This window comes from Gymnogyps californianus, chromosome 2 (assembly GCF_018139145.2).
Source record: "Gymnogyps californianus isolate 813 chromosome 2, ASM1813914v2, whole genome shotgun sequence".
Lineage (NCBI taxonomy): Eukaryota > Metazoa > Chordata > Aves > Accipitriformes > Cathartidae > Gymnogyps > Gymnogyps californianus.
The window spans coordinates 140,987,756-141,276,113 of NC_059472.1; the positions used below are offsets into that span (position 1 = coordinate 140,987,756).

The 288,358-nt window shown below is 41.0% G+C and overlaps 4 protein-coding genes across 6 annotated transcripts; 2 read left to right on the plus strand and 2 right to left on the minus strand.

Annotated features, from left to right (window-relative positions):
• The first annotated feature begins 43,593 nt into the window (after nucleotides 1-43,593).
• On the plus strand, nucleotides 43,594-52,170 carry BET1 (Bet1 golgi vesicular membrane trafficking protein). Its single transcript, XM_050891387.1, has 4 exons — nucleotides 43,594-43,710; nucleotides 46,888-47,003; nucleotides 50,115-50,171; nucleotides 50,733-52,170. Exons 1-4 carry the CDS (start codon nucleotides 43,692-43,694, stop codon nucleotides 50,886-50,888), a joined length of 348 nt encoding a protein of 115 aa, XP_050747344.1. The 5' UTR covers nucleotides 43,594-43,691; the 3' UTR covers nucleotides 50,889-52,170.
• A 1,748-nt stretch (nucleotides 52,171-53,918) lies between these two features.
• Nucleotides 53,919-142,280, minus strand: LOC127012927 (probable acyl-CoA dehydrogenase 6). The gene is made up of 9 exons (XM_050891385.1): nucleotides 142,149-142,280; nucleotides 125,020-125,140; nucleotides 84,690-84,819; nucleotides 80,632-80,738; nucleotides 74,489-74,656; nucleotides 68,737-68,910; nucleotides 62,471-62,632; nucleotides 62,162-62,312; nucleotides 53,919-54,776 (listed from the first exon to the last, which is right to left on the minus strand). Exons 1-9 carry the CDS (start codon nucleotides 142,278-142,280, stop codon nucleotides 54,686-54,688), a joined length of 1,236 nt encoding a protein of 411 aa, XP_050747342.1. The 3' UTR covers nucleotides 53,919-54,685.
• A 352-nt stretch (nucleotides 142,281-142,632) lies between these two features.
• LOC127012931 (guanine nucleotide-binding protein G(I)/G(S)/G(O) subunit gamma-11) lies at nucleotides 142,633-146,785 on the minus strand. Of its 3 annotated transcripts, none has more exons than XM_050891391.1 (3): nucleotides 146,596-146,785; nucleotides 146,037-146,140; nucleotides 142,633-142,927 (listed from the first exon to the last, which is right to left on the minus strand). In XM_050891391.1, the coding sequence occupies exons 2-3, from the start codon at nucleotides 146,130-146,132 to the stop codon at nucleotides 142,802-142,804; spliced, it is 222 nt and encodes a 73-aa protein (XP_050747348.1). In that variant the 5' UTR covers nucleotides 146,133-146,140; nucleotides 146,596-146,785; the 3' UTR covers nucleotides 142,633-142,801. The 3 variants fall into 3 exon arrangements, with proteins under 3 accessions (XP_050747348.1, XP_050747345.1, XP_050747346.1); XM_050891388.1 differs by lacking the exon at nucleotides 146,596-146,785 and adding an exon at nucleotides 146,284-146,345; XM_050891389.1 differs by lacking the exon at nucleotides 146,596-146,785 and adding an exon at nucleotides 146,284-146,329 and having other exon boundaries at nucleotides 146,037-146,135.
• Nucleotides 146,786-149,942: 3,157 nt separating this feature from the next.
• On the plus strand, nucleotides 149,943-155,938 carry TFPI2 (tissue factor pathway inhibitor 2). The gene is made up of 5 exons (XM_050891386.1): nucleotides 149,943-150,073; nucleotides 150,177-150,356; nucleotides 150,836-151,015; nucleotides 152,304-152,477; nucleotides 154,840-155,938. The coding sequence occupies exons 1-5, from the start codon at nucleotides 149,992-149,994 to the stop codon at nucleotides 154,941-154,943; spliced, it is 720 nt and encodes a 239-aa protein (XP_050747343.1). The 5' UTR covers nucleotides 149,943-149,991; the 3' UTR covers nucleotides 154,944-155,938.
• Nucleotides 155,939-288,358: the final 132,420 nt, after the last annotated feature.

Below are 288,358 nucleotides of genomic sequence, written 5' to 3' on the forward strand. Positions count from 1 at the left end.
GTTATGGAAGAAATGAACTATTTATTCTCGAAAAGGAGAAATATGTTTGGGCATGTCCAGTGAAAATCGAAGTTACATAGTTTGTTACAATGCAGAAGTTAGACTGCCTTCAGGCATCAGTGTAACATGACCAGTAGATATACAGCCAACGTGCTGATAAGACTATCTGTCAGGTATGCAGAAGCTGAAGAGAGAGTACAGACCATATTTACTTCTGTTTTATTTTACGGTAGCCAGCTAAAAGCCAGAATCTTAATATTCTGTAGCATCTTTTTAAAAAATAGATAAAAATTTTGTTGAGCTTGTTGGCCAGTTTTAATCAGAAGGGTAGAGGTCTCAATGATAAATAAGTGCCTACAAAATTTATGAAAGGGAGCAGAGGAAAGGTCATTGTGCGAATATTTGCAAATTCACTCCACCACCTTTTAGGTATTAACACTGTTGTTCTGCTGGCCAGTCTCTTGTGACTGCAGCAGCCTGTGCTCTAGGGGAAGATGCCACCGAATACAGGGCACAACCAAGAGTCTCTGATCAATGTTCCCACCGGATTTTACATCAAGGGACAAGCCACAGCCAGGCTTCACCAGGCTTCTGGTGCTTGTGGAGCTAGTTGTTTCCAGACACATTTCTTCTTACTTCAGAGCTCTAGGAGCAAGAAAGGGCTGTAAGTGAACTTTGACAAAAAGGTCCAGCTACGGGATAAAGGGTCCCCATAGCTGCTGGCTATTGCCTTGCCCTCACTGTCCCACAGAGATGGGGCAAGGACTTTGGACTACCTCAAAATGTATTTTATCTGACATGATTATCCTATTTATCCCTGAAGTGCCCTTTCCTAACGACTGCTTTCCATGACCCTACAGATCATTTCCTACTTGGATAGTATGGACCTCTTATTAACAAGGTTTTAGTACTTTGCATAGACTTGAAACATTTGGTAAACCAATCTTGCAAATAATGGGCCACTGTAGAGTTACTAAAGGTCTTCTATTAAAAATATTTAAATAAGTAGGAAGAATGAAAAAGATATTTGTAAATGTTTGCTATCTTCAAGTGAAAATAAAATGTAGTTATTATTATTGCATCTATGAAAAGACAGCCCTTCCTAGAAGCAGGACAGACTCCTTGACTAACTTATAGTGAGACAGCACTGTGTCATTTTTTATCTTAAATACATATTTTGAATTATTATCCTTGCCTATTCTCTTCTCTGGGCTTAATTTTCCCCCTCCTCCCACCACTCCCCCATTTTTGTAATTCCTTAACTATTTGGATACTTCTGTCATTGAGTGAATAAGGAAGTGCAGCTTGCTAAGATAAACTGGTACTTGCTTGAAATCATAGATGCAAAACGAATGGCATTTTTGGCAGTTAATAGAACTTCAATATTTCCAGAACACCTGAGGTTTTAGTGTCCTCCTCAAAGTTTACTGAATTCATGGAGATAGCTGTGATCTCTTCAGACAGTATCTGCAACAGATATAAAAGTTTAATGATGTTCATAAAACTGCATAAAGAACAAGGAAGAAAAATCTGATGACTGCACAACAATTCTTTTTTTTTGGAAAGGGTTTCAGCTGGTCCTAGAATTACCCTGTCATACTTTTTTCCTTGTTTTTTTAAAGGGAAAAAAAAGTTGATTTATCAAAGAATAAAGTCTTTCCATGGAAAGACAGATATCAGTTTTGACTGATATTCATCTTTGCATAACTAACACAAGAGATTATAAGAAACTGAGTGGGAAGACAATCTACCTCTCCCTCACACCCTAGTTTTAGGAGGAGGGAGAAAAGCTTTTCTAGGGACACTGCTTTAGCTTAGTGGTACAGTGAAATACTGTTCATTTAAAGGAAAAAATTAAAACAACATCATAGCAGGATCAAGAGATTCTATAATGTATGGTTATCAATCGTGACGTCTGAGCAAAATAAAACCCACACAAAATAAGAGCTTGATTAAACACTTAAAAAATTTGAATATTAACAAATCTATCATAATTGATTTTGGTTAGAAATCTTTTATTTAAGATTGACCAATGAACCATATTGCTCTTGCATCATGATTACCTCTTGCAACCTGTTTGGCATTATCTCACTAGGATAAATGATTGATGGGCTTCTTTGATGTCTCTCTATACAGTTACAGCTTAATAGTTCTGTCTCACCTACTGAAACATTTTTGGGTCTGTTTCCTTCTGCCAGTCTGAGCACCTCAGAGGAAGCTGAGGAGAAATGGATCACTGAGAAGAGAAACAGAATTCTCGGTAACAGGAATTCCCTACGGAGAACTCGGGACAGAGTCTGCAGCCCTGCCACTTGCCTCACAGACAGCTTGATAGACATCAAAATGATAAAACTCATTTGAAGGATGGCTGTAGTCAGCCACCCACAGATAAAACAGAGTACAAAAACCAGCCAAAAACAAGCCCAAAACTGTGTATGTAGGTAGGTCCTTCACATGGCATCTTAATACATTACGTGTCTTTGTATGAAAAATAGACTTGCTTCTTGCATTTTAACTAAGAACCAAGGAAAGTATCATTCTTTCTCAAGGTATTAAGAGTAGGGCCTAATTATTTATTAGCTATGGATATTTTATACACTCATTTTTGGTCCTTTTCCCTTTGATGGATAGATCCAGATTTTTCCCAACCTGTAACAGGTCTCCGAATGGTATATGCAGGCAATTTAAACCACTGGGTGGCTCCTGAACCTCACCCACCTATTATTTCTATGAGCATTGCATAGTTTTTCCTCTGACAGAATGATAAACTTTAATAAGCTGGAGGATAGCTATTGCCTATATGGGAATATAAAGGATTTTCTACAGTCTGTTTATGACTTATCAGATGAAAATCCAAACTTCATCAAATTTCTAGGACAGGTTTTCTTTTTTAAAATCTGAATGTTCATGCACATTTATGCATAAATTATTTGTCCTTATGAATAGTACAGAAGCAAACTGAGCTTAGGGCAAGACTATCATCAAATTTCTCTCTGTTCTATCATCTAATCTGCTCTAGAGAACAGCAATAAAAAATCACTGGGCTCAAGGAGAAACAGAAAATAACATTCCTCCATGCTAAGGAACCCAAATGTTCTACATAGGTGATGTAAAGGGCTTTCCTAAGGATAAAAGAAGTCTTTACAAGATAATCTGAGAATTCTATAAGGTACTTCATGTACGTTTTTTACCTTCCTTTTGGGAACCGTTATACAATTAGCCATTTTTAAAAATTCATCACTTTTACATCTAAATTTTATTTTTCACCTACGTCTAAAATTTATTTAGTGAATAAATGCTAGACAATGAATCATCACACAGAGACAAAGATTAGTGATGACAACCTGTGCAAATAGCACTATGAACCTTCTGTAATGAGAGGCTGATGAATGATAACATCATAGAAAAAAGAAACTGGTTAATTTATTCCTTACATTAAGGTAACACCTCTGAGCTGTAAAATCACGGCCCCACTGTGTTCAGCAAGTAGTAAAGCCTACCATCTCTGTCGTAGAGTGCTTTGTCTTAGTGAGATCTTATAAGGGCTATGATGCTGTCAATAAATCTGGCTTGCGTGACCCCAGGTGCGTTACTGGAAAGGACGCCTGCTAAGGAGACCTGTCTCTCCTTCCCAGGCTAGTACCACTGTGGGTGATACTCTCCCCCAGTCAGAACAGCACTGCATCTGCCCATGGACTCATCTGCAGAGAAGCAAGCAGTATAACATGTACACAATGAGCACCTATCTGCTGTATGTTGTTTACCTTAGGATGGACAGACTTGTTATATGCAGTGAAAAGAGGATGCCTAGTTGTACCTTCGACGTGACCCAGTGCAGTGATCCTGTACCATATGGGTGCTCTGTGCCACTGCACTGTGGGCCAGGGAAGCTTGTGAGCAGGGAAAGGGAAGGGGTCTAGTCCCACCACCCACTCCCTTTCTACGGCCCCACAGACTGTCATGGTCAGAGGCACAGCAGAGCCGTCCCTGTTTTTTGTGCCCAGCAGCCAGGGTGCACGGAGAGACACCTTCCCACAGGTGCTTCCCTCCCTCATCTGGCCACTACTTGTTCTCTCATCTTTTTCTTTAGCAACCATGCTGAAAGGGTTCAGTAATAGGTATCAGGTATCAATAATGCCCTAAGTATTACCTATATTTATATTACCTACAATATATGTAAATTACCTATAATGAGTATTATAGGTATGAATAACACCCTAAAGAACAAGCATGTGACACGCGTCCTCGCTCCATTAGTAATTTGCCATTAAAATGCAACATAACGGAATGCATACAATATACAAACATCCTCATGTATGTAACATCCCTTCTGGATTCTGCCATTGCAGGGAACTGTAGCGTTGTGGACTAAGATGGACATTTACAATTGAGCTCTGAAGAGACAGCAAAAGCCCATTAGCTCTGACACCATGACACCCCACAGGGGAAGAAAAAAAAAAAAGCAGAGCACTGTGTTAATGAAGAATGGCTCTCAAATTAAAAAGTAAATACTGATTCTCAAAATCTCACCTAAGAGGCTGTTTTAGCTTGCTCTGAACAGCAGCCCCTCAGCCCAAATGGAGACAAACAGGAAGGGTACTGGGAAATATAAAATTAACTGGCCTGAAGCAGGCACTAGGGACCAGCTGCTATTTATTATTTGAGGAACAATCTGACATTCAGAATTCTTGTAGTAAGAAGTAAAGTTACTGACCTGCAAGACTTAACCACTGTGCCTGAAGCTATCCGTGGAGAAGTGAGGGAATGAGAAGCAGACAGCTAGAGAGCTGCAGTCACAGCCAGAGCACAAAGGGGAATTCAGCTTAAAATCAGATGTCAGAAAAAATAAAGCAAGGAGTACAACTTCAGAATGGAAAGACTTCCTAGAAAAGCTGAAAGAGAAAATCCAGCCTGGCATTAACAGGATACTGCAAAATTGCTAAAGTTGAGCTGTCTGCAAGAGACACTTCACACGTTCAAGTGATGCAGTCAGTGTGAAATGCAATGTGTTATGTCACCATTTCTCACCTCTTGGGCTCCATCATAACGCTAGCAGCCTGATGGAGAAATTCCATCATTTTCAAGATAAGGTTTAACTATTAAAGGAAGTGAAAGAAATTACCTAGAGGGACACTGATTTTTTTTTTAATTTATTTTTTCCCATAATAACAAATGAATAGGTGGAGCAGCAGTCAGGAAAGCACAAATCTGCTACAGCTGGGAAAATCCCCATTTAGAGTTCTTATATAGTATCAACTCTAGAAGATAAGGTTATTTTCAGGTCACTCAAGACACAAATCCAAATCTCAGGCAATCAAGAGAATACTAGTGATAAGCTATTTAAAAATTCCCAGCAGAAGATGAAAGCAACAAGAAGGAAAATCCAAGGGAAAAGACTACTCAACGCATTGGCAAGGGGAGAATTGCAAAGACTAGAAATGAATGTGGGTTTATTTGAGAAAAGCATACTATTCAAGGTGGAATACATGAGACTTTTTTTTTTTCTCTAGAGAAACAGAAGAACAATAAGGAGGAGACAAACGTCAGGGCTAACAGTGATGGAAATAAATGGAAGAGAAAACTGTAAGTTCTTCCCAAGGCAACCCCAGTTACCAGAACTGTCCATGAGGGGAAGAATCAGATCTCCAAGATGGAGAATATACTTGTCTTGGACTGCAATATAATCAGCCCAAGCACTGACAGTGACAAATGTATACAAAAAAATGTGCTATGGGAATTACAAAGAGAAATCAAACTACATTCAGTTGTGAATATGACACAATAGGAACCAAAAGGCATTTGGCACTGCAGTCAAACCAACCTGCTTCCAGACTGCCAAGGCCCTTCATGACTTGCAACTCTTTGATTAAACTTAAAAGTTATCATCTATGACTTTTGCCTTCAAAGTAGAGTTTACAGAACTAAAGGTGTGGTTCTCTCCCGCAGAGTGAACGGTTGGTAATCTGAGGACACATAGCACTTGCTTCCCTATTTACTTTGTCTTTCAATTCAAATCTTTGCATTAAGTCTGCCCACAGTTTTTCTCAACGGAAGTTTTTCTGCCCAGCAAGCACTGACACATACAATAGAAATTCTGAAAATACGTCCTGCTTTTGACTGAAGCACACCTTAAACTCACTGTTATCAATAACCCAGAAACTGTACTCTCTAAAGATGAGAAGTGAGTTAGGCTACTAATCTGATAAAGTATGGCAGGTACTTCTCTTAGCTTATTCCTAAATGGATGCTTAAAAAGTATCTTGAAACCATTTTTTAAAGAGCTGTCATCTGCACATCCTTTAAGTTCTTTGACATAAGGTAACCAGAGTGGCATTGTCTTCCCATCCTTCCTTAATCCTTAGAGAGGTTTTCTCTTTCAAGTAACAAAATTTAGCCCCTGACAAACAAAAATATTACTTCTTTTACCTTCCATATAGGTTCTTATGCACTCATATCAATATGTCTTAACATCCTGCAGTACTTAAATCAGCCTATATCAGGTGTTTGCCTTTTCCTTCTCTTCTCAGAGGGACAAGCATTCATTTTTCTTTTTTCTTCTTAACTAATTATTCATGTTTTTATTTTGATAGAGAAGGGAATGAAAAGTTTGTAATGGTCCCAAGTTGCCTGGAAACATCATTCAATCTTAAATGAGATCAATTCTGTCGTTTTTCCAGCAGATGTGCTAGTATAATAAGGAGTTAATGCTGATTAGTCCTATGACTGACATTACACAGAAGGTTGCAGTGTTCTGCTGTGATCTTATAATAAAACAAAATTTTAAAGTGACATACCAAGATTGCCAGACAAAATAAAGACCATCATGCACCTCATTATGTTCTATTCCAAGTTTTCTTCATCGTCTCATCGAATGACCAACACTTGTATATTTAAAATGAGCAAAAACTCTCCTCCTAATGAAAAGCAGATGAAGTAGAACTTTTTATCAGATATAGGTGATGACAAAGGAGCCACAACAATACACCAAGAACAGCTATGTAATAAAGAAAGGCCTTAATAGGCAGCAAAGTAAAATAAAACTGAATTAAATAATAATCAACATGTGTCAAAGCTGCCTAAGATGTCTCAGGGAAGGTGGAAGAGAGCATTTCAGAGCTTCAACATTTCAGTCAAGGGCACAGAAGTACACTTACAGTATGCATTTGACTGTTGTCAGAGCCTTCATCCTTGGTCCAATGAACCTCCTGACATCCTGTTGACATGCTCAGACTATGACCTGCACATATGTCTCAGAACGCTGGCAGAGGGCTATTTGTGTGTGGCTCATCAGTCTCACAGCAAACACCAGGGAGATCCAGGCTGTCTATCTATATCTCCCTCATCACCCCTCTCGCAGCAGGGTAGGCTCTTTGCTGATATCCTGTCCTCAAGACATCAGGTTTTTCAGGCATAGTCTTACAGGACTGCAGAGGGTACCAGCCTGAGACAGGAGAGTCAGCTATTTCAATGACTCATTAATTAGGGCTTTAATTTGGACATGAGGACGGGCCTAACTGTACTTGGTGGCACAAATGAGGCTGTAATTCATCGGACTACATGCATCTGAGCCAAACAGCCAACAGACATCAGGAAGCGGAGTACAGAGTGCAACTTCCTCACTAGAGTGGAAGGTTCAACTTTTCTCATCTCACAGTAGGTGCCAAAAGAGTTCAGCTGAAACATGGCCCGGTTGTGCCTAACTGTATTCCTTGACTATAAACTGAGCTTAGCACGATTAGCTTAAATAGCAAGTGCTATATCTGAAGTTAAGCAAGACAAAAGCCACTGCTAGTTTCAGAGCTCGAGGAGCTTGGTGGCTGATCCTATGCTGAAGACAATACTGTTTGATTCAAGCCCATGTGCCTTCCTCTTCTCTACAGCCGTGCACAGTTACATTATTTACTGAGAAGAGATCCTCAGATCTACCTGAGTTCTCATAAACCTGTAAACTAACTTCCTGGGAGGTATCCAAACTACTCTGGTTACCTTTCATAATAAAAAACAACCAAAGACAACACAGGGTGGAAATTCTGATCTCAGTGGCTCAAGAAGTGGAAAAAAACCCTTTAATAGTTCCAACAGCTATTAGAAATGTTAAAAGCAAAATAGATAAGGAGGTACTTTCAGTTGTAAGAACAAACCCATGACTTTGCAGTTCTGCACATTGCACAAATAAAAGAAAGTATCAAAGACCCTGCAGCCTGATAAAGGAATGTCTTCCAAACATCTAACCTGAATAAACTGTTATTCAAAAAAATTCCCTCCTGAACACTTGTCAGTGAATAAACTGCAATTTACCTTGTTACATTGTGTAAGTGTCTCTTTGCATAAGCTTCCATTTAAGATGACTGAGAATGTCATTCTGGCAATTTACTACTCCTTCCTCTTATGTATCTTGCTCTTTAACAGCCAATCATATTTTTTTAAGTTCATCTCACCTTTAAATCATCAGTTTAATGCTCATATATTCCTCTAGCAATGCTGCAGTCATTACTGCAAAGTATGTTTTAATAAGAAAACCTGTTCACTAAATGCATGATGATATACTCCACCACCTTTTAAATGATTTATACTACTAAGCATGCTTTGCCGTCATGATTTCTTTTATTCACCATGCTTTGCTTCCACTGCAACTTCTTGAGCAGTTTCCAGAGCTTTGTGGAAACCTGAAACAAAAGTGTATTCCATATCCCTACTGGTGGAGGACTTCCAACATTTTGTGCCATGTAATACTCAAAGCAGAAAGTTCTGCCAGTGTTTCCTTTTCCATGTCTGGTTTTTGGAGAATTGGACTATGACTTTCTCTTACAGTACAAACAGTATGAAGAGGTTAGGAATTCCTTTGTTCATTCCAAACTCACTCCACGCACCACTTTTCATCTTGATCCAATTAATCTAACTGCTTAAAATTCAGCATATATTTAAGCATGATTGCTACACTGGGATGATTTTGACTATTGCCTCTATACTTCTGCATCATACCTCCCACACTTGTGAAGTCTTTTCAATTTTTTTGCAAATCTTTTCTCAGCTACAAGACAGTAAAAGTTTTCTTATGATGGCATACAAGTCTTTAAAGAAAAGACAGTGAAAAAGAGGATTCAGTCACAAACATTTTGGTTCCTAAGTTATAAAAGAATTAAAGAAAATGTTGCCTGTTTTAAAGACTATTCAAGCAACTGCTCTTTCCAAAAGTAGCATTTTTTTTGAAAATAATGATTTCCAAGTACTGACTTTAGCTCAGCCGTATAGCATGCAATATATTCATGAGCCTACCTTATCATTTCAGCAGTAGGTTATGCTTCCATAGCTAGTTTTAAAAGCAGCAGTTCTCAAAGTCATAATTCTTTCTTATTCTGTATTTATTTTGAATTGATGTCTATAAATAGAGCTTGCTGCTCTGGTTCTTTATAATTATTGGAGCTGCTCCCAGACACCTGAAAATACTGAGCTATAACTTTGGCTTGCTGTAGGTCTTAAATAAAAGTATGACGACTAGTATTTTTAAACTGACACATTAGTGAGATGCTGATGTTGAAAAATATGAATATAAAGCATAATTAAAGTAAGTCCAAGCACAGTGGCTTTCAAATGCATGAATGTTCCTTGCTTGTAGTAGAAATTAGTGGGTTTATAGGTCATAATTAGTACTAATGCTATTAGTTACAGCAGAGTAGCACAACATGCTCTGAGAGTTGATGTAAGGTCATAAGTGACCCTATTGAAGCTGAAGAAAGCAAGGATTACACGATATCTCTTTGAAGAAGGAGCACAGTATGATTCCATACACACAGACTCTGGAGTTCTAAAAAAATTGCATTTTTAGTCACCTATTAGCAAATTGAAAGTCCCCATTCCTACAATAAAGCCCAGTAGAAAAGAGTAAGTGGTTTGCTAGTCCAAAGGCAATTCAGTTCAAGAACCATTACTGACTAATCTTATCCATTTATTAAAAGAAGGTTTCTAAGCACACCATGGAAGAGAGGTAGCCTTTAAAAAATGAGAGTGTCAGGGGTTGTATTCTTATCATAACAGAGAGCAATGATAACATGCTGGTCTTTATTGCTGGCTATATCCTATGTTTCCCAGGAGATTTTGGAAAAGCTAAAGACATTGGTAATGCCTCCACTCCTCTGTGTACGAGGAGAGGAGAAGGGTAGGCTGGAATAAACAAGTCTGAAATTCCGGAAGAAGAAAAGAAGAGTTGTTCTTCATCAGAAAGACTGCTGCAATCTGTCATCACAGAATGAGAATTGCAAAAGATTTATTTCACCCTTTCAAAATGACAGTGATCTCTCTTTCCTGGAGACTCTGCCTTCAGGTTTCCTTCCATGCAGCCAAGAACACTTGCAGCCTTGGCAGTCCTGTTCAAGTCCTCTTGGGCTGCCATTTATGACTTTCTGCTTTGGAGAAGGGCTATGTCTTGAATGCTCAAGGCTGGCTCTACACCATGTGGCAGCCTTCTCCCTCAAGGCTCCCTGGGCTCCTGGGGTAAAATAAGAGGAAACATTGTAATGCTGCAGAGTATACATAATCCAATAGAAAATAATTTAATTGAAACATTTTTAATCAGCTTTAATTACAATAAATCCCTAGTGCACATCACAGCAAGACCATAGAGCTAATTTTATGAAACTCTCTGGTATTTCTGGGTGAAATGTGCTATTACAGGGTTATACTAATTGAAACTTGGGCAAAAGGTCCTGGTACTGCTACAGAAATGTCCAGAGGAACATGTAATTCTTCTGCACGAGAGAGATTTTAACCAGACTCTTGCCTAATCCCTTGTTGGCTTTTACTACTGAACCAAACCCACCTGCAAAAATAGAGGACAGTGACATGTGAGACATATTAGGAAGCCAGGTTCCCCCCAAAGCAGAGGGAATTCAGCCCTCCTCTGAGCATCTGGCCCAGCAAGAACAGAGGATCTATATTCTCCCTTCACCTCCAGTCACACCCCCAGTTAGTCTTCACACCTCTCATGCTTGTAGAGGCTCCATGTTTTTGAGGAAATGCTAATTTGTTCACTCTTGATAATTGCTTTTTTCCTGAGGAGCTTCATTCACAGTGATCCCCTTCTCCTGCAACATGCCCAGCAGTGAAACCTGAAGACATACTTTGCCATTCAGGACTCTTTTGTTGTAGGCGGTGTGTGTGGAGGCAGTAAAAATAGGCAAATAGGAGCTGGTGCTGCTCTAAAAAAGCAGATATGGAAGGAGAGATGGGTGCAAATTTCCACGGCATCAGATTCTGCCAGTTTTGCTCCTCGCACTGTTTTCCCTTGTCTTCAGCTCAAACCAGTTGCTCTCTGCCCTTTTCACCCTACCTGTAGGCAATCAGCAATACTTCTTTTGCTGAAAGAGGCATCTCCCGCCTTCTGTGAAAAGTATCCTAGGAAACAGCAGTATAGCCCCCAGGGCATGGAAACTACCTCTTCTTGTATGGGAAATGGAGCCACAGCAATGGTGGTAAACATAGAAGCTCATTGGCAATGGCAGAATTCCACTTGTGCTAGAGAATGGAAAGAAAACTGATAAATTGGACACTTCTAGTAAGCATTGTTAGGAAACTAACAATTACAGCACATCAATGTGGAAATGAGGCTTAAATGAACACCCACATGCTCTGCGGAGGTGCTCAGTACCATGCATGTCTCCTGCAGATGTTTCAAATAAAACTAAGGTCTTCAGTTAAAATAATTATTTGAATGGAGAAAGACCAGGCAGGAAGAAGTGGTGCAAAGGAAGGTAAACCAGCAAAACCAGGCACCAGACCAGGTTATTAGCTGTACAGAGAGAAAGAATCATTCCTTCATATTAAACTGGGTTGGTTACCTGCTGCTGGGTTAGGGGGTCATGCAGTACTATGGAGAGATGGGGAACTAAACAGTAGATGCAATGTATGTTTTAAGCCTGGTTCTTCCAGACCTACCTGAAAACACAGGGTCTGAGAATAGCCCTCTGTATTGATTTTGAGTCTTTGGCTGCAGGCTTATTTAGCCTCTGGCAAAACAAAGAGATTGCATTAAATATAATTAAATGAAGCATAGCAGGGAGAGTACTGCAGTGAGGTCCTGATCCAGAGCTAATGATAAACTAATTAAATTAAACCAATTAAGGTTGGAAACAATACTCATAATCTGATTATTGCATTTTAAACCTGAAAGGGAAGACTGCATCATGGGAAAGGGAGTGTAGCACCAGTACTGAATGCAATAAGATTCAAGACAAACCCACAATCTAGCCACATTACATCCAAATCTACCACCTGAGAGGCCATGGTACCTGCTAAATCGTTGTATCTCAGATAACTCCGTACACAACACCCATATTTTCAATACTATCACAAGGCACTATTTGACAAGATAGGCCAAGATGCAAGGGGCAGTGTTTGCAGGCAGCCTGAACACATGGAGAAAGCATACACAGCCATTTTACTATAAGAGAAAGAAGAAAAAGAGCAGGGTGATCTTCTCCTTGCACCATGTATGAGCATGGGCTACCTCCTCTCTGGACTTGATGGCATCTCAGCCTACAGCCTTGAGAATGACAAAGCTGGGATTTTTCCCTATCCCCAGTGCTTTGTTGGTGAGATTCTCTATTTAGCCACTTTTAGCTGCAACAGGCATATGCTGCTGATCAGCTGTGCACTGAACCCAGTTAGTCCACGTTATTGACCTTGACTTTACTTTACTTTGCAGCTGATTTACATGTGTTTTGTTTCAGTGTTGAAGGGGTGGTGGTGTTTGTGAGGGGAGCAGTTAACTCACTGAGAGACCTGTCTGGTGGGGTCTGGTTTCATTCCGCTCTTCATATGGCTGATTAGACTGGGGTAGGGGCTTAATTCAACGCTGATTGAGTTTCCATGAGTATACCCTAGAAACTATTCTTAAAACATGCATTTATAAGCTATGTAAAGGACAAGCTGATCGATGTTGTATGACCAGATTCAAAGCTGATGGACTTGGGTCTAGCTATTTATTAATTTTGAGTCATAATCTCCTGGGTCAGCAGTTACAGTAAGAAGTTGCTTTCTCTCACTCAGACTGACAGTAGCAGGCAACTCTTTCTACGCTCAAGTGCCTGAGAGCAGATCAGAGAAAGCCAGGTTGATGGCAAGATGGTGACTCTCTTGCTGGGAAAACAGTAGCAGAACTTATATTCCTAGCTGGGTCCCAGCTGGTGAAAAAGTAAGTGGAGAGCTGGTAATTGCTGTGTACAACATTGCATCACATCTAACAAGGTGTCACCACAGCATGTTGGCATTTAATAACAATTAGGTAATAGATTGCTGTTGTAGCAGCTAGTATTCCAATTTTTGTTACAGAAAGATTTTTGCAATGTCATTTGCCTAGTTTAACAAAGCTCTGAGATTAAACAGATGACTTGAACATGAAAGCATCATCTGCCAGCTACTGGAAAAGTCAAAACTTTACTATATAAAGACTAGACTAACACAGTTTGTGGTGCTATTAACAGCAAAGAAAAATCAGATGCTACTTTCAGTTTTCACTAGGAAGTAGATTGTTCTCCTCAGTTAAACTTTAAATAAAAGCTGATGTCACTAGTCACACTTTGCAAAGGCCTAAGTGGGAGGTTTTGTTTGCAGTCAAGGTTATCAGCAGTAGAATCCTATTTCAAATGAAACAGAGTACTCAAACGAAACTGAGTACCAGAGGAAAAAGAAGATAAAAAAATTCAGAAAACCAGCACAGTTATTTACTGTACATTTTATCACATAGTGCAAGTTTCGATGTTGAGGAAAACAAATAATTAAATTCCAGTGTAGACAAATTCCTAAACTCAACTGTGTTCAAATTATATCAGTGGCAGATGTATCCCTGGCCAAAATATTGGAAGATAGATTTCAGTCTGCCTCTTCCCATTCTCCAGCTAATTCCTTCTTTAATAAAATGAAAGAAGGAATGTAGCAAGGTAGAAGGAAGTTATATTGGGGCACGGAAGTTGTTACTGGTTTGTTTGGGATTGTTCAACTCAATGAACACCCAAGGAAATTAAGTAAGAGTCTAATATTGAAGATATATTTTACTATTGTTACAACAAACTTATTTTAATGCAATATTTGTAAATATTTCTTAAACTACCAAACTGAATTCTTTTGAAAGGTGCTGATGTGACATATCAAAATGGTTTTTTGTTTTCTGTCAAAACAGTGGTAACAGTGGCTCATTTCAAGGCTTTCTCTGCCCACATAAACCCCCTTTTTCCCCCTATGTGGTAAGCACTATCAATTTTTTCTCGTGCTGCTTAGAGGTAAGGAGTCAAGAAAATGAAATCAAGCACAGGAACAATTCATTTTACTAGGATGCAAAAAATGAAGTGCCAGTCTCCGGTATTTAAGTAGCATTAATGTGGTGCATTAAAGCTAACTGTTTGAGAGAGAGAGGGGTTCTAGTCTCCCATTATTTACTTTGTCTCAAGTGCTTACACATTTGCAAGCAGAAAACTCAGAGAACAGCCTCCAGGTTTCTGGTATGCCTAGATCACACTGGATGCAAAGTGGGCTGCTGAGAAGCCAGCAACAGCCTCCTGGCTTGCTCTTCCACCTCCGTACGTTTCAGCATATGGCAGTGACGCTCACATGCCAGCTGTGCACTGATTCTAGGCCTGCTATAATGATTTAGGATTTGATCTTGAATTGTTATAAGCAAATGTTTTCCACTGGATTGTGGCTTTCATCTGGCAATAATGAAACATTAACATAAAGGTTAAAAATGATTCTTAGAATTTTTTGTGCTGTTAACTTCATTGGAGGCTGAATAAACTTCACTGGCAAATGCAAACATCACTTAGGAAACATGTTTAAAATAAGCCACAGTAACAAATCCAGTGCAGCGTCAAAAATATGGACAAGTTCAATTCAGATATTTTTCTCCATTAAATCCATGTTATTTCATCTCCTCAGTTTGTCACTTTTATATCTTGGCATCGTAGAAAGGCCAACATTTTTGTATTCCCTAGAGTTGCATAGAATCTGGCTGGGTAAAGCAGAAGCTCTACAGTTCAAAACGACAAACTGATGCTTCCTAAGATGAATAGTATGAGACCTCTGCGGGACCATAAGCATTCATTTCTCTGAGATTTATTGCAAGGCAAAGAAAACTTTCACTTACTCCAAGTCTTTATGTAAATAACTGCTACCAAGATCTAGTAGTCGTTTTCTTATCATTGTGAATGGACAAAAATTGCATTTCAGGGATCCCAACATTTTAGAATCATTAGGTAAATTAGGCAAAGGAAGAATCCATCCTGTGAAAGGCAGGTAGGTATCTGGAAGTTATTCTGCTTCAGAGCAAACAGGAGCTCCTTTCAGAGTGTTCCTCCTCTCCCCCATGCAAAGTGAAATCAAATATTCCTCAGCCTCAGGCCCCCAAAACAACCTTTCCATGTACCTCCTAAATAGCCCAGAAATGGGGTCACTTACCTAGGACTGATTCAAGTCACCAAGGCCCTTCAGATATGGACTTAAACCTGGATCTCCTCCACACCCACGAATGCCAAGCTGTTGGCTGTTACAGGAAATAGTTTTTCAATCAAGCCTGTCAGAGGCTAGGTAGCATCTTATATAAAGGGAAAAAAACTGTCATTTAATGATTACTACACTTATTTTGAAACATGAAGTTAAGAGATGCCTAATTAAAATGTAGCTGGCAATTGCGTTTGTAGGCATTACATAATTAATCACTCAATGTAGCCGTTCTTTCGGATAAATACTCCTAAAAATATTCCTGAGAACATAAAAGATATAACTGCTCCAGTTAAACATGTACAACGTGTACCACCATGAGGTTTTCCTGGATAGCTAAAATGATAGACGTATTCTTTATTCGGAGGCTGTTCATTCTGCTGGCTGTACTATGAAGCACCTGGGAAGATAAAACATTGCAACAGAAGCAGGTGCATGGGCCTCGGTTACCTTTCTCTGCAGACCACTGCTGGAAGGAAGTGGTTCCTGCAGTGGGAGCAGCTGTCCCCTACCTGGAGAAGCACACCTTGAAACACCAGAGAAGCCAGCCTCCCACATTTCTTCATACTAATTAGTTTCCCTCCACATTCAGTTTCCTTAGAACAATGCAGTGGGAGGAAGAGGCCAGAGCACTCTCATACAGCTAAGGTCCTATTTTATATTTCATTGCATTGCAACACAGCTTGATGTACTGGCACCAAGCCACAGTCAACATTCAAATTAAAGAGGATGCCTCTGCAAGACAGAAGAACTCCTTTTATGCAGAGTCATTTCCTTCAGTTCAACTTCTACAGAAACATTGTGACTCAAGACAGATGTGGAAACATTAATACTGCAGTATAATTTTTGAATAAAAGATCTTACACACATGTTTTATAATGCTGCCTTCCTAGAAGTTACGCGGAACCACGGGAAGTGTTGTGAGAACATAGCAATACATGACCAAAAGGCACACTGGATTCAGAGCTTTCCTAGAAAGCTTACAAGCACAGGATTTAACAAAGAATTCCAAAAATAACACATCAAGAAAGGTGCTAATACCACTAAGACAAGAGAAAGAGGCAGGGGAGGGAGGGGGGGAGAGAGAGACAGCTCTATACAGGTAAAAACCAAGATAGACTACTGAAGTCTCAGGACCTACCTGGCTTGTTTGTGTCTGAAGTTAGACCCTTCATTAATTTGTAATAGTTTGAGGTGAGATGCAGTTTTCAAACTAAAGCAGACTTTCCCCTAAGGATGGAAGAGTCCATTACCCATTACAGTACAACTACATTAGAACTCGGTTAATTCTACTCTTTGAATGAAGGTTATGGATTTGGCCCATTATGAAAGAAGAGGTTTAAAAGGGTGGAAATTAGTACCTACTGCTCACCACCAGATGTTCCTTTACTGCACAGCAGAGTCATCACCATACCCGCCCACTCCTCACTTTTCTCCTGCTCCGTATGTGTTATTACATATTCGAAGGCTTGTAACTTGACTTTATTTCATTTGAAACTATATGTGTTGAGAAACATTAAAATTAACATTCTTAATTTAAAGTTTTTTCTTCAAATGAGAAAATTGCAGTACAGATCAACTTTTGATCTGTTTCATGACTAAGAGCCTGCATTTTATTGTGTGTAAGAGATATACTGCATGGACTAGTATTTCCAGAGCAACTAGGCAGTCCATGTGTAATGTCATGCTAGAGCAAGAGCTCTTGAAGCAGAATATACATTGAAGTTCTCCTTGCCCAGAAACAATAGGTAGGCTGGAGAAGGGTATTTAATAAAGCACTAATACAATGTAGACGCAGACCTGCGAGGGTAGTGCTGTTCTGAGTGGAGACAGTAGGTCCTTACAGAGAGCCCTGACTCCTCAGTGGAGGACCTGCACCTCCGAGTCTTCCTTCTCCATTTTCTCTAGTTCCTAATAAAACTGGAAATTAGCCTCTTGAAAAAACTGCTACAGAAAGTATTAAAAACAGGAACTTCATTATCTAATTCATAAAATGCTGTTGAAAATTTAGTCTTTCAAGAATAAGCAAATTCAATCAAATGGGTAAAAGCTGCAGAGGGCACCGAGCACCCAATGACATGAGCTGAATTAACCTTCTTTCATGAGCTGAGAGAAGAAAAAGGCCCGAGGCAGAGGTTACACAAATATGTTCCTACACAAAAAGCACTTACGCATGCAAGATACATGATTTGGTAGAGAAGAACAAGACATTACCATATATAATTATCACTTGTATGCTCAAGTGCCTATTTGTTTAGGCAGTCATTACATGCATGGAAATCATTTGCTTACATGCAACTGAAATCCTGTAATCTCTGCTCTTATTTGTGGAGCATTTCAGTTATTTATTCACTTAAATTTCTGTGAAGAATCTTTAAACAAACATTCATTATTTTGTAAGAAGTGGAAGATTAAAATACCAATTTTCTTTTGAACGGATGATTTCCCTTAAGACACTGAATTTTCTTTTTTGGCTTATAATTTCTAAGACGCCTCAGTGGGTATATGTCAGAAAGCATCAAACAAGATCACAAAAATCCACCATCCTGACACCTGTAGCACATAACTGAAGAGCTGAATGAGCAAGACTTTATGATTAACCTATCAGTCAAGAAACAACTTCTCCAGGATGTGACTGTAACAGAGTAGACGGGATCTTGGACTACAGCTGTCTATTTAATGTGTTCCATTGAGTTTACAAATACGATAGTGCTCCAGTATAAACAAACTACTTTAGTTAGTCCTTAAAGTTGGCATCACACCTATTTCATTGTTTCACAGTGCAGCTAGGAAGAAAGCAGCTGTTCAAATTCAAGAAAGAGTTGAACCAGTAAAGCAAAGTGGGACTTAGACGTGTATTTAGCCACTAGCAGAGTGACACTGGATATCCTTCTAGCTCCTGATGAGGACAAAGCTCCCACCCACCCACAAGAGAACTCACTGCATTTATATAAGGTCCACAGCCCATGCTGCTCTTGGTCACATGACAGTGGGAATTGGTGTGTATTTATGTCTATAGCAGCTACAGAAAAAGACTGCTCTTTTTAAATGGCCTCTGCTAGCCTCGCTTACCTTGCTAAAATCCATATAAAGCAATTGTAGAATTAGGAAGAAATATTGTAATGACTTTTGTGGATGGTGAACACATACAGTTAAAGAATTTGGTGAGAAAACTGAGCACTGCTTTTGTACACACAGGTCTGCAGTATAAATCCTCTTTATGGGGTATTTCTCTTGCTGCATGACTGCACTGATCTTCCCTGTTGCCCACCTCCTTTTCATCTTTTGATTGATTTACTAGACTTGGAGTTTTTTAAACTTTTTTGAAGAATCAAGTTTTGTGACTACCAAGACCACCTCTTCAAGTCCCATACTTTGCAACCACAATAGAACACATTTACATCTAGTTAATGTTTACTGAAAAAAGTCATTTCACTATAAAATTGTGTTTGGTGACTCAAAATAAGCCGTTAATGATTCTGTACACTTTTGATGGGCCTGACTTGCCAAGATGCTGAGCACCCAGCTCTTTTAGTTATGCTTTCAGTGCTTTGCATTAAAAAAAAAAAAAATCAGCCCAGGTGTTTGTACTCTAAGTAGACACTAACAGCTTTGTCAGCCAGCAAAGAATCTCAAGGGTGCTTTAACCTGATGTTATTGGATTTTCCTCAATTGGCAGTAAAGTTGAAGGCTTTCTGGCATCTGAAATAGAGACTTGGGCAATTGTTTTCAAAGCTCATTAAAACAGACAGCCATAAAGGACTGTTTCCCAGAGACATTCAAATTGCTTATCTGGTACAGTATGGAGGAAACTATTAACCTCAGTAGCTTTTTTACACTGGTGGCCACAGTGTGGTCATGAACTCTGCAAATAATCAGTTTTAATTGCCTTTCAAAAATATGTTTTGACATTTGAACTACTTCATTGCTTGAACTTCTCTCTTCTTTATCTCACAGCTGCTACAATCAACCCGAGAGTGATCTCTGGGAAAGTGCAGTTCAGATGAAACAGCTGCTGAGAGCACAATCAACCCAATGCTTTTGGTCGAGGATTACACGTATTACGGAATAGTAAGCACAATGAAAAATGTTTCCTTCATGTAGGTTTCAAGCAAGGCACCTTTAGAAAGCTAGAAAACCCTGATGATGACTTACAGCAATCCATGCTTCAGAATAGAAGGGGGAAGGGTAGGAAAAAACAGATTACATCACAACCCGTGCTGATAACCAAGCAAGAAGTTATTTGCCCAAGTAGAGGGTTATCTCCACTAGAGGTAATAAAGAGTAGGTAAGTACAAATGATGAAGCTCTGCTCTCACATGAGCCTGTGGGAAGTCTTGAATTAGGATTTGTAGTTTGTTTTTTGATCTGTCCAACTTACGTTCAGAAAAAACCACTAACTTCTGTGCCTGAAAAGCATGCCTTCTAGCAGCAAACTAGTGCTGTTACTTCCCCATTGTTTTGAGCTGGTACTGTGTCCTGGTTTCGCCTGGGAGAGAGTTAATTTTTTTCCTAGTAGCTGGTATAATGTTGTGTTTTGGATTTAGTATGAGAATAATGTTGATAACACACTGATGTTTTCAGTTGTTGCTAAGTAGTGTTTATACTAAGTCAAGGATTTTCCAGCTTCTCATGCCCAGCCAGCAAGAAGGCTGGAGGGGCACAAGAAGTTGGGAGGGGACATGGCCAGAGCAGCTAACCCAAAGTGGCCAAAGGAATATTCCACACCATATGACATCATGTCCAATATATAAACTGGGGGGAGTTGGCTGGGAGGGGCGGATCGCTGCTCGGGGACTGGCTGAGCATCGGTTGGTGAGTGGTGAGCAATTGCATTGTGCATCACTTGTCTTTCTTGGGTTATATTTCACTCTCTTTTTGTTCTCTTCCTTTTCATTACAATTATTATTACTATATTTTAATTTTTATTTCAATTATTAAACTGTTCTTATCTCAACCCACAAGTTTTACTTGTTTTCAATTCTCCTCCCCATCCCACCGTGGCGGGGTGGGGAGGAGCAAGTGAGCGGCTGCGTGGTGGTTAGTTGCTGGCTGGGGTTAAAACACGACATACTGCATCTGAAAGAAGCCCTCCTGCCTGTTGCTGAGCAATCATTTCTGGCCCAGTACAAGTTTTCGGCGTGAGGCACTTTGAAGCAGGCTAGTTAAAAGACAATGGCTAAAATCAAAAGGAAGATGGTTTTAACTTGGATCCATTTGCCTGCCAGGTTCATTGCAGAGCCAACACGAAGGTATGTATTACCACTAAGAAAGCAATAACAGGCTGAGAGTCAGCACGACTACTTTGAAATAGTGGGGAGGGGGAAGCAATAATGATGGCTTAACAGTCATGAATCTATGCTGGTAATTTCATTTAAGTAAAGGTAACTTGGACAAATGTAGAAAAGTAGATGGACCTTTAAGAGAGACATAGATGAGCTCTAGAGACTGTACACCAAATCCAAACAAGATTAGACTGGAAATAATGCACGACTAGCAGTGCCAAAAATACACTGAAATGACTTACAGACATGAGGACTCTCCATTACTTACAGATGTTAAATACAAATAGGTTCACTTTCTAGAAGATAGGCTCTAGTTCAAAAAAAGAAGCCATAGACTTAACACGTGTATATTCCTGAAGTGTGTTCCACAAACTACACCAACCCAGGTCACCAAACCAGTCCCTGGCAGGGTGGCTAAGTTAGAGCTTTGCTTGTGAAGAGACATCAGAGCTCACCCTGAAAGGGCCATGCCTACACAGTTCATGCTGCAATTGCATGTAGCTTCCAGAACTTCATAGCAAAAAAGCCTTCTTACCCTTGAAGATAAAGACGTTCCTCTTCAGTTTGATTCTAGTGCAAGGAAAACATTTCTTTACACTGAGCAGTTTGTATCCTCATTAATATAGCATTGAAATTGAGATCTAAATATGTTATTATTTATCTGATAATGGCTGGACTGAATTGTAAATTGCAGATGTAACTGTCTTAATTGTAGAAGTTGTCATGGTGAGACATTTCCATTTTTGACAGAACACCAAATATTATGAAAATTAATACCTTTTGCAGTAGGAAGTCTTAAATTATAATTTTCAGTTGATGCTTGCTGAGAAGAAATTACAACAGAAGAAACAGCAAAATCTTTTGCATTTACAATTGAGATAAATACTACTAAAGACTGACTACGGAGATGCAGAAAATTACTTCCTTTATATGAGCACAGTAGGCTAGTACATATAATTCTTCAGTCAAATAAAAACATTCCAGTTACCAGCTCTGCGAGGCCATCGACAGCCCATATTGTCCAATACTGGTACACAAACCAGCTTTGTACCTACAAAAAATTATAGTGAGGATCCTAAAACACAGTTAATTTTCAGCAGAGTACATAAGTCAGCTGATCTAAATACATGCTGATTTCAAGTAGTGTGATTTGAACATTAGCATCCGTATACCTCCTCTTGATTTAAAAATAACATATCTGTGTTTTGCTGTTATCTCTATAGCAAAAAAAGACACATGGTCCTTCACACATGGAACATGCTCTGACATACTTAGAGATCTTTAAAAAAAAAAGTCTCTATTTATTTCTAATTTCAAGCATTTTTATAGTGGAAAATGTATCCATCAAAGCTGATGCACTTCGCAGAAAGCATTTGATTCCCAACTCATTTTTTTCCTGCCTCTCAGTTCTGGAAAGCCTTATTATGCATCTCTGCCCCCAAAATGAGAAAAGGGATAAAAAAATGTCCCTCTTAATGATGAACTCTGTTCTGCTTCCTTAAATGTCACTGTGGGAATGCTTATCCTACACTGGTCTGTATTCAAGGACAGTTTAAGAACCATTTTCTGCCCAGAGCAGTGGTTCTGCTCCCCTAACCCATCCCTTCCTCATCCAGGCTCCCAGTCAAAACAAGCTTCTACCGCACCTGCTGGACTTCCCCTAGCCTTAAGTTACCTTTGATTTGGTTCCTTCTGCCTTGCCAAAGCATCCAATACATTATAATTGCTCTCTGCTTTAACAAGAGTCAGAGCCTATGCGTTTTCTAGCTCACAGCTGGCTGGCAGGGTAAGCACAGAGCAGGTGTTGAAGGAGACGACGATAGAGATCAGTGAAAAACCTGCAGTCTACCAGGCACACCAAATCAAAGTAAGACCACATTTATTGCTCTGTCTTGACTAATGACAGAGGAAATCACTTTCCCCTTGAGTTCTCTCCAGAATAATTCATCAGCTTCTTGCTTTGCTAATGGGTTTACAGATATTACATAAAGCTGGGTCAGCCATGGTCCCACTGCTGATCTTGAGGATTACTCATGGTTTTTGAGATCAGCAACAGCAGCTTCTCGTACATATCACTAACTTTTCCTTAACACATTAGCAACTAACAGTCACCCAGCTAGGCCCCAAACCACAGGGGATTCACAGCTGTTGTTGATCAGAGCAAATGAAATCAGATCTCTTCCAGAGTAACTCCTTGCCTGCTGAAGGCACGTCTGGCTGCAGGCACACCTCTGCACACTTGGAATTTTGGGGGGTGTATATTTCTAAGCTACATTTTATTTTTTATTAATATCTAGTCAAGGATATTAAAGGATGATTCTCAGCTAAGTGGTAAAAAGAACAGAGGAAGACTTTGGGAAAAGCCAGGTAACAGAATACCCTCAGTTAAGTCTCATTAGCAAGCTTTCAGTTGAATTCCTCACCCTATATTCAGTATTCACGTTTACTGTTTTTACTGAAATCTTAAGATATGAAGGCACACACAATTGACTTCTTTCAGTTTAATTAAAGACAGCACACATGATGTTCAAGCAATCCAGAAAAAATGTGTCTGTTTTGAGGGTCCTCTTTCTTCCCTAATCACAGACAATTCAGTTTATTTGATGAAAGACGGGACTTAGTATTTCTGGATTTGATTCTGTTTTTCCCTGTGACATTTTAAATGGGCCTGAACAAGTAATTTGAACATTATGTGCCTCAGCTTACTGCATCCATAGAACACATACCAGATACTGCCAATAATATTCCACCAACACACTACTTGGACATACTGTAGACATTAATCAGGTTATGAAGCCATAAACCAACCCTTCAGTTCAGGCTACAACAGAACTTTGTGAGCACTAAAAATGTGGGTCCAGATTTTGTATGATTTTTGTTTACAACGGACTCCAGAGCCAAACCTGACAACAGCTAGTATTCAGCTGAATCTAGTCCAGACTGCAAGTTATGAAATTTCGCAAGAACTCATTTGTCTTATACTGTTTTCTGCTAGGACAGAGGGAAGCAGTACTCCCAGGGAAAAAAAAAAGAAGGAAGAAAAAAATAAAAGGGGGGGAAGAGGAAAAAAAAAAAAGGCTGTGTATGGCTTTCCCCTCAACCCTGAAAACCCCCACCTACAACCAGCTGTATCAGTCCTAGACACTAGGAAATTGTCTGGAGACTAACCACTTAACTTTGCACATATTCCTGTTGCAAAAGAAATGCAATCATAGCACAGTCACCAGGTAATCACAATCTATGATACATCGCTATTCAGAGCTGTTGAGGAAGCCAAACAGAAGTTTGGCAACAGAGCAAACTTAGTACTTCCAGCATTACACAAAATTACTTCTTGTCAGTGCTTCTTCAAGCCTTGCACCTTTCCCTGCAGAGCTACTGTTCTAAGCAAATGAGGAACCATGTGGCTCTTTACAGCTATTTAATTTACTTGCTGCTAGCTCATAATGACTTGCTAATAGCCCCCACCTTGGAAGTGACTAGCACATTGATTAGAAAGTAAATAAGCTCAGGAATCATAAACATGGACCATAATACTCAAAGGAAAAGCACAGGCTATTTTATAGATTCATAAAACAAACACAGACACAAAAATCCCGAACTCCCAACAGCTAGAATATATTTTAATGGCTTCTTATTTGAATTACATGAAAAAACATATTTTCCTTTAAAGATAAAAATCAGCTCCTATTCCCACCTGATATTTCTACAACATTTTAGATCTACAGGAGCACATTTCTATAATAGTATCATTCATTTAGAGTCAGTCATCTGACAGAAAACAAAAGCACTGTCTCTACAAGGTTTTCTAATACCTTTTCTTCTCTGTTTCTGAAAGCTTAAAGACATATGTTCTGAAAATGAAGGCTACCCATATGGTAGCCTAAACAGCAGATATTATTAACATATAGCTACTGTAAATAGCCATGAATAATGATTTTTAGTGGCTATTTTCCCTATTTTTTCTTCACAAATGTCATACCTTCAGAACTTCTCTTACCCAGAGATACAAATATTTATGAAAGAAAAACACCTTCTGAGCCAGACTTGACTTAAAATTTATTATCTGCCAACAAATTTTTGGAGCGTGTTCAAGATCATAATATAGAAAGCTGTCAAATTTGAAATAAATTTTTGGTTAGAAGGAAGTGGAAAGAGCCGGAAAAAGGGGAGATTCAGCCAAATTAGTGAAACATTACTCTCCTTCAGTGTCTGACAGAAATATGTATTAATTTTGTGGAGTATAATATTTCTGACTTTGTGAGAAGATATATTGTCCTTGATTCTAATTAGGATTTTTTTCATTAAAACTTTGGGGTATCATTATGTATACACTTCATAGCATCTATTTTTTTAAAAAATGAGCTCTCAAGCCCTTAGACATTCAAGACAGAAAGCCCAATTTTTTATCACAGTAAGTTATTGGTATATACCCCAAACTGGAATGAGGTCTATATATGAGGGGACTTCTACATCTAGGGGACTTCTTCAGTGTGGCTAAGATTTCACCCTTCTAGCAACTCAGTTATTCATCACTGAAATCTGCTGTCTCCATAACGATTGCTCCAGATTTTTTATTCAGCTTATTGAAAGTCAGAATACCAAAAATGATGCCTATAGTCCACCAGCAAAAACTTTGTACATATTAGCAAGAATTGCTTAAAACAAAGTGGGAGGAAGGAATCTTTTCACAAGCTCATGTATTAGCTAAAATTTTCAAACTACTGCAGAAACAGTGATATTTTAGTCAAGAAAACACTGTTACCAGTAAACACCTCCAGAAATCACTCCAAAGCAAAAAAATCACAAAGGAGGAAGAAAAATCAGTAATTAAATTAGATTTGCTATAAAAGGTATGAGTGATATAAAATATGAGATTAAGTATTCCATACAGCAATCAACAGAACTAGCCAGGTCAGGGTATTGGCTGCTAGTCACCAGCATAAATAGGAAAACAAGTATGAAACATTAAAAAAAAAAAATCCCATTGTGGAACGACAGTAACAAGAGACTACCAAATAATTGAGCTCACTCTGCTGCTTCACTGAAGGAAGGAAGAATCAAATTAATTATTCAGTGTCCGTTCCATCTTTCAGAAGTCTGGCTTTTGCAGGCCTTAGTATGCATCAGTCATCAAAGCACACATACACGTGCTAACTCACGTACAGCTCCTGCATACAAATCTCACAGCCCGTAACCGGACGTGCTTTTTTTCTCCATTTTTTTCATGGCTGTTGACCAATGGAGAATAAATGATGGTGAGGCACAAGAAGTTCAGTTGCATTTGAGTTAACCTCCTGAAGCTTGAAAAAGTATCGGAAAACTTATTGATGCTGGCCACAGCAGTGCTGATTTGTCCAAAGTGGATTTGGAAAGAAGAGTCCAGAACTGTGAAGCCAGGCCACTGAAATTTATACCAGACATATTATCCCAGCCACATTTTTCTCTGCTTTTATTTGACAAGAGCTCTTACTTGTTGGATCTTATTAAAAAAAAAAAACCCAAACAAACCAACACTTATTTATAAGAAAGAAGCACTACTTCTGCATTGGTCTACAGCCTTTGTGCACAGCCCAGGCAGGGCTGTGTATCTGCGTGCACCAAAAGTCTTACGTATCTGATCTCTAAATTGAAAGATGCTGAGCAGGTCAGCCTTGTCCAAGCTGAAATGCTTCTGGGTATGTGTAGGAGGATTTAAGAGTCTGGAGGACTGAGGGGCTTATGAGTTTAGGTGTGTGCATTTTGAGACATCAGCTGCAGAGAGGTTCTTAGGATTGCAGTTTGGGATTTGAAGGCTAAATGTTGCCTAAAGCCCTCTTTCAGAGATACACATACTTTCTTTTCAAATGCCCCTAATTAAACTTTAAGTTTTTTATTTTCCACCCACAAAGCAGAGATACTAGTGTTTCTTGCATCACTCAGACACTGTGAATGAAAACATTACGGACTGCAAGATGATCCAGACACAGCTGCAACCTGGCCTATGCAAGTACTGAAGATGAACCAATTCACCCCATAGCAGCTCCAGCCTTCCAAGCATCTGAAGACTTGGACACTCACTTATTGTGTGATAATATATAAGCAATCCTGTGCGGAGTAAACTTGATGATCACTCTGAACAGACATTTAACACTTTACAAAATATTTGAACAAGGCCTCAGAAGTGGTGAACCCTAGAGAAATAAGATATAATTTACATTTTCTGTTGAGAAAAGCAGTAGCCTTTCTGACAAAATAATTCCTAAACACTTATTTAGATATTTGAATATATATGAAATACATATTTTCTTCTAGATTGTCTCAGATTGTCTAGCCCTTGCATGTGGAAGACTGACACTAAGAAGCATAATGCAATGGTTCTGTAAACTACAGGAGAGGGATTTGCAGCCTGGGCCCTAAGCAGAAACAAGTAATAAACCAGCTACAATTCCTGAATCTACTGGACAGACACTGAATGGACATTTAAAAGCCAGATAACAGAAATGAACACAGAAAACCAATATTTAGCCAACTCTAATAACACATCTATTCATATCTCTGATATGTACAATAGTAAGATATTAAATATTAACAGAGAAAATAGTATCTTTGCTTTTTGATCAAGTAGCATTAAAAAAATCTTTATTCAACCTAGAGAGATTAACTTTTTCTTTCCTCTGTCTACACTACTTCTTCCATCTAGGTTTCTAATTATGTCTGTCTGAAGCTTTTTAACACTCTGTAGTAATTTTGTAGGTCCACATCCTTTCAACTGTCCAGTTTGGATTTGTCTCCATAGGCAAATATATCTTCTTTGAGGTGCTCATTTTCATAAACACAATTATTATGGCCTTGTTCTTATGGAATACTGCCCTCAAAGAGACTTTTCATAGTTTTTGTTAATTCTCTCTTAATCATTTATAGAACTACAGCAGAATATTAGTAATAGAATCTAATTACTACTTATGCAAATACCAGTTTGGTTTTTTTCCCTCTCTTTAAATATAATTGCAAAACTAAATTATATCCATTAGTTTGTTGCGAGTGACCTGACAATAGCCTCAGAAATACTTCCAAATTGCTGGACATAAAGCCATGCACATGCCAGCTTGCATACTGCTGAATGTATAGGCACAGGCATGGGAATATAAGCAGCCCTGTTATTCTGTGCACAGAAACTGCTCCCAGAGCCTCCTTTGCGGTAACTGTGACGTTGTTGTTGCACTCCCATTGCTGATGCTGGGTCCAGTATTGCTATCATCTTCTACTTTCTGTAAGTCAGACTGCAGCACTTAGCTATCAATTTCTAATTGTGTGTGATAGTATAAGGGAACACAGCATTATACTTGTGCAAATTCAAAGACCTGCATACTCATAACTTACTGAGAACGTAGCCCTTACGGAATGTGATTAGATGGTCAGTGCCAACACAACCACTGGATACTCCACCTCATCCCTTGATCTTTGGTCTGGGGTAGTGCCTCAGTTCTGCCAGTTTATTTAATAGGAGGCACATGAAAAAATGTGTTTGTCAGTTTTCAGCATGTTTTTCACTCTTAACACTTCCACTGACCACATGGATCTTTGTAGTTAGGAAATGGCAATTAAACAATTGTTTACGTGAGGTATAAAAAGACACATCCCTGCTAGGATACTATACTCACAGTATAAAAGGTCCAAATCTGTCAACTGAAAGAAAAGGTGCTCTAATTTTGTGCTGTATAAGAAATGAACAGCCTAACAGTCTGATTTTCCCTATTAATGTACCATTATTCAACTATAAACCCAACTGACATTAGTTTAATAAAAGCATAAAATTAACTATATACGATAGAATTTTATATTAAGGGTTATTTATTTATTCATTTCAAAGAAATCCTCTGCCCTAAAATCAGTGTTATTTCCTGATGCTGTAAGGAATTGCTGCTAAATAAGTTTTCGATTTGCAGATTTGTCTGGTGTAACAGATGAGTGCAAGCTTTTTATTTGTCACCATATTGACTAATATATACTCAGTACTAAGAAAGCTGCTTGGTATTTCAGATTAAGCTTTTTGTAAAAGACAGCAGAAACCAAAAGAAAGCATCCAGCAGAAATCAGGTGATAAGTGGAGTGTTTGAAATGAAGCAGTCAATGCTGTCAGAAAACTGTTGTGTGTTTGATAAAGAGGCTGGACTGGAACTATAATTTGAAAACTCATTAAAACCTATAACTGCTCATGAAACTCCTCAGCAGATTTCTCCCAGTGACACAAATGAAACACAATAGGAGGCAAATATTAAACTTAAGACATAACTGGACCATTCCAGTGTGTTCAGGAAAACACAAATCTCAACCCAGACTCTCAGGTAACCCCTTTGTATGGTGAGCGGTGTAATCATTGCGTATTTCACAGCTCTGAGGTAGTCAAAATTGTCTTGGGGCTTTCTCAAAAACGCTAAGCCTGCTTCAGAATATTTTTAAGAAACAATGAGAGACACAAGGTAATGGATTCACAACCTCCATCCTTGGAGATATTCAAAAGCTGTCTGGACATTGTCCTGGGCAGCCTGCTGGTGGTGACTCAGCAAATGGTCATCACACTGAAGCTATGGAAGCTATTTCATTAAGGCCCTAACTTCTATATAAACTGTCAAGTAAAGCCATCTAATTCTGACTTTCAAGTCTCAATGAACTTAATCCATGCTGCTAAGTAAGTTGTGGTATTGAATGTCCTTTCCACTAACAGTTGTACCTCGTCTAGTTTACATAGGCATAGCTTCAGTTTCCAATCTGCTATTTGCCACATCTGCTAAAGGCCTACCAATCTCTAAAATTTTTTCCCAGAAAGTAAATGTAGACCACAGTCTGAAACACAGCTGGCACATCCCTTACTACAGTGGAATGATTTCACCGTAGTTGAAATCACTAGTTGTTTCTGGTCTCCAGCAATGTAGAAAAGGATAGCCATTGCTATAAAGCATGAAACACAAATAAAAATGTTACTTTTTCTGTTGTCTCAATTCTGCTCAGGATTGTGGCTTGTGTACCAACTGGACTTTTTAAACCTTATGTCATTAACTTTGAGTCTTAGACCACTCAGAAAGGCTCTCTGATTTTGTGGTATCAGTAGAAAATAAAATACGATGATCTCATCTTCAGAAATTTAACAGATGGTTTTGTATGTTAAAACAAAAATCAGAAATATTTCAGTATAATGTGGAGACTGAAATTTTTCCAGACTCCTAGAAATAAAAGTCAATAGTTCAGAGATGGCCTGATTTCCAGGGGAAGAAAAAATTATTCTGGGAAGGAAGAGTGCGTTTGAGCAGAAACTGAGATATCTGATAAAGCTAGATGCCAAAGGATTAAAAAAAAAAAAAAAAAAAAAAGGACTGTTCCTTTCTCCTCTGTTTCCTAAATGCCATCTTTCCTCGTAGCTGTACACCATGCACTGTGTTAGCACTTTGCCTCCACAAGTCACCCTCTCCCGTTACTCCACTCTGAACAGCACACTCATCCTAAGCAGTACAGTCTCTTGCATGGGCTACTTGTGTATGGTACGTGGTGACTGAGACGACAGGGGACTTTGTAGGCATCATCGGAAACAGTACCTTTAATTATGACCAACCCTGGGTATGGAAAACAGCTATCTTAGAAGCCTCTAGTAATTATTATAGTTGTGTTATGCTCTGTCAGACCCAGATGTATAAATATTATCCACTGTCTTATTATCAGTCTTCTAGTTTAGCTGCTTTGCTGGTCCCTCCTGCTGTTTTATCCTTGTTGATTTTTTTTAACTGAGAGACAAGGCAACAAGATGAAGATTAAAGAAAATAAAATCCCCATGCTTATCACAGTACATGTATTCCTATAACAGACTATAAATAGCAACTCTGCTTCACACAGCTGTTAGAAGTCAAGGTTCACATCACAGAGTGGCGCGTATCACACTATATCACCCCCACAAACCTTAATCTACAAGCCTTGTAGATTAATTGTGAAGTTGATTTCTTCTGTGAAGCTGTCAGTCTTTATTTTTACTTTATCAGTAAGTGGTCTGTATTTTAGTTGCACAGATTATCTTTCAAGCCCCTTCACCTGGAGACTTTTTAATCAATTGTTCATATAGATTTTTGATACTTAGGGAAATTTTAACACTACAAATAAATTGTGGTACTTGGTGCAATATCTGAGTTTATCTGAGAGTTTTCAAGGTTGGAGATAAAGAATGCATCAACACGACATATATTTGTAACAGTGAACTGGCAATTTCATTAAAATGCAAAGAATAAAGTTAGAAGAGAAACATATTTGTACAAATAATAATAGCTTATTAAGTGGCACTGGCCTTACATTTTTTTGGGAAAACCACTATAATTGCCAACTTCTAAAATCACTGTGATTTGCTATCTTCATTTATCTTGACAGAAACTGTAATTCATTTAACAAAAGGTTATCAGCATTTTTGAATCAATAAATTTAAAAGAATCAGTAAAACCCTCAAGAAAGCATCTAGGACAGGGTTGCTATTTTTTACAGAAGAAAAATATGGCTGTTAGAATTGAGGAAGGTGTATTTTTTAATCTGTACTATTACGTATGTACAAGCTAAAACCTAACACCTGAATCTGTTTCACATCAGACAGCTTTCTGGTCCTCTTTCAGCTATTCATTCTGATTTCAGGATTGAAATTCTGCCTTCTTTAAGGTCAATACTGACATTTCCCTTAACACCTCTTGGGTCAGAAATTCCACCTGAGTTGTATGAACACAGGTAAAATGAAGACTGTCCAAGGAGCAGCAATTGCAGATTTTACTGAGTTAAACCTACTAAAGACATTGAGTAATAATGTCTCACATGACAGTATGTGAGACATTAATAATCAATGACTAAAGCAAATTCAGAGCAGGAGCTCATGAAGAGTCTTTCATATAATGGATAAAATACCAAATACTAGCAAATGTTCGGGAATTGTGAAGGAAGGAAAAAGATTTATATTTCTTTTTGTCAGGCTGCCAGCTCTCAAATAATTCAAAGTGAACGGTTTCAAGGATTCTTATATTTCTTTCCAAGCCTTTTTAAGAGCCAGTGACCAGTAAGGAGTGTGAAACATTAATCTCTTAATTTTAAATCTATTTCCATTTGTAGTAGGGTTTTTCCAGGTGGTCAGCATATATTGGAAATTATGCTTCTTTTTACATGAGAAGAAACACTCTGAGAATGAAATAATACTTTTACAAGGGAAAAGGGTGAGCAGGAGAGATGTCCTCCACTTACCCTCGCACTTCTGAAAATGCTAGCTAGGTCTCCTTTCCCCCCTCTGGTGGAACTCAGCTGATTCTCCAAGTGATGCTTTTCCATTCAGGTGGAGTCCCATGATGCTTCCCAACACCACTGAGTTAATTCCATCATTTCTTATACTTCTCATCTTGCACACTGTGGTTCAGGTTAATTTGCATAAACCATTTCCATTTTCAGGACACATTTATAAAGTCATTTACATAGCTGACAACTGCATTTCAGTGAAAGATTCATAGCGTGGCTTCTGGTCTCCTGCTAATTGAGGTTAGAAAGGCATTACTGATGTAAAAATAATAATGATATCCTGCAACTCAGTACAAACCTACTAATAATTCAGCTCTGGAAAGAAAACAATCTTTTCATATTCTCTTCTTAAATGTCATTTAAAATCCTCATTAGTATTCCATGAAATAAAATCTCAACTGTCTGTGTTACGGTCTCCCAGTAAGAGTTTCAATTGTTTTGCTGATCGTTCACAGTATATGCAAACAATTTTATTTGACTTTATATTTTCCAGAGTTTTAGGAAAAATGAACTCTTAAAAGATTGAAGATGAACAGTTGGACTATTTTTAAGATCTTGGCTAGAATTTATTGCTATCAAAGTCCATATGGGATATTCCTGAGAACCAGTTTTATACAATACAGTTCACTGAAGAACCTCAAAGTTAAGCTGTAACAACTCATCTAATTAACCTCTTAGCTAATAGGCAGCAAAAGTGAACCACAAAGGATCATATTTTTGTTTTCAGGTGCCTACGACATTCACATCCCTTACGACACGTATGAGCATCCAGCAAGGATTCAGCATCTTTTGAGAATTCTGCCAGGTAGGGATGGTTGACTATCTCAGCTCCCTTAGGACATCTCCTACACAGCATAACCTCCTTGCTTTTGTAATTGTACTGACCATACACAAGGCTTTAAGTTATTTCTGCCTCCCCACGTATTTCGTTCCAGCCTAAGGAGGTCTCTCTCCCCTTTTTTGCCCTCACTTCCCCAGTAAAGGAGTCTTGCCCAGCTGTTGGGAGGATACCTGTCTCCCAGTCAGACTGCCTTCAGTCCCCTGAATCCATTTGAACACAAGCACTAGCTAATTGCTATTGAATTTGAGAAGGGTTACAGCCTTAAAGATGTTAAATTCCCACAAGTATCCTGAAAATACCTGACTAGTAAAAAAACCCCTAATAACATGCCAGTGGAGGAAAAACTGTTCTGCAAGTTCTTAAGCTTTTTCGGCAACAGAGAAAAACCAGAGGAGAAAGATTTCATTACCTTCATTGCTCACGGTAAAGCCTGGAGCTGACTACACCCCAGGCAGCTCTCAAGGTCCCTCCCTTGCCTCTTTGTTCCCTCTCTGCTCCTGGTTTCTGTCGGGACCAGCACCAAGGCTGCTGTCTGATCTGGCCAACAGAGAGGGCAGTGGGTGCGCTCATCTCGGGCACCGCGCTTTACCCTGGGCACCTGAGGAGCAGCAGGCGTGAACTGCCCAGGCTGATGCTGGAGAAGTTCAGCCTGAGACAGCACTGAAAGGTGCCTCTCTTCTGCCTTCAATTCTCCACCCGCAGAAATCCCTGCACCCCGGGGTGCAGGGGTCCTTCTGAATGTTACCAGCTGCTTCACTCCCTGCTGGAAGTCCAGCCATTCAGGGCCATAGGGGAGAGAGGAATTTCCCCTTTCTGACACTGTGTTTGGGGGATGCAGGGAAGGTCAGGAGAAAGCTTTGACGAAACCAATTGGTAGAATACAATACAGCACATCTGCCTATTTTTAACCCAAACTGTCTTTGTCTAAATTTTAAAAGGTTCTTATTATTAATCTGTTAAAGGGTGATAGGTATTGAATATTTCTTGATAATTCTTAAAATGGACTTTTGCTCCATAAATTCTGTGATTCCTAGAATAGATTCTCATTACCAGCAGTGTAAGTGCGTACACAGAACTTGTATTTAGCCCATAATAAATCGTGACCTTGAACAGCCTCACATGAAAGCTCTTTATATATAGCTGTTTGGTGATACAGGTGAACGTGATTTTGCAAACTTGTCTGCACATTCTGTATTTTTTTCATAAAACTGGAAAATCCAGTGCAGCACCATCAAAACATATAGCTTCTTTTACCAAGATGTACATTATTTCTAACAAAAAGTTTTTCCACATTATTCTAAAAATTTACATCTATTATTTTATATATTATATTAATATATTTTTATTAAGTTTGTGTTCCTATTTATTTTTCCTTCAAATGGCTTCTTCATTGCTAAAATGTAGCAGAAAATGTAATACAACAACGTAATAGGTACTACAGGAGTCACAAGGGTTATAAGGTATCTGGGAGCCGTGTCATGCCTTTGTATAGAAATTACAAGATGGACCATATCATCTGACTCTATTGTAATGCAAAAAATGATCATTCCTCTCCCACTGACTCTGAGGGAGGAATCATGTCTTCCTATATAATCTACATGATGGATTGGGTCATTTGATTCTACTGTAATGCAAATAGTGGACATTCTTCTTCCACTGAATTTGAATAATACTTTTCTTTCCTAAGCCACATTTCAAGGCGTTAGAGCATATTAGCAAAAATGATTAAATAAGCCTCTTAACATCCTTGGCAAGAAATTAATGTTTTAGTGACAGGGAAACAAAGGAACAGAGATGTTAAAGATTTGGCTCCATCCCAGAATTTAGTTTGCAAGTTTAGAATCCAACTATCCTCACTCTCCATCCTGTGTATCACTTTCTAGCCACACTTTCTGAGCCAGCATCTGCACTGTGTGCTGCAGGAGATAAGAGGAAACACTGCCCTTTCTCCAGGCAGTAGCATGTGAGCCTACATTGAATCTCACCTCTCGTGCCACCATGTCAGGAGGCACAAATCTAGAATTAGAGCTAGACCTGCTCTCCTGGCAGGTCACCACGATTTTTCTCTGGGACTATTATTAATTTCTTCAGAACTGTAATCTCTGGAAAAAGCCTGAAGCAATATGCAGTCAGGCATATTGTACTTGGTCGTGATTTGTCCAGATACAGAAAACTGCATTTCCTAAAACAGAATCATGTGGCCAGAATCATCCCTACCTTTACTGTGGTCAGTGCTGATCCATGAAGGAGGAATGTGGTCTAAAATTTATACCGCTGACTCTACTGTTGGTCTACACTGTTCAGCAGGAAGCCATCAGAGGAACTCTTGAAATCAGATCTATGACCATGAACCCTGTCAGGAAATAGGGATGCTGACGGGGGCACTAGGAGAATACTTCATTTAGTAATTACTAAAGCATAGCCTTTAAATATATATGGAATACATAACTTAAAAGACAGTCTTATTGAATAACAGTTTTTATTTTTAATAAATGAGGCTGAGTACTCTCATTTAAAGAAAAATGATCTTTATAAACAAAGATTAATGAATATGAAATTCAGATATGCTAACTGTCTACATTTCCTTTTACATCAGTGGGGTATATGGACACTCAGCATTGCTGTAGTAAACTAGCATTTGCATTTTAACTTTATGAGTTTCCAACTAAAGTATAATTAATTAGAATGATCATGTAGCATATGGATTCAACTCAGGAGCACCATTCTGAGTAGAGTTTGCTTCCGTATAGTGTCTTCTCCATCCTTCCTGAACCCTTCTGGGGAAAGTTACTCTCTAGAAACCATCAACCTGGCCCTTTCCCCTCATTCAGGATCTCAGGAAAGAGATTTGGATAAGAGGGTTCAGTTGAATAATTGGATTTCCTGGGTAAAAGGATTAAAAAATACCAACCCATTTTTACTCGGCTATGTAGAACTAAAGATGGCAATTATTCAAGGAGACGGTGGTCATTTGAGCAGCAGGGACATAAAAGGGTGTTTTCTAGGATGGATAAGCTGAATAAGGCCCCCTTAGCAAAGCATAAAAGGGAAGGAAAATGTGTTGGATAAGATAGCTGCTTGATTTGTCACAAGTCAAACAGCGGGGTATAGCGTTCCAGCAGGCCAAGGCCAGCACTCAGATATAAAAGACATAACAGCAGTCTGGCAGACTTTGAGGTGTAAGCCAGGATCCAATCCACAACAAAGCACTAGCTGGTGGACCGTGAACCAAAGAGTAACCCACCACTGGACACGGGCTGGTGGACCTCAAGACATCCACAACAGGATGCAGGTTTGGTGGACTTGAACTGGGGTTAAATGAGGTAGAAACCTTTTTATCCTGTAGGCAGTTCTCCAGACATTTTGCCTAACATGATCCCTAAAGGGACAGAGGATTCTGGTTATTGTCCAGTTATGGGTTTACGAGTATGGCTTGTATCCATACAGTAGATGTTTGTGGCACAAATGTGTAGACTGCCATTTAATTCTAACTCATATATCATGTCCTTTTTGACCGTACAAGTGACAATGGCTTTTCATGTTATTTTCAAGCAAAGATTACTTCTGTTGCTGAATGGGCTGTGGGAGATTAAATCTTTCTTCATGGTATACCATGAAACATAACTTAAGTTTTCTTTTATCTACATTTACAGAAAACCATGAAAAGAACCTACGGGTTTTAATTCTGAAATATAATGATCCTTTCCACACTATAATTACTTCAGTCTTTGATCCCATGCCATGAAAATTGATGAAATTTTGTTACTGACTTCATTAAAAGCTAGATAAAGTGCTCAGATTTTCAGTAAGGTAAAAGTGCTTTTTCTTGAAGTGCATTGATGCATCTTTATGAGGAACAATGTTACACTTTCTTCCCAGTTGCTACACTGCATCTGGCAAATAATACAAATACAGAAGTTAAATATATATTCTTGTAGCATAATGTAGTGCTGTGCAGAAACACACAAGCAAACTCTGAATGAGCCACGACAGTACAGGAAGCCACGTTGTCCCATTAGCACCATGCTCCATCCAGTACAGGTAATTAGCCCTGCTGCTGCAGTCCATGCAACAGCCTAAGAAAATGATCTTTATAAAGGTGCTTTGAATGGGTAATTTATTTGTAATGGTCTTTCTGGAAAACAAGGGACTTGCAAGAGCTTTTGCAGATTTATGTTCAGGCATTAGCTTCTCTAATTAGTCATCAAACAAATTGTTTTGTGCATCATTTGTTGACCTATGAGAAAACACTGAGAATTAAAGAAGTACATGATGTTTTTACTTTTTTTTTAAGTAACTCTCCAGTGGCCAAGCACAAAGTTAGCACAAAGCTAGCTCCAGCATCCAGGAATCTTGATTCACATTCTCAATTTTGCCTTGCTGGACAAGGAAACAAGGATGATGACTGCTCCATTTGTCTTGAGAAATGTGCTGTAGGAAAATGGTCTGCCTAGATACAGGTCTGCAAAATAGCTCTCCCCTCACTAAAATTCAGTGTGCTTAAAGTCTCTGTTTTTATTGAATTCTCTATTTTGACTGGTGAAAGCCTTTCCCACATGTCTGAAAGGCCAAAACAAACAGAACGCCAATCATCAAACTACTGTTTAATTGCATCTTATGAAGCATTGGAACTGTATGCTCCATTCATCCTATACATCTGTTTTACTGAAATGACAAATTACTTTGACTTCCCCTTTTTATTTTAAATGTATTAGTCCTCCTCTTTAGACATTACAGTTATTAATGCTCAGGCTGCTGCAATGGCTCTGAATTCTTATCACTCATTCAGCTGATATTATTACCCAGTCAAAGCTGACATCAGAAATGGTACTTTAATGTTAGAGAAAGAAATAATGACTGGAATTATTCAAAGATTACACAGCATACACTACTTGGAAGACAAAGTATCAGCAAAGCCGTTTTTTTAATAAAAACTTATAGCCTGATCCAAAGTCAATATAAAAATTCTCCATGACTTCAGTAAATTTTGATTCTAGACCTACGTAATGAAATTTAGGAGGGAGACCAGCAGTTGTGTCCATAGCCTTCCTCCTTTATTTTGATGTAATTTAACAGCACTGACAAGAAATCTATAAAAATACAGCAGAGATTTCTGCATGTGTTCCCTGCAGAATCAAAGGAACAGCTTATGCTACTAAAAAGTAACTAAAGGAAAGAATAAGCAGAATCAACAGTATTTAGCAGCAACAATTAAGAAAATAATAATTATATTTAAATTATATTATCCATGAGCTAATATAAAGCTCAATACTTCCCAAACATAGCTTATATCAAAGTGAGGAGAAAGATGCCTTCACTGTTAATAAATTTTTAAAAATGTTGTAAAGGTGAAAAAGACTATACTTTCTTACTAGATACTTTCTGCTGATGCAAACATACATATTGCTTCCCCTTCCCTCAGCTGGTCCTTCACTGCTGACGTGTGTCTGACCAACCAAGCTTTCTGAGGCCTCCCTCAGGACAACATTTACTATGACTGGAAAAACTGAGATGATACTGAAATCAGGAACAAGAAAATATTTTTTTTTCTTTATACACAACTTTATATAAATACACACTGTAAATTTTGTTCTAAGCATATTTACTGAGTTGTAAAATCTTATTACCAATTTACACGATTTTTCAACCTGTAATCATATACACATGCAAAGCTATGAGATAGGAAGTCTTTATAGGTACAAAGTGTTAATGATCCTTTGAACCTGTGTATGGAAAGGCCTAGGATGACGAGGCATGGATGAGCACAATTGCATATGTTCAAGTAAGCTCCCCTGATTCCCAGCAACACAGTTTTATCAAAGATAACAGGAGTTCCCAGAATCTTGTTCAAGTATTTTCTTGGTTATCTTCTCAAAACAATAAAAGGCTATTTTGGCAGATACTTGGTGAGGGTTTTATTAAAATAACATTATAAAAAAATGAACGTAGTTTGAATACACCATGAGACAAAATGACTCCAAACCTTACCCCAGAAAGAAGTTGCCAACTATGATGGAAGTCCATTAAGATCAGAAACAGCCATAGTTCTCTTTGACAGTATTTAATAAAGTTTTGAATCATTGTGATGGGTGAAACTGATAGGTTTGTCGGTACTTGCAGTGATTTGCATACGTTCTCATCATTAAAGAACTTGAATAACAACCGCACATACTATTCCACTTGTGACTTGTGTGATTAATTCTTTGCTTGACAGCCTAGGTGGCAACGAGCAGCAGCTGTGATCAGCCCCCTTCAGCCATTTAAAGTCTTACGGAAGGTGTGGTTTTACATGGCATCTTCTGTTTTTCATGATGGCACTATTTGGAGAATACAACCAGGAAGAACAAGGCTGATGACACCCTAAGCCCAGTGTCAGTTTTGTCAGCTTTCAGAATATGGGAGGAAACACCTGAGTGACCTGAGTTTGTTCGAACAGAAGCACGTTGAGGGCTCTCATTTGCTAAATAGCATTAGAATAAACCAGGATATTAAGTGACAAGGATACTAATGAAAGATGCTGACATTACTCCTTTTTGAAGATACCGAATCCTAATTAAAAATATTCTGTGATCTAGCTCTGCTTCTACGTGGTTAATGTATTAGTTTTATTTAGAAATGTCTCATCAGCTGTTACTTAATTGCACAATGGATCAAGATTTAACTAACAAATATTTTTTTAATAATTGAAGCTTACTGCTTAACAAAACAGCAATTGAGATATTTGATACTAACGTAATATCATGCAATATCAGCTTTTCAACTCTCTAATGATGCCTGTGACTTGTTAGGCTGTTTTCACAGCCTGTAATTGTTGAAAGTAGCAAGTTAATCATGATGACTGTGAAAACCTGTTTATCAAACATGTAAGTACACTGACATTCTTGTTACTTATTTAATAATTCGATGATAATCATGTCATTATTATTATAATGTTAATAAGATTCCTGGGCTTTCAGTTATGTATTGGAAGTTTGATTATACAGGATCTTTTCAGACAGCTTCCCTGGTTTGTTTTTTTTTCCTTTTTATTGCTTTTGTGATGGAGTCACGGAGTAATCTACTAATAAAATATATGGGCTGTTTGCTATGTAAATGTATTCATCTAGTTTAATTGGCAACAGCAAAGAGAACCAAAAAATGGTAGCAGTGGTAGGACAGTTGGTAGGACATGTGGAACACTCCTTTTATAAAAGAACTCTTTTTTTTTTTTTTTTTTAAAGAAAGGGTAATTGTTCATTAATATTTTGGGGAAAGGAGGCTGACATACACATAGCCTAAGCAGGGTGTCTGACAACGACACACCTGTGTAGGCTACTATTAAAAGATTATAAAAACACGGTCAATACAGATAAGCTTGCAGACTGCATACATCTTTATTTTTTTTTTTTTTGCATGCTTTTTCTTCCTATATGTTGTCACTGATAAACAAACCATTGATGAGTCACTCATCTCAAAACCACTTGCTGACTGCTCGTGTAGGCTTCCTGGCAGGAAGAACTGCAGATGCTAAGGAGCAGCTGCAGCCACACCTGCTCACCATGCACAGCCGGTGTACAAAGCCGGGCGGTCTAGGGCATGGCCTCCGTGTGGGAGAGCTGCCAGGGAACGGGCCAGAAAGCCAACAGGAGTACAATTAATCACGTCAACAGAAAAATGGTATTTATTTCACAGACTCATTCTGTGAAATGATTAATATCAATAAAACCGATCAATGGAAATACAACAGAAACATAGGGAATATCAATGATAGCCAGCTGACCTCTATATCCAGCCTCTGTTGTGAGATGCAATCGCCATTTCGTTATTGTAATGTCAGGAGAACTATACAATTAACTTTTCTATAAGGCACTTTCAGTGTATGAAAAAAACATAAATTCAATATAAGAATGGATTTGAAACACGAATCATGTAAGTATCATTTCCGTGCCCTGCTGTAAGAAACTGTGAAGAATTAAATGTGCTGTTTATAAATTGCATATAGACTCAATATGTTATTTCAAAACATCATAAGCAGATTATAAACACTATGAGTTGTAAACACCTTACACGTGGCTAATTGGGATTTTATTTTACAGAAAATTTAAGTAAAAATGAAAAATGAGCCCCTTAACAGTGAATTATAACTACAATCCTAGTGGGGAGATGTACTTCTTTTACCTAGTTATGTATAAATCCATATTTATTGAAAAATGGAAGAAGAGTCATGGGGGGAAAAAAAGAAGGGTGACATAGAATATGCAAATACTGTAAACAAAAATATTTTCATATAGCAATACCACCAAATGTAATCATTTTCTCGGATGGTGTATGAAGAAAAAAAATGTAAATAAAATTATACATAACAATGAGAGACTCAGCCCAGCTGTTACTAAAAGACATTTTCCTACTGCCTTCTGGAGCCTCAATGTTACTCTCTGCTTATTTAGTTACTGCATAGACTGTCACCCTAACCCTCCTTCAAAAATTGTGTTTGATGAGGATATTGCTCCTAACAGAGCCCTGGTTCAAATCTGAAGCACTCATGAAGGTTTTCTCAGAATCTGTTCATTTTCTGTAAATTTTACAATGTCTAAATTTTGCTGGTTTAAGCATGTAATCCATTAAGAGACCTCTTTGTCCTGGCAAGGTAAGAAATGGGCCCATCTGTGAACTTCAGATGGTTTTAGCATGAACAGCATCTTTATGCTGGTGATAGTACTTTTCCCTTCTTTGCAACAACTGATGTATTTTCCTGAACTGATGTAAATCAAGTTTCAAGTCATCAGTGACGGCAGCTTGCAAACTCCTGTAAGAATTGCTGAGTTCCAGACAAAATCCCATGGAGGTTAGTTTCACACAGCGCAGTATGGGTGACAGTTCTGCAGTTCATTTCTTCTCCTTGGCCTTCTCTTCCGTTTTGTGTGTGCAACTAATGCCTTAGTTGAAATTTTGGATAAACTACTTAAATTAGCAAATATTAAATAAACTAAAGAGCCAGTTTCTACATTATACTCATTTTACTCTTTATAATGCTGTTTGAGATGTAGGCATCCAGATGTGACCGAGAAGTAAATAAATGAACAACAGCTGCTCAATGTCTGTCCTAAAGTTGGGCTGATACAAGACTAACGTCTCAATTGAATTTTGACAAGTGGAGAGAAAAGAAATGCTGCAATTATTTGTGTTTTTATGCCCTGCAAAAAGATACATGGTGTGTCTTACAGCAATTACACAAGATGTCAGTAGGAGGGCATAGGCCTTCTTATTAACAAGAGTTGTTTTATTCTTCCTTCTACAACTTCACCTGCGTAGATGAAGACTCCTGTTATACTGCAAGCTCATTGAAGTAGGAGCTTTGGTCTGTGTTTATATAGCTTGTACAATACAAGTGGGTCTTGGTCCAATACTGGGTGTCTTAGTTCCTACCAGAACACAAATACCAAAGCAATTAATGGTATGGCAGCATGTTGTAATTGGAAAAGCCAATGCAGCTTCTTTAGTCCAGTGGATACCACACCTGAAATGGCAAACTCTGAATGGACTCCATGATGATTTTTGCTTTACACTGGAGTGCTAATAAATCATTCTGGTATCATCCTGGGAAATAAATTCAATGCCCTGGTATACAGAGTGAGTCACATCTCTAATAAAAGCAGATAAAACCCATTTCTGATGAAGCATTGCAAGGGCTTAAAGAATGAAGGAGAAATTATCTTTGCAAATTAAATTTAAATCATTTAGAGAACTGAAAATTCAATCATAATGAAATCTACAGGTTTCCAATTTGAGTTGCTGTATGCTGCAATAGCATGCCTGTTACTTCCCCATTAAATAGTGGGGAAAAAAAGGCGGTAAAGCTCCACTCACCACTGAATTTTAATTTTTTGACTGCCTGTTACAAGACAACCACTGAGAATCTTCCTTTTTCAAACAACAGAATGGTAATGTACTGATGCCCTCCTGAAATGAAGGCCGAGCCTTTTTTTGCCTTTCACGATCAATTCTTAAAAGTTTAATGCAAGCTGAAATAGGTAATGTATTGAGTAAATTCACGACTGGTTATGCTTAATAGAATTCGCTCTTCTCCTCAAGCCGCGGGGAAGTGACCGCGCCAGGACGAATCGGCTCTGCCAGCACCTGCCCCAGCCGCCAGCCAGGCTCCCCCGCGGTGCTACCCTGCCACCTTCTTCTGTCCCCCGCAACCCCTGCCTCACAGTCCAGCTCCCTGAAATGTACGCTTTTAGCACATCACGCCATTTTCAGGGCCTGTTGGGCACACGGACAGCGCCCGAACGGTCTGTCACGCCGTCGCCTGAGAAACGCCATGCTGGTTCAATGCCTTGGGGTGCTGCGCGGAGGCCCTGCAGACACCGTGCTCCAGCCTGGCAGAACCGTACCCCCTGGGACTGCAGGAGCCTGAGGCTTTGGGCGGGACCGCCTCTGTCAGGGATCCGTCCCCAGCCCGCCCGCCGCGCACCGGCGCCGGGATCGGGATCGGGATCGGGATCGGGATCGAGCCGAGGCGAGCCTCAGCGGCAGGGCCGCCGCCGCCCCGCCTTTGGCGCGGAACTACAGCACCCATCAGCCCCCGCGCGGGCCGCGCAGCCCTGCCCTGCCCTACCGGAACCCGCGGTACCCAGCGGGCCGCGCGGCGCGGAGCGCTGTCGTGGCGCTCGCCGGGTGAATGAGCCGGGCGGCCGGGCGGGAGCTGGGCCGCGGCCGCCCCGCCGAGCCCCGCTTCCCTCAGGCGCTGTGGGCGCGGGAGCCGCTCCCGTCCTCCTCCTCCTCCTCCCTCGGCAGCTCCGGGCACAGCGATGAGGCGCGCAGGGCTGGGTAAGCGCGGCGGTCCTGGGCGGCAGGGCCTGCAGCCGCCCTGCGGGCCGGGCCGCGACACCCGCCCGGCCTGGCGGGGCGTGGGCGGTGGGCAGTGGCTGCGTGGCCCCCGTCGCCTGGTGCTGGAGGGTTAAACGGAGAGGCAGAGGGGGTGAAAAGCTCGGCGGGGCGGGCCGGGGCAGCCTGTGCTGTTGTGTGGGCCGCGCTGTGCCCGGGCCTGTGGGAGCTGCTGCCGGAGCCGGCTGGGCAGGGCCCGACCCGTCCCCGGGTAGGGGCTTCGAGGGGGGGATCTCTGCGGGAGAGAGGCTGTGCCGATGGGTGTAGGCTTGCAGCAGAGCTCGGGAGCTTTGGGTGGGAAAAGCCGTTACCCGTGCTTCTGTCTCTCTTCTTTCTAGCTCAGCTGGATTTACAGAGCACCACTGAGATTTGTATTTAATTGTGTTCGTGAATGGTTCTAACGCAGTGTTAGTTTGAGCCATGTTTCCATGGATGGACAGATTGTCACTTTTCAGTCAACTCCTTTCCAAATTCTGAGTTGTTTTTTAATTTTAGTCCTTCTGTATGTTTTCCTGATATGTTTGGGGGGAAAAAAACCCAACTATTGTCAATTTATTAGAAATATAATCTGGTGCAAATGCAGAAATCTCTGCAGAGTTCCTGCTGAGTGTTTTGAGAAGCTTAGGCCTCATTTTTCAACCAGCAGTCACACTGATGACTGTAAAGAAACTTTGAACTCCCATGTCATGTTCTAGAACCACGTAGGTGCTGTGATCTTGCTGTAAAGCTTAGGTAATGTTTATGCCTCAGAAGTTTATGACTGAGTTCTGGTACTTCCTAGAAAGTGAGCATTTAGGGGATGATAAATGCCATGTGGCTAAACCAGGTGTGTCTGTAACACCACCCTAGATTTACTTCTACACTTCTGATTTGTGTTGTGCAATAGTATTTTCACAAGATAAAACAAGTCTTGGATACGCTTCTTACTAGATCAAGAGAGGTGTTGGGATGTTTGTCATAAAAAGGTAGGCATTTGGTAATGCTTAGGTCTTCAGTCCTTTTCTTTGTCAGACTAACAGCTTGCTCTTGGGTATGAACGGAGAGGGGTTAGGCTGAAGGCCATCTAGCTCAGTATGCTGTTTCTGCAAAAGTAAACTGATGGATGTTTATGGAAGGAGCACAAGGGAAAGAGCATGCCTTCTTTTAGCATGTCTCTCTTAGCATGTCAGAACATCCTGAAACTATTTCTTAAAAATTCTGCTGGAAGGTCAAGCAGAAGACTTAAACGTCTGTTATCAGCTGCAGTAAAATTTGCTGCTTTGTCTTGACATTTCAACTGTCAGTCCAAAATTACTTTTTATTTAGTAGGCTGGAAATAGAAGCTGGGCACCAGTACTTCTGCTGTTGTCACCAGCTACCTGATACCTCTTTTTTAGCCTGAAATTATGTTATGGTCATGTCCATATTACATGTCAGTGAGCGGTGTTGCAAGACAGCCCATAGAACTGCCATGCTGAAGTTTCTGTCCTTCCTGTAAATAGCTGTAGCCAGGCTTCTTCATTGTGCTTTCTATCACATACATAGAAGTAGCTGTGCCTGTTTAAAAGCTTTGGGGCAGTTGTTCATATCTGCTATGTCACAGTCTATGTAAGAATCATAGTTACAGTATTTTGGCCTGAAGCTACACGCTATATTAACTTATAAACATATTCAAAGTTGTGCGTCACTTGGTAGGAAATACTGTAGTTAGATGCATTTGTAAAACAAGACACAGTGAGAACAACCCTGACGCTCTAAATGATGTCATGTTAGTCAACTTTCTGTATTTGGCATTGGTACTTTTGATTTAGGTGGGGGGAAAAACTCCTTGACTCTCACTGTGATGAAATGGAAACATACATTTTACCCAGTCTTTTTGAGAATTTGTCATTCGCTTAACTTATAGGATAACATTAAAACAATTTACAAGTACAAACTAAAAAATTGCCATTACTTAAAGAATGGCTTTATGGGTTAATATAAAATGATACATATTGTCAAAGTAGCATTGTAATTCTCTTTTTTAAAATCTTAATAATATGTATGCCAAGCACACAGTGAAACTGAGATGGAGCTTTATCTGTGAATGTGGTTGGCGTCTCTCTTCTCTCCCTTTTTCCTGAAAAAGAAAAAAGGCACCCAAACACAAAAATCTTTAAAGTGCATTGAAGAGGAATTAACCAAAGGCATTCAGACAATTTTAGTGTGGCATTCTCACTAGCCATAGAAATATTGATTAATGTTATAACTGGATTGTTAGTTGAATTAATCTAGTAGGATCTTTATGATAAAGCTTATAATAGCTCTTTTCTGTTTGCCTTTCTCAGTCTTGGTCTCTCTTCTTTGGTTTCAAATCTTAGATTTGAGGTTCAAGACTGATTTTTGTCTAGACTGGACATGGCTTTAATTCTCCTGTGCCCATGCTGCTGTCTAACTGCTGTCTGTAGGAGATCTTTATTAGAGGTTGGAGGAGGTAAATGTGTGGAGCTGAGGAGCTTTCATTCCCTTCTGCCCCACGTACTCTGCTGAGTCAGTTGTCTGGATAACAGTCCTGAAGCTCCATCACCCAAAAAGCAAAGGTGGGAGTGGGAATAGAACTGCAGAATGGTGACAGAAATGGCAGTGTTCTGCTCAGAGGCCTGGCTTCTGATCTGAGGTCTTGTTTGTAGAGAAACACGTGTAAGGATCCGAGTATGCTCTCTCCTTTAAATGCATGTGATCTCTCCTTTAAATGTATGATCAAGTGGTATTTGTCTTTGTTAGAGAATGATCTCAACTTTCCTATTTTCAGTTAGGTTTACTGCTCTGTGTAGTGGCCTCAATGCTTCCTTCACATCTCCATGTAATGCCTAGGTTGATTTCCATAGTAGTCATCTGAAAACACTATCTGCGGAAAAATTTGACAGTATTAAATGACAGCCATTCCTTGGTTTTCCTTCTTTGATTTGCATATTGAAAAATAACTTACAAGTTTGAAAAAGGTTGAATCTCCGTCTCAGGAACATCCGGTGCCTCTTCCTGATTGCCAAGGATGACATTAAGGAAAGGCATTTTTAAATGGAAAGAGTGCTTTTCCACATGTGAAGAGCACTTGCTCCAATGGTGTTTTCTGTCTGTAACTACTGACTATTGTGTTTATAGGCGATGGAGCACCTGCTGGTAACTATGGCTATACCAATAGTGGATACAGCGTTTATGAAGAAGAAAATGAAAGGTTAACAGAAAGTCTGCGTACAAAAGTCAGTGCCATTAAATCAGTAAGTATTTAATTATAGTGGTATTATCACGTTTATTGAATTAAATTATATGGACCAGTGAAGCAGACGACTTAGTTTAAAACATAAATTTAATACTGTGGTGGGTTGACCCTTGCTGGACGTCAGGTGCCCACCAAAGCCACTCTATCACTCCCCTTCCTCAGCTGGACAGGGGGAGAAGAAATACGACGAAAGGCTTGTGGGTCAAGATAAGGACAGGGAGATCACTCACCAGTTACCATCACAAGCAAAACAGACTCGACTCGGGGAAATGAATTTAATTTATTACCAATCAAATCAGAGTAGGATAATGAGAAATAAAACAAAATCTTAAGAACACCTTCCCCCCCACCTCTCCCTTCTTCCTGGGCTTAACTTCACTCCCAATTTTCTCTACCTCCTCCCCCCGAGTGGCGCAGGGGGATGGGGAATGGGGGTTGCGGTCAGTTTATCACACGTTGTCTCTGCCACTCCTTCCTCCTCTACCTGTGCTCCAGTGTGGGGTCCCTCCCACAGGAGACAGTCCTCCATGAACTTCTCCAATGTGAGTCCTTCCCATGGGCTACAGTTCTTCACGAACTGCTCCATCATGGGTCCCTTCCATGGGGTGCAGTCCTTCAGGAACAGACTGCTCCAGGGTGGGTCCCCCACAGGGTCACAAGTCCTGCCAGCAAACCTGCTCCAGTGTGGGCTCCTCTCTCCATGGGTCCACAGGTCCTGCCAGGAGCCTGCTCCAGCACGGGCTTCCCCCGGCATCACAGCCTCCTTTGGGCACATCCACCTGCTCCGGCGTGGGGTCCTCCATGGGCTGCAGGTGGATATCTGCTCCACTGTGGACCTCCATGGGCTGCAGGGGGACAGCCTGCCTCACCGTGGTCTTCCCCACAGGCTGCAGGGGAATCCCTGCTCCAGCACCTGGAGCACCTTGTCCCCCTCCTTCTTCACTGGCCTTGGTGTCTGCAGAGTTGTTTCTCTCACATGTTCTCACTCTTCTCTCTGGCTGCAGTTGCGCAGCAGTTCTTTCCCCTTCTTAAATATGTTATCGCAGAGCTGCTGCCACTGTCGCTGATGGGCTCAGCTTTGGCCAGCAGCAGGTCCATCTTGGAGCCGGCTGGCATTGGCTCTGTCGGACACAGGGGAAGCTTCTAGCAGCTTCTCACAGAAGCCACCGCTGTACCCACCCCCCGCTACCAAAACCTTGCCACGCAAACCCAATACAAATACAAGAAAGAATTATTGTCAGCCAAAATGCACGATCATTCATTTGTATAACTGATTCTTCCTTTAATTAGATTTTATGCTAGAGGTGTCCTTTTTTGCTAATCTTGAGGACAGCCGTGGTGTTACTTCTGGCGTACTGTCCTACAGAATGAATTACTGTCCCTGCAGAAACTAGAAACTGAGTTTAGATCAGTAAACTGTCTCTGTTTCATTTAAGAAAAGGGAGTACTTCTTTTTGGTGTTATCATTGTGGCTCATCAGTTTCTGCTGTATCTGCTGATAAATCTGTAATGTGAAAACAGCTCTTAGAAACAGCACGCTAATATCCTCTGAAAGAGAAGTTTGTTGTTTTAATGATTCTGATTCCTTCCAGAGATTGAGGACTTCTTTCAAGCAAGTATAACTGAAAGACAGCTCTGTGATTAAAAGTGTGGGGTTTTTTTTTCTCAACAACTTAAGATTTTGTAAAATACATCCTTAGCAATAGGTGCTGTTTCTATATATGTAGTACAAGCCAATGAATTCTTAGGCCTAAATTCATTCGAAGTCCTATAGCTAATACTGCTGCTTAAAAGTAATTTGTTAAGTCTCAAACAGAAACTAAAACCTTAGGTTTAGAATAATGATTTAGAATAAGTTAAGGGGGTAAAAAGAAAAGCTTTGACCTTTGTTATAGAATTTCATTTCTCATCTCCTTCTCTGGTATGTTACATTTCAAAATCAGTGTATGTCGACAGTGCAGTTGATAGTGCCCCATGGAGTAGCATGTATGCTCTTTCTGCAGTTGCATCTTTTAGTGCAATGTAATAATCTTGGAATACGGGGTAGTCTTCAGATAATCTTCCTAGAAGCGTCCTGTAAAATCAGTTTCACTCTTGACTTGATTATAGATTGCAGTGAAATGCAGTAGTAAGAAATAATGAGATTTAGGTTGCGTCACAAAAAACATATGGGTTTTGGCTAATCCAAAGCATGGGGGCTTGGAGCATATTTCCCTCCCTTCTAGGAGCTGAGCTGATTGTTCAAGGCCAGTGTGCTGATAAGAACTGTTACGGAGGAAGAGCTGCTAAGAAGCCTCAGTGTGGGTTCTCCCCTATTTCACTTAAGAGCTGCTTTTAAGCCAAGGCTCTCCTGGCTGGCCCCTGCCTTTGCTGCGTTGCAGCTGTGTTGCAGCTCTGTCTGCGCCTGGTCTCATACCTCCCTGATTCCGACCCTAACCTGACTTGACTTTCTGGCTTGACCTTGGACCTGTCTCATAGCTGGGGATGTGCTGGGGGATCACCAGGCTGTTGCTGACCCTGGTTACTGTCTCTGGACTGACTCTCACTTGCATATGCGGCTTGCCTCCTTGTCCTGCTGCGCCCTTGCTGTTTCATGACACAAAGCAGAGAAGGGATAGACAAGTTCACAAAAGAAAATCCCATGTATAGCATAGCAGCAGCTTGTCAGAAGAGATGTGTTAGCAGGTTACAGGTGTCAACTCCAGCAACACTGAGTCAAAAAGAGTGCTCATGGTCCTCTGTGCTGTGTGCCAGTAGTTTTAAGAGTTGTTCCAGGAAATAGATAATTGCTACTTAGACTTGACTAGATCTTGAATTTTGTAAAGTCCATGCAATAATTCGAATAAGGAATTCTCTGGAAAAGGGGAGGAGGAGCATTGAGTACCTTCTGTGACTCTTTAGACTCATCTAGTCAGATGACAAACACTTACTTTCCTAATGGTTATTGACAGAATACTGTGCGTGTTATTTTGTTTTTTGAAAATACCAGGTACTGTTTTCACGTTTTACCTGGGGAAATGCTAGTCATGTCATGTATTTTAGACTGGTTTCTCTAATCTATGTATAACTGATGACTCATATGTAATACTTTTCGGGTTTTTTTTAATAGCTTTCCATTGAAATTGGAACAGAAGTTAAAAACCAAAATAAAATGTTATCAGAAATGGTAAGTATTTAGTCGCTAACTTTCTTTAAATATGGGGCAGGATTAAGAAGTTAGTAATGTAAAGCATTCCTTCTTTTAATATGAACATTTGTATTAAAATGTTGACAGCTTATTGTTGACTGTGAAATGCGACTAATTCAGCAGCAATATTTCTGTTCAAAAAGATAGATGTGCAAAGGCATTACTTCCAAGGCACAACCAAGGTCTTTATACTTCAGATATGACTATTTTCAATTAGCAAATGTATAGTATTATTAAAAAGGCAGTTCTATATCTAATTGTATTTAACAATAGAAGAGGGAAGCAAAAAATGAGGAAGCTAGAAATGTCTTTTTTGCTTACATTTTGCTTTGGCTTGGGGAAAAAATATCTCTGGATAAATGGGCGAAAGTTTTTCCTGGTTAATTTTCAGAAACTGCCTCTGAAATAATTTTAGTTTTGGAAAACTTGAAAAAACAGGAAAAACTACACTTAGCAAGCTTTAAGGGTAATCTTTTTTTTTTTCTCAGACTAACATGTTTTTTGTTGTTTTGTTTGCTTGTTTGGTTTTTTTAAATGTAGGATAATGATTTTGACTCTGCGGGTGGACTTCTAGGTGCAACTATGGGCAGACTGAGAACACTCTCCAGAGGAAGCCAGACAAAGCTATTATGCTACATGATGCTTTTTGCACTGTTTGTTTTTTTTGTAATATACTGGATTATTAAACTGAGGTGATGCATGTTATCTTCGGTTTAAATTGTGTAATTTCAACTATAAAGCAGTCTTAATTAATGAAGACATTGATCTAAAGTGGCATATTCTGTTGATAAAACACAGTGAAATTGTTGTAAATTGCATTAACTATTAATGCAATGTTATATATAGTTTTCTTAATGTATCAGAATTTTTCCCATCATCCCCTGTTTTGGGGGGATTATTTGTAAATACGCAGAAAGTGCTAGCATAGTAGGTTGCTTTTTTAGGGGAAAATAGTTTTTAGAATTCATTTAAAAAAACCAGAAAACAACAGTTGTTCGGATATGAAGTAATTGCAGAATTACAAGGCTTTCTCTTTCATTCTGCTTTTCATTCTGGGCCATGCTCTAAATTAGAGCTCCAGTTTCAGGCATATAGTAATTTCTAGGTTGCGAAAGCACGAAGAATACTTGGATCTTTCTAAATTGGTTTTATCTGTGGATTTCTAAAAGGCTGGCCTGAAGCTAACAAATGTAATAGTGGTACCCCCAAAAGTTATTTTTGTGGATAGGTCTGATAGTGTACACGTTTAAGTAGCTTAAACTGTGTGTTTTGGGGAGAAGTTACTTAAAACTGGATTTTTTTAATTTAAATATGACAAATCATGCTTACACATCTACTCTTTTAAGCAAATGCCTTTGATTATTGAGATCAACCAATATGGACACAGTACAAATGTTTTCTTTATATTTAAAGTACCTAAAACTTAATGATTCCTTTGAATCACTAGAACTTTTACCATTAATATGTTTACTTTTCAGTCTGTGATGATCCCTAAATCTACACTGCATGGTCTGAAATATGAGGTCACATATTTTGGATTTTATATTAAAGTCTATTATGATGCACCTGTTTGAGGTGCTGTCATATTAACAGTTTTTATTTTGAAGACTTAGCTTTGACTCACCAGATAGTTTCTAATAGTTGAAGCTATTACATTGCTGAGTTTAACATTAAAAAAATTGTCTCCTAAATACTGAAATTGTATCTACAATTTTTGAAAAACTTTTCTAGAAATACTGTATAATGTGTTGTCATTAATACAAATTATGAACTGACAAATAAAGTGTCCTGTAGTATTGTAGCTAGTGTTGTTTATATACATTCTTTTCTGCTGTAGAATACCAGTGTATTTTTTGGAAATGGTGCTGCATTTAAAGGGCTATACTTGTGTGGGGGAGCACTATTAAAATAAGAAATGGGGTGCATGCTACATGTTAGATTTCTTATATAATGGAAGTATGACATGTAAGTCACTTATCTAATACAAAACACACAGAATATGTAAAAGTAATTAAAGCTCAAATATTTCTAGCTGATTTAATCTTTGACTGTTAAAAGGTCTACAATACTTCTACAAATAACAGAACATCTAAGTACTAACACCAGGATAATGCATCGTCTTTATATGAGAATTGCTAGGCTTGTTAAACAAGTACAGCGTTCCCAAAGCTAGTCAATAGGATATAGTTTGCCATCCAAAATTGATGCACTTGTATAATTTTAAAGAGACAGTGGAGTGCAAGGTACCTACCAAGTGAGATGATAATTACTGACATACCTGTTTGACAACCACACTCCCCTGATAGTTGATCATTGTCTAGAAATATATTTCTGGCTCTTAAACATGGTGTCTGAACAATTTGTAGACTTTTTTATTTTAGCAATCAATCTGCCATACCAATAAATGGAAGAAGTTTTTAACTACCTAATATAAAGTAGAAAAATGGGTGGATGTAGCTAGTTACATGGCCGATACAGTTCCTGTCTTTGTTCTGAAGAATATGCTAGAGTGTCCCTTAAGTCCTGACAGAGCACATATTGGTAAAAATCTTTTACCAGTCCTTCAGATCACATATAAAACCAACAGGATTTTTGTTTTAAACGTCAAACCAAATTAAAAGGTAATTCATGCAGAATAGGAACTAGGTCTTCTTCCTTTCCCCCCATCACCCTGTTCTTCAGGGGTGCAGAGGAGTGAGGGGAAATGAATTGGGGGGGGGGAATATCTTAAGCCTAGGTCTTCCTTTTTGTGTTTCTTCATTTAAGGAGGGTTGTCAATTTTTCTGTTGTTGTCTAGATAGGGTGGGAAATGGGGAGAAAGCTTAAGCACAAGGAATATATGAAGCCTCCAAACAACTTTCTGTATCTATGTTTATTAGAAAACACACAAGGGCTTTTTTAATTATGTGCTGAAACAGAGCTCCATTAGGCTCTTTTAATATGAACATTGTGAACTGAAATGTAACTGAAAGTTACATAGTCAAAACTGACATATTTCTGTATGTTTTTATGTTATTTTACAGGATGTAGCACATTTCCCTTCAATTCCAGTAAAAGGTCAATTTTCAGTTTAGAATCTGGAATGCTGCAAGTTTGCTTAGAATGGTTAAGGTGACTTTATGTAAAGGTGAAACTGCTTTGAGAATATTTCACTCAGGGAAGGAGAATGGCAATTGGTGAGAACCATGCATTGCAGCCTTAGAATTTTCCTCAGCATCTGCACTTGCTTTACTGGTCATTTTCTGGTAGGAAAGTATTACTCTGACAGGACTTAAAATTCACAAATAGTTAGCACATGCTAGTATGACCTTGTAGAATAAAATACACTATAGAGTGGATACGACAGAAAAATACTAGTAGCGTTAATTGTACTTTTACAAAGTTGCAGTTAATAGCAGCTACATAATACAGCAGTTATGATTATTCTTGGTTTTGAAATCTTTTGTACATAATTTTTACACAATATTTATATACTGTGTTTCTCAGTTTAATGTAACTTAGACTATCTAGCAACCATACAGATTATTTCCAGGTGGAAGGAAATATCACCTTTTAACTATCAACCTTACAGTATCATGGAGATTCCTTAGGAAACGCTTAATCAACACATCCATTTGACTACAAGGCCAATTCCACTGTAGCTTTTTTTTTGCAATAATACAGGCTGTCTCTTCTGGCTTAAATGGCTGTTTTAGGAAGAGTTTAAGTAATTACACACAATTTTCATATTAACGTGTATTTTTAATATTTTTCTTTAATAATTACACACAAAACATGATACCTTACTGCTGAAGTTCGGACCTCCAAAAGCTTCAGATACACACACAATTAAACAGTTGTTGCTAGAAGTCTACAAATAAAAATCAGCCCCCACTCCCATCACCAAACATCCATGACAGAGTGTAGTACAAGTCGATGTCAACTTGGCAAAGATGGCAGAGCTCGTTTTGATGATTACTGGCTAAAAGTGGAAGATAGGGAAGGTAATTGTAATTGAGACCAAAATCACTGTTCCAGTATTTGAATATGGCAGGGAATAATTTGTGCCTTAATTATTGATCTTGAAAGCAAAGCTACACTGAAATTAGATTAAGCTACTAGTGAAATCATAGCTGTATCCGTATGGAAGTTCTGTTCCTTAATCGGTGGCTTAGATGCTCTACAATGTAGATACACCTTGATAAAAGAAGAGATTTTTTCTGGGTGCTTAGTGTAGATCACTAGCCTCCCCAAAGCAGTAACCCACTGAAGAAATGGAAAAAAATCTTGCAGGAGGCCACGTGCTTTCAGACTGCTTCGTATCAACAGAAATTTGACACTGGAGAACACATAGAATGATAATGGTCAAAGACCTTGACGAGCATTTCAATGGCAAAATTACTGTTACGTTTTCTACTTATTTTACCCTTGAAACATGTACTGGCTGATACTTTGAGTGTGCAGTACAAGCCATGCTCTTGATTTCTTAATTTTCAAGGAAGAGTGGAGATGCGTCACTTGCTTGGAAGTGTTCCCATGTATTTGCATATGATGGAAAGCATGGTTTCATCTGTACCACCTCCTATTGACATTAATCTCAAGTCTCTGTAGAAATATAAAGAGTAGATTTAGACATTTGCATGCTATACTGATGGAACAAGTACAGAAATGTACCTAGCCATTTATTCTATGCATTTATTATGGAGCTGCTTTTATTATATTGAAACCCCTTGTTTACAGAAGTACATACATGGTGTGGACAAATGTGTTGTCAGCACCATAAATACCCTTTTGTGTACTGGGATGTTGCTAATTCAAAATCAAAAGGCTTAAGATATAATTTGGCACGTCCAATTTTCCGATTCTTTCAAAAATAACCTTGACTTGGCGTAACACTGTATATTCATCTTGAAATAAGTTAAAACCTCTCCTAGCATACAACTGCCCCTGCTTAAGGCCAGCCAGAGCTCCTGCAGCTGAACTCCATACAGATTTCTGTTTAGGTCTTACCGCTTTGGACCGGCATATAAAGCATCACAGGCTCTTCCCAAGGTTTTCTGCTGGACTGCCTGCTCAAATTACTTACACATGACATACTAATGCCAGCTGTCTGCAGAACACCTCATCCACTGCCTCCTCCTGGTGAGATGGTCTGCAGTACTTCCAGCAACATCCCCGCTGTTCTTTTGCCAAAGCTGTAGGTGCCTAAGCCTGCAGCTGAATTTTGAGAGGGGAGGGAGCTTTTGGAGGGCCAGTAGCAAAAAGTGTTGCAGCATTTAACTTTGCTTAACTGTGTGGTAAAAAGAGTATTAGTCAATCAGTACATGAGGTATTGGAGAATTGTGCGGACAAGGTACAATTTTCATTCAAGTTTTTTAACCAACAAGCATTCAGGTCTCCCTAATAGCTATGTGAGATCTGGCATAATCTGTATTAGTATTATATAGTATTACAGTATAGTATTATATAGTATTACAGCATAGTATTATATAGTATATAAAGCTTCTCTGCTTTAAAAATGAATGGCTGCTCCAAGCTTATGTACTTTTGATTTGATATTTCTAATCACACTCATTTAAAAACTGACGTTAATATCACTGAGTCATCCCTAACAGCATTGCCTAAGTTCCCTGTGCTAGCGAGATTGCAACCTACTGCAACCTTAAGCAATTTTCTTCACAAATTTCTTTGCTCCTTTGGGGAGAAGAAAAAAAATCCAAAACACTGAAACAGTTCTGCTAGACTACCTCTACTTAATTCAATAACCTGAAGATTCCCCACCTTCCTATGGGCCTTGTTGAAGGCAGCAGAGCTGGAACAATGGTAGGTTACTTGTTCATGCTGCGGTGCTGTTTGCTTTTTCAAGCTGCAGAAAGCCCCTGCCAATGCTTAGCATCTTGCATCTTCACAGCACTGTAGCAACAGCAAGTAATTAATCCTCAGAACTCCTCTGTGATGCCGATAAAAATCCTCCATTTGCAGCAGGAATCTTGGACACATGCGGCTTGTTTATATGAAGTTAGAAATAGGCAGTGGTTTGGTGCTGTGTGACAGACATGTCAGGTTATCACATATAAATATGTTTTAAAAAACCAAAACACCTTTCACATACGGGTTTGTATGTGTGTGTGTGTATGTGTATATATATGTGTGTGTGTGTCTTTACAAAATTGCTGGTGATTATATTTTTGTCTCTGTGGGTGAGATAAGGAATATTTCCTACAGAATCTACAGGCAGGCAACTAATGCTCATCTCTCCCCCAGGGAGACAGGACAGAAGGTTTCACTTAGTTTAAGAGGACTGAGATGACAAAGGACTCGAACGATTTTAATCTAGCAGCCCTCTTCTGGGAAACAGACTTGCTTTCAGCCCAAGAAAACAAAACCACGGGACTAACTATCCTGTCGGGAACTCTGTGAGGAAGCTGGGGAAGATGACATAGTAAAGTAAGCTTGTATATCAGCTATTTAGTGTAAGTTTATGGTTTGATAGTTTATATTATATCAATAATGCATTATTAATAAGGCATATAAATATTTTAATATATATAAATATCAGAATTTTATTGCTTTAGGTAGGCTACCCCTGGAATGCTTTTGATTTGGCACAGCAACACTTCGCTTTCTGATTTCTCCATTGCCTTGTCGCTGCCCCCATGACAGAGCAGCACGTCCTGCGCTACCTGCAGCCCTGCTGAGGTGAGCACTGACCTGTGATGGCTTCACCCTGAACAAGGACAGTGAGGAACCAGCCTGCAACGCACCATACAGGTAGGTAAAGGTGTCTTTTTGAGGGACCGAACCTCTAGCTGCTTGCTGAATGCTGTTTTCCTTAGAGAGTGGGAGTCTGCCTGAGGAAAGAGATAAATCCTGACCATTGTGTTCTGCCCCCCTAAAATACTCCCTGCAAAAAGTTTCCTCTCATTCAGGAAATCTCATGCCCCTGAAACATCCACTGTAGATTATAAGACTTACTCTACTCAACCAAATCAAGAGATGTAAATGTTAAAAAGCAATCCACTTCTTGATGGATTAAAAAAAATATAAATAATTTCTTCAATGCTGAGTTAAAAAACTGCACTTATGAGGGAGGGTGAGGAGCCCTTCCGGCCCACCAAACTCAATCCAGGTTATCAAAAATTTCTAGTTAGGCAGCAAAAGGAACAAAAAGGACCCTCCATGTCGTCAAATCAAGTTTCCCATCTCCATAGGTACCATGTCATATACCCTCCTTCAAAAATGTATCAAGCACTGCTTTAAGGAGGAAAAACAAGCTCCCTTTAATCTTAGACTATCCTAATTTGAAGGCTGTCACATAAAGTTGTTCTAATGATTAGGAACCCTCTAATTTACAGCCTGAATGTGTTCCTGAGTAGTATAATCCAGTATAGTCCTTCAGTTTAACGTTCCTCTTTTGGCTGGCGTTGACCCCTCTGCATCCAGAGCGCCATTCAGCCCTTGCTTTGCGCAAGCCAAGCTGTGTCCATCACCCTGCCTGTAAACCTTTTGGTCCCAGTTATCCTGAAAATCGGGGCTGGTCCTTGGTCCAGCCTGAGCTCCGCTGTGTGTGATTTCACTAGCCATGAAGTAGGGACAGGTACCTATCTCACAGCGCGAGGAAAGCTTTTGACCTTGTAACGTGCTATATAGGTGCTAAGGCCGCAGCTAATGGCACACCAAATCTGTCTCTAGCCTCAAGCTGATAAAACATGATGGCGTTTGCAGCTGTGCATCCCACTACCATTTCCTACCTGCAGCCGAGAAGCCGTGCCTGCTCAGGGAGCCGCTCTATGCTACATTTTCCTCTTGAAAGCCATATGGCGTTGGGATCTAAAAAGCCCTTTCTGTTCACAAACACCCTGAGAGGAGCCAGCTGCACTATCTATTTTCGATGCAGATGTCTTCACATAACTTTAAAGTCCTGAGAAAATAAACTAAAAGTCATTTTGTTTCCCTTTTCCAGCAGTGATCAGTGCCAGTCAGATGTGGGGAAGAAAGCGAGTTTTGGTGACTCCAGTTCTGGTTTTCCCTAGCAGCCTGGCTTCATGGCAGCGGTCCCTCAGAGATGCTGCTCCCTGCTTCCCTGGTTAGGAGGCCATTGGTAAATCCTTCCCAAGGTTTATGTGGCTCAGAGTATCACTGCTTCCCAGAAGGCCGTTTACACACTGCTTCCTTTCAGCACAAATTGCACTTGATTACAAAACGTTTACCCTTTTTTCTCACAGTTATTATTTTAAAGTTGTATTACTGGCAAGATTTTTCTCCACAAAATATACTGATGTACCCTCAAGTTTAATATTTTGTGTCTTCTTCCACCTTCAGACTCAGCTAGATTGCTTATAGGCTGTCCAAATTAAGCAGCATCTAAAGGAGACTTTGATCCAGAGGGAGAAGTTTGAGCTGATACCACCAGCGCGGCAGGCCTCTGGCCAGGCTGGCACAGCCCAGCCGGCGGCGGCCGTGCCTGCCAGCTCGCATGGCCCTGCCTGTTTCTCCTAAAGGGCGTTCTGAAAGGACAGCTGAGCAGGAGTGGGCATCACCTTGGCCTGCTCTGGAGCATAGCTCCGCTTTAAAGTCATCACTGTACAGTTACCTACTTTGATCTGCCATATTAGAGCTAGACGTCATGTGCTTCATATCCTAAATTCCCTCTCAAGGTACTCATAAAAGTCAACCAAAGTGGTAGACAGGCATCTGTCTCAAAACTTCTGCAGAAAAAGGTTGAAGCTACAGATTTGTTTTCACAGATGACTGAGGAATCATTATTAAGTCTTGTCCCAACAGTTAGCTACTGACTTCAAACCAAATTGGTTTTGTCAGCAGAAATTGCTAAGTTTTGTTTTGTTTGGTACAACCACAAATTGTGATAATGACAAAGACTAATTAAAAAAACCACAATTGTCTAGACTCATTCTAGTTTAGACATGCTTTGTAAAGAATATAAAAAATGAAATAAAGAATGAAACTGAATAAAATATTTCAACTGACTTTTCAAGTGTGAGGAATACAAAAAATAATTTAGAAGGAAATGCATTACTTATTCAAAAAAATTGCACTTAAAACTATATAGAAGTTTGATTTTTAATGATCCCGAATTACAAGTAAAACTTCACATTGCAATACCTAGGTGACAGTTGAGGGGAAAAAAAATCTGTTTTTCTTCTGCAGCTATGTGCATTTGCAATGCTATTTACACTTTATCTATTTCACATGAGTAGTCAAATCAATATTTTTCACTACTGCTTTCTCGACTCTTTCACAATGCAGCAAGTAAAGAAACGATAGCATTCTCCCCATCACACCCCACAAGAGTAAAACTTGTAAGAACTGGCAGCAGTTAGACACAGTGTTTAGTACTTAGAAACAATCTTAATTTAAAAAAAAAAACCAAACTTTTTTAAGAAGGCCAGACAAGTTCTTCCTATAACAACTGAAGTGTACATAATTACTATTAAAATATGTAGATCACTACCTGAAATTTTTTTAAACTCATGTTATGAAGTCTGAAAAATTGCAATATACTTGCTACAAAAAGTTTTCCTCCCTCTGATCTCTCACAACCTGGGGCTTTCATATAGATTGTAGGTTTGTTCAAGTATTGATTTTTCCTAAGTCATGATGTCTTTGAGGCATTTCATACAGGGGAGAGAAAAATAAACAAACCAACTCCAGTCTGGCACTCTCCGCCGGAATCCTGCTAGTAGGGTAAAGTCTGGAAAATCTACTCTTATTGTTTTTTATATTGGCTTGTATTTTTCTATTAAACCCTTTGATATTTGGGCTCAAAACTTTTTTTCAAACCCATTCTCCTTCTCAGAATCCCTACAACAGAAAATGAGACATTTATGTATATAAAATCAGCCCAGTATAGGCACCTACATGGTGAAACAGCTCTCTTTATGCCTTCTACAGAATACTGCACTTTTTGTTCTACAAAGTTTAAAAGACTAATTATTCAAATGACAGATGTGAACAAAGTCATTTGGCAGGCAGTTTTGTGCTGGGTCTGTTTATTGTCTCCCCACCAACACTAATAACTAAAATTCAAAGACTTCATGCACTAACCATGCATTATGCTGTGTGCTCTTTGAGGAGTAACAGCCCGACATGTGTCAAAGACTAACATTTCCTTGGAAGCTTGGTAAGGATTATGCTACAAAAATCTTTGTACGTTATGACCAGATGTCATGCTGTGCAGTTACGCTGCTTGCTACTTGACAAATATCACAGTGACATGAATGGTTACTCAGACTGCGGTACAAAAAAGAACGGCTTTAGGAAAGTTGCTGCTTTTCTAATCGTTACAGATTAACAAGATTCTGACTTGAACCTGTAATTTTTATTTAGGTAATACTCTACTTCTCCCTTCCTGGAGCTTACGGTTACTCAATGATGGAATTTTTTTGATTCACAGAAAATTTTAGAGTATAGATATCACACCACCTTTAGCCTCATTTGTAACAGTGTTTGTTTTAGAGGCAGAAAGATATGTTTCTTTAGCCAGCTGACACAGTTTATACCAATAGGAAATACTCTGGATTTCTCAGGAAAAATGCGACTGTGCTGGTGCACTTAGAAACCACTCTGGAATTCACACAGAAAAGCCCTGCCCACAGTTAGCAATAATATACTGGGCTAGGAAATCTAAAGACAAATCAAAGCTATATAAAAGCACATACACATTAATCTGTACACATTATTACATTAACAGTAAGCGCTTCAAGACAAGGATTAATTTTATTCAGAGTGCCTGCTGCAGTAGCTTTTAACATCTGCATCACCAGGGACCATTAGCTGCTAATAAAGAGTCTGTGAAAAAAAATAACTAAGAAAAACGGTCATATTGACAGCTGGCTTAAAACCACCACCATACAGCAGTCTGTACCTTCACCAGAATATTTCAGGAATCCACAAGTCAAAAAAGGTTGAGGATCTCTCTGACTTACCACAATGGCATTCTTGTTCATAAAATGCTATTAAAAATAGAAAAAGTAACTCAACCTACTAAAAAGAAACAAGCTTTTTACAGATTTTTTTTTTTGAAGTGTTCTGCTCTCACTTTACACAGATACATTTACCAAAACTTTCAACTAACTGAACCACTAACAAATCTTGCTAACCTTTGATTAGGTATCGTATATAAAAGGGCTGAACTGATATCTGTTACTGCAAGAAAATGCAAGTTCCATTTTGGTCCTTCTACAGAATATAAGACACCGAGGCCAGAATTTTCCTAACAGCTGCCAAGAAAACTGTTTGCTTAGAGAGAATTTTGCTCTAAGGAGATATATGGTAAAATCTGAAGGGACTTTAATTAATTTGCAAAAAGGCCTCTGTACCATTTTAATGATCTAACAACTTGCTGGAAGCAGCTACATCTCTCATACGTCTCACACGGTATCTGGTGTGACGAATCAGGTGGAGACTGCTATCAGAAAAGACTACTGCAGGAGCCTAATGGTGAACTCCAGTTTCACACATATATTTGGGGAAAAAGATAAAGCTGATTTTCATTGGTTTTGGAAGAAAGCTTCTGTTTTGTTTTAGTTCTGTTCTTGTAATCAAGACTACAAGCAAATAGCAAAGAGAAAAAAAATCACTTGTTGGTAGGCTTCCCCTTTTTTCCCTTGTCCTACTGTCTGGCAGGTACCAGAGGACCATCAGGGAAAACATAAAGTTTACTTCTTTCACCTGACATTCAAGCTAACCTGTGAGTAGTTCAAACTACACAGTTGTAATGCAAAGCCAAGATCTGGCAAAGGAATAGCCAGCCTATGTCCTGACACTCACACATGTCACCCCAAAGTCAATGGGACTGTGGATGCCCTTGCATCCACAACGTACATCAGTGACATGCCATTCAGGGGAACAATACCATTCACACTGGCTAGGAGCTGGTGCCCTTTTCAAGTGGGTGATCTTTTAGTGGGACATTTAAGAGGCCAAATTTCAGTAAAGCCATTCCCTATTTTCTCCACTCACTTGCTTACCTGTAAAACCTGCTCACCACAGCCTCGCTGGTGAATCCCATTCCTCCCCAAAACTGGAGACAGCTATCAGTCACTTCACGGGCCAGACGACCTGCCTTTAGCTTAGCCATGGAAGCAAATTTTGTCACATCGTTGCCTTCCACATAGAGAGCTAAAAAAAAAAAAGAAATAAAAAAGCACAGTTATACCCACACAGTCACTGATCACAGTCTGCCTCTCTGGCAATCACCTCCCCATGTTCCTTCAGCCTGACAACGTTCTTCTTGCACGAAGACAAGCACATCTGGGAAGGCAGATGTGGGAGCTCACCAACAGTGCGGTACAGCAGCGAGCGTAGGAGCTCCACTTCGGTTGCCAGCTCAGCCAGGCGGAAGTGCACAGCTTGGTTGTGCAGGACGGACTGGTCAAACACTTTCCGCTGGCAAGTGTAGTCAATAGTTTCTTGTATTATAGTTTCCAGCGGTGTTAGGACTTGAAGAAGCAAAGCACAGAACAAGACATCATTTTAGCCAGATCTGTTGTTTTTCCTCTTGTTGAAAAAGATGGGGTTTTTCACATTGTACAAAAAATACATTAGGTTTTCTAAAGTAAATTATTCCATATGCTCAGTTTGGGGTGCAGTTTCAATTCTGGAAAAAGTCTGGTATTTCCTTGTACCTTGAATACCTCTTTATCCCTATTTCACCTGAGCCCCAAACTGGCAAAACTCGGAGGAGAGTGAAAGGGGGTGGGGAGGAGGGAAGGAAAGTCATGGAGAGCAGTACGTAATGATGAGTATGTAAACTTTATCCTTAACGCCTCATTTGGGGCCCTAGCAAAAGCTTGTGGCAACTCCTGCTTTCCACGCTACCTGTGTCCTGAAGGTCTGTTACAATCCCAAAAGAAAATCTGAAGGCAGACAGTGTGCTCCCTGAGGAATGCTGTAGAAACGTAAATTCAAGGAAGCTTTCAAGGAGAAGGCAGAAACCTATTCAGAGATCAAGGAACATGAACAGACTGCTTATTATGTCTGCATTCTGTGATCAGATCCCAGTATAGAAAGGAAGGGAAAAACATTAAGATTCACAGCCACTTTTAGTAAATGCTAAACAGTGCTTCTAATGGAAACAATCAAAACAGGATACTGCTGGAAGACAGGTGAGAGAGACGGCAGACACTGCTCTAAAGCAAGAGAACTAGTTTGCTGCTACTTTTTGAGCAAACTTAGAGATACCCTGTTTTAAACAAGAAGAAAAGGGAACAGTTTCTTTTCCAAGGCAAACCAGCCTTGAAGTGAAGGGCTAGGCTATCAGTCTCTTGCAGCTTAGCTAGGCTAACAGCAGGTGCTGAATTTGTGGAGAATTTTGTTTGGCAAATGTGGACCCACGTCACTATGGCAAGCAGTAGGGAGAGGGAGAGTTCACAAATCCCTCTGTATGAGAAGGGTCACATTTTCTCTTTTCAAAATATGCATATCCACATTCATTCACATTTAGAATCTAAACCACAAAACTCTGAATCTGAAATGCAAAATACAACCGAGCCTGGGACTACTACAAAATCCCTTTTCCCACTTGCCAGTTACTCACATGACAGTTCCTTACAGGAGCTGGTGTGCTTCCGTATTTTTTTTTGCATCGCTTTCAAAATCACCTCTATTTAAACTTCAACCCTATACTGCTCTCACATGCAGACTCTGCATCCCACCAATTGCCCCCTGCCATGATCATTCACCAGCTCTTCCACAGAGCGCTATTTTTCACATGCTGTCCCCACATTCCGTAACGTGATCAACTTTTCTCATTCCTTAAATATTTTCCCCTCCTTTCTCAAACAACTAGCCTCAATGCTTATTTTTCAAAAGAGCTTATACAAGAATGTCCTCATTTCTTCTGTGTTAATACACTATGCTGCCACCCTAATGCTGGTTTTCTGGACAGGAAAATAAATTGCTGTCTTCAGGGACATCTCTCATACAGAGGAACATCCCTGTTCTTCCAAAGGACCATGTAACACAACACTGCAGCATGTAGAACACTGACAGCTTTTTCACTTGTATGTCTACTGTCTCCAGCTTGAAAGACGCTAAAGAAATTGCAAGAAGTGTCTAGGCACCTCTTGTCCCTTGCCCCCGAACTGATACCTGGGAAGCATCAGCCGAGTCTGAGCTGCTGGGAGGGAAACTAAACAGTACATGCCAGTGCTAGGAGAGCAGAAGGGAGGTGGGAGGGATAAGGAAAAGGGATTAGTCTTGTGTTGGGTCTGTCAGAGCAAGGTGCTCCAGCATGGCTTGCGTGGTTCCCAGCATCCAGCACCAGGGAAAGAAGAGACGGGAAATCGCAAAGAGGAGGCAGGAGCAGGATCGGGTGGGAAGGAAGAGAACAGCACCTATATAGGTCCTGCTTGCAAGAGGGCTGAAGATCATGAAGCGGTTTTGGCCCATCTCTGCTCAGGCTGTCACCACGCATCAGGGCTGCGAGTGGGGGGCCTGAGAATACTGCCCGCAGAGTGTCTGCCTCCTCGCTTCACTGCCTCCTTCCTGCCCCAGCTGACCCATCCTCCTGTTTCCTTAGCTGCCATCACCACCCTTCTGCTTATTCCTGGAACTGCCATTTGCACACAGGAAAAAACAGAGGAAATCTTCTAAGGACAGTCCTGTGCTGCATCAAAAGAAGAATGGCCACCAGGTCAAGGGAGGTGATTCTCCCCGTCTACTCCGCTCTCATGAAACCCCACGTGGAGTACTACGTCCAGCTCTGGAGCCCACAGTACAAAAAAGACATGGACCTGTTGGAGAGGGTCCAGAGGAGGGCCACAAAAATGGTCAGAGGGCTGGAACACTTCTCCTATGAAGAAAGGCTGAAAGAGTTGGGGTTGTTCAGCCTGGAGAAGAGAAGGCTCCAGGGAGACCTCATTGTGGCCTTTCAATATATAAAGGGGGCTTACAAGAAACACAGAGAGAGACTTTTTACCAGAGCCTGTAGTGACAGGACAAGGGGCACTGGTTTTACATGGAAAGAGGGTAGGTTTAGGTTGAACATAAGGAAGAATGTTTTGGGGTTGGAACTAGATGATCTTTAAGGTCCCTTCCAACCCAAACCATTCCACGATTCTGTGATTCTAAGAAACTCTTTATGATGAGGGTGCTCAGACACTGGAACAGGTTGCCCAGAGAAGTTGTGGATGCCCCATCATGGGAAGTGTTTGAGGTCAGGTTGGATGGGGCTTTGAGCAACCTGATCCAGTGAAAGATGTCCCTGCCCATGGCAGGAGGATTGGACGTGATGATCTTTAAAGGTCCCTTCCAACCCAAACCATTCCATGATGCTATGACTACAGGTATTTAGAGCTAGGAGCATAGTTCTAACATGGCAAAGCTTAGCTGTGCAGCAAACAGCAACGAAACGCAGCACGTCATGAATACCGTGACTGCCAACAGCCTTGTACAATGTAACAGCACACAATACTTTGCCAGTCATATAAGTACAGAGAAATGCCATTCTTAACAGTGAAACACATTTTCTCTCTGAACTTCTTTTTTTTCCCTCTGTATATTTGTTTCCTCTTTTGTCATACAATGTTCTCCACATCCTCAGACAAACTTGGCCCCCCGAGTTTCAACTGACAGCACATGCAGGAAATGTCACTCTAGAGCAGCCTAAGGAACGGTCTACCACACAGCTGAGAATTGTGAAAGCACTTGAAGTTGCCAGATACAGAATAATCTTTTCCTTGTACCTCCATCCAACTGATATTTTTCCACTTGAAACTTCTGCTCACTGTAAACACACTTTGCCTTGCTACGTCTCCTCTGAAAACAAAAGAAAATTAATATATTTTTCTTAGGCTGTGGCTGATCACTGTCTAGTGAGAGGTACAGTGAGCTCCAAGCTGAGCAATCTGTCTCTTAAGGACGTGCATTGCCCATGCAAAAGGATCTGTCATCTTGCTTACTGGCCATGACTCAGTGGTGCTCATAAAACGGAGACTACAGGAGCAGATAGAAGTAATTAGAAAAGTGCCATTCTGCTCTCTCACACACACTGAACTCCCTCTTTGCCTCCAAGTTAAGTAATTCACAAAAAACCTGTTTGCTTTCTTGCCATAGCAACATTCTTTTCCTGTGATCAGTGCAACAGGTCCACAAATGGACGGTGTTTAGCGAGTGTCACAACATGGGAGAGATACGTGACAGCTCTTCTCTTTCAATGAAGGAAGAAACACAGTGACTTTTACCAATGCCTTTGATAACGTGTCACTCAGAAGAAAAGACCACACCTGTGGCCAAATTTTGCAATTCCAGGAAATTAGTTTTCCATTTATATTTTAAATCTGTTTGACTGAAAACTCATTTTAAAAGGAAAAAAAAAATGTGACGAAGGAAGAAAACTCCCCACGTGTTCTGAAATCTGGCCACAAAGATGATAAACAAAGAGAAGGTTGGAGCACATGATACTTAATACTAAAAATACATAAAAACGAAAAACAAAACAAAAACCCCCAAACACAATGAAACAACGCACAAAAAGGAAAGAAAGAAAAGAATGGCAGTCAACTGCCTCTTCCGAGTTTTAGGAAGCAGTGAAAGCGAGGATGCCAGGACTGGTCCCTGAAGTGTGTAAAAGCAGACTGATGATTTTCAGTGTCACATGAATAGTCATGAACTGGGAAGGAACAGAAATGTCCTTCTGAGGGCCAGAAGTGAGGACTAGGATTACACATGCAGACCTAATCACAAAACTACTGAAGGCATGTTGTCCTGGTTTCGGACATAGTTTTGCACATCCGAGCCTTCAGCAAAACACTTGTGGTTGAACATATGTAAAATCATTTGCAGGACTGGAAGTTAACAGCTAGATGTCCTGGTGTAACAAACCGCATCCATCAAGCACCTGGCTCCCTTCTGAACATCGGTTACTCTTTTTTCTTCTTTACCACAACCGGTTACCTCTGAAGTTTGCAACTTGGCCCAAACCATGGGTCTTGTCCCTGCTCCCAGTGCTTTCACGCATTTTATATCAAATAGCGGATAAAAGCAAAACCAGGGGGCCCAGCAAAGTATAACACACTGGCCACTGCGCTGCAGGAGGCAGCTCCCTCTCCCTCGGCGAGCTCCAAGGCTCTTCCTCCTGAGGGCCCCTGCCTTGCCACGGTGGGGCGAGCAAAGATGCCCTTCCCAGACTGCTCACCCAGGGCAAGGGTTCGACTGCTCCTGCTGTGTTGTTCTGGGCAAAAAGAAGAATTGAAACCTGGTGTCCTGCTTCCTGGCAGAGCACGGTGACTGCCAGGCAGTTGTGCAAGGCTGGACAGCACCAAGCTGCCAGTGGTTTTAACAGGAGTGATCTAACCTGTCAGGCTTTGTGTTTTGATGCTGTCAGTGCGCGTCACTTTTGCCTGGGGCATGACTAACGCTGCGGGCTACTCTGCTGCCTGGGGAGTATCACTGCAACCCAGAGTTTCTGATTGTTTTGTTTAACTTAGACTTCGAACTGAGCATAAAAATGCACAATGGACATCCCTGCAGTCTGTGTACGCCTCGATTAGAGCAGGACCAGCAGTAGGACCATGTCTCCTCCTTGCCTGAGTCTGCAGTGGCATCCCTTACAAGTCTAACCTCCTGTTCTTTGCTAAAACTACTCTCACATTTACTATTTATCTCAGGCTGAACTAAGAATTTTGGCCCAAACCAAAGATTTTTTAAAGCATTTGAACTCTAAAATACTTGGTCTGGGATCAACCCACAACAGGCAGTGATTTTTTATTTGGTCACTGAATCAGAAAATCACTTCTTAAGAGTTCCCGATTCCCCAGCCGCACACAGACAGTAACAGACAGGGTATGCACAGGAGCATGAATATGATGAGATTATGTATACAACCCTGAAATTTAAAGAGGACCAATCTTCTTACAGTGAACCACATTATATTTAAGTTGAAGAAGCAAACACTGTGGGGTGAGGGGGAAGGTTGGGAGGCTGAAAACAGACAATCCAGACTTGGATCTGGTTACCGGGAATATCCAGAATCCATGTAACTCAAATATGCGGATTCGAGTATGGCCTGAGTTCAGAGTAGCAGGAACTCTGTGACAGCATAACTTCAGGGAAAAGAATTTGGTGCTGTACCACTTATGTCCAAAGTGTACAGAGGTAAAACAGATCCACAAAACAAAGCTCTTACATCCTGTAAGAGCCACTTCTTTACACAGTCACTAAGTTAATTTTCTAAAATCCAGGATAAACATCATAGCTTACTGTACTACAAGAAAAGTCACTGTCCTTCTATTTCATGCCAGTATTTTGATAGCCTTTGTCCTATATTTGTAGCAGACATAACATGATGCCATGTTTTCTTATCAGCAGAAAAGCACCAAGAAAAAGAAACAAGGCAAAAACAGCCTCTGTGATGCCTCACAAAATATTTGCTATTTCAAGTTTTCTTACAGAAAGGGAAGGTTGTCTGTATCCAGACTATGACAGATTTCAAAAACAGATCATAAGAGGTCATTACAATTTACAATAAAAGGAAAGTGCTGTTAGTCATGCGAAGGGTGACCCGTGTCCCTGCCCAGCCCCAGAAGCACAAATGATGACTTACCAGTGGCTACTCCCCACAGCCGCTCTTCTTGGAATTGCAACATCTGATATGTAAAACCCTTTCCTTCCTCACCGATGAGGTTTTTGCTGGGGACCCTGACGTCTTCAAAAAAGATCTGAGCTGTGTCCGATGACCTCATGCCCAGTTTGTCTATCTTTTTAGCAACATGAATGCCTGAAGAAAAAGGGGTATTAGAAAGGCCACAAAAAATAGAAGCACTATGTACAAGTACAGCATTTTAAGAAAGTGAAGTTTGCAGATGTGAAGGTATGTGCCAAGACTACAGTGAAACCTACCTTCAGGAAAAACATAACAGTATTGTGGAATTTAAGAGTAAAATGGCCCACATGCAGTTTTTAAGAGTTTTTCCATTTTATTTAACTAGCAAATCAGAAACTGCAATTGTAAAGGTCCCACTTTTCATTATGTCCCCAAATAATAATTGTTTATGAGTAGTACTAATCTTACTTCATGCACATCTTGAAACAATGCAATATTTATTTGCTTATGTTTGATTTTAGTGCACTATAATAAAACGCTGGAATTTAATTTAGCAGTATTTGCTGAGTGCCTCCACTGCTGTGAAACAGTAGAGAAATATTTAATAATGACAAAAACAGAGCTATGTTTTAAGCTGCAACTAGAGAATTTCTTTTCCTGGAAATCCTCTTCCTTCCCTCTCCCACATTTATCCTCCCCTTTCTAGCCTATCCTGATTTTTTTTGGCACCTGTAGAAGAGAGAGTTTATAGTCACACCACACCGCTTTTTCCTAATAATAAAAAGTTAGACTCAAATTCATTACTGCTACAAACATCCACCAATTCCATATGAACTCCAAATTTTGTTAAAACTATGTATTTTATGATGGCCTACAAAATACTGTTTAGTTCATGTAAGTAGTCATAGAAGGGTTCATAATGATCACAATTCATTCCTCTGAGTTTTCATGTGGACATGCTTGTGAAGAGGGTTTGCTTCCCCACAGACCTCCCCACACAGCACTGACTCTGACCCCACGTGCAATGGTCTGTTGGAGATGAACCCGGTTCCTTCAGGTTTGGCCATGTAAGACTTCAGCTACCTAGTCACACCAGGTAGGACTCCTTCCTGTTTGTTTTTTCCTAGCTACAAGTTCTTTCTTGCTATTGTTCAGATGCAAGCATGGCTTACCACTGTGCCATGAGAGTTTAACAGGCATCCACTGACTTTTTGTGGCAATTCCCTTGTCTTCAGTTTTCACCTCCTTGTTGCTCTGGGCCTAATGCGAATATTTGGGATGGAAGTCAAGAATGTTTCAGAGGTAAACTGAGGTCAACAACCAGGTATGAGGATTTGTGCAAAACATGCGGATTACATCTGCCAAGTCAATATATGTAGAAAAACAGTCCTCCAAATCAGCATATATGTCTTTGCAGAAAACCAAACGTTTTACTACCCACTTACATGGTATTCTAACCAGTTTTGTGATGAGGAGGTATTATGGTAATATTTTCTCTTTATTCTATTTTTTTTCAATCCCCTACTAGTCTCTAACGTGGCTTAGTAGGAGTTGGTCACCACACAGATTGTTGTGGTCCTTCTCTGTACTTGTTTGTACCTTGCTATCCTTCATGGCTTTCAGTGAACATCTCTTTCTGAACTAATATAGACATCTCAACTTCTACTGACAGGAGGCCTTCAGCCGTCTGAAAATTACTTTGGTTTTGCAGGCAGAAGAAGTTGTCAGTCATTCCCTTCAAATTCACTTTCTCTGGCTGCATTGAATAAGGTTATGGAAAGTTTCATCTCTCTGCAGAGATGAAATACTGACACTATTTCCAAATGCCAAGACTGCTCTCAGAATAAGGTCCACATAGACTTCCACTCAAGATTTTTCTCCAGCAGCCAATCTACAAACAGATTATGTGTTAGGAGTACTTGCTTTGATATGTGTTCAACGCAGGAAGAAAATCAGGACAGCTGTATAAAAATTTTTGACTCTTGGACTGAAAATTATCCAGCAATTTGCACCCAGTCATGCCAAAAAAGCATTTGTGGTTTGTTTCTGTATTAAAATCAGAGCTAAACAAACACACATTGAACCATTTACAGGCCCAAATGATTTCTGGAACATCTTTTCCCATTGGCATATTACTGCTTGGTTTCTTTGAGAGTCTCAGAGATCGTCTTCAGTCTACTTCCAGCTGGTTTTATGCAATCACTGCTCCTCACCCATATGAAGATGCACTTACTGCTCTTGTTAGTGGGTGGTTTACTAAGGACTCTGCTGGAAAAAGTACAACTGCTGCCAGTTCTTTATATTGCTAAATCAATCCTGTTGTGTACTTCCCCAGATCCACATACAAAAACAACTACTGAAGACAGCTCTTACAGGTTTGGTTAGAGGAGCTAAATGTGTTAATGATTTCTATCCATACTTCTTCCAGATCGGGTTGTGTGTTCAAGTTTCCTGAATCCAGCAGCATTCCTCCTTTGTTGTGCCTTACCAGTTTCACTTGCTCTTAAATTAATTCATGTTTCTCATTCAGGAGGAGACCAAACTGCATCAGCCTCATGTAATGCCCCCTCTATTGCCAGCACATGCTTTACATTTTCTCTTTTTTGAAAACAATGGTACATAATCATCTCTTTGGCTACAATATGGGCATCGAAATCTTCCTTTACTTAGTTTAATTATCTTCATTGCCTTCATAACGGGTACTATATATTAAAAATTACCAGCAGCAGTAGAAATCACCTGCCCAGATAACTCCCGGAGTTTGTCTGTATTAAATAAATCACAAGCCATCCAACAAGACACAAATCTCAATCTAGCAAGGCCAAATGCCTGACTTACTAAAATCACTCTAACAGTGCCATTTGTGCTACTTGCACAAGTATCACTGAGATGGATTGCTATATCTTTTCCTGGGCAGTTCTTCCCCAGGCATCTTTGATTTTTCATTTTCTCCCACTCCTCCAGCCTTCTGACAATCTCTTTTATTTCCTATATTCTACCTTGAGAGAAAGGCAGTCACTCTCTCCTGGCACCATTTAGTGCCATTACAAATGGAAAGAGGCACATTTTAAATTGCAACCTGAGACACATGCTCTTTCCCCTTTCCTGGATGCTCTCCTCTTTATTATCTCCTCCTTGCAATCTACCCTAGTGCTACCTGAGGACTCAGAGGACAAATCAGTGCACAAATAGTTACCAGATTAGGGCTGCAAGCCATTTGTCTATATGTCTTACACACAGACATTTTAGGACTTGTTAGATTCTCTTTCATCATATGAGAAATTCAGCTTTTTTTTAAGACATTGTTAGTATGAGGAGTAGTCACCTAATTTGGATATCTACTGTGAATCCACGCTGCCATTATCCAAATTCCCTTTATGAGAAATGTAATCAGCAGCATCTGTCAAATCTAGACCATGATTTGCTTCACCCCAGAAGAGACACTGTACACACCTAAAATTAGAAGAAGCAAATCCTACTTGGTATCTCCAATAAACTACCAGTTGCTGAAGTTAATAATTTGCTTTCAGACTTGGAACTTTTTTTTCTTTTTTTAATCACCATATTATACAACTATGAAACAATTATTTTTGCGAAAAATGCTGGACTAGTCTCCCATGTCCTTCCAGCTGCTAGCAAGGAATGAGTTCCTGCTGTGCCATGGATCCCTTCCTTACCCTGCTATATAGGCTGGTGACTGCAGCGGTTAGTCAGACGTAACACATTCATTCTCCATTGCACTCGTTCTTGAGCTTTGACACACATACATCTACAGGCGCTTGATAGTGCATCATTCGGTGATGTCCTCTAGACACTTCCTGTACAGTCTTGGTCTGCTGCCCTCCAAGAAGCACAATCTTTGGCGGACAGACATCCTTAGGAGGTATCAAAACAGCTGGAGCTTCCTCCTCACATCTGTGTCAAATGGCAGCCTTTTACATACTTTTCCTCTTTGCCTTCCTGAAAAATCTCACTTCTGATATGACCCACCCACTGAGCACAATCAACTGTCTTAATATTTCATTTCAAAAGGTCACCAATCTTGGTACAGTGACCCTTTTGGAGGTCAGTATCCGTATCACACAGAAGAATGAAAGCATATACACTTAGAGGAGTGCAATTTTTGTTTCTAGAAAGACTTCTACACTTCTGCAGATCAGCTTCAGGTGACTCAGGCAATTTTTCTACTCAAAATCTATTTACCGCAGGTAAAGGAGGTCTGTGTATAGGCTGTGTGACCTAACACCACCCCCCTCCCAAAGGTACAATGACTTACGTGTCTTTTTGGAATAAGCAAAGCAGCTGAAAACCACCAAGTCAATTTCTGTATATTTGATCTGCCTCTAACAGTGGGTTGGCTGCTTTGTTGTTTTTGGAAAACTGAAATCAGAGAATGTACTCAGAGAAGTAGTATTGCATTTGCACTCTGACCCTTTCATGAAAAATCACAAGGAGGACTTCATGCAGATGGCTGATAAGTGAATTTACCTGGAAATTCAGGGAGATTCTGGCTCTGAGTTACATGTTCACTCATCTCTTATCAATCAAAGTCAACAACTAGTGAAGCAGCTCAGGTCCATCTTCTGTGAGCTCCCATTCAAAGCCTGTCTTGCATGAGCAGAGGTTGTAGTAACTCACAACCCACTCAGAACTTGCTTAATTCCCAAGACAACTCACTTACTTGCTTGACTTACTCCATACTGAAATTCACTTACAAGACATTCCCTCAAGTAGCTCTCATCACCCTCTTTTGCAACATTGGAGACCTGGGTTTTGTTCTCAGTGTGATCCATTAAGTGGACATATGGACCTTCACTTCACTGCCATGGTGGTGTCCCTATATGTGAAATGCTGAGAATTACATATATTTTGTATGTAAAATACTCTGAGTTGAATGAACAAAAATATTTTATATTAATATAGAAATACATTAATATACATTATTATCTATTAAATAGATATTACATATTTAAAATACGCATTAAAATATATTCTATATTATATATTAAATAAATATATTACATAATTTTTTAAATATTAAAATGAGTGAAAACCAAAAAGGTTTAAAAACTTTTGAACAGGTGTTAAAACTGCAAAAGGTCCCCGCCAACATAACCTTAACTGTATCCCCTCTGAATGATGTCCTTTATGCATACAGCACATTATTGCTGCAAGGCCTGCAGACTACTCAGGAACAGACACTGTGTGGACTGTACCACTGAAACCTATACCCTTAGATCAGGATGTATCTCTTCAGTGTCTTCACCCAAATTACTAGTCTTGTTCAAAACCAAATCCCTACTTCCAAGATCTTTGAAGCTTTCACTCCAGCCCACATTTAACTCACAGACTATTTTTGTCATTTAAACTGATAATGATAGTAGCGCCCTGGCAAAAAGATCCCTTTGCAGACCACAGCCATGAAGCACCCTGGGTATGCCTGCACTTCTCTTCAGCAAGCCCACCAGGTTGGGTGGTGGAGGACAGTTACCAGTGGAAGATCAGGACCATCCACACAATACAAACACAGCACAGCATTGCATCCTTCTAGTACTCAATACAGCTAGTCAGTAAGCCCACCCTAACGGAGTCAGATATTGCCCATGGGCTCCTGGGAGGCAGGTGTTGGCATGTGGGATAAGATTGGTTTGGGAGGTATTTCCCATGTATTTCCCAAGTTTGAAATATACATGGGCATACACAAAACCACCAATAAAATCAAATTAGAAGAGAAAGAGTTCTGTGTTATTACCAGGTAGATTCATTGGCAGACATATGAGAGATTTATTTTGATGGCAAGGTCCTTCACTAGTGTTTGCCAGCAGGCACATCCAGTCCGCTTGGCACCCGGACGTAATCCACATCTTACCACCGTTTATGACATATTCATCGCCTTTTCTCACAGCTGTCGTCTTGATATCTATTTCAAAACACAGGAAATGAAAGGTTATTCTTGTGAAGGAGGGATAAGCTGGTCCCTGTACAACTGGCAGAGTCACTCCCTTGCTCTCAGACAGATAACTGATATTTGGTTCTGCCTTCATACCCCCCCAAGTCCTCTAACCTTTCCAGGCTGCACAAGGCAGACCCATCTGGACAACTCTTGGAAGGCAAGCCAGGGAAACCAGACCACTTCTCTCACCCTCTTTATCCCAGTGGATGAAAACAGAAAACTATCCCCAAGTAAATTTGGTCGTCAAAAACTCGGGCCAGAAACATTTCAGTCTGAGGTGATCTATTACGCATTTCTGTTACCGTGCACATTAGTCACTGAGGAGGCCATTAATTTCAGAGTCCTGACTTAAACAAACATAAGCCTCAATATCTGTGTATGCATAAAGATATACGTACACGCACTTCCTGCATGTTCTTGGTCAGAATGGCATAATAAATTCAAAGCTAGTAAACTTTCAAAAGGCCAAGTCTAAATGCTAAGAATGTCTGTACATGAAGGAGTTCTGAACACTTTCTATTTATACCCCCTGGCAAAAAACAATCTTATCTTCATCCATGAGTGTTCACATCACGCTACAAGCAGCCCTAGCTGCAACAGACAGCCCGAGTGAATCATTAGTTATTATTTACACTCCAGCAGAATTTCTAAAGGGCTGGCTTCTTTCCCCTGCAACTGATCTTCTTCAACTAAAACCCCAACTGAGGAAGACTCTCCAACAGATATCTAGCTATAAGTAGGTGATGGTAGAGAACCCTAGCACACCCCTAATAGCACCTGTAAATCTAATGAGACTATAAAGTCCGTAAGAGCCTACCTACTGAGGGAGGCAGTAGACTTGGAGGGTAGGAGTCAGACACCAAGTGGAATGGGCAGGCACATTTAAGTCAGCTGGTCATACCTTCATACACACCCACCTCAATCTGCACATGAACCTTCTTCTCAAAGGCTCTAAACATAAAACAAAGCAAACCCAAGCATCTGATCTTCATTTACAAGATAAACTGGGACTGAGGTCAGCATGGCTGAAAAGAAGTCTTTTTAATGAAGGAGCTGGGGAAAAATGATGGGAGAAAATGGTATAAGGTATAAGACAAAGGAATATTGGATATAGCTATGGCTAAAGGAACTTAAAAGCAGATAATGATGAACAGCAAGGGAAAGAGATAGTGCTAATGTGGATAAAAACAGTAGCCATACAGCTATTCAGCCAATGAAAGGACTATGCCAAATCTGTCCAAGGGACTTGATATGAAATCTGTATAATAATGAAGGCCAACAAACTGAAGGAATCTAAAGTACTGATGCTTATAATACATGGACACAGACACTGGACAACCATATATATGGAGACTAAATAATAAATGAAGGACACACAAGAGCCGAGTAAGAAATATGACACTGTACTGAAGTAGTGTGAAAAGGATGGGAACATACACAGTGATTTACATCACACATCCCTTTGTTTTGGAACAGCTACTGAAGGGATTAGATAGAGGTCCCATGGAAGGTCTGCAGAGGAACAATGAGCACTATGATGTTATCACAAATGTAAACAGTTCTTGCAAGCATGGCGTCACAGGGGACTAACCACCCAAATATAGATTAAATAACAAATGCCTTACTAATGGGAATGTTCAAGTACTCCCAGATGTGATAGCTGACAGTTTGCTTCAAACGCTTGAGAAACGACTATTTACAATCAACTTATGAAGAGTTGATTCTCTTTAATTAGAAGAAAGATGATCAAGTCAATAAGTAAGTTTTACGTTTAAAATACAGCAGGCTTTGAAAACCTACTTAACAATTTACTAAAGTCAAGTGGACTCAGTCTCAGGGATATGGCTATGAAGATAACTTGGAATATGTGACTGTAATTACTCTCCCTGATAGAGCATAGCTCTGGGAAAAGGCTACTTCAGTAGGTGCTCCATAACTCATTTTTGGCAGGTCCACACCACTGGCCCTGTAGTGCCTATAATTCAGCTACTTACACAGCATGCTGTGAGGGCCCCTTCTAGGAAAGACCACACAGCATCATTGAAAGGCATATGATACAGCTAGTGCCATATAAGCAACCAGGGCTGGTCACTTCACCGTTCAAATCACAACATACTTGAGCCTCATGTTTTCTTCCCCACTGGGCTCGAGTCCAGCCATGCATCTAAATAGATTTGACAAAAGGCAAGGTTGGCTTCAACTTTTAAGGTCAATATTACGATCAAAGATAGGCAATGCATATCCTTAAAGCAAAAAATGAAGAACACATATCTGGAACTTACATCATCAGCACAGGAAAAAAACCCCAAAACTTGCATGAAATAGCTTCATCCTAACTGAATGAATAATGACTTCAAAAAACAGGAGATGGCCTACAGGAAAGGAAAGAGATTAATCATCACAGTAAGTTACAGTTTGGAGGTCAGAAGGTAAGAACTGCCACAGGTCAAACTAAGTTAAATCTTGCAGATGAAAACCAACAAAATTGAAGAAGATTGACGCGGCAAACAAAAATGTTTCAGCCACGGAAATGAAAAGAGAATGACGAAAAACATGAGGCATATAGAAGACGCCTCAAAACTAAAGAAATATTTCACATGAGATTACAAAGAGATTCACAATATAGCTGACAAAGCAAGACATCTACAGGAAGGTCTGCACAGAAATTAAAATTAGTGAAAACAGAGGTTGTTGGTTTTGGCAATCTGCACAGTCTCAGAATACATTTGGAAAGAAAAGAGAATTCAATTTACCAGTCGTATCTTATTTAAAATCAACCTGATTTGTTTATTATGAAAATGGATTTTCTAGAGAAAAGCAGAACAGGGAAAATCCTGTTGGACCCAAGCAAACTAAAATCGGTGCTACTAGGTAACTATGAGTTAAAATTTTGAAAAGATAAGAATTAGGACAAAAGTGGAAATGTGGGTAAGGAACTTGGCAAAGGGGAAATTGCATCAGGCTGCATTAAAAGAGGAAGTGCTGATGTGCAGGGAGGGTACTATTGGAGCTCCTCCTTGGATATCAGCCTTTGGACAAAACCTATTGATATTTCCATTAATGATCTTTAAAAGAAGAATAGGAATACACTAATGAAATTTGCTGGTGACACAAACTTGGGAGACATCACTAACACAGACAACTGAGGTATCACCCAGCAAGAAAGGAATGATCTTGAGTTTTCAAATTCAACATGGCAAGTACAAGTACTTAGGCACAAAGTAATAAGAATGATTGCTGTATCTTACAGTGTTTCAATAGCAAACCGCTAACAAAGATGATCTGCACAGTTAATCACAAGATTCACAAGCCAGCAAACTGTTGTGTAACATTACATATTGGAGGGTAATATTTCTATTAGGGTTGGAGAAGTATTCGTGCCATTATAGACACCATGTGCAATTTTGGTTTCTCATGCTCAAAAAAGATGACCTAAACCCAGAAAAGCAGAAAGATTGGATTCCACTGAGACAAAATGGGGCAAGATATCCATGTTGAAGAGGTAGACAGGAACAGGGTTACTTGGTGCAGTTTCCTGGAAGACATAACTTGAAGATGAAGTGTCTTCCATGATGTGTTCTTACATATCCCCCACAGACTATCAGCAAAACATGATAAAAAATTGCAGAATAATAGTGAGATAGAATGAGACAAAATCATTAAAACCAACACAAATGTGTACACTTCGTGGTACCAAGATTCCTGAAATTAAAGAAAGACACTTTCTATACCAACTGTTCTGTGCTGTTCTGCTTCTCACGTCATCTCTGTGCTAGTTTTGTTGTACATGGTCAATACTATGTACAATGTACAACAACTACATTTGAAAGCAGACAGGTGCTCCTTCAAATTGACTTGAAATTTACATTAGACTAATATACACAGTCCTTTTTATTCTGTTGAGTTTTGAATAAATTAATTCCAGGCACCTTTCACTTCCCATGTAGAGAAACACTTTTTTTTCTTCTGTGTTCGCATCACCTTCAGTAATTTTGGAACTAGCAGAAGAAAATGCTAGAAATACCTTACTCTGTGTCATTCTTCAGTTTAAAATATACTGGCTCACATGGCAGAAGCATGTCTCCAACCTTCACATGTGAACATGCTTTACTACATACATTGCTATGCTTTACTACCCCTTCACTTATCTAAGGGGGACAAACATCCCAATAGCATGAGAAACCAAAGGAAGTATTGAGCGCAGTTTCACACAGTTCAGTCTACTTTAAAGCTGGGCCACCTGGAGATGATATGTTCTTTCTGCCTTGTGCAAACCAGTGCGACTCAGAACATAAGCTAGTGCTGCTCATGCCCAAGTTGTCCATTTAATTACCCTTTGGAAGCATTGTAAGCTGGTTTCTGGATTCATACCAGGGATCAGATCTGCCATGACAGGTGAAAAAGTACCATCATTTCATCCTGCAGTCCGCCTTCCAGCTGCAGCCTGGGTTCATCAGATAATCCTAGTTGATTCCAAATTTCTCTTTAACTGTATTAATCCAAGTGTATCATACCAATTAAACTAGATGGTAAACAACATGTAGCTAAAAGAATATTTATGTTACTTATTATCTGGAACACTGCATCAAAAAATCAAAATCATATTTAGAAAGTTCTGATAATCATCTAATTAAACTAGAGAGGCATTAATTAAGATAAATTATGTTGTATTTCCTACATTAGCAACATTCAAATTTCAAATTATTTTAATGAAAAACAAGTCTATAAAAATTATGGAATTTTCTTATGAACAAAATCAATTAACTAGAAAGGGAAACAGCTATGGATCATGCAGGAAGATTTAGTCCCATTATTTCATTATCCCCATTAACTCTCTTGAAAACTATCTGCTGCACCCTTGCTCTAACACTGAATAATTATCTACTTCTCTTGAGAAAACAACCTGTGTTTGGTCAAGGAGATGGACACAGTACTCTGCTGATCAAAACACGTCTGTCAAACTCAGCGATTTTGTCTGCAGGAAGACATTGTCTCAGTAATTTGTAAGAGCCCAATGTGTTCAACTTAGCCATCCTGTGTCCAACAACAAAACCTCTAAAAGTGATTTCTTGTCATTCCCTTTTCCTTGAAGTCCACGATTCACAGTCAGATGAGATAGATATCTCTTACTTTTTCTACAGTATCTATTTTAATTTAATTGTTCAAATTATCTACTGCCTCAGGCACTTCGAAATAATAGTTTCATTCGTCCATGTTTTTAAACATATTCTTGCACTAAAACAAGAAAAATAGTTGCATGCAAAGTAACTAAATCACAAAGCTAATAGATTTGACATGGCAAATTTTTCATTGGCTCTAAATAAAACAATCACCAGTTCAGAGACATTTTTGCTGCACAGGAAGGACGGAAGGGGCTGAGGTGAGGTAAGAATGAACGAGAGGAACCCATTGTGAAAGTGATGCTATCATTTTCAGAACGGACTAGCTCTGCAATTTGCCCACATTCAGTGGAGAGGCCTGTTTTAAGGCAGAGCAATTTTTAGTACAGCTGAACAGGCCACATTCCCTATCACGTACGTCTGCAGATTTGCACAACTGAGGTGGCTATGCAACTACAGGAGAAGCTGGAGTGCTCCCTGCCAGTGGTGAGCTCGGACAGAACAGAGGAGGCAGCAGCAGGACAAACACTAGGAGAAATCCAGGGCCAGCATGACAGCTGCATATTAATCTGTTATGCTCAGCCTATGCAGGGTTATAGCTATTGATTCACTGACAAATACATTCAATTTGATTGCTTTTGGATGCATCAGAGGCATGCATTACTGCTCCTGGAATATTACTTTTTGCCCTCACCACACCAGACTTTCCTTCCTCTGTATTTCTTACAAATGACAGTGGCAAAGGGAAGGGTCAGGGAAACCAGATTCTTTCCCTTAAAATACCAGGCTGTCTAAAATTGGCAATTTGCTAGGTTAACTTACTTGCAACATCTGACCCGGCTCCAGCTTCACTGATTCCCAAGCAAGCCACAAAATCTCCAGCTATAGTTGGTACAAGGAACTGTTTTTTCAACTCATCAGAACCAAACCTGCAACAATATAATGAAAAAGATAGGCTATTAAAAGCTTTTGAAGGTAAACTTTATTTACAAGTTAGTTACAAATTTTGTTCTACCCACACAGTGATCAATTTTCCTATGACTAGGTAAAACCTGTCCCAGAGCCAAAAGACAGAATAGATACCCTCCAAAGCTATGACTCAGAGCCTTCACCAGAAGTGCAGCCAGTCATTTTAAACAAGGTCTTTACAAGTATTCAGGCATCTTACTCCCACAGAAACGTGTGGTCTAGATGCCCAAAATCTGATCTTTATGACTGTTGTTTTGAGAGCTATCAGATCTAAATAAACATGGTCCCTGAGGTGTCCCCTCAATGCTCCTGCACCAGTCTGCAGTCAGCCAGGATGGAGGACCTGCTCTCTGCATATCTTCTGACTTTTGCACCAGCTCTTTGCCAGGTTTTAGTGGTGACTGAGAAGTTATGACATGTGACGGCCACCCTCTGCAAATATCTGTATTTACATTATTAATATTTCATAACTGCATTTAAATCACATAGTGAAATCCATTAGTGCTTCTTCCCAGGCATTCTTTTAGTCCCCACAAAAATAAAAAGGGAAACAGCAAACTGTTGATGGCATTTTAACACAAAAAATTCACTTGGCCATATTTCAATTCAGTTAAGAGGCACCCTCTTTTTTTCCAACGTTCAGCTGCTTTCGTCGATTCAAAACATGGTCCATCTCATTTCACGTTTGATTTTGTCCTAATTAACATTCACTGATTTGGTCTTGCAGCGTGAATGGTGAGCTCGTGGTCTAGTTCTTGAAACTCTCTTGTGCCAGACTGAAAAATTCCTCGGGTCATGAGATGTCTCTTCTGTGAGCACAAATCCATAAAAGTCAAGTTCCTCCTCAGCCTCCTCTTCGGTATGAGGCTTCTCAGGTGAGCACTCATCTCCTTCGGCTCCCTGGGTGCCTAAGCAGGCTGCAGTTACCTCGGCCCTCCTTCTAAAACACTGTCCCAGTACTTCCAAAGGAGTGATGCCATTTTAGCTAAGACTCTGACCCTTCCCCTCGACTCCAACCCTGACACAAACCAGTCAAAGGACATGGGACAGCCAGAGAACAGACCGGGAGCTGGCAGACGCTTTAACTTTGTGCACACAGGGAGCTCAATTCCTAGTCCTGTCCCTGCTGATAATCACGGCAGCAATCCCAAATAAATACAAGAAGCGAGCTTGGAGTGTTTACTCCTTCCTCCAGCATACTGGGACAAAGTCCCCTGGTCTGTTATGCAGTGTAATCTTTTTCTTTTTTTCTTTTCCTTGGGACATGATCAAGTATGGCCAGCTGAACATTCATTAGACAAAAAACTCCAACAACAACATGAAAAATCAGATTATGAGAGGAGTTAGCAGGGATTTTTGGCAATGCTTTCTGATGCTTAAAACTTTGCCAACCTTTAGTTATTTCAACAGAGGATTTCCATGACACGAACTTTTCTCAGAATAATGTTTTTGGTTTGATATCTATCTTTCTTTGATTTAAGTTCCAGAAAACAGTTCAGCTCTTCCCAAAAATGAGGCTACAGAAGAAGTTATTTTCCAATTAAAAAAAAAGTCTGGCAACACTATCTTCAGAAGATCATGGGTCTCCATGCCTTGCAGGAAGGACATGCAGCCCAGCAAGCAGCTAGCTATTGTGTTAGAAATATGTTGTTTCTGTAAAATTCCACCAATCTTAAATGCATCCCAGAAAAATCTCATTGCATAAATGCAATACCCACTTCTTTCTAGTTTAACAGCTCCAGAATTAGGGAACTCTGTTTGCAATGATATCATGCTCTGGCTCAAGACAGACCAGACTATGTCTGTTTTTTGGGCCACGGCCATACCCCAGAGTATAGTTTCCCATATGATTAACTGTGCAGCCTTAGCATCACACTAAAATATATTTTCGTGCATGTGTGTATGTAATCACACACACGAGTCTACAGTCAGTAAACCAGAGCTCCTTGTTGATGATGGGTAACCCAGAAGTCCCAAGTGTGAGATTCTGACACATTATGAGTTGCATGAAAGTGGTACATCCTTTCTTGCTCCACACTTTATAAGTAACATTGGTGGAATGTCATGAATACAAACACAAAAATGACAATGGTTTACAATCTTGTAAATGGTGGGTAAAAGGAAAATAAAACTATGGCAAAATACAGATGCATCATGTGTAACAATGCATAGTTAATATGCAAAATTTGGATTATCTCTTTGAACTTCTTTAGGATCACCACAGTACACAGATACCTTTAAAGAAACCATCCAGGTTGCATGCAATTTGAATCCATGACCCAGGACAAGCAGTTAGCCCTCTCACTATACTGCAGGAAGTAAAGCTGCACCCATGCAAAATTTCCTGTAGCAACCAGCTTTCTCTTTTAATTACCAAGTTTCACTTTTACATCTTAAGAGTGGGACACTGTACTGTATAACTAGTCAGTGGAATTGACTTAACAGTGGAGGAAAAGTTCACTAATACAGATGCAAATTCAATTACAGATCTCATCACGTTAACAACATTTTCACTTTTACTTTCCAAGAACATCCACTTCAGGATTTCACTAGCACAAATGTACGTAGCTTCACTGCTTTACTACAGCAGAACAGAGTAACAGAAGGCCAAAAAACTGCAATGGAACAAAATCCTGCCTTCTTTAACCCACAAATTTTTATAAACCCCTGGGAATAAAAGGCTATCATGGGGGCAAGGTAGTATTCTCTGAAGTCTTTTAAAATACTAGTTTCATTCTCAGTTGGACTATAACTAAGATACTGTTGCAACAGACATACTGAACTCCATGCTTTCAGCAAGCTTTTGGTGTATCACACAAAGGAGAAGAAAAATTTTAGAAAGATTTCCCATGGCTGAGACCTCTGAAGTCGCACATACCTAGCAGAAGGATAAATGGATGTCAAGGGAACAGAGCCTACATTCCAGACTCTACAGTGGATTTACAGGCATTTTCACTCAGAATGGGGAAAAAAAAAACCCCACCAACAAACAACCCAACCCTAAAATGCTCTTCTGTGCAAAAATTCCCCTCTTGTACATCTGTTTTGTGCAGAGAAATTCCTGACTTCATCATTGTTATTTGAATTTAATCTCCACCACCACCTTCCAGAATTTTAGGCATATCCATATTCTAGGGGCAAACTGCTGGACCAGCCTGTCGCCTCCCTCTACTTTTGCAAACTGCTGTTTTGATGCAGAATGTCTGTGAAACTACTACATGAAGAAGTTGGTAACTGCCACTTTTATTGAGGGAGCAAAAAAAACCAAACCCAAAACAGATTCAGAAAGTGCAGGAGCCTGAATGATTGTAAGTGATAAAATGCGAACACTGACACAAGCAGATGAGAAAAAGCAAAATGAGTAATTGCCTGGAATGGGCGTGATGGGAAGCATGACACGTGCTACAACTTTCGGGCGTACACCAATATTGAGCATTTCTGAAAAGTCACAGTCAGTGAGGAGCACCTTGTAAAGCTGGAAAAAAGCAAGTAAATTATAAAATAGAATTAGACTGATCCTAATCATTACAAATAAATGCATCCTTAGTATGACTGCACTGGGACATCTGGCTAAGAAAAAACACAAACATGAATAGGGGGATTCTGGAATTAAAATTGTTTTATTGGTCGTGGCACCAAGGTTCTGTGTTTGTAAACATATCATCTACTATTAAACAAGGCCTGTGTTTTAATATATAATATTCTAACATTAAAAAAATACATATTTTCTCCCCTAAACCAAACTGTCTGAGAGAGGCAGAGAGTAGGTTCCTTCCTCAAGCGTTACTGAAGAACAACTAGACAGTAAATCTGCACAGTAATGTCTTTTTCTACTCTTAAACAGATTGGGGTTTAGGCCTAAACACATGACGATTTGGGTTTTAGGCTAAACCAAACTTTCTGAAAATTACCTTGTAAGAGCAGGAGTAGCCATGCCAGCTTGCACTCCAATAGCCATAGGAATACCTCCACAGCGGATATTTCCCAGCTCTTCTGCCACTGCAATGTTATAGGAGAAGTCCAAGCCCATGCCGCCATATTCTGAGGAAAAAACAAATCTATGACACTCATGTTCTAGACTGGCATAAGCAACAAGAAAAAAAATAAAATATTTCTACTGCAAGGACTTGCCAACTGCAATTTCACTGCTAATTTTTAAATATTTGACAATTATCAGCTTTCTTTCAGAAAAGCAATGCCACACTATTCTTTACAAAACACGAATTCAAAATTACACCTGCTCTAATTACCCGTGTGCACATCAGGTCACCTCTGAATATCCTAAGTAGCATCATTACTTTTACTGGAAACAGCAGGAAAAAGTGATGTGCTGCTGAAAACGACATCAGAAGGCAAAATTATTCTTTCTAACAGCAAGGTCATATGAACAAATCACCACAAGGTAAGAAGTGCTTTTATTTCTCCACGATAATGCCTGACACCCGCTCTCACCCCCCAATGCACTGAAGCGGAGCTCATCTTTCTCACACACAGCAGTCAAGTCAGCACAGAGCAAGACCATGTGCAGGTCGTGTCCCTATATTAAGTTACTGCTGTAGCTCAAAATCCACGTTAGACACAAGTACAATACCGAACACGTGTGTTTCATATCCTGGCACCTGGTCGGTGCAGTCATTAAAGCATTTTTCATTAGCAGGAGGCTGACGACCCGGGGCGCTGGCCAGGTGCCAGCATGGGCCATTCCTCCTCCCCACATTCCAATCTGCAAATTCATTTAAAGAGGATATTATTCTTCACCTCCTTCCCATGCCCAGCACAGATAAATCCACCTCGTAGCGAAACACAGAAAAGGGCCACGTTGCTATGATGGATGAGGTAATTTCTAGCTGTATTAAATAGTTCATAGTCCAAAGGAAATATGGTGAGAAAGAGCAGCTTACTGCTTGATGTCATTAGTTGACTGAGAAGCTTTGATTAGATAACGTTTTCCTCCTTTTTTTAGTTTGGTTTTTTTTTTAACTCATTTGAAGACCAACTAAGAAAATTTCAAATAAATAGATACAATCCCCCACCCCTCACACACACAATAAGGGGCAGACAACCCTCTTCCATTTTCACTTGCTGACATCAAACACTATCTGAGCTCACCCCTCTACTGACCTGCTTTGAAGTTTTAAAAAAACACCATTAATTAAAAATCAAAACACCACAGTGCATATAAACACAGGGCTTTGTGTGCCATCATCTGTTTTCTAAAGCCACAGAAACTATCTTTGTGCATCCTTTTTCTGCAAAAAGAAAGGAAAACACAAATGGAAAAGGCTAAGCGTGAAGTTCAATTTTCAAATAACATTTCTCCTTAGATCATCCTGAATAATCTGGATTGTAAGAATCAAAAACATAGCTACTTTTCCAAACTTTTACCTGAAAATAAAGAATGTTTCTTGAAAATATACACAAAATCAAAATTCTTACTGGGAGCTTAAGCAGTACAGTGAAACAACAGTAACATGGGAATGTGTTTCACATAATATATGATCCAATTCTCTTGCCTTTACAAAGCCCTCATCAATAAATAAATGCTCTGAGGAACAGTAAGGAACATATGTGCATGCAAAGGCAAGGCTATTTAAAGATGTGTGGTATGAGAGAGTTTTTGCTAATTTTATATTAATCTATAGCAGCGTTATAATAGATAACCTCAGTTTTGGCACTGCACAAATGCTTTCCATTTGATTTTATTTTTTTTAAATCAGTCAATCATTTTATTGCCAAACTACAGTTATTACTGATTGTGTCTTTGGTTTTGTCTACCAAGCAGTTATATTCCTGGCTTTCACTTAATTTCACAAATTAAAACCTTAGTTTCTTGATTTACCCAAAGCAATTTCACAGGAGGAATGCTATGCACAAAACTGACCCAAAGAAGGACCGTTTTATGCAAGTGTACGGCTTACATACATTCTTTGTTCAAACCACAATTCATTATATATTACTATATAACAGACTTGCCTTGCTCTCATTTGAGATTAGTTACTAAGCGGAACAAAGTGATGACAAAGTGTCTCAACGTGATGACACTGAAGGAATTTCCTACCAAAGGGAGGAAACGATCAGAATGAAGCCTCGGCAGCTGAAAAGGTGGAGGGGGGAAGCCCTACCAGGCAAAGAGATGATGCATCCTCCGAAGATTTTATAATCTGGGCATAGATAATGCAAGAGACAACCACAGATGCAGACAGGCAGGAAGGGCAGAAGCAAATGGTAAAAACATTAATCACGCAACACCTAACTTTTCATCAGTTGTTCTGGGAGCCAAGGAGAAAGAGTGTCATGGATAAATGTGAGTGGTTTGACAGACAATTATAGGGAACGCCTCTTCTGAACCCAAAGTACTTGATTGAGACAGAGATTCACTTGTCCGTGCAGTCTGTGCAGCTATATCCCCAAGTAATTTGGGTAACTTATGACATGGCTAAAGACAGTTGTGTCCCATCTCTTTGGAGAACTGGATCTCTGCACCAAGACATGCTGCCAGCAGTGTCACACACAGCGATAGCAGGCAGCGCTGGCTCTGAGCACTAATGCAACTTTCTTTTTTCCCCAGCACATGGTGGCCGCCTGGCTTTCACAGCCCCACTGCCAGCTATTTTGGGACAGGTCCAAGCACATCACCCTGTGTGCCACAGGACTCAGCTCTTTAACTGAGACAAAACCACCAGGCCGTTCTTATTTCCACCTGCTGCAGTGATGATGGTGAATGTTTTACGGAATGAATGTTTAATTTTTGTTTGGAATAAGACTTACTCTTTTTGGAATAACTCTTATTTGCAATAAGGGAGTAAGCTGGTGGTACGAGGGTCGTGTTCGCCAGTGTTATCAACAAACACCACCTCCTGGAAGTATCTGTACAATGATGAAATGCTAATTGGTCAATTTAATTTTCATTCAGAAAAGTAAACACCATGCCTAATGTAATTTTTGGTGAAAAATCCATAATGAAAGGAACCAAATAAATTTCAGATTTGATTGCTTTAAAAAAAAAAAAAAAAAACAAGCTATATGTAAACATTCACATGTAAAACATTTCTAGGGTAAATATTTCATTTAACTTTAAAATGAGATGAGTGACCTTCAGAGAATTGTTTGGCTACATTTCCATTTTTAATTTGCAAGAAATATTAAAAGAACAAAGCAAAGCAAAACTAGGCAGAAAGTCTAATGCACTAATGCTTTTATAATTCAAAACAGGTAGAAAAAGGCAACTCTGCTATACTCAAATTGTTACTGTTTTGCTGACAATAGCACAACTTCCAACTGTTGAACGGCTTAATTTGATATCTTATCCATTGTTTGATTTCAGGTTCTTTTACAAAGAAATTAAATTATAAAGCCCAAAGCAAGAACACATGAACATGCAAATAAATAAAGATTCTGTACTGCAGACCATGGGCAGGACCCACGCTGGAGTAGGGGAAAACTGTGAGGAGGAAGGAGCAGCAACGAGGAGGTGCTATGGACTGACTGCAACCCCCCATCCCCATCCCCCTGTGCTGCTCGGGGTGGGGAAGGAGGTAGATGACTCAGGAATGAAGGACTGGAGCTGAGCCTGGGAAGAAGGGGGAGAGGATGGGGGGAACATGTTGTTTTAATTTGCCTTTGTTTCTCACTACGCAAATCTATTTTAACTGGCCACAAATTAAACTAATTTTCCCCAAGCCAAGTCTGCTTTGCCCATGACGGTAACTGGTGAGCAGTCTCCCCGACTTTATCTTGACAGCCGAGCCTTGCCATCGTATTTTCTTCCCTGTCCTGTTGAGGAGGGGGAGTGAGCGAGCGGCTGGGTGGGTGTCTGGCTGATGGCCAAGGTGAACCCACCACACCATGGTCAGCATATTAACCTATTTTTCTTTTAAATTGGTTCTGTGCTTTTCTACTAACCACCACCACCACATTATTCTAACCCCCCAAAAAAGAGGAAAAGAAAAAGCTTATTTTAAAGTCTTATTGTATATAGACTAACTTATTTCTACACTGTTAAATTTGTGACACTGCCAGTGGAGTGGGAGTCCAAAAGAAAACAGCAAGTTTTAAAAAACGTGTTTTTTTAAAAAGATGCAGATGTACATTCTACTAAATCTGATAATTTAGGGTATCAGGACTTTTATATATGAATATAGGCAGACAGCAAAGATGATGCCCAAAAATACAAATAGAAGAGCACTACTATCTGATCTTCAGCTGCAACATGTCAAAACAAAAACACTGCTGAGGAGATCAGTTGGGAAAACAAAGGCAAAGAATGTCTATGAAAAAGGACTTATAAAGGCAAAGGCGAAGCTGAGGTCTTCCATATAACTGTTTCATTTTTGTGAAGACCAACACGTTTCCTGTCACTTTTTCAGCTACAGGTTCCCTGTTCAAATATGACTGTTCAACGATGAGACAGGCTTGAAGTCTCTCGTCCAAGTTTTGTAAGAGTTTAAAAGTGTCCCTACTTGGAATTTGCTTCTGAACTCCATCTAGTAGCTGTCTGCAGGAATGACAACATCCGTGGTGAAAAGGGTCTATAAGTGAGTTGAAGGAAGGAGAAACAGGGGTTCTTCAGAGTGTTTTAAGAATGTGAGTGAGCCTGGAAAAAGGAATGGTGAAAACACAATACAGCCATATCGGTAACTCAATCTTAAATGCTTATATAATTTATCTTGTTTGTTTACAGAGCTTCCAAAGTTCACATAAAGTGTATCTACACCAAAGGAAATCACGCAGTATTATTTCTACTATTGGCACCTAACTCAGTGCAAGAAAAAACAAACATGTGCTCTTATTTCTAATGACTAGAAAGACAAATAAAACATGAATCAACTCCCATTTTGAAGATAGGTCTGAGAGACTCCTACATCTGACACTAGGATGACAGAGCTAATTGCCAGTTTTCATCACAGCCTACAATTTTAAATCAACAGAAGCAAAATTTAAGTGTTCAAACTTACTCACCCGTCATAAATACAGTTCAAGAATTTCAGCTCCAGAGGACTACAAAGAGCCCTAAAGTTACATAATTGCAAATGTCATCAGGTAGGACAGTACAGAAATCCTGCTATAATTCCTTTCCCCTTCTTTACATAAAAGGAATTTAAAGAATTACCAAAGGTGTACTCTCTGTGTTGTGCAATTTCCCACAAACCCATTCTGAAGAGTCTAGGCTGATCAAGTTCAGAAAATACCTACTGCCTTCTTGGTTATTTGCTTCCTGCTGGGTGCAGTGGAAAAAACTCTCATTTCATGTAACAGAAACTCTGTGCATCCACTTCAGCCTTGTTGAGATGAACACGTATATTTTTTGGCTATTTCACCTGGATCAGTTCACCAAAAAAAATGAAAAACAAACAAAAAACCCTTGTACCAGATGCAAAGTTCCCCTTAACAGATTATCTTAGCCAGACGGATCAAATTCTCTCAGTTTGTCCCAAAGAAAGATGAATTATAGTGCTTTCTATTTGTGTTTGGTTGATCCTAGAAAGAACACCACCACATACAGTACTTTATCTCTCACAGATACTCACTAGTTCATCTGTAAAATCCAAGGCAGATAAGGACCTCTTCTGCTAACCAAAGTTTTACTTGGTAATATCACTCTTGTGATCCAGTATTCTTTGGAAAAGGAAAAATACAGACTGGCTGCTCATTCCTCTTCAAACATACACAGTTAGCAGCATAAGTACAATCCCTGAGCAATTAACAATGCAAATTGTGTGTTCCCACAATACTCATTGCTATAGAAGTCATCATGGTTGCCACTTCAGAAACAAAATTTACTAAGATGAGTAAGGTGATCAGATCTGTGTAGCACCATTTTAGATTAAGACGGAGCTACACTGGAAAACACAGGAGAAACTTTCCCTACAATGTAAGGATAAGAAACCCCTATAAAAACAAACAAAATGTCAAGTAGGAACTCAGCAGTGCCTGCCACTGATCAGATAAATGCACCACACAGACCGGGCCCTAGCTAGAGGGACCATGGACACATTCAAAGAGGGTTCAAAGCTGTCTAGGACACTGCTTTAGAAAGCCAGAGCAATGTATTTTAAATCACTAGTCCACAGCAGCTGCACTTGCTACCCTCTAGCTTCCAAAATCTCCCTCACATGTGTAAATTTTCTTTATTTTCTAAATGGTTATGCAGTGTGACCAAGTGCCATGTGAGTCAGCAATCACATCTGCATCAATCTTCAAATTCAGGAGGATATCAGTCCCCTTCAAAAAGGACACAAACCCCCAAAATTGTATACAAAAAACGTTATGGGGAAGGAAAAGCTAAGCTGCACAGTACAAATAACATAAAATGTCCACATGGCAACACAGGAAACAGTTACAGCGTGAAAAGATGCAGTAGCAAAAAAAAAAAAGAAAGAAAAAAGAAAATCCAAGATTGCACACAGTCCCAAGCACCAGCTATTGCGTCAGCTCCAACTCTGAGGAAAACTTGATGTAATCACTGGTCACAGATTCCTCGGCCATCTTCTGCCTACTTTTGAACTGAGATTATTTTGCCCCCTCATCTCTGACCCAACATCAATTCCACAAAAGCCTAGTTAAACCATCCTACAATTTTTTTCTTTAAGGTTAAAAAGTACAGATCTCAATTATCGTATGTTTGAAAATGTCAGTCAAACTAAATGCCACAGCATGAAGAAAACAGGAAAAAAAACATGTAAAAACAAAGTCAAGAAGTGTATAGGCTGAATATTGCACCTCCTGAGCTTCAATGGCAAAGCCATGCTACTTCTCATGTGGTTTCTCTTTCAGCAAGGTCATAAACAAACCATAGCCTAGGTTTCAAGAATATCACCTCTGCAACCTCCCCACTGCTTGAGGTCAGTCAATCAGCAACAACTGCCAACCTCCTTACATACACTGAACACATACATTCCTATAACCTGTTGCACGTTCGCCTGGTTTAAGCTTTGCTTTTGGATGCTCAGTTTAATTCTCTGAGTCAGGTTTATCCAGCAGGGAATATTCTCTCCAGCTTAAAGGTTGCCACCCTTCTGACAAACAGGCCAATATTGCATCAACATCCTTCAACACGGTGCGTGTCCACTGCAGTCCTACTGACACGACTGTGAATCAGCCCTCAGAGGCACCAAAATCTGCCTTTGGACTCGATGAGGCATTTGTCAGCCCCATGTAAAATGTGTTCTTCCCACGAAAATGACTGTGCAGCTGCTCAGCTAGCTTCTTTTAAACGTGCTCATTCATTTTGAACAGGTAATAAATTGTCCTGGTTTCAGCGAGGACAGAGTTAATTTTCTTCCTAGTAGCTGGTATAGTGCTGTGTTTTGGATTTAGTAGGAAAATAATGTTGATAACACACTGATGTTTTTAGTTGTAGCTAAGTAGTGTTTATACTAAGTCAAGGATTTTTCAGCTTCTCATGCCCAGACAGCAAGAAGGCTGGAGGGGGCACAAGAAGCTGGGAGGGGACACCGCCAGGACAGCTGACCCAAACTGGCCAAAGAGCTATTCCATACCATATGACATCATGCCCAGTATATAAACTGGGGGAGCTGGCTGGGAGGGGCGGATCGCAGCTCGGGAAGTAACTGGGCATCGGTCAATGAGTGGTGAGCAATTGCATTGTGCACCACTTGCTTTGTATAGTTTAATTCTTTTAGTATTACTATTGTCATATTATTATTATCATTATCATTGTTTTTCATTTCTCTGTCCTATTAAACTGTCTTTATCTCAACTCACGAGGTTTTTTTTCCCTGGTTCTCTCCCCCATCCCAGGGGTGGGGGGGAATGAGCGAGCGGCTGCGTGGTGCTTAGCTGCCAGCTGGGGTTAAACCACGACATAAATCAATTAATCTCACACCTGTACAAGAATGAAGCAGGTACATCATCTTTATGTGCTGCTGGTGCTCCTATTCAGGACTCTTCCTCTCACGTGAACTACCACAAACTACTACAAAAACTTCATGTTACTCTGCATCATGGCAAATTTTCCTCCAACCAGATCTGAAGTGTGAATACACAAATAGATATTATAAGGAATCTACAGTAATGTACAGACATTCAACATCCCATAGGCAAACAGGGAAAGAAAACACGAATAGACTTATCAATAGGTAACAGACAGAGAGCGCCCAAAGAATATTCTCCAGTTTAAGCACAACAGAGAGACAAGATGAGTAACAGGACTGAATACAAGTATGTACATTTGTAAGGACTTTTTAAAAGCTGGATGAAACGGGGTCAAGATCTGAAATCAGAAGAAATTGTACTCAGTTTTGTAGCAAACCCTATGAGCAAAAAGCAGACTAATTACTTTCATTTCTTAAAGGCATCAGGATATAGAGTCAATATTCAAAAGATCCAGAGCTCATTCTGTCTCTTCTGAATTCCACATAAATAAATAATTAAATTGAAAAGCAATACTACGTGATTCAGGGATTAAACAGATTTATAACATTTGCTACTTATTAAAGTTTCTATGCTACGATTTAATACAAAGGCTGACTATTTATCAGCTGAAAGCTGTGTTTAACTTTCTTCCCTACAAGATCTTTTACTCCAGTCCAAGCTGATAAATAGCTTGTTGGAAATCCACATTTGTCTGACATGGAAAACTTTAGCCAGTTACCTCAAGATGTCACACCCAAAGACATAAATTTTACTAGATCACAAGTTCCAGAACTTGCAATTTCCAAATGGAGTTATAAACTGAGAATTGAAATTGCAGGCATGGGGAGAGAAACTTGACAAATGCTGGTTTTGAATAAATTCCAGAAAAAAGAATTTCAGAATGTGTGCAGTGAATAATTAAATGAACTTCGGACATGCTCTGGAGCTAGCCTGGCTAGCACAGGGGTTTTAGTTCAGTAACACTGAACTTGGAACAGAAGCACACTGCAGGAGGCTTCCACAGGAATTTCTGATCAGCACAGGCTTACAGGACCAAATCATTTTCCAGTGGCTGACTCCTTAAATCCTTGAGAAGCTGAGCCAGATACTGAAAAAAACATGCCATGCCATCCCAGAATACCTGCCACACTGGAGATCAACATAATCTTAGCACGGTCACAGCGAACAAATTATTAGAGAGACATCTATCAACTGATGCCACAGCTAGAAGCACACCCCTCTGTCATTATGCAATTTCCTTGTTTATAACCATTAACAAGCAAAATTCTCCGCAGCTAGTAACATCTGCATCCGCAGGCTGATGCAGCCATCAGCGTGGGCAGGGCTGGGACCACCAGTTCCACAGCTCCTCAACCCCAGCAGCTCCCAAGCCCTCACCCCGCGGGACAGCCTGTCGCGCTGCTGGAGCATCTCCAGATGTTTCAGTTCCTGAGTACAGCAGAGACCGAAGGAGAGCATCTTCTGTATGTTGTGGTTGTTTGTGAAATCTGATTGGTTTTGAAACCACTTTGAGTTAGCAAAGGCAAAGCAATAAAAGAGCATCCCTATTTCCGAGCAATAGAGTGTGGTTAGTTGTTTAAGACAAAACCCAGATTTTCAGTTTTCCAAGAAAGGTCATGAGTTTGATCTCAGACTGGGAACAAAACTCAAATAAAAATGCAAAAATCTGAATATTTTTATAACATGGAATTGTATTCTTTTGTCAGGGTTTTTTTTTTTCCCCAAAAGACATTCAAAGGAAATTTCACAATAAAAACCCCTTCTGGGACAAAAATGGAAGATTTTTCGCAGTGTCAAAACAATGCATTTCCCCTTCTTTTTCTCCAACAAAATAGGTATTTCAGTAGAAGTGACACGTTCCCATGCTTGGTCTATTCTTTATAATTTTAATGGAAAAAACATTTCACTGACAACTTTTATTTGGTTTAAGGAGTGTGGACAAACACTGTAAGCACTATTCTAGAGCTGAAAATATCTGGTTTAGTTCTCATTTTTGCCTATGATTCTGTGTGCATCCTTGCCCTAAAGATTTGTCAGCCATACCATATCATAAAACAGATTATCCCTCTCTGTTTGTAAAAGAGCTAACACAACAGGATTCTAATTTGAACTGCAATCTCCAATGTGAAATACGCTACATCACTATTTTTATTTACATTGAAATTGGAGGGTGTGCCTTATATGTGGTACTGGCCACAAATGAAAGGATTTTCAGTACAGTGCAAAGCATACCAGAAATCAAATTCCCCATTCAAGATTGTTTTCTTCAAAAGAACCTTCCACTCAAAATATTATATTATTTCTATGAGCATTTCATCATCCCCTGTGCTACACTCCAAGAAATTATCAGTAACAAATCAGGACTCAAAACCGTGAAAAGCAAGTTATTCCAAGGGGGAATGACAGCACCCAGCTGCACAGCAGATATACATAGAGAATAACCTAGGGCAAAAGTGAACGATGACATGGTTAAAAGTATCTGTAGAAGAGTGAGATGAGTTAAGGAAAAAAAACACACCACACCCCCCCCGAAAATCCTTTCCACCTTCCCCGACTCCCAATCCTACCTGAATTATAACTAACGACCCTAAGCGTTTACACACCCAGTAGTACAGCTACTCTTTTACTATACAGTTTAACTATAATTTTTTACAACAGAAATAGAAAATAGATTTAGCCATAGCAAATTAAAGTCTACAGTAAAAGTGCATTTGCACTACTGACTGTATACACACTTGCAGCTAAAGTCAGACCTCTCCCAGCTGTGAACGCTATCTCTGTTATTTGTGGACCATTCAGGAACCTGAGCAGGGACGTTCTTGCATTCAGCTAGCACTCAGGAGCTCCAAGGACTTCAGAGGCTGGCTATTCACCTCAATCATCTGCTTTTTTATAAGTAGCTATACAACAAATTACATCTCAAATTCTTGTTCTTAAAATATCATCCTAGAGTTACATAGCAAGAAATGCATTCTTCAGGAAAAGAATACCTTGAATATGTGGTCACGTAGTAAATTTGCAGAGGAATTAAATTTTATTGCGTACGCTGAGTAATTCTGAAAGGGAAAGTATATTAAATCAACATATATATTGTATTGTATATATTCACATTTATGGGATGGCTTTGAAACTGAGATTCAAATATTCATATTTGAAAATAAAAGCAGCAAACCAAGTTCATATATATGGAGGAAAAAAAAAAATCCTTCTTCCCAGAAATCAATAAATTATTCAAGGAGGTATTTGAAAAATAATCTTAGAAGTATTGCCAAATACCTGAGTTATTATCTTCATGGCTCAATAATCTAGCCAATGACACACCTTCCTTTCAAATCAAAAGAAAAATACCAGTGAGGCTGGAGTCCTCTCCACCTTCCACCTCCTGAGGAGACAAATGCTCCAGAGTCATTGTGCTTCCCCCATCTCTCCCACACATCTACAAGAAGATGGAAAGTGAGGAGGACGGGGGAGGGAAAGGTAGCTTTTTCATGAAGGAAAAAGCACTTGTCAAAACTACATATTATTACTATCTTTTTTTTAAGTTGGTCTTGTACCGTGCACTTTCCATTAGATCCATCTAATTGCAAACAATTTTAAAAACATGATAGGCTTGGCAACCATCCATCAGATACCAGGGATTTATTGTTATGTGTACTGTTTCTAAATGAGTACCTGAAACATCTGAAATAAAAAAGAAAATCCCAGTCAATTTATTGGTATGTAGGTGTAAGAATCTCCAGAAACAGAGCACACAATTATAAAATTATGTTAATATATTAAGGCTTTTTGGCATGTGTTTTGGGAGTTACATTCCTTTCCATCTCATAAGAGGCACTATTTTAGAAACACATCCAATAGTCACAAAAGTATTTGCGTGATTTTCATGTGCCCCCACGCATCCAGCTGTAACACAACAGGCTCCTGTGGCCATGAGACCCTGCTGAGTAGCACAGGGCTGTAAGAAAGGGAACTGAAGAGGATTTTATTACCATAGGCACCTTTTATTATGGTTAGATGGCTTGCTGTGTAGCCACTCTACTAAGGTTGCTGATGCATCCTTTGTTTTCCTGTGGTCTCCTGGACAGTATTTCTGTTCAGAAATAAATATTTTCCACCACCTCCTTGTTACTCTTAAGCCACAGCTCCAAAGAGCTGGCTGATAAGCTTTCCAGTATTTCAGAGACACCCTAAAGAGGTGCTGGGCTGAACTTGTTTGCTCATTTATGGGCAGTGCATGACACAAGAGGTGGCTGGGTATGCAGGAATCATCCCTCCGAACCACACAAGGAGCCCATTGTTGCTGGACCTTTGGAGTTCACCTGCAGCTGAGACGCTGCGGGCTTTCCACATTGCTCAGCAGAGACAGCAGATGTGCAGATGTCTGCCCTGGAACAGCTCCGGCTTAAAGATGCATTTTCAGTACAAAGCTTGTCTCTCACACCCACGGAAAAACGTAGCACGTTCAACATCTCTGCATACCCTTAGTCTGGTGGAGACACCAATCCCACACCGACTCCAGACTGTCTTCATAAACTGCCTAAGAGCCAGATCAGTTGTTCAAGTTTGTAAAGCAGCTTTTTCAGCAACGTTAGCATGATCGAAGTCCAGAGCTAGATGCAGAAGAAGCAAAGTGATATATAAGCAGCCACAGATTTTAATCAGTGACCCATTCTAAAGCTTCTGCAATGTCTCACATGAAAATTATAATAAATGCATTAAAACTCATAAGCTTCACAATGTCTGCATGTCGAGCATACTGCATATCCTTTCAGTGCTGCATTATTATCATGGTTTTCCTCCTTCTTTTAAGGACTACAACTATTTGCTAACTCATTATGCTTAATGAAAATCCAGTTTATACATCTCTCAGTATTAGGTAATCCCAAATTGAGCAATTCTGGCAACTCTAAATTAACAGCGAGCAAGCAGCAGTGACTGTGCCTCCTTTCTCCCAACTACATCATTATACTGAACCATGAAGAATGAGAAAGACCACACTAAAGACATCAATTTATGCTCAGCTCTCACTCTATGTTTAAAATAGTTGAGGAAAGAACAAAAACATTGTTCATTGAATACTGAATGGCCTCAAAATTAGCAATAAGGTTTAAGACCATGCTATACTTCACTGAAACAATGAAAAGTTACATGAACTATTCCTCAAATGTAAAGCTGAAATTCTCTTTCCATTAAAAAAAGTGAGATAAGTTTTACTGTCTGGAAAAGATCACAGCATCTCCTAGGCTACAGCCTCACCACTTCAAGTCAAGGGACATAAAACAAGTCAAACATGAATTAATGCATATCTTCTTCCTCCAAAAAAACCCTCCAGAAACAAAGGAAAAAACCGGCTCATTTATTTTGCTCATATTTATGCAAACACGGTAACTGTAATGACTGAGCTACAGATTTTCTCTTTTTCTTACAACACCAAGTGTTGGTGAAGAGTCTTTTCTTGTTTGAAATCCTTCTCACAATGTGACCGTGGCTGTTTTCTAAATTTTAGAGTAGCACTGATAAAGTATAGACTAAACTGAGAGCGATTAATTAAAGCAAGACATGAAAAATGCACCAAATACAAACTCACCTCAATAGCATGCTAAAACACATACCTTAGCAATAACACTTTCAAACCAAATCAAGTCACTATTCTCTGCATTTTAAGGAGGTTTACACAAAAGAATCAGATACATTTCCATATTGCACAGATTCTTCTCACATGTTAGTATTGCGATGAAAAGGAAAAAAAAACCAAACACAAAAGAAACCCCAACCTATTACCATTTTAGGGAAATTCCTGTGTTTGGGAGCTCTGCTGCTGCAGACTGAGGTTACCCTGGCTAATGTTTTACCACTAGAAAATGTCTCCCACTTACAATTTAATTGCAATTCACTCTGCAAGATTTGGCTTGCTCCTGATTTTGTGTTGGAGTGGTTAGTGCTGTTGCCAGGCCTGCAAGTTGAAAAGATGTGTGCAGCCTGTCAGCTTCCAGAAAAATTAGTCTTAAGGCTAAATAACTTTGAGCAAAATAGAAAAAAAACTACCAAACTTTATTATATTGGAATGAAGAGCTTTAAGAAACTGGTTACTCTTGTTTGAAGACGAGTATGGATGAATCAAACAACACATCTTGATACGATTTTTATTTTTCTTCCAGTTGTTTTCCATCTCTCAGTGTGTCCTTCCATGCTGACCATCCAGAGCTAGGATGAGTCTTCATACAAATCTTGTCCTCTGGTCTGTGTTTTCCATCCTGACCTGGGATGAAACTGCTTCTTAATTTCTCCCTCATTGAAAGGTCTTCATCAGTGTAAACCCAGCTGTTCCTTATGCTAGTGAAGATTTATCTTCTTTTTTGCCACATTCAGGATGCTTTTGGAATATCCTAGTGAGATGAATGGGCATTGGTGATCTGATTGTTTTGTTGACTACAAACACAGAAAAGATGGAAAAAACCAAAATAAATTCGTACAGATTTTACAGCTGGATCAGGAGACCTGTCTGTTTAGCCTGCCAGCAATGGAGAATGTGCGACAACAAGGTTATATAAAAACAAATCATATTGGAATTTCATTATCCCTAATGTTTCCCTGTTGACTCACTTTTTCTTTTCTCTCTTTTTTTTTTTTTTTTTTTTTAATCTGACCTCTAGCTGAGTTTCTCAACTGCGGCCAACAACAGCCACAGTACTGAGCTCTGCCAATCGCTGAGCAAAAAGCCCTCACCTCCCCACACCGCCTCACTGCTGTCCCCATTTCTTGATGGTCAGGTTTCACTTCAGAGATACAGGGTACTACCTGCTATCAGGTCTTTCCTGCTGAGAAAACGTCATATGAAAGAGAGGGGCCAAACACCTGTACCTCTTATCCCTCATTTACCCACTCATCTATCTTCATTTTCTCATCTCCTTCCATAAGCACAGAAGCATTTTGTATGCCTTTAGCATAAATGGCCAGCGAGGCAATAAAGCTGTAGTATTATACCACGGACTTTCTTTTAAAATGCCTTACTACTTAGTAAAAAGACAAAAAATTCTTTCCCCTTAATGATGACAGCAGGATCCACAAAACTGGTAAAAGGCATGGAAGGGGATGGCATGCAAGGAGAAAGTAATTTAGAAAAAGATGCGCTGCCTGCAATTTAATATTGTATTGTTTATGGTCTCTATGGCAAAGTAGATGCTACAAGATACCTAACAGAGGTATAATGAGCAAGTCTCTTGATAGACAGTTTACGGGATTTTGCCACAATCTTGAAGTCAAAGGAGAAAAAAAGGCCTGAAGCTGGGAAGAGTGCAATTAATTAAGGAACACAATAGAGGAGTAATTTCAGGGAAGTGCATGGGGAAGGAAGGCAGACAGATGGGGAGAGTGATGCTCTCCATCGCAGAAAACAAAGAAGAAGGAAGTTAAAGAATAAAAGTATTTTATTTTTAAACCTAATTCAATGAAGCAAGGGGTGGAAGGAAATATGAATCCTCACAGCTGACTTGGTATGTGCTCTAACTGGAGATTCCTCTTGGTAAAAGCAAACAGTAAGAGAAGGCTGCTTGAGAGGCAGGTGGGGACACTGGAGAAACACAACCCAGCTCCACTACTCGGAGTAACTCAGAGGCACTCCTCAAACACCAGAAGGGCAAGATGCAAGCCGGAGACCTCCAGAGCAAACTAGCCCTCAGGTGGAGAGATGAAGTTGCCAGTGTCCACTATCTGGAGCGGTGATATGGACACCACTGAGATCTTGTTGCTAAGCTAAATCCAGAACTTAAAAAAATAAAAATCTTTTCTCCATTTCCAATTTTGCAGCCAGGCATCTAGTTGCGTGCTTTAATAGATTAAGCTTTTTTATTGCCATCCCATAACCTTGTCCGATATCAGAGTGGCCTCCATGAAAATGGGCAGACACAGGACAAACCTAACCACAGGGTGAGGGCACGCAGCCCTGCTGAGACTGCCACCCCAAACATGGATTTGGGACTTTTACCAGCTGGGACCGTCATTTTCCTCATCCCACTGTGAAGACTGGTTTGAAGATAACAGATTATCCCTAAGTAAGTATGAACTACTGCCCCTTCTGCAAGCAGAAGTCAGCAGGAGGAGAATTTTTGACTCCTGGAGCAGTGGTGACGGGCACACCGTCCTGCTGTCAGCAGCACTGCTGCTATTTCAGCCTAGGCATAATTTGCCTCCGCCTGTTTCCCCATCCCTCAGCCATACAATCACAACTGCCTGAATGCAACAAAAAGAGTAAGGAAATAACTGGTACTAAAAAGTAGCAGATTGGTTTAAATTATACTACAGTATACTTCAGTGGTTACTCTGTCTCCCTGTACCACATAGTCAGTCCCTACTTTTAATTCTTAGAAGGATACTTTTCTTTTTGTTTCTTTTATTTTTTAAATGAACTTGTAATATTTACATCAGCTTTCAAAGAACCTTTGTGGTAAGAAGGTATGCTTCCACTTAAAAACTCCCTTTTTCTAATGCTACGAGCAATACCATGCACTCTTCAATGAGTGTTACTAACCACAACAGAAGGACTATCTGAATAATGCAAAATCAAACTAGATGTATATGAAAAACCTCCTGTCCCATATCCAAACTCTCTATAAAGTTTCAGATTTGTCTGTTTAACGTCCTATTTGGGTCTTTTAGATGACAGAATAGCAAAAGACATGAACAAAATCACACAGATTTTGATGGTTTGTTCCATAAAATTTACTTTTAAAGTTTTTACATCGCATATACTCTCTAACTTCAATGTGACTTAACAAGCTGTCTAGAGGGAGTAACAAGAAAACTAAAGACTGATATTTTTCTTATTTATCTTCTTCTGTTTACAGCTGAGATTATTTTCTCATTAGTTTCATGGTAAATGACTTCACATTTTTCACTACTTTCAATGATACTGTAAGCCAGGTTTCTTTTACACAGAGACAGAGCAAAACTTTCAAAAAAATTTAAAAATAAAAAATTTAAAAATTCACAAGAGAATTCACTACTGAGAATTTACACCTGAAGTTATATATGTGACTGAAATGTCCATAGCAAATAATTTGCAGTCAGAAATGGATGGTCTTTCTGCCTGTTTGCTCACAGAGAACAAACTTATAAACATGTATTTGAAATTGTTTAATAAACACTTTCTCTGAACAAATTCATGAAGATTCTGAAGACAAACTGCCTGTTGTCAATACTAACTTGATTCCCTTTTCATTATTCATACTGTGACACTGTTCACTGAAAAAAGACTTATTTATATCTGTATCTTATCTATAAAGAAAGATGCTCTTACTGATGATTAAACAATAAAGACTTGAGGACATGAGAAATAAAGCCAAGTAACTCTACAGATATATTAAATGTAAAAGTGGTCTGTATATAAAGAATATTAACTTCTTGAATTCCTACTTATATATTTCATATATATGTATTAATATTGACCACAGGATCTCCTCTGTTTTTATCCTGACTTACTTCCTACACTAAGTTATGAAAACCAGATTTGAAATGACTCATTGCACTGTTATCTCATTGTTATTTCAAAGGCAAAACCTTTAAAGCATTTCCTGAGTTTAACGGAAAAAAATATATGTAAAGAATTCATTTAAATCAGTGTTTTTTAAAAAAATCTGAAAAAAAATCATAAAAAATTAGATAGCATCATAACACATAAAGCATCGTGGATAGTTGCACCACTGAAGATTAGCAGATGCCAGGGCTCCCCAGTCACTGATATTAGGCCAGTGCTTTAGCAGCTCCATCACAGTAAAAATTCAGCCTGGGTCAGGCACAAGCACGTTTCTGTCACATTAGCCAGAGCACACAGTATGAGGTTACCCGCTCTACACCAACTCCAAAAACGAAAGATGCTACCTGATCTGGCCTGAAATCTGCTGGAGATGTCACCCCTTCAAAAATTTGTTAGCAAACATATTGGTATGTTACTTTTTGATACCTCTATGGTAGCTTTTGGTCTCCCTGCTGTTACCTTGACTCCATGACCAAAGTAATGATTCAGGAGAAGGTAGGTAATACATGATCCAACAGCCAGAAGCTGAAAATAGCAAAATTGAGTCTTGAAACAAGACACATATTTTCATCAGTGAGTATAGCTAACCGCTATAACAATCTTGCCAAATAGCATGCTGAGCATTCCTCTACAAAAATTAAAGTTTGATGTCTTTTAAAGCATATACAGACATATGCAATATCTTTACTGCTTTCCTTTGTTTTGTTGAGTTTTTTTTCCCCTCCTTCAGGGACATAATTTTTTACAGTAAATATTCGAGCCTACTGATAACATGTTTGCTGTCTTCATTAACTTTTTGCCTTCATCTTGGAAATAATCTATAGCAATCCATAGGCCACAGGCTGAAACCTACTTCTCTAATTTATCCACAAGTACTGGATTTGATCAGTTGATTACTGCATGGAACTTAATTACCCATATTAAGCCTGAAGTCAGATGACATGCTCAAGCAGTCGCCTGCTTGCCACTAAAACTGAATAAAAGAATCAAAGAAATAAAAGAATCCCATGAGTTCCAGAAGAGTGAGTCCCAGCTGCGTATCTTCTCCTGCCCATTTAATACAACTGGTATGTCTCCAGCAGTAAGGTTTCCAACTTTTGGTGATAAGTGATAATCTCACCATTTTATTTGCTGGCAGTTTTTCAGGCTGTATTTCCCTCCTTTCCTAGTTTATGCCTGACACATACATTGTAATCACATGCCTTTAATCACTCCCTAGCTCAACTACTGAGCTCTTTAATTGCTCCTACAAATCAATCCTTTGACCTTTCGTTGTTTCTTCCCTGAACTCATTAGTTTGCCAAAAACTTGCAGGCCAAGACATGCCCAGCTAAGAGCTCCCATTCCAAATCTGTCTCAGTGTTGGTAAAATATGCAGTTAATTTTGGGTTTGGGCAATGACTTGTAGATGAAAATTCCCTGAAACACAGGAAAGGTCGACTCCCTCCTTTTTGAGCTTTCACTAGTAATTACAGTGATGACCTTTGCAACATGTGTGGTAAACAGATGCAGAAAGCAGCCTTGTAGCAAAGAGAAAAAAGAAATCAACTTCTTAAAATAAAGAGGGGATCAAATTCTGCTTGCATTTACATAAAGGATAACTGCAAACTTCTGACAGCAGAAAGCAGTTTGGTGCTATTTACTGAACTTGTCTTTTCCCGGCAGCAGCAGTCCAGCACCACAGCAAAGTTATCGCAACAGTCAAACACGAACAACTTTCAAAAATGTCTCTCTTGCGATGGAAAGATGTTTTATAAAAAAAGTTTGAAATCAGGACCACAGATCAAATAAGACTATATAAAAAAATATACACATATATATAGATAAACTTGTCTCTGGCAGCATGTAAAAAAAATAAGATCATTTTTCAGTATTTTTTATTTGGGAAAAACAAAAGCAGTATAAGAAATTAAGCTGACTGAGTTGAAAACAGATCCAAGTTCTTTTTATTGCCACTAGACATGGCACATGCCAGGAAAAGGGCTCTGTTGTTTCTAAGCTCTTAATCAAGTAAAACATAGCTTCCCTAGTCAATAATGTATACTGCATTAACTATAGATAATCGACTAAAAGACACCTCACTTAAGAATATCCTCAATTGCTACTTAGGATTTGGAGCAGCTGATGCATGGAGATCAAATAACCAATTTTACTGCAAGTAAGCAATCTTACTGTTCCTTTTTCTAAATATGAAGGGTGACAGAAATTGCAGTCACCCTTCCTACTGCAGACTCAAGTCATTCAGCCTCTAGCTCCTCCAAGAAACATGAAAATAGCTACACTTGATCTCCTACGTATTTCAGGAGACAGCTCTGCTTCCTTCATTCCTTCCTGAAATGAGGAAAACATACTGGGAGGTTGGGAGACCAATGTGAAAGCAGCCACAGTTTTGATGTCCATGCGAAGAACAAACCCTCACTGCGCTACTGCGATTTACAGCAGCTAAGGGTCTCCGAAATGCGGAGCACCCCTCCAAATAGTAATTCATTTGGAAATACATGTTGCCGCCACACCAGGAACAGTTGGAAACTCACAGAAAAAAGTTTTGCTAATATTTTCCCATCACAGTTACTACTGTACTGGTTTTAATCGGGCAGATGGTTGGTTCATGCTACCATTCAAACAAAACGATGGACAGAAAAGCCTAATTCCCATGTCACTATGTAACCAGACCCCACAGCAGTGGAGCAGTTTCTCAGACAGCAGGCTCCCTGCTCTGCCATCCATATCTTTTGCCGCCTGGCAGGGTTGCAGGTACGTGGGAGAACAGGTAGCCAGGCAGAATTTGCACAGCACGCTGCAGCAATGCTTCCCATGCCTGCAAATCCACTGCTAAGAAGTCATGTCTGAACACTGAGCGAGATGTGAGACCTTGGACTAAAGTCACAGGCAAGAACCAAGCTATCAGCAGAAAAAATGGACAGCATTGTTTTGGAAAATGTTTAAAAAAAAAAATCCAAACAAAAACATTCACAATTTTACTTTTTATTCCTCTAAAACTGAGAGATCTTAGCCTCCACTTCACATCATTTCTGACCTAACAAGGAGACTCAGGTGTACACTCTTCACGATCAATTGAGATTGCTTAAGAAATGCTTACACAAAACTGCAAGAGTTATAAAACATGAGCAAGCTTCCTCACTTGAATCAAACTGGCAAGTTCTCAAATTTCAATATGACACATTTATTGCAAATTTACAGTAACATCCATCTACCCAGTCGTGAGAATGCAAAACTTAAAAGAGTTTGTAATGCTTCACTGAACTTTCACTTGCTGATTACCAAATGAGCATCTCCAACTAGCAGTACGTCTACTAGCCAAAGAAAAAGCACCTTGACTCTGTAAGAAATAAGGCCTCCCCCACAGATCACCATACCTGTAAACCCAATCAGGAAAGGGCCTCCAAAAAAAAGATGATGTTCCACAAGCAATGCAATTGTTTTGCCCTTTAAAATTCATGGCAAAATTAAAATTGTTCATTAATACTTCTTTAAAGCCTGGAAAATACATGTATGTCTGGATGACGCTCTTTGTCATATGGTTTAGTTTTAGGTAGTCCTGTGAGGGGCAGGGAGTTGGACTCTATGATCCTTACGGGTCCCTTCCAACTTGAGATGTTCTATGATTCTATGATGTGTCTTAATATGCATATACACATACACACACATATATGTATAATAAGACATACATGTGTATACAAAGTGCATGCATGTACGCAGGCCAGCAACATGACTTGCCACTATTGTTCACGTTACGGACAACATGACTGAAGACCACTGCTTAGGGCTTACTTGGTTCTGCTTGTAGGACAAATGCCAAGCACAGCATCAAGGCTGTTATGCCACTCACCTCTTCCCCCTCTACAGATGACAAAAAGGGGTAGGGAGAAAGCTGGACAGATTTCCCTAAGTCTACTCAGCCACACCTGAGCTTCAGTCTTGACCTAGAACCGCACCCAGTGTCTTCACAGAGACCGACTTCCTACCGTTCCTACATCGGCAGGTCTGGGTGATTAATAGTCAGTGCATTAGTCCAATTATTTTCAAATTAAATCTTTTAAAAACTCACTGAGAATTACAGTGACTAAGCCATGCTAATTAAATATTGAAGCAATAAGTGGAAATAAGCATCAGGAGAGGTTTTTCTGTGCCCCACTCCCAATGCACAAAGGATTTAAGGGCATTTACTGGAACTCATTAATTGGATCTGTGAGCTCCTGCTTGACCCTTAATTTTTCTTTAACATATTTAAGCTGTGTAAAATATGTATAAATGCATGAATATGTAAAGCACAGCTACTGAAAATGGCTTTATAAAGATTTCCTTAGAAAAAACAAACCAGTGAAACTTTTTCTAAAATGTCAAAAAAGCTTCATTGCTGTGTAACTAACATAGGAAAAAACCCACATTTGACAATAGTAACATACCATCTCAAAGCAATATAGAAACACTCTATTACCAGTGTGCAGAATATATAGTAAAAAAGCACTCCTCCAAAAATAGTACAACAATTCTTCTCACAGTAATCTGAATATATGCAATATTACAGTAGCCCACAGGCGTAGAGTGAGGAGTATATACGACGAAAAATGAATCAGATGGGTCATCTGAAAATAAGCAGAGAAACAATGAGGATAAAAAACATCAGTGAAAGCAGAAGATGGGATGGAATTTTTTTTCATAAATATTTATGGCATCAGTGATGATCATTACTCTGCCTGGTGACCCAGCAAAGGAAAAAGAATTAGACTGTGGTATCTTTTGCTATCACATCAAGGGAAATCCTGTCCGAGAAGCAGAGCTCCAGGTGCTCTGCTCCCACTGTCCTGTGCTCCTCAGGGCTCTGCACCAGCAGCTTCCCCCTCCATGCCCCCAGGCAGCAGCCAGGCAAGAGGCGACATGTGGGGTAAGCGGCTCCAAACACAGCTGCCAGAGCTGGTACCAAGGGAGCAGGTAAGACAGATATTGGGCCAAAGGAGCGGACGACTTCAGCTCACAACACCATGTTTCTCTTCTTGGTGGCACTTATTCCTGTCTTGCTCCTCTCACCCTTTAATGACTTTCTCAGACATGCAGGAACCAGTCATCTTTGGGCCTTGAATTAATCTGGCTAAGCTTGGTAACATTCAACAGTGTTAAAGGAAACTAAGCACTTAATAACTTAAGAGCCTTTTTTTAGGAAATCAAGCTAAAACACGTCACAGCTTCATAACAACAGCTTCCAGTGCCCCCCTCCCTCCCAACGACCACCGCTGTAGCCCAGGTAGCATCAGTGCTATTTCAGCACAGGTAAACCTCTGCCCCAACTTTAACAGCTGTTCTGGACAAGAAAGGGGGTATGGTGATATCCGCCCGTCCCCAGAGCTGGCACATCCACAGGTGGCTCAGGGAGCTTCCCTTGATTACAAAGTTGCAGGAGATGTTTCCTGCCTTTTAATCCAGGGCTCATTAAAGTCAGTGAGGATGCTGCCTTTAAAAGCACTGCGAGCAGGTCTTGCCACCTGTCTTCCTTCCCCTTACTCTGCATTGCACCAGCGTAATCGTTCTAGGAGAGAGGAAAGAGCTGCAGCAGTTAAACACTTAGGGCAGACCGACTGATCTGGTTATGCGGTTCAAGGCAGCCTGAAGGCTTTGTTAGAAACCAACAAGGAAAGATGTGCTAAGGAAGTAAACAAAGAGGAAGCATAATATTCATCACATCACTTCCTTTTTCTCATTACAAGCTCAATTTTCAAAAAACTAGAATTGCAAATACGTGCCCAGCTCTCATGGGTGTTCAATAGGAAAAAGACAATAACCAACATTCAGGCCTTTGAAAGGTTATCTTGCACAGAGGTTATTTAAACAAAGGTGATATTCGGCCCTAAGCAGATAAAAAGGCCCAGGTAAGCAACAGGGATGCTATATTCCATTATCTGAGAGTCTCAGCCAGCAGCCTGGGTGTTTAAAGCACTGCTGCAAGAACAAGATACAACGCTGACATATGGTCTTTATTGTCTTGAAAACGAGCTTAACTATAATCCCTCAAGTTTGTGTCCTTTGCAGAGCAGGTTGTGACACACATCTCACACAAAAAATAATAAAGCAATGCTTTGATTCTGCTTTTTATCGCCCATCTTCACAAACATGATGAGTTCAAAGCCTATGTTGAACGTGGATATTTTCATCTGGCCCTGCACTTTAGAATGACTCCATATCGCTGAGCTATTTTTCGCCCTAAATGATGCTCTGATTGGTTGCAATTTATTACTTATGAGTAAAATTGCAGCTGACCATTAAAAATGCATTTGTGGTATCCTTCAGATTCTCCAGGGTCAGCTGAAATAAAAACAGCCCTGCCAAGTGATTTCACAGCCTGCTGTCTGAGCAGCAAGAACGTTTTTTAATGTTTTAAAAACATTCCCCATATTTCTGAAATTAACCACTCTCACAACAAAAATAACTTGACTGAAAAACATCACAGACAAAAATGGGGAGGGAGAGGGGAAGCTAAGCAGGTATGTAAGGAGATGCTGGACGTAAGCACTTCTCTGCATGGTTCATCTGCTGGGGTCTTTCAAGTCTTGGACTACAGTAATTCCCCCAAGATTTTCTGAAAGCAAACACAAACCATCCTGATCAGGAATTTTCCGTCTCCCATGTTCATCACAGCTACCCAGCCTCCTAAAATCAGGGCCCACTTTCTGGCTCTGCTCCAGACTGCCTTTGCCACCCAGCTATGAAGCCTCCTCCTGGCAGCTGGCTCAGGCCAGCGATGAGCTCTGCGTGGGCATCTACCAACCACCCAGCATCATGGGCCCTGCGTACAGTGGTGGCCTCCAGACACAAACAAAAATAATTATGACCATATGAGAGCTTCCATCCCACTTTCATAACCCTGCAAGTGTAGCTCTTGGGTTGGTTTTTTGCCTTTTAAAATAAGCCAGTATTTCTCTGGCACAAATAGAGATAAAAAAGAATCATGTAAGGGCTTGTGCAGCTCCGAAGCCAGGGACAATTGCAAAACATGAGCCTTACCTCACCAGTGTTTGCTTTACTGTGCATTTTGCAACTGTGGCCACAGACAAATTGGTGCCTGCTATCTACCTTAAGTTTTGATTTCTCCTCTTATTTGCTGTATTAATTTTCCTCTTTCCTTTTAAACAATACATCAACCCTTCCCCCCCCCCCCCCCCCCCCCCCCCCCCCCCAACCTTTTATGTTTACATTTGTATGTCCATGATGTTAACTACTTCACAACTAGTAGATATTCGGGAGTCTGAGAAGAATTTGGGTATTGTTCCATTTCACCTTTTCTCACTGAGCCATGTTATGACTAAAAATTACTGATGTCAATTAAGCCCTTCTTCATTATTATTCAACAGAACTTATATTTAAACTCCTTTTCCCCAAAAAACTGTTAGTATACTTCAATAACTAACTTTAAGGATATTCCCTTGCCAGAAATTAAACTGCAGAGCTTTGTGGTTATTTCTGAGTGTTTTCAGATTAAACTTAATATTAAATTAAAAGCTGTTTCACAATGTCAAAAAGAATGTTCTGTATAATCATCTGCCTTCTGATGGTAATTTTGTATAATTAATGCCACCTCTTCATGCAGTCTTTTGTGTTCTGAAGTTTATTCTGTACTCCCACAGGGAAAATGAGATCATTCAGCATGTGGAGGCATTTACAGAATACAGTTCACTACTACCCATTGAATCAATAAAATACGGAAAGGAAGGGAAAATTATTTTAACATATCAACTGATTTTTCCATTTAAGCACTATTAGCGTTTTCATTCAAAAGACAGCAAAGGGGATGATGGTAGCTAGTGTTAGAGATCACCACCCTTCACATGTGCTGCTCCATCTCTGCATCAGGACACCGAAAGTTTCTGCTGGAGGTTTTCTCCATCTTTCATTACAGACAAGCTTGTTACAGCGCTCACTGGAGTGGCAGGCAAGGGGGCAGGTTCACCCCCCAAAACTACCAGCCATGTCAACATACCCACTCTCCATCCAGTTTCTCCTCACTAAATCCACCAGTGGAAGATGATCCACACCACACCAAGGGACAAACACAAATCTACCCAAATCCAGGCAAAACATTTTAAAGCCATGCAGGGCAGCTGCATCCACAGTACTCAGCATGAGCCCCAGACAGCTCGGAAGTAGGACAGAAGACCTGATGCTGTCTCCTGATTCCCCATCATGCAGGCACAAGGTACAACATAGCATGTCCCCCCCCTCCACCCTCGTCACTTTGCTCCACACTTTTCCTTGCAGAAACCACACTATGCCATAGATCTAGATAGTGGTCACTGCAATGGTAAAAATCTCTAACGTTAATAATCTCATATTTTTAGTTTTGGAATCTTAGATTGTTTTAAAGTCACTTGCCTTAAACCTGGGAGCAGCTAAAACCTGTTAAAGCTTTAGCAAGATCAGAGTTGGAAGATTTTGGAATTCTCTACGTTGACATGTTTTATGTTTCAGACACATAACTAAACTGCTTGAAAAATACCCTCAGAGAAAGTCAGATTCATTTTGTTCCACTCTGTCTCTCTTGTTTCCAAACAGAAAACTGGCATTTTCCCTCCTTTCCCCAATTTAGCAGGCAGCACCATAGAAACCGTGCAATGGCCAGATTCTGATCTGTCACAGACAGGTGCAACTCTGAAATCCCTGGAGTTGCTCAGGGGTTACACAGTGCAGTGAGTCTATGGTCCAGGTCAGTTCTTGTGCACATCAGTTTGCACGAGCATGTTCAGTGGGCATCTCCAAAACTGAGGGTTCCTTCAGTTTTAGAAGTACTACCCAGCAGAACTCATAACACCTTTTTTGTACATTAAAGATCTGCGGGTGACTCAAAGTTGATGATTGGTAATAGCAGACAAAGTTTTCAAAGACCAAAATACACATCTCTCTTCTAGGAGAGAAGAAACTGGATTCTCAGTAGCAAGAAATAAATGCAAAACTGGAATACAACAAAATTAGCGTCTTGAAAATAGTTACAAAGCAAGTTTGCTGAAAGGAACAGAACATTTCCTGTTGAAATGATTCCTACTTAAAAAATTTTCCTCCTGGTATTTGTTTCCTCTTGTATTCTCCTCTCTCCACATCCTCCTCTGGGACTATGGGACTTGATGACATTGAGCTACGACGTGGGCAGAGACAGAGGATGGGATTCCCAACGCTGTGTTTGGAAGGAGATAAGGAGAAAGCATAGGAAACTACTTTTACTCTTGAGAGAATCTGGTTTATCCAGACGTCTCATTAGCATGGTGACTGGGAATCCAGGAGAGACCTCTCCAAAGGTAGCAAATGCATCATACTTTCTTTTACAGGTCCACCAGCCCACAGGTTTTACAAGCACAAACCAGGACGTATGGTTTACACAACTTTTCCCATGCAGAGGCATGTAGAGAGAACAATACAATCTACAAAGGGGTCAGACTATGTATTGCGGTCAGCTCAAATCCCCCACAGAGTGCAAAGATGCCAACATCTTCTCCTCCTCCTTTGAAATGCAGCACTGCTGCAAGCATCAGCTGCCATAACTATTTTTTTAGCAATGCAGAACCTGACACGTGCAGAACAGGAGTTAGTCTATTACTTCAAGGAGGACAGCATACTGGTGGCGTGGAGAAGAAAGCCAAGGGAGGCTTTCAACAGCTAAAAAAAAAAAAAAAGATTACATTTTAAACGGTTCCTTTTTGTCCTTCCAAACAACCCCAAGCACAGTGACACTGTCCAACCAGCAAGGCTATCCTCCCTCCATGGTGCCAAAGGACCTGGCTAAATGCAAAATAAAAAGCAGTCTGACTGTGATTTTTTTATTTTTATTTTTTTAATCACGTGCCAAGTATGACACCAGCCTTGTGCACAGGAAGCATCTGGACACACTGGAAAGAATTTCCTGACTCCTGACAAGCTCAGCTAACAGCTTTTTTCCTATCACCTACAGAAGAGCAAATTGCTCCTGTGCTGCTTCCCTTAGAAGAAAAGGGGGAAAAGCCCTCAGTATTCTACCTAAAACAAACAAACAAAGCCCCAAAAGCTAGTAACACGGATTCAGAGGTTTTTTGTTTTGGTTTGTAAACATGGACTTCCACAATACTAGGATTTAGCCTGAACTGCTCAGCTATGAGAAGAGAGACTTGGAAGGCAAATCCCTACCAGAATGCTGAAGGAGTAAGCTATTCTATTTACCTTCCAAAATAAAACTCCTGAAAAGGTTATTGAGCAAGAACAAACAAAAGACCAGGTAAAGAAAACACAGCGTGTTACTAGCTTGAGGAAAAAATATGTAATTTAATCTTTAATAAGCTTTCCCCACAAAGCAAAGTCCATCTGTCTAAATTTTTCTTTAATGGTACTGGCTTTGAAGAATAAATCCACAGCAAGTAGATGATAAAAAAAGCCTCAATTTTCTCAGCCTTCAGGACCTTAAGGTCTTTAGTAATGCCAAGAATAGCTGACCATAAAAGATGATTTTTTCCCCCGTTACGCCCAGAACTTCACTAGTTTTTCGCAAAATATTTTTATTACCCTCAGTCCTTCTAAAGTAAGTTAAAAAAGAAGCAACAGCAAATAGCAGTTGTTAGAGAAGTAACACAAGGACCCACCTGAATCTTCTTAAGAGGGGAAAAAATGCAAGAAGAAAGAGATAAGAGACTCAGTGGGAAAACACGAGTAGACAGAGGTAGCTGAAAACAACTGGTAAGGTTTAGAAAACAAATATGGATAGTAATGACCTGTAAAAAATGTGATCATAACCATTCCAATATATGAAGAAGGAGGGAACTGCAAAATTAAAAGCTTCCTCTCCTGGGCTGGGGGAGGATCCTGAAAAGCTGAAATATCCATTGTGTTTTTTTTTTTTTAATTACTTGAGCTTTTCATTCCTGGCGAAACCGAGCCTGGAGCGAATCTTTTCCTGCTAGAAGTAGTTCCCCAGGAGATGATTTTCTTTCCATGAGCCCTGGCTCTGCCGTGCTCCACCTGAACCCTTAGCAGCTCTGGACCAGCTGGCTGCAGCCTGATGTCACCTTCCCTCTGGTGCTCCACCAGCGCATGGAAAGGGCTCTGATGGGGCATCCATGTGAGCCTGGCCTCGGATGGGGCTCATCACATAGCTCTCAAGTGGGTAAGAGCACTCAACCCTTTCTATCATAGTCCTGCAGCTGCAAAGCTCCCCATGGGTCAACAAGTAGAGAGAAATGTTTCCGTCGAGAAAACTGGACCTTCTTCCAGAGCTCTTCAGCGCCATGTGCCATCCTCCCTGACTACACAGTGGTACCCACGCTATCCAACCGAAACACCAGGGCTGCACCTTGCATCTCAGTGAAGCGCTAAACTCCATCCAGAGGAGCACAAACCACTCTTGAGCAGCATCTGCCATAACCAAAGGCTGAACGCTGACCTCAAGCAGGTTAACGTGACCAACATCCCATACCAGCCCAGAGGGTTACGAATGTCATGAGATAAAGTCCAGATTTCTGGCATAAAACTACAACCTCTTGCTGGGACTAAAGCTCCAATCCACCTACTTGCTATTATCCACCTACATGCTACTTTACCCATGCCAGACTTAGACCCCAGCACACAGAGCAGTGCTAGATGTGCTATTCAGGCCGGTATTAGTGAGACAGTAGAGGCCAGAGAGTGTAAGAAGCTGTGAAATGGCGTATCCACCAGTTGAGTAAGTGAGCAGCTGGTGATCACAAACACAGTTACTCTTCCTGAAGTAACTGTGGATGGTCCCACCATCTATAACAGTATGTAATAGCTTCTGGATTCCTATTAAATTTTTCTCCTTGTGATTTCTGCAGGATGAGTTTCACAGGTTATACATAATGTAAAAAGGAAAAAAAAAAAAAATTCCTTTCAGCAGGCTTATTACTCACTGATCTTCCACTCCACTGAGAGACCCCAGTTCTTGAATAATAAAGCGAGGGTAAGCATAACAGTCTCATTCATTTCCTCTGACGTACAGAATAGGAAGCAGTAGAAATGCTGACTAAAGTCACCTTCAGAGATTTTTAAACCATTTAACGATGCCATAAAAAACTCAAATACCTGCCCCTGTGATACTCCTTCAAGGAAATTTTCCATTAATTCCACCCTTTGTTTCCCTGTTCAGCTGTAGAAGTGAAGCTAATTTGTAAATGCTTGAGGTTCTGGGCAAGTGCACATTTTCTGCCAGCTTTACAGGCTCAAGGAAAGTGTACATACACAGGTCATGATGTTTCAAAGGTCCTATGCAAAAAAACTCCCTGCCCTCCTCCAGAGCCATGCTGTGTTCCTGGCTTCTGCTTCCCAGTGCTGAAGACATTTCCCAGAGCAGACAAGACCACAGAGAGAGTTTGTGGTCTTACGGGAAACAATAGCTATTGCACTAGACATGACGGAGAAACCAGCTCTTCTAGGCTACCCCAGGAAAGGCAGAAAGGTAACAAACAGTCCTTTAGAAATACTGTCCTGCAAGAAATACTTTGTCTGTCCCAAATGGTCTCCCATGCATCTGCTTGAGAAACAAAACAAAACAAAACAAAGAAAAACCTGACACTGAAGTCTGATTTCAAAACTGATTCTGTAAAACAGAAAAGTGGTATTAAATTTCAGCGTGTGTACAATTCCGGTGTTTAGAAGAACGCTTTCCTTATCACACTGTCCTTCACAGTTGGCCAACACTTCAAATACTTAAACAGATACTTTTTAACAACTCTCTGCATTCCAAAAAGGCTCCAAGCTCTTTATGTTACTGAAAAAACCCTAGAAGATTAAGGTATTTAAAGGGTTTCTTGAGTGGACAGAAGGACAATAATAAAAAAAAAATGAAGTTTTAATTCAGCCTTCCTTTTCACGATTTTTTTTTTAACTGACATGCACTTTTCCTCATTTTTTGTTCTCTTCAAACAGGGTGACGCTGTGTTGCCTCCAGATGATCATGACTTTGAAATGACAGCACAAAACCAAACACACCTGGAGTAAAAGTGTTAAACAAATCTTCACACAGTCCTGCAGCTTCTTCCCTCTTTCCTCCTGAAACATGTTATCCCATGCCGACTCCCCAGCCTCTGCCCCAATAAATTTCTGATGCGTCTCCTCCCAAGGTCTCCACCAACAAGGTCAGCTGCAAAATAACTGAGACAGCTACTCAGGTTTCCCTGGCACCACACTGCAGAGGCAAAACTGCAACAAACTCTGCCCAGCATACCTAATCCACCAGTCCTGCTCAGTGCTCCTTCCACCCCTAAAGACTGATATTGTTTCACAGAGCCTTGGAGTTGTGACGTTTTCCCATCCTTCATTTTTACGTTGCATTGTGCACCCATTCCCCACGGAGATTGCAGTGACACCTGATCCAGTTTGCCCTGAATGTTAACTGTGTGCGTTTCCACTTAAGGATGATCTCTGCACCACTCTTAAAACGTGTAGGAGACCAGATAAACAAAACCCACTAAGACTACTACACTGAACTTCCAGCATGTTGATGCTAGTCTGCAGAGAGAGCATCTTACCTAAGCAGGACTTGAAAAAACCAAGCCAAAACAAACCAACCAACGAACCAAAACCAAACAAACCAATCCCTCAGCAGCTTCAAAAAGGCACATTTGCCTATATTCTTTTTCGGTCCTATGAGGTGCACAAAAAAGGAAAATTTGAAAAACTCGAGCACAAATCAAATAATTTCCTTTGCTTTCATTCCAAATTCTAAGAAAAATAGCTATCAATTCATCATATCTTATCAATGTCCTCTCTATGTTGGATTACAGTTTGCAGGAAACAACGTTTGTGTTGTTCTCCTTGGACATTATAGATTACATTAGAAAAAACAGCTGAAGCGTGAGTACCTGATATCAAGCAGCAACCAGTTCACAGCCATGTCCTTTAGGAACCAAAGCAATAAGACCAGACATTTAATGCATTTAAGCATATATTTAAATAAAAGGGTTAAACATATCTTGTGCTGCATGATCAAAGGTTTGAGGAGTAGCTGACAGGCCAAGGAGCACCAGCTTTTCTGGTTGACTCTGTCAACTGCCAGGAATATGCTGTCCATGAGAGAAAGTCCAAACATTTATTTTATGATAGATTTAAAAAGACTGGATAAATCTATTCTAGATTTATTTCTTCTTTTAGCAAAGGGCACTCTCAAATCTTATTTCTTAAAGCACAACATTTAAGCATGTATCTAAATGCTTTGCTGAGAAGTTGTCTGCTTCACAGACCATTTATGGTTTCTAGGAACAGGTCGATGAACCTAATTGTAAAAACTCTCTGACTCATGAATAATCCTTATTCATGTGAAAATAAGCCAAAATAATAATTAGTCATTTAGTGGTGTACAGAAGACTCCAGATTAAATAATTTTATGTGTGAGGCAAGAACCCTGAGTACTGGCAGGGACAGAAAACTTGTACGTCAGACAGATAGAAAACTTCCCTCTGGTAGGTCCGAGCTCCAGGCACAGCTCAGCTCGGCCACCCTCTGGGAGACTGCCAGCCCCGAGGCACCGCTGAACCCCTTAGTTCCTGGGAAATGTTACAGAACTGAGTAACTGCCAACAAACTTCAGAGCAATGCTGGGGAACAGGATGCTGCCTCTTGTAACAGCAGCGCAGGAGAAGCAGACCCATGCTTCTTCTCTGCTGTACGTATGTATGGCTGTCTGAGGCCAAAGCTTTGGGGTCAGGAAGGTGCACTGGGGGGGCATGGTGCTCCCCAGACTGAGCTTCACGGCTGGGTCACAAACTGACGGCTGTCCTCTGCTAGAGGGAACCACACATGCGGGGGAACTAATCCAAATCCCTTACTAACTCCAAATCTGAGTGCAGGTTTCCATGCATTCAGAAGTTTGAGGCATGTACATACGAGCACCTCAAAGCAGCCTTCCCACCAGCAATCCCCACAGCAGTGGCAATTATTTGACAGAAAAAGAAGTAAAAGTCTTCGCAGTAGAAAGCCCCCCTATTGCAGCAAGATCTCCTGAGTAGTGCTTATGACATCTCAGCATTGGGCTACAGCAGTGTTATTTTAAATAGTAAGATTTGAAATATGAACTTTGCACAGAAAGTGTGGACAGGCCTTTGAAATACGTTAAAACCAAAACAACTGGGCAACATTGGGCTGAACCAACTAGATGGATATTTCTTTCTTTAAAGTTGTATAGAGGTTTAAAAACAACAAAAATCATCATTTCTTCTTATTCATTAATTTCATTCTTTCATCTCTTCTTATTCAGCTACACATGGTCAGGTTTCGCACAGCCTGGACACCAGCTTCTTATCTTGCTCAAATGTTGGGCATAGAAACACTTACCTAGGAACAACAGAGTTTTACTGCAATCGTGTTAATCATCTCTTCAAGCCAGATGTCATTCAAAGTTTGTGACTGGGTTATTGACCTATGGGATCTGCAAGTGTTGACAAGTCAACAACTCTTCGGAGATTTTCCATGTCAACCTCAGAATGACTGTTTCACAATATTTTTCCCCATTTCAGCCCCAGGAAAGAAATCAACCTTCACTCCTGGCAGTTAATAATGCAAAAGTGAGTGGGTAAAAGCGAATCAAGTCTATGTTTCACATAGGTAATTTTCCCATGCTCACCACAGTTGGCGTACTGACATGTCTCAAAGTATAAAAGGTGCATTTATACCTTTCAGAAAGCTTTCCGATTATGCCATCTGGGTATATGACAGATGTCAAGAATCTAGCATCAAACTGTGGAGACTGGGAAAAGACAGTTATGTGTAAATTAGAGAGACTTACAATACCAAAGTTATTTTAGTATAAGCTCATTCATTGGCCCATGCTTTGTCAAGAGACAGTCTTGCCATTCGATCCACAGAAGTAAAGGATAAACTCAACACTTCTAATGGAAACTCCCAAACAGTATGTCTTACTTGATAATGTCCCAACCCCTATACTCTTTTCAGGTGTTATAATATTTCATATTTCTTTAATCTATTCAGCTGCTCTCTTTAGTGTGCACTCTTTTCCTATTCACAATTATAAAATTAAGAACACCAGATTTTTAGCAGATTTGCCTCTTCAAAAACCCCCAAACCCCCATTTTCTACAAAACTGAAGGAAATTCAAACTCAAGTTATACACAGAGACCTTCAGAAGCATGGGAACAGGAGAAAAACAAAAACAAGAACACCCCACACAAGGATAAAACAAAGAAGTCACAAAAGTTAATTGAACTATTCAACCCAATCTAACAGTGTTTAGTGCACAGCTTCTGGAACAGGTCAACCTCCAAATAAATAAGCACAAGATACTACTAAGAGTCTTGATTGCTTCTTCCGGTGTTTCATCATGATGTTATGCTGAGAAATTCCATCTGGCTTTTGGTCCAGTTCAGTGCCAACTAGTCAAATTAGTTCTCTTCCACAGGTTAGATCTGGCTCCTGATTCAGCACCTGTACCTCAGAGCAGTATGCAGGTCCTCCTCTCATGTTTTTATAGAAGAAAACTATTATTGTTTCAACTTCAGCATTAGGGAGAATAGAAAACTCTAGCTAGTGATGAGATTCATCTGTCCTGAAGCTTGAGGCATTAGTACATAAAAAAGTCAGAACCAGTTAGGCAGTAGATAGGACCACAGTTTGGATTCTGGAAACAGAGGTTCTCACTCTGATGCTCCATTTCAGTGCGACCTTCCAACAACATCACAGCTGTACCTTTACTTTTCCCCCCTGGCTTTTCCATCTGCATTTCCGGACTGCGTTCCCCTAAAGACACATACTTGGTACGTGAATCCATACAGTTTTGTGCAACCTTGAAACCTCATTAACAAGCCTCATAGAAAGCACTCATGTTGGTGCATGCTTAACCTAAAGTCAAGTACAAGAGAAGGACAGACTCTCCTGCACCACCCAGAGCACAACTCCGCACGTCGTGCAGAAAGGGGACGGAACAGTGACAGCTGCTTGTAACTGTCTCTTATCTACAAACGGAGACTAAGTGCTCCTAGTCAGCTTCAAGACACCACGTGGATCTGCCAGTTTGTGCAAAGCCTGTGATAGCCAGAAGCAAATTTGACTCAGCAGGTATGCAGTGAGAACTGTGCGTCAAGAGCTCAAGCGCTTAACTGCACGTATGTAGCTCAGCATTTGTCCCCAGTTAGATACTTTTAACTTCTTCCAGGAAAGAGGCATTTTTAATTTCTTTCTCAATACCATTTTGACATAACCTGTAACTATCAGTGGTACATGTACCAGATTTCAGAAATTCCTAGTCTGCCCCTGAGGTACTGGTATACGCATACCTGAACTGGATGAGTTACCGCTGTGTCCTGCCTTACAAGTCACAAGTGTGAGGATTTGCCTTATCTCGAGTACAAAACCAGAATCCCAGGAACTAATCTGATCCACCTATCAACAACACATTTAAAGGAAGATTATCTCTTTCACAAAGACTTGCTGTCCTTCAGTGAGTCTGTTCCCTGCTGGGTGTTTCTACAAAACTGCTGTTGATAGCTGAACAACCTATTCCCAGAGGTACTGCTGCACTTCCTAACCAGCCACAAAGAATGAAGCACTCGCGTTTCCAAGTCATGTGCAGAGTCAAGAAAAACCAAAGATGAACTCAAGTGCTCATTTCCTTGTCTGATCAAAATATCTGATGATCTGTGAAATGCACCAAGCAAACTGTCTCCCCCTTACCATTTTCAACTGCATCTCATCCTGCACTTGCAAGATGCTAGATGGGACTTGAATTGTCAGCATTTCACAAGAGGGGAGGGAAAAAAGTCTCAGCCACACAGAACTTATATCTACACATACAAAAACCTGTTTTCCTGAGATTTCAATCCAATCCACCAAATTAAGAAGGTCAGATAAGCACCTGAAATTTCTTATACTTATCTGACCAAGGCCTCCAAACCACTGCCATCCATCACTAATTTTGTCATCAATTTGATTCAAATAAAGCAGTTACTGATTTTGGTCTATTGTTTTTTAGAGGCTTATCGAAATTATTTCTTGATTGCAAAACAGGTATACCTCATAGCTGGTAAACATTTCAGAGTGCTGATTTACCGGTTCATTGGTATCCGAAAACATGGCACAATGGCTTCTCTCGCAAACTTTTAGAGCGCAACTATTATTAATTAACTACTATTGCACCCCTTCGTAAGTGAGAAAGAGATCAAGCAATTAGTTCAGCTGGCTATGCTTAAATCTACTAAACCAAGCACAAGCATTGCAGCTGGTCCACCCCTGCCATACAGAAATGGTTTTGGGCAAATGAATTATTTTCTGAGCAATATATCCCGTTTAGCTTCTATCCATAGACACTCCTGAAAAAGTTTATTTCAGTTACTCTCTTAGAGGCCATAAAACCCTGTTTCACCTGAACTACTAAATCCCTTTCTAGTGACAGAATTCACTGCTCCTCCCAGGTCCTTCTTTTGCTCATTCCATATAACAAGGCTTAGTATTACAGAAAGGGAAAAAGAAAAAAAGAAAGAACCCCACACACTCTTTCCAAGTGACTCTCCACTACCAAACTCTCAGAAGGTCTCATCTTACCAGAGAAATGTATACTTGTGAAGAAAACAACAAAATTAACCTTAGAGGATAGTCTAGATCTATTTTCCCACATTGAACACACAGACACTTGCAATAAACAGGCTTTCTTAAGGAAAGATATTGCATCATTTTCCAATTGCAGTGCAATCAATCATTTGAAACACTCGTTTTGTTTCATCAGTTGCTTATCTGTCTCAAGTGACAAGAACATACTGCTTATTACTTTCTCCAGTCCCGTATCCAGCATATATCCCAGCAGTAGGGGAAGGAGATAATGTAACACTATACTTTCCCATCTATGTACAAGTCTTACCACATAGTTTCCTGATTTTCCTGACATATTTAAGAACATATTTCTGCAAGTGCATTGCTAAGTGTTTGACAGGAATAAATGAAGGCTACTATTTGGACATACCTGTCATAATTATTTCTACATGCTAATGCATTCTGCTAAATATTCCTACAGGACTGCCAGTGAAAACACTAATGAAACACCCAGAGCGGGCATCATTATCGCTCATGTGTCACAGTGATGCTATGTGAATATGCAGGACAGCAGACACTGCCCTCTTACAAACCTTTCTCTCCCCTCCTCTTTGCTTTCCCTGAGCCTTTACAGGAGGATTCCTGTACTTTTGCATCAGCTGATAAAAACAACTTTTAATCATCTGCGTCGGCGTGCACAGGCATGCAACAGTACGTTTTGAGCCTGTGTCTTGGGCAACACATCCTAAAATTTAGGAACAGCCAAGACTTTGATTCATAAACCATAAGATCACAAATGACTGCATAGATCTTCTCAGCTTTTACTCCAGTATCTCATCTAATCTGCACATAAAACACTCCAAAGAATATGTCTTGCCCACTTCCCTTAGCAAAACAGACAATGGCCAACTACCAAGACTGTTTAAAATATTTTTGCTGCCTACCCTAATATTTTCTGCTCTTAGTTTTTGGACTGTCAGTACCTCAATAGCCCAGAAACTGTATAATTTAAGGAGAAACACACAGTAAACACAAATGAAGAATAATAAGTATATAGAGATGTTGGGGTTTTTTTCCCCTCAAACTAAATACTTCAGGCTGAACTGAGTGATTCTGTAAAACACATTTTGCATAGAGCAAAAAGACACTTTTTATGCATAAATGATGTTCACTTTTTCAGCACGTATTTTACTAGTAGGAAGAATTTCCTAATATAACAGAAAAAACCCACACTTTTTCCCAAGGAAAACCAGCATATGCACTATCTTTGAGTTGCGTAAAGAATACCAAGCAGAGAAATGGTTCAAAGAGAAGAACCTTTCTCTGGCAGAGGACTGATCAGACAGTGTAGTAAGTTAAATCCATTGATCGTCTTAAGGATTCTCCAATTATGGGTGCATGGCTAGGCCTTGCCCACAGTGTTTACATGACCCCTCCAACTAACATCCTAAACTACTGTACTTACAGCCAATATTCACTACAATCGTAAACAACTGCGAAAAAATATACAGGAAAAACCTTGACAAGTTCGTAGCCCACAGCTGCATATGGTGGGAATTGATGGAGCCTTTGCAATACAAATGGTGCCCCAAATCAGTTCTCCACACAGAGAAAGTTTCCAATGATAAGGGACATATGCAAGGCACGTTCTTTTAAAAACCTGACTCCCATTAAGCAGCTCATTGTTCATAAAGGGAATGGTGTTTACACAGGAAAAAGTCCAGTTTCAACAAATCTGAGTTCCAACAGATGTTTCCTTCTATCTAAGCAAAACAAGTTTGTGACCTGTTTCTGCCCAATCAGAAAGCTTCAAAATTAATTTCACAGGAAAAAAAAAATGTACTCGACAGAATGACCTTGGGAAACAAATTCAGAAAAACTTGTATTTCAAAATTGCAGCTGCTACTAAAGTGAATTAACGAAAAATTCAGTCTTCTTTAAAAAGAATGCTTTATGATCTGGGTTTGAAAGGATACATGATAATTATAATTTTGGTTTGTGCTGGAAAGAGAAAGTAGGGCAGGTTGTTACTCACACGGCTCTGCGTCGCAATTGCTCTCCTCAAACCAATTTAACCTCTCTTCTCCAGACCTCCCCCAACATCCCTCCAAAACTCCCAGCTGCTCCTGGCTTCCTCAAATCTCATAAAACTTGTCTTCCTCTACACACAGTAGGTAAATAATAGAAGTGGCTGAGCAGAGTATAAAAGGTATATCTCTTAATGTTATTTTTGATAACTACTACCAGTACACACTAATCATACAGCAAGCATAAGCACTTCGTGGAAGTGTAGAAGATAAAGAATTTCAGGCTTTGCCAAAGTCCTGCTGTTGAGACTGCACTGTTACACACCTGACTGTTTCACTTACCATCACAAGAAAGTTTCAGGACTTTCAGGATGTACCTGGTGGTACTATACCATTACAGAGCAAAGCTGGATCTGGTGACATTCTGTTGCACAACTGAGTGCTGCAAAGGCAGCATCTTCCAGGGAGTTGGTGCATTTTCTGTACCCAACAATACCTTGCTCCAGAAGATGAACTGAGATGGACCACGTGTTGCTGAGAATTTTATCCAGTTTTTTATAGCTTTTATAAAATGCAACTGCAGAGGCCCAACAAATTAGATTAACAGCTAGATACAAGTGTCAAAGCCAAAGCTAAAATATTCTTAATCATGGCAAGCGTAGTCCATGCATGCTACCTTCTGTGCCCATCTTTGCCTCTGCAAGTCTCCTCTTCACTAGATTTCACTCCAGTTATTTCTTGTCCGAGCTATTTTGTGAGCATTATACAAAGTTCCCACCTCCACAATGTTTTATGAGCAGCATGCTCAGCCCTGAGGTTCCTTACTCCAGCCGAGGCCTCTGCATGGCCTGAGATGAATATAACAAGAAGATGGGGTTGTAATCTGGCAGCAATGCAACGCACCGTTATTACAACCAACATGAATATTAGCAGTGTGAAGGAGACCCCACTGAGACACATCTCAAATCTGCCTATCAAACAATTATAGCAGAAGGTAGAGGTGGTTTTCTCCCTCCCCCAGTAATCCTATTTGTCCTTTAAATAGATCTTAAGTATAATCTCAAACCGTCAGCATTTTTGTAAAGAAATACCAGCTCAGACCTAATTGGATTTGTCAGACAATCACAGCTAAACAGTTCAGCAAGCTCCAACAGCTGAACAGCTAGAGAAAAAAACTTCCATGTTGGAATGTATAAGAATACGAAAGTTCATTTCAAGAGGAAAAATCTCCTCTGAAAGTGGTAAAAAGACATAATTTGTTCCACGGTTCAAACCCTGTCCCTTAGCAACATAATGATGTGGTGTGGCATAGCTGAGGTTGTGCGAGCTGCTCCATATAGATGATTATCTGCAGTTAACTGTTCAAACATTGTCACTTCGAGCTGCTCTGAATTCACCATTGTCCTGGTTTCGGCTGGGACAGAGTTAACTCTCTTCTTAGATTGCTAAAGGTTTGCCTATGCAAACTTGCTTTTGTTTTAAACATTTTAACCACGAATAAGAAAATGGGGGAAAAAAACCCAGAGAATTCTGACAGGAACATGTAACAGTAGCATTTGAAAAGATAACAAGTATATATTACATCCCATACAAACAAAAAAACTAGGGGAGTATGTATTTTAGCTGAACAGCAGAAATATCTCCTATTCCTCTGGACTTCTTGACTTTTTTCCTCACCAATATATATATGTACACGTGAAACTTGCTCTGTCCTTGCTGTGTGTATCATCAGCTTCTTGTTCTGTACATGCTTCTGTGGGCTGGAATAGTGCATTTTAAAGACAGTCTAGGATATAATGGCCTAAAACCCCCACAAACCTCATCCTCTGAATGGCGAGACAGAATACATTACAATGATGTAGAGGTTACAGGTTAAGGAAGTATAATAGACCAAATCTTACAACACTTTCAATGCCTTCAAATTGTGGTTTCTTTAATGAAGATTGAGACTATTCCATATGTGTCCGGATCCAGAAGAAAAGTTATATACAGATCGTATGTTGAAAACTGAAGTGATGTTCATTTCACTGACTTTAAAATAACAGTCACGCAGGTTTTTAACATTTATATTTAGGAGAACATCAACTTGAGCACTCAGCAACATTATTTTCCGTATTTGCACAGCTGGTAACCAGCATGCCTGTGACTGAGGAATATAAGTAAACTTTGCACTGAATTCCGAACCATGTTTTGATCTGGGGCAAAAGTGATTTGAGATAATGTAATGAGTCTATCACCGTCAACATCAATACTCAGGAGTTATACACTCTCCTACCTGTTGGCTTATCCACACCAAGGAATCCAGCCTGTCCCAGAATTTTAAATACTTTATGTGCTGGGAACTGTCCTTCTTCTTCCCACTTGTCCACAAAGGGATTAATCTCCTTGTCGATGATCTAGATTTGAAAAATAAATTTTAAAAGTTATTAACATAGACTTTCCTACAGAAACACCTTTGACTACTTTTGTCTAAAAACTTCAATTTAGAAAGAAAAAAAAACGTACAGGGAAAATTTTGAAAGCACATTAATTTTCTTACTTCCTGTTGGATGTCCTTATTCTCCACCCACCCACAACTATTACAACAGATGCAATAAGGCAAATATAAATAATTATTTTAGCAATTACAACTACTACAACAGGAAGTCATCAGGGCTGGTTTAAGCCTCTCCAAGACCTATGAAAGTGGCAGTTCCCCCTCACCATTTGTTACTTTTCTGGGTACAGTTTCTAGAAAGTGACAGGAAGGGAAACCTGGATTGTCCTCAGACGGACCTTGCCAGAGAAGGTTGATGATCTGTTCACGATGACCACACATGGTACACAAGACAGGCAAGTAGGAGAGACCTCATTTCCCCTCCCTTTGCCTGAAACGCTGTCAAGGACATCAGCGCCGTTCAGGGCGCTTGTGTCCAGTCTGCATTTAGACTGCCCTAGAATCTGACAAAACATGTACTGGAAAAATATGGTTGTCTTCCAGATCTACAGTATTTCCAAGTGTAGCCCCTGGGCAACTCTCAAGTGGGCTATTGCCACACACCTTCCAAAAGTCAATGTCCTAAGCTGCCTGGCTACTGCCCGTGCTCTATTCAGGCTGCTGTCTTTCCTTCCAGGTGCTGCGAGCCAAACACATCCAGAGTACAGCCACTACATTCAGTAACACTTTCAGGTTTCAGAGCACAAGGGTTGGACATCTCACCCCACAAAGTCCCAGATTTCCATGGCCATGGGAAGGGAGCAAAATGGGCAACCTGCAGTTTTGCAGCCGACCTCTAAGCCTGGCAGTAACTCCCAAACAGAGCCGGCTCCGTGCCAAACAGCCTCACGCCACAGGGTGCACCAGGCGTTCGCGCTTCTGCCACCTCATTCTTGCTGCCTACCAACCTGACACGAGGCAGACGCAGTTTCAATAGCTCTCAAAAGGCATCAGTTGTATAGTGTCCACCTCTGCCTACCTCTACAAGCCAAACGAGGGGTTGGCACAAGCTGCTTCTGCCATGCTGCCAAGTGCACCGCGCACCCAGGTCAGCAGGCACAAGGGGGTCCAAATGCGAAACAAAAAGCCACCATCCTTCCCCGAAACCAAACCTTACCAAAACAAACACCAATTCCCAATAGAGAGGTAATGCCTTTAATCTGTGACAATTTTACTGCTACGCTGTTTCACAAAGAGGGAATTTATTATTTTAAGAACTTACTCCTCTTAGTCTTTTCTCCACACTAAATAAACAAGTCCTGTGGTGCTAACTATTTCTTGAGCTGAAAATAGACTCCTCTCCTTCCCAAACTGCTGTGCTCATGAGACCATGCGGAGCCTTCTTCCGAACTATCTATTTATTGCACATTCTTCGGAGAATTTCAGCCCATATATGGCTGCTTTCTGCTTCCCAGTCGGCCACAGAAATAAGGATACTTCACTGTTGGTAACAGAAAAAAATCACTTTTTCACTTCTCTCACCAAATTCTGAGAAATGTATATACTGAATGTTCAACTCATTCAGTAATTATCATCTCTCTCCCTCTCTCATACTGAATAACGTAGGCCTCGTGATTAACAGTAACAAAATACTCACCAGGACACTATCTAGGAGAGCCCACATTTAACTTCTATATTGCCATATCCTAGATGCTCAGATTCTAGGATGCTGACCCTCAATGTTGAGTTACAGGTGGTGAAACACCTTTTTGATTGTAGTAACATCTGGTAATGCTTATCGGATAACATCCAGGGAAATGCCTAAAAGAGGTTATGAAGTACGTACAGAAAGTTATCCCAGTGTTTTGATGGATCTCGGCAAAAGTATGAAGTGAACGTACTAACAGAGTTTTGTGCTTGTTACGGCTGATACCGGGCCAAGTGTTTCACAGCCTACATACAAAGCTACCTTTGAAGTTAAACAGAGTCAGAAGAATGACTAAGGCGTAAGAGAAGTTATTTTACATGATTTCTGCAGATTATAACCTGCTTGCTCCTGTGCCTTTGAGTAAAACTCAAATTGTTTAACAGAGCTGAAGTTTAATTATTACCAGGTGAAGTTTGCTGTGTCGAGTAAAACAAGATCTCCCTTGCATGACACAACAAAAAAACTAAAGACAACCTCACTGGACAAACCACAAACAATGTCTGCCTCTAAGTTCCAGAAAAAAATGAATATCACAGTCCAGATACTGATATCCACAATTTTTTCCTAGCCATTGGACCATCCACTTTAAACTGTATTTTTGCAAAGAAATTAAATAGGTCCTTTAGACACAAATTGTTTGCAAAAATCACACATGCTATTTACAATCATAAGAGGACTTGGGGGAACACCTCCCCTTGTACTACCACATACAAACATAAGCCACGTTGCTGAAGAACTGCAGAGCTGGTCAACTGGCTGATGCTTCAGTACTGATTATTGGATATTATCATTCCTTCATATAAAAGCAAACTGAAACAGAGAGACATATTTTCAGAGGGTCAAGCCAGCAATGACTGAAGGAACACAAGCAATTACACAACATGCACTTAAAACATTGCTAAAGACAGGTTTATTTCAATGCAGGTCAAATAATGCTGCATACCTAACCATTTGATTTGCCCCTTCCCTTGGCTTTGGCGACTTCCTCACATCTGTGCCCCCAGAGAAATATTTCATGCTTGAATTACTTTAAATCTTCATTAATTAACTTTGAATTTATTTATGTTTTTTTGAATGCACACAACTTTTAGAAGCAAACACTAAGAGCTGCAGGCACAAATTATGCAGGCACCTTAACCTAAATCATAAGGTATACATGCAGTGTTTGGCAAATATACAGAAGCGAGCTTTCAGCAGTACTTGAGCAGCTGGTCTGCTTATTTTTATATGTTTTATCATGAGAAATGTGGAAATCATGGGTGATAGCATTTCAACTTGCATCACTAGGATACTGACTATAACAAGACCCAAGACTCCTCTCAGTAGGAATATTTTAACACTGCATACTACAGATGCTATCTGACAGATATTCCCAGCCACAAAGGAAATCTTTTCACCTAATCTAGCTGGCCAAATCTCAATAGCATTTGGGATGTAAAGTTGATTTAGGAGCCATATATCTTTCCCACCTGCTGATAAAGTACCAGTAAACCACAACAGAACTCTTATTTTCTTGACAGCGAGGGCACAGTAAGTCTCATGTATGGGACCAGTGTTTTTCTCAGGCTGCTTCATCTGAACCATGAAGATGCAAACCTGAAGGACTCAGCCCTGGAGGCAGCCTTGGTTCAGGCCGCTCTCCGGGCCGCTCTTGGGGGAGCCTCCAAAAGAATGACTTCAGGGCTGATATCAGCTGTGAATGATTTCAAAACCCACTGTGGATATTTGCTCAGTCGCAAACTGATTGAGCCAACAAACTCACTTTGTGTTGAATGATGGTAAGAAAAATAAAAGTGTTTTTATTTAAAGTAGTCTTGACAAAGTTTTGTGGAAATAGCACCCATAGCTTCCTGCCCAGGAATGGGGAAATGTGGTGGCAGGGTTGGGGAGGGGATAGAGACAGAAATTCAGATTTTTTTTTTTTGTTATAGATTATTCTAATTTCTCTCTAAAACAGGGCAATGAAAATATCTCCCCAAAGCATTGCCAGACAGTTGCACATTTTGATTATTTTCCACTGGAAGTTAGTACACTATTTAAATGAGAAAAGAAACAAAAATGCATATTTGGGGATTTTCCTTCACATGATGCTCAGTATTTTGTGCTGATATTGTACCAGCACCTAGCCAGAAACATTAGCAATTGTCACTTAATTCTCACTGTATTCTAAAATAAATACAATATTTCTACAACAGTAGAAACTGTAATTGAATTAATTTGGGTACTGAGAGTGTATACAGATGTCCCTTACAGTAATTAAAGATTTCTTTCCATTATTCACCAGCAAGTTTACCTTCTATCAAGCAATTCAAATCAGAAATTAAAGGCTGTACCACTTCTACACACAATACCTCTTATATCTATCCCTTATAATACTGTACAGTGGTAGTATTTCAGCACACAATTAGCAAGATGATGAATCTTGAAAAGAAAAAAATAAACTGAATTCTTACAAAATGACAGAAATTTTTACTAAAGCTTCCTGTGAGTTATACCTAAGCTGAGACTAGACTGACTTACTAGAAATGCAAGAGAAAATGTCTGAGAAAAACGTATTTTGTATTAAGAAGATTAAATGGATTTAGTGGTGCCACATAGCTGTACCATACTATGTTACGAGGAGCATTTTGTCCCTTTATATTAAGTTACAGTAATTGAACTTAGCTCTATTAATATAATAACCAAAGATGACACAATTAATAGGATCTTTACTGTAACAAAAAAGCAAATAAATAAGCAACAAACCACTAATGACAGTTCTTCAGTGGTTATATCTAGATATTAGCATATCACTGACTTGAAAGGAAGGAGGTAACAGACCAGAGAGCCTTTTGCCTTCGAAACCAGCCATAACTAAAGAAAATAATTAACAGCCCACAAAACAACATTTCTCCTTGTAGTTTTATTCACAACCACCGGCAGCAACAACTGCACTGCGAGACAACTCAGCATCGTTGGGATGCTGGTGCTGAGGACGAGGCAGTGCTTTAGCAAGACGTAAGGCAGAGCTGAGGTGGTCAAACCCATGGGCCACCCATGGGTGCTACCAAACCTGGCCGCCAAAACCCACCCCATGGGTGCAAGGCAGCCAGGACCCCACCAGCAAGCTCCTTGCTGGCCGCCACGCCGCAGCCTGTGCAGGTCCTTGCAGCTGCTCCTCAGAGGGGGCCTTATACATCCAAACAGCAGCTGTTCATTTCCCACACGTTGGTCTCCGTTTGGGTTCCCCCAAGGGATGCATCCCAAGCACGACAGATTGAGTTTTCCAGTGTATATTCCCTGTTTCTTCTCGCTCCTGGGCTTGGAGGCCACGGCCCTCCTTGACTCCCTCACAACTCCTCCAAAGCCCTAAACAAAGTTTAGTGGTCAATCCTTTCCCAGTAATACTCCTCAGAAAGGTAGGGAAAGGGTGCAGGGAAGGAGACTGGGATGTGGAAACACATTCAGGACAGAACCAGGGCAAATCCAGGTGGGTGAGAGAAGGAGGTCAGCTCCTCAGAGCTGCTACCTACTAGAGAGGCTGTGGAAAGACTGACACTTCTGCCACGGCACCTCGCTGATGACGATGTCTACTGGCAGGTGGTGGACAAAGCAGGGTCCTGCTGTCCCTCCTGCACTCGTGAGGAGGCTGGCAGGATGGCAGCTGCTCCTGTGCTTCCAGTCCCCATGACCCATGCTAGGAGATCCTAGCAGAAGCCAGGAGCTGCCCAAGTGCCTGGATCACCCAGCCTGGTGGTGGCAAGCCTGGATCTGCAGCGGTCAGCGCCCCAACAGAAGAGGCAATCATTTGGTCTCCAATGACATCATGTGCAGAAGCAGAGGCAGTAATGACTCAGAAGACCACAACAGGTTAAAAATAACCTCATCGCACAAATACGATTTAACCACACAGCAGGCAGAAAACATTCCCTGCAGTGCTAACCTTGCCTGCTCATACAAAGTTATTTAGTGCACTTTCTTCTGGCGACCAAAATCCAATATTATCAGCTTGCCCGAGGTCTGAAGTGATCTAGAGAGCAAAGCTGCAACCTACCGCTTCCTCTTTCAGGATGCATCACCACCACAGGGTGAAGATTTCCAGAAGTTTTGCAGGACCGTTTTCTGGGGATTGCTTTTTTTGGGTTTTGGGGTTTTTTTTAATACTAATTGAAACAAGGGGGATAGCCCTCACTCCTTCTCTTATAAAAACATACCCTTTCTTATTGGTTAAGACTCACCTAGGAGATCCATGTAAAAAATGACTCACTGCTATGCAAGGGGTCCTGTCAAGGTAGCAAATGTCCTAGATGCTGCCAAAACACTTCTCCCCTTTGCATGAGGAAGGCAAGTCTCCCTCTTCCCCAAAACATGGAAGATTTGGCATTCGTATACAATCTGCACCTCTTATTCTGTATTCACACTTGACTACCCAGCCAAATGTATGACATGACACCTGGGCAAATGACTGTCTACAAGAGTTGTCACTGAAGAATTTGGCCTATTTGAGCATGGGATTTGGGACTGGGCCTCAATGATGATATGGAAACTTCTGTACTCTGAGCTGTCATCAGACTGTTGCTGGGATCAAGCCAAGAAAAGGTTTTCCACAATGATACAGGGTTGAACCGAAAAAGTTCAATTTAAGTGTAGACATCCATTTCATGACCCTGTGAAAAACACTTGGCAGGAAAAAAAAAAAGTCCTAAAAGCAGAATATCCAGATAATTAAAGAACAAAAATGAAGTAATTTTGACTTAAGCTTTTTAAAGCAGCATTATTCATTTTACAAACCCCAAACCAACAAGTTATAAAATTATAATCTAGATGGCAGTTCCTTGTAAAGCTTCAATATTTTCAAGCCATCATCAAGATACTAAATAATAACGTGAGTGAAGCACATAGAATATGGAGGAAACAGCAGGAAGAAACCCCACAGTATTTAAGTATCCATCTAACTTAAAACTTTACAGCTAGTAGCAATGAATCTAGAGAGTGTGGTCTGAACTTTCACATAAAGATTTGAAATAAAATAGCTTTGATTTCTTTCCATATTTTTCTACGATTACTGGAAACATTTTTTCCAAAACATTTTGTTACTCTACTTAGAATTTTCAATCTTGTTTCCCCCCTGTGAAAACCTCAAATGAATGAGGAACTACCACACATATCCACATCTTTTTTAAAAGCCTTTACTGCATTTGAAGGAAAAAATGCCCCCCAAGTTGTATCGTTGGTTTACTCTCCATCTCTTTTTATTACATTTTTCCCCATTATAATTGAGGACTAACAGGTCTAATCTGAAATGTGATTGATTTAGCCCATATAAACAAGCTCATTGATATCACCCCAAGCACATTCCATAGAGGAGAGATGCACAGAATGAAATCATGGACTAGAAAGCAATCACGTAGAAGCCCTAGGTAAATAAATGGTATTAAACAGTGGGATAGGCTGTTCTTATCAGCATCTTTTTGAACACTAAACAAACACCTCTGAGTAAGAAATGAGTGGTTGTGGGATTACTTAAAAAGAGAAGGTAGGAAAGTCACTCTCGAAACTTTGTTCTTTATTCACGAACTTTGAAGAACGTGCCAGACACTCATAGACCAGGCAGGACGGCTGCCGATGCCCACCCCTTGAAAAGGTCCAGAAGCCCATGCTCCGCTGTCTTTGCCCTTCAGTTCATTTTGGTCTCCCCAACTTTTCATGCATTTCATGTGCAGAACCCAACCGCTGTACATGTCCCCTGCAGGACACGATGTGACCAGCCCAGTGAAAAAAAACTGCTGGATGAAAGGACACCTCAAGCCAGCCAGAAGATATCATTGAGAAGAAAAAAGAAAGCCAAGTCAAATACAACTATATTTTCTCTTTTATTTTTTTTTTAATTGCATACCTAAAAACCTTAAACAGATGTTGAAAAGCAAAATAATAGTTCCACCTACCCTATTTAAACACATTGCCGGTCCCCTTGCCTTGGTGGGATTACACACAGATTAGGTTAGGACCACACTGAAGAACCTGGCTGAGCATGGGCTCCATGGCAGGCACTTATGCTCACCACGCTCTTTTTCCATGGACTGCATTGCTGATCTTTTATTTTGCTTGTAAACGTACTAAGCACTTGACAGAACAAAGAAAGACACACATCAACCATGTCAGGTATGTTACATATAACCCCTCCTGAATCTACTCTGTGCATGTGTGCGCATTTAGACGTCAATACACACAGATTTCAGATTGTTTAGCTTTCCTCTTTTCCCTTTCCCAATGGGCGGTATGTAAGCTTGAGACATTAAGAATTAAGGAAAAAAAAGTCATTCCAGCTTAGCACTATAAAGCCGGTTCAAAGGGGCAGATAACACGTCATCACTAGCACCTCGGGTATCTTTAAGATACTTCTACTTCTCTGTTCATTGCTGCAAAGCGAGGGTGAACAGGCCTGGCTCACATCTGGATTTCTCCACTGCCATTACACATAGCTGTGGCCAGAGCTGAGCTTCCAGAGGAGCTTCCAGTGGCCAGAGCTGAGCTTCCAGAGGAGCTTCCAGTGGATTTAAAACCAATATTCAGTAGGCTCATATAAGAGAAAAACAGAAAAATTTCCTGAGTGCTGGAAAATACATGGCTGAAATGGGAAGACAGGTATTTAAAATTGATTAATTAGAGCACCACAATTCCTTTTTGTACCTTCAATTAAGCTATGCCACAGGCAACAAAGGAATCATGCAGTCTACTACAGCACCAGGTATCAAAGACTGCAGTGATCAGCAAATACAGGAACAAACTGTTACTAAATGAAATTTTCCCTTTCTCAAAGGGAAAAAAAAAAAATTAGCGGAGCGAAAAACCCTGTAACATAAGAGTTGGCAGCGTCTCATTATATAATAAAACATACCTGTCCTCATCTACTTTTACAAAATCTGATTTTCAGAAACAAAAGCATGCACTTTATGAGTATTCTGCAATTTTGCCTGGTCTATTCATTTGGCAGTAACTGGACACGCTTCTGTTTAAATCATCGCGTTTCTTCCCTTTCACTGCAACACAGTTCCTCGCAACATACCTAATACATAAAGCAAAGCTGCTTATTGGTTCAGAAAGTTGAATACTGCAAATCTTTTGGTCCCATACATCTGGCTACAGTTTTTACTTCAGGAAACAAAAAAACCCAAACCCTGAATCAACCACAAAGTTTTTGCCAACGCTTACCGAAAACTTAAAAACCTACAAGTCCGCCAGGGAGTGGAGAAGCATGCGCTGCCTCCACCCTGTGCAGCTGCTGGCACATCTGGGAGCCCCACTGCTGGAGCAGAGGGCATACATCATCACCATACCAAGAAAATAAAAGGTCCAGTCCAGGACCTGGGAGCTGAGCCCAGCTTAACCCTTTCCTGAGGAATGAGATGCTGGAAGACCAGCTCCAGCTGGGGAGGGACCCACATGATCCTAGCCAACCCCTCCTCCCTCCCTATGTCCTTCTTCCCAGGACAGTTGCATAGGCAAATCCCTCCTGTACAGACCTGAGTGTCTTGGCAGTCCCTGCACACTACCAAACACAACCCCTTCAACTGCCCTATCCAAGAATATGGCAAAAAAGGGAGGATCCCAAAATTGCTTCCCACTGTGGACTCCAAGAACTGCAGCCACCATACTGAAATCTGTTCTCCAGCAGAGGACAGGAACACATTTGCAAAGCCTCCCAAGATCAGGCAATCAGTTCTGTGTTTAGTTCCATGGAATTTCTCACCATCTCTCCTTTGAGCACATGCAGACTGTATTTTACTTAAGCTACCTCTCTGTCGGTAACATCTGCTGCATCTTCCATTCAACCACACCACAACGGGCAAAGCGATATGCCACTGAAAGAGCATTTCTCACTCAATACTCAACACCATGGGTTTTAAGCCATGTGGGGCCCTGTGTTCTTCTTGGACAAGAACCACGTCTGCACATGGTGTCATTGTGGGGGAAAAAATAGGTCCAAAAAAATCCCTTTTTCCACCTCCAACCAGCTATCGATTGACTGGGTTCAGACTCATCCACAGCAACCACAAATTCTGTTCACAAGAACCGTGATTCTTTGTATTTGGTAACAAAGCAACCTCTCCAGGTGCCCTGTGAGGCTGTCCACAGCACCAACCCTCAGAACACATGATTTCACAATTTTAATCTTATCACTAATCTTCCCACACACACAAATTACAACATATCTAAAAACTCCCACATGGGACTGGCCCAATCAACTTGACCTTCAACTGGAGGACTCGTCCCAGGAGGAACGAGAATGAGCACACACTTTCACAATATAATAGGCAAAGACTTTTTTTTTTCCTGACCTGGCATACAGGGAACCCAGAATTAGTCAGAACAAGTGCCAAGGGCATGGCTATTCCTAGGATCTGAAGGCAGATGCATTCAAACCAGGGCGGTTCTACAAGAGCAAAAATGTGTGCCATGTCAATCTAGGTGCTGATCTCAGACAAGCCTTTAGGATGGCTGGGAGCTCTGGCTACTTGTATCCAGTTGTGAAAGCAATGCAGAACTGAGCAAGTGAAGCATTTTTTTTTGCCCCTGCAACATATACTTTCGAACACAGAGATGCTGAGCTGAGGTATAGTATAATGCCCACCAGAGGCTGGGATGTTGGGGTTTGGATCCTGCTTTTGACTCTGGGTTACATCCCTGCAGGAACAAACCAAGTTATTCCACTGTGGCCCACACCATCCCAGGCCACCCCTCCACTGCAAGGACATCGTGGAATTATACGATGAGATCCAACTTCAAAGGCATGTGCCTCCAGATGTTATCCATCTTTGCCACCAACACACTGCTCCCCATCACAGGGCTCAGGACTTAATGCAGTACCTAGGCAGAAGTGCAACTTGAAAACTGGGTAACAGTTGGAGAGATTGGCTTTGTTAAACAATGTTGTATCAAGTGCTGGCTGGGCTATACCATTCGTCTGGACTGATGGATTTCCTTCCTGAAGACATCTACCTCCATTAGCAGGGCTTTCAATGTTCATTGATGCTTTTTCACCAACCAGGACCACAAGTGGTGACCAGGGTCTCCTGTCATACTTCTAGGACTTCCCAGTGCATCAGTGGGCCACATTCAGACAGGGATATCTGTGCTGTCGCACCTGTACCCAGAGAAGTAGTCCTGGACATAAGACATGGTTTACTGACTGCATCCAAGAGGCCCACATCATGACTGAATCCTCTAAATAAAATAGAAAATACTCAGTCCTAGGAACTGATCCTAACTCTATTGCTGCCCTCACCTTTTCTTTGTCTTGCATCACTGAAAGAGGAAAATATATTCTCCAGAGCTATTCAAAGAATGGCTCTGCACATGCCAAACTGTAGATGGAGACCCACCACAGATCCACAGCTTATGCCAGCTTATATATGTGCTGGCACTTAACCTATGCTCATCACCATATCAGCCAAGTACCTAGTAAGTTTGGGGTATCCTCACAGGTTAAAACAGCTGACCTTATTGAAGGTCTGCTAGTTCGTAATACTGAATCATCAGCTAAAGATTTGGACTGTCATCTGAACCACAAGAAGCTTACACAGGATCTACTTACTGCATTGCTCCAGCATCACGCGAAACATTTTTATTCAGCATGCTCTCGTTACTTCTACTATTTTTTTGGGGGGGAGGGGGCGGGGCTGGGAGAAAGCTAAGCTGAAATAAAATGTTCCACATTTCTCTCCAAACAAGGTGATTTTTCTCCAGGATTTTATCAGCTTCCCCAGGAAAGTTTGGTTTCTTCTCAAGAATAAAAGAGGAGTTTCTAACTTCCTTTTCTGCCTTTGAAAAAGCAATCATAACAAACTATTGTGCTTATCCCACTGCACACTTCTAACAGCAATACTTGTGACAACGGGTCTGAGAGGACCCGCTCCTGAGAAACCCTCCGAAACCTGCCTGAAGAGCAGCTCTGCTCCCAAACACTGCAGTGCTTCTCCAACCCAGCCTCCTGTCCGCAGCAGGTTTGGGAGATGCTGACAGAGGAGAAAGAAGGCTCCTGATGACAGACAAAATCCTGCCTGTCTGTCAGGCAGGTCCCTGCAAGGGACCAGACACAAGCAGGCATGGTCAAGAGCGCATCGGAGCGTAGTCCATACTCCAGCCTTTCTGTCCTTTAGCTTTCGTGGAGGTGAAAAGGTGGCCTGGCACGCGGCGCAGACAGGGAGCAGAACATTCACCACCGAAGAGCAGCTTCAGGTGCAACAATTTGGCTTCCCCACTACTCCCTTCTCCTTAGGATCTCTGCATCTCACCATTTCAGACGCTTCTGGCACTTTCAGGAACGCAGTATGCCAGCCGTACCAGTTTGCCCAGTCTCAAGCTTACATGGCATATTTTTAAGGCTGCCATATATAAAATGACAGGTTGCAGATATAATGGCATTTCTGGAAATACTTAAAATTATTAAGCTTGTCCCGACTTATTCTTACACAGAAACTAATGCTCTAATTTTTTAATGAGAAGTTAAAAACTAGTCATTGAAACCTATCTGAGGGAACATACAGCTCAGGTGGTGCTACCAGGGCTAGTGACCAGGGATCTTTGGCTCTTAAAGGACTTTGAAAATATAACAATCGCTGTCTAGATGCACAAGCCTGGCTGCATGACAGCAAACAATTTTAAGAAGCACAAGTATCCTGGAAGTCAACTTGTGTAATCTATCAGCGTTCACCTACCAAATTTCATCTTCAAGGACTGGAGCTGGATGTAGGCTTTCATACTCCTTCTGAGCCCAAACAGAGAGAAAAAAAAAAATCTCCCAGAAACTTAAAGTCCAGAGCAAGGCGAGCTGAAATACAGACAAGCTTTCAGAGCACTGGGAGCTTTCTGACACTTGGCTGGGAGATGTCACATTCATTAGTATGGGTACACGGGCAGGAGGGGGGAGATTTAATTGCATATTTCCAAGCAAACATGACCTAAAAAGACTTAAGCAAAGTTACATTTTCTGAACAGTCATGGCAAAACCTATATAAACCCCAGACATTTGCGCAGTCATAAACTGCTCTTTAAGACACAATTTTAGCTGTCAGAAGTGCATAACTGTATTGCCTAATCCAATCAGGTGTGACAATGATAAAGCAGTATAATAGCTAGACCCAAGCGACAAAAATATCCCTTAGGCCCAGTTCTCCTACTAAAAGATGCTCATTGAAAAGTCTAACTAGATGCAGCGGAAATTTGTTCTAACGTGAACACGGGGTAGGAAAAAAATCCAATGTTTGGACACAGCAACTGCAATCTCAGATGTATGCACTACTCTGAGTAACGAACAAGAACATTGCTTATAAAATTGCCTTTACTGCAATTTTGCTACACAATAAAGCATGTGTACATTAAGTGACATTTTTCTGATTATCAGAAAAAGCTTTTTACAGAGCTTGCTTGACTGTGCTGAAGCTCATTTTTTTCTCTCCTACTCTCCTAAACTGATTTAAAAGCAACTCTTGGTAGGCCACTAGTGAATGTATTGGACGGTCCCTTTTATTACAGCGGTATATCCCAACTGTCCCTTCCAATAACAACAAAAATCAATTACGAAAATTTCCTCTCTGTTAAATTACCACCAAAAATTCTTGGCAGTAGTAAAGGATATTGCTGTGTTTATCTATGTCAGCAAGAGAACTAGCCCCTAAATGTTTACATGATGTTTCTGTCAGACACAAGATGACAAAGGCTATTGCAAATACCCCTGAATCTGGGAATACATTTTGCTTCCCTTACACAGAAGGGCACTCAGTGCAAAATCTATAAGCCTTACTAATGTCACATTTTTTAACTGTCTCCTTCCTGAAACTTTTACCTCAGGTGCATGATAAATAAGGTTTTAAAATTACAGATGCAAGTCATGTATTTTGCAGATTCAGCTGTGTCTTTCCCCCCTCCCAATTTAGTGAGAAACTAACTTTTAAGTGATTCATTTGTAATATCAGCAACCTACTACTTTGCTGTTCTGTTACTGGTTTTTATGATTTGCTACAAAGATGAATAAACCAACTCCATGCAAGGTGCTCCAGTGGCAACGGTGGTCACCCTTCAGTATTTTGCAGAAGGTCAAAAAGAGCCATTTTTGACAGAGGATTTACAGTAATTTTACTGGAAAGTTAAAGTGAATGTCAATATTTAATTCAGATCCTGCATGCTCTAATATAAAGGGGCTTTAATTCTTGTAAAAATACATATATTAATAAACAGAAACTCATGACATAAAAGCGAAGAGTGGCCAATAAGGTAGTGGTGTCCTTTGGTGGAGTCTCACTGTCACAGGGGAAATCCCCCTTAGCTTACAGAGATGTAACATACTGTAACTAGACCAAGTCACCACTGGATATAAAATGAAATCTCGTTTATATTACATGCAACTCCAGCAAAATATATGCCAATCCTTTCAAACTTATTTCCCAAAGCTTCTTACTACTAATACCAGAGGAAAAGAAAAATGGATAGCATGTATATATCCTATGTGTATATGCATACTGTTACGCATACGCACGCAGAGTAGATTAAATCTTTTTCCTTCAAGCCAGTTATAGCATAATCTAATTACTGCAGCAAGCTGTAGGATACCAGTGCACTGCAAGCATTGTTCAACAAGTTAAGGAAAAGTTACTTTTTCGATTTCCAAGAGGAAGGGTGGTGACCTATAAAGCTGTAAAGGAAACCACTCACAGAGTTATTTCAATACCCTTGCTAAAAACAGCCCCCTGGAATTATAAGAGTCTCTTCCTCATCCTGCTCAGAACAATTGGAAAATTGCAGATCAGTTAAAATACGTTAATTTAATAGATTAAAAAATAAAATGAATGGAGACAAAAAAAATAACAGTTCTCACTCATGGAATTGCACTGCTCATACCTCCAATTTCTCTGGTAGTTGCATCTGGATTTAGGTAGTGGAAAGAGTGCCTCAAATTACGTAACAAGTATACTTAAAACGCGTTACAGATCCTGAGTGTCATTCTCTCCCAAAGACTTTACTTTTCAGTTTATCCTAAAGTCATTGGGAACAGGCTTAACTTAAGCCAAAATAAACACTGATTGCTAGAAGCTTTGGGGTGAACAACATCAGACTGGATTTGACATAAACTGGTGATTTTTTTTCCTACCTGATCAGATAAAATCTAAAATAAACACTATATAAGCATTTTATAAAATACAGGACAATGATAAAATGGGGTTTATGTTGCTTACTGTAATTTCTTCTACAATATATTCATCACAGGGATTTATGTGATAAATGTAGCATCACATTCCCTCTTAGCCCATGATGCAATTATCTGCACTAAACACAGCAAGGTAGGGCATACTGTTAGCTGCACTTCAACAGGCGTGGGGGAGAACAAAAACAAGGCGGGGGAAGCATCTGTATTTGTAAAAAAATGCATTGTGTCACACAGCAGAGCCGCAAACACTGCACCAGTAGACACTAATACAGCCATTTTCCCCCCCTCCCTTTTCATCTGATTCCTCAGTAAATACACAGCCACAAACACCTGAGGTACAAACCAATGTGTGCCTTAACCTATCCATGACAAAGCAGGACTTTTAAAATCTTCCATATCCAGATTACTGCCTTCACAAGGTCTGGCCTTGTCCTCTGTACGTCAGAAGGACATTGATTTTTCACTAACGCAGTTGTAGTGCCCGGGCAGGTAACGGGGAGCAGTATGCCAGGGAACAAGTTCAGCGGGTAGATGACTCTGCAGATTCACAGATCAAAGGCTTGCTCCACACGGGATCAGCACAAACTTGACATTGTGGTATTAGCTACAAAATCCTATACTATTAATCCAGGTGAGAGAAGAGGATTCATGTCCAACTTCTTCTACTGATCCTTTCTGTTACCCTATTTCTGCTTTGCAGAAGATCCAGGAATTTAGACTAATGAACTAATTTCTTAGGAAACAGACTGGCCATGCATCACTTTTCCTTATTGCTCAGGTTTATTTTTTTATAACACAGAAGATGAACCCACAACTGCTAAAGCTCAAGGATAGCAGGCCTCATCCTAGTGATAGAAAACTTGATTAATTAAATGGCCCTTGGGATATCTTGTTTTAACACTAGAACTGTGAAAGTTAATTCCTAAAAGAAAAAGAAGTAAAAATCACATGACTCAGAAGTAGTTCCACTATCTTCTGCCCACAGTGAACTGGGAAAGAGGTGAAATTTGGAAAAGGTTAAATTCATCCATGAATATAAAAGATTCCTCGTGTAATTTTAAAAAGCATCTATCAAAGATATGACAGCACAGTTCCAAAGTCACATAAATGAGTTAATATTTGGCAATCCAGTGCATACTGTTTTTAAAAAGCTACAGCAGAGCACTGCAGCATCAGTGGTTACCCGCTACGACTTGTAAACTTAGCTACAGGTAAATGAGGGACAAGTCCCTACACTCCGTAACGCCTACCTCTGAATGCACATCCTGCTTGTTCGTATGTGGCTACCACGCTAATGCTGTTTACTCCTTGTAGTAGGTACTGAACTTCAGTACTTTTCTCATCAGCTCATAGTTTAAAGGCAGACTTCCCTCACACACAGCTGGCCCCAACCCCACAGCGTGCACCACACCAGTGCCTTCTACCTTCAAACCATCTAATTCTCTAACTCTGACAGGTGTGCTTAATTATACCACAGTCTTCTACAGGTGACACTGACCTCACTGTCGGGACTATACAGAGTTCGCCACCACCACCACCATTACTTGCGGATTGTCATTTGGCATCCAATTTACATGTTACCTTACCAGAAGTGCCTCCTTTCCTCTTGATTTATGATTCAGTTTTACAGGAACCTCCCATTGCTCCCGTTCTAGAAAGAGCGCGATGACAAACGGGCTCTGTGCTGCCTTTTCTTGTGCTCTGCATCCACAAACAGACCCTAACCGTGCGTTCTGCAGCAGCTGGGAGGGGGCAGCAGCACGGGCCCGGTCGTGGCACACCGTGCCCGCACGCCACCGCTCACCCCGCAGGACCAAGCGCACCCGCTCAGCCCGTGGCAGCACACAGCAGGGCAGTGTTTGGCCACTCCGCCTGTCACATGCGGGGGACACATGGTTTCGCTTCCGACACTGGCAGGGAAAAGTTTACTTACTTAAACGCATCCCAAGCCGCTCCGGGCGGCTCGGTGGCCCTGCCCCGGTTGCTCTCGTCGCATGCCGCAGCGCGGCCGGGTGTCCCGCCGCGCTCCCGGGCCCCTCCGCAGCGGGGAAGCGCCGCCGCTCCCCGCCTTCCCCCCCCCCCCCCCCCCCCCGTTACCTTCCTGAGGGCCGCCCGCAAGTCGTGGTACCGCGGCGAGCCACCGCCGCGCCCGCCGTCCCACTGCCCCGAGCTGCCGCCGCGCAGGGCCGAGGCCAAGCGCGCCCAGCGCCTGCCGCCGCGCAGCGCCATAGCCGCCATGGCCGCCACCGCCTGCCCCGCTCCCCTCCGCCCCGCTCCGGCGAGGGCAAGGGCCGCGGCCTGACCCGGCGAACTTTAACGGCTGGTCCGGGTCGCCGCGGCGGGCCCTCCACCGCCCCGTCCCTCCTCCAGCTCCTCTCCCCCGCAGCAAGCCACGGCAGGCTCTCGGGTTACGGGCAGGTTTTCTTTAATGCCAACGAACAGCCATGAAGCAACCGATAAACGGGTGGCGACAGCGGGCGCCGCGAAGCGAAAGGAGCCGTCCCCGCCGCGGGAGGAGGGACGGCCGCGCCGGGGAGCGGGGGACAGCCGTCCCTGCCGAGCGACCGACGCGGGTCTCGGCTGCTTTCGGGTTGGTTTCTTTATTTTTGTAAGAAGGAAAAAAAAAAAAAAGAAAGAAATCCGCTCCTGTGCTCGTTCAACAAGGACCGGCGGCGGTGGGGACACGCTAGTGACTCCCTACAGGTACAACAAGAGTGTCTGCTCCGGTGGCAGGCGCTGGGTTCGTGTTCCTAAGCGATGACGCAGCCTCCCTTCTCCTTGAAGGGGTTCTTGTCCTCGGGAACCCCCTTCACCAGCGGGTCCTCGCCCGACCGCTCCTCGATGTAGTTCTTGATCTCTTCGGAGCACTTGGACACCTCGAGTGAAAGAACAGAGAAGTGGCTGCCTTACGGCCAGAGCTCACCATGTGCATCAGAACAGCAAACCAGGGAATTCACATCCTCCTTTCTCTTACTTACCTTCCCATCAAATATAAAAGATCTGACCACAGAGCCAGCATTAAGCATGTGCAGAGTCAGCTTCCTTCCACTTTTTTCACAGCCCGATATTCACAGAACACGTGAGTATCCCTGGGAATGTATATGCCACTTTGAACAGCAGTTGCTGCGTAGCTAAACTTGCATTTTTTTAAATTAGCCAATATAGTTTTATCAAGCTGCGGATCACACTCCCCCTCGGCATCAGCATGACTGATGGTCAATGGGTTCAGGATCAGTAACTTTCAATTCAGTTTCAAAGTATTTATGACTTCACGTGCTTGTCCCAAACAAAACATTCAGTAATGATTTTTCAGTGGTAATACAAATGCTCACTTTGCGGTTCTATAATAGCAACCATGCATCTTGAATGGGAGTAAAGACTAGACTAGCAAAGACAATTTACTTACAGGTTACCTGGGGTTATTTTGAACAACGGTTAAGAAAACAGCCTGTTGTGTTATGAGAGAACATAATATGCATGACACTTTGCATGACATTCGTAGCAAACTAGCACTGATGTAGGTAAGCCTGCATATAACCTGCCTGTGAAGAAGAAATGGGTTTAGTTTGTGTTCACTGAGACAGGAGCACATGTAGTAGCAGTGTCTGTGGAGCCTGAGAGTGCACAAGCAAATCCCACCAGCTCCAGAGGATCCTTGTCCACGTACATCTCTCGTTTCCTTTCCCTATGTCAGCAGAAACTGTCTGTAGGTGCTCAAATACCTGACATGTCTGAGGACATGCTCCCGGCTCTGTCCTCACGTCCTCCCTTCCTACCCGCAATCCCTGCGGAGGCACAGCAGTGCAGAGTCAGCAGCAGGAACCAGCTGTTGGCCAGGCCACTAGATGACTAGTATTTCTAATTTAAGGCCCCTTGCCTCCTTTGTTAATTATATTTTACTCCATAGGTAAAATTATGACAAGAGAACCAATGAATTTACCTGCTGTATCACAGACCAACAGAGCATGGCCTGTGCAAAATTAAGCTTTAAGCCATCAGAAAGAACTCAGAGTTAATTCCCAATTAAACAGGGCATAAAATAAGGTCTAACTACCTCCAGCTGCCTGACAGCAAAGAAGAATTTGGACCTACAAATCCCATTACAAGGGCTTTGCTCTTCTGTGTCTTGCAAACCCTGTTCATTCAAATTGGAGCACATTATGCCACAGTAAAGCTGTGCTCCAAAGTATATGCAGGACCAGGGTTTGTTTTACTTCAGTCAGCACTATCAGGATCTTTTCCACATACAAGAAAAAAATGTCTGCTTAAATATACATTCAGACATTTTTATTCATTCAAAAAATTATTCAAAAGGGTATTTCCTCTTTGTGCTGTAAAGGTATAGGAAGGGGTCAAGAAAACTTTGGCCACAAGTTTTTACTTTTGGTGACAACAGAAGTGTGGCTTCTGCATTTCCCTGTCCCTGTAACACCCATACAGGTACCACGGGACTGTGACAATTACAACACAGATTTCATTTTCACAGTGAAACTTCTGTTATAATGCACTGGTAAAATTGAGGATGTTGTCTGTGCTTTACTACAGGTGATTTGAAAATATCTATTGCCCTAAAGTGATCAGGCTTCTGGTTTATTCCGAAAATTTAGGCAAGAATTTTAAATTATTACTATTATGAACATCAAAATCTGTACATCCTACAGAGTATATTTCAGTTACATGGGAACTCTCTGAGGGATGATATTGATATCTACAGTACTTGGATGTAGAGCCCTCAACACTGATGGAGCTTTAGACTATACCATAACATCTACAATCACTGATACCTAACTGACAGCTAAAACATAACTGTGGCTTTCTTATTTTCTGGGCTAAACACCTAGACCTGCAATGTAATTAGCGTGACTAATGCTGCTGATGCCCACATATAAATGTATTTTTAGTCCTAACTAGAAGCGTTTATTTAGATGTAGTTTGCTTCTGTTAGCATGCAGAATAAAAAAGAAAAGAAAAAGAACATTAGTTTTATCATGGAGCAAGATCAGTCCTGCATGGCTTTCATCTATAGAAAATGTGCAAAAATACAAAAATTTCACTGGAAACGACTTCACCTGTGGAAAGGAACAATCAGTGTAAATGACGACAAGTACAATGTTTCCATCGGAGAAGGCTGGATGGATCATGGCTCTGCACCAGCAGTCCTCTGGCCCCTGCCCTCTGCCCGGGCACCGCACAGTAGGCGAAGCGGGGGAGCGGTGCCGGGGGGAGAGGGCGGCCGTGGCCGCGCCGCTTCTCCCGCAGCCCGGCCGGGTGCGGTGCGGTCCCAGACGGGACGGGACGGGACGGGACAGGGAGCGGTGCGGCAGCAGGGCTTCCCGCCGGTACACCACCCCCTCACCTAGCACTGGCAGATCCCAACGCGTTTTACAGAGGAGGGGAACTGAGCTCGACGCGCTCCTCCCTCGCCAGGCGAGGCTGCTTTGTGCTGGCACTGGGCTTCAGGGACTCGCAAGGGAGGGAGGGAGGGGAAGCCAAGGGGTGCCAGATGCAACGGGAACAGCCGCAGCCGGCGGGCCCGTGCCGGCCCCTCGGGGCGCCTCATCCCGGGGGCGGTGCGCCCCTTCCCCTCTCGCTCGACAGCCACCCCCGTGAAGGACCGGCGCTCCTACACGGTGCTAGCGGTGGTATGTCGCCAGCGCCGTCACGGGTCCCTGCCCCTAAGGGGGTGGCGGGACCCGTCGGTGCAAACTGCGGGCGTCCCAAAACAGCCGGGGCTCTCCCGGAGACCGGCTCCCGAAGCCCCGCTGCCCCTGCCTTCGCCGGGCCCGCCGCCGCGGGACGGGGCGCTCCCGCTCCGCGCTGGGCTGCCGCGCCCGGCCCCGCCGCCCGCCCGACGTGCCCCCGGGCGCCGCATGAGCCCCCGCACCTCCGCCCGGGGAGTAACGGGCTTCTCCCCGCTCCGGCCCCGGCCCCGCCGTCCGCCCTGGCGGCCGGACAGCCCCGGGCCCCGTCTCCGCGGCCACTTACCGGCTGCCTCTCCAGCTTCACTTCTTTCCGGAGCTGCTCCACTTCCATTTTCAGTTTGTCCTTCTCGCTCAGGTCCTCGATGTTGATGGCTGGCATCGTCTACACTGCCAAAGCGCGGAGGGAAGGAGGGAGGAGGACAAAAGGTTACCTCTGGGCAGCCAGGGCGCCGGGGCCGGAGCCCCCGAGCGGGCGCGGGGCGGCGGGGCGGTGGGACGGCCGCCCCCGGCCCGCCCCCGGGCTCACTCACACGGTGCCGTTCGCGCTGCCCCGCTGCTCGGCGGCGGCCGCTTCCTCTCCGGCGCGCCTGGCACCCCTTCCCCGCGCCGCTCCGGCCTTTAAACCGCCACGCTAATCCCCCCCTAACCGCATTAAAGCCCGCCGCCCGGCCCCGCTGCCGGGGCGTTTACACGGGCCCTGCCTGCACAGGGAGGGTCTGTCCGCCCCGGCGCGGCCCCCCCGGGCAGGGCGCTCGGCCCCGCCACCGCATCGCCCCGGCCCCCCGAGGGGCAGCCGGCGGCAGGAGCGGGCAGCTGCAGCGACCCTCCTGTGCTGGTCTCACCTCTCCTCTCCCTCTCCGCCACCACGGTGGGGCAAACGCAGCGAGGTCGGCAAGGCGTTTTGGCCCAGCAGTGAGGTCTTTCCTCCCCTGCCACCTCCTTCTGCCCCTCGCGATGATTCTTGTTTGCCTGTGCCACCGGCATCTCTGGGCTCTCTGCTCCTCTGCCCAGCAGCTAAGGCAGCAGCAGGTGGCTTCCATGGGCACATTCCTCGATACTTGTGCATTACAGCTATGAATGTACTGAACTAAAAGGTAGAGAGGGGAAGGAACCGATCTCTCGTCAAGTGTTGCGGCCGGTGGCCAGCCCATCAATGGCAGACATAGCAACTTTTGTTGGTTGGTATGTCTGCAAAGCAGAATTGCAGCTCCGCATGAGAGGGCTGTTGTGCCTGGCCTGCACTAAGTGTCTCTGGAGTCATGGAGTTATGATGGGTGTTGAGGATGGAGCACTCCCTGTAAGAGAAGTGATGGGTTCAGAAGACACAAGAAGGAGCTAGGAAATTCTTCTCCTGTGGTTGCATATACTTTTGAGGTCTAGATCCCAAATAGGGCGCTATGCTCTTTGGAACAGAGTGGTCCCTCCATGCGTGTTTGTACAGCACCTAGCACTCTGATTCTAGCAGCTGCTTTCCTACAATACCACAGGAGGCAGAATTCACGACCCTTTACACAGAACAAAGCTGCAGGCCATTAAAATGGGCCTGTATGAGTCCTTCTGTTATCTGGCATTTCAAAGGTCCCTATAGGCAGTCGCCCCTCCCTCTTTCCACCTCTGGCTTTTCCCCTTCAAGACACTCCTTTCTCCTCCTCGCCCCACTCACCAGATGTAAGCAGCTGACAGCAGTATGTAAGATGTACATCTTTCTTCTCCAGTACTGCTCCTATAGTGCTCTTGGGGTTTGTATTTTGTTTTAGCCAGTTCACTAAAATCGGTTCCTCTTCCCCTCCCTCTATTATCCCCTCCTTCCCAGTTGTTGGTATGCAATTTCTACACCCCCATAATCTACGCTGGCAGCTGCATCCCCAAACCCCACCAGCTGCTGGTCCCTGGGCCAGTCAAAACAGGTGGAAGGGGCTGGCTGGCTAGGGTGTCAGGGGAGCCAGGGCTGTTTGTGGGAGCAGAAACGTTGCGGTGCGGAGAGGTAGAGAGCGCGTGGTGTGGTGGTGGTGGCAGACGTAGGGTGCGGGAGTGACCTGAGGGTGGGCTCTGGCACACTGTTAACATGGTTAGGGTGGGAAGCACAGTTGCAGCTTGGTATTGATAACGCTGTAACGGAAAGCCTGCAGTGAGCTGTCTGCTGACATGGCTAGCTGTGCTGACTGCAGTTGGTAAAGGACTTTCTACCACTTGCTATGTTAACTTGTACTCTAGTTCATATGTTTTTAAAGATACTTACCTAATCTAAGTGAACTTCTTTGCTGTTATAGCAGAGGAGTAGCCAAATAAATACTGCACTGTGCTGCAACATTGATGGATAGGTGGGTTTAGCTCAAACTTTGATTTGTATGTGTGCGTGCACAGAGGAAATGGAAAATATGGAAAATGGTATTTGTATGACCATTCATTTTGCTGCTGTTGCTTAAAGTCGTATTTCAATTACTTTCTTTGCAGTTCCAACAAAATCCAATGAAAACTAAAGGACATCAGTCTAGTCATATTAAAATCACTTGAGAATTTCCTAATATTAGAAGGATGGCCTTTTGATTTTTTTCTGGAAATAGAAAATGTATCTTGTTTTTTTGTTTGTTTGCTCTTTCCTACCAGAGGGACATAAGCTTTATTATAGTTGCTGTGCTTAATAAGCTGAACAAAACCCCTAAAAATGAGGACACGTGTTACTAACAGTTGTAGCTATAAGATTCTAAAACATGGCAGATGTGTCCCATGGTGATGCCTCAAACTGTACCTGGGTTTAGTTTTTTGTGACTAAAGCACCCACTTCTCCTTTGGCAACTGGAGATGCTGAAAAAAGGAACAGTGCTGAACAAGGAGGGAGAGAGGTGCCATTCATATCCTCTCAAGAAGCCACATAGATGGGGTAGGGATTAAATTTGCTCCTCTTTCTTGCCTTTATGAAAAATAAAATTATGTCAGAAAACTAGGCCATAATCTTCCATGATATAAGAAAAGCAGAGAAGCCATGGAAAGTCAGTTTCTGAAATAATCAGGGTGCTATGAAGCTCCTCCTCCTTACAGCAGGTACGGACTGTGGCTTCTTTCCTGCAGGCCACAGATTTCCAGGGCCCTGTATCGCAATCCCATCGACGGCAGCGCCTGCCTGAAGGACTGGGGCCCAACACCGTTGCTGTAAAGGGAAAGGAGAAGAACAATAGGAGATCAGATTAGTTTATTGTTATCTATAGAGAGCACGCCTAATTTGCAGCCACTCTTATCTCTCTTACTGTATTAAATCTGGAGTAAACACTAATTAATGTAATGGCTCTAATAGATTAGAGAGGGAAAGTATGTTGTTTGCTGCTCACCCCTTCCGCCCCCAGATCACGCCGGATTGCCTGGTGGGGTTAAAATCTACAGAAGGCGGCAAGTCATGACATTTCCTGAAATCCAGCTTTCTTTGAACTAGCCAGAGATTTCATCCATTCAGCCCCTCGGGTTTCCCAGGAGTCCAAGCCCGCTGACAGTGCCTCGGTTTTCTCAAGTTCATTAGCGTTATACACAACGGTACTAAACTAGTAACGCGGGTTGATTGGCGTTCTCTCTAGTGGCACTCGCTAAGCGGCCTGCGCTTGACCCGGCTGGACCAGGACCTGCCGGAGGCTCCCGCGTTTCATTTTCAGCGTCCTGCCGCCCTCTGCCCGGAGCCTCCAAATGGGGAGCGGCCGCCACGGGGGCGAGGGCGAGGGGACTTTCGCTAAGTGACCCGTCCCGGATTTCGCCGTGATTAACAGGAAATGCTCTTTGAGCATCATCCCGTAATGTGAGGGGGGGGGGGGGAAGACACACACGACACGACACGGGACAGCCGTGGACCCCGGCCAGCTCCCCGCAGCCCCGCGACGGAGGCCCCTCCGCCGTGGGCGGCACAGCCGGACGGCGAGCCAGCCTCGGCGGCGCCCCCCCCGGCCCCGGCTGCTCCCCCCCAGCCGTGAGCCCCCCCGACGGCGGCGGGGCGGGGGGCTGCCCGCGCCCCCCGACGCGCGGGCTCACGCAGGCGCGCAGCCTGCCGCGCCCCAGTGACGGCCGGGTCAGCGAGGACCTGCTGCCCCGCTGAATCAGACCTTCCCCTCCCACCACATGCGCAAGGAGGGAGGCGGCCCGGGGAAGCCGTCTCGGCGCATATAAAGCGCTGCCGTCGGGCCGGGCAGCACTGCTCACTCCCGGGACCCCGCTGCTACCCACCCGCCCTCCCTCCCGTCGTCCGCCGCCGCCGCGACATGGCCGCCGGACGCCGCCTTCCGCTGCCCGCGCTGCTGCTGCCGCTGGCCTGCGCGGCCCTGGCCCCGCGCCCCCTCACAGGTAGGAGCGGGCGCTCGGCGGGACCCCGCGGGCAGCTACGCGGGGCCGGGGCCGCCTCCGCCGCCGAGGTGGCTTCAGCCCCGGTCGCTGATGTCTCCCGCAGAGAAGCAGCGCGCCTGCCTGCTGCCCCCCGATGACGGCCCCTGCCGCGCCCTGGTGCCGCGCTGGTACTACGACAGGTACACGCAGAGCTGCCAGGAGTTCACCTACGGGGGCTGCCACGGCAACGCCAACAACTTCCTCACCCTCGACGACTGCGAGAAGAGCTGCTGGACCATCAAGAGTGAGTCCGGGGACCGGCCCCGCCGCCCTCCGCAGCCCCGGGGGCCGACCCGACGGGGCCCAGTTCCCCGGAGTGCCCCCGGGGTGGCAGGGGGCTGGAGGGGGCCTGTGGGAGCACCTGGGAGGCTGTGCTGCTTGCGGGACACTTCGCACCCACCCTGTCTGTCCCTCCTGCTTGTTGCAGCTTCTCGCTGATGTCAATTTTATGTAGAGAAAGCAGAGCGCGTTGTCTCGGAGGTGACATGCGGAATTTAACTATTAATATTTTAAATATAATTTAATATTATACCTAGTTGCTAATTAATGCATCAGATTCCTTCTGTAAATCTTATCCCACTTGATTAAAGAATGCCAGTAGTGGGACAAGCTGGGACTTGCCTGCCACTGGAGTAATAGCATTTTGTCTACAGTACCATGTTGTTCAGTACGGGGAGCATGAAGGGTTGATTTTACAGAGGATGAAATTATTTTTTTTTGCAGAAGTGCCCAAATTATGCCGGATGGAGGCTGATGGAGGACCTTGCAGGAGTCATCTAAAAAGATATGCCTTTAACTTGAGCTCAATGAGGTGTGAGGAGTTCATCTACGGTGGCTGTTACGGAAATGGCAACAACTTCAGAGATGTGCAGTCTTGTGTGGACCACTGTCTACCAGAGAAAAGTAATGGTTGTTCCAAGTTTTTAATAAAATAGATGGTTTGAAAGCGATATGAAGATGATACTTTATTTGATATTTTCCTCTGGATACCCATACAGTGGTATTTTTGAAGACTTCTGTGAAGCAGATGTTAGTATGTTGTCTGCAGAGTTTCATGTGTCACTTGTCTCAGCTGTTACTGAGAGCAAAAATGCTATGTTAGTTTAGCATTGTGACCTTAAATATGCCCACAGCTACACCCGACTGATCTCTTGACTTCTAGAGAGCTGTAAATGTGTGATCTGAAGGGATGTAACGTTGGAGATCCGTGTTGAGGCAGAGGTATGAGACGTTGTGGCAGTCATGTTCAGGGCAGTGATACGGTACTATAAAGCCGAAGTGTCTTTCTTAAAATTCGGGCCTGAGAGATGGTGTTAGGTGGCTTGGGTTTTTGGCACTCGCCAGCTCAACTTCTGATAAAAGTTTTTTCCCTGACATGACTCTTCACTGTCTCTCCATACGAGCTTTAAAGAAGAGAGGTGGTAATTATGAGCAGGTGACTATAGCAAAGTGTTGTCATAAACACCGGGTTAATATCCAGTGCAAGACAGGATCTTTGAAGAAGAGAGATCTACTAGAATGTATAAAAGCTGTCACTGCCTAAGCTTTATTAGTGCTTGATGAGACAGTTATTTTTGGCTGATGACAGATTGTCGGCGTTTTCTTAGGTGAATGCTGAATTATTTTTAATTTCTCTGTTGCACAGCCAATAAATTGATAAAAGATCTCCAGCAAGAAAAGTAAAATTTTATTGAGGCAAAATGAAACATGATTCATGTGAGGAAAGTGGTGGGGTTTGTACTTTTTGCTGCAAGTGGGCAGGATTTGCTGGCAAAATCATAGTAAGGACAAACAAAACAGTGCCTTTTTCCTCTACAGAGGTAGTTCCACTGGAATTATTGTTATATTCCTATATATATGGAATAAGACTTCTGGCCAGACTATGTAAATCTCTCAGCTGTTGTATGTATGGCACCACAAATGGGGAAAGCTGATGAATTTCACTTGTGAGATAGTAATCCTATTTTCTGGGACTGTCTGTTGCTTTCTCAAATTCATAACTCACAGGAATAAGATGTAGTAAGTCTCTGAAGTCATCAGTAACAGTCATGTCAATTCAATGGGAACAAGAGCTGTTTAGCCACAAAATTTACTGCAGGGTAAATTTTAAGAAGCCAGGCATAGAGATTACATGTATGTAATTTGTCTTTCTTTCTCTCTTTTTTTTTATTTTTCCCTTCTTTTTTTCAAGCTGGTCCCTTGCTATGCTATAGCCCAAAGGATGAAGGATTGTGTTCTTCTTCCGTGCCTCGCTATTACTATGACACCAAGACTAAGTCATGTAAGGAGTTCAAATATACTGGCTGTGGTGGAAATGCCAATAACTTCGTTACTGAAACGGATTGCTACAATGTCTGCAGAAAAGGTAAGATTTTTTTGTATTTTGTCAGTCACAAGCAGATAAAGCAATCCAAATACCAGTAACAGGTGTTCAGTGTTCTTTTACTCGCCTTGGCTGGCTACAAGTGTATGCTTTTTGCATTTTGGACTCGGTGTTTTCAAAGGCAGGGAAAACTGAGATGCAACACTATGTCCTTCTGACAAGAACAGTGTAATGCGAGGTGTTTACACCATTTTTGAATGAAGTGTAGAGAAGGGCACACAAAAAGACTAACTTACTAGAGCCCAAAGGAATCGGTCTTTAAACTGTTCAGTACCGATGGGAACATCAGTTAAGGTATCATTTTCTTCTAGATATTTTTAAGTAGGATTAAAGTGAGTTGTGAAATCAATTTACTTTTTTCCTTTGCATTTTCAGCAGTTACCATCCTCCCTTGATTCCCTGTTGCCTGTTTCCATTTCCCATTTCCCATTCCCATAACTAAAGATTTCTGCCTCAGCAGTTATGCTGAGTCAACTGTTTCTGTGGCCGTGGAGGGAAGGGTTTGGAATGATAATTGATTTTTCTTAATGGTTTTATTCAAATCAGCTACTGGCTGTGCTTGTAAGTCAAAACAGTTGTGCTTTTACCTGCAGTCATATATTCATACCAGCTATTGCAAGTTTTAATATTCTAGTTTAATTCATTTGATACGTAAATCAATCAGAGAGAGAAAAGCATGATTGTATGTTGATCCCCAGAGCACTCGGGAAGCAGACACAGCACAATATTTAAAAAATTGATACTAATGGGAAAAAAATTCAAGGCTGTATCTAGCATGTACATTGCCTTTGGGGGAAAAAAAAAAAAGCCAAAAAGTAGCTCTATTTTAAACATGAGATATGCACAAGGTCCGAGTGCTTCAGTATTTAAGATATGTAGTCAGAAGGCTTAAGTCAGGAGATGATTCTTCAGTTCTGGGCTGGAAATCCGGGGCTGGGGCAAGGATTGCACCCTGAGCACAGTCCTCAGAAGTAAAAATATTGTCTGCCAGTTAGTCATGACAGTAGTATTTCTGTGGGCGACAAGTCTGAGTGTGTCTCTGCCATTCTAGTATTATAAGAGAGTCTTTAATAGCATGCTAAGTCTATCTGAGATGCTTGTGATTATCTAATTTGCATCTATTACTACCTGGGAAATGGTAGGGGCCAGGCTCCAGCCTAAGTGTGCAGAGAGAGGAGGAAGGAAACTGCCTCTTCAGCATCTCGCCTCCGCGCTCTGCCCCTGCCCACACCCAGCCAGATCCACCTGGGGGTTCTCCCTTCCTCACTCTTTTTGTGGAAGAAAGAAGTAAGGAAATGCTGTCTGTCTCGTAACTAGAGCACCAGATAGCCAAACACACAGGATCGGTTATAAGCTTTTTCACCAACTTGTGGATTTCACAATTCAGTAAGGCTTGGTACAACCAAAGCCCATAGTTAAGGGCGTAATTAGTGCTAATTAATGTTGTGCTATACATATTCATTTCTATAGCTTGGGAGTGTACAGCAACATTAAGCAAATCTTTCAGGCAACTTAAGCCACTCCTTCTCTCCCGCTCCCGTAATTCCCTCCCCAGCATCTTTCCTGTTACCTTTTGGAGTCTCAAGTTGAATTCAGTTGACCTTCCCCGTGCAAATATACAACTGCTGTTTAAATTGATCTACAGCTGTTGGAATGAAAAGGTTTCTGATTAATTTCATTTTAAAAAGTTTCTATTGGAAAAGAAAATAAATACATTGGGGTGACAGCGAAAGGATTGGGAACTGGCCACAGGGGCTCTGCGTGATGGTAAATAGGTAGCAAAAAGACAAAGATTTTCAGTCAAATTTGCAAAGTACTTGTTTTCTGAATTGCACTCACACATTTCATGCAGCCTTCGTAAGCATTTCTGGAGACAACCCCGACTGTCTTTGGCCACTCTGCAGCTTCTGTGTGAAACCCAGTTCTGTGCAGAAACCCAAATAATTTCACCTTTTCATCTCCCACAAGCAGTGGTTATCTTTTAGACTTTACCCCACTGTTGTTCAGAGAAATGCAGTAATAGTTCTTTTTTTTTATTTTGCAGATAGAGCAGTGTGTTTATTTCCATTCTGCTGTCACTGCAGAACAGCTAGAAAAGACTTTGATGCTTGCTCAGGAAAAGAGCAGCAAAGTAGGACTCCAGTGCCAAAGGTGGACACATTAGAGGCCTTGCAGTGTGTGAGAATAGGGTGTCCAGGACACATTTTACAATTTCTGATATGTTTGTTGTTATTGGATCAACTGCTTAAACAGCATACATGAAAAACACCCCAAAGCCCAAACAATAAAGAGCAGTAACAGTTTTGTCATACTGTTTCCCTAACTGCTTCCTTTGTTTTCTTAGCAGGGACTGAGAAACCAAGAATCAACAAGCCAACGGATGTATTCCGCAGAAAAATGATGAGAAAACTGATTAAAAAACCTCAGACATATAACCTGAAGTCTTAAGGCTGATGTGCACTTGGATGTTTGAAACACCTTCTTTTGATTCCACTTTCTTCTTTTGTGAGAGTTTCCACACAGTTTTATACACCGACATAGTTCTGTCTTTCAGAACTGCTTTTTATTTCCAACTTACTTTTTATAAAGAACTGCATTTAATAGAAGAGGAATGAACCTGAGTTTGATTCTTCTGCTCTGTTGTCTTTGCAGTAATACTTTGGCAAAGCCAGGTATTTAGATTTCCATGTTTTTATGGGGTAATGTTACTGCCTTGGGAGAGTATTTCAGCTGTTACAAATCAATTAAGATTTGAAAAATCAATCGTCTCAGTATAACCAAGGAGAGTACAAAGCTAAATCTCTGCCATGGATTTTTTTGGCATCCTCTGCTTGCTAAAGAAAAGGAACCTTTCCAAAGTGTGTTCAGAGGTTTATTGCCCTGCCATTTTACATACTTTGGCACTATCATTTAAGTAGACTGTCCTTTACAGTTATGTTCATAGTCAAGGCTTTCGAGGCCTTCATAATGGTAAAAGAAGTACAAACCTAAATCTGGTTCATCCCACAAGAGAAAACTGGGAATAGGGATATTTTGATAAACACTCTGACAAAGGCAATGAATTAGCTATTCAAGTATTAAAATGAAAATGTAGCCATTACTTTTTCATGACATTTGAAATTTCTGTTAAGTTACACTCCAGGTCCTCATATGGCATAAATCAGCATATTTTTATTGATTTTAATGGAGCTACGCTGATTACGTCTGCTGAGGATCTTGATGTTTGTGTTTATGTGGTGGCTGTTAAAGCAGAAAAGCAGAAGCTTCTGCAAATCTCATGTAATCCCTCTTTTGAGGCACTGTTGTATTTCTTATGGTAGATTATGCCTATGGTGATATTATTGCACCTTCTTTTATGTTTTGTATTTGAGCCATGACTGAATTTCAATTAATTTCACCTACAATATTTTCTAAATATGAATTCATAAGTAATGTTAATAAAATGTTTTTGGGGAAAAAAAGGAGAGCTTGTTCTGTCATTATCCTGAATTAGTTGTATGCACCAATATGTGTAATGGAAGCTATTATTTACTAATTATGACTCTAGCAGAGTTTAGTTGCCTCTTAAATCATTTCCTTACGCTGAGGTCTTTATTTGAAGAAAGCCAGTAAATTGCATTGATGTCATTCATCCCCAGCAGTTTTTATGGCTCAGCTGGCTCTCCCTGAAGAGCTGCTCTCCAAAGGGTGCTTAGTTAAGCTGATTGTCTGCTGCTGGGTCTCCTGTTTGATGTCACACTATCCGAAGAGCTTTTGTGTGGGTAGCGGGCTATTTGCTTGAAATGACATTGGCTTTCAGTTAGAAAATTTCAGATGTGTGCTTTATCCCCATTTCGGAGAGGGAACCTGATGGGGAAACTAGTCAAGATTTGTTTTTCATACTGATTTTTCTCTCACCGCTGGATTTTCAATTAAAGCAGTCAGCTGTGCTTGCCATAATCTTTCTACCACTCCATTTCTGGTTCTTGATCTCAGAAACCCTTCTTATTTCAATTAATCTATTGCTTAGTGCAGATGAATGAGCATACTCTGTGACAGAAAATTGCAGGTAACTAGTGACACAGTTTTGAGTGTTTGTCCCATACCAAACCTCTTCTCTGGTAACCAGCCTTCAAACAGAAACGAGGCCAGTCTGACCTTCCTGGGGGGAGACAGGGCACGCTACCCATGGACACTGCCCGTGTCCCTTCCCTCGGGCTGTGAATTTTGACCATGCTGCTTAGAGCAGCAGCCCAGAGTGTCCCTCTGAATATTTTTTCATACATAGCACTATCATTTGGGGGACCGCAGCTGCATGTGTTGCAGATTTCTGACCATGGCTTAAAAAACCACAAGCCCATTTCGGAAGTCAAAGTTCAATTTAAACACTGTTTTTAACTGTAGAGAATGGCCATCTTTTAACAGCATCACTGTGGGGTATAATCTCTGGTAACATGTTTGAGAAATGGACTATTACTCCTTACCTCTCTGGGTCTTTGACTTTTATGGGAGTATCTTGGGATGGGATACAAAAGTGGACCTGGGATTTAAAGGGAGCCCAAAATCTGAGAGCAGCTCCATCTCACTTGACTTTTTGGTCTCAGAATTGGGTGCCTGGTCACACATCATGACATGTTCTGGGCAATGCGATGCCCAGCTGGTGTCCTGGAAGGGATCCAAGAGTTCGATTATCTTCTGCTCATGCCCCCTCAGGGGCTCAGCAAGAGCTTTCTTGATGGACTGGGCTCCATTCAGGATGCTGCAGTGGCCAGTGCAGCCCTTTGCAATGCGGCTGCTCCACATGCTCTTTCTTTTGCATGAAAACATAATTCAAAGTCCAAGGGCTTACTGCTAGGGTACTCAGTGAAATATCAGAGGCTTGGATTTTAATCCCTTATCTACCTGATATCACTCAGAAATTTAACCTAAACCATCCATAATTCTTGCAGGGTTTCCTAGTGAGCAGGCTGTAGAGTATTCTGGAGGACTGGTGGGGGAAGAGAAAGGGGGGAAGCCATAGAAGTTTCTTTCAGTCCCTTAGTGAAGCTATTCCACTTTGTATAAATTGTACCTTCTTTCCAGGTAAATGCTTTAATCTCTTTTTTTTAGCTACAAAGCATTTCAGCTGCCACTGTGCTGCTTTGCTTCATGTTCTTAAGTTACTCTAATATCCCTCCAGACACCTGTGGCTTTGACTAATCTAAATAATTCTCTATCATCTACAGCATTTTATATGACTCATGACTTACTTCCTTTTTCAGTTTGCTGATGAAACAACACTGGCCCAAGGTTGGGTCAACTGTTAGCATTTTGCCACGTTGAAAATTAACGCAGCCCATACCATCCTGCAAATTAACTTTTATTATAGTAGCTAGTGGCCAGCAGCTGGTATCATGTGTCACAGCGCAAATTTCTACTGCAGACGACGGAAGCCGTGATTATAGTCGGTTGGGTTCATCTTGTCTCGCACAGGCAAAGTGCCACTGAAACTCATGAGTAGTGATTTGCATGGGACAGTCATACCTGCCGCTGAACAGTGGTGGCTGAAAAAAGCAGATTTGACTAAACTCCATTGCAAATAAAATCACTGCTCTTTAACTTTCCATTGCAACCCATAATTCCAGTTTTTTCTTAGTGATATCTTGTGAAGAACTATAACAAAGTTTCTATAAAAATGAAAATCTGCACTGATTCTTCAACCTTAGTCTGTGCCAACACTCATGTAAAGTATTTTTAAAAAGTGCTTGGCAAAGTATTTCAAGAATAGGAGAGTGGCTTCATCTTTATATTCCAGTGGAATCTTAAGTGTCAAAAAGAGAAAACAAAAAAAATCCATGTGGAAACACGTAATCTTTTTTATTGATAAGCGACATGATGGCAAGCAAAATTTCACCACATATCATTTTAACAGTGACTAGCCCCAATAAATTGCTTTCTCACAATTCCATACTTTATGAGCAAAATGGCGATGAGTTCGGCTTGTATCCCTGGAGTCATATTTCCGACTGCCAGAAGTGCCCCCGTTCCTCTATCGCTTCTCGTCAGCTGAAGTGGTGGAAAACATGGAACATTTATTTAAAAAAAAAAATCATTTATTAGACACAATGGGCCACATTATAAAAACCCAAAAAACCACTGAACTTGTGTCTCACATCACAGGTGAAAGATTTTGTCCCTAGGCTTGAAGTCAGCTATACTGCTGAGGGCAGCTGTTCTGGATCCAGGCAGGGACAAGAAATCTGTTCTACTAGATAAACGCAGTCCAGCTATGGTTATGTAAATCTGGAAGAACCACGTTGCGGCTCGGCCAGAATTATTATGCATTTACATTAGTGTTATTGAAAGCAAAATCTGCCTCATTATCTTTCCAGAAAGAAAGACTATCACTGGTGATAATCAGTGGAGAGATACTTGCTTCTGTTGAAGTGAGCCTAATTTTTCAGTGTATGGTGGTCCTGTACAGTAATGTCTATCATCTGATAAATTACTTAATTGCTGAGGAGAAGGGGTGTTAATCATAGTATATAAAGCCTAATGAACAGCAACGATATTTAAAAAAAAAATCTATGTAAACAAGATGCATAAAAGCATGCTGTTTGAGATATTAGCAACTGATGTGATCATGAGCTGTGATTTCCAAATAAATGCCACAGAAATAAGCATTCCCAGCTCATGTCTGAACTATTCATAAAAGAGAGAGAGTTCAGGCAAGTTAAAGACTAATTTATGAAATGTAAAACATTGTATCTATTATGTGGGAATAAAACAAGTCCCTTTTAATGAAGGTTCCCTTCGTACTGGCAGCATTGACCATAATTTCAGATGAATATGGACAAAATGGGTGCTCTTCCAGGCACATCTGGTTAGGTGCCTAACTGCTTTTGTGTGAAGCGTTTTAAATGCAATTTGAACTCAAAGTACCTCACGTTGTCTCACTTGGTGGGGCCGAACTTCAAGCTGGTGAGCATACAGTAATATTAAGCCTTATTTTTTTCTCATCCTAGATCCTCATTAAAGGCCTTAACGTATTAACTACAGGTTAAATTCTTTCATAGATCTGCCAGCTGAATTACAATGTTTTTTCTCAGTGAGCTTTCTTGGAGGTAAGGTACTACTTGCTTAGCAAGTGTGCAGCATCTTTTCTAAGAGGGCAATGCATATTTAAATTTTTTAAAGCTTAGTATGAAATGCAGTAATAAAACTCATAGTAACTAATAAATGCATATGAACACTATTCTCTGTGGGATATTTTTCTCTGTGTGTGGGATGCAAGATAAAGAGGATAGATTATACTAATAAAAGCTATTTAAAGAGTCAAGAGAGTAAAGGGTGAAAAATATGCCTCATTATCAAACCAGAAAAAAGCTTTCCATCATCACAGTAGTTTTCAACAAGGAGAAATCTTGAGTTTTACTGATGTTAAAAAAGAATACTTTATAAAAATGCCTCCAGTAGAAAGTAGCGAGACTAGCAAGACTTTTTTTCCCCTTTTTTTCTCTCTAAAAGTGGGAGGGAAGTCTGATGAGAAAAACAGTGATGACAAATGGTATTTACTGCTCTCTCATGGATCCAGGCTGCTGCACTGGAGCACAAGGAGCCTGTACAGGTCCCGCTGTGCCAGCCAGAGGGACTCTGCCATGGTTTCCACAAGACCTGGAGTGAGCCCAAAGGCTTCAATCACCTCCTTTAAGTGCAGGAACATGATCTTGCACAGAGCAGCGTTCTCCTGCAGCAGCATGTGTGTCTGCTTTACCTGAGCAGTTCTTTGTCGATGTTCATCACTGGGTGCAGGCAAATAAACAAAGGCTAAGCAAAAAATTTCCGACCTTTATTTCAGTGCCTGCACAGTTGCTGGATGTATGATGTGAATGATTGCATGCTCTGGTGGGGCAATAGGTTCCTTTCAGGTGGGAAGGGAAACTAACTCATTTCTTTACTCCAATATGTCTCCAGATAGATAGGATCAGGACCAAAACTGCTATGAAGCCTATTATATAAAAACACTGGAAAATACCTGTTTTAATATTAAAGGCATTTCCTTGATTAGGTTTTATCAGGAGTTGTTCCTTCCAACTTTTTCAAGACTCTCTTCTTTTAAAATCTGAAGCAATATTCAGATAAATAGAGATCGATTTATATTGAAGGAGGAATTTTTAAATCTCCTTAGTTTGGTTTAAAGTCATCAGATAGATAGCTTGGATATTCTTCCTTCTGATATGATATATGTTAGTAGACACCTAAGAGTCACTTTTGTATTGCCAATTAAACTGGGTTCCTTAGCTGATCTCATAATAGCAATTTTGCATCCTTCTGGTGTGAATTAATCTAAGCCGTACTAAAATAAAACTGTACAGTATGAATCACAATAAGTTCTAATTCTCATAGAACTGTTTAAAGCTACAAACAAACACCTGAGAAAAGTAAATGTGTTGCTGAAGTAAAATTCATCTCATTTTGTTTTTCAGTTTTGTATTTTATTTTTAAAACTGAGACTGAAAAAAGATTACAGACTGTACTCTGCAGTTATGCTGATGGAAAGCTGCTCTTGATCTCCAGATATACAATAAAGAAGCTCTTTCCAAACCTATTGCAATGGAGCTGACAGAGAATCATTCAACTCTTTATTGCCTCATTTTTGAACAGATACCTGTAGTTAATATTTCTATCGCCAACAGACAGAATTATGCCTTTGAATGTGATAGTGAGCACTCAGTAGCATTTTGGATTGAAGTTTTCTTCTTTAAAAACCTCATTTCGTTTTATTTTTTCTCAGTTTATCACTTTCTCACTTCAGCCTGAAAGGCATTAGGGAGGAGCGTGCTGAGTCTCAGCTGCAGAGGGTGAGGCTCCAGACCTCAGAGCCACAAAACGCCTTCCAACTGTTTATTGCTGAAACCCTTGGTCCCATGAAGAAACCACTGAGAAACAGCTCGGATGGCTCCATGGGGAGAAAAGAGGTAGGACATATCTTAAGCACTTGAGAAAGCTAAATCAGAGGAAAATAAAATAGTCACAGCTCTTGCAGGCTCCCTCCTGTTCGCAAGAGACATTTTTGCAAGTCGTGCAGCGATGTTCATTCCCTGGCTAGGGAAGCCTAGGCTGGAAGGAGGAGGGGAGAGCCTTCTCTGACTCACTGCACTTCCTCCTGCTTTGCCCTTGTGAACAGCCTCTGCCCACACCGTGTTCATGCAACAGCCAGGAAACGCCGGACCTGACCGTGTTCTTGGTGTTTATTAGCCAGATGACCTCCGAGCTCCTTTCAGCCCAAATTTTCCTATGAGTATGAGTGACTGTCTTAAGTGAAGAGTAACGTAATGCTCGAAATGCAAATAAGTTTTCTGAGAACATCACAGAAAAACTAAGGATCTACTGAGTCCATCCTTCTGGGCAGCTGGGGCACTTCCCATTGCCATTACCTGGGGAAATCCCTATTCCCAGTGCAAGCCACAGCCTGTGCTGGGAGCTTCGCTTTGATTCGGGGAGGACGTCTGTCCCAGTGCTGTGCAGAGCTACGGGCAGCTTACTGCTGGGGACACGGGCTGAGAGTTACAGAGCAAGAGGAGCAGGGCATGGGGGGGGACACAGCGCTGGGTGCATCACTCTGGGTGGGAATGGGGAGGCGGCTATGGGGAGAAGGAGAGCAGGAGTGAGCAAGGGGGTCCCACCAGGTGACTTGGCCTGCCGGGGTGCTGAGACTGGTGACAGAGCCCTCCTTCCCTGCCCCTTCCAGCAAATCCATCCCACTGCCTTTTCTGTACACTACGCTCTATGGTCAAAGCAGCATATTTTATTCTAAGCAACAATATTGATTTACATCCTTCGAGCACTACGTGATAAACTTGTTGGCCACATGTCATATTACAGCACTGTCATACACCACCTAATGTACAAAAAGCAAAAGAAATAAAAAATTAAGCTATCTGGCCTCTCAGGTGGGAGCATACAGTGTTATTAGAGCTTTGAAATGCATCACTGTACTCGGCAAAAGCCTAAAAGTAGTATTTTTCTCCTTCAGACATCCAAAACCATAAAATAATGACTATTTCATTTTCCAGCTGATGCAATAAATCTCAGCAGCGCTGGAGTGAATGCTCCATAAAGAACACCAAAGTATGACTTCAAGATTTTTGCAACTGCTGAATGACTGTGACAGCTCTTCCTCTATTTTATTGCATTCAAACTAAGTAGATGTGAAGAGAAATTGTGATACGTGCATGGTATGCATTATTTGTAGCACTCATTCACTATTGTCAAACCTATTCCTATTCTCTTACAGACACTTGTTTAGTCACTCTCCAAAACATGATTAGGATTCAATCTTTCTGTGTGTTTTGTCTGCTAAATTTCCACTTAACAGTCAGTCTGTTTTCAATAAAAATGGTTATTTTCCTAATCAACAGGTATGGAAACTCTGCCTTGTCTCAGAGAGATCTTATTGGATATGTTCGGTTCTTTACTAGTAATGCAGACTTTGCAGTCTGTACTTTGGTCTCTGTCATTTCCTCAGTTTTAGTAATGAAGGAGAACCAAAAGGAGGTTGTTGGGGAAGGAACTGCACACCCTGTATCTGTACAGAGAGTGTTTGTACAATTGAAGGTGAAAACAGAAGGGATCAGGAAACAAAGACCACATCTACAAAGGTGTGTGATTTGTGGGATTTTAATAAGTGTCTAGCTGCCTAACTCCTATTGATAGAGTGGGAATTTCCCAGGCACTTTTTAAAAGTGTCTAGGGCACCTTGTCTCTGTCCTTGGACATTTATCTCTATATTTATTTATTGAGGTAAGTATCTTTGAAAATCCGGCTCCACCTTTCATTTTCAAAATGATAGAAGACCAGACAGTTCATGGTTCATGCAAATTGTCCTGCTCAGAATTGCACACTTTGGTGTTGCCTAAGGTTGAGACTCTTTCCCTTCTTGTGTGCCAAGTGCCAGGATGCCACCATGCAGCGCTCAGTGGGCTAGGTGACCAAGAAAAGGATGTGCAGAATTTGGCCTATTAGGTGGGCAGCTGTCTAGAACAGGAAAACTGAAAGACAGGAAAATAAGTGAAAAGGCATGTGAACATATAAATGCCCGACTTGGTGCAGCTGCTGAATTGGCCAGAAATGAGTGTCTCCCCCTATGCAGAATCCAGGACCATATCCCAGTCCATGCTGCCTTCTGCCTTTGAGTCAATAAATTTGGGTCAGTGCTTTTTCTAATATTATGAGTTGCCCAACATTTAATTAATTTGAATAAAGACAAAAAAATAGTAGAAGTTCCGTAAATGCTGCAGTATAAGAAGATATCAAGATGTGAACCATCCCTGGTTTCAGTTTTGCAAACCAGAAACCTGTCTGGCATTTTACACAATCAAAACCACACCCTTTTCCATTCTGCTCTGATTTATTAACTAGAAAGCTCTCATATCATTCCCTCTTTCCACGGTTGCTGGTACTATCTACAGTTTCAGATAACATAAAAGAAAGCTTGTTGTGCCAAAGATGGCAGTGATTATCTTTTTTATTTTTTAACACAGTTATGATTTTCACATTTCTATTTTCTGTGTTTTCCAGTTCTGAAATGAATCATACATATAAAAAAATAAAAACCTTCATATTAAATTGGTCTTAGAACATTAAGAAAAAACATCCACCACACCCTGTGATTAATTCATTAATCCATCTTTCAAAACAAGTAATCTAATTAGCTTGCAAACAAGAACATGACGCACACGTGGCTCTTCAAATAGTGTTGACATACTGAATAGTTCAGATTCCTGTGATACCCAGCCTTTCACTTGCTGCTTCCAGTTCCAGTAAGACCCAAGACCAGAACGTTTTTGCTCTCGAAGGTTACTTGGTGTACAATATGGAATGAGCTCATGGTCCAAGGCTGGGATGCAAAGAACAGATCTCTTTGAAGAAAGTTGAAATTTCAAGTGCCTCTAACTGACAGCCCTAAGCACAGTTGACTAAAAAATATGCAGATTTTAAAAGACCTGAGAGCTGCCATTTGGCCTTTTTATGAGCACTAAAACTCAATCAAAAGTTGAATAGCTCATGCCATATATATCTATTTGTATACATGAAAGGGAAGGAGAACTGAGGGAAGCAGACTGCCTGGTGAAGAATGCAAGGAGAGACAGGTCTGTCAACGCAGCTAAGAGAGCTACACCATGTCAAGAGGCCACAAAGCAGTGTAAAGTAAGGGTGATAGTTTTTGGGGGGCGGGACTGAAGCTGAATTTCATATACGCCTATCATCCAATTGAAAGTCAATCCAGAAAAAGTACTCAATAAAAGCATTACCATTCTATTCATAATGATACAATTAGCTTTAAGTATTTCAGAAAGATCAGCCAGAATACACACGCTGGTTTTAATCCGTTTTTGTAATATATTTTTGTCCTTGGGTGGTTTTTTTTCCCTTTTCATGTCAGACTCTGCTGTCATGTCACAAAAATCTCAGATATGGGACTGAGGTGAGCATTTGGTAACTGTCAAGGACTCTGTCATTGCACCCACATTCTCAGTCCTTTCAGGTAATGGAGGTGCTGCTGCACTGAATTAATCCTTGTCATTTTCCAACAAGGAGGACTTTATTTTCTGGTATTGACTTCTTGGCTTTTTGCTAACATTTTTTAGCACAGACTGTGATGTAACTGGAAATGATTTCTCAATTTTTCTTTCAAAGTTCAACCCAAAAGAGAATTCAAGTGCTAGCTATGTTGTTCATTACCTTCTTTATTTTGGAAATCTGTAGGGAACACAGTCAGTTTCTGAGAATTAAATTATCCCATTGACTGCTGAAAAAAGAGGAAAGATATAAATGCTACAGCGAAGACAAGGAAGCTGAATGATCTATCAGATATACCCATGTCTGACAAAATGTCTTCTGTCACACCTAATACTTGGTTAGTGGCTGGGATGGGTGGAGATTAGCATGGGAAAATACATATACACCTTCTGTGTTGTGTAATGGTTCTTGCATTGGTTCCCTGCACATGAGCTGAATCAGAAAGCTCTTATGGGGTGGCCTTGTAGCAGATTACGGGAAAGGCCAGAGATTTGGGTTCATGTGGATCCAGTCATGCTAATAAAACAGCAGGGAGGTTCACGAGTGCATTGATGGTTGAGAATGACCAACACAAGAGTAAATAACAAACTGACAGAATTTGTCCTGTAGAAGCTGCCCAGTAAGGAACTTCCTGAACTTCCACAAACATGGTCTGGAAGCAATCAGAGCACTCAGTACGTGTGAAATGTAGGCCTGGTAAGCAGCATTGCTTGTCAAAAACCAAAATTCCTGTCCTTTGGCTAATCCTGAAGTTCCAAATATTTTCTTCCACGGCTGGGCTGGAACAAAAAAAAAAAAAAAAAGAAATGTCAGGTTTTTAATGAAAGATTAGTCTTGAAAGATTGAATTGCATTTCAAATGTATCATTTTTACTAAAAGAAGTACAAGGGTAATCAAGTCCAACCGAAAAGTATTGAATGTAAGGAAGCAAAATGCTTTGTTCTTTTCTCACCTATGAAGTGCAGGGAGAAGTATGTTCTCACTAAACAATCAGTCTCACTCAGACTGATATTTCTCAACAGAAAGTTTGTTCCTTTTGTAATGCTGTGACAAAGCCTAGTCGGAGATTTCATGTATACCCTGTTCATATATACTTTTCATATCACTGAGAAATATTGGAAGCCTGGCAGATGAAAAATGGGTATGATCATTTGACTGAGGAGATCACGAAGAAATACATGCAAAAAACAGTGTCACATTATTTGAAGACCTACAAGGCCTAGGAGTCCTTTCAGCATGCTTATATGCCCACCATTAGTGCAGTTATTAGGGATGTTTAATCTACAGATGGGTGCCCTTTATCTGAGGCATTGGGGCTGAGGTTGAGTGGATAAGTGAACATAAAGAAAGTGTTTCAGCTTCTGCAGGCACACAGGTTCCACATCATCTGTCTCTGTGTTGTGCCCTCAGGGCTTTCAGCCTGGAGTCAGCAGTTACCAGCCCAGTGTCAGCCTTGCATGAAAGCACCAAGGCTGCTGCTGGCCTGAAGTGACTTTGAAAACGCAGTGAAGCTGCATTTTCTTGACACTGCACGTGAGTTAAGAAATCCTATCAACAGGAAAACTGGAGACATCTCTGCACCCAGAACATGGCTAAGCCTCAAGGCACAGCCTCCCAGGTGATGCGTTGTCGGTTCTACTTACGCTCCCCTGTGAACAAGGGAGGTCTTTTTATGATCATTGTGCAAAGCAGGAAAGAGGAGCCATGTTCTGAAGGACAGTTAGACATGTAGCTCTCACAAATTTAATGAAAGTTACTTACAAGTTAGATCATAGAGGATGTAACTGATTTGACTAAAACAGAACAGAAAGACTGCGGTAGAAGACAAAATTCAGTTTGGGTAATTCTGGTACCTAATGCCAAGAAAACCAGCTTCTCAAATAGGTTACTGGTTTTAGCACTAATACAGTCACGTCCAGCCAGATCACAGCACAAGCAAGGCAAAGTTGGTCTGTCGGCAGAAAGAAAGATGGACATACTCTTAGTTTATTTAGCCAAGTGTTTTCTATTTCAAGCTTCTATGTCAATGCAATCTTATTTTATATTTAGTCTTCTTACACACTTTTTTCTGCTCTACATTAAATATTTGGATTCTTTTCGTTTAAACCCGTAGGTTTGGTATCTTGTATAATGGAAAGAGCAGATACTGCAGCAGCGTTTGACATAGGCAGACACAGGTGGGAGTCTTCTCACATATAATTGAGCCATTCCCATACCTCAAAAGTGTTTCAAAAAATAAAATCCCGCTGACTTTTACAAGCTGCAGAAATAGTCATACTATTTTTCCGAAGTTAAATCTGCTCAGTAGTTCCTCTTGTTGCACAAGACTATCCTTTTTTACTTAGATGAACAACTTATTTGATGGTTTGCAAAAGACCTGGTGCCTAAAGGTTTGTCATCTAAAAGACAGATGTATAGAACACAAATTAAACTGAGAAATGTATAAGCATAGTGAGCTCACTTGGATTCCTTTTTCTAATCATATAAAGTGGGCCGAGAAAACTAAATGTGAGTAATAGGCTATTTCTGTAAAGTCATGATCTTAGGAACAAGCATTTATTTTTTTGAACTAAGGGTTATTAATATACTGTAGTGTGAAAGAAGCTATTGTCTCCCACTTAGTTTACTACATAAAATACTGGCTAGTTAGAGGTATTTGGAAGAAACATAGACAGTTCCTTCACTTCCTAAGTCACATTTTCCCCCAAAGTTAAAATAGAAAGATTGGTTTATAGAGTGTTTGCAGTTTGCTTTTATTATGCACCTCTGGTTTTGTAGCCCACTATTTTATGATGTTCCATAAAACTAACCCAGAAGCATCCCACCATGTTCTTCTTATTATCCAAATGTCTAACCCTCCAGCCTTTTTCCAGGCAATACTCTTACTGAAATCCTTGGGAATATCAGTTGAGTAAAGACTAACTTCGTACTATAGGATTTGGCTTTAAAAGCTTCTTAGCTAATTTGACTTTTCCATTTGCTTCAGAAGTTTTGATTTCAGGCATGCAACCAAATATGATGACAACATCTTTCAGAAAATCATACTAGCTTTGCTCCATTAGCTTGCTTCCCCTAAATTTTTGCTTTGCACTGTTGTACCCTGTGTAACTCAGCTCGTACTTTACTGCCTTTTACTATTGAGAGACACTACTTAACAACTCTTCCCACACATGTTTGGTAAAAAATGAAACCCTGTTAGCAATGCCAATTAAACCAGGAAATGTTCTTAAAAAAATAACAACCAGGAAAAATGCTAAAATAATTCTTTTGGTATTGTAACAAGGTTTTCTTTCCAAGTTCAAAAAGTCCTTTGAATTGTCCTGAGGACTGTCCATTTTCTTTTTTTCTTTTGATTGTTATGACTCAAAAAGGTGTAATGTATTGTCTCCAAAATACAACTTTTCCTTCTGTAAAAACATTCTTTTTCATTAATGTTTTTGAGAAACCATTTTTATGGCTCAGAAGGGGGATAAATTCACTTTTAGAAACAGATGTCCGTCAGGTTTCCCAGGTCCTGCTGTCACAGTGCCGTGAAGCTCAGCCCTTGTGATACCGTTTCCGTTCCACTGGGGTTTGGCAGCAGACTGGGCTGAGGAAGCGATCACTTTATGTGTTATTAGAAACAAGGTTTGGATCATGCTGGGCTGGGTTTGGACAGGCCAGTCACATGGCACTGTGGGACAACCACACAGTCTGAATTTCCGCTATGGAGTGGACCTTACCCTGTCCCTGATATAATTCCTCTTTTTATTCCATTCTGGTTTCAATGCCACACAGAGCTGACGTATTCCACAACGAAATGAGATACCATTTCACTAATTACTGGAAAACAGAATGGGAAATTATACTCACTAAGCTTGACTGAGAAGCTTTTGAAAATACAAAATTGAACCCAATTTGAAAATCATTAAAAAGGTAGATTTATCTCATTGCTCGTTACAATCAGAGATGATTCTTGATAAATGCTGAACTACTGCAAAGCACAAATTCCCTCATCCTCCAGGAAAGCCAGTTCTCTGTGAGATCCAACCTGCACATTATAATACAGCAAGAACCTCAGAAGTATTTAGCTGTCCAGTTCCCCGTGATATACACACAGCTTCTTGTGTCGTGCCTCCTTATCAGCGTGCAGGGACTTGGAAACCTTCCAGAAGTGCTGTGCTGGTATGTATTCTTCCTCTCCAGAGCAGGAACTCTGTGAGACATGCTGCTTCCCAAACAAGCGTGGTGAGCACTGGCCCCAGCTGCTGCAGTGTCCCCCCCATCCCGGTCCTGCTTTGCACTCTCCAAAACGCGATGAGAAGACACCTTCCCTACATGCTCCCCAGGCTCCCTCCTTGCGCAGAGGCGTGTGCGCCATGTGGCTGAAGTCCACATTTGCTGGGTCCTGAGGCACAGCAGCTTGAAAAGCGGGTTCAGAAAGACAAGATTCTAATTATGCCAAGGCAGAAATTTTTTCCTCCTCTCCTTCCAGCCTGTTAGAAATACCAAGGAGTTTATCTTCACAGCTCCCAGAGCCTTTAAGGTTATTTCTGTACAGACAAATGAAATCCCTCTTTTCATATGAGGGATATTTGGTTCATATGCAGGTAATCTGAAGAAATTAATATTTCATATCCATGAAAATTTACGGTAAGCCTTGATCATCACCTGTTAATGCCATATAGTGGGTGACTCATTTTGCCTATCATTTAGCAAGGTAGAGCACTGTTAGGCTGTAATGAATGCACTCAACAAGGCTTAGTTGCTTAACAATCACAGCTAAGTGTTTGTGACATCTCACATCGACCGCTATCATGTTATTGCTGTGAAAAGGTCCTTACCTGCTACAAATTGGCACTGGTCAGCTGGATGGGTCACCTGAAGACCTATACCATATCCTTAGTGAAATAGGAGTACTAATCCATCTTTTGGCAAATTTTCTGAGTTCATTGCCGTCTTTTACATAGGAGCTGCTTTTCTGCTGACGAGGAAATTAGTGACTCAGTGGCTTAATAATGCAAGGAACTGTTTAATAAGGCAAGGAACTGTTTTAAACCATTTTGATCTCTTCCGAATTGCATGGCTTAAATATTTGGAATAGTACTTGAGCTTCTGTCTGAGTCTTTTCCTAGATGTAAGCTACATTTTCTTTTTTTCATGAACTGTTGATTTTCTGAGTAATTGCATCTAGTATCTCAAGAAATACCCCAAGGATGGACAGGTAACAGGATGTTTCCTTGCTCCCCCTTCTCTTCAACCTCTTGCATGCTTATTTCAGATGAATTACAAGGAAAGGGAGGGAAATGCTTCAGTAAGGTAAGCTAAAATTGTTCTTTTATCTAATTTTATCTGTAAATAGCTCACCTGAAGAAATTCTGCTGAGGGTACAACTGTACAATGAAAAGCCTTTTCCTAGCTATAGAGTCACTAAGAGCAAGAACGAGAGGATAGGGAGAATATCAGGTTAGAAAGGAAGAGTGAACAACTGGGAAGACACAAGAGAAATGACACTCTTCTGGTTAATGCCATTTAACCCAGAGTCCTATGAACATGGCATTTACTTAGAGGTATTAGCTGCACCTCTGTGCATGTTAGTTCAATCTCCTTTTTATCTGCAGCATTTAGCCCCAGATCTCTTTGTTGTACTGAACAGATAAATAAACATGTAAAAGAATGTTCTATCATCTGAACTGGTAGAAAACATTATTTCAAGCTGCAAAAAGCCCACATAAAGCCTTAAGACAAACAAACAAGAAATATTTCTGGCTGAAGGGCCCTGTGGCAGGCTAACATACAGCATACCATGGGAGGCTTGCCTTTCAGAGCCACTGTCAGATTTCTGCTCCCCAGGCAAAAGAATTTGGGAACATTTAGAAGCTGATTTAGATAGTTTCTAGAGAGACGACACCAACACATTACAACCACTGGCCAAGCAAGTGATGGGGCACTCTGAATGTTGCCGTTGGGGGAGTCTGCATGTCCCAGCCTCCTGACTGGGGGGGCAGATGCCACGATGTATGCTTGTCTGGGTGCCAGCAGAAGCTTTGAAATGTACAGGAAAGATTCAGCTATGTTCAAAATTCTCATTATTAGTTAAAAGATGATTCACCAAACAAAAGAAAAAATAAATTCAAGCATACTTATTCAGCCTTGTCACAGTCCAAATGTAGAAACCCATAACCTCCAATGACATTCTTAAGGCCCCTATATTTTACATAGGGAAGGTTAATTGCCAGCAAATAGGATCCATCAAAGCTAATATTTATGGTAGCCAATAAAAAGTGGGCTGCAAGTGGGCCAGTGGGACTCGATTCAGTCTCATCAGAGTACTGGCCTATCATTCCAGTTAGGAGTCCCCACCCTGAACCCTTCCTTGGAGGGAAGTCTATACTAAATAATATTACTCCTACTGTTTCATCCGTCAGCTCAATGGTTACAGCACTTACCTAGATGTGAAGACCCACAGTCAGTTCCTCTGTTAAGAGATTATGAACCCACACATTCTTCATAAATACTCTAGCCTCACAATATGGCCTATTTGTAGCTGAGTTTCTCCCAATCTCTGTTGCTGAAATTATTCCATAATTCAGTATTCATTGAAAGAGAAAGATGTTATTAAACGTAACTATATTCCAATGGAATATACAAAAAAAAAGAGACCTGGATTCCAGAAACCTGCTTCAGGGAACATTTTGTGTGAAAAACTTAAGTATCGTCTGCCATCTGAATCTCTGCCTCTCCAGAAAAAAAAAACCAGCTTTACATTCAGATTCCAGCATCTGGTTCATCTCCCATCTCACATGGGCCCTGTGTGTGCAAGGCTTTTCTCATGTATGTGCTCTAAGAATGCCAACGTCTAGGTGATAATGAGACATGAAAGAATGACAACTTGGTAAATCTCACCAGGGTGGTTATGAGTGAGATGTTGGTTTACTTCCGACCATGGTTGAAAGATCTTTATTCACTTGAGGTATTTGGAGAAGAAAATGTGGGTATCTACAGAATTTAGAATCTCCAAAGTTAGCTGGAAATCTGAGGACCTAAGTTTTGAAGGCAAAGAGCTGTAGAGCAGCCACTGACAAATCCACAAAGTTTCTTGGATGTGTCCTTTAATCTTGCTCTTAATAACAATTTCCTGGGCTGGTTCTTCATTCTGCTACTCCTCTGGAGCCAGTGCTGTTATACCAGCATATGCTGCTGGTAGGGTCTGTCATATCTGTTTCAGTTGTGCTTCTGCAGTGAACACCTTCAGCACCAGCCTCTTTTCAGCACCAGCCTCTTTTTAACATTTTCAGTTTTCTATTCTATATTGCTAATCAAACAAAATAATCCCTAATATTGCCTGTGAAACAAAGTGCAGTTACAGATCAAGAACTAAATTACAGAGATTAAATGTTCACCATGCCAGATGAATTACTTCACCCTAAATATTTCACATGTATTTCTAAGTAACTGCATGTTCCCTCCAGAGAGTATCATCTGACTGACTTCAGTTTTCATATGCAATAAATCCGGTAGGTTAAATAATTGCAGCTGCTAAGCAATCCTGTTTTATCTGTTCTAACTAAACATTGCACAATGCAGAGAAATAGCCAAGGAAGTTGTTCAGCTAATCAGTTCCCAGTGGTAAGGACACCTATGCTAACGCGAGGACCCCTCATCATGCTTTAAAGATCTGTTCTTACAGCAATATGTCCAGACCAATTGCTAGACCAATTCCCTGTCCCATGGAAAGTCAAGCATCATCTTGTGTTGTGATTTCAATTACTTTACACTGTCACAGCAAACTCCCCCTTCAGCTGTGCCTCTGCCTGCTGTGAGAAGTGGGGGAGGTTTAAATGAATCAGTTTAGAAGACAGTGAGGTTAAATGAGTGCAGATCCCGTTATGGAGATACTTATTTTACCCATTGAACACAACATCTTTGTAAAAAAGATTCTTGGTTTTGGGGGGTAAAATAATTTGATTGCACGTAAAACGCTATTTTCTCAGTGATTTCTTAAATTATACTTAAGTCCCAGCTGTATTGCCTGGACAAATCATCTTTGAGCTAGGCAGAGAAATTATAAAATACCTAAGAAAAGAATTCTGACAAATGAAATACTGCCATGATGAGTTCATTCCTGAGTATCTCCATAAAAATAGCACAAATAATGTGCCTGTTAAATTTTTTCTCAAATGACTTTTTAAATAAAGCTTAGTAAAGTAATGAATGCATTTATTGCTACAGAAATGAGGTCATGGATGAAATGTTGTTCCTACTGAAATCACTGGATGGATATAGTCTATGCAGTCTGGGTCTAGTGTTTCACCTTATTTCTTCATGCTTCTAGGAAAGCTGACTGCCTCACCTCCCCAGGTAGGCTCCAGATATCTTCTTCTAAACTAAATCAATTTTCATGTTGAAATGATTAACTGAACACAACATGAATAAAACCCCCAGTGATGGTTGGTCTACATTAGAATACTGATTGATTCCTACATTTAGTCTCAAAAGCAGATGATCATGAATGTATGTGAAACAGTTGTGAATTTGATAGACAAAAGGTGGTTCAGTGCTTATCATCTCAGAAGCTGAGGAGTGTCAGAAATTGAAGTACCTTGCTAATCACAGGCATAGTGACTTTTTTGCATCTCCAAATCCTGCTCTGTTTTGCTTCATACCTTAAGCACCACAAGTTGCCTGACATCTGTCAAAGACTGAGGACACAGAAATGGAAGAGGAAATGGCTTGCTAACTCTAGATTTGTGTCTGCCAACTGGACAGGCTTAAGTATCTAATGAGAGTTAACATGTGGATGCAAACCTTTTGTGAAGTTTACTCCTTCAAGAAAACTTGCACTCAGCCACTAATAGACTTGTGCATATAGAAAAACTTCATCAACTTTTCTTTTTCACAGGAAAAAGCTAAGTAGAGTAGAGCATCCTCACTTATATAAACAGAACAAAAAAAAACCAGAGGGAAAAAAGGCTAAGATGCTGTTTTGATTGAAAACTTCCTCTAACTCTAAATGAAAAGGAACTTCTCTCTTTTGCTGGACAAGAAAGCTCTTAGCACCCACTTCTAGCTCTGGATCTCAAGGAAATAAGTGGCAATCCACAACAAACCAGACCAAGCTGTTTAAATACTTAGCATTGTACCTCACCTGGAACCCCTAATATTGTTTGCCGAATATGAGTGGTGTTCATTTCCCACCATTATTACTGCTGCGTAGATAGGAAACCACAGCTTCCAACAGTTGTAGCTGCTAGCCAGGGTAGCACATTTGTCCTGTAAGGAGTCTGCTCTCACGATGGCAATGTCCACATCTAAGCAGAGTTATTTTTTATTGTCACTCTTACGTTTGTTTCCACAGCAGTGCTGCCCTTCTATCCCACTTATGTTCTTGCAGATTTCTTTTGTAATGTCATCTTGATAGCAATTGCAAAAATGCAAACATAAATTGTTGGATTTCATGGTTCAGGCTGGACTATGAGGAGCCAGATATTTTGTCTAATGAGTTCATGCCCAGTACCATGAGACACTATGCCTCCCTGGCATGGGGCCTCTGTATCGGCTTGTCTTTTATTTTGACAAAATCAGACAAAACAATGAGTGCTGTTACTCCAGCAATTGTATCTATGCAGATTACAAGTGGTTTATTGTGTGACTTGGCTTTTGGGGTGTTGTTTTTTTCTCTGCCCTTTGCTTGTACAGTGCTTCCCACGGCAGTGCCCTGCTCTGGCGAGAGCTCTCAGGCACTCCAGAGTCTTGGCAAACAAAACCAGTCACAGTAATGTTGAATATTGAATTAATTCCCATTTGGTAGCAAATGGCAATGCATCCTTAGGCAGTTCTTTCTTACACTTACTAGATCTGGGATCACTTTTCTACTTCAGTTTTATAGGTCTCCTGAAAAAATGCTTCCAGCAAACTGAGTTAAACGTAGAGGATGTTCAATGTGTTCTTTGATGATGTACTAACAGTGCAAGGAATGAATAAGAGGAAAATAGTAATATGAAATTGAAGCACTTTGCAAAAGAAAAAGAAAAAAACTGTTAATATCAACAGAGCAAGTGCAAAAAAATTGTTTCATTTGTTTTATAAAATCAAATAAACTTCATGGCCACTATTGAAATGGAACGGAATGACTTTTAACATTTCACAGACTGGTTGGATATTATAGCAATACAGAGCATAGGAAGAAGAGTGCAGAAAGGAGCTTTGGTACAAGCCCAGTTGTTTTGCAGAAGCATATTTATCAGTCAAGTCACCGGGAGAGCACCCAAAGAAGCCAGAAGAGCAACATGGTTCGCTACGGTCAGCAAGAATTATTATTTGGAGAGCACACGTGCTACAAGGAGCCAGCTATCAGGGGAGTTATGAGGGGGAATTGCATATTTAGATGTGGGGAATGGCTAGCAGAGATAAGAGAAATATCTGTTCTGTTGAGGAAACCAAGAGGGGGAGGGAAACAGTTGGCAAAGGAAGAAGAGGAGAGGGAGTGGGAGCCACTACTGCAAAGCTGACCTGGAGGATACTGACATTATTCATGGCAAGATCAAGAGTGAAAATGATCATATTTTTTATGGTGTTATCACTGCTCCTTTCCTGGCAACATTTTAGGTTTTCAGAGACGGGATCAGAGTTAGAAGAGACTCATCATTTAAACCAGTTGTGTGGCAATAAGTGGAGCGTTACCTTCGAGAATGAAAAGTCCAATGTCGGGAGAAAACACTGCTGCTACAAAATACAGCTGTCCTGGGAGCTGCGAGTGCTGAACTCACTCCGGCATGGGAAAGCAGGCAAGGAAAGAAAGGAATTGTAGCATTGTTATGATGACTCATTATTTCTCCAACTCTGACCCTCCTCGGGGCATCTCCTGGTGATTTTTCTCCCTCCCGTGATTCTTCCCACACAAGACCTTCTGAAATATCATGTCAAACAGTTTATAGCGCTGATACCAACACAGCTTTTATGTTTGGCAGCTGCTAGGAGTCTTCTCCATTAACTGAGGCCTATAAGGAACCACCGGTTCATATTAAGTTAGGAGTGAGGGAACTGGACTGCATGAGCATTTTACAACAGCAGCATGAACTACATCATCAGTCCCACCAGTTATTTAGGAAAGGTTCTTCTGGATTTGTTTTGGCTGTTGTAATTCTCTCATAGGTACAGAACAAAAGATTCGTGAGCAGAGAGTGACAGACTCCCTGGCAAAAACACTCTGAAAAGAAAAACAACATTTTGACCTTAAAGAAAATGCAAAGCTGGAGCAATTCTGTCGTCTAACAAAAAAGCCATGACAAGGCTGGGGCTCAAGGGATGATCAGTGTCCTGGTTTTGGCTGGGACAGAGTTAATTTTCTTCAGAGTAGCTGGTATAGTGTTATGTTTTGGATTTAGTATGAGAATAATGTTGATAACACACTCATGTTTTCAGTTGTTGCTAAGTAGTGTTTATCCTAAATCAAGGATTTTTCAGCTTCTCATGCCCAGCCAGCAAGAGGGCTGGAGGGGCACAAGAAGTTGGGAGGGGACACGGCCAGAACGGCTGACCCAAACTGGCCAAAGGAATATTCCATACCATATGACATCATGCCCAGTATATAAACTGGGGGAGCTGGCCAGGAGGGGCAGATTGCTGCTCGGGGATGGGCTCGGCTTCGGTCAGCGAGTGGTGAGCAATCGCATTGTGCATCACTTGTCTTTCTTGGGTTATATTTCACTCTCTTTTTGTTCTCTTCCTTTTCATTACAATTATTATTATTATATTTTATTTTTTATTTCAATTATTAAACTGTTCTTATCTCAACCCACGAGTTTTACTTGTTTTCGATTCTCCTCCCCATCCCACCGGGGCGGGGGGGAGGAGTGAGTGAGCGGCTGCATGGTGTTTAGTTGCTGGCTGGGGTTAAACTACGACAATCAGGAAGATTCATTCACCTCCTTAGATGTAGTTAAACCTGCTAACGGTATAGTAGATCTCTTGAAGGACAAGCCTGGATGGTACATAGAGGACACAGAATAACATAATGCAATTCTTTTACATTATGGTATAAGTGTATTAAAAAAAAAATCTTTCGTGAAGACAAAAATATTTGGACGAAACCAGTGACATATCCTGGTATTTACTAGCTGTACCAACGGTAGCTGCTGCTGGCTGGGTGGACCACGCTTTGGCAGAGCTTCTGCACATCATGGTCAGTCAACACCCTGTGAGGTGCTGCAGCTGCCTGGAGAGATTTGGAAGAAGGCGTTGACTTATGTGGCAGGGGGCAATCATGAGTTTGATGGTTGGGAGAAAACACAGAGCTGGCAATCTCACAAGGATGTTTTAGACTCTCTTCCCTGTGCTTCTGATGTTTATGTGCTTAAGCTTAGCAGTTATCAGTCAGCACTTGAGAATGCATAAATAAAATGTAACCTGTTCTTCATCCCCACCTCAAAACTTAATTTTTCATTCTGCACATAGTATTATCCATGCCCATAGGTCTGTGGGGCTTTCTCTGCTTAGCAGATGACTGACAGCACATGTTTTTTTCTCTACATATGTATTTTTCATGCCATTTCAGCTGTAGAAAAGTCGCTTTCTGCTGCATAGAGGATTATACTGTTAACTTGAAAGATCGTCCTAGATAGTTTTTCATCTGTACAACAGTGGGATAAAATGTTTTCAAGAATCCAATCAAACCATGGCAGAAAACCAGGTCCAAATGTTGTCTAAAAGGAGATCAAACATTTTATTTTAATTATAGCAGGAGCAGAAAGGAAATGAGAAATTCAGAGCTGTTCCACTGGGCGCATGATATTCATGTGAGCAAGTTTTTATTCTATTAGTGATTTCAGCAGAAGACAGGGAAGATATATAAATGACTTTTCAGTTTGCTATCAAAGGAAAGTAATTTTACTGGGCCAGGCCTATACTTCTCTATTTAAAAAACAGGGTCAAGGACTCTGAGAAAGATCTGCTTTATTCACCCACAGCAACGTATTTAAACTGTGCCCGCACAGCCAGTGAAGCAGCTGCATGGCCCAGCATCCCCAGCTGTCCCAGCTGGAGGCTGCCTGGGGGGCACCATGGCTCCCACCTATGCAGTAGAGTTTGTGTTTCATGAAAACAGAGGATGGAGACGGAAAGAGGGTGAAGGTCAAGATGCAGTGAGCTTTCATACCCAGACCCAGGAAATGAGAATTTATTTGAGAACCCATGGTTCGCATGTAGTATAAAAATCCACAGTGTTAGTCATGTCCTGACCAATGCTGGGACCGGTACAAAGCCAAAAAGAGTCTTGGTTTCTGATGCTGGATATAGTGCTACAAGTCTCAAAAGAAATTAATTTTTTTTGTTGTTCTGCTCTAAGGACAGTGAGGAGTCTGGCCTCAGTTTCTTCATCCTTCAGGAAAGCCTCAGTGCCAACAAAGTTCATTATGGAAGAGAGTTTCCATCCTCACTGGAGTTTGCTACTTGGGATGTGCTCTTATGTTATTAGATGCACAAAAATACAAGAAAGACATCTACTCATCACACCCCAAATAAAGTCTAGAGAAATCATCTCTGATTCCTGCTAGAGACTGAACCTCTACGTTTTGAGTTAAATCCTATTGCTGAGAATCTTTTGTGGATGAGGAAGATCGCACTGAGAAGCAATTTATGATTAATCTGGTCTACCCTTCAGATGAGAAAAGATCTCATTTCTGTGCCCTTCTTTCTAGGCCCAGTTATTATCAGAGAATAGTTTGGGTTGGAAGGGACCTTTAAAGGTCATCTAGTCCAACCCCCCTGCAATAAGCGGGGACGTCTTCAACCGGATCAAGTTGCTCAAAGCCCCATCCAACCTGACCTTGAACACTTCCAGGGATGGGGCATCCACAACTTCTCTGGGCAACCTGTTCCAGTGCCTCACCACCCTCATCGTAAAAAAAGTCTTCCTTATGTCCAATCTAAATCTACCCTCTTTTAGTTTAAAACCATTACCCCTTGTCCTATCGCAACAGGCCCTACTAAAAAGTTTGTCCCCATCTTTCTTATAAGCCCCCTTTAAGTACTGAAAGGCCACAATAGGGTCTCCTCAGAGCCTTCTCTTCTCCAGGCTGAACAACCTCAACTCTCTCAGCCTTTCCTCATAGGAGAGGTGTTCCATCCCTCTGATCATTTTTGTGCCCTCCTCTGGACCCCCTCCAACAGCTCCATGTCTTTCCTGTGCTGAGGACTCCATAGCTGGACGCAGTACTCCACGTGGGGTCTCACAAGAGTGGAGTAGAGGGGGAGAATCACCTCCCTCAACCTGCTGGCCATGCGTCCTTAGAAACAAGTCATTCTGTTTTGCTTTTCTGAGGCATTTGTGGGGGTCTCACTGTTCACTGCTAACACTAATTGGACGTTAGAAATGTAGTGTCACCGCCTACTTGGTGATGCTGAACAGCTCTGGGACAAAGCCTGGGAATACTATTGTTCTTGGACCACAGTCCTTGACCACCATGCCAGATATGCAGATAGGGATCAAAGAGTTAACCCAGTGTGCATTTGCATTTCACACTGCAACTGGCTTAAAGGAGCAGAATCTGTAAATATTAAAGCCACTCAAACTGTTATTTGTGCTGGCACCAGTGTAAACGTCTCTAGAAATGACCTATACATAAGAAGGTATTGTATGTTAAACATGGAGACTCAGACTGAGTGCAGCATTAAGCCACTGTTGGCTGTGTCTACAGTGCTCTGAGAGTCTGAGAATGATTAAAGCACTTAGTGCACAAGAATATGCACTCTAGCAGCCCATTGCCTACAAAACATACAGTTCCTGGCAGGGGGTGATGCCAGACACGTTGAAGAGGAAGCTTGACTTAGTTACCTTACAGAGTTTTTGCCTGAGCATCTTTATTTGTTAAAGGATAGAATGATTTTCAGTTTTGCTTCCCATCAGGATCCACTGCTTGGCCAATCTCCAACCCTGTGTGCTAGAGTCCAGCTCAGACTGTATTTGCATCCAAGCAAGGCACGCCTATGACTGAAATACAGATAGGTTTTTGCATTGACTCATCAAGTAGTTACCCAAATATCTAAGTACTTCCTTGGAATATTATGGCACTTACCTGTGGCAACTCATTCTCCATCTGCCAGCCTACAAACTGCATTTCACAGGAATTGTTTTGCTGATATTTCATCTTGGGGGCATTATTAGATGTTACAATTATGGTAGGTCAACCCAGTTCTCTCCTCTGCCTTTTCAGCTTTCCAAATGGTTACATTAAAACCAAATTGCTCCAAACCTCCACTTGAGTATATATTCCCTGGTAGAATAAGTTCTGTAGCAATGGACATGTATTAGTTCATGAAAAATGGCAAATAAAGAAAAAAAAAATGCTGTATTTTGTACTTTCTCACAACAGGTAAGAGTATAGCTTTGCAATTTTAACTCAGTTTAATGCGCAAATTACTTAAAAATTATTGTATTGCCCTCTTATTCATGAGGAACTGGAAGCACACAGAAAGGGTAAGAACAAGCAGTAAGGAAATGGAATTTGAGCTTCCTGACTTGCCGTCCTGGACCTGGGTGACTTGCAGTCCTGGTCCTCAGCCCCTGGAGATAATCTGAATGCACCCTGCCAGTCGCCGGAGTCACACAGGATCAGTGTGTGACAGTTCTTGAATAATGGTTTGAGAAATGAGCCAAAACTGGTTGCACAAACCTCATCATATTTCATGCAGACAGCTGCCAGTCTCTGCACTGTTTACTGTTGTTTGTCATTTGTGTCTTCTGTCACCTAGATAAGACATCACCAAAAATAAATAGCCGAATCCATAGGACAGAAAAAAATGTGATGGCTTTGCAAAGCTTGCTGTGTTTTTTCTCTCCATGTATATATATTGTGTTATTCTTTCCCTAAGCTCTAAAGGAAAAGAATAAAACCACAGATGTACTCTCCCTTTAAACAGCCTATAAGAAAAATATTGTTAGGTACTCTTAGTCCAAATACACATAGTCACTTTTTTAAGTTAAAGGTTAAATTTGGGGTTGGAGAGAGGTTTTAGAAATCCAGGATGTGTAACATTTATCCTGTCTCTTTTGGATACTATTTTCACTGCATTAGCAATGGTCTTATATCTACAGGGCAACGTGTTCAGAGAAATTAAGCTGCTCTACACAGGGTTCACTGCTAGGTAAAAATGGCCTGATTTTCTCAGACATCAACTGACTGCAGCCCTCTCTGAAAAAGTGAGAGCTCTCTGTCTGAGCCTGCATTTATTTGGGTATCTATATCTAAATTTAGGAATGCATTTTTAGCAGCCAAATGTGAACATTTTGGAAATGTAAAAATTGCTGCTGGCGAGAGGTAAGAGATGAGGAGAAAATCTGAGTTTCATCAGAGTCATCAGTGAGATGTAATTGACGGACTGACCTTATTATTTAATGGAAAATCATGTAGTGAGGGACTGATTCTGCCTAGATCTTGTAGCAATGCTGATAGTGTGAGGTAGAAAAGCCCTATCCACAGGATAAGGGAACGCAGCATTTCTTCCTTGCTGATTTCTCCCCGGGTGTTAGCTGTCCACGAGGGAATATGAAGCAGAGTTAGGGGCAGGGTAGAACTGCATTTTTTTCTCTGTCCTAATTTGTCTTTGTCAATAATGATGACCGGTCACTGACAGGGAGCCATGACGCATCTTTCCCAAGAATTACAGATCTACTGCTCTGGATGTGCATATTGGATCAAATTCCTGCCAACAAGTCCTCTACTGGATTTCAGCCACAGCACAGGGAGCACTGCTGGCTCCCTTTGTCCCAGCATCTCCGGGAAGCCCAGAATAACCACAGCCCAAATTCAGTCTTAATTTGTTACTTACCTCATAATATCCTCCAGGAAGAAATGAATGACCCCAGAAGTACTATCATCACTTTACTGCTTAGCAGGGCTCTTCGACTCAGTGACATGGCTGCATGAGTCCTATTTTGTCAAGCCAGCTCCTTCAAGGATTAGCATGGGGATCATTATGTCATGCATATCTCTGAAAGCATGGTGGATGCTTGCCTTCCTCAGACGAAGAGCAAAACAAAGCCTGAGATGGGATGTGGCTCCTCCCTGGCCATGATAATTGAACTACAATGTTGGCACAAGAACAAATGAGAATAAAACAAATAATAATAAAAAATAAATAGTGGCCAGTTTAGGACAGAAATTGAAAAGTGGTGTGGATCATGAGAGCAGTGAGGTTTTGGAACAGCTGCCCAGGAAAAAAGGGAGCAAAAAGTCCTCATTAGTTTTAAGAGGGACTTTAGCCCTTTTTTTATAAAAGAGATTTTAAGATGTGGTTTTCTGAGCAGGCAAAGACTTGGTCCTTTCCAGTCATATGTGCTGTGTTGGGAGATCTCCTTTCCCTCCCAATCCCCATATTTATATTTATGTGGCCATCTTCCAGACACAAGTTTGCCTGGTGCTCCGATAAAGACTGTGTTTACATGCACAAATGACACATTCTCCAGACAGCCAAGGCTGGCATGGACCAGATCACTATATATATGTGTGTCATGCTGCTGCTCATCTCTTGCACAGCTTCAGCATCCCTTGGAGGAGCTCTACTGTTTAATTAAATGTAAATCTGCAGGCAAGGCTTAGCTATTATTTTGTGCTTGCTTCTCTGTTACCTCTTTTATCTGGGTCAAAGTAAACCCATTACCCTGTATATTCTGTACATGGTAGGAATATTTACCTAACAGAAACTGTAACTCTTTAACGTTTTTTAAATGATGTATTGATTTGCCTAACCTTGGGGTCAGTCTCATTTCTAGCCATGTATTTTGATGGCCATGTTTCAGGACCAGAAAAGAGATGCTCTATTGTGCAAAAACCATCCTTGGGACTTTCCCTAAGTTCAAGACTTGCACGGCAGTGCTATACAGGTGCCAGGCCATACTACCCTTCTGATGTAGGACCAGTGAGGGCTATTTCTCTGAGCAGATTCAGGAACCCTCGGAGGCTCACTTCTGTCTAGATCATTCCCAATGGGTGTTTGTACAACTCTCAGTCTTGCCAACTCAAACCTAAGAGAGATTGTCTATGAAACATCTATTCCCATTTCAAAGTTGAGTGATCACAGGCAGAGGCAACCCATCATAGCTGGCCTTGCACAGGCAGTCTGTGGAGACTCGCTCATACGGCAAAGTTCACTGCTGGGAGGTGTGAAATTAAACTTTAGGTAGGAAAAGGCAGGTGGTTGTCTTCCTCAGGAACTTGGCAACTGCAGATTCTACAGCCTATTTTGCAAATGATACTACTTAGACATATTTATCATTTGCAAGTTTTTCCTAAAATCTAGAATGTGTCTTCTCTGCTTCTATTTAAACTGATTTTTTATCTTGCTCTACCCCCACAGGTTGCCTAGAAAACCCACCCCAAACTCTTTTCATAGAATCATAGAATCATAGAATCATAGAATCATAGAATGGTTTGAGATGGAAGGGACCTTAAAGATCATCTAGTTCCATATTCATATTGTTCCTTTTCATATTGTTCAATTATGTCCTCATTTAGATGTCTCATTTCTTTACCAAATGAATCTGATTTTCTTATTTTTTAGGTTTATATTTTCTAAATTTCAAATCATTTCTACTGTTCTTTGAATGCAATTTCTTCTGAAGTCTTTCTGGGTACCAAAACTAAGCTGCCTAGGCTGTAATTCTCTAGATCACAGTTGCTTCCACTTTTAAAAAAATTGTTTCTCTTTAAAATATTTGTCCTTCTCCAGTCTTCTGGGACTTCACTATTTTTTCAAAATGCATTTTTTTGTTGAAAATCATAATTATTCAAGCACATACAGTTTGACCAGTTCCATAAGGAGTCAAGGGTATGTTCATCTGGTGCTTTCAGTCTGAATATATCCCACTCACCTAAATAGTCTTTAATCGACTCTTTCCCTCTCCTGATGTGGACTTGCGTCCTCAATATTCATTAGCTGTTTAAACAACAATCACTATTAATATTTTTGTGAAAGCTACACCAAGTAGGTCCCAAACAGTTTAATCCTCTTCCTGATGATTATTTTCTCTCCCTTTCTCATAAGATATATGGATGAAAAGGTAGTGTATTACTTAACTTCTTATGCATTAAGCCAACATTGGTTTTAGTTGCAATTCTTGCACCTTTCTCTTTGAAATTAATTTTACCCCTCTGCTTGTGGCAATCAGCTGTAGATATCCACAGTTACTAGCACTGTTTTCAGTTTGTATTTCTCTTTGATTTTCCGGTTCTCCAGGTATGCCTCATCCAGCCTGATTAGCCACTATGGCATTTTCCTATTTTTATTCCACAGGAGGACAGAATGGTGTTGCGTCCTTGATATTGCTTCATATAGGAATTGCCATCTCTCCTGAACGATTTTTTCCCCTTGGGATTCTTCTCCATGGGCACCTCTCCTCCCAGTTTCTGGATGCTGTTAGGTTTGCCCTTTTGAAGCACATTGCTAGCGTTCATTCATCTGCTCAGATTCATTCCTTCATCTTAGAACCATGAACTCTATCAGGACAAGATCATTTACACTCAGATTGCTTTTTGCAGATTTTTTAAAAAGTCCCGATCAATCAAAGTAAAAACCAAGCCAACCAGGGACACTTTTAGAGCCTCCGAGCTCTAGGACAGAGACAGTTGTCTCCCAGGCAATCCAAGGTATCATTGCAGTGTCTGAGTTGTGCCATATTGCTTTTTCTATGACTATCAGGGACAGGAAACGTGCCAAGAATGCAAAAATAGATGCTCGTTTTCTGCAGCTGTAAGCATGACAAAAGGAACACAAAGCAAGTATGCTGACTATATAAAGGAATACATATAACGAGTTCCACTCTCAGAAGGGCTAAGAAATGCAGGACATTTGTGCTGATGAGGGGAAGGAGTGGCACAACGGTTTTAGCAGCAGTAGTTTGATGGGGAACGCCACCTCCCTTGCAGAATTGACCTCTCTGTCACATGTGAAACCGCGGCTCCCCATGGCAAAGCCAGGCAATTTTCCCATGAATGGTGTTCGGTTCAGTTACTCTCTCTCTTCTTCCTTCAGTCCCCTTTTCTATCCCCCAGCACTCTTAAAATAAGAGGTTGCTTATTTTCTGTGCTGTCCCTGCAGGGTGCTGGCAGCCCAGCTTACTCCTTGTGGAGCTCTGGGAGAGGAAATCTTCATCAGAACCAATTTTTTTGCTCTGGTATGTGCTCATCTGAAAGAAGTGAAAGAACTGTCCTTCACTTCACATAACTGAGTCACCACCCATCAGCAATTTCAAAGACATAAGGAAAATCTACATTCAGAAAGTGTTGCAAACAGCAAAAAGATAAGTTTGGAATACACAGTACCAACTATTTTGCATCTTTCTTCTTGCCCAGATATTCTTTCCTTTCTCTTCTTCCTCCGCCACTTCCACCACCGTATCTTACTTCTTGAGCACTGTAGTGTTTCATGCCCCCAGGTAGCAGGGCAGTTCATTGATAACACGATGTGAGCTCTCTCCTGTTTAAGTTTGTACATAGCTGTAATTGTGTGGTATCTGAGTATAGTAAACAACATTGAACAACAATGCTGATGCCCCAGAAAGTTATATACAGAGCATTCCCTAAAAAATGAAAGTGAAAAAGTGTAGAAATTAGATGATTTTTTTTTTCTGTTTTCAACTGTAAAAACTTTCTCAGAAAAAACCTGTTCTCAGAGGACCCCTATGCAGGGGTGCACAAGCAGGCACTTAGCACCAGTTGTTGGGAACAAGATGCCAGCAGGTCTCCTCTGGCTGAATTATGGCTGTTTGCAGAAATTTCAATTGTCTCTTCTCTAGCACTGGCGACCGCCAGCTACAGCTGATCAGAAAGTTTAATGAAAACTGCTGAAAACCTCGTGTGAGCTTTCTTCCTGGTGAGGGCTGGCTGGCAAAGGCACAAGGTCCCTAGCACTGGGGAAGACCCTTCCCACCTCCCCACAGCCTGAAGTGCTCAAAACCCCTGCATTTATCTCTCTTCTTTTTAATGGCAATTGATACCGGATAATTTTACATTCTTAACACAGCTACAGAAACCTACAGCTTAGCTCTTTTAAAGCTCTTCTGGAAAGAAAAAAGGTAGATGGAGGCCTGCCATGCCTTGCCAAGGCAGGGTGGTGCCCACACATATCCTCTCAGCTTTTATTTTTATAGCTGTGTAAGATAAGCAGACTGTCCCAGTGAAACCTGGTATTGCCATGGTGTTTCTCAACATGAATACAACCCAGGTATTTTTGTTTGGTCGAATAAATAATTTGTATAAGCATGTATGCGTGTATGCCTATGATGTATTTGCTGAAGTGGCTGCTGCTGGTGTTTGTTCAGCTAAATACTATTTATGCTTTGGCATAAGAAATCATTTTATGCCCATTACAATCTCCAGCTCCAAACCTATTAGAATAAGCATCCTGACATTTAGAAGAAGCATAAGCATGTCTGTGAATACAATATCATCATAGACCTTAGAGAAAGCTGAAAATATTTAAAAGGAAGATGAACAGCTGCTTTAAACTGGAAGGGTGGGAATTAGTTCTTTTTCACATGTTTTTTTTACACAATAGTTTCAGACTTTGTGTCTGCATTGTCTCTGCACTAGACTATAGATCTTAACACTCAGTGTTAGATCCCAACTGGGTCTTGAGCATTGCTTATAATTCTTATGTACAGAATAGTTTCACAACTTAAAATGAATATTTTTCCATATGTAAACTTCTTTCTTTAGATGCATCTCTCTCTCTTAATGTCTATTTCTTCCTAATAAATGAAAGCAGCAGCAGAAGCACAAACACACTGCTCTGAGAGCTCCAGCAAAAACTGCTTCAAACTATTTCAGCACACACCCTAAAATAAAGCCTACAATGGCCCAGGCTCTGACTCAGCACTTGTAAGTACTTTTGCCCTGTGAGCACTGGATATATTTGGGAAAAATCTGCACTACTCCAAGTGCAGTGATGCACAGTAAGAACCCAACCCCAATTCCTTTTTGTTCCCAAGATCTCCCTTAAAGTAAAGACACAATGGAAGTGTAAATGCTGGAAAGCAACAGGGTATTGCAACAAATATGCCACAGAAGAGTCCCTTTTTAGGAGGGGGGAAAGCTTAGCAAAGTTTTCATACCACAGAGATAACTATTTGCATGAAAGAAAGTAAGTTTCAACCATGGTAAAGTGAACCACTTAAAAAAAAAAAGAAAAAAGAGGGAAAATGTTCCAAATACCCATACTAAATATTTACCTTTAAACAGTAAAATATATGATGAAGCATACCCTGAGTCAGAGCAGAAAGAACCATGCCACTAAAGTAAACTCTCTTTCCTGGCTACTGTAGCTGCATAAACTCTAGTTTATATCCAGACGACAGGATGAAGAGCTTACTGGTTTCCAGATGGACACAAATTGGGCTTAATAGCAAAAAATCATAAACTTTGTCAAGTTTCAAAAATGAAATCGTGAATTTTAAAACCAGGCATTTCACTGAACCTTGAAGAGATCTGGGCTCCTCAAGGTCATCTTCTCAATGGTGCTTACTGCAGGCTCCTGTCTCTCAAAGGACATCTATATGGTGGCATTTTCAGAAGTACCTTATAGGCAGAGGTCCACACAGATTGCTGAATTCTCCCAGCAGCTTGCAGGCCGTACAGTGACGGGTAAGCCTGTTCTCTTCCAGTGTCAGATATTCCCATCACAAAAGCATTGATGTTTCCAGTGTCAATATTTGCACAGGCCCTCTTGCATTTTACCAAGTCCCCTGCTTTTCCCCTTCAGCAATGCCTTTCATGTGCATATTTTTTTCTTTTCACATCCTCTACTGAGTACTTTTGCTCTAGACTGTTTTACAAATGCAAATTCTTGGCAATGGTATTGGTTGACACCTGAAAGTGTATTTTCCTTTGACTATATAACATCCACTGAACCTTGGGGAAAAATAAGCAAATAATCTTATATCTTTAGCTGTCTACATCAATTTGTGCAAAGCACAGATAACAAGGTTATTTATACGTGCATGTGGCAGGACAAAGAATTCCTATTTTTGAAGCATGGGAGAGATGGGAAAACATGCTACTTCCTTCATTTTATGAACTATGTGCCGGTAACACGTTGCCTGCCGCTTCCTCCCCACAACTGTACGTGGAGCCCAGCCCTGCAAAGCCTAAAGAATTGACTCAGGATACCTCATTCCTGCAGGTTACGGCTGAGCATTTGGTCCCAGGGGACTGACTCAGTCATGTCAGGGGAGGGAAAAGCCAACCCAGAAAGCAATGCCTATTACTGCATGTCAAAAAAATGAAAAGCCTGACGCATTACTGTACACAAAGTAGACTGTGAGACGAGACACCTAGTCTTCAGCACAGGTCCTTCATTCACTTATGTGACAACCTGTGATAGGAGAAAGTTGACATCAAAGGTATAAATTCAGCCTACAGAAACAGCAGACTTGAGACCAGGTGTCAAAAAACTTCTTTACTTGATATGCAGCCGAGTCTAGATTCCGCATTCGGGCTTTATTTTGATCTTCTCGCATATAGCTGATGATTGAAGTAACTTGCATGCTTTACCAGATAAATGACTGCTGCAAGCTACATTTATTTATAAGACATTACCTTAAAAAGACATTATACTTTTTATTGATTACTCATTTTGTAAGCTGCTTGGAGTGGACCGTAGAAAAAGTGCTGGTTTTGTCCTCCCAACATCACACACATAAGAAAGGAAGGTTTATTTCCTTCTTTTAAATAGCAGAACAAAGACTGAGAAACTCATCCACCTAAGATTTTATAAGAAATCTGGCATTTTGCCCAATTACACCGCAAATTTTCCCCAGTCTGCAGAATTCTTAAATATACTCACACCAAAGCTGAGAAGTTCAACTAATCACGTATCCAATAACCTGCACCTTGGATACAAACACTTTTCGTGGGGTCCTTTTACTTCACGAGAAGGTAGTACAGGCAGTCCTGGTTTGCCTGGTTTACAGTGTATTGTTTCAGTTGGGCTATTGGAGATGCCTGTGGCTCTGGGGACACTCGCGTAGTCTTCTGCACAACATTTCCAGCTGCCAAAATAGTCCTCATACCCTTGAGCTATCCTCTTCTCCCTCCCTACCTATTTTTTTCTGATACCCACAGCCTGACCCAACCTCTGTGTTTTCACAGAGTTTTTAACTACCAGCCCGAGACAAGCTGGAAGAAGCAGAGGAAGGAAGGGAGTTGACCAGGAAGCCACTAAGCCAATTTCCCATTAACCAAATGAGCAGAGTCCTGTAAATTTTCCACCTTATCTGAAGACAGTTTGAGGTGAGGAAGACTGAGATGTGAAAGTCTCCCATAGCCTTCTGTAGGTCACTCAGCAATTCATGGCTTACTGTGGCTTCCAGACAGTGTCCAATACTGATTTTTGCTAGCAGGGCCATATCTCAAGCCACTATTTTTCATCCCTGGACTATGTGCATAGCAGAAGAGAGAGGCACAACATGGTCCTAGCCTGAGGTCTGCTGGGCTCCGCTTTCTCCCTTCCCTGCACCTATTCAAGTGATCCATGTTGGACTGAATGTCAAGGTCCCTGTAACCCCACCATGTGGCCTGTTAAATGCCTGGTGTGTACCACAGCACATATCCATCTGCTCAAGGCACCATGAAGTTAATTGAGTTATGACCTATGAGTTGACTTAAACATCCGTTCCTGTTTCCACATTGCCCTGTGTGTTTGAGCAGAGAAGAGTGCCTCCACTAGAAACATCAGATGACTTCTTCCTGCATGTAATTCAAAGTTTTCCTTTCTCACTGTATTAACGGTTGGACTCGATGATCTTAAAGGTCTCTTCCAACCTAAATGATTCTATGATTCTAACTTGTATTTACTGTAGCTCTCTTGTTTTCGAACTCACGTGATTCCTTTTTATTCTTTAATTAGAATTTGTTCTTAAGTAGGCCACATATATACCAGACTATCATCTGATAAAATGAACAAATTGCCTCTTTAAAAGGAAGATGATCCCCAGGATAAAGGAAACAAAGAGCTAACGAAAGCAAGCTGCAAATGTGATAAAGGCAGGCTGATATCTACTGCCTTGTTCCAGTAATATCACGACTGACAGGTGTATAAAAAATTAATTCTCCTAGGTAAAAAGTCAGCTGTCAATCTCCAGCAACGTTGCTCTAAACAAGGCGCTAGTGTTGTTTTTTTAGGAAAAGGAAGTTAAAAGGAACATCCTCTCTCTTTAAGATAAAATGCATCCATTTCAGTTTGGAATTCATGCAGAATCTGAGACTTGAGCCTATTTCACAAGCAGATTAAATTTATTTTAGAAAGCAAATTTTTCTGGACTTAAGCATAGATTTGCACTTTTTTTGCAGAGACCAGGAAAATAACAGAACAAAGATATCAATCCTCAAGTTAATTTTTGCCGTGTTGTATTGGGTTTGCGTGGCAAGGTTTTGGTAACAGGGGGACTATAGGGGTTGCTTCTGTGAGAAGCTTCTAGAAGCTTCCCCTATGTCTGATAAAGTCAATGCCAGCAGGCTCCAAGACAGACCCACCACTGGCCAAGGCTGAGCCCATCAGCGACAGTGGTAGCGCCGCTGGGATAACATATTTAAGAAAGGGAAAAGAAGTTACAGGGGAGTAGCAGGTGCAGCCGGAGAGAGGAGTGAGAATATGAGAGAGCAACAACTCTGCAGACACCAAGGCCAGTGAAGAAGGAGGAGGAGGAGGTGCTCCAGGCGCCAGAGCAGAGATTCCCCTGCAGCCTGTGGGGAAGACCATGGTGAGGCAGGCTGTCCGCCTGCAGCCCATAGAGGTCCATGGTGGAGCAGATATCCACCTGCAGCCCATGGAGGACCCCACGCCGGAGCAGGTAGCTGTGCCCAAAGGAGGCTGTGACCCCATGGGAAGCCTGCGCTGGAGCAGGCTCCTGGCAGGACCTGTGTACCCATGGAGAGAGGAGCCCACTCTGGAGCAGGTTTGCTGGCAGGACTTGTGACCCCGTGGGGGATCCACGCTGGAGCAGTCTGTTCCTGAAGGACTGCACCCCGTGGAAAGGACCCATGCTGGAGCAGTTCATGAAGAACTGTAGCCTGTGGGAAGGACTCACGTTGGAGAAGTTCATGGAGGACTGTCTCCCGTGGGAGTGATCCCCACACTGGAGCAGGGCAAGAGTGTGAGGAATCCACCCCCCTGAGGAAGAAGGAGCGGCAGAAACAACATGTGATGAACTGACCGCAACCCCCATTCCCCGTCCCCTTGTGCCGCTGTGGGGAGGAGGTAGAAAATTCGGGAGTGAAGTTAAGCCCAGGAAGAAGGGAGGGTTAGGGGGAAGGTGTTTTTAAGATTTGGGTTTATTTTCTCATTATCCTACTCTGATTTGACTAGCAATATATTAAATTAATTTTTCTCCAAGTCGAGTCTGTTTTGCCTGTGACAGTCATTGCTGAGTGATCTCTCCCTGTCTTTATCTCGACCCACGAGCCTTTCATTTTATTTTCTCTCCCCTGTCCAGCTGAGGAGGGGGAGTGATAGAGCGGCTTTGGTGGGCACCTGGCATCCAGCCAGGGTCAACCCACCACACATGTTTTGAATTTTGCACTTCACAGGTGAAAAAACCAAGATTTTTGTCGGAAATTGGTGTGAACTGTCAAAATCTAAGCAGGATTTATTGTTCAGGAAGGACACAAAGGAGCTCTGTGGAACTCCTAGGCAGACAAAGAGTTGCTCGGCAGTTTCATGTCACGTAATGTATGTGTATATATATACACATACATATGATTCATTCCCTGTTCCTAGAAAGATGAAATAACATAGTAAATCCACATTGCTGGATGAAAGGTTATACTTTTCATTAGCATGTAGTACAACCTCATAGACAATTATTAACATTAAAAGAAAGTAATTCTAAGAAAATCTATATAAAATATTGTTTTTCTTGGACAAAAAGAAACTATTCCTCACTAGAAGCTCTGGAAATCTTCCTGGGAAAAAGAGGTCACCTTATTCCCTCATCCTGAGCAAGACTTGCTTAAAACTAATGCGAAATGTCTTTCCTAGTCTCTCCTCCATGTCAGAAATATTTGACTGTGGGTTATACATCCTCTGGAATTTAGCAGTTCATTCATTATATAGCCAGCTCCATGTTCTTGCATTCCTGAAAGCAAAAACTAATTGCTCTCTGTCAATCCGTGCACAAATCCCAGATTTTCCTCTTCAGCTTTTGCACCTGGTGGCAAAACCAGTTTAAGAAGTTCTTGGCCCTTCTCCTCCTTGGGTGCTTCCATTTCTTCCCCAGGTGCTTCATCCCCACTGCTGCACCACACTGCCCCTTCATCTGCACCGGTACCACTGCTGGAGGGATGCATGCTAGGAATCAAGTTAGGCACTCGAGCTAGTTTAAAAAAAAAAAAAAAAAAAAATTAGATATTTTAACCTATGTCAGTTCCCGATCTGTTTCCCAGCAGGGCCCCTGGCAAAAAAGCAGCATTACAAAGGTCACAGCCTGCATCAGGAAGGCAGGAATGAGGGGCTAATGTGGAAAGAAATCTTGAAAGTGGCTGAGAAGCTGAATACCTGAGTGCTGGGTTGTCCCTGGCAGAAGGTGGAAGGACACATCAGGGAATGAAGACAAAAGACGATTACATTTTTAGAAGTAGGCTCCCAGAGTAATACTCAATGAACCAGATATTGTTAAGTGCTACCATTTTTTGCTGTGCTTCATCTTTAATGGACTGTGGGAACTATTTTTGACACCTGACTTGTTAAAAGAATATACTCATTAAACAGGAAGGTGGTAAAGTGCAGCATTCCTAAAATAATAGCACAATGTCATTTGTATCCCAGGGGCTACAAATTATGGCTGAATTTCCATAGTGATCTTTCCAGTCAAACTTACTGGCAATGTTCAGATTTCAAGTAAAAGGGAAAATTCTTCTTCCCATGCCCTGGGTACAAGGATGATCATCCACTCTGAAACAAGTTTCAGAGCTTTATAACAATGTATAAACATTGTTTTTTAACTATGTAAATTGACTTTACTCGGTAGTCTGCTCGGCTATATCTGTTCGGGAGATGCATCAGGAGATGCCTCGAATTTGATTCAGGAGGCATAGCAAAGAGCTTCTGCTGAACAGACTGACTCACTTTAGGGAGGTGAAAGAGACTATGAAGGGAGGGAGGTAAATTAGACCTCACATGTACTGCAATAAATGCTCAGCACATGCAATGGACTAGATGGGAGAAATATTCCAAATCCAGCTTTATGTGAGTCATTATATTTTACCAGGTGACTGATCAGCAGATCTCCAAGACTTTTCTGTGCCTTCAATATGTCCTACTTGTGATTAGATATAGCATCATTCAAACAGAGAATAATTGGGTTCTTATTCTCTTCCCACTTACATCAATGCACACCAGGAGCCAGTGGAGTTAGAGGGGTGTAAGGGCACTAGCTCTAATTCCCAGGCTTTCACACGAGTAGCCTGTTATTGAACCTTTACAGCAAAATAGATTATTTTCAAGTTTTATCGCCAGGATTATTTCCTCAGCTGCCCTCCTGTCTCTCAAAGAAATAGGAGTACCCAGCACAGATTCAAGCAGGAAAGGGTAGGCTTAAGCAGCCACCTGATGCTCTCTGAAGAGATCACTGTCTGGATAGATATAGAAAATCCATTGGTTTTTTCAAACTGCAGTCAATAAGTTTTTGCATTGAAGATGAATCTCTAGGAGCTACTGATGGGCGTAGTAAAACCGGAGGTTGTTAGAGAGTCTGCTTATACGCAGGAGTCAAAGGCTAATAACATTCTTCATGCTGGGAAGGACTTTCTGCTGCAGGAATAGACTGAGCTCTGCCTGTAGACCATGTTTTGTTTCAAAACCTACGAGTGCTCCTATTCCTGTCATTGGGTGTGTCAAGCCACACAGCTGCCACAACGAATAAGTTTGTAAACAATCTCCTCCTGGAGGCTCCGAAAAAACCCGAGTAACACCCTCATAAGGAGGGAGAGAGTGAGCGAGAGCGAGCAGGAGCTCTGAAAGGAAAAGCGGAGAAATACTTGCAGTGATCTGTGAGGGACGAGATGATTGCAAGACACACTGAGATGTAGGAGGATGTAGGTGTTTGCAGCTTAGGCACAGCAGGGCTGGTCCTGGGGCAGAGGAGGGACGTTCATCCCCCTCCAAATGGGCTGCGGGAGTCTCCACTGAGCACCTGGGTGACCCCATGCTCAGCAGGCAAAGGTGTCTCACCCAAGGAAGTGCACACATTCCCCTGAGACCCCAGCCTCAGGGTGACAGTATTCGCCGCCGTGGGCAGCGGTTCTGGTCTGACACCCGGCTCTGCCTGAGAGGGATGAATTCACCTCTAGAGCATTTGGCTTTCAGGAGGGAGTGACCTGCTGGATTTCAGCCGACCTGCTGCTCAGTTGGCTGAGCAAAGCAGACTCATGCACCAGGGCCAGATCTGGCACCCTTGTGCAGGAGATGCTGGCTGAGCTGCAAGAGAGCTTCTTAATAGAGAGGGAACTCACATCCCATCCCTGCTTCTGCCCAAGGGTGACCTAAACTCTGTTTTTCTGAGGAAATCTGAGAAAACGTCTCAAACCCCAGAGAAGAGTGACATGCCAGATTTAACTCTTCTGCCTGAGCTTTCTTCGTGGACAACTTCAGGTCCCGTCCTCAGGAGCATCAACCTCACGGAGTGCCCCAGCGCTCTGCGTGGCACTCTGGGGGCTGCTGGCCATACGTGGCTTTCAGCTCAGCAGCCTATTTACTGCTATTCAAGACATTGCTCAAGTGACGGGCCAAATATTCTTCTTGTACTTAGATTTACTCAACAGAATATTCAATATCTGCACAAACAGAGCCCTATCTCATCTGTTTCAGTGATCCACATGGCTATAAAGGGAATTAGAAAGCCTTCTTTTTTGGCCTAGGATGACCTGACTCATCCACAGCTGGGGTATGTCAAAATACAGATTCTTTGAGGAGAGAGAGATGTTTGCGACTGATTCAATAGGAATTTTCCATCAGCAGCATTTCCCTGTCAGAGCGAGCCCTGAGAGCGCATTTCAGATGCATTCTTGACACTGAGAATCTCTTAATCTGCTGGGGACACGAGCTTTATCCTCCAGGACACAGGCACAGCTCTCAGCTGGACTCATCATTTTGCTGCCAGTGTCAGAGAAACTGGTAGCAGCTGAGAAGTGCCTTTTTTCTCTCAGCTCATGAAATGCAGATACAGAGATGTGAAGTACAACCCCACAAAAAGGGCTAACCAGTACTGCTTTGGAGTCACGGATCTGATAAAAACGTTCTCTTCATGTCAGAGGAAGTCTCCACAAAGCACACTTCATTCTCAGTTTTAATAACTTGTAAATATTGTGATATTAGCCTTGCTTTGTTATAAAAGGCACTGAAACACTAAACCAGAGTACAGAAGATTAGGAGATTCTCCTTATAAGAAAAATATCTATGCTAGTTCTCTGAATAATGTCTAGGGGGTTATTTTTTTAAATGACCTTGTGGATTTTTCTCTCAGTTTTTGTTACATTGTGTTAATGTATTCAGAATTATTTCTAGAATTCAAAAAGGCAGGAAAAATCCCTCATTTTCTTATAAAAGCAGACATTTTCTCAACCATTACCAGTAACTAGGTGTTAATAGAAACATTGATACTGCAGGCCTCCTGATAACACCAGTAAAACAAAATGAATTTTGTGTACTTACAGACTCATGAAGAACATATGTATGTGTATATATATGTGTATATATATACACACAGATATATGTTTTAAAATAGAAAATTCTTTGAAATATACAGCCAAGATTGTTGCTACTGTCCATAATAAATAGAAATTTAAAGAGAGGACAAGATTGACACTCCTCTACCAGCAGCTTTATGAAGGGCACAGTGGCACAGTGCTGTGAAGGCACATGATGCTGAAAGATGCAGAGCATGGGAAAGAAAGAGTTAAATGCACAGAGTCTGTGTTTAAAGCCTTCTGTTGTAATAATCATAAAAAAGAGGATAATCAGAGAACTATTATTATAAACTCTTTGCTGAATGAGTAAATGACCACTTAGTAAAGGACCCGAGCAAAACATACAAAAACGTTTGCCGTATCATGTGAATCAAAAATAGAGAGTCAAAAGTCTCCAGTCTTTACGCTAATAAAACTTTTTAACTTGATGCTGGACACAACACTCTCAATGGGTTAAAAGCCTGGGCCTCTTAGATGTCCTACCCCCATGAGATTTGTCTAGACAAACCAACCACTTCCTTTCCTAAAGGATGTTCATACCACAACAGGAAAAGCCACAATGCCTCGGTCATCTCCTTTTGTGTAAAATCCCACAGCAGGAGAGGGACTGGGGGGTGGGTAAGAGCCCCTGCCATTTTCCCCACCACCAGGTAAATATTGATGCTGGAACTTGCCTCTGTAGACCCAGCTATGGAGTCATACTTTACATACGGCAATCAGCCAAGCCCATCATTACAGCTCTCTATCAGCCGTGGTCCTTTCAAGATACCATGTCAAAAAAATCCATGAACTACATTAAACCAACATTTTCTATAGCATAGGCCCCAGGGAAATCTTAATAAAGCTCCAGTTTTTGTAATGTTTTCTCCATAAAAGGCAAGAATGGTGTTTGTGGCTCCTTCCACCCTTTTCTACTTTCCAGCTCCTCTTTCCCTTATACGCTATGCACCGTCTGTTCCTTCAGGTGAAGAGATGGGGCCTCAACTTTAATAGTCTTCTGCATTCTTTCGCTGTCTCTTTTTCCATGCCCTGTTAAGATTAAGGCTTTTTTTAGAATACAAGAAATTAATATCCATAGTTTTGAGTGTCACTACTACCCTCTGTTAGCTATATCCCTTTATAGTCAATGGGGACCAATACTTGAGCTGCAGAAGTAGGTACACTATAAAAGATACAAAGTACCTCATGTAGCAAGGGTTGAGTGTGACAGTGAATAAGCAAGTAGTTTTTGCCCTGAAAAGCAATGTCATAAAACAGCGTTGCTGTTACGGGTGGTGGTGTGAGTGTTTTTGCACTCATTGCCTCTCATAGAAAAACCTTTTCCTCACTGGGACACAGTAAAATCCCATTTCACAATCAGTGCCGCTGTAGAGCCTCTCAGCACTGCTGGCACCAAGGTGAACCCTCTCCACTGCTGCAGCACCACCTCCAAGGCTGCAGAGGCTGCAGAGCCTGCTACTGCTCCGGCTGCTCGTCTGCCTCTCCTCAGCTGTAGCATCCCTCATACCCACAAAAATCACTGATGGAGGAAAGGCACCGGGGTTTATAAATAGGAGCGAAAGAATTAGCTGGAAACCATTGGGAAGCACAGATGCAACTGAGATTATAACTGAGCTTGATGATTCCTAATGACCAGGAAACATGTGGCTGAATGGAGAAAAGACAGAACGTCAAAGCCTCAGGTAATCTGCTAAAATCACCCAAACAGGAAACAAAAGACAGCATCTTCATCGACATGGTCCAAATAGAACAGGTCCACCTTCAGACAAGATTTCTACTTACACATTCTTCTCCTCTAAAAAGTACATGGTCTCCACCTTCAACTAATTGGAAGTAACAGCAGCCTCAGCAGATCTGAGGTATCAGCTCTTTCTCTGCTTTGTACTTCCTCAACACGTTCAGAGCAAAGGCTCTGCTTCCCTGTTCCCTACCTCTGCCACACTGACTCACAGTAGACTGCTAAACAATTCACATTTATTTAAAACTAAATCAACAAGGAAAACCAAGGATTAAAAGTCCATGAATGACCAATTCGGCTTCCTGATGCTGCTTTGAGTGACAACCCTACAAAATTCTATTATCACTTAAATGATAAACAATTTAGCATGCCAGGAAAATCATTAGGTAACAAATCCAAATAAATGGGCTCCCCTACCGTGAACAAGTGAGGGGCTGAAGTTATCTGGCTCACCAGATCGATGACTTCGCTGTTCATTCTCATTAACTTTTGTGCCTGTGCCAAGGCTGAGTTGATAGTTACGCTGTTCACTTGTTTTGTGAACGGATTTAAGAGCTGAAGAGAGAGTTCAAAGACAGTCCAGCTGTTGCATGAATACACACAGCTCTGAGCATGGCACAGACCTCAGGACAACACCTCTTACGAGTCTCTCCTTCCAAAATACTAGGTGGTCATAGAGCTGATTGCTGCAGCTTTCAGAAGTGTAGATATGAATGCAAAACCACCTTTGTGAGCACGGCAGGTCCCGCTGGTCACCAAGCAAGAGAGGGAAAGTTTTTGCATCAGTCCCGAGTTCTCTTAATGGTTATAAAGGGGTTTCTTACTGGTGCTGTACTGGCTGCGTCCAGTGCACAGCTCTTTTGAGCTTGTCACTTATGTGAACACTGTCATTAATAGCCAGTTTGGGGGCTGACTGAAGCCTTTGAGGTCAGTGAAGAAAGGGACTTTTATCAGCTTTTGGGCAGCTTCTCCAGTGTCAGTGAGCTGAGTAAACACCGGCACTTGATGTCTACCTTGGAGTGACAGGTGGGGAGGAAAGGCCTCTTGTGGAGTCTGGAGGAACATGCTTTTCAGACTCATGGATGGGGAGGAACAGATCTGATTTGTTGCCTTTTCTTCTTTAGCTGCTTATAATCAGAACTACTCAGGGAGAGAATAAATATTATGATTATATTTTCTTCTATTAATTAAAAATGAGAAACAGCAGTGAGTCATCTTCAGTCACAGGGAATAAAAAATGAATCAATTGTTATTAAAACCAAAACCACTGTTTGTCATGCTAACACCATTTTGCATTTATCTCCTGCCTGCTTTCCAAAGTACTTTGTTGGTTTCCTTGAAGACTTCCTTGCAGCTAATGAGGATTTCACCCTTGCACAATTATAACCTCCTTGAAAGCCAAGGAAGCAGCAAGAACTGATGAACATTTAAGCAGAAAAGATGATGTTTTCATGAAAGAGGTCAGAGAAACAAAGCAGCTTCTGCGTCAGGAGGTGTAAATGTTGGTGAGCCAGGTTTACACTGAGCACACGGATACCACCAGCTTCAAGCCAGAGTCACTCTCTGTGGGTGAAAGCCAGAGATCTGCTGAGTCCGAAGGTATGTTGGGACAGGCAGCATGGGCCCACCCTGCCCTTTGCCTGGGCACCAGATGGCCACTCTGTACCCCATCGGTGGTTCTGGTGATAGTGCATGGCCAATGTCAAGCAGAGAATGTCACCTACCAATGGGCACCTGAGGCTTCGAGGCAGCCAGAGCTTGGGCTGCACAGACAGAGCTATGGATGTCCCATCACCTGGCACCTCCGTGTCCAGCAGCAGCAGCTCAGAGAGGGCAAAGGACTAGTTGTCTCCTGCCTTGCTCAACACCAGAGCAAGGGACCATTCAAGAAAGGCAGAATATGTAAGATTCACACATATGGAAATGGGCTTAATGATTTTTAAACCACTAGCACTCACTGTTGCAAGGTATTAGCAAAGACAAGAACTAAATATAATTCAAACTGGAACTGAAAATCTAGAAGCCATTGGATTTTTTGTTTGCATTAAACTTTGAAAACTTTGGAAATGCTGTAAATATCATGCTGTATCTCTGAGCAGGTGAATGTAGGAGAGGGTGGAGGAGCTGGGAAAAAATGTGTAGGCAGATGATTTGGTAATTATTGACATGAGGATTCTTGTGCTTCCCCTCAGAAAGGAGCGAGTCCGCTGTAGAAACAAGATATGAACATACACTGAATACTAAATTGTTCCAGTAGGTCAATTTCCTTGCTCCTAAGCATTGCCAATAATATAAAGGAAAGGATAACACAATTGCAATCTAACAACAAAGTTTCCCTCAAATCTTCTCAGTTTTCCACTTGGGTTTTTAATGCCTCTTTAACACCTAAAATTGCCCTGAAAAGTAGACTGTAAAAATAGTTTTCTGGCTGCTGTATCACCACCAGTTCTTCATATTAGGACGAAGTAGTTTAAAAGGAAAATGCTTACTTCCCTACCTGTCACTTGTTTTTTGGGGTATTTGGGTTTTTTTTTCCTTTTTTTCATTTGTTTGTTTGTTCACTCTTTTGTTATTTTGTTTTTGTTTTGTTTGCTGTTTTGTGTTTTTTTAAAAAGCGTACTGGCTTCTTTATGTTTTGTGCTCCATCCACAGTAATAAAAATTCTTTTGGTGAGTTTTGACCTCAGAGATATTTCTATAAATTGATTGCTCTCATGAGCATCTGAACACCTCCACAGTCTCCCCAACAGACTCTCAGAAGCCGTCTGCCCTAAACAACAAGAAGTAATAAGCACCTCTAGTTACCATTGGTTTCCACTGACCACTTCTTGCATGACAGTGATTATATTTTCTCTCTAAACCGACAATCTTCATAATCTGATTTAGCTTTAATTACATGAACTAGAAAATCCATGTTATATGAGCGGAATTCAGACTGCCTGTTACTATGTGTATGTCAGCCACGATCACTTCGAGGTATTGTGGTTATCTTTTTCCAAATGTCTCCTTAGAGTGACAGTATAAAACACCAACTACCATTTGATATCATTTTGCACAATGCCGTTTGGGTGGGCTAGCTGGCCAGTCATCAAAGCAGAGTGGGCTCAGAAGGTTGCATTTTAACAGTATTGTACTAAGTCTGCCAGAGGACATCATCAGCCTGTGGTGAGATAAGAAAACAAAATGGTGTTTTTTTAGAGTAATTAATAATAGTAATAATAACTATACTACTAATAATAATACATGGCTGTATATGCTATTTTTCCCCATCAGTCTCAAAGTACTTCTACAAAGGCAGGTGAGATGTTTCAACTCCAGTAAAAGGTAGAGTGAAGGAAATGCATAATTGGCAACTGAATATCAGCTTTTCCCTGTCTAGTTAGGGTCACGCTGTATCTTTTTCTCATTGTATTTGGATCTATTGCTTTCGTTTCTCCAGCTCCACAATACGTGTAGCATTAAAAAATAAATAGGCAGTAGGGATGCTATATAAAATTTGCAGCTGCTTAAACCACGAAGTCATGGGAGGAAATACCTTGCAGCAGAGCTGAGCTGTATTAACAATTTTCCAATTATAATGTTGAGAGTGCACTAGAGCTGAGGCACTAGGTGTGCATATTATAAGCAAAGGCAGAATCAGTACTGGTGACATTTGGCCTACCTCATCTCATTAGGATTTAATGGCTGGTTTGTGTATCACACTCTGGTCTTAGGAGGTTACCACTCAGTGCTCTTGCTGACAATGCTGTGGAGACAAACTTATGGTAAGCTGATGGAAATAACCTTTTTTTGCCTCAGATAGTAAGTTCAAGGGAACCTGCCACTTTCAGAGAAATGGGAATAGGCACAAGGAGAGGCCATATTTTGGACAAAATTCCTGATACGCTAGGCTAAAAGGGGCATATACATGTCATGCTTCTCTTTGGTCAAAGCATTAATGACCTGAAACACAGACTGTAAGTCCTGGGGCAAGCAGACCCTCCTCTTGCCCCAGTACAGGTGAGGGGAGCTGGTCACGCTGGTGGGATACGGCATGGGTATCAGAACCACAATCAACCAAAACTATGACATTTCTGTCCATCTCTTTCAGAGGACCCACAGACACCAGGGAGTCCTGGTATTGATTTAATATCCGGAAAAGTAGTTGTAGCAGCTTTTATTATTATTGGTGTTATAGCAGCACCTAGAGACCCATCCTGGGACCGGGAATCCTTTGCCCTGGCAATAGGCAAAAAGAGGCTGAAGGAGGGTCCCTGCAGTGAAGAGGTTACAGTCTAAATGGAGAAGACAGATAAAAGCTGGAGGGGGAAGGAGGTGAGGAGCGAAATGGAGGGTTTGCACCTGCCAGCAGATAGCCTGGGCTACGCTTGGATTTAATGTTGCCTCAACACAAGGGGACCCGCAACCTCCTGGGGAGCTGGCTGTGTTGACTTGCAGTGTTTTAGCCTGAAGTTTCATATATAGGGTTACCTTTGGGCTTAACTTGTCAGGAAAGGCATTGTTAGAAATTAAACAATATGAATTGTTTAATTTCTATGCACCAAAACAAGAAGTTTCTTGTTCATTGAGATAATTCCATCACTGAAAGAGCTACAGGTGAGGTTTTATGGAAAATAAACATTAAGATACTAGTGTTTATCAAAATCAGCTGGACTTCCTGAGTGTTCTTACAGTGAGCTGGAAACCTGCCATTCTAGATTTTATCCAAGCTACTGTAAGAATAAATCACGTTTTCTGCCTGTTGCCTGAAATGAACAAACATTAATCAGAATATTTCATTTTGGTTAATTCAGGAAATGGACAGAAAACCCAAACAATGCTCATTTTCTAATACTGAGGTATTTTGATTCATGATAAAGACATGGACCGTGTTTTGTTTAATGTATTTCCAATGTTAGGATCCTAAAGTCTCATGTCTTGAAAACTAAACACAAAATTAGAAGCTTAATTACAGATATCCATGAAAATACTGGCTTTATTTGCCTTCTGAACTTATAATACACTCCTGAAAATTAAGTTGTATATCCCACCACTAACAATAAAGCTTTCTGTGTCTTTATAGAAAAGAGAGAAAGAGCATTTGGCATAGTGTTTATCAATTTTAATTAGAAAAAATATTTTTCCAATTTTCACAAGTATGGCTTTATATGAGTTAGGAACCTAACAGGACTTAATGGAAAGTGAATATTTCCTGTATCTTGCAGACAATGCTTTCAGGAATCAGCATTTCTAGAGAAAAATGTTTTTAAAAATCTTTTTTTTTTGGACCTTTTTTATTTGTAATTAATGCTGCCTTAAGGAAAGTGCTTACGCTTTAGTGCCTGTGCATGGATAGGAGTGATACACAGCAAAATATAAACCTTCCTAAAAATAAATAAATCCAGGGATGCTTCTGTCTTTATTTTCTGGTGGCTTCCCCAAAGTGGTGTAAAATTAGATGAATATGCAGTCTTCTCTGATGCTGTGGAGTGAAGGATATCCTCTGCTCTGGGAGAGGGGGTGTCCAGCACTCAACCTCTTTGGTACAGTCCCTGAAAATAGCTGTATTAGCACAAATTCTCAAAATCTGGTTCCCATTTTTAGATGATTTCACTAGGAGAGGGAAAAAAGACTACTTTGTAATTTTTCATCTCCTAAACATGAACTTTCCAATCCCCAGCTTGAAGCATCACCCTCAAAGCATGCTAGAATAAGATAACTGTATAGTTTAACCACACTAACAATTCCCCAACGAAATGGCATTCCCAGGATGTCACATCTGCTAAACCTAATGCTCACATCCCTGAGAAAAGTCCTCTGCAAAGAAACGGGCTCAACTGGTCCACAAACTGTTTTTGAGAGAGTACATCCCTCTTCTAAGCACCCTTTCTTTCCGAGTCACACGAGCCGGTTCTCGTCGGAAAAATAAGGAGGGCCTTCCAGGGGGAAATAAGTGCTGTTTGGAAGTTTTGCTGGGCTTTTTTTTTCTCCGTGCAGTGCTCCTCGTGTCGGACACGACCGCCGCGGCAGCTCTGCCGGCTGGAAGAGGCGGGCGGCCGCCACCAGGTGTCAGCACAGAGGGCCGCGCCGAGGGCGATGGGCCGCGATGGGCCTCGCCCGGCCCGGCCCGCCCGGCCCGGCCCGGCCCGCCCGGCCGCTCCCGCGCCTTCTCGGCCTGCCTTCGCTGCTCTTTGCTGAGCTGAAGGCTCAGCTGAGGACGGTTTGGGTCTTTCAAAGAGCCTGCGTCAATGGTTCCCAAAGGAAGCTCGGAAAACTTGGCGTGGCTCGCGGGATTTGGGGGGCAGTGCTTTAGTGCAAGAGAAGACATGTTTGGCAGGCTGGTCCCTTTGCAAGTGAGTGCCTCGTCCTGTGCTGTTCTCTGCCAGAAATGTATCTGGCTTCTGGTCTTTCTTTGCTGACTAGATTTCAAATGTAAGCCTTTTTTTTTTTTTTTATTGGCTATTGACTGTCATACCTCACGCGTTTAGAGAGCTGCTCAGAAGAGCTCTCAAAGACTGTGCAGCCTCTCTTCCCGTGGCATCCCACCGTCAGGACACAAAATGAGGCAGGTGAGGCAACATGCCTGTCTTTCCACAGTGCTGGTGGGAGCTGTGGAGGAATCAGCAGGGCCACTCAACAGTGGTCAAAGACCACATGCTCATAGGTACAGAGATCACTGACTCCCCTCTGCCATGGTCCACTGAACTCGTCTTCCTTGGGAGGCTTCCACTGAAGCTCCATTCTGTGCAAGTGTGCAGGATATTTGCTTAGATCATCACTCTGTTAGTGTTAAACATAATTTTTAATAAACTCGGTATGGAAACTTCCATTAACTTCAAGACGTCTAAGCTCTAGGTTCAGCTTCCTCGGTGGGCATAGTTCTTTCAGTCAATGTGAATTAGTCATGGAGGTACCTTGTACTCTTTACACCATCTGACTTTAAATATGGTCCCAAATGATGAAGTTTCAATTAAATTTTGTTTTCACAAATTTAATAAATGTGAGGTTTTCTTATTATTTGCTTTAACTTTGCTTGCCCTTCCTCTTTCAGCTCTTAGTTGTTTTCCTATTTATATTTTGCTGACTTGTGTATGTTTAGAATTTTAACACTTATTATGTTACAGAGTGAATTAGTTCTTCAGTTAGTGAATAGCACGAAGTATTGTGCAAAAGCGTGTGCTAGCCTATGTTTGAAATAGTCCTTAGACTTTTGGTTACCAATACCTATTCCGTGTTCTTTGTATTGCAGCAGGTATGCCCAAAGTTAGCCAGGTCAGACATGTAGAAGAATAATGATTCATCTAAGGAAATCATTCCTGCAAACTGGCTGTTGTGCACATTGTTGATCCCTTCACCAGTAAAAATTGAAATTGGAAAAAAATGAAAGCTTCAGATATCCACATTATCTTTTGTACTGAATAACCTGAGCTGTGGAAATAATACCAGGGAATGGGAACATCCAGCATTTTGACTTTATGTAAAACAGGAACCCTCTTAACTGTTTGATTATCACAGTCATGAAATAACCAAGAGGACCAGGAAACAAATCTCTTGAAGTTGGGAGTTTGGCACTATTTTGGAACAGAGGAGTAACTGCACAGCATGAAATGGGACCTGGCTCACTGATGATACTACACTGTCAGCAACAACTGGGTTTGCAGTCCTCTCTGCACTCCTGTCTGTGGTTTAAAGGGAGGTACCAGGGAAAGACTTTTCTCATTCTGATGAAGCTCACTGATCGTAAAATAGAAGATAGGTTCTCTGAAGAGCTAAAGATAAGATGATTTCAGTTGCCAGTATTTTCCTGGATGATTGATCTCCTAAGGAAGGGAAGGAAGATGTATGGGATCCAGATGAGAACATTAAAGACAGAATTAATAGCACTCAAATGCCACTTGCCCAGTTCGAAGATGTGGTTGTGAAGGTCACATTGTTTGCTCATGAGAACATTCAAAAGCATATGCGAGTACCTCAAAATAGTTGGATATCAATCAGATTACACAATATGCTAGTTCATTCAAGACATAGAAGTGACACCCAGGACAGTGGAAAGCGAAAGGGAGCTGGCTGCAGGTGAGCTCTCTGTGTTGTAGGAAAATTTCTTGCTATAACCATGAACTGAGCAAAATGAAATAAAGCAGATGAGACACAGACATAACGCAGGATCTTTAGAGAATCCAGAATATGGGCAGGAATACTGGTCAGTAGTTAATAATGCTTGCAGTCTTCAAAAGATTGTGTGATGTTTTTGAGAAAACTGATGCCAGGTGGGACACCTGCAGAGAGATGGTAAAGAAAGCATTAGAACGGATTGTAGGAATAAATTGGAAAATAAAGGAAAAAGAATGGTTTGATAAAGATTACAGGAAAGCAATTGAGATTGACATATAGCAAGGTTGTAGCCTTCAGAATCAGAATTGAACTCTGGATGAGAAACACTCTAAAGCCAGAGGGAAAGTCATGAGGCCAACAGTATAAGGAGAAAGGCAATACTTTCATGGCTTGGGGAAAAAGATGAAACAGGATAGCAGGATTAGTAAAATAAACACATTTTATAAGGGTATTGATGCATGGAAGAGAGGATATTAACCACATCTATGTCTGATAAAGAACAAATAAGGAAACCTTTTCATTATAAAAAAATCAATTACAGAAGAGCAAGGAGGACTACTTTTATGTGTCCACTACAGGGAGATGGTTAATAGTGAATAAAAAGCTGTCTTCCAGACACATGAGCTATTTGTGGAAGAATTAAATTTTGAAGTGATTCCAGAGGCAATCAGGAGCTCGGGAACAACAGAACACCAGGTGCTGATAATGTTGCAACTGAACTATTAGAAATGGGAAAGAATATGCCAAATCCTTTTCATGATTTAGAGGTTTGAAAAAGAATTCCAGGAGAACGAAAGCAGACATTTTCAAAAAAGGGAACAAATCAGAAAGAATAACATCCCCATTTTCTCACTCATTATGGCCAATAGTATCACGTTGCAGGTATTTTTTCATCATCACATTCCTTTTACTAGGGATATGTATGAAATATGTGTTCTGGAAAAGTATATCTTCTATGAATCAGCTGTTTTCATTTTGTCATTACCGGAGAAGAAAAAAATGTTAAGATGATTAGAATGCCTGTATAATTTCCTCGTATTTTTAAGATGGTGCCTGGGCTGAAACGGAAGCATGTGGAAAACTTGGTGTAGTTATCAGAACAGTGTAACTGTGTGTTTGGAGTGCAAAATAAAGTGTAGAAAATATTGAATTGCATCTGTTCCCATTTTGGATACTAAGGGCAATACACTAACACTGCTGCTGGTTTATGTCTTTCTGGAAGGGGTAGTACAGTTACAGCATAACTCCCAAAATACCCAGTTTTTGCAAATGTAGGTGCTGCTTTGGTAATCCTGTGAAGGGGAAATGAAGACTTGAAGAACATTATGAGAAAATTGGGACTGAACTGCAATGAAGATAAAGTCAAATGCAGAGTTGCATTTGGATCAGATAAACAGGACAGGGAAAACTATGCCTTTAACAGAAAAGAAAGTACAAAATTTGTGGGAGATGCAAAGAATCCCTACAGCCTTTAATACTATGATTTTATGGTAGAAGTTTTTTAAATTTAAATCATGATACAACTTTAAATCATGCCATTCACTGGACAGAATCATAATCATGTGTATATACCAAAAGAAGGTTTCTTCAGACATAATTTCATTTAACTGTATTAAAATGCTACAAACGATCTGTTTGTATGGAATTACACTATATTTCCAGGCATGTGTTATGCCAAGAATAAACAACTTTTTGAACCATTACTCGTTCGTCTTGCATTGAGTTTTGAGTCAATGCAGAGATATCCTTATATAATATTCAAGTAGTATCAGAAAATGTCAGTTACTTAAAACCCACCCTGCAACCAGCCTTATAGCTAACTTTAAGGATGTGAAGTTTCCCTTTTCTGCTCATATTCCTGATAGTAATTAAGAGTCCAAGTGTAATGGTGCAGTACAAGATTGACAGCTCTGGCTTAATAGAATAATCAAGTCAGTATTATGAGGAGCATAAATACATTTATTTTTCCAGGCTATAGGACTGATCCCACAAACTGCACTGAAGATTATTATCCTGCCTTTTTTATATGATTACAGTACACGCAGCATAAAACTATTTGCAAACACCATGTGCTGAGGCACTGAGCTCCCACCTGCACCTATGAAAAGGATGATCATTTGGATGTACTTAATATCTCCAGCTTGGCTGAGAGTTCAGAGCAGCTTTCCATTAGAGGAAACAAGGGAAGACAACAACAGACATGGAGGAGACTCTTTGATGAGCAACTGCCTAGAAAAAAAGCCCATAAAGATGAAAAATATTATAGGCACCTACTTTTTCTAAAAAAATAGAACTCAATTTCTCAAAAAAGCTGTGAAATTGTATGTCATATGCCTTTCTCCTTCCTGAGCAAGCAGCTGCTTTATTCTTACAATATGCACCCAGATCTATGGGGAGGCACTTTGGTTCCCGAGACAAACCCTGTGCCTCTGCGGGACCCGGCTCTGTCTGCTGCTGACCTGGCAAAGAAGGGAGAAGCAATCACCAGCCCCAGCCATTGCCTGCAATGCCATCTCCTGCTCTCCGGCAGCCTAAAGGCACTGCGGAGATCTCCTACTTTTTTCTTTCTTATATTCTCCCTGGCGTTGGCTAAAGCAGCGGCTGGTGGGCAGGAGATGAAAATGGGAAGGGACAATAACTACCAGTGAAAGTTACCCAGCACAGACTGCAGAGCGGAGCTTAAACGACGTGGAAGGGTTTGAGGCTGGAGTGAATTTACATTACCAGCCTCCCGAGAAAGTGATCCCATGGAGGGACCAGACCTGTTCAAGAATGTCTCCCAGAGCTGATGTAGGTGTGAATTGCACCGAAAGGGAAGTCTGGACAAAGCACATAATCTGCCCTTGCTGTGCCAGAGAGGGAAAGTTAATTCCCAGGGTCTCACTTGGTGTTCACGCTGGGCAGTTCCTGCAGGACCTTTCTTTCCATCAAAGGGCTGTTTGTCAGTGTATTTTGCTTGTACCACATTTGCGGCATTTTTCATTAATACGCTGGATTTTTATTTATTTTTTAATCCTCTCCAGAATGCTGTATCAGAGGCAGTGTGGGGTTTTCTGACTCCTGCTTTCACCGTTGCATTTCTATTTTCTCAGATGTTATGATTACAAAATGTAGAAAACATAGCAAAGAGTATCACTCTGCTTTGCAGCCCCCAGATAGGAAGCCAGAAGAGGATAAGTCTCTTCAGGTAGAAAGGCCTGTTCCTGCTGGCTTTTTTCCCAAAGGCAATTCCAGGTTGAGATCAAAGAGGTGTCTTGTGTAAACCAAGGCTGCTAGCACAGACAGTAGGATTTTAGACTTTTGGGGCGGGGGAGCTGGCGAGCACTTAGTTGGGGTGTGCTAGAGGAGGATCCCAGGATGGCATTTAAGACTGGAAGGATTCATCTAGTCTGTCCTTTTCCCTGAATCAGGTTTGCACACATATTTCACAGACTGACTGTGTAGGAGGAACATTTCTGCCCTGTTGTGGTTAGATGTTATATTTCTGTCTAGTTTCCTATGTGGAAAAATGGGAGCCCTTGCTGTGTTTCTCCCTTGGCTGTGTTATTAGGGGCTTGCTGCTGCTCGGAGCCCTCTGTGGCGAGGGAGGGAGGGAGAAGTTTATGAAGGCATTAGGAGGTGTGGGTGGGAAAGCAGAGTTATCCAAGAATGCATCACAGAGCAGTGATGAAGTAAGAGGCAGGGAAAGGTAAGAAAAAATGCAGTAAGTACGGAAAAAATGGGTGAAATGCTTCTAAAGTATGGAAGATCTGATCTCAGCTGATCTCCTCATCGCTCTATCGTTGAAGATCAAAACCGCTGCAGCACTCCCAGAGTGCTCTAAGCCTTGATAACACACAGGCAAGGGCCTGGCCAGCAGCATCTCTACACCTTGCTGTCCATGGAAATCCACTCCTGCTTTGTGGATAAAGGACTTCAAGCCTCCTGGGTCTCCTGATAGTAAAAAAGTCAGAAACTTAAAGATAATGTATATTTAGACAGTGAGAGGAAGCAGACCAGAATCTGATGGGTTCATTTTCTATATATGGAAAAGTTTAGGACAGAAAATTGCAGTCATTCTATCCAGCAACTAAATAACTTCTTCTGAAAAGAAAAGACACAGCGTAATCCAGTTGTCTAAAGGTTAAGGGAAAATGTGAAGTGTATTACCGAGAAAAGTGATCCAAACCTTTAGTGGTAACACGGTGGCTGGCAATATCATTGCATTTAACAGAATCTAAGGAGGAGCTTTTTCTTGCAGAATGACTACCTTATTTGTAAGTAAGGTAAACTCTATTTCTCCTGTTTTGCATTGATTTTAGTTTTGCTTATACATACCTTGAAAAGCAAAAAAAGCACTTTTTTCTTGTATAAAATAGAATACAAGTAGACAGCAGAAAAAAATTAGTAAACATGTCTTTTTTTTTTTCCCCCTAGTGGAAAATTCATTTTTCAGTAAAAAAAGCCCAGAAAGTTAGATTTGAGGCGTATTTTTGGCTGAAAACAGAAACATTTAAGTTTTTCTTTTGAGGAATAAAGAAATCAAAGCTGCCTGCAGAACACAGGCAGTACTTACAAAAATACTGTTTTGCTGAAAACTTAATTTCACATCAAAATCAATTTTGAGAGAAAGCTTTTGATCTGCCAAAGTACCCACCAGGCTGTTTGATACCCCAGTCAGATCCTGCAGCGTCTCCGTTGCTGCTCCTGCTTGAGAGTAATTTCCCAGTGCTGGGGCTGCCCCATCCCCCTCCAAATCTTGTCAACCGCCCCACAGAGCTGCAGATCAACACCCAAGCTGTAGAGAACAGCTCTGCCTTCGGACCATTTACTAACAGGGGATGGCATTTGGGGAAGGATGTTCCTAGAGGTTAAGTCTTCTGAAGACAGCTGTGGATCCACAGGGTAAATTACACCCTCAGTCCTCCCCTGTACAAGGATTGCAGCTGGTTGAGCATCTCACGTTCCTCAATAGCTCTCCACCATTTTTTCAGCTGAACATTATTGTTCAAGCACCAACTGAAACCGCAGTGAGTCTCAGCTGTTCAGCACTTCTCTCATCTCTGGGCATTAGAAGGAATCAGTCCTGGAGCTTGTCTTCTCCATCCTTCAGTCATTTCACTCTATTTTGGTCTTCCACCATCTGCATCCTGCAGAAAAAGGTCAATATAATGGTTTAAGAGCTGCTGTAGAAATGTGTAAAATGATTAAGCAGTATATCTTAGACTGGAAAAGTGATGGAGTTTGACAAGGGATAGTCGTGCCATACAACCCTAATGGTGATGGGAAGGTTTGCTGGCAGGTAAGGTGGCTCACATTGCTGTGTGACCAATAAACACAGTAGAGGAGATAGTTGGGTAAAGTCAGGTCTGTTCCTCTGCCCACATCTGACTTCACCTTTCTCTTCTCCCTGTTGGCACAGAGATTTTACTACAGGATGACCAGCAGGCCTTAGTCACCCTGATGTGAGAAAAACAGAAGAGAAACCAAAAGAAAAACCCAAAAAGCAAAAATAAAAGGCCAGCTCAATTTTTTCATCTCAGAAAGAATGGACTCCCCACAGTCATTTACAGTACAGAACAAATGTCTCCAAGATTTATATCTATACATTGGCTTGAAAAATCCTTCACAGGTTTCTGGCAGTCTCCTTGGAAAATGTTATGTCAGAGCTTTTCAGACATTACCTCTGAATGACAGATCTGTCTGCATCCCTCACCACCCAGTCAGGATGTTCAGGGTTTCTGAGATGGCTTGTTTATCTGAAACCCTCTGCTTTCTTTCCAGTTCTCAGTGTTGGACAGCAATCACTTCTGGGTAGTTTTACAGCTGAGAGAAAGGATTGCTTTGCTCATGATGCAACGACTTTTGAATAAACAACCACCAAAACAAATCAGACCACTTCAATCTGTTCCTCGGGCTCTGCTCCATGAACAAGGAAGATTTCATTCTGCTTTTCAGTGACTGTTTGTGGCTTGACAAGCGTGTTGCAGAATTGCTTCATAAATGTGGGACTGTACCTTGGCAGAGCAATAAACATTTGGTAAAGACCCAATGATTTTCAAAAACTGACTTCTGAGACCATCTTTATCAAGAACTAACATTAAAATATTATTTTCAAGTTGTTTTTAAAGTTAGAACTGACAGTGTACATGGAAAATACAGAGTACAGACTGAAGTATGTTGAAAGTAAGGCAAACCTTAAAAAAAATTTATTATCAGATGGTTAATAGAATATAGAAGAGCTTCTGTAATTTCCTTTTCCCTTGACCTTTCTCACACTGATGCACCATCCAATTATGCATTTATCTCATTGAGTTATTGAAGACGATGAGTTCTGCAAAGTCTTCTTATTGATGTTTGAGTACCAGAAACTTCCTATGTCTTTTGCAACAACAAAAAACCCTTTTGGGGCTCAGCTATAATAAGGGGGTGAAATGTAGCATGGGAAATGCCCAAGCAAAACCACAGTCAAATGCACCTGCATTTTAGCCAGCAGTTTGAGAGTATATTCTTGGGAGTATGTTGGAAAGTTAGTTGTCAGCTCACCTCTGAAAAAAAGTAGAAACAAATTAATCATTAAAGTTGGCAGGCAATGCTGACTATTTAGAAGAATCAGAGACTTCTCAAAGTCCTCTGCTTTGTTGGTTTACTGCTGTACCATGTACCTTAATTAAAAAAAATAATGGCTGAGCTGCTTTGGGAGGGAACATGGGGGCTCCTTCCAGACTTGGTTATTTCTCAGAGCAATTGATGCTTTATTAGATCATAGGTTATTTGTACCAGATGGCTTCTCCACCTACCGTAAAGTTTGAAATGAAAGGAAAAAAAGGTGTGATCAAAAAAATTGGCAGTTCTGTTGGTAGTACAGATTAGCAGTGCTGAAGAACAAACACATCGAATTTTGAGATTCAAATCTGAGGTTCCCAAAACAAATGATACCCAGGCCAGTCAAAAATTTCAGAATGTTGCTGATTGAAAAGCAGAGCCCAAGACTATACTGAGAGCCCAGGATCTCACCTGAGGGACTCTGTACTCATGTGATTCTCTCTTGATCAGCCCCCCCTACACCTCTGCCCCTTTGACAGCACCCGTGCCCTAGGCAGGCTAAGGTCTCTGCCCACGTACCTCCTGCTGCAGGACCAGGACCCGAAGGACTTATTCTGTGCACTGTAACAGTACTACTGAGCTCAAAAAATATGCTCATGCTGAGGTAAATATATAATTTTGTTTCATAAAAAGCACTGAATTAGCTTCTCCTACCATAGTTATTCATAACAGTTACTCAAGCTTTGCATAACATTACAGTAATTTTAGAACAGGCTCATCTGCCTGCTGGCAACAGTGAGTGAATGGCCATGCTGACTGCCCGAGAAAAGGACATGAATTAGAAGGACTGCCTTCGGAGGACTGACATGTGCTGCTTGGCCACCCTTGTTGGTGGCCATTTGTGGTAAAGAATGAAAAAAGTAGTCCTCAAAATAAAAAAAAGGAAAAACCACCCATAAACCTGTGGCATACTAAAAGGTTGATTTACTAGCTTGAGTACCTGTTTCTGAATAAGAGCTAGACTTAATAATAAGACTCTTGGTTTCCATGCATTTATCCAAGCTTGTGAAGCCTTCCTGATATTGATCTTTCTGATGATGTGTATATAGAAACATGGAACAAGCCTCTGCTCCTGGACAGTTTGAATTTTTAAGCTTTTCCTAAATGAGGAACAAATAAGATACATTACCAGTGATATGACTGTGCAATTTTTTTATTCATAAATCTGTATATCCAATCTAAAGCAAGTTTCCATGGCTGGTCTTTGTAACCTACTCATCATGAGGCCTGCAAAGCTTAAAATGAATACTAAAAACAGACACAGATGCACTGAGTGCTCTGCAGTGAGCAAAGCCATATTTGAGCCTGGGATGGTTTAGTCGTGTTGGTACATGTCTTAGCTGCTGTATGGTAGAAGGCATGACATGCACACACATACCACTGCAGAATGACACTTAAAAGCCCGTTCTGTCTTTTACCTTGCTCCCCCACTGCCTTCGCTCCCACTCCAACTTTTTTCACAGAAAGCATAACCTTGATATGTTTTCTGGACAGACAGGGAGGATTTTCCCTGTAGGAACGCGGCTGTAATATGAAATGCAGGCAGGCAGTGCAGGGAGCATCATGCTGTGTGTGTGGTTTGAGGGCAGTGAGGGGCCACACAGCAACTATTGCTGGCTTGAAAGTGGTGTTTTAAGAGGTCGGAGGCTCCAAGGGAAGATTTTTGCACATTTCTAAAACAAATGGGAAAAGTTAGAGGAATGGAGTCTGAAAACTCCTCCTTGTGATCATGCTCTGCAAATACCCACACAGCTGTGAGCTGAGCTAAGGAGTTAGGGTCCTAGATAATGTAACACATTGTTGTAATGGCATTTTTCAACTAATTTTGTCATTACCTTTGCTCAGAACTAATCTACATTTTTAGACGGGAGTACAGAGAAGGTAAAAGAGAAATGTTTCTCACAGTGCTCGCCATAAAGAACTCAAATATTTGCCTTCATTCTGGATGGGTAAATGTCCTTTGGCAATTGATGGCATTATCAATCTTCATTGCGTGAATATAGCTAAACAGGAACCATGGGATCTATGTGTAACAAACAGAACAGGCAAATAGGCATGAAAAATAACAGGGTTTATTTTTTTCAATTGATTTCTTAATAATCTATTTGTGCTGGGGAAGGAGGGGGTGAGACTATATTTAAAAGTACCAAGATGTAATTCCACTCATTTAAAAAAATTCTGCCTTTAAGAAGAAATACCATGTTATGCCTACAAACTATGTCTGTCAACTTGTCCCTGACTGAGTCTCACCCCTTCTGCTTGTACAGCAGTGTTGTGTGCTCATTCACTTATTTCTGGGGCAGGTCAGTCAAGATGAATGAGGAAACCAGTGGGATAAAACAGTATTGAGCCTCAGTAAGGATAGCCAAATGTGGTCAATAGTCTTTCCCTCATAATACTGGTAATTTTTGATGGAAGGTGAGTTTAGGCTAAATGAGTAAATCAAAACTGCTTCCAGTCCATACAAAAAGTTCATATTTGTATCTCAAAAATACAAGACTTCTATTGGATATAGCTGAACTCATCAAGCCTGTTGGACAGCTCTTTGTGCTGGTTTTGGCTGGGGTAGAGTTAATTTTCTTCATAGTAGCTAGTATGGGGCTACGTTTTGGATTTGTGCTGGCAACAGTGTTGATAATTCAGGGATGTTTCAGCTATGCTGAGCAGTGCTTACACAGAGTCAAGGCCTTTTCTGCTCCTCATGCCGCCCCGCCAGCAAGGATGCTGGGGGTGCACAAAAAGTTGGGAGAAGACACAGCCGGGACAGCTGACCCCAGCTGACCAAAGGGATATTCCATACCATATGATGTCATGCTCAGCAATAAACTAGGGGGAAGGTTGGCTGGGGAGGCTGCTGCTCAGGGACTGGCTGGCCATCGGTGGGTTGGTGATGAGCAATTGTTTTCATTTGTATCACTTGTCTTTCTTGGGTTTTATTTCTCTATCTTTGTTATTTTCCTTTTCATTACAATTTTTTATTATTATTGTTATTATTTTTATTTTATTTTATTTTATTTTATTTTATTTTATTTCAATTATTAAACTGTTATTATCTCAACCCACAAGTTTTCTCACTTTTTCCCTTCCAATTCTCTTCCCCCCATCCTGCTGGGGCAGGGAGTAAGCGTGCGGCTGTGTGGTGCTTAGTTGCTGGCTGGGATTAAACCACAACACTCTTTCACACCAAATATGTTGCTGTATATTTTTTACTGCTGTCTTCAACTGTTTCTGAAGCTTGTGCAATTCTTGCCAGACTACTGGCCGTATAGGATGTGCTGGTAATGTGTCTTGCTACGGGCGTTGTATGACAACAAAGTTAGGACAGAGGATGGAGATACATACATCAAGCAATTACTAGGAGTAGTTGTATTCTCCTCTCAGTCCCATGTGCCAGAAATCTGTTCCAAATTAGATTTTGTGGAATCCTAAGACAAATGGGACAGATGGAGATGTAACTGCATTCTTCTGTATTATCTTGGGTACGCTTAAGCCTAATTGGCAACTATTGAGTTTACTAGCTTGGAACATATACAACACATCTTTAAGTTTTTCTGGTTTATATTTATAAATGTTCTTATCCTGTTAATGATTTTTTTTCTAAATAAACTCATATTTCATTTGAGTGAAGCCCATACCTGTGTAGCAGAAATTTGGCGGTCTGGAACACCATATGAAGAAGTAGTATGACACAAACCCAGCTCCCTATTCAAAGAGACATTAACCTTTCATTATAAGATGTAATTCCTGCTGAGAATTCAGTGCATACTTAAAAGGAGTTTCTTATATGAAACTATCACTTTAGTTGACCTCATAGATGAAGATCTTTGTGCAAAACCAGCAGAGGTTATGACCGATCGCCAGCCTAAGTACTGTCATTTATTAAAGGACAGTGGAAAAGGTCCAAGAACTGCTCCAGTTGAAGTACCAAATTCCCTTGCTAACAACGGTGTTTCACGGAAATGGCACCTGTTAAACTGCCTTGCCTTTATGTTACAGAAAAATAGGCTGTGGTTTTACCTTCAGGAGCCTCAGACAGTATGCAAAAAGGAACTGTGGCATGCCAGGACAGGATGGGGAGGAGAGCAAGGCAACTTGGAGACTCCACCTCTATCCCAGGTGACCACTGCTTGGGGGTCTCGGAGCATGTGGACATTTTCTTTCCCTTTGGAGGGAATGCCCTGGGGCTGCTGGGGATCCCTTGGTGCCCACCTGAATGCAGCTCCGGGGACTGTGTGTCATGACTAAACAGAGTAACACATGTAAGCATGACAGCTGCATCTAAACCTTTTAAGAAATTGTAATTATGGACTAATTTGCAACCACAAGTATATCTGTTCACCTCCTCTCTTTTGAAGGTTTGGTGGTCAAGAAATGACAGCTCCAGCAGTGTCATCACTGCTCTGGGAGCAGGGGTGTTGCATCAGAAAAGACTCAGAAATGCAGGGCTGCTTCCTCAAACACCAGCATAATGTATAAGCTGAGCTATCTTCACTGGGATGCTCATTCAGAGTGTCCAGGGAAGCTCAAGATATTCTTAATCCACAAGAGAGGGCTGGAGAAATTAGGAGTGCTTGTAGGCTGCCAGGATGACTGTACATAGCTCGTTACTGTAGCCTGCAAAACCATCACAAACAGCTAGCAGCCTTGAGAACCAGCATGCAAGTGACGATAATAGGAAAAATGAAAACCATCAATGGCATTTTACTTGTCCATTAGTGAAAGTTATACACATAAGGTGAATAGCATGTTATACAGTTCATTTGCAGCTTCTTAGTAGTGACATGATTTTCAGTACTAGATCTTTGAATCTAGATTTTCCAAAGGAGTCAAATGGATTTGATTGAAAGCAGAAAGTGTGAAGCAAGCTGAAAATTATGCATTGACTCCACTTAACATCATGCTATATGTCTGTGATAATTAGTGACAAGTTCGGTGCCCAACCACATGGAAAATAAGAAAAATTATAGCATTAATCATAATATGGTGGTGTCAGTTTTCTGGAGAGTTTAAACTTAGATATGCAATAGATTTTAAATTCAATTCAATTCAATTCAATTTTTTGCTAAATGTGTATTAAATTAATCTTTATTAACCTTTTGTGAAAAGACATTACAGTAGATCTGAGGGTGACAATAGCATTATTTCATCTCCCCACACAGAAGAAAAAGAAAAATATGATATAAACTGACACCATGACATAAACAGCCATATATGTGAGAATATAAGAACTCCCCCACCAGCATCACACCAAAGGTCATTTTACTCAAGTTTTAGGTCTCCACCAGTGAGCAGCAGTGGTAGCTTATGGACAATATGTATAGAGGTATGTCCAGCCAGTGGATTAGAAGTTTTTAAGCTAGAAGTAGAATGTGAGCTATCGTGTTAGTAAGTGCCAAAGGACCCATATATTAGTAATTTCAGCCACTGAAATATCCTGCAAAAATAAATCCCATAATTTAATAGTACACTTTACAGGAAAGCAATTCCTTCTGTTGATTTTAAATCTGCTGTTAACATCACTGAATGCTGAACTAACTCTCATATTGCAAGAAATAACGGGTAAGCATTGCTTAATGACCTTCACTTTACTATTCATGATCTTACAGCTCAGTATTGCAACTTTCACTGCCTTCCCTTTTCCAAGCTGAAGAATGGTAATCTATTTAATCTTTATTGCAAAACCAAAAGGAAAAGGAAGAGACAAAGTGAGTACTTCAGGAAGCCTCTGAATTTATCTCTGGTTAAAACACTTCAGAAGAGGATGTCAACTGGAGCAAGAAACTTAACAACCTAACCCAACAAATAATTCCAAATTTTTAATCGTAGCATTTTTAATTGCAAACAGAGCTTATGAATACTGGCAGGGCAGAAAAAGCATTGTAAGCATCTATACAAGCTTTCCAGGACTGCCTTTACTTCTGACTTTGAGGAACTTGTCAGAATTTATTCACAATCACGTTGCTGTCAAGGTCATGAGATCTCAAACAACATTAGGGATTAGAGATAGAGGCCAAACAGGACCCTTGCCCACTCAGCATCCATGTGACAACTGAGATCAGTTGTATAATGCTTCCTTATGAACATCAATAAATACTAAAACTGAAAGTGATTGCCTGAACCAACAAACTAACCCATCACTAAACTTTGTCAATAACACTGACATGACTTTAAAATGCAGTGATGGATGAGAAAGGGCAATGAGGAAAAAAGAATACTCTGAGATGTTTGTCTCAATTTTATGCCAGGTATGTCTCTCTAGGGGAAGAAGAGGCTTTGGAGCTTAGTGGCTGTAACCCTCTCAAGCGCAAGAATCCAAGAGAAAGGGTCTTTACAAGGCAGTGCGTTGTCATAGAGGGATAATGTTGTTTAGGTAGATACTGGAGGGTACCACAGGATTGCACTCACATGGCCTCTTTAGGCTATGGATTGGATTAGGAGACAATTAAAGCTTGTTTTTTTTTAAACAGAAAGATGAAATATTGTTTCATGTTTCAAGAAAGAAACATTATTTGCCATTCTTCAAAGTTTAAATTAATACTAGAAAGCTGAATGGCTTTTGCTATTCCTAATTGAAATCCTTTATTCTAAATAGATGTTTAATTTTCAGTTGAATTGAAAAGTTATTTTGAAGACAAGTCATCTCCTTTTGCAGAAAAAATTGCATTTGCTTGTTATTTTTCCTCCTTTTGAAAGTCCTATTCAAATATAAATACAAAGATGAAGCTACAGGCTTTGCTCTTAAAAGTGCTGCTCTGTCACTACCTTTTTGATACACGAACATGATAAAACTCTTTGATGTAGCCTTGATGAGCTCCAAATGTTCTTGGACTCATGCAAGCAAAATGGATATAGCTTCAAAGCAGAAATTCATCCAGCTCTTTTTGTCTATAACAGATCAACACCACTTAAAAAGAAAGAAAACAGCAGAATTTGTACTTGGAAAAAAAAAGTATAGAGTTTGAAGATATATTTCATTATGTTTACTAGTGTGTGAAGCAGGTTCTACAATGATCTATTTGTAAGAAATAAAACTCTTCTATTCCAGTGGTATTTGGTTGCAAGGATATTTTTGTATGAATCTTATGTACATTTAAAAAATCAAATATATTTTTTTACTGCTCCAGGGAAGTCCCCAGTTGGGGAGCACACTTCTGTCTTTGCAGGAAGAGAAACATCCAGTAGTTTGAATGTGGAAATGCAAATCAGGATCTGCAGTTATATCATCTGCTACTGATTTACTCTTGACCTATTTTGTAAATGAGTTCACACCTGTAAATACAAACATCAAGAAAATGTGTGGCTGGACTTTCAATCTATATTAACACCCAACAAGGCTATTGACATCTACAGACAGTGGACAACCTCAGATAATGTATTGTTATTAAAACACATCACTCAAAATGAAGCAGCTGTGTTTGTAGCTTGTTTCTACAGCTGAAGCACTCTAATCAGCCATATAACTTCTGAAGGCCTGAAAGACCGAGGATTCTGGCATTTCAACTTCTGTGGAAAAAAGGAACAAAAAGGAGATTCCATTTTGCTTGATAAGTTGCTTGAATACATTTGAAGGAAATTTGTTTGACAAATGTCAAGACAGAACAGATTTTAAATCAACGGCTAAGATGAAACAATCTGCTATGAGATGCAATGAGATGTTTAATAATGGACATCCCTCAGTTAAGACAATCTAATCAGCGGGAGGAGACTGAGGGGGTAGTATAGGAGAAAGTCCCCTCAACCTCCCATTACTTGTCTCACCTGTAACTATTCACTAAAATGAAATCACCCATTATTCACTATAATGAAATCAACAGCAGATTATGCCATGAATCAAACTTACCACTTTGCTTCCTCTACCCACTGGCTGAAATATAGCACTTAACAGAAATTGCACCTGCATTAAACTGACAGCTCTCTGGACAGTTTTGGTTGGTGAGTGAATAGCTGGGTGGGTGCTTTAGAGATGGTCTCTGTCAAGTGGGAAGGAGACCAAAAGTAGATGGAAATTTTTCAGTGAAACTTTTTTCCCCCAGCTCACACAAATTTGGTGAAAATTAAACATTTTTCTGGAAAAACAGTGTGTTCAACAAAAGTCTATACAAAAAGAAAAACTGAAGGAGCATAGAACATTTTGAAATGGTGTGATTCTTGATTGGAGTATTATTTAATTTTGCATTGCCCCTTTCAATGTTGTTTGACCAAAAAGCAGGAAAATCCTGAATATCTTTTACACTAACTCATCACATTTTGGTACAACAGTACTTGGAAATATCTTGATTGATTCAAAGTCTCATTTGTTCTCCAAGACTTCTTTCTATGAAATGAAATAAAGTTTGAAATTAAACAGTTTCCCTTGAAAGAAAAAAAATGGAGCTGGATTGAGGGTTCATTAGAAAGAGGGTGTCCAGAGTTGCTCAGTTTTTCTGGCAGCTGGGGGGGGATAAAGCATTAAGGTATCATCAACATCATTGATGTAGCATCCTTGAGTGACCTGTAACCAGCTCAGGTATTAGGAATTTTCTACATAGTGCCAGGCCAGTCTCTTCCCACTTCCATGAAGTAGCCAGTGCTGCTATCCCTCTCTGCGTGTTGGGCTGGAGGCTCCCAGAAAAAGGATTCACATGATTTTGCGCTCCCTAGACATGGTGTTCTTGTCTTGTCTTACTATGTGAAACACACAGCCCAGGAAAGAAGGGGAAAATCTAAGCTGTTCTTACAAAGTCATGATATTCAGGACAAAACAAGTCAATGCAGAGCTTGACCTTTTTGCTGACACAGCCAGTAGCTACCATTTTCAGAGGCACAAAGCAAAACCGCTATGTAACATACCGAGAGATGAAAAGGCAAGTTAGGGCAGTGGAAAACATTGTCAACAGATGAATGTCTAAGAAGAATATCCTCACAGCAAGGCAACACAGACCTCCTTGTCAACAGCCATTGAGATGATCTCTGGAGCCCAGCAGTGTACCAAATCCATTACCCCCACTAAAAGGCATGCAATAATATTCAGTCCTGCAAGAACTTTCTCAAAATTGAAATGATCCACACATTTCAGTTTCTGCTAAGCGCTGCTGGCATCATCCTCCATGCTGAACAGGTAACACTGTAAAGAGGGACCTGCCAGTGTCCTTCTAAAACTAAGACAACTCAGTAGTTTTGTCTGAGGTTTATAGAGAAGTTCTAACTTGATTTCAGCTGGGGACATAGGGCCAATTTCAGATGATGGAAATGAATGTGGCAAATGAAAAAAAAAAAGTTTGCATAAGCCACTAGAAAGTGAGTTATGTTGTTTTCTACAACTGTCACAAGCTGGAGACAAATGCTTTTCTTTCTTAAACGCGACAGTAAATCCAGGATGCTGGAAGCTGATTTGCAATTCACCTGCGATTGCCACGGCTGTGATTCAGATGAGGAATTTTGGGGTCAGTCTCAGAGCTGTACATGGTGCCCCAGAGCTAGCTGATCTTGCAAGTTTTCTGCCTGCCTGTGGGTGCTTGTAAAGTTACTCTCAGCCTGCAGCTGCTAAAGAGCAGAGCTCTGCTCAGAGCATAAAAAGTAAGATAAATCTTTCCTTCCTACAAGACTAAAGAGGTATTCTAGGTGCTTGAAGAGGTGCTGGTAGGCTATAACCTGGAGAAAAACGGAGCCCTTTCGTGTCCTATTTTTTAGAAAAAAATGTTTAGGGTCCTCTTAAAACACGTGCAATTTTTTTCAGACCTTTTTTTTGGCTCTATTTTGTAGCTTAAAGTCTCAGCCTTGCTGGTGAGCTTCCTCTGCTGATCTAGAAAGAGTCGTAGGAGAAGGCTGCTGATTGCCTGGTTTGAAACAGAGGCAGGTTGTTCTGGCTAATCCCACCAGGAGTGTCATTGTACTTATTATTAACTGGGTTTTTTCATACCTGGCAAAGAAAGCCAGAGGCTGATAAATGATTATTCTCATACCTGCTGGCTACATTTGAATGAACAGAGTTGCAAGCAGATGTTGCAATACCTTAACGAAAAGTGCTCTTACTCAGCACTAAAGACTTTTCCAAATAACACAGTAAAAATGTGTGAATGTCTTGTCACTCAGCATCATGCTGGAGAACTGCTACAGTTCCCCAGATCCCACCAGCCATGGTAATTTTTGCAACTTAGTGGAGAACAGAAACTGGCTGAAGTCTTTCAGCCACATCGGTTTCTGGTTACGGTTCCCGTGTTTGTACAGGGTTTCTCTGTGCCTTTCTGGGTTGGGAACACATGAGCTCAACAGTCTGTCACTGCTGTCCTAGGAAAATGGGGTATTTTAGTACTTCCCGCCTGCAGAGCCTTGCCTCCTGGGTTCAGCATCTACAGGCAGTGGCCAAAGGCTAATACTATTATTTCCTGCATTGTTACAGTGCCTAAAAATTCGAGGCAAGAATCAGGCCTGATTGCGATGGGAGTTGAACAAGCGCAGCTGGAAAGTCCTGCTCTGGAGGATTTATGGACCCTTGTAGCAGTAATCCTGATTATAATCGTTTACAGACTTACACTAGCAGAGCCTGTGGCAATTTAGCCTGTGGAACATATAAGCATGGTGTGGAGCAACTTAAGAAAACGGCACAAAGGGTTATTCACATGAAACACTTAATTCATGTGCCAAGGTTTAGGAGCCTAACCTTACTTTATAGCCACCAGATGGTGGAGAGGATCCAAGAACCAATTCAGAACACTTAAATTAGGCTCCTGCACTGAATCACAACCTGAAAAAGCTCTTGCCCTGTCCCTCCTGAAAAAAAGAGCACTTCCAAGTTGGATACAAATGGTAGGCGCCAAGTTTAGGCAGTATTAACACCTCCAGAAACACAGTTTCACAAAAGGTGGACTCTCATAGGAAGTCTGATCCAAAGCACATCAAGGCTAAATCATTCTGATGAAATATGCAGTTTTACCAAAATTTAAATGTATTGTGCAAGTAAGCTAGTTGTAATGAAAGGGCTTGAAATAACAGTTCGAAGTTTTCATTTCTACTTTGTGATCTTGATCCATTTTTTTTTACCTTATTACTATATTAAATACTGATTTTAACATTATACCTAATGTTATGGGCATACAATCTAATGCATTTGAACATGAGTCTAAGTAAAATCAACGGAAGCTCTTTAAAACTAACAAAATAAAATGCTTCTGTGTTCTTACAGCATTTTTAGAAATTATTATTATTCACCTATATAGATGCTGTTTGCCTATAAAAGATAACCTGACCTATATATGCTATATAGAGACATTTATATAAAAAATAAGATTTCTCTATATAAGAGAGACATCGTATCATACTTTAGCTTATTGGAAGTTTTGCAATGTCAGCCTTTTCACCACAATTTGGAATTAACAGAAGGAAGACAAGAATGAAAGGTCACAGCAGATCAGACTGAAAGTCTGTACAGCTCAATATCCTCTCTCTGATTGTGTCCCAGAGCAAGTGACTGAAGGAGAATATAGACGTAGGCGAGCATGTGAGTGTGCTGAATAGGCCAAGCACAATCGTGGGTCTCAGATTTTACAAGCCCAGTGTGGTTTCTGTGTATTCAGTAACCCTTAATGGGTTGCTTTTTCCTAGACTTGTCCAGTCTCTCGTGAGTCCATGTAAACTTTTAGCATCACAGCACTCTGCAGGCACACCATCCACATCCCAAGCTTTTGGAAGTGTGTTTTGAATCTGTCTCCGTCCGGTTTTCTTTCATGCCCCCTGTTCTTTTACTGGGAGAGACAGCAAATGAACAGTCCCTGATTCACTTTCTCCCTGTGCCACTCATGATTTCATGGACTTTATGATTTTGGGAACACTGGAATTTCTATTCTACAGAAACTTCTGTGGAGCAGACTTCCAGTTCTCAATCATTTAAATAGAAGATTGTAATTAGCAATAATGTCAGCCCCTTCAACAGATCATCCTCTAGTGGCTTTCGACACAGTTTTATGGGTAGCATATGAAGACATATTTTTTCCTGGGTATCAGGTTTTTAGAATTGATTTTTGCTTAGGGAACTGCAGGAAAGCGCACACGCGCGCGCGCACACACACACACACACACGCAGACTGTTATTTGATTTCTCTGTTAAAATCAGCAGAGGAAAATCCAATGCTTGCCAGTTTCCTATTGTTCACATGGTTCCTAAACTGATGGAGGGCTGTGAAAATTCCCACTAACTGCAGGCAAAATAGAGTCTTTCATTTGAGTTGTGTTTATCAAGACTACATTGTACTGTGAAAGAGAGAAGATTTGCAACTTTTGAGGGTATTTTGGAGTCCAGACACTTAGTGTTATAAAAAATAGAGTAAAGGCTTTCTAGGGTAAAAAAACCTGAATTGATTAGCTCTACTTTTAGCTGGAGAAAGTAAAGTATGTTCTAATAGTGCACAGGCCATCTTTCAGCAAAATACCTTTCTATCATCTCAGATGGTTTGCTATTATGAATCTCCCAAAGTCTGAATATACTTAGAAAATATTTTCAAATGTTATTCTCCAAATCCCAAAAAATGATGGCAACTCCAAAGGCTAGCTGATATTTTTGAAGCTACTGTGACTAACACCAAGGTATCTATCTGATTCACCTGCTGGGTAAAGCAAGTGGGGCGACTGAAGACAAATATTTCATTTGACTGTCGCCCCTCAAGAATAGAATGCGGAAATTGAGGGCATTATGGAAAAAAACAGGGCAGGACAAATTGGGAAAATTTTGTAATTTATAATGTGCAGAATCACTACTGAAATTTCAATCTTTCATACTTCTTAGGGATATCATCTCTTATTGGCAAGGCTTCAAAGAAGTACTGCATCATTCTTTGCTGTTGTACCAATTTTTTTGTATCATCTACCAGGATTTTGCATTTCCTTTTTATTAATCAACAAATCTGGAATACTATGAACAAGCAGCAAATTTCTGCTGAGGAGTGCTGGAAGAGCTTCTCTGGATAAAGATGCTCAGGTTTTGGATAACCTGTCAGGTAACAATAGCTGGGTTGCTGCTGGCTGCAGTTGGAGACGGAGGGCAGGGAATGGACCTGGAGCTGAACTGTTTGTTCAAGAAGTGCTGCTGGCTTTTTTTGGCTCCCAAGGAGCCACATACTGCTCTGAGAACGCCTCAGGAGAGCAAAAACTGTGTGAAGTTTTAGCTGGAGTGGCTTTGTCTCATTCTTTCAGAAGCCTGTGATGTACTATGTTATTATTATTATTATTATTAATAGCAATGTGTGCTGCATCCAGCACACTTATTATGCTTATTATTAATAACGGATGCTGCAGGATGATAATACTAATGCAAAAGGAGAAATAAAGCAACAAGTTAAACAACTGTGAAAATGTTCATTGCTTCTTCAATACTCCATTAATCCCAAAGCTGTTATAAAACTCACTGCTGGATATTGGCTGCAAACCAATGTGACAGATGGTGAATAAAAATAAGTGTCTTTTAAAAACCACCCGCAGCAATATATTTCACTTTTACATTTTAGGCCTGCATGTCTCCTCCTAGCCATAAGGTAACACAACATAAATATATATCTCTCTGAATAACTGTAATGAAAGGAGGTCCAAATGATATTTAAAATAAAATGTATGGACATTGCTTAGAAATAAGTAAACTCATTTTGGCATTTATTTTCCAAAGCATTATGGAATTTATGTTACCTGAGAGGACTAATATGAAATTTAATTAACTGTGTACTGAAAATTAAAATGGAAATAAAGAATTGTCATTGAGAGACTGATCTCAATGTGACCCAAAAAGTCATACCCTTCTTACAGAAGATGTAGTGCAAGAGAATGTTGTTATAAGGATTGCATAAAGGAAGAAATAGGCATCAAAGACTAATTCTTCTGCCCTGCACCCACTCTTCACTACTGTACTTGTTCTGCAATCCTTGTGTTACTGATGCTTCTACTGTCAAGCCCACTGTTGACATAAGAGTCAACTGGATTACTCTTCTCTTCCAGTAATTTTCAACATTTTCTAATTTTGTAGCATTATAAAATGTTCTACAGTTGAGGTGTGGATAACTTTAGAATTTTGAAATACTTAGGTGTTTGTTATAAAAATACAGTGTTTGTTTTAAAAATAATAAAATTAAAATCATTGTTCTAGCTTCAACCAAAACTATTCAGGAATCCAAGAAGAATACAGTTAAATATTTTTGGATAAAAAGTAAACAGATTTCAAAACTTCAAATGTTCTGTTTACACACTTCTTTAAAAAATGGTTCTGATTTCCAATTCTAAATGAGGTTTTTCACATTTCTAGGCTACACAAAGAAGTTGCCCCGTGTCATGTTGTCACGCACAGGCAACAAAAAAGTACCTATGGAAAAATTCCCACTCTCTGATGAAACAGCCACCCACTGATTTACACCTAATTTGCTCCTCTCCATTTTGTTATTTAACTCTGTGATATCTGAGATCTTTGCTTTTAATTACTGAAGTCCTTTAAGCATGTCCCTTATCTACTTCTCAGAGCATCTGTCTCTTTTCAAAGATATACTTATCTAATATGCCACTTATGATGCCCATTTATGTATCTTTAGGTTAAATATGGAATGCGAGTGCAGTGATTTATGACAAAGAAAAACCTTTTGCTGGAAAAATGATGGGCCTGGATTCCACCAGGATGAAAAATGATAGATGCAGGATTCCACCACGTCTCTCAGTTTACAACCATCTGGGCAGAAAGCGAATAACCAGTAACAGCTCTTCAGATGGCTTACATGAAATATATGTGCAGGCTGAAGCAGAAAGGTATGCAGATGCCCAGAAAACGTGGCATTACGACCTGAATGATGAAGCAACAGACTAGGACAAAAGCCAGGAGGAAGCTCATTCCAGCTGGCTGTCCCAGCTGCGGAGCCTCGGCTCTCCTCGGAGGTGACCCCCCAAGCAGGGTGTATGGCTGGGGCAGGCAGGTCTGTGCTGCTCTCACACGTGCCACACGTGCTGGGTGGATGAAGAACAGCACAGCGGCAGAACGGTGATGCTAGCCTTGAACAGTTTAAAAGCGCCGACATCATGTGGAGAACTACAAAAGGTCAAATCAAGATCTTTGGTCTTTTCTTTTCTTTTTCTTTAATGGCTAGATATATGAGCAAGACAAAATCCTGATGTCAGGATTGATTGGCTGAGTGTAGTTAAGGGCACGTAGCTGACGCTGTCCTGCCAATCTAAGTTTTAGACCCAGCTTTGTCCATTGCTTCTGGTACTACTGCAGGATTTTTTTTTACCAGATATTTTACTGCTAATGGGTTATTTTATATTTCATTGTTGCTGTGGGTTTTTTTCCTACACAACTTTCTTAGCAGTACTCCTAAAAGAATAAGCCAGTAGCTGCACAGCAGCACTGATGAATCTTCTAGCAGCCAAAGCATCCACAATTAAAGCTCATTATTCCAGCTTGCTTTACAAGATAATACATTTTTAAAAATCCTATTACAAGTTAAGCACCAAAATGCTAATTAAAAACAAATTAAACATCTTTACATGTTTAAAAGCTGTAAGAACTTTATATTGTGACTGAACTGTCAACAATAACCTTTTATTAGCAGCTCTGTGCACTGTGAAACTGCCACTCACATAGGAAAGGGAGCAGACGCAGTACATCTCGAGCATATGGAAAACAATGTCACAAATTATAAAAGCAGAAAATCTGACGATGTTTTCATTAAATGCTTTGATAGTCGTGAATTGATTGTAAAGAAAACATCAAACATCAGGATAAAATCTATAGCCTGTTAAATATCCCAAACAGTTTGTTCCAAGTAGGTCTATGAAACAAGGACCCACATCACAGTGCTGAAGACTGTACTTTTAAAAAAATTGCAGCATAAAACAGGTGTTTTACTAACAGAAACACAGATGGTCCCAGTCCAGAACAGTGGATCCAAGCATGATATCTGGTCCAAAAGTTAACATCAACACTCTGATTATTTACAGTGGGCAACATGAGCAAAGCTGAGTGAAATTTCTGCATCTTGCGAATCCTTTGCAGATTTTGCTAATCTGCCATTTCTGTAATTGCATGACCTTTTAAATGCATCCATCTAACTACTTAGACCAAAGTGATCAAACCTGAGGATGAATGGCTCTAACCTTGCATCACTGCAATTATTTCTTGGGAAAACAATATGTGATATGAGAACGACCTGCTACGACTGAAGTCTTCTCTTCATCTGTTTATGCCAGAAAAGAACTTGGTATAAATCACCACCTGGAAGACACAAGGCAGAAGCCCACTCACCCTCTTCCTCCTGCCCCACGAAGTCCTACTGCTGCAGGTCTGCATTTATTCACACCAGGAGGTTATGCCAGCACGTGCTCTCACTGCAGCCCATGCAGTCCCTGGAGAAGACACTCCAGCACTGCCACTGGGGCTCTGCGCCAGAAAGGCCACAATGAAGTGGAGTGAGCAGGGCACCAGGACCCCACCAGAGACCTGGAGAACAAGGAGCAAGCAACTTAAACAACACCATCCATACTGCATGCAAAGACAAGACTTAAGTGTGTATTTTTTTCTGTGCTCAAGGGCCCTTAGCAAAGGAAGCTCTTACTTCCGTGTCAAAACAGACATAAAATGAACACAATCGTATAGACAACACGGGCAGCTGGGGATTAAGACCCAAGTACAAAATCAGAGGCATGTGAATATGGGCATACAGATACACCTACATGTCTCTAATTTGTCAAACACCACTTATTTATTGTACCAGAGCATCGTGATCCCCTTATCACACACAGATATTTATCAGAGGGATGGCAAACCTAAGGTAAGTCTGAATCCTTTCTGGATTATGTAGTTCAGGTAAAAATAGAACTCAGTTACCAAGTAAATCTGACCTTACAAAACTAAGCTTTTGTTTATTACAGAGTTAAGACAAAAATGTAGCCTTTTGGCCAGACAAAATTATTCAAGCTTTAATAACACAGCTAAAATGATCCTAGGTCTGCACCATTATTATTAGGGTTTTGCAAAAAGCCTACAAGGCTTTGCAAAGTCTTTGTGGAGATAAACCTAATATGCAGAGTCAACCATTCTGCTTCAGAGGAAGGAAAATGGATCTTTTATATTCCTGATACTGTAATGAAACAGAGCACATGTTTTTCTCCCTTTTGCTTTCAGCTGTATCCATAATTCTTTCATCTCTTCTTTTGGTGGTTGGCAACAAAAGAATTTCTTTTCCTCCTCCGTGCTGACTGAAGTGACGTGGTCCCTCCCTTCCTTGCCCTCAACACTGCTTGAACACCACTGTATATTAGCAGAGTGTAAGACAAGCCATTAGGTATTAACTGAACTTCACAGAGTGAATCAGTGGCTATTTTACAAAGTAGAGGTATGGGAAGAATGAAGATGAATCATATACTCCCTGACCTGCAAGCAGCCTAAAGCAGAGAGCCATCACGAAACAAAGCAGGCAACTTCTGTAAAACTTTAATCCTCTGCACTAGCGTCAGCTTTCTGAAGACACATGTTGCTTGCTTATCATGTGGCTGTTACCCAAATGCCTGTTCTGTTGATTAACCAGTGATTTCGACCTCCAGTGTAGTCGATAAAGCATTTCAAACCCATCTTTATAAAGTATGCTCATTAAACAAAATTGACAGGCAATCTTTCTCTTCTAAAACAGGTAAAGTATTTCTCTAGAGCTTTATTTAGTCCCCTTTTTTATTCTGAAAATAATTAGATCCTCAAAGTGAAGTGCCACGCAACTTTGGTAAGAGCAGCAGAATGACTCCTTTTCTCCTTCGTTACGTGACTATTGTGGCAGCACGTGGGTTCATAACAGAAGGTAATGAAATGAGACATTACACCAAGTGCTCCCCAGAGGCAGCTTAAAAAGCCTTCTCCTTGCACTATCGCAGCCAACGCCAGCTAGATAATTCAGAATCAAACATTTGATTAAAAGTGTGTATCCCATATGAATCCATTGACCCATGTCAGTAAATAAGAATTCAGAAGCCTTAGAAAGAAACTTCACTTCTCTGAACCCAGATCTACTGAAGTCAATAGATTTGCATTAAATTCAACAGACTCAGGCGGTCACATCCAGAACCTGCCAGGAGAATCACCCCTACGGCCTGAAGAACTGAACTTTTCTTCAACTTCTCCAAATTGCTATCCTGGATAACAACTGCAATCTTATCTTTTTAGACAGGGAGGGCCAGGAGCTCCTTTGCATGTAAAACATATGTTTTACATTTTACAGATGTAATTTGAGCCCTGTTCTCACAACAGGATAATTCCTTTCCTTCTGTGTGTGTGTTGGCAGGGAGGATAGGGACAGATGCTATTATTCCCAATATAAAAAGGGAGAATTTAGGCACAGAGAGATTAAAGATAAATATTTATTAATTTGAATGTCCTGTTTGAAGCAATAGAGTCTGAATTTCCAGAGAGCTTTGTGTTATTTAGAAATATATATGTTCAAAATACAAATTGCAGAGACTCCAGCTGCAGCTGTGATTTCTCTGTGCTTTTATAAATCAGAGCTCCCAAGTCAGACAGCTGGAAAATGGGTAACACAGTGACTGCCTGTGAAAACTTTGGTTTACCTAATCTGTCCAGGGCCACACAGGACCTCAGTGGAAAAATTAGAAATAGGGTCCAGTTCTCTGGGACAACGTTCACTGCCATATGGTGACACCTCTTCCTTTAACACCTGCCTGATCCTCTGCTTATTGTCCATTTTCTAGAACAAATTAAGCAGGATTTATTCAAACAGACCCTGATTCATTCCCAAACCAGCTCCACAACAGGCAGCACATGAGGTAGGAGTCCTGAGGTTAAAAACCACAATGACTATGCACAATGCAATTTCCAAAATTGTCATTTTCTCCACATTTCTCTATGCTTTTTTAAAATGCTTTCTCACTATAAAAAAACCCCAATAAACATAGTAGCTGTTTAATATAAAGGAGTCGCAGGATGTGGGCATGTAATCTTTTGCTTGTTTGTTGGGGCACACTGAAGAAAATCCCGAAATTGCATAATATTGATGAATATTGGTCCCAACAGGAACTTTCTGATTCAGTGCTGCTTGAGCTAATGAACCCTCAGTAATGCATTATCATCCTCCCTGAGGACCACACCTAGAGAGGGAAAGAGATATTCTGTGAACAAGTTACACAGAAGTTGGCTAGCAGGAAGAAATTATGAGCCTGGGAAACTCTGGGTTTTCTCCCAGGGAAAGGCAAACCTACTGGCACTATAGAGCCACATCTCTTCCCTCCACCCACCCCTTCCTAGCTCTGGCTCTTGCCCCCTCTTTATTAGGCAGTTCTTCTGCAATAGCTGAGCTTTGGATGCTGAGATTGACGGGTGAATGAGGGTAGAAAGGCCCCTCTTAATTCTGCATCCGAACAAAGCGCAGCTGGCAGTGTGCTCCCTCAGGGAAGGTCTTGCTTAGCTTTATTTACTTATTTATTTTTCCTTCAGGGATATCTATCTGGCAAACTTTAGTAAGTACCTAGTCTGTACAAAATACGTGAGCAGTGATAACAAAAGTTATATCCCCAGTGTCTTCTTTTCCATGTTTCAATTCTTTGAGCCAAAAGAAGCAAAACAAACAAAACCCAAACCTAAAACACAATGCCAACATTTTCTGGGTAATCAGGATAGCGCACTTTACACCAACCAGCATCTTAAAAAATAGGTAGAGTATGTTGTCAGAAATTAAATTAAAATATTCAGTCTCTGGTAGATGATTAAAAAGAGAATTTCAGTTAAAGTGCTTAAATTCTAGCAAAGTTATATAACTGAAAAAAGGGACTAGTAGTGAGAAATATTGAGTAGGTTTAAAATGAAGTTGGATCTGGAAGTAAAAATTGTATTCAACTACTTTTTTTCAAAAGTAATGCAGATACAGGTTTATGAAAATTATTCGGAAATTCATGCTATATTTTGATCTTTCATCACAAGAAAAATAGCTTTACAAAGAAACTCAGGAGCATTTTTTAACACTTTTAATGAAATATTTCTTTTTTTTCTCTTGATGTGACTTTTTGACAAGCCATTTGCCTAACTTCGAAAGTTAAAAGAAGAAGCAAAAATATGTGGGAGAAAGTTTACCTTACCATTTCAGGAGTGAAAGTGTGAAAGTTTATTTCAGGTCAGATCTTCAGGAATTATTCTTCTGCCTGGTTATTAAATCAGAAAAAATACACCTATACACCTCTAAAAAAGTGTCATGCCTGGTCATTCCCTCAATTCTCCACTTTCATTTAAAAATATGGAAGTGAACAGATACATGCTTTGGCCCTGATCCAATGAATACTTAAACATATGTATAAATACACCTTTATTCACAAAGTACCTACATGCTTTTATCACGTGACCAGGTCCTCTTGGCTTTTGAATCTGAATGTTGATGAGGCAGATAAAGTGCCCCAGAACATTGTCTCAAAGCAGTGGCCTCCCATTGTTATCCTAAAAACCAAAACACTTCCTAAGACAGAAAATGAACACTTAGTCAGAGGCAGGATTTATTTCCAGGATAGCTGATGAACCTGTGACAATTTAGTATGGCACTGATTTAATTCCTATTAAGTCAAAAAGAAAAAGGCTGAGCCTGTGATGTTATTTGGCAGATGTTTCCACACTGAAGGAACAGCTGTCCTTGGAAAGGTTTCGGTCCCTCTGGAGCCTGACTTATAGGAGTGGCTTCATGTCAATTTATTCTACTGGAGAGAGAAAGAGGCTCAACAATAAAATAAAAAGGCGCTTTTATTGATAGGTGAACTTTGTACGTTTGAATGGTCTTTTGCCACAGGGTAGAGATCAGCTGTTGAAATATTTGACTGGCTGCCACCGGCCCCATTTGGTCAATGGGACCAAATAATCAAAATGATGCCATCGAAACAAATCACATCAGAATCTCATCTTTCACCAATATTCTGACTTCCTCAGCAGCAAACTACTTGAGTGGATTAGAACAGCAATGTCAGGGGTTAATAATACGTAGGGAGGCGCCCATACCCTTAACACGGTCTAGGCTGCATTAGAGGAAGAAGGTACAAAACCCCACACGAGAAGAGGCAATTGACCTGTTGTGTCAATGTATTCGTTAGACCAACAGTCCCTGGAAAAGCTTCTTCCCCAAAGCACTGGCTTCAGCTGCTGCTTGCTGCTTCAGGGAATTCTGGCAGCCTATTTCATTTTTATCAATTAGCAATTAATTAGCAGTTTCTTACAGAAAACATCTGATAAACAAACATAAAATAAGCTCATACAGAATTCCCTGAAGATGACTTCCTCTTCAAAATGCACTTGAAAAGAAAAGCTAGCATAAGATCCTTTAAAAAAAGGAAACCAAAGAAAACACTCTTTAGTTTCAAGTGATTTATTCAGAGTAGATGGATCGTCTTTGCACAAAGGTGCCAGTTGTTGGTTTATACTTGACAAATACAAGGACCTTTGAAAAGACAAATGTGGCACTACAATGGACCATGTTGCCTCCTTGCACAAGTTTGCAAAACCCCTTTCAAACAACAGGGACAGCGCCAGGGCTAGGAATAGAGCAGGGGAAAACTGGCTATTTTAAGGAAAGCCTAAAAGACACTTTTGTGTGAACTGTTTTAATGGCTACTTGAAAGGTAAATGCTTATTAAGGTTAATTATTAATCGTGGCCCATTCATTTTCACCCCTGGGTCTTGCCTGAGATTTAGTGGAAATTAAGTTCCTTGAGGTATAAGGAAAGCACAATACTACTGATTTCATCTCTCCGTTGCTCTCATACATGTGACTTGTAACCCACAAAATCTTCTCACCTTGCCAAAGAACACATGAGCAACAAGAAACATAAAGCTGGCACAAGAAACACAAAGCTGTAATGTTTATATCTTCAAAGCAAAGGAGACTGTCCACAACCTCAGCTGCATGATCCTTCATTTCTGATGCAGTGATAGAGTTATAGGATGCCAAATTTGTTTGAAAGGTAAAGAGGAAATGTTGGGACCAAGTATGGTATTTTACCATATGTAAGTGGAGCTATAAGAACCATGACCAATCCTCATTGTTCTATTTTCTGAGCAAACATGGAAGCTTGGACAACTCATTCTCCCTGTTGAAAACTCTCTTTTCATTGAGAGGGGATGGAGAGGATCTCATTCACTCATACATTCATTGTTGTTACCCAGCTGGAGCAACAGCTGGGACACCAGCTCCAGCTGTATATTCAGCAGTGGACAGCTGGACCACCGCACCAGTGGCTTCGAGGTCAGATTTTGGAAAGCCTCTCAGAGGGTCCTTTGTTCTATGAGGTGTGTACATCATCCTGTAGACTTTGTCTACATACAGCAGCCGTTGCCCTCATGGATGCAGACCGAGCTATACATGTCACTGTCAACACGAACGTGTGCTGGTGGCCTTGTGCAGATTCAGCTGTTTCTTGGTGTTGTGAGCTTATCGGTTCCTGCAAACTCAACAGCCTGTGAAGCTTAGCACTTTGGGGAGATTTTCACACACCACTTTCTCAGCATGCATTTTTCCTCTCTTTGGCCTGCTGTTTTCTGGTGGCTCTTCCTTCATCCAGACTTACAGTCACACATAGAAAAAGGGACTTTTACGACATCCCTTTCTAGTAGTGTGTGCTTGCTGGAGATGGCTTTAGCCATCCCCAGAGTTTGCTTCTCTATAAACACAACAGTACAATATCTGCAGGACTCAATGGTGCTCTTTGAGGACAGCATGGTGTGCTGCAGGTGTGCTCTTGCACAGCTGGGAGCAAATCCCAGCGAAGCACTGGGCTGCTGCTGGAGGCAGAGGGAGCTCCCAGCAAAGACAATGGCAATCACTCACAGAGGGAGGAGGGCAGGATCCTGCCAGCCCTACAAGAACATGATATCTGTTATCTGACGTATATGCTGATGTTGCTGAAGTGCTCCTTTTACTGAAAGCTGGGTGTCCCAGCTTAAGCAGTAACGCTGGCCGGTAGCTGGAAGAGCAGGCCAAACCCATAACAATTAGAAATCTCAGGCAGCCAAGACACTGGGCTTTATATCATCAATCTTAAGTCAGCTGCTGCTTTGAAAAATGATTTTGGACTGCGATTTATGCCTGTGCATTTTATCAGCTTAACCTAGTGTTGCTGAATTCATAATTTCTCCCTTTTTGAAGGAATGGCTGTTAAAAGGCAGCACAGCTGTGAGTGCTCTGGAGGATCTAGCCATGCCAATACCAAGAGGGGAGTTTCAGAATAGTAGCTTTAAAATCCTCCTGCCAAAGCAGAGCCAGGAATGATCCGATTTACCCAGGTGGATGATCAGGCTATACATACAAAAGTCATTATCTGCATTCCAGGTGTCTGGGGAGATTAGTAATTCACTCAAGTGTGTCTCTGTTGGCTGTAGAGCACATCTGAATCCCCTGCTATGTCTCGTGACTGCACAGTTGGGAATGCAATCAGAAATATTAAGCAAAAGCTTCTGGATGACACTGGCAGGCACTTGTCAGTCTCGACATGCATGATGTGATGCTGAAACCTTGAGACACACAAGTCTCGGCTTTAGATTCCACACCAGTGCCTGGAATAGGGTAGAAGGGGAATTTAAGGCACCTGAAAAATAAATTGTCATTCCAAATAGACACCATGCAGTTAAGAAATTAACTCCCTGGATACCTCCCTGACTAAGGCTCTCCAGGTGCCTAGATCTACTCTCCAGGTACCCAAAACATCCCCAGTCAGATCATCGTGCAGCCTACCCCTAAGCTCAGCTAATGTTGCACCATCTAAGTCCCCTGTGGGATCAGATCTAGAAGGCATTGCCAGATTGCACCTTGTACACAGCCATCAGATCAGGCTCCTCTGAACCTGTAGTAACGTATTTGCTGCAAGATAGTGTGGCTGAGTAGCTAGATAACTCACTTGTCTAGAGGGGGAAAATGGAGATCCTTCCTCTCAGAACAGTTTATATTATACAAGCACCTGTCTTATACATTTTCTTTTTAATGAAGCACTCTTGCTTCACTTCCTAATCATTAATCTCCAGTGCCAAGTTCCCTCTTGTATGTTCTCATGTTGGCCCAATGGACCTTACATTTTCTGCACTGCAGGTGAGACCCAGCGGAAAGGGAAGGAGTGCCCATAGGGGACAGCCTGTTGACCCATACACTATCCTGCAGGGTGAAAAAGATGGGTCTGAACTGTCTCAGGCTGAAGTATAATTGAACCCCCATCATCCATACAGTGGCTGGCTATTGTATAGCAGAGGCAGCAGTGGTATAAGACTCATCCTTAATTTTTATGATTGGCTCATTCAATGGGGGATGGACGCTCTGCTCCCATCCTAAGGCATCAGTCCTTTCCTGTGTATTTCACAGGGAACCACAGTGTTTCTTCCAGGACTCTGTATTTCATCTAAATCCTTCAGTGAATCTTGCCTATGCTTGTTTGTGTTTGTCTGCAGAGAACAACCACGGCCCTGAAATACACTGAGTGAAATGGTGGATAAATACCATCATTTGAAAAGGTCATCCTGTTAGTAAAACTGCACTCTATGAACAAAAGATGCCTGAAGACAAAATGATCTTCAGTCACTTTCTGGTAATGAGAAGTACAAGTTAGCAGTAGCTGAACTTTGCTCTCAAATCTGTATGACAACAGTTCTGGGTATGGTGATCTCCTACGTTAGTTGAGGAACAGCATTTCTCCTCAGGGCCAATATTGGTGTCAATATACAGAAATCTTTTCAAGAGTCAAGCTTTAATTTCACAACCACTTCATCAGAAAGAAAGCACAGTCAATACCTACCTCATACAGGAATCCCTGGCAGCAGTTATATTGATTATGATCTCTTGGATTTGGAAAACCCGCTCCATGCAATGAGATGACATTGTAAAGAAATAAAAAACAAACTCCCTTATAACTTGCTCTCACTTCCTTGTCCGAGTGAATGCTTCTAGCACACCTGGAGCCTTTGAGTTTACCTCGTAATTATATGATGTTCTTAAAACACTGGTAGTTGACTGTTCTAACTACTAGAAATTCTTCCTTTTAAGGAAGAAGCTCACCAGTTAAATAGATCTTGAATCAGATATTTTCCTTCCAAGCTCCAGTCTTAGCATCTGAAGCAGTGATCATGCTACTATCACCACTTTGGTTGTAGAGCTTAACTACGTCCACTTACATCACAGTTCTTCTCTCCCCTCTGGGCCCTGTCCTGCCCCAAGTTCTGTGTGAACTGATGCTTCCATCTCTACTGAGTCTTGCTGAAATCATGATAGTGGCTGAGGATGAGAGATGACCAAACTTCCTCATTTGAATATTCTATTCATAAAATTGTTATTGGGTGAATATCAATGACTTCTAATACCCATCAATGAATATTAATGAAGTGAGGAATATTAATTTCTTTGATTTTTTTTCAACTAGGGCTAATAAAAAATTTCTCAGACTTTTTTTTTTTAGCAAGAAGGAAAAAAAAGACAATCTATGAGGATGTTTTTTCCACTTCAAAATGTGTCCAAAGGTACCTACAAAGATTAATGTTAAAAAGTGCAACTTCCTTTTGTTTTGGTTCCTTTACAAGCAAATCCTCAAATCCATACTCACAAAACTGTGACTGTTTTCACAAATCCCTTTGCAGAATAAGCTCCTGTGAAAAAGCTATGCTATCCAATTGAATATCTGAATATCTATACATATATACATAACACATATTTACTTGTCTTTTCCTAATTTAAATAGGAACAATCAAAAGTGCCCCAAAGGTTCTTAGCTTCACTGTATTTTAGGCTGGATTTATAAATAAATTAAATTTGGTAAAGAATTCTGAACAGTGCCCATTCATTATTAACTTTTTCCCATTTATAACTGTGTGTGGATCTCAGTTTCTATTTTCTTTCATTATGGGAAAATCTATTTCTTTTTTTTTTTCCCCTTTTACTATTACTTTAGGGAAGTTATCATTTTAAAATACAATGTTCTTTCCCAGTTCCCATCATGAAAGTAACAAAAGAAATACATATTGTACACTGCTCTCTGGGAAGTCCAGAGTTGTCTTTCCCTTTATTGAGGACATATCTTACATTTGTTATGGTTTTCAGGAAAGCCAGTGCATCAGCTGGTTGAACAGATCATTTTCACAGAACTCTTCTTTATTCTCATCCCATGATTTCTGACTGATGTGACTATATACATTTTCTACCACTCAGAGCTCCAGAGAATCTCTTTGTATTGCTGTATTTTATTAGCCTGTTATATTATATTAGCCTCCAGGCATCTGAAGTAATTAAAGGAAAAGGCTGCTTTTGGAATAGCTCTTTCAGGGCGTAGTGATTGTGGACAGCTTGGCAAAGATGCTGCTGCACCTTTATCATGGTCTAAACAGTCACAGCCACAGAAGTCACACTTTTCCTACTGTGACAAAGGCAGGCACCGTGGAAAGAAAACCTTATAAAGGGGGCTGTGAAGGTTAAAACAGCAAGAAATTAGTTTCCATTTATCAAAAAGAATGGATGAGGATGAGGATTGTATTGGGTTTGTGTGGCAAGGTTTTGGTGTGTGGGGGGGCTACATGGGTGGCTTCTGTGAGAAGCTGCTAGAAGCTTCCCCTATGTCCGATAGAGCCAATGCCAGCCGGCTCCAAGATGGACCCGCCGCTGGCCAAGGCTGAGCCCGTCAGCGACAGTGGTAGCGCCTCTGGGATAACATATTTAAGAAAGGGAAAAAGTTACTGTGCAGCAGCAATTGCAGCCAGAGAGAGGAGTGAGAATATGTGAGAGGAACAACTCTGCAGACACCAAGGCCAGTGAAGAAGGAGGGAGACTAGGTGCTCCAGGCGCTGGAGCAGAGATTCCCCTGCAGCCTGTGGGGAAGACCATGGTGAGGCAGGCTGTCCCCCTGCAGCCCATGGAGGTCCACGGTGGAGCAGATATCCACCTGCAGCCCATGGAGGACCCCACGCCGGAGCAGGTGGATGCCTGAAGGAGGCTGTGACCCTGTGGGAAGCCTGCTCTGGAGCAGGACCTGTGGCCCCGTGGAGAGAGAAGCCCACACTGGAGCAGGTTTGCTGGCAGGACTTGTAATCCCGTGGGGGACCCACGCTGGAGCAGTCTGTTCCTGAAGGACTGCACCCCATGGAAGGGACCCATGCTGGAGCAGTTTGTGAAGAACTGTAGCCTGTGGGAAGGACTCACGTTGGAGAAGTTCATGGAGGACTGTCCCGTGGGAGGGACCCCATGCTGGAGCAGGGGAAGAGTGTGAGGAGTCCTCCCCCTGAGGAGGAAGGAGCAGCAGAAACAACGTGTGATGAACTGACTGCAACCTCCATTCCCCGTCCCCCTGTGCCACTCGGCGGGAGGAGATAGAGAAAATTGGGAGTGAAGTTAAGCCTGGGAAGAAGGGAGGGGTGGGGGGGAAGGTGTTTTTAAGCTTTGGGTTTATTTCTCATTATCCTACTCTGATTTGATTGGTAATAAATTAAGCTAATTTCCCCAAGTCGAGTCTGTTTTGCCCATGACGGTCATTGCTGAGTGATCTCTCCCTGTCTGTATCTCGACCCATGAGCCTTTCGTTATATTTTCTCTCCCCTGACCAGTCGAGGAAGGAGAGTGATAGAGCGGCTTTGGTGGGCACCTGACATCCAGCAAGGGTCAACCCACCACAGCATAAAGGGAACTCAGAGCATGGTGATTCATGAAACAAGCTCCTAACTTGGTATCACAAGAAGAAATAAGCATCTAAGGGGACCCATAAGTGAACACTCAGTCCTTCCCTCCCATGAGATATTTGAACTCTGACATCTCACTGCCATTTGGAGTCTTCTTTCTGGAAGATTTCTTGTAGGAAAGCCCTTGTCTGGGGGACAGACAAGTTTTGAAGGTGGATAACAATTGTGTACACAGAAAAGCTATTTACAATAATGTAGAACAGCTACCTATTAGTTATCCTGTTGTTTTTTGTTGGGATTTTTTTGCCCCAGTAAGCTGTAGATTTGTCCACAGAGTAAAAAGACATCCCCAAGTTACAGATAAACAAATACAAAAAGTAGTACTGGTAGCATGTCAAGAACTTTTATATATTCCTAGAAAATCTGACACATATTCAAAAATTTATGATTAAAGCTGGTCAGAAAGTGAGCTTGTTTCCCTGTAAATATTTGTCAAAAATCTGAAATCCAAATATGTTTTTGTTTTCATTAACCCTGCAGAGAGTGCTCAGTGTGCTTCTGGCCTGAACAGAGATCAGGAAGGTGCAAATAGCTGCATATGACAGAGACTATGACATTATCAAAAACTATCAGCTATAGCTGATCAAGGAGGATGACTTTGAATAAAAAAAGCCGATTAGCCCTCAGAAAGCCTGATAATAGTATATATCAAGAAAACATGATTGACTTGATCTGAATGAACTTCACATGTTGGTTAATGAAACTATCCATTTATTGCTGCCATCAGCCAGCTCAGCTGTAGCTTCAGAGACTGGAGACCCACAAGATACAGCAGTGCTAATATTAATGGATTGTTGCAGAAACACTTAACAGCTTTGTATTTGCAATACGTATTTTTCACCTGAAATTATCTATGTTAAGTGCAGAAAGGCATAGCTAGTTTGCACGCTAGCCTATCTGTGCAGAATTTAGGCATTAATATTTGAAAACTGATCCTGTATCCTGTTCACGGCAGGAAATGGATTTTATATTTACATACATGCTGCTGAAAAGGCTCTATTCGTTACGGCTAAGGAAAGTATCTTTCTGTCAGTAACAGTGTAAGGGCCAGCTACAATAAACTGCTGCCAGCAGGCTTCAGTGTTTTTTAAGTCCCAAATGAAGTGTCCAAAGCTTGTAGTGGTTTGAATCAGTTCCCATAGTGTAGGACACAAGAAATTGACCGGAGTCTTTCAACTACAGTCCTTGTCAAAGTATTCTGTTTAATTTTCTGCCAGTTTTACAGCTAGCAACTCATTAAATGATCTGATAAAAAAAGAAAAGCCATCAATTTTCTTTGCATACATTTAAACAGAGCAGGGACTTTTCATGCTTTGATCCATGGCTTCCTGTATGGAGGAAAAAAGTTGTCAGGCTTTTACATTTCCCAGTACTTTCCTAGAACCTGGCTATCACTTGGTCAGTGACTCTTAACACCCTTATCAGAAACAACAAGAGATGATTGTGGGCTTCATTGACAAATGGGAGCAATTTTTATGGTAAATCTGTAAAGTGCCTTTGGTTGCCAAACCTAATAAAAGCTCAAAAGGAAAAATATTTCTTCTAGCTGTAGGCAACCAGCCATAAACATGTGAGATGAAGACGAAACATGTCCAGATGTTTTATGCACTTCTAGTGAGCTCAGTCTCAACTTGATCATTGCTAATCAAATCTTTACTCAGGAATATAACCTCTTGCCTTATAAGCGGGTACGGCAAAAGGTCAACCAATTAATACTAGCTTGAGTTTCACTTAGTTGAAAGTCATAGAGCATATAGGTGGTTTTTTTCAGATTTATCTTCCATATTTTCAGTCACATTCTATACATTGGATATGAGGCTCCTGACTGTAAATGAAGCAAGCAGTGAGCAGTAAGAATATGACCAATGAAAAATGCAATGTTTGAAGATTAAGGATCTCTAAAAGACAATGAAACTGATAGTAGGTAAGTTCTGCTAATAACAATATGAAGTGGGTTGTTAAATCATCTGAAATCAAAACACACTTATATGCTCCTAGATGTCTACTAATGCCTTTACACATTACAATAACCTATAGATATGGTTATATAATATCATGCGTCAAAATACAAGGACTGGAAAACCCAAACTGAGTTCCCTGCCAACAGATCCTACAGTGAGCAGAATATGAGTGACACTTGTGTCCTGGTTTTGGCTGGGATAGAGTGAATTTTCTTCCTAGTAGCTGGTATAGCACTGTGTTTTGGATTTAGTATGAGAATAATGTTGATAACACACTGATGTTTTTAGTTGTTGCTAAGTAGTGTTTATACTAAGTCAAGGGCTTCTCAGCTTCTCATGCCCAGCCAGCAAGAAGGCTGGAGGGGCACAGGAAATTGGGAGGGGACACAGCCAGGACAGCTGACCCAAACTGGCCAAAGAAATATTCCATACCATATGACATCATGCTCAGTATATAAACTGGGGGGAAAGCTGGCCAGGGGCTGCTGTTCGGGAACTGGCTGGGCATCAGTTGGCAAGTGGTGAGCAATTGCATTGTGCATCACTTGTTTTGTATATTCTAATTATTTTATTATTATTATCATCATTATTATTTTCCTCCTCTTCTGTCCTACTAAACTGTCTTTATCTCAACCCATGAGTTTTACTTTTTCTTCCAATTCTCTGCCCTATCCCTGGGGGCGGGGGGAGTGAGTGAGCAGCCGTGTGGTTCTTGGTTGCTGGCTGGGGTTAAACCACGACAACTTGGAAAAGAGCTTAGAGCTCAAAAGAAGGCATACAGTTTTCAGATGCTGAAGCTGGCACCAAAAGTCTTAAAAGTTTGTCCTTGCTAGTAACCTTGTGCACAGATGATGGTCTTGCTCAGGATCTTCTTTAATTCAGATGATAGAGATTAAATGGATTACAAAGCAAAGTGGGATCTGCTAAACTGCTAAAGCTGAATTAAGCCCTTGCAATAAAGTTTTCTACAGTATGCCTGGAAATGGTAAGCAGAGGTATGAGGCCTTATCAAGATGGAACAATTCTCTCACTCCATGTGGGGAGTGAGGTTAATCTAACCAAAAATATTGTATAAACTCATTAACTGTAAGAAAAGCATCTGACTCACTAGATGCTCACCCAGAGAAGTAAGTTGCTGATCAGCTATTTACAGCTTGCAAGCAGAAGCGGCCAGACATGCTTATCTGTAATCTCTTTTTTATTGAATTTCCCTATTGACTGTAATGTGTATATACATTCCCATAACTCACTGAAATGAAGGCTCAGACCTCACGACTTACTTTAACGACAGCGTAATCAGCAAGCAACACAGAGGAGCACACAAGAGCATGACAAACTAGAACACAAAAAATGACAATCAGCATTCGAATACTTCTTCTAATAAACAAAATTCTTTAGGACTGCCTTAGGGACAAACTGTAACTTTTCCAGACACACTCCAATTACAATGGGAACCTGCAGTTAACTTGCATTTTTTTCCTCTGCTCTAGAAGTATGAGACTGGAACACCTGCTGAGATATCAAAATCCTGAACATGTAACAAAAGTTCATGCATGATATGCTCCCTCATTATACGGAAGAGTAAAGATATTAAAAAGCTCCTTCCAGCCCAGTCTATCACAAAGCACACAAACCATTTAGCTGCATCGCACTACAGTAAGAACTACAGCAGAGAACACCAATATAAATCACAGCATCCTATTCTGCATTGCACATACATCCGATCTGATTCAAAGACACATAGCCATTCCTTCTTCTCTTAATTAAGATACAGAGTTATTGCAGAATAGAAACTTGAGACGTGTAGGAAATAAAGAGACCATTCAGAGATATATCATTCAAAGACCATATATTTCCAGGATTTCTTAATATTTTATTACTTTCCTGTCCCAATCCTCCATGAACCTCTAGATCATTTCTTTGAACACAGATGGCTATCTGCCATAACAACTTCAGTCAGCACAGGAAAGTATAACCTTCCACTTCCCTCTTTTTTCTTACTTTCTGTGCCTTTCCTTCACACTTAGGTAGTTACCATCGTCATATTGTTGAAGCAGCTACGGGTATAAAATACACTATCTTGCTTTCACACAAGCTAAGAATTTCAGGCCTCTCACATTTTAACAACTTCTTTCCCTGTGGCAATTTGAATTAATTTGTTCTCTCATTAGTCAGAACTACAGGCTGCAATTGTGCCATACCCTTTTCCTCCTACAGGAGTTGTTTGTGCCTTGCAGTTTGGAGAGGATACACAGCAAACCTTTCTGTAAGGTGCCTTTCCCCAATATTTTCCATATCACTCAATTTCTTTTAACTTTGCAAATCGTAGTGGCACTGACACTAGTAGTAGTACTGACACATAGTAGTACTGACACTAGGCAGCCTGTACTCAGCATTTTTTTAAGTTGACATTTTTTAAAATTCATAGTTGTTTGTGGAAGATGCTGGAGTTGTAACTTCAGAGGCTATCTTTGATTTCTGTGCTTAACACATACACTATAATAAATAGCTGAATAATATAGCAGTAATACTACATTTTTGTATATAGCCTGAGATATCTTAACATCAGTTATGTACCCAGATATCCCAGTTTTTCTGCACTGACAGGATATACATGCACATAATAAATCTATATAATTGCGCATGTGCAACTGCATGCCTGTCCCTTTTGAAAGATGGTCTGTAGTTTGAGAATAAAATGCTCAAGAAGTGAAATATATGGGCACCCTGCCTTTTGCTATGGAATTCAGGCAATGATTTAGAATGTTTTTGAAAGTCTAGAGGAAAACATGAACAAAATCCATCCCACCTGGACTCTGAGCAAAAAACTTCTCTTACAGGTACTAAAGAATTGTGCTGGAACCTGTTAAAAGCAGGTACAAATGCACCCAGAATCAATGGTGTTGCACCTAATTCAACATAGAGACTTAGCCGGTATCTTGCTGTACCTAATTTCTGTTTCTTGCTCTATTTCCTCAATGGTAACAATGTCTTTTAAAATTGCAGTATGAACGGAGCAGCTGCTGTGTTATGTCAGAGCCTTCTTTGCAGCATTTTTAATAGCACATCTAATGCTTCTCACAGAAATTGCCACTGCTACTCTAAGATCTACTTGATGTTTCGCAGAGTATCTTGATTATACAAGTATAGTCTAAGCACGCTTATATTTCTGTGGGTCTGATCTCCATGTGTCTAATCATAGCCTATACTCCTTGCATTCTTGATTGGTAATCAACTTCGTTAAAGCAAAATTTGAGAAATTACAGGAAGCCTTGTTGTTGGATCAAGGAGAAGAGATACAAAACCACTGTGAATACCTGATGAATGGGAGAGCCTGTGGGACAAGACAGACACACGAAGAAATAATTCACCCTCAACAGGAAATCGTGAGGAGAAAAGTAATTGTGTCGAGGCCAGAAATGAGATCAAGAAACCAGAAAGGAGAATACTTTGTAAGACATCAAAACAGAAGTTAAAATATCCGTGGTTCATTAATAAGTTTGGAGCATAATATTCTTTTTGAAAGGTGAAACAAAAACTTCAGTTAAAATGTCTAATTACTGCAGAATCTTTGGAGGCAGAGACCTTACATTAGTCTGTGATATATGGTCCTTAATACAGCTGGTCTATAAACTGGTCAGTCTCAAGTCTGAGCAGCAATAATCATGTTAGACAATAATAACAATGCTATACATAATATCAATTTAAGGGCAGGTTGCGCTACGCTAAAGAGAGGCCAAGAGACAATGAGTGTCTTCTTGAAGACTGCAAACACTGTGGCAGCTAAAGTGTTAATGTTTTATTAGGAGCAATGTGCATCTAGATGAGCTGTGATGAAAAATACCAATTTTGAAAGTATCCCACAGCCTTACCATAAAATATGCATTTCATTTTAACAACTAGAGAAAAAGAAAAAGAAAAATAAATTACTTATCACCCCACGGAAAGACAAGCAGCAAATTCATCCATATTAAACCCACCGCAAGTATATCTGGGACTTTTAAAATGGGCAAGCATCGCTCCTGCAGCATTGTAGGTGGATTGATGGTGCAGGCAGACACCATCAATCCACCCTGCAGCCCCCCAGGCCCAACCTGGCTCCCCTCGGCAGCAGGAGAGAAACATGCTGGAGGAGATTCTGAGCTTCCAGAGCTTAGAGAAGCTCCCACTTCTCAGGTATGAACGTCAGCTTGCAGCATCTGAAGACTCCTTCCATGGAAATGCAGTCAAAAGCTGAGCAGGAGCCACCATGCCATTCTGCTCCAGTAATATTGTGGTCTGCTGGTTTGCATGGAATTTCCCTGTGACAATGTCAGTGGTCACCAAGCAGGATTTTAGAGCTGTGGAGAGATCAAATCTGAACCCAACCACACTGAATTTTTAAGTAGTAGTTTTAAAAAGAATGCATTGTGGAGTGACATTCTTCTGTGTATATCAGCCAGTGAGTCACAGCCTTTACTTTCACTTCATTTTATTGATTTTTCCAAAGATAGACCAGGGCAAATTGATATAATGTGGAAATTGCTCCACTGTATCTTTTATATTAAAACAAAGCAAATATCCCTGAGATATAAAATCAATTAAAAATGGATAAACCAACACGTCAGGAACAAACAGGTAATAAAGTATTTGTTCTTAGTTAATGTATACATAAACTCATGAATTCAACAAAATAAAATAATAAAATCCCCTGACCCCTGAAATAAAGTACTTCCTCCTCTGTAATAAATGTTCAGGTATTTGCATGTCATTAAACAGGTAGCTTAGAAAACTGCAAAGAGAACAGGCAGGAAGAAGAACACGGTCTAGATACAACTGTACCTCAGCAGAGGACCATCAGTCAGTCCACTTTCAGATAATATTGCTGTCCAACACAATAAATGCTATTTAAAGACATGGTAGCAACAAAACCTGCTAAGGAAAAAGAAGCAAATCACTGTTTGCACCAGTTCAGGGTCGATATTCTTTTTAATTTCTATAATTTGAGATTTGTTCCTTTATGATCAATGTTACTGTTTGCATTAGGGATCAAGATTCGTCCCTTTATTGATTAAAGTATGTCAAGGGAATAAGCAGAGGGCAGTAGCCCTGAAAAGTTGTGTTGTTCTTTATGATTTAAACAGAAGCTTGAGAAATCAGTCTTTTTTCCATTGCAGTTGATGAGGCTGTTCAGTTTTACAGCTCTTTGATGATCTGATCCTGAAAGCCAAAAGGAAATAGTTGAATACTGAGAAGCGGAAGAATGTAAGTAAATTTTGTCGTGGCTTGCAGCACAGTTTCACCCGTTTCAACCTATTGATCAAATGTGACCAGACCTGCAGAAACAGAATCTGCATGTGGTCCTTCGGTCAATGCCATCAAATCTGTGCCTAGTTAATAGGGTCTGCTGGCAGGGGGATGCCTACACATGAGAGACACGAGAGAAGTGACACACTGTAACTGCATATGGCAAATGGAAGCTGAAAATGTTTGATTTAAAATTAATGTAACATGAGAAATAATGCATTTCAAAGACATGCCTTTTTGTTGGCTCACCTGCTTTTTTCCTTCATCAAATTGATCACACAATAACATGAGCAGTATGATGCCATCACGGCACCGGGTTTCCCAACAAAATGAAATGTACTGAAGCTAAATTGTACATAAACACAAATATTTTGTGCTTTTTCTAAATGAAGTTAGAATGCCTTTATTTGAAGAGTCACATCAATATTCAAGTAGCATTTAAATCTGAGATTTTACAACTGCCAAGGTAGTGTTGTCAGAAATGTCAAAGTTAATTAAATTGCAAGAGGGTACCCTACAAAGTTGTTCTAAAAGCAAAAGCGTCATTATTCTGGTGTTCCTTCTCAAAGTGGTCAGCTGCTTCCTGGCCTGTGCTGAGAGTGGCAATACATACTAGAAGCTGCACACTAGTTTGCATACTTGGAAAAGCACATTAGAATTAATACATTGAATATGTGACAACAGGTATGCATCAGCAATGTGTATGATAAGCTAGATCCTCAGTGTCTATGATTAGAGAGACAAATGGGAGTGAGGGGAGCGGTCTGTAAGGGTTTGTTTCTCATATTATTGTGTTTACAAAATGCATCACTCATAAAAGGACAAGGGCTAAATAAAAAATTACTAATTGTCCAGTCATTTTAAACTTTATAAACATGTAGTGAAAATGGCTTTCAGAAAATCTAATTTTGAAGCAAAGATTGGTAATAGTCATTAAAATGCTTAAATAGACAACTCTTGTAAGGCAACTTTTGTAAACTGTATTTTATAGTAGACCAGATGATACAGTTAGAAAAAGGAGGAACGTTTTTCTACATTCAAAGAAAATCACATGCCTCCTATAACAGAAGCAACACGTTTTGAGCAAAGCACAAATTGTTCTGAGTTGAAGGAATGATGTTAATCAAATTAAGACAGCTTGAGAGAGAAGGATAACTAGCATTTGTGGAGATGGAGTAGATATGGTTTACAGAAAAAAATTAGAATGGCAGACATAATTTGTAGCTTTTACATAGTAAGCTGGGTGGGACCACAGGATGTAGTAATTTATATATAATATTTATCCAGAGCTGAACTCCCAAACTGTACATTTCACAGACAAAGCCCCTTCTGCATAATTCTATTATGGTACTTCCCATAAAACCATATGATAACAATAGTTATTATATCCCAAGAGAATAAACCCATTGAGCAAGATTATATGACCTCACTTATCTGAAGTCTGTGAAGTCAGCTTTAGCCTGAAGTAAAAACAAAATGGGATTCCCCTCTAATGTTTTAATTTTGGGGCAACATTCACAAACTACTTGTTGAAAAGAAATTATAGCATATAGGTTCATTAAGTTGTATGAAAGCAAAACTCTGAATCACAACTCTAAATTCAGCTTCGGGGGGAAAAAAGTGGTTTTTTCTCTCTCTTTTTTTTTTTTTTTTGCTTTAATGGATTCTGAAAACAATTGCAAAACTGAATTACTGCATGTAGCATTTTTGCTGCAAAAAAGTGTGGGTTATATAAACCTGTGGCAGATTAGATAAATTCACATTGCAAAAACTATGCTGCAAATCATCAAATCCCTTTCCTATCTGCTCTATATATTCAAAAATATGGGTCAATGGGAAGAGTTTCCAGTCCTTTGAAAGTGTATCCTAGTGTATACATTTCAGACGGCCCAGAACAGAGCATCCCATGACACATTTATTACAAAACTTTGAATACTTAATACCATAAAAATTTACAGATCTGCTTAAGCCATATAGCTGAATAGGATTTGATTCCACATTAAGATCCAGATGGGGAGAATTCAGTGCCACCAGCCAGATCTCATTCTCAAAGGTATTTGAAAAACTACAGAGAAGGTCGCTTAGAGTTACCACAATAAAAACAGTAGTATCAACAATAAAATTAAAGACAACATTATGTTTACTGTATTTCTCCTTTAAAGCATTTCTCCTTTAAAGGATTTCTCCTTAAATGTTCCAGGGCTGAACAATCAAAAATACAATACCAGGTGTCTACAGGCAGTGGTAGCAACAGATCCTAGCTCCTACAGATTCCATGTCACTCGTCTCCTGTGCATCTCCACCCACACACAATACCACTGAATCTTTTCTGTGTCCTGTCTCCCAGGGTGCCTCCAGCTCCATCACATGCTCCACACCTATTGAGCTGAGTAAGTGGCAGCATAGTTAGGACTAGTTCAAAGCTAGAGCTGCTAAATGGTCTGCTGCTCCTCTTCGGGGTGTATATTGGACAGAACTAAAACATCCTTTTCTTCAGTGGTATGACCAATTTGGGTCTTGCCTGTCTACCCAGTCACTGATCTTCATCATAGTTTTTAGAATTTAACATTTTGGAATATCCTATCCATTGTCAATTTTGGTTGAAATTAACTAATTACTTTAAATGCTATATAAGGTGGATAAACAGGCTAACAAAGTGAGAGTACAGTCACTGAAGCCTTGTTCTCTTAGGGAACCAGGCAGAGAAGTTATACAAAATATGCTAGGGCATCTCGCGCTCTTTCCTGTTACAATTCACTTCCTCTGATTGTATGCAGCTCACCATCAGCACAAAAGACCTCTAACAAGCTAGAAGCATCCTTTGCTGTCCACCTGACTGGCTCTTGCATCAACAGGTTCCACATCTTTATTCCATATACAATACTTAGCCTTCAAAGTAATTTTTGGTTGCTAAGGCAAGGACAGAGGCTGAGAGCTGGATAGCATTAGTTGTTATTTATACACTGCTGATCTTGCAAAGCACTTCATTACTGATTGAATATCTAAGACATGTGATAAATCCCAAAATTGACTGAGGGCCAAACTCTTAAACACTTTCTAGGATCAAGGTTCAGATGTACAAGATGATTTACTGACACAGCAAAGATGGGTCCTGGCCTCTCAGGGCACTCTGTAATGGAGATAATGAAGAGAGAGCACCAGGTGGAGGTAAAATTTCCAAAGCAAAAGAAAATACAGTGACATTTGCAGATTTATATAGGGTTTTTTTCTTAATATTTTCTTGATTATGCTATTTTTACTATTAACCTGAGATAGTAGCACGTCCTGAACATAAAAAATAAGTGGTAAATGGGGTTTGATGACAGTATTTGAAGGATGGAACGGCAACTGTAATGGCAGAGGGCTCATTAGAGGACAGTAGCATGGAGAAAAGCTCAGAAGTACTTGTGGGAAAAGGAAGGGTGACGTGTGAAATGAAATGATAAGGAACAAACCAAAGGTGACTGAAAGTATCTAGATAGAGCCAGGGCCATGCAAAGATCTCTGACCACAAAGCTATGTGCTCTGAATGTCTCCTTTAGTATCACAAGTATCAATGGGTCAGACTGCATGCCTTGTGCTGCTGGTGACAGTGAGGAGTAATAGGATTTCTATGTAGCACATGACCACCAGATGGGTATTTATCTGCTTAACATCAGGTACAAATTCCTACCATGCGCTAAAGAGAATTCTTTTTGTTAGGAGAAGGGGACTTTTGCTGCCAGAGCAGTTATATTCCTATCGATACATCTAAGCATTTTAGTGAAAAGCCAGAGTCTGTAAAAGCGTGACTCTGGGCCATGTTGTGCAATTCTACAGATGGCTTCAGGATCCTGCCACAGCTCAAGTACTGTTGCTTCCTGACTGAAGTCACACGAAGCTGGAATCAATCAAAATCTTTTAGTTAAGCCTTTTAGTCTGCTGTTCAGGCTGGAGATGCTAAAAGAGGTGAATGAGCACATAAAGCTGAGAAGAGAGAGAACACATACAGCAAAGCAAGGAATGCTAAGCAACAGCTCCAAGTCTTAAATCAGCTCTGAAAAAAGGACCATAAACCTAAATGAGCCTGTTGTCAAAGGGGCTCCACAGTTCAGCAAACTTTATGGAAAGAACACTGACTACCTACATCTCAGTTAATCAGTGGACCCTGTTTATCGTTAATCAAGAACTTGTCAGGGGGCTCTTGTGAGCAACTTATTTCATTGGAAAGTAGGTCTAAAATGGGTCAGATCATAGTTTTAAAGTATATATTTTTCCCTTTATAAGTTGTGAGAGAAACTATACTAATTTTCTAGGATGCTTGTTAGGAGCAAGCATTTAAAATCAGGTGAGAGGTGTCCTATCTGTGACATTTTGACTTGGACAATCACTGTCAAATCCATTTGTTTGGAAAAATGCCTTATATACTTACATGTATTTCAATCTGACAGGTCTGACTCATTCAACTCTTACAAGAAATGAGATCCAGTAATGTTGAATTAACTTGAGTAATACCCAAAATAATCAATGTAATCCTCGGTTTTATCCTCAGCTTGGTTGTGTTGAGGGTTGAAATATAAAACCTGCAGAAACATTACCTCCACACATCCCCTGCATGCTGTTCTCTGCCTCTCCATGCAGGTGCAAGCACTTCCCAGAGCAGCTCTAGAACACGCTTCTGCTGCAAAGGGGGACCAGCCCTCAGAAAAGCCACGCAGGAGCCTCAGCAGCCCTTACAGAGCCGCACTCATAGAAATACCCTGAACAGAACTTAAGAGACATGAGGGAAGATGTGTACCACAGTCATGTTCTCATTACGTACCTTATTTACCTTTTGTGGAGTGTAATAGGTTACGACCCAATTGCTTGAAAGTCTCTCAGGCAAACACAGACCAGTTTTCCGGTCACTTCATGTCCAGGCTATAAACTACAGCGAGAGAATTCTGTCCATAAACCAAAATCTGTGTATTTAGTTTCTCTCCAAAATAAAGAAATGCCACCCTGAAAAGGACATTTTTCACTGTTGGTAGGATACACCTGCATTTTCGCCACTTCAAAAAGTCTAAGTTTTGTTTGCATTTAGTCTTGGTACCCTTTTAAAAGTTAGGTTCAACCTGTGCATGTTCATGAAAACAATTCCAGGAAATGTAAAATCTAGATATGTAGCAGCCTTAGAAAAAGTATTTCAGTAGTTTATACAACAAGCAAAGGTAAGATCTGGATTTAGACTTACCAGTTCCTCATATTACCAGTGTTGTGCCAGCAATTCACAGATTATCCCATGTGAACTGTGAAAAATACACCTGTAAAGGGTGAGTTTAACCTCAAAATCTTGCATGGTACACAGGATGTTACAGTGGATCGAGCCATAGACTAGGATAATACTCAAAATGCTGGGAGTGTCAGAGCTATGTTTGTTAGAACAAAAAAACCCAACTGTCTGATTTCTGTTGGGAACTGACAACCTGATTCTGCCATTCTTGATACAAGTATTTATTTGGTAGAACAATACTACTGAATTTAAGCATGCAACTGGGGGCCCTGAAAAGATGAGGCTAGATCCTCTGCAAAAACAAAGTCATTTCAGTGACTACAGACAAATAAAAATCTTTCAGCCACGGTCACTAACAGTAGAAGTGAGACTGGGAAGAAAAGAAGAGGTGACAGTGACATACATGTATCTGATGAATATAGATCTTGGTGTTTAAAGAAGATGCACACTTCATATACTCTCTTACTTTCTGTACAGTGTTATTTTCTGTTCAACACCATTTCTGTATTGTTTAAAAAGGCATTTCAACATACGTGCTGCATATGAGACTCTGGAGACCACTGAGCTGACGGTATGTGCCTGTTACTGAGGGCAAAGGAACAAATTACATGTTTCAAATATAATGATATAAATAAAAGACATTCTTATAGAGAAAGAGGTTGATCAGCATTAGTTTTAAAAAAAACAGGAAAATGAAGTGAGCAAGAAGGTGGGCAATGGATTCAAAATTAGCTGAAAGTCAGAGTTTATGAAAGATTGGTTAGTACTCCTGGGAGCATAACAAATTAGATACTATGATACCATTTAATGCAATGGCAAAAACAAAAATGAGGACAAAACTGTAATATTTAAGATTCAGCTTCTATGTTTTTTTTCAGAAGTGTGTACTTTTGGGATTTGTCCTAAATGCCCAGATCTAGCAATCTTCAGGCAATACAACAATGCTATAATTTGAAATGCTTAACTATTTCCATTTCCTTCAACTCAGCTATAAGAAATACAGTGTATTCAGTCTCACCCTCTGGCTGCTAGGCATTGTCACAGCGTTGCAATGTGGTTGCAAATACTTCAAGAGGCTGATTCAGACCGGTCAAAACATACAGTTGCTTTGAATATTTTTTTCATCTCTGGGAAGTACTGCAATAGATTGTGAGGGGAGATAGTGGAGTCTCCATCATAAGAAATCTTTAAAAGTAGACTAGACAAATACCACAGAATCATAGAACTGTGGAATAATTTAATTTGGGAGGAATGTCATCTAGGTCAAGCCCCTGTTCACAGGAGGTGTAATTTCCGCTTTAGACCTGATTGTGCAGGGTCTTGACTAGTTGAGTTTTGAAGATCTCCAAGGCTGGAGACTTCACAACCTCTTTGGGTGACATATTCCGGCGTTTAATCACTTCCACCGTGAAAAATTCTTCCTTATAGCCAGTGAGAATTTCTCTTATTGCAGCTTGTGACTGTTGCCTCTTGTCTTCTTGCTGTGCCAGTCTGAGAAAAGTCTAGTTTTGTCTTCTCTGTAATTCACCTTTAGGTAGTTGAAGACAGATACTAAGTCCCTCCATATTCTTCTCTTCTCCAGGCTGAGCAAAATCAGCTCCCTCAGCTTGTCCTCATAAATCACGTGCTCCACCCCCCAGACCATTTTAGCGGTCCTCCGCTGGACTCTCCAATTTGTCATTCCCCCTCTTGTCAGCCCCACCTTACAAGAGGCAGATCTGGACACAGCACTCCCGATGTGGCCTCAGAGGTGCCTCCCAGCAACCAGCCCATTCTTCGACCTGCTGGTTATGTTCCTGCTAATGCACCTCAGTAGGTGGTTTCATTGCTTGCAAGGGCACACTACTGACTGGTTTTAAACTTGCTGTCCACCAAGGCACCCACGCCTGGCTGCTTTCTGTCCAGTTTGCACCCAGCTGCATGATTCTGTCTAGTATGGGATAGTCTTTATTTATATTTATTTATTTTTATATAGAGAGAGAGTATGGAATAGTCTTTATATATATTTATTTCTTACTTTACAGATATACATATATTTTTGCATATATATAAAAATACACTGATTTGGACCAAATCCCTTTTTCTGGAGCTTTTTTATCGCTTTACTCAGTTAACATTCTTGTTTTACTCTTTGGTGTAACACAAAAGCAGATAAACTCTCCTCCTTTGTATACAGAAGTGGGTAAACCTTTTATAGCCTCAAGTGAATAAAATCTTTTCACCTGTTTTTATCCTTGACTTGAGTGCTGTTGTGCTTTACAGTAAAATAAGATTAAAAATGGGCCATTTATTATGTATATGGACTGGAGCCTCTTTAATTATATTTTAAATTTTATCAATCTTTCCTTGAAAACCACTTTTTCCAGTAATAGATCCCCTTCTTAGCATTCACTCCTTAACAGTTCTCAGACCTTTGGAAGACCTCAGAGGGTTTCAAATTCAGTAATCAACAGTAAGTAGCAAAATTACTTGCTCTCACGCAAAGCGTAGCTGAGTCACAGCAAGTTTTTATCAGTGGCAGCTCTCTCTGTGTTGAAGGTCTTTAAAGTCATCAGCTTTTCTAAATTGTGCTGGCAGACTATTTTCTTCTTTTGTCTAACAGCAGCGCACAATACCCTGGGAGCTGTTTTTAAAAGGATAGCTAGGGAATGAGAAAATTATTCTGAGTCTTCTGAGTGTTTCTTCAGTGTCTCATTTTAACCTATGGAGTCGTTTTGAAGAGGTCTCCAACAGCAGATACTGGTACCAGTTCTGAAGATAGCATTTTACTGCTGTGGCACAGGTTTTTCAATTTAGATTCCCAAGAATTTGCTAGGTTTGGAAAGAACTCTTGAAGTAAGGAGGACAATGAAGGAGAAAGTCCTTGGAGACATGTCCAAGGGCCCTAGGGGACTGAGGCCATTGCTGAAGTATCCGAATACCTTATATATTTGCCCCGCTAAGCTGGTGGGCGAGCATGAGTTTACCAAGGGGAAGAAAGGGAGCAGAGAAGAAAAGGGTTAAGCAGCTCAATGCATATCTTCCCATCTCCACTGGAACTGTCAAAATGAATTCATTTCACACTCAAGAGGCAGAATTGTAACAGGACAATCTGAAACAGTTTTTACTGAGTGTCTCCTTACTCAGGCAAGTACCTGCAAAAGTTCACGGAGTTACCTGCTTTCTGTTCCTATCACAGCATCCCCAGGGCTGTCACAGCCTCACGTAATATTTTGCCTTCTGGACTGGTGGGTCAGAACGATGTGCTGTCCCCGTGGTACCAGGTCTCTAATCCTACAACTGACAGTAAGTTGTCACCTCCACACAGTTACATTATGGGGCACAAATGTTGTGCTAGGGTGTGGAGTTTTCCACTCAGTCTGTATGAAAGAGCGTGACTAGATGACCAAACAGTTTGGCTGCCAACTCAGACCTGTCTCTGATTATTTTCTGCAGCAGATCACCAAAAAATAAGACTGAAAGGAATCTGGAGAGAAGTCAGCCAGCTCATCTCTCTGCCTAATCGATGACGGTGGCTGTCAAATAGCTGCAATTCGTGATGGAAGTTCACAGTCGTACCCCCCATATCAGCCGGACCAGGGATCTGCTGGAAGTCATTTTATATCCTTTGTGGCCTACATGCTTCGTTTTAGTTTGCCTGGAAAACAGAGCAGGGAAAAGGAAGGAGATGCTGATTATTTTGTTCTGATAGTCGGGGCATAGCAAGGGCTCACCCAGACCTAGGAGCTCAGAGTGTCCTGCAGTACAAACCATTTTGGACTCTATAACCAATTCTTCAGATCTTCCAGTGAGAAAGGTGTGACACCTCCACAGGTAATCTATTCCTCTGCTTCACCCTGCTTACCATCAAAAAATACTTCCTGATATCCATCCCTAAATCTTGGTTACTTAAAGTTAAGGCCATGACATCTTACTTCTTACCTGCAGCAAGTAAGTGATCATGATCTGCTTTCCTTTTTGATAATCTCTTAGGTCTTCTCTCAGTATCTTTTAGACTGAACAAATTTCCTTAAAACTTCTTAACCCATGCTTGTTTGGCTGCTGATCTCTCTCACAACTCTTTGTTGGTCTGTTTTTATCCAACTGCTGTTTGATGGTTGAATACAGTTCTTCAAAAAGAAGCAGCTGCCTCATTAAAAGCCACAGTCATGGTCCTCCTTGCTTTCTGTCTGGGTATGACATTTGAAAACTAAATGAACATGGAAACAAGATAATTCCTTGCTACATTTAGCTTCCTAAAAAGGGCTAAGCAGTCTCTTCTCATTGTTGCAGAAAGGTTTGAATCATCTTTTTCTTAATGAAACTTGCTGTAAGTTAAAACAAATATTACAAATTTTAGGGGTCTCATACAAAAGTTCAATACCCCCACGCAAATCCATTCACCAAGAAAAAACCCTACTTTAAAACACAGTTAACAACCAAAATTGTAAGCCTTTGATTTATTTTCACTAAAATGAAAAATGACTATATGCCTCAATATTTTAATGGAAAATTTTAAAAATCCAGGACATTCTTAGCCACAAAATTAGCTCTTAAACAAATTTCAAATTTCATTCTTTAAAACATCCAATACATAAATTTCTAGAAGAATATTATATTATTTTCAAGACTTATCATATGAATTATGCATCTTTTCTAATGATTTGGGGATTAATTTTCTTCATAGCACATTGCACCCTATGAAAAACTCTATTGCCTCCAAATCTCTGATCATCTTCCACTGAATCAGAATAGATATTTAGAAACAGCATTTTCCCACTCCCCTATGTAATCATTAGTTAACCAAATCTCTCTTCAGCCCTAGACTCTAGACATCAGACATCAGCTGGGGTACAACAGCATTACTGTATGTTTGAGATACTGTATGTTCCTGTTTTCCTGCAATTCTTCACAAGAAGTTTTTCCTGTGAAGGCTGCTCCCCTAGCTAACTGCCCTTTAAGTTTACTCTTCCACATTGTTTTGTATTGCCTGTATGCCTCAGAGTCTGCTTGGTTTAAATAAGGCTGGCCATTTTAACCTTTTATATTTGGTGTTTAAAATTCCAGAGTGAGCAGAAACCCTTCTTTCCCAGGGGCAAGGTGCGTGAGAGATACTAGCTGCTGCCAGGTTGCTGGCTGCGGGCCAGGACCCACTGCCTTTCCTCGGGGCAGGACCGACAGCATCCCGCTGGTGCGAGAGGAAGCAATCCAAACCAAGCAGCTCCACAGCACCTGCAGGAAGCACCTGATTGCCTCTGTCCTGTGCCTGAGAGGCAGCAGCTCCTGCTGAGTTCCTGCTGGCATTCTGAATGCAGCCACTTTCTCCTCCCCCGGAGTGGGAAAACAGGTCTAAATTCACATCGAAAGGGTGGTATAGTATGCCACCCTATTCTGCTTCAGTCTGCGTGTGGATCACGCTAACAGGAAAGTGTTATACTGTACTGATTCAGTGAGTGAATCTATCTTCTCACTACACTGATGCAAATTAGACAAAACTGCTTTGAAGTCACGACACCTAAATAAAACAACAATATGAAGCAGGCTGACTAACCCTAGCGAAATAACTCCTGAATCCCATCCACAAAAGCTGGGACAGTCAGGCACCCATCAGCACTGAGGAAGAAAGAAACCTGGCAGAGATGCTTTTCCAGCTGACACATTCTGAGATGCTACAAGGAGCAGAGAAAGACTGTTATACAAATGTTCGTGGGGATTCCATTTTTCTGCAGACAAGTACTGCAAAGACAGTTCAAATTCACTCAGCTTTGCATATGCTTTGCTTGGAAATGTGCTTACGGAGTACGTCAATTAAATGTTCGTTTCCAGTCACCAGATTTACCCATTATGATACAAACTGTCTGCGTTACCCAGTATTTTTCCCAAAAATAGCTTCTATAAGTGTAACAGCAAATCTTCCTGTATGAGCTGTATTAAGGTCAGCTGACAGGTTACGATAATGTTAGATAGTGTCCTGGTTTCGGCTGGGATAGAGTTAATTTTCTTCTTAGTAGCTGGTACAGTGTGTTTTGTATTTAGTGTGAGAATAATGTTGATAACACGCTGATGTTTTAGTTGTTGCTAAGTAGCGCTTATCCTAAGTTAAGGACTTTTCAGTTTCCCATGCTCTGCCAGCAAGCAGGTGTGCAAGAAGCTGGGAGGGAGCATGGCCAGGACAGCTGACCCGAACTAGCCAAAGGGATATTCCATACCATAGAACATCATGCCCAGTATATAAACTGGGGCAAGCTGGCCAGGAGGGGTGGATTGCTGCTCGGGCATCGGTCAGCAGGTGGTGAGCAATTGCATTGTGCATCACTGTTTTTTTTCTTGGGTTTTATTTCTTTTTCTTTTCCCTTTTTTTTTGTTATATTCCTTTTCATTACAGTTATTATTACTATTATATTTTATTATTCTTATTATTGTTAGTATTATATTTTATTTTACTTTTTAGTTACTAAACTGTTCTTATCTCAACCCACGAGTTTTACTTTTTTTCGATTCTCCTCCCCATCCCACTGGGAGCAGGGGGAGGAGTAAGGGAGCGGCTGCGTGGTGCTTAGCTGCTGGCTGGGGTTAAACCACGACAGATAGCGACAAGAAAGAATTGTATTTGTGAACCATAAAACACAAATACTACATAGCTAATTTTGAGGGCCAGGGCATGAGGGGAAGACCAGGAAGGGAGAGAACACACGCTGAAGACAGCTGACAGAGGTGCCAAGTGCATACATTTGGGTTTTCAAATGTAAGAAGAGTTGGGAGACCTCTAGAGGCAAATACAGGCTGATTGAAGCATCCCTTGGGTTCTCCTTGATTTAGGTATGCTCTCCCTGGTGGTTTCCATACTAACTTTGCCCATAGCAGGACACAGAGTCGTTGTGGGTCACGAACCACAAATCATCTTCATGTAGGACAAAAAGACCTGAGCCATGAACAAATAAGCTTCTTTCTCTTAATTCCTAACTTTCCCAAGAGCTTCTCTTACATTTCTAGCACACTGTTTCTGTCTATCTCAAGTAGCTCCAAAGGACATTAGGGGAAGAGAAGTGCATAAAGACAATTGAGAACAAAAGAATTCAAGTACAACGACAAAGAGATGCTAGAGGCATCTCATAAAAAATGACAGGTGATGGGTTTCCAATTTATGAGTGTCAAAATGGAAAAAAAAAAACCTTTTACTTTAAAACCTCACCAAAATCTACAACATAGATGCTGAAAGTAGAATCAGTAAAGGACTTTTAGGGTCTTGGAGCAGGACTCCAAGGATCCCTGGACATTGCATGTCCAGATTAGGAACTTCAGAATGGTGAGCCAAAGCAGATGAGAAGATAAACAGGGAGCCATCATATTCACTCTCTTCAGTGCGAAACAGCCTTTTACTGGCTAGTGGGCATATACAGACAACTGGGATGATTTCTAAACCATTGCCCATCAGGAATTTTTTAAAGAGTTGCAGGGAAATGCACCCATGTACTCAGATTCCATACCTGAGCCTTCTGCTCAAAGGAGTGGTACTGCCTTTGCTTCCAAGAGCATAAAACCTTTTGGAGGAAGAAGCAGGTCCAAGATGTCAGGTTCCTAGCTTAGGTTCATACATCTTCCTGAGAACTTTAAAATCCATATCTGGCATCACTTTTATTCTCTGCTCAATCATTGAATCAAGAAGCAACCAAATTCCTAGAACATCAGGCACTGGATGGGAAAATCTGCATTCTTGTCAATGCTCTAAGGAATAAATGGTATTTTAAAATGTAGCAGTTATTTACCCACTTTCCAAGCAATAATGAATACAGGAAGCAGAACCTAGAAAGAACCTGATTTTTCAAGCAATTTGCTTTTTAGAGCCCTTGATGCATTCACCGTCCAGCTACAGTCTGCTATAACTGCAGACAGCACTGCAATTAATGCTTAGACTTTGTGCTTTTCAGATCCCAGATATTTCATGAAAACATGGAACAGACCATTAGTGGCCAACGTGCAAAATGCTGTTTAAATAGGTTGCTAAGCACATCTAGAAACTCCCTGAGAGCAGCAAGGAGAATATGTCATTCTCCAGAGGCAGCAGAAAACATCTTTAATAGCGATTTATGTGCTGCAGAAATTTGGCAGTGTGGAGTGAAAGAGACTGGTTTCATAAACAGAAAAAGGATGTTCTCCCAAATTTGGCAACAAACGAGTTAAAGGGAAAGGGGGAAAAAAAAGATAAATAGTTGCAAGAAATTAACTTAGTTGTAAAAAGTACACCCAGTGGTCTAAAGTTAAAGTTGTGTGGAGAACTACAGGCATTTCAAAACTTTGGTGTACATGACCATGTGCAATAATGTCATAATATTTGACTCCAATTTGCCATATAAATACTCTACATCTCATGTCCTGCTAGAGAGGCAGTAACAATGAGGAGTAGTGAGAAAGACTTACAGTTATTCTGAGTCCAGCATAACCCCCTTGGAGAGCAGAGGAGTCCCCAGAAGTGACTGAGCAGGCTGAGCTTGGGCAGCCTTCTGGACTGAGGCAGACGGGGAGTAGGAAAGACTGGAAGCAGGCGGCCTGTAGCAAGTCTGCGCAAAGGTGCCGAAGTGACACAAAGAAAGAGATTTCCTCTGGGCTCAGAAAAGGGCTGGGTGCAGTTTGCTGAACCTGTGAACTACGAAGGAGGGCTGGAAGAAAGGACTTACCCTTGAGGACACAACTGGCAGTGAGAAGATTTATTTTCAACCTTTCTGTTTAAGGTCTCACCCAGCACATCAATATCTGCCCTACCTGAAGAGGAAGCTTTCCCTACTTATTCTACTCAAGTCTTTTGTAACCAGCAAAACACAGCTGTAGGGATTGGAAGCCTGTGGAATCATTTGGGCATCTGTAACACAAGAAGAAGGACAGTTTTATCCCAAGGTGCTGGAAAAGTCATGTCCTGCCACACGCTGAAACACATGAGTCCAAGATATAGCTGAAAGTCATCTGCTGTTGAAAAATCAAGACAGTAAATCAGAAACAACATTATCTGGAACTTTACAGAACTACTGGGTAAGAAAATAACTAAGCAACACAGGAGGCAGACTTTCTGTTCTCAATTTCAGCATCACTACGGCCATGAGCATTGATAGACAAAGGGTGAGGAAGCAGCATGAAAAAGGGAGAGCAGAGAAAGTGTATGTATATCTGGGATGGAGTACACACATGTAAACATGTCCTCTTTGGTCAGCACGTAGGCAGTGAGAATAGGTAGAATACACTTACTTCAGATGATACCTTTAATGAATTTATTGCTAACTTATCAAAATCCTCTCTGTAGCACAAGAGAAGGAGGTTTCCATTTCTCTGTGGAGGTTTATAGTTTATTTCAATTCGATTCTTCTTTCAAAAGCACAAGTATATCTCTGACATCTGTGCAGACCATATACTAACTTTCAACTCCTGTCTCAAAATCTTAAAGACAGGAGTTCACATCAGTGAAACAGTCATGATAGCTGAACACTACCAAATCGATATGCTCTTCCCAGGCACAAAATTTTAATTGAAATTCTTTCAGAACTCCCCAGAAAACTCAGCCTAAAGCATGGGTGAATAGGTACTCACCTAGCAAGGAAAGTTTCAACACAAATATATAAGGAAGAGCAAAGGAGTTGGGATCTAAAAGCATGGTTTGGATACAGAGCGAGCTACTATCTCTATCTACAAAAACTTTTTAGATGCCAATAATGTGAAAAGCAAAATTGCACTCTTACTTGGGAGAGTACTAATACAATATGAAATTGGATAAATTGGCTTATAAAAATCTATCAGGTAACTATCACCTGCCACCAAAGCGGAGAAAAGGAGGAAGAAAGTAAGACTCAACAGAAGGGGAAAAAGGCTATAAATAAGCAAAGAATAACAATCCATAGCTAGAGATCCTACTATGAAAAGCAAGGAAAAAACCCCCAATGGATTCTTTATTCTGAAGCTGCTCTAACTCGAACAGCTTTTATACAAGCATAGATGGTAGTAATAGAATAGAAATGACGTGCCCTGTCACTGAAGCCGACAGGGTGCCTACAAAGAGAAACTAGCAGACAGGAAGCTAAGGCAAAATTTACCACACAATCACTCCTCCAAGCTAGTGTCTTAGTGACACTTTCAGTGTGTGCAGAGAATGCCTTTGTGCCAGGTAACTTCTTGTGCTTTGAAAACGGAGAGTACTGTCTTGCCTTTTGCACGGTCTAAATCAGTGTTGGAGGAAATCATTATGTCTAAAGTAAGAAGTGAATATTCAGCACAATAGCTACTTCAGATGGACTTCCCTGCATGACGGGCCCAAAAAGTCAAATTCCAGGCAGCATCACACATCATCATGTCTCTTAGAAATTATGAAAAAAAGTATTTTGATTTCATCCCAAAGTTATGAAGCAACAAAATGGTGACTGGTGAATATATTCTGTTCCCAGTGAACTCAGTGTTAGACTGAACATGGGCTTCAGGGGAATCAGGACAGGAGAGACTGGCTGTATAACCTTAGTTTGAGATCTGGTAGTAAGTTACAAGAATCATCACTGATACGATCTCCAGTCTTATTATTTAAAAAAAAAAAAAGAAGCATTATTTAATTCAACTAAATGAATTTTCATCCTGCACTAGCTCTATATCAAGCTTCAAAAATGTTCATTCATTTTGGAATATACACTTCTAAAGCAATATTGTATTGTAAAACATCTTGGAAATCTTTGAATACTGTTAAAGTTGGCTGGCTGAGGCACTGGGAACTGTGCTTTTCTTGTATTTTGGGGTTGGGGTTCTTTGTTTGTTTGGTTGGTTTGGCATTTTTTCACAAATACGTACACCTGAAATATTCCGTAAGTTCCAAAAACCTGAAAAGAAAACAAGTCCTGGTGGACTTTGTACTAGGCAACAATACCTACGAAATGACTAAATTCCATCAACCTAGAGCGTGGGGCAGGGTGAAGAGAACAAGATTTCTCTCCTCCCCAGTCTTCCTTCTCAATGTGTTATTTTGTCCAGTTTCTCATCTACTGTTCATATTCCTCACAAATTACGAAATTAGCAACTTCAATATTTGTGTGCTACAACTCTTCTTTCAGTTATATAGCTAAGTAGCTAACTAGTTAGCTAGTAAAGCATGTATGCAGTTAGTCTGAACGCTCACCAACAAGTTGGTAAGATATATCCGGTTTCATATAAAAAACTTCAACCAACTTTATTTGTCATCTGTTTCCTAGAAATAGCAATATCAGTACTCAAAAGTATAGCAAACTTCTGCTCAGCATTTCTGTATTTCTGTCTTCATTCTTCTCTACAGACGTAAAGGAACCTCAGAAGTTATGTTCTTGAGCAAACATTCTCAGTAAGGTACTCAAATCTATTTTTAGGCAACTAAATAAGTCCCTTGTTTTTCAGAGGTCATCTAGCCTCGATGTCAATGAAAGTTGCACTGTCATCTTTTACTAAGGTATCCCAGTTAGACATTTTTCATTTTGCTCCACTAGGCTGATGGCTGTATCCTTCTGGGGCACTTTGTATTTGAAGAATACACTTCTTGGAACGGTTGCTGAATCAAAAGATAATCTCCTGCCGTGAATGTTGTGAACTCAGAGGAAGAAATCCTTTCCAACAGACCATAGACATGGTCCCACTATACAAACCTCCAATATTTGGATTTCTTTACTGTCTGAAGTAAACACATTCTTACAGTAAGAAAACTCATCTTGATATAATGGTCTTCCTCTGGGCACAAAGGTCTCTAGCAGCTTCATAATAGCTACAAAAAAGAAAAAGATAAATCAAACAAAATCTGTAGTCCCCTCTCCTGAACATTTCTGCATTCTCAACCTAGTCCTGAAAAAAATCAAAACGTAAAGCAACAGCAGCAAAAAGAGCAGAGTCCTTCACCTTACAGGAAAAAGCTTTCTTGAATTTTGAACAGCTGAAAGAATATCTCATGAACAATCTATAGGCTGTACTGGAAAGTAAAATCAACTTACAGCAACAAGTTCAGCCCACTGAATGTCCTGTTCATATTGTTATTAAATGACATATAGGATACTGGTGATGTGTGACTGAAGTTATTTTAGGAAGAAGGGAATTATATCCTGTCTGACTTTCCTTGGAAGGGATTGGAAACACCTTTAAATTCATTTGCTAGACTTTTAGTAAGAATTGTGTCATCTGAAACATTTCATACCACACACCATTTGATACTCTTGAAGGGCGCTATAAATAGCAACACTGTTAGAAAGAATGAAAATCACAAATGCTTCGATCTTCATCATGGTTTAATAAATATGGAAATAATATTAGCGTTAAACACTTTATTTGGGTATTAAAAGTTACTGACCATCAGTTTCCAACTCAGCTTCTAAGGACCAGATCTTGTAGAGACATGCAGTGAGCCAGTTTCCATGCCTCAACAAAATTCATTAATCATCACCCAATACTGAAATCTGGATGAGTAAATCACTAGGAAAAATAATCTCCGAGCCTGCAACCAGATACAAGCAAAGCAAGTTCATTGATGTTACGTTCAGATAGATGATGTCAACCTGTACAAAGGATCAGGATTTGCATTGGATTGACATGCATTCAAACTGGTCCCACCACATCCCAAATGTTGTCCTTGGAATTCACTCTCTTTAGAAAGAGTGTACAGAAATTATAAGTATTGAATTCATACATGTGCTCAAACTGGGACTAGAAATTTTAAGCACATCTCTCTCAAATTTTCTTCTGTGATTTGCAGCCTCCTTTGAGTATCCAGCTATCACTGATCACATTTAGCTTGTGTTCACTGTTCAGTTGGTGAGATTTGACTGGAGAACAAATGGATCAATAATACTGCTAGAATAAAGATGTAGTTGTGTATATGTGTATGCCTGAGTGGTGTGGAGAGAGGTGAGAGTCCCTGGCATACTCGCTGCCTGAATCTGAATGATTTTCTCACTCCTTTGTAAAACTGCAAGTTAAGTGATAGAAATCAGGCTATGACAAATTTGAAAAGGTGAACCCTGTTAAACCCCTATGAGGTGAAGCACAACTCAGAACATAACAGTGCTGAAAACCATGCCGTATTTTTATTTTTAGTACATGGCAGCAAAAAGTAACAGTTTAAAAGATATTTCAGTTTTAAAAAATGCATTAAAAACACATCACAGAGGAAGTTATGGCAGAAGATTTATTTTCCAGTTGCAATTCATTGGCTGAGACATTTGTTATTTATGTACAAATTTCAGATTTTTCACTTACTGATACCTGAAAAAAAACCTTGAATCTTTTTCCAAATTTCTTCTACAGCCAAGGTCCAGAACTCAAATAGAAACGATGTTGTGGGCCAAGACTGAAATGTATTGGCAGCCCTCTGATTGAAAACTTCCAATACTCTTGCTTCTCAATATAAGGCAATAGCTAAAATGACTGTTTTGGACTTACAAAGGTGACAGTTCCTGCATCTCCTCCCTTTCCAACCTTTTTTTTTTTTCCTTTGGAATAACAGTGTGTTCAAAAACAGAACACAGAGGAGTATTTTAGACATGTCTACCTACAAAGACTTCATGATGATAGGAAGAACTAAGGAGAGGGTTGTGCCTCAAAGCCATAAAATATATCTAGAATGAGAACAGAAAAAGTGCCAGAGAAAATGAGGTTCCTCTGGGAGATCTTGTTACATTTTAATGTCTGGAAGCTCTAGAGCCAGACACCTCTCCGCACTGTGTCTCCGTATCTGTTTTAATTGGCTGAAGAGGGACCAGTCTTACAGTGCTTTTTCAGAAACACAGGACCAATCTAGGAGCTCTGCATACGATTTCACTTATGTATCAGGAGAAAAGGAGATGCAATTAAGGCAGACCTCAGAGGCACAGCTAGGACTGCCGTACAAAGTGAATCATTAGGTTCAGATGAAGGTGAGCAAGATTTTTACTCTCAGACATTTCCCTCAAGACTTGTGTTCTGTGATTTGCAGCTCTCTCTGAGCATCTGACCCTCAGTGTTTAGTTTCTGTTAAAAGTTTGGCTGGCGAGATTTAAATGGGCAGCTGTTACAGGAAAACCAATGTGAAAGACAGTCAATCAATAACATTGCTGGAATAAATGTGTACTTGCGCTTGTGTGCATGTGTGAAGAGAAATGAGAGGAGAATAACACTGAAAATAAGGTGAAAGTTTGTTATGTGAATCAACATGATAAGCATACATCTTGTCCCTGTAGTGCTTTCCTGCTAGTTCCCTTTTCCAGGCTGGTGTTTGTCCACAATGCATGCAATCTCCTACTTGTTCTGTCATCAGAACCTAAATTTAAGTCCTTTGAGATGCAAACATTCTCATCCTACTGTCTTTAATATGTGCTGTATATTTACAGATCTACTCATAATTATGCTCCACATTCCTTACAGAAAGGTTGGCTATAAAAGTAGTAGCTGACCTTCTCATGCTAATCAAACTTTCTAGACTAACATAGGTTATAATTATGCTGCTGGATGAAATGCTGAAAATTAGTCCCTATTCCAGAGATTCCTTACAGATTGTGGAGTCAAGAAGAAGCAAAGAATACAAGGGAATACAGACGTATCTGCTCAAAATCATCTGAACTTTTGCCTCTTCAACACAGCTGCACTGTCTCTCAATATTGAATAAAGGTGATTACCAATTTGAAATTAATTCTACCAATTTCATCTTTACTTAAAGAGCTAAGAAAAAAATCCATTAGATTTTTTCTCTAACGTGTCTTTGTGATACTGATAATCAACCATAAAGGCACCTGAAACATTTCCCAGCTTTCCTATACTATATGATATTATGGCAAACTATGTATAAGGCATCTCCCTTCACATTGCTCAAGTATATGCATGCATATATAGTCCTAAGACTCTGGTAGGCATTTTATTGATCAGAGACAGTAGTGTCTCCCCCTAAAGATTACAATTAACGCCTCCATCCTGCAAACATTTCTGTACCTGAGTAACTCTGTGTCAGTCACTCCTCCTGCTGCTGTGGGAGAAATTTCACACCCAACATAAGGAGATTCATATACATCACTTGTTTGGAGGGGCAGGACTTCATTTTAGACATGTCAAACGAGGTGACAAACAACTGATGATAATGATTAAGACTACACTTACTGTCAAGAGCTAGAGTTTAGTCAGTTATGTGCCCATTACAGTTACATTTTCCAGGTGATGTGACTTTTTAAAATAATGTGCTGGTCAGAGTTACAGACATAATAAAAATTTCTGTCTAGCAGAATAAAGATTTGAGGTAAAATTCACCTTTGTTCACAGAACCAATATGAGCTTATAGCACGGCTTTAGTTTTACTTAAAACATACTTTGAGGGGATAAGTAAAGCCTGAATGATACACAGGCCCTGGGCCATTCTTACAAAGATAGGAAATTTTATCTGTATAAAAGTACATAGATGAGTCGATAGATTCTTGAACTGCCTGTAACTCCAAATAATGTGAAATTTCTCATATTAAAAATACATTAGTGAATCACTTAATGTAAAGGTTATGCTGATGGGACCTTACAAGTATGTTTGATTTATGAAATATGCCTGCTGGTGGTTTGTAGAAATTTCATAGGGCTCTTGGAATAGTTTCCAGAGAAGATCTGTATAATCGACAATATTTTATGACATATATACTGTATGTACACCAGAGAAGACATTTCTAGCAGCTGTCGGTTCATTTAGTTCTCCTGAAAAGCTCTTCTTTTTGATGCTTGGCTGAGGTTCTCTCCAGAATCATGTACAGCTACACACTGGCTTAGCAAGGCCCAGGGTATCAGCTTCCGAGCGAAGCTGGAAGATACCTGCTGATTCTGAGGGAATCAGGCGCTCACTCTTTGGAAACTTTCCCATTGCCTAGATTTTCATTACTCTGTTTGCTTTCCCTTTCCTTCCGCTGTACAGAGCAAGCAAAGCCCACTGGGTTTCTGCTACCAAGATGTATAATTACTGAGTGCTCTACTAATGAAAGCATATGTTGCTAACTCCTAAATTAAAATAGTCTCTTCTACAGAAAATTGAATACAGTATAAATACTAATAACTGAAATGTCTATATTCAGGAATCTATTAATTTTTTCTTGTTCTTTGAAAACATGAATACAACTAATGTTCCTGTATTTTTCATTTCCTACTTTTTGCTTTTGTGTTTCCTAATTACTGACTGAAGGGGTTTTCCGTTAAAAAAATCTTTCTCTTTTAGAGGCATATGTCTCTTTCTTCTCTCACTCCAAAATGTTTTGGAGATCCTCTAAGACTGTCCTGAGACATGAACTGAAGAATCAATACTTGGATAGATTAAATAACATAAATTAAAACTAGAAATTTAAGCAAGGAGGCAAATGTAATTACCCATGGTTTTTTGTACATTAAGAAACTAATTGAAATTATTGTACATTAAGCAACTGATTGAAATAAATCTATTGTGACATTAAGACAATTTGTACATCATTCTAATGAGATATCTGATATTGGATAAACACATAAGTCTTGATTTTCAGGTTTCTACAAACAAAGCTAACATAAAATTAAACAATATCCATTTATTTTGAAAAGGGTTGTCTTGAAAAAAACAGTTACTTCTTGGATGACTTGATGGCTTCTGGGATTAGAAATAAAACACACACAAAATTTCCATCATCAAGTTGTGTGTGACCCAGATATGGTCTCCTCCTGACACTTCCACCAGGTTGCTTCCCAATCATGCTATTCCTTCTCTCAGAATATTTCTAAAAGTAAACGCCCTTGTGTGTCCAAATCATTAGAGGAATTGTCCAGACATGCATTCTTTTCCATTTCTCTCATGCTTTATTCTAACTTTCTCTTTTCGTCTAACACGTATTATTTCTATTACATCTTCAAAAATGCTGTTCCTGAAACCTTCTTTCTCCACCCTTCTTACTTGGGAGCATTAGAGCTTCAAGTCGGAGGAGGATTCAGAGAGGCTACAATGGCAGCAGAAATAACATCTACACTGTAGCATAATCAGAATTAACCCTTACCCAAGCACAGTGGTTCTCGTATTTCAAGAGAGGACACTTGGGTCAACATGACAGTGCAAGGCATATGAGAAATTTGCAGTATTTTGCCCTGTGGGCAGCTGCTTCACCTATTACAGACTTCCAAATACAGGTAAGACCAATGATTGTTATTGCCTCTATGTTTGCTGAAAGAAGGAAAATATGGGGTAATGTATCTTTAAAGATATCTTGTATTATGTCATGCAGTAGCTCTTTTTAATGCCATGCTAACCTGCTAGAATTGAGGATCTAAGTGGTGCAGTATATCAGAGCCCGAGATTCCTGAATAACTCACACATCGTGCCTCATTTTGAGTATCTCTGTTCTGCTCTTCTGGCTTTACGCCTCCTCATTCATCAGATGTACTCACACCCCTTCCTGTAACAACCTCCCTAATTTACATGTGTCTCATGGCACAGCACTGTTCTGTTGCCCTAATAATCCTAGTCTAAATTGTTCATATGCTTTCCAGCCGCTTTAGCATTTCTATACTTCTCCTGGTGTTGCCTTTCATGTTTGGAATGCACTTCTTCAACTGGCAGTAGCTTCATAAAGCTGTTTACTTGTCTTTCTTCAAATCGCTAATTCCAGAGTGACCTCTTTTTCTGAAAATTAAAAGAAGTTATCTGGTTAGGGATGCATGGCCTGAACAGCAGCTATACCTGCTCCATGAATTTCCTTCTCGCAGAGCTGACATGTTTACAGGCAGGCAGGGTTAGGAAGCCTGCATTGCTGCTGATAGTCCTGTAGCTATTCTCAGAGTTTTCAATCAAGTCTCTTCTAGGAGTGCAAAGTCATGATTACAAAGTTGTATGCAAAGGAATTAAATACTCCCATGGAAGCCTTAAAGGGGCTGATCTAACTTGTGCTAAAGCCAATGGCAAATTCCCATTCTTTTCACCCTGAACAGGATTAGGCCAAATTTATTACCATTTTTGTTTAAATGTTGTCGTTTACTCCTTCCATTTTGTCGTCCAAATTAAGAATGTAATCCTTACTCAAATGCATTTATAATCTGTTTATCAAAGGGGAGAGCATGCCTACACAGTCTTCTGGAGACAGCTCAATGCTCACTCTTCCTATGCTTCAAACAAACTAAACGTGAACAAACTCTTATCTGAAGATACCATGCTCCAGGTACTCCCTATGGGGTACACCATGCCACGTAGGAAAGATATAAACACTATAATAGGAAATAGTTCACCTCCAAACAGCTCGCAATGCAGGGATCTGCAAAAGATTGTGGAAATATTTCTGCCCAATTCATGGAAAGCTTATAGGTCCAGCTGGGAACTTGGATTTTTATCTCAAATTCTGCACCTGACAAACAAAATTAGGACAGTGCCTGTTTCACAAGTGGCATCCTTACTTGTAGTACCATTAAAGGTACACAAACCATATTTAGGAAAAAAAAGATGGTGTAAAGGAGACAAACTACAGAAATGCACAACTTTCCATATTATATGGAAAATATTTTCCTTCATAACAGAATGAAATCACTGAAATCTTGGAACCAAGTTTTGACTTTCTTAACTTTTCATGTACAAAGCAATGCTATAATCTCACAACATAAAACAATAGCTCAGCCACCTCTTTTGTGCAGAAGTCAGTGTTGTAATGACTCCTGAGCACAAACAGAAATAAAACCATCAAGGTACAGTTAATAATAATTTTCCAGTGGTTATTTATGGGTCTGATCAGCATTTCACACGCATGCCAAATAGTAACTAGTCATCCTTGCAGTCCCATGGGGCACAATGGAATTGCTTATAGCAGAAGAAATCAGAAAGTGTTGCTTCTGTGTGCAAGGTAATGGTTAATAAAATTGGAATTTATAAAAAAAACCCACCCAAATCTTAGAAAAGCTATTTCCAGATTATGGGATGACAGATTTATACTTCAGCAGATGAACACTACTCAGTAAGAAAACAGAGCAACATAAAAACTGTTTTGAAATAAGTATAAAAACAGTCATTGAGAATGTGATGCTTTCCAATCATAGAATGAACAGTATTAGCCAGACAACACACAAAAAAATGAAATGGGAGGACTATGGAAGAAACCACTGGTAAACAGCCCATCACCTGCCTTCACATAGTTCAGCTTCTTTCTGTATCTTTTAAAGCAATCTGTACTTATTTGGTGACCCACTCACTCACCCCCCTCTAAAATCTCTGGAAATAAAAATATTCCAGGCTATCAGGTACGGAAAAAGCTCTCTATTTTTCCTCTTTCAACTTACTGCTGCAATGACAGGAAGGGGGATTCTCCTACTCTCCCTAGGCTTCAGCTTAGGGCTTTGCTTCTCAGCAGTTCCTCTTCCACAAACATCTCAAGCACTTCGAACCATGACTCATCTGAGCCCACCTCAGGGCAGCTGGAGTATGAGAAGGACACAACGGCAGCTGGTCCATAGGGGTGCTGCTCTGTGGCTCCAGACCTAGTGCAGCTAATGAAAACCTCCCCTAACTTCGCTGTTCCTGCCAGAAAAAGCTGTGAAGTAATTGTGGCATTATGAGAGCTCATAAAAGCAGCTCCCACTGATTGTCCTTGCTGTCTCCACAAGAGCAAAAGGTGAAACCTATAGTGAAAGTTTAAATCTTAAAGGGATGATGATTTACATCAGTACTCCTTGAGTGTCTCATCTTTTATTATAAGTTTCCCCCTGTCCGCCCTCCCCCCCCCCCATATATCCTAAGGAGGACGAATTTCTTTGATGGTACTATCTACAGGCAGCCTTTTAAAGAGCTGATGGAAAAAGTGGCAAGAGGTTACTGTTTCTTGGAAATTGGTGTGTGCCCAGCCCAGCAACCTCCTTCTCAGCACTAAGCTCCCTTGCTCCTCTCCCTCCCGCCCCAGCATGGCTCGAGCTATGTGGAAGCAGGCAGAAAGGCAGTCGGCTGGGTTTGCATGCAGGTTTCTATAAGAAGGGCAAGCTGTAAAATTTGACTGTAGTCTGTAAGAAAAAGTGGTAGGTGGAAGAAAAACACTTCAGAACCACTTCAATAGGAGCTAACTTTCCATTCAGAAGCAAGCCAGACGACTTAAAAGCCAGTATCAAAGTTCCTTTTATTTCATGGCAGCAACGTCCTCTGCGCAGAAAGACGAAAGAAGAAAGCTATTCTTAGCCGGGTGGTGGTACCTTTTGAGCAAGTTTGTTTGCCTCCTGACTCCATCTGCTGGGAAGACACCCTACTACCTGCTGTCCGCACTGCCACGTTTGGCAGGAGTGCTGAGGTGAATCACCGTGCATTCGCTCACTCTCCCAGCCTTACTGTGGCTCTCTGAATATTTAAATATTGGGCAGCTTGGAGCAGTCAGAGCAAAGAAGTCCTCCCCTGCAATACTTCATGCACAATCATTCGACGCTCCCCAACAACGTGGGGGGTGTTGGCTCAGTTGCCTCTGGATGCCCGTGTGGCAGGGAGCTGCGCTTCCGAGGAGACCAGAGGCGCTGGGAACAGGGTCTTCCTCGGCCTCTCCTTCTGTTTAAAACGCTTACATAACTTCTGGAGCAGAAACGGGAATTTAGATGACTTTGCTGTCCGGTGAATGCTGCGGCCACTCCTTGTTCGTCCTCCCCGGCTCGGTGGACGGTAGGTACATGGTTCACGCAAGCTGGAAGAGCAGCAGAGGAGACGGGGCAGACGGGAGGACGCGGGACTGCATCCCCGGGGCGGGCAGAGCCCCCCCGGCAGCCCGGGCTCCGCTGCTGCCCCCACGGCCGGGGCAGCGCCCCTCCCGCCCAGATGCCAGAGCGCCGGGGTCTTACGCTCCGCGCCCTGCATTCCCCCGGCTTTCCTTTTCCGAAAGGTGCCGGCAATGGGACCGAAACGCTGGCTCGGGTCAGAGGAACTTCTCCGAGAGGAGGAGGAGGGTGGTGGGGGCTCCCGCCGGGCCCCTGGGGGCGCAGGGCCCGCGCTCCTGCGAGGAGCCGGCGCTGAGGGGAGCGGGGCGCCCTGAGGCGCCGCACCCTCATGGCGGGCAGGGTCCGACCGCAGGCCCGGCCGGCCGGCGGCTGTCCGGGGACCCCCGGCCCTGCACGGGAGGGACGGCCGGGAGAAAGGGCTGTCGGCCGCGGGCAGCCCTGCTGCCGCCCCCGCCTCATCCGCCGGGCCGACGGGGGGACGCGCCCCTGGCCCGCGGGGTGGGCGTCGCCTCCCCTCCGCGCAGCCGGGTGCCCCCCTCAGGCGGTGCAGCGGGAGCGGCGCGCGGCCCCCCTCGCCTCGCCGCCCCGCCCGGCCCGCCGGCGCAGCGCCGGCTCCTGCGCGGCCGCCCCGCCGGCAGCAGGCGGCCGGGAGGCGCGGGGAGGCGGGCGCGGGGGAGGCGCTGCCGCCGGGCGCTCTCCGTCCGCCCCGCACCGACGTCGGCGCGAAGCCCCGCCGGCGCCCGGGGGGGAGCGGGGGCTGGGCGAGTCGCGGGCGAGGCGGGCGAGAGGAGGCAGATGCTTGCCGAGGCACGGCCCCGCCGGAGGGGCTCGGCCCTGGCCAGTCCCTGTCCGTGTGCCGGCTGAAGTGGTCGACCCGCCCGTCCCCTCCGGGACGCGGGGACCCTCCGGGCGGGTGTCAGGAGAGCGGACGGCGCCATGCGCCCCTCCGAGGAGTGAAGGGCCGTCCGGGCTGCGCCGGTGCGGGCGCCGAACCGCCGCGGAGGTGGCCCGAGGTGACGGGAGGCCGGGAGAGGTGCCGTGCCGGCGCCGGGAGCGCTGCCACCGTAAGTCCCGGCAACTTCGCCGCCTGCCCTTCCCCACCCGCCGCCCACCGAGAAGCCGGTTGCGGGGCATGCGGGGAGGAAGAGCCGCGGGGGGTCCAGCGAGCGGCGCGGAGGGGGCTACCCGGAGGGGGGGCAGACCCTGGCTGGCACTGCAGCCAAAAATAGGGGGGAAAAAGGACGGAGGGGGTTGTAGGAGCTCTGGCCCGTAGCAGCGGCGTGTGCGGTGCCACCCCGGAGGAAGGGGCGCGGGCGGGCGCCGGCGCCGCTGCCCGGCGTTGGCGGTCTGGGCGCGGGAGTGACCGCAGCTTCCGCGGGGCTCCGCGGAGCGGCCCGCCCGGCGCGGGGGCTCCGCGGGGGTGACGGGGAACGGTGAATCCCGGAGTTTCCACTGCGGCTGTTGCACTGGCGAGCAGGTCGCTGCCGATACGGTATAGATTATAGAGAGTAGCCGCTCTCCATCCTGGAAGTACAGGGCATTTAAATGACACCTGAGTCACTAGTCCGTGCTTCTCATTTATGTCAGATATTATTTCTCTGTTATTTTTCATCTGCTGGACCGATATCTGTACTTTCTTTGTCATTTCACACCGCAAATGTAAAAACAACATTAGTAGGTTTCAGAATATTGCCATTGATGACGGTAGATTGATGTATGAGACTATTTACTGGATGTGTCCAAGTACAATATAAATGCCTGCCAATTTGGTCTTTAAATTGCTATATTGATTTCATTCTTGCAGGCTTTTTGACAAGGTTAACGTAGCTGACAATTTGTAAAGAAAAGAGAAAAAATTCTGCTTTATTTTTGTTACAGAATGTCAATTGTAACCAAAATGATGAACGAAAAAATCATTCATAAAAAGAGTAAATAGAAAGATGTGTATCCCAAGACCTCTTGAAGTCAATGTTGTCAATACCTAACAGATGCCTTCCTTGCCACACTTTTATATACACTGGCTACCACTTGAACTTCTTAAGGGTAATACAGCCTGTGATATTCTTCCCAGGACTGTGCACTTTCCCTGTTACAATAGAGTTAAGTAGTCTGGCTAACAGGAGTTTAGAATGAGTTAATCAAGCCATTGCATTAAAATGCCTTTGTCTTTTTGTAGGCACTGAATGAAATAAAGCTCTTGCTTCTGCTTCTTTTCCCCTCCAGTGTTCATAGGATGGTATTCAGGTGGGGAACCCTTGTGTTTGATCGAAGGGTCCCTACGCTGCTCTAGGGCTGAATGTGTCAGGGCTGACCACGGTAACATTTCTCTGCTACCAACAGCTCAAACTGCAGGTGGTGTCAAGCTGAAGAGGGAATTTAATTCACCACTCAGAATCCTACATGTAATTGTCAAGTAGGTAAATTAAATACAGGAGAGCTAATATTTCCTTTTAAGTTCTTCAGACCTCTGACAACCTTTACCAGTAGGTAACCTTGGCTAAATTACCTCTGTGGTGCTTACTATAGCTGTCATATGCTGGCTGACATGAAATTATTCTGAATGAACTAAAACATTGTGTTTCAGTACCTACCGGCATGTAGTAAAGGATGGTAACTTTATAAATCTTGAGTAAATGTTGGCCCTGTTAAGATCAATGGCAAAATCCCAATTAACCCCTCCAAAGAGTGGGCTTCACTGTAGGTCTTCGTTATCATTTATGGTGAGTGCCAGCCAACTTTGGTTAGAAATTCAAGTGACAATGTTTAAATTTGGCTAGTGATGGCACTTCTAACAGCTCTCCATAGCACTGTTTTAGAATCATGGGTAAGAGCCACACAGGTCTTAATATTTCAAAAACCCCTGTATATAATAAACTGTATTGTGCTTTCAAGAGGAGTAGGCAGTTCAGATTTGTCTTATACTCTGATTTTTATGGGCAGTTTCATCAGAATGGCTCGTAAGCAAGTTAGGTATTGCAGTTTGCATAGGTACCATATTTTAACAGAGGTATTCAGACAGTATGAGGGGGAATATTACCAGATTATGTTGCTTATGTCAAAGAAGTTCACAAATAAACTGCTAAATACTTGACTTACTATAAAAATGTCAGCAAACAATTGAGCTATGTTACAGTTTAGTTCTCTGCAGCTCATAAGCTTTAATGGGAGATGAAGGAACAGAAGCATCTTTTCTGAAAACCTTGTTGAAATATTATTGAATAATATGTTCACAAGGATTAGCTTAATAAACTGACTGAATCCAGTTTAGCAGACTTTTTTTTCTTCATGTCTACAGCAGAATGGTTTTGAAAACCATCTGAAAAAGTTGAGAATTTTCATTAAAGATGAAAACAACGTTCTACAGAGTGCTTGCTGAATTGTTTTTCTTCCAACTTTCTTCTAGATTGAAGTAGAATGGAACAATGCTTAAAAGCTAGCCACTTAGTATTATATGTTAATTTTAAATCTGTAGCTATGGACCTGTAAGAAGCTAAATGGGCACTTGCAAGTCCTGTTATATAATAGTATTGGCATGACCAACATAGCTGCCAATAATTTCCACTAATTTTGTATAAGCAAAAATGGAAGAAGAAAGAGCATATCATGACTTAGAGTTCCTGAAAATCATTAGATAGAAAAAAGACTCTTCTATATTTATTTTAAAAATTATGCATGCAAATACAGTTTTTTGGAAAACGAGCAAATAAATAATTGAGCTACGCGTGACTGAAAGTTGTGCTAGCAAGTACCATGAAATTCAGTTCTGAAAACGCCCATCGGTTCTACATATTAGTAAGCTGGTAAGTTCAGTTTTGCTTTACTTCTGGTAATTGATGTTTGGGTCCTAACTGTTGCCATTGAAGTCAGTATTGAAACTCATATTGATGCTAGCACAGATCATACTTGGGCCTTTCAGGGGCGATCCTGTTATGTGCCGAGCACTTTCAACTGCTGTTTGTGTTAGAGTGGCATCCAGTCAGGTCCCTGCCTAGAACTACAAGCACAGAGTGAAATTCACTCTCTTGAAAAATTTGCAATGTAAATAGTCAAGAGAGACTAAGACATCTTGCCGAAGAACATCTAGTAGGCTGACAGATGATCTAGGTCTGAAACATGAGTCCTCCATACTTAACAAGGGTACACGAAGCACCTTTTAACATTTTTGATTGTTAATTGATTCTTTGATAAAGGTACCCAGAAATGAATGACCAGTGCCTTAAGGCTGTATGTTATTTCCCTCTGATCTTGTTTACTTCAATATTAACCTCAATGTTTACTAGAAGTAGCCTGCCAAAGAACAGCACATAATTACATGTTGTTTGTTCTGTGCTGGTTTTTGGTCTTACACCCACTTTCCATTTGACATTGCTTTTAGTCACTTCCCTACTTAGGAGGGAGTGGGTCTGGCTGCTAGAAGCGTCTGGTACATGAGTGCAACGCAAGTGCCAGCAGCAAGACATGCCCCTGTGGCCTAGTCCTGAGAAGCAAAGCGCTGGTCCCTGGATGGCTGCGATGCCTACGTGACAGAGCTGCTTCGGGTACCTGAAATGACTGCTTCAGGATGAGCCCTGGGATCTCTGCATGGTACTGTGTTAACAGAGGTGGTGTTTTGTGTAAGAACTTGCTACAATACAGATGCTGTAATGAGTGGTTCTGATGCAGAGAAAGCCTAGATGTAAATTTCCTAAAAGGTAATTCTCATTCCTCTGAAGCGGGAGAAGCAACTGTGAAAGACCACACAGCTAAATAGCACTGTTAATTTTAAAAAAGAATTTTGCTTGAAGGTCAGTAACACATATACCCTAGACATTTTGTGCTGAAGCTTTTTGTTATTTTTGTTACAGTTATGCTTCCATGCATAGCTGTTGATGGTGGGATTTGGCAGGTGGAAAGAATGGAGAATCTGTGTGCAAGACTGTTTTTAAAACTGTCCTTCATATTAGATAAAATTTGAACTGATTTTACCTATGAAATGGAGAGACACACTGAAATCCTCATATGGAGAACTAGCTAATATGAGATGACGATGGCAGAGGTATTGGCTGCATCTCAGTCAATAAGGAGCACTGCTAACAACACTGGGCTTGGTATTCACCCAAAAATTACAACTGGAAAATCCGTGCCTCATGCTAAAGGTGGTATTTGTGGGCATGTTTCAGCTGGACACCTTTTTAATCAAGATGCTATCCACAGATGTTGGAGGAGTCTTACTTCAGGTGATCTGCTGAACAAACCAAGGACATGGTTTTGCCTTACCAGTGAGCCTGTGAGCCATTCAGTTGGCTCCATGCTTTTGAGGTGACCCTTGGTTAAGGATATGGATCGCCAGGGTGGAGAGGACCTGGGAGTTGTAGCTGCCCTGTGATAGTGAGCTCCATTTGACTGCCTCTGCTGCTTTGAATGGACATGTGCAAAGGCCTACCATTAAACCAAGGAAGAACAAGAAATTTTGGTATTCAGCTATAAGGAGGAAGTGGAGTCATTGACCATAGCTGATAGGGAATAGCACTGGGAATGAGAGTAGACGTAAAGCACATCAGAGGTATGCTGCCATGTATTTTTCCATGGTTCCCAAAATGCCTTTGGAATTAGGATCATATGGTAGACAGGTGAACTAGTACTGCTTTTAGCAAGTTGCATACTGAAGTGCTGTAGTCCTGAAAGGTGAGTTACTGCAAGGATCAGCTTAACCTGTGCACCACAGACCCAGGGAACCTGCAAGGAGGAGCTCTCCTGGGTCCAGGAGGAGGTGGACTGATGGTGCAGTACTGGTGTTCCTACCTGTACATACTCTACACAAAACCAATAGAAAAATGCAGTTCATGTAGGTGCATCTTATCTACTGCACCTCGAAATGATTGCAGTACTCTTATTTTTTTTCCACAGTAATCCTGTGTGGTTCAGTAAAGGTGACATGGAATGGCATCTATTTTAAAATAAGCTTCTGGACCTTGGCTTTTTTATCATTTACTTCAGTCATACTTGATAAAAGACCTGGCACAGGTTTGGCAGAATTGGCTGTTTACACCACACTTTTAGTAGTGTTTTTGGAAATAAGCATGCATTTCAGTTTCATGTGTCACATTTCAGTGTCACAGTTTCATGTGACACTGTTTAGCAAATAATTTCCTGCTTGGTCATATCCAGCAGTGTATATATGGACTGTATCACTTTGTGGCTTTTGATGAATATTATTAGCTATTACCAAGAGTTAGATGAACAATACATTCAATAAATTTTACAGTATTTTTGAATCTATGGTTTCACTATATTTTATTCGTGGTAGCTCTAGCGGTATGTAACTTAAAGGAGTAGAAAGATATGATGTAAGCTTGTTGGTGGCTTTGACATGTTAACTTTAGTTTGTGATGTCTTCATTAGCTTGGGGTAAAGCACAGGTTAGAAAATTGCTATTATTCAAAAGCAGGTGTTTAAAATGCCTTTCTTTTCCTGGATGTGCTACAAAGTGCTGAACTGTCCCTCCACAATTAGAAAAGCAGGTTTTTATTCTGTTGGTTTGTCCTGGATATTGGACACTTCTGCAGGCAATGCCAGGTGAGTTCACAGATGTATTTGGAGGTTGCTTGAGTCAAGATGCATTGTGTCTTGTCTTCAGAGTTGTCTTCTCAGAACTAAGCTGACAGTTAAAAATACCTCTTTTAAATATGTGAAATGCTTCTGAAAACACAGTGTTGCAATTACAAAGATGTCAAGGCTCCATGGTTAAGACTATGCTGAGATATACTTGTAAAAGAAAAAGAAACTCAACTTCTATTTTACTTTTTTATTAGTGACTGGAATGAGACTCCACATTTGGCACAGTGTCCCTTCAAAGGTCAACTGAATTTTCTGCGTGTGGTTTTTTTATGGTGAAATATTTACTTAGTTTTCAGTGCTCGCATGACAAAAATTGCTGTAATCCATGGCACTGTTTAGAGCTTGATGGAAGAGTGAGAAAGGTAATCAAAGACTGAATAAATTCACAGAGTGAATTAGCCACTTCTGTTTCTCTCAGGCAGCACTGGGGCGTGCTTGAACACGAGAAAGCTCATATGACTGTAGCATTTCCTCTGTGATGTATGCAGATGGATGACTCCATTTCTGTTAGTTTTGATTTCCCTCCAGCTGATATCAGTAATGAGTGTTAACTGCTTAGAAAAATCACAGGTAGCTCTGCAGTTGTATTTCGTTGATATTGCTTGTATCTGGATCTTCCCTGCAGATTGTGTGTGCCAGAGCAGTTATCTGTAGCAAACCAAGCTGTCTTGATTTAAGTGATCTGTGAAGAAGTAACGTGAACCCCACAAGGGATTTTTCCTTTTAAATTTACCCCCATTATGATGCAGTACCAAGCTGGTGATGGTCTACGCTGCCTTCAGTACAGAACCTGTTTGTGTCTCACTTTCTGTTGCACAAGCTACATTCTTTTGTGCAGAGCTATCACCATGTGCTTTGCTCCAACTTACTTTCTTGATGTTTGTCTCCATTCACATAGTCTTAGTTACCTGTAGCCTTAGTCTGTAGCCTGTATTCTGTAGTCTTAGTTACCTGTAGCTGTGCAGCTGCTTCATCACTAGGTCCTTCTCTTACATTGCGCTCCCTTTTCATTGTTGAAACATGATGATGTAATTTGCTGTATGTCAGCTAACAAGCAGATGGTAAGCATCTTTGCATGGACAAGTATGATTCCTCATGGAAGAGGAATGAATGCTGTCCCATAAAGTTACAGCTCTTTATATGTTATGGGCTGTCATCTCTCATCCATGGGAGCAGAGTGAACAACAAAAGATACTTGATGATCTTTAGATTGTCATGATAGTCCCTCTCCTGGGGACTCTCCAGGACTATACTAGCAGCCTGAAACACCCTGCGGGTGTGAGCATTTCATACTCTTAAACATGCTGTGTGCAATCTGCTCCAGCCTTAAATACTGAAGGACAGGAGAGAGAGGATGCTTCCACCTTCACTACTTTGATTGCTTAGAGAAACTTCTTAATTTTTTCTTGGCTTTGGTAGAGAAAGGTATCTAAGACTGCTGAGTTTCCTCATGTGACTAAAAGTTGGATCTCTTCTGGTAAGAACTCCTTCTGTTCTCACCAGTCAGTCCAGCTCCTAATGGGATCCTCATTTTCTTTTGTCTCCAAATCCCTACTCTCCAGACAATATGGAAGGAGAATGGTAGGTTCGCTGCTGTTATCCTCAGCTGTGCTGTTGCTGCTGGGGTGGAAACACTATGAAGACTGAAGGGTATGGGATGCAGAAATTACATCAAATAACAAAAAATTTAGAGAAGGAAGTGTTTTGCAGAAAAGGGAGAACTCAGAAGAAAGAGATGCTTTGAATGGTACGTGCACCTTAGTGTTTAGTGGTAGAGATGACCTTCTGGAAAGTTACGTTACAAAATGCCTAATTAACTAATAGACAGCATTGTCTTCCATTTACATATATTGTAGCAGGGGAAATTTCATTTACACTCCAATATTTAATTTTGCATATGCAATGTATTGATAAGGCAGATCACTGCTACTGGTTTAGTTGATTATACAGGTGTTTGAGTGGATTATTGAATCTTAGCGGTTTATATTGCAACTCTTCCAGGAGCTTTGTTTCTAACAAAGGAAAAGGGCAAACAGGATTAGTGTGAGGCTGATTCAAAGGGTAGTTTAGTCTGACCAATTTAGAGCATCTCCAGTAAGTCTTTGGCTTTGCTTCAGGCTGTTTAAGAACATCTGTTGAGAAACTGAAAGAGTAACCCAAAGACAGCTGATCATGCGCTCCTGACCATGCAGAGTTGTAGTGCTTGGAGTTTAGCAAATCCTTTAAGCCCTGGTCTTGAGAAAGACTCAGTGATGGGGAACAAATTGGGTGCAAGGAGACTTCCTTTAATTTTCTGAGGACCGCTTCCCCTACTACAGACTGCTTAAGGACTTGACTCATTTAAGCCCTTGAGCTGTTTGCTTTACAATATAGTGTTTTCCTCTGTGTCCAAATGTTGCCGAGTACATTTTGGATTGAAGCAGAATCAAGTAATAAATAATAATCATTGTTACCATATGTTCTCACAGATAAAGCAGACGCAGTATTTTATACTCCGCTGTTTTTTATCGTATTTTTCGTTTTTATTGTCTCATGATATTTGATAGTATATGCTTCCTAAAGACTGGAGTAATTTCAGCACTGAAAAGAAAACATGTATGTTTCGATTTGTAAGTGTTTAAACGCCTGCTGACTTTATTGGCAATCAGATCTGCAGTGTTCTGAAAGAAATGTGTTTATCCCATGAAATGGCTAATGTAATCAGAGGTCATCACTGGAAAAACCTGTAGGTAGTCACCGTATAACTGTATCACTTCTTCTCTTTCATCTACCGTCCGAAGTAATTCACGTTTGAGATCTACATGCAAACTAAAAATCCAGGCTCACTCCAGCATTTTGTCATTGCTGTAGCTGTTTGAGTTGTCTGCGCAGTGATAGAAATGACACAAATCTTTGTATTTAAACTAATCCATGGTGAAAAATGTAGCAGTCTGCCCTTTAATAAGAGGAGAAGAAGTGGGGCTTAATGGCCTGTAGAACGTGAGAAATTAGTACGGTTAAGCCAGAAGGAGGTATGTATGCACTGTACACAGAAAGGGTCCTGCGGAACCTTGGCTATTAACTGAAAGTATCTTCATACCCTCACAAAATATTGGGACAATGTTTTATTAGTATCAAAGCCTATAATTTCTCTACTTACGTAAATAACTTGCAACATATGGTCAGGATATTATTTACTATAATGCGGGTCATCAAATATGTTACAGCCATGCCACATACCACATCAAAGAATATGTTTGGTAAGAGGTTTCTTGAAGTGATGAATTGTGGTTTTCAACTCATATATAATTCCACATGGAGAAATCACATGGGTATAACATTTAAAGATAGTTAGTTATGTCAATTACTTCAGTGTAGAATTTTATAAAATGTATTTCAAAACTAATTTTACTGTTGAAAATGTTCCATTTTTTCAATGAAAAAGAAACAATGAATTGCAGCAATTTTTTAAGGAAATCTAGATTTTTACTATCATTATAAAAATACTTTTGCAGGTGAGCGGAATTTCAATTATGTATAAAAGTATTTTATTTATAGTAAAATACTATTTTAATTCAAACAAATGCACCATAATAAAGTGTCTTGTACTCTGCAATGGGCATGGTTTGGATGGACGAGGATGCAGCAGCCTGGATGAGATATTGGGAGAGAATACAGCCCTATTCACAGTGCATACTTAGAAAAAAAGGAAAGTTAACTGTCTCAATCTTCAATCATCTGTTGAATTTATCTGGAAAATTTTAGCCAGATAATTTTCATGGTCTCTGAAAAGCTCCTCTAGTGCAGGATATATTGTTTTGCTTATGTCCTCAAGTTCTGCTTGCTCTTTTTCTCTGAGAAATTCCTGTGCTACCATGCGGTAGAAAATGGACTTGGCAGTAGATGGTTTCTGAGTCAGGACTGAACCTTCTACCATTTGTGTAAGAACACACCCACACGTGTACAGCCCTGATCTTCCTACAGCTTTTGTCTGCAATCACAGTTTTGAGGTAGTGGAAGCCAGTTCATGCTGCCTAACTGAGAGCAGGTAGAACAAGACTAAAGCACAAAGGAGGAGCAGGAAGAGGTATAAATAGTGTGGAGTGTGGGAGAATGGGAGTGGTTTCAGACATGGAAGAGGGATACTGAAACTGGGATTAGGAGTTAGTACTGAGGGCCAGTGGAGTGTGGAATTTGAGACAGAAAGCATTTGAGAAGGACAAGCTTGTTTGACAAGTTAGATGCTGAGGGACAAACTGATATCTGAAAACCACTGACGTTCCCAGGAAGAGGCATTTAGGGGCTAGTAGGGGTGGGAGCTGGCAGGACACCAGGACAATAGGAGGAAGATGCATTGGAAGAGGCAGAATTCCCTCCCCCCTTCCCCACTAAATATACTGGAGTCATGAAGCCAGGAAAGCGAGATAGTTAAGAAGGGGAGAAACTGCAGGCCAGGGAAGGAGATTGGTACTGCAGTGGCAGAAATCTTGGAAGGAGCTAGGTCTGAAGAGGAATTGTGAATGGTACTGAAAGAATGGAGAGTGGAAATAGGTGAGAAGCAGCAGCTAATGTCTGGGAGGAAACAGGAGTGGAACAGAAGAAAGTTCTTAATGGAGGAGCTCAAGGTGAGAGAGGCAATACCCTTGACAATGCATTAGTCATACAGGACGTTCCAGAGTCTCACCAGTATTCTGCTATCAGCAGATATCTGTGAGGATTTCTGGTGAGGTTTTATTTTCCTTCAGGACTTAAACATACAGGATGTCAGTCTGCTGCTGCTCTGACCAATTCAGCCCCACTGAAATAGACTTTTGCAGTGGACTTTAAAGGTTCTAGTCTCTTTCATGAGCCATTTTCTCCGTGCGTAGTTAAAACACTGGTGTACTGACCTTAAGACAATGGTATTTATTCTTCATGGGTTTATTGTGCCGAGCTTCAGAGGGTAGGATACAGAAGCTATCTGAAAACCTAGTTAATTTAAGCAACTCTGTTTAGTTCATGGCATTCAGTGTGTGAACAGGACTTGCTGACTGTTAGCTAGGTACCGCTGTCTTTATGGTAATAGTCTAAACCAAGTTCACAGACAGAATCTGGAGAAAATTTTACATACCTCATACAGAGAAAGACAAGAAGCATACACCTTCTGAACTTCCAGAAAGCTTCATTTAATGCACAGGTTTAGTTGATGGAATCATTTTTTTTGCTGGACTGCAAGCAAAGAAGGAGAAGGATTCTCTGGTTCTCATATTCTTTTGTACAGACAGATGAGAACATTTATAGACGTCTATAAGGGAAAAGTTCTGAAGCTGACAGAAGAAATGTGGATGGACAGTTGGAGTGATTTGAAGTATATGGTTTCAGAGAGAGGAGTTCTCTGTTCAGGGAAGAAATCTTAGGAAAGTTGAGGACCTACTGAGTCCTTTGCTGTGAGTGTATCAGCCAGCTGTAGCTGATTATAAAAAGACTGTTTTTGCAGAGGGGAGTGGGATGCTGGAAACTTCTAATAGGATGAGGTAAAAATTAAATAAAGGTATGTATGTTAATGGAGGACACTTGAACATCTAGAATACCACTAGAATGGCTAGAGCATAAGAGATACAGAGCAGATGAGAGGACACCTCAGTAATGGTGATGACATGTAGATGATAAAATGTGGGAGGTCAGCAGTCACTTGTATGCACAGTCCCAGAGAGAAGCATCAACCCCAGTTCACATTAGAAGAGAAGCATACTGCAGAGGCACAAACCCAGCAAATTGCCAGTGAGTGTGGAAGTATCATGCAATGAAAAATGAAGAGCAGGTGTTTGAGAAGATGTATGTTAAATACTGCAAAGCAAACTGAGGAGATCAAAGCCTTCACTATGTGCAGCTGAAGAATGTCTTTGGGGAAAGCAGCCAGCAGCAATGTTGCTGTTAAAAAAGAAGATTTATAGTGGTGAGACATGCAACTTTTAAAATAAATTAAGAAGAAATAGCCATAAAAATGAGCATCAGTATTGGGGTACAATTTTTGGGACTGACTACAGGAAAAATTGAACCTGTGGCACAAAATAAGGCTAGCAGGATACAAGAACATTTATTCCATGTAGGTAGAAGTCCAAGGATACAAGTAAGCATCCAGATATCTCTATAATAGACACTCCTGCAGAATTAATTTTGGATGTAAAGTTTAGCTATTCATTAAATTTGATAAATACATTAAGAGCAGTGAAAACTGGAAAAGGATGTAGTTTGGCAGGCCTGTGTAATACTAAGTTTCTGTGTGTATTTGAAGACAGAGGATGTCAACTGCTTGCTGCAAAACCTAACTATAAGGCAGTACCAGAAGTGCATACTGCACTGTGATAACTACTTCCACTTCGAGACCCTTGGCAATAAAGACATTAATTAGAAAAGTGAAGAAACCATGGGAAAGAGTGCACTTGATGATGGCACTAGAGAAGAAAAATGATAGGGTATTCCATGTATGCATAGATATTAAAGATCTTTAAGGCAATGAATCAGGAACAAATCAACACAAGAACAATCATGCAATGATACAGGAACAAAATAACCCACTCATGCTAAATGACATCACTTCCAAGCCCTCTCTAACAAGCATATTCATTATGTTAGATGCACAATTTGGTACTGGAAAGTCAGATAGGACAAGGAGGGCAGCTAATTAATGCCTTCCAAGACTTTATCCAGAAGGCCGTGTTTCAAAAATGCCTGCTGATAAATCATCTGTGCAAGATATATCAAAGAAGAGAGGTCTTGAAATAGCAGAAAATCTCACCTTCTTACCAGAGTGAATGCCACTGAGAGTGTTAATCACATGATACTGGGGACATTTCTAAATCACAGTCAGATCCAAATCATTAGCAAGCAGATGAATGAGAACAGTTGAGCACTGGAACAGATTGCCCAGAGAGGCTGTGGAGTTTCCATCCTTGGAGAAACTCAAAAAGAGCCTGCATATGACCCTGAATAACCAGATCTAACTTTGAAGTTAGCGCTGCTTTGAGCGGGGGGGGGGGTTACTAGGTTATCTCCAGAGGTCCATTCCAGCCTAGTTTTTTCTATGACTCAGGGAATTACTGTGGTCTGGAAAGGAGGCATCCAAGCATATCCAAAAATGGGAGAAAGGAAAAAGGACTGAAAGCACTAAGAGCCCCAAAGGAACTGAAACTCAGAGTAGGGGTAGCAACTTACCTGCTAAATAGCAGAAATTATGTCATCTCAGTAAGAACTTGAAGGAGGAAGAGATTCTATTGTATGGTCCAAGAGTGGCCCAAGAATTTTAGAAAATGTGGACACAGTTTACCTTGAAATAAAATAAAATGTTCCATGGGGAAATACCTCTACAGGATGTGCTGCATGAGCTAGGGACATTGCACTGGTGATGTACATGGCAACATTTATGAAAACACAACAATACACTGTCAGCTGTCTTTTAAACATTTTTCCTTCCATGTCTTAGATCTTGTTTCTTCATCCTTCAAACGTATGATATGTTGAGCTACTGAGAGCAGGTAGTGAGTTTTAGAAGTCTTTCTTCATTTAAGGAAAAAAAATGCCAAGCCGTCAAAAGGAAACGCATTGGCTCCTCATCTGTGGAATCATGATAATACTATCTCTCACCAAACGGCAGTAGTCTGAAGGTTAGTTGTAGGTCAAGCATTTATACTGCAGTAATGGGCACCAAGGAAAAAGCCATGTAAAGAAATGAATAAATCTGTCTACCATGCAAGGTTTGATATACGTACAATAAATGAAATCCACTAAATACCAGTGATAAAATAAAATATTGAATCACTTTTCATTTAGTGGGCACTGTTCATCCTTAAAAAAAGTGAAGAAGGATTCCAATGGAAAAAGAAGTGTGAGGACAAGTAATTAAAAATTGTAGTACCTATCCCCAAGAAGGCTAAATAAAGGTTACCCAAGTGGCCTCTAACTTCGGAGTTACCTTTATAATCTGGAGAGTCTTAATCATCTGACTTTATTACATGAATTTAGTTTTATTAATGTAATTCCAAGAGACTCTATATGAGATAAGGGCACCAGTGATTTAAAAACACAGGGAAGTACCATATGTTTTTGTTTAAAAGATCTTTTAATATCATTGAACACAGAGTTTTTGCTAAAAATTTCATCCACTACTAAAATCAAAGGTGGAAAGTTAAAACAATGCAGAAATTTAAGAGCCTTAGGCTGCAAATAAAAATTTCAGAAAGCTAAAGCTGATACACTTAGGATACTATTGAGAGCTAATATTAAAGTGATCTTAATGCTGCTGAATAGTAGTTAAAGCTCATCAATCTTAAGGTGGCAGTATGACAGCCAGTCTGTTAGCTTTCACATTTAATGCTAGTCCATGAAGAACTCCCATTTTCTCTGTGGATCATTAGCATTAGCCTGATAAAAGAGGTACACCTCTGTTCTTCATCCTCTGCTTCCTTTTAAGGTATTTTTTTAAGAGTAGATTGCACACACTGCAAGAGAAATGAAGTAGTGCTAGGGCATGAGTTAGCTCCCGTAACTGGAAGCACTGCCATCCTGTCAGTGAGACAAGCAAGTCAGGAGTGAGTTTTTCTGTGACAGGAACTCATACAAGATCTGATCTGCTATTCAAAGTAGTTAGAATATGGGATACTGTAAAATAGCAAAGATACTTGTTTACTGTACTTAAGACACCTGTAGCGTTACTCACAGGTTTTCATACCTGTTGTAATGTGTGCATAACATAAAGAGAGGAGTATCATACTGGTGAAATCATCTTTGGTACACTGACTTCCTCAAATTCTGCTGAATCCCAGAGCAATATGATTATGTGTGAC

Excerpts from the sequence above, each read along its gene's own strand:
- BET1 (XM_050891387.1), top strand. Across the intron at positions 47,004-50,114 it reads AAGTCAGTGCCATTAAATCA|CTTTCCATTGAAATTGGAAC; the intron begins GTAAGTATTTAA and ends TTTTTTTAATAG. Across the intron at positions 50,172-50,732 it reads ATAAAATGTTATCAGAAATG|GATAATGATTTTGACTCTGC; the intron begins GTAAGTATTTAG and ends TTTTAAATGTAG.
- LOC127012927 (XM_050891385.1), bottom strand. The coding sequence starts at position 142,280 with ATGGCGCTGCGCGGCGGCAGGCGCTGGGCGCGCTTGGCCTCGGCCCTG. Across the intron at positions 80,739-84,689 it reads GCTACTCCTGCTCTTACAAG|GTTTGGTTCTGATGAGTTGA; the intron begins GTAATTTTCAGA and ends ATATTGTTGCAG. Across the intron at positions 74,657-80,631 it reads AGCCGGGTCAGATGTTGCAA|ATATCAAGACGACAGCTGTG; the intron begins GTAAGTTAACCT and ends GTTTTGAAATAG.
- LOC127012931 (XM_050891391.1), bottom strand. The coding sequence starts at position 146,132 with ATGCCAGCCATCAACATCGAGGACCTGAGCGAGAAGGACAAACTGAAA. Across the intron at positions 142,928-146,036 it reads TGAAGCTGGAGAGGCAGCCG|GTGTCCAAGTGCTCCGAAGA; the intron begins GTAAGTGGCCGC and ends CTTTCACTCGAG.
- TFPI2 (XM_050891386.1), top strand. The coding sequence starts at position 149,992 with ATGGCCGCCGGACGCCGCCTTCCGCTGCCCGCGCTGCTGCTGCCGCTG. Across the intron at positions 150,074-150,176 it reads GGCCCCGCGCCCCCTCACAG|AGAAGCAGCGCGCCTGCCTG; the intron begins GTAGGAGCGGGC and ends TGTCTCCCGCAG. Across the intron at positions 150,357-150,835 it reads GAGCTGCTGGACCATCAAGA|AAGTGCCCAAATTATGCCGG; the intron begins GTGAGTCCGGGG and ends TTTTTTTTGCAG.